General features: G+C 48.5%; 1 protein-coding gene across 1 annotated transcript; it reads left to right on the forward strand.

The window, feature by feature from the left end:
• The first annotated feature begins 25,528 nt into the window (after positions 1-25,528).
• TCERG1L (transcription elongation regulator 1 like) lies at positions 25,529-231,081 on the forward strand. Its single transcript, XM_060093664.1, has 12 exons — positions 25,529-25,855; positions 27,888-28,034; positions 28,790-28,970; positions 65,294-65,479; positions 159,731-159,822; positions 163,293-163,381; positions 173,941-174,095; positions 186,580-186,649; positions 211,688-211,823; positions 223,134-223,223; positions 227,136-227,254; positions 230,925-231,081. Exons 1-12 carry the CDS (start codon positions 25,529-25,531, stop codon positions 231,079-231,081), a joined length of 1,749 nt encoding a protein of 582 aa, XP_059949647.1.
• Positions 231,082-288,358: the final 57,277 nt, after the last annotated feature.

The following is a 288,358-nucleotide window of genomic DNA, read 5'->3' on the forward strand; positions in this document are numbered from 1 at the left end:
AAAAGGACAAATGCTGTAGGATTCCACTTCTGTGAGGGTCCTAGAGTTCTCAGATCAGAGACAGAAAGTAGATGGTTGTTTCCAGAGGCTGGGGTGGGGGGAGGGGAAATGGGATTTGTCGTTTAAAGGGCAGAGAGTTTCAGGTTTGCAGGATGAAAAAAGTTCTAGAGAGGAACGTTGGTGATGGTTGCACAACAGTGTGAGTACACTAAATGCCTCCAAACTGTACACTTTAAAATGTTTGAGATGATAAAGGTTATGGGTTGTGTATTTTACCATAGTTTTTAAAAATTAAAATTAAAAATCAAAAGAACATAGGTGGAGGTAAATGGAGGCATTGGACCAGGCACCTTCCCTATGGAAAGATATAGGAAGAAAAGAGAAAAAAACAAGTTCATAAACTGAAGCATAAATGAGGGGTGAAGGAAGTTGCTTTGGAAGTACTGAAACTGGTGTGCATTTTGCCAAGGTGGAGTTGGTCCCTGGGTGGACAGAAGCAGCTGTAAGGAGGGTGTGGAAAATAGGTTCACACAACATTTTTCAGTGTCTGCCTCCCACCATCTGCCGCCCCCCCACAAATATTCTAAATAACGTCTAGCGATCGGCTTACCAAATGTCCTCTGATGTTGAGGTTTCACAAGGCAACCCTCTCCTGGCAATTTGTGAGAAATGATGAGATAGTGTATGGGCTGATGGCAATTAATGCCTCAGAAAAAGTCTGTCCTTGGCATGAAATAAGATTCCTTCCCCATCAGCGGAGGGAGTGTGGGTTTTGCTTGGTGCTGGCGGTGCAGCTGGGTGGGTGGGTCTCCCATCCTTTGAGCCTTCCCAACTGATACCCGGAGCAGCCCAGGGGATACCTTTTGGTTTTGAAATTGCCTGTCTGGATACTTGATATTATTGTTGCAACAAAGCCAAATTATTTTTGCTAGAAAGGGTTTTGTGTATAGACTGACAGATTAAAAGAGGAACAGTGCCATTTTATATTACTTGTTTCTTGAAGGTATTTACTTATTTTTTAGAGATTTTGCATCTTCTTGTTTGTTTATATATAACAATGTTTCGAGGTGGCAGGGGTGTGCATTTAACAAGCTGATTGCATCACTAGTCACGTATTCCATAGGTGATGTTGACAGCATAAAATCCTTTCATTCATACATTCTCTCGCCCTCCCATTAATCTGCAACGTATTGGTGGAATGTTTGCTGTATGTCGAGCTCTGCACTGGGTCCTGGGGACTTGAAGGTCTTCCAGTTTGGGAAGAGATGACCAACACTACAAGTGTTTCATGGCCACTTGTGCCAACACTAGGTGCTCGTGAAAAAGGTGGTGACTAGTCCTGCTTAGACCTGCCGGGCCCACACAGAAGTGACTTTGAGGTGGACTTGGAGAGAGGGGAGGGTTAGCATAGATGGGACAACACATTCCAGGAGAGGAGAGCCCTGCCCAGGTCAGTGGCATGGAGAAATCGCCCTTTGGGGTGCCCCAGTGGCCGCCCAGCCTCCACCCGGTTTCTCCCTGTAAGGGCTACACTGCCCTCCTCTTCCGCCTCTGACTTCTGGGCCGGATCACCCTCCTTTGTTGAGACTTGCCCTCTATGTGCCTTTGGTGTAGGTTCCTGGCTTCACTCTCACAGCAGTGTCTGCTTCTAGGGAGAAAGTCTTGTCCCAGGGAAGAAGCCTTTAGAAGAAGAGCAGAAGAGGAAACTCTGGCTCCAGAAATCTCAGTGGAGCACACGGCTGGTTTCAAACCTGTTCCTCTCCGTGACTTCCAAGGAAGGTTTGCACCTGTGTGACCACACAACCTGTTTCTCCGTGGACCCTCCCTGAGAATTTCATTATCCCTTTTAGGGAGTTCTGTCCTGCAGCTCCCCTCTGCTCCCTGGGCTCAGCCCACCAGGAGGAACCTGGGGGACACACCATCATTTCCATCAGGAGGACTTGGAAGTGAAAGAAGCTTCCTTCCATAGCAAGGGGCTGCTCTAGGGGTCTTCAGGGTAACAGACACACCTCTGAGGTTGAACAGGAGGATGGCTGCTTCATTCCTGGTGTTAGGAAGGTGCTCAGGCTTCCAGTGTGAGGCCCCGTCTCACCTCCTACCACCCCCCCGCCACCCTGCAGCTTCTGTTGAGCCCAGGGAAGAGTGCCTGCTTTGGCATCTTTTATTCATAGGCCTGTCATGAAGCAGGCTCCCAGAGGATGTCCACAACAGCGTGAGTGATGTTATTTAAAACCATCTTGCCACTTGATAGTAAAAGTGGAATCATTCTTGCAGTGCAACTCATCAATTGCTAAATATGAATTTTTAATGCTTTTCCCTATGGAAGGTCAAGTTCGAATGAATAAACAGTGTGATGTTTTTGGTGGCTGCTTGTGGCTTTATGTTTTTCCTTAATGTATCTGAATAAGGAGTTCCCCTTTTGGGATGTCACTTAAGAGGGGCCCCTTCCTCTTCAGCAGGAATGCTGCCGGATGTTCCCTGAGAGTGGAGACGTTCTGTGTATCAACACAGCAGAAGAATAAGAGGACCAAAGCTGGATCCTCCTTTAGAGCAGGATGCTTCATCAGTCGGGGGAAGGTCTTCACCATGGCAAATGGAAGCACCGTAGCCTGAGTCATCCTGGTTAAAATGAAACCAGGACAACGTGGACAACCACTGGGATGATGCAGACTTAGGTCATAGTGCAAGGTAATGCCCACCTTGTCATTAAAATTAGCAACGGGAAGATTTAGGGTCCTGTTTGCTAACCTCCACTTGGTGTCTCACTGGCTGGACATAGAGAGATGGGACTTCAGTCAGGGAGGAAGGAAGCCAAGTTTTAAGAGACGGTTACCAAGTGGTCCATGTTGCTCCAGGTTACATACGTATTGATGTGTAGGAGTATGTGATAACTACTGGCCCTGTTCCAGAGTCTCCACAGGATGGTTCTGCTGTGGTCATCTTGATGATAGGTCTATGGACATGGCTTCAAGGCTCTCCTTTCTTTTGCTATTTTCTTATTCTGTGACATTGGTTCTCAGTGTTGGGTGGAGGGGTATTTTCCCCTCAACGGCAACGTCTGGGGACATTTTTGATAACTATGACTTGGAAGGTTGCTACTGGTACTCACTGGGGAGAGGCTAAAGTTACTAACCATCCTACAATGGCCAGGACAGCCCCCATTCCAGGTTTTTTAAAAAACATTTGTAACAGCTTCATTGAGATACACAATACATCCCCCATTTAGAGCGTATATTTCGGTGCTTTTTAGTATATTCACAGATAGGTACAACTATCACTTCAATTGATTTTAGAATATTTTCATCACCTGAGAAGAGACCCCCCCCACCCATGTAGATATCCCTCCCCGATCCTTACATCTCCTCCAGCCTTAAGCAACCACCAGTCTATCTTCTGTCCCTAAAGACTTGTCTATTCTGGACCATTCATAAAGATTGAATCATATCATATGTGATCTCTTGTGACTGGATTCCTTCACTTAGCATTCTGTTTTCAAGGTTCATCCATGTTGTAGCAGGTGCTGGTACCCCTTTCCTTTTTATGGTGAAGGTTCCGTTGTCTGGATGTGCCGCATTTTGTTTATCCATTCATCAGCTGATGGCCATTCACCTTCTTTCTGCCTGCCTAACTGATTTTTGACAGAGGTGCAAAAGTGACTCAAGGAAGGAAAGATATTCTTTTTTTTTTTTTTTTTTTTAAGATTTAGTCATGGTCTAGTAGTGAGGCAATTGTGATCTTGCCATCTGGGCCTCCGTCTCTTTTTTTTTTTTTATTTTACAAATTTAATCAGTTATACATATACATATGTTCCCATATCCCCTCCCTTTTGCGTCTCCCTCCCACCCTCCCTATCCCACCCCTCCAGGCGGTCACAGAGAACCGAGCTGATCTCCCTGTGCTATGCGGCTGCTTCCCACTAGCTATCTACCTTACGTTTGGTAGTGTATATATGTCCATGCCTCTCTCTCGCTTTGTCACAGCTTACCCTTCCCCCTCCCCATATCCTCAAGTCCATGCTCTAGTAGGTCTGTGTCTTTATTCCTGTCTTACCCCTATGTTCTTCATGACATTTTTTTCTTAAATTCCATATATATGTGTCAGCATACAGTATTTGTCTTTCTCTTTCTGACTTACTTCACTCTGTATGACAGACTCTAGGTCCATCCACCTCATTACAAATAGCTCAATTTCATTTCTTTTTATGGCTGAATAATATTCCATTGTATATATGTGCCACATCTTCTTTATCCATTCATCCGATGATGGACACTTAGGTTGTTTCCATCTCCGGGCTATTGTAAATAGGGCTGCTATGAACATTTTGGTACATGTCTCTTTTTGAATTATGGTTTTCTCAGGGTATATGCCCAGTAGTGGGATTGCTGGGTCATATGGTAGTTCTATTTGTAGTTTTTTAAGGAACCTCCATACCGTTCTCCATAGTGGCTGTACCAATTCACATTCCCACCAGCAGTGCAAGAGTGTTCCCTTTTTTCCACACCCTCTCCAGCATTTATTGTTTCTAGATTTTTTGATGATGGCCATTCTGACTGGTGTGAGATGATATCTCATTGTAGTTTTGATTTGCATTTCTCTAATGAGTAAAGATGTTGAGCATCCTTTCATGTGTTTGTTGGCTGTCTGTATATCTTCTGTGGAGAAATGTCTATTTAGGTCTTCTGCCCATTTTTGGATTGGGTTGTTTGTTTTTTTGCTATTGAGCTGCATGACCTGCTTATAAATTTTGGAGATTAATCCTTTGTCAGTTGCTTCATTTGCAAATATTTTCTCCCATTCTGAGGGTTGTCTTTTCGTCTTGTTTATGGTTTCCTTTGCTGTGCAAAAGCTTTGAAGTTTCATTAGGTCCCATGTGTTTATTTTTGTCTTTATTTCCATTTCTCTAGGAGGTGGGTCAAAAAGGATCTTGCTGTGATTTATGTCATAGAGTGTTCTGCCTATGTTTTCCTCTAGGAGTTTGATAGTGTCTGGCCTTACATTTAGGTCTTTAATCCATTTTGAGCTTATTTTTGTGTATGGTGTTAGGGAGTGATCTAATCTCATACTTTTACATGTCCCTGTCCAGTTTTCCCAGCACCACTTATTGAAGAGACTGTCCTTTCTCCACTGTACATTCCTGCCTCCTTTATCAAAGATAAGGTGACCATATGTCCATGGGTTTATCTCTGGGCTTTCTATCCTGTTCCATTGATCTATCTTTCTGTTTTTGTGCCAGTACCATACTGTCTTGATTACTGTAGCTTTGTAGTATAGTCTGAAGTCAGGGAGCCTGATTCCTCCAGCTCCGTTTTTCGTTCTCAAGATTGCTTTGGCTATTCGGGGTCTTTTGTGTTTCCATACAAATTGTGAAATTTTTTGTTCTAGTTCTGTGAAAAATGCCATTGGTAGTTTGATAGGGATTGCATTGAATCTGTAGATTGCTTTGGGTAGTAGAGTCATTTTCACAATGTTGATTCTTCCAATCCAAGAACATGGTACATCTCTCCATCTATTTGTATCATCTTTAATTTCTTTCATCAGTGTCTTATAATTTTCTGCATACAGGTCTTTTGCCTCCTTAGGTAGGTTTATTCCTAGATATTTTATTCTTTTTGTTGCAATGGTAAATGGGAGTATTTCCTTGATTTCACTTTCAGATTTTTCATCATTAGTATATAGGAATGCCAGAGATTTCTGTACATTAATTTTGTATCCTGCAACTTTACCAAATTCATTGATTAGCTCTAGTAGTTTTCTGGTAGCATCTTTAGGATTCTCTATGTATAGTATCATGTCATCTGCAAACAGTGACAGCTTTACTTCTTCTTTTCCGATTTGGATTCCTTTTATTTCCTTTTCTTCTCTGATTGCTGTGGCTAAAACTTCCAAAACTAGGTTGAATAAGAGTGGTGAGAGTGGGCAACCTTGTCTTGTTCCTGATCTTAGTGGAAATGGTTTCAGTTTTTCACCATTGAGGATGATGCTGGCTGTGGGTTTGTCATATATGGCCTTTATTATGTTGAGGAAAGTTCCCTCTATGCCTACTTTCTGCAGGGTTTTTATCATAAATGGGTCTTGAATTTTGTCAAAAGCTTTCTCTGCATCTATTGAGATGATCATATGGTTTTTCTCCTTCAGTTTGTTAATATGGTGTATCACATTGATTGATTTGCGTATATTGAAGAATCCTTGCATTCCTGGAATAAACCCCACTTGATCATGGTGTATGATCCTTTTAATGTGCTGTTGGATTCTGTTTGCTAGTATTTTGTTGAGGATTTTTGCATCTATGTTCATCAGTGATATTGGCCTGTAGTTTTCTTTCTTTGTGACATCCTTGTCTGGTTTTGGTATCAAGGTGATGGTGGCCTCGTAGAATGAGTTTGGGAGTGTTCCTCCCTCTGCTATATTTTGGAAGAGTTTGAGAAGGATAGGTGTTAGCTCTTCTCTAAATGCTTGATAGAATTCGCCTGTGAAGCCATCTGGTCCTGGGCTTTTGTTTGTTGGAAGATTTTTAATCACAGTTTCAATTTCAGTGCTTGTGATTTGTCTGTTCATATTTTCTATTTCTTCCTGATTCAGTCTTGGCAGGTTGTGCATTTCTAAGAATTTGTCCATTTCTTCCAGGTTGTCCATTTTATTGGCATAGAGTTGCTTGTAGTAATCTCTCATGATCTTTTGTATTTCTGCAGTGTCAGTTGTTACTTCTCCTTTTTCATTTCTAATTCTATTGATTTGAGTCTTCTCCCTTTTTTTCTTGATGAGTCTGGCTAATGTTTTATCAATTTTGTTTATCTTCTCAAAGAACCAGCTTTTAGTTTTATTGATCTTTGCTATCGTTTCCTTCATTTCTTTTTCATTTATTTCTGATCTGATTTTTATGATTTCTTTCCTTCTGCTAACTTTGGGATGTTTTTGTTCTTCTTTCTCTAATTGCTTTAGGTGCAAGGTTAGGTTGTTTATTCGAGATATTTCCTGTTTCTTAAGGTGGGACTGTATTGCCATAAACTTCCCTCTTAGAACTGCTTTTGCTGCATCCCATAGGTTTTGGGTCGTCGTGTCTCCATTGTCATTTGTTTCTAGGTATTTTTTAATTTCCTCTTTGATTTCTTCAGTGATCACTTCGTTATTAAGTAGTGTATTGTTTAGCCTCCATGTGTTTGTATGTTTTACAGCTCTTTTCCTGTAATTGATATCTAGTCTCATAGCATTGTGGTCGGAAAAGATACTTGATACAATTTCAATTTTCTTAAACTTACCAAGGCTTGATTTGTGACCCAAGATATGATCTATCCTGGAGAATGTTCCATGAGCACTTGAGAAAAATGTGTATTCTGTTGTTTTTGGATGGAATGTCCTATAAATATCAATTAAGTCCATCTTGTTTAATGTATCATTTAAAGCTTGTGTTTCCTTATTTATTTTCATTTTGGATGACCTGTCCATTGGTGAAAGTGGGGTGTTAAAGTCCCCTACTATGATTGTGTTACTGTCGATTTCTCCTTTTATGGCTGTTAATATTTCCCTTATGTATTGAGGTGCTCCTATGTTGGGTGCATAAATATTTACAATTGTTATATCTTCTTCTTGGATTGATCCCTTGATCATTATGTAGTGTCCTTCTTTGTCTCTTCTAGTAGTCTTTATTTTAAAGTCTATTTTGTCTGATATGAGAATTGCTACTCCAGCTTTCTTTTGGTTTCCATTTGCATGGAATATCTTTTTCCATCCCCTTACTTTCAGTCTGTATGTGTCTCTAGGTCTGAAGTGGGTCTCTTGTAGACAGCATATATATGGGTCTTGTTTTTGTATCCATTCAGCCACTCTGTGTCTTTTGGTGGGAGCATTTAGTCCATTTACATTTAAGGTAATTATTGATATGTATGTTCCTATTCCCATTTTCTTAATTGTTTTGGGTTCGTTATTGTAGTTCTTTTCCTTCTGTTGTGTTTCTTGCCTAGAGAAGTTCCTTTAGCATTTGTTGTAAAGCTGGTTTGGTGGTGCTGAACTCTCTCAGCTTTTGCTTGTCTGTAAACGTTTTAATTTCTCCATCAAATCTGAATGAGATCCTTGCTGGGTAGAGTAATCTTGGTTGCAGGTTTTTCTCCTTCATCACTTTAATTATGTCCTGCCACTCCCTTCTGGCTTGTAGAGTTTCTGCTGAGAGATCAGCTGTTATCCTGATGGGGATTCCCTTGTGTGTTATTTGTTGTTTTTGCCTTGCTGCTTTTAATATGATTTCTTTGTGTTTAATTTTTGACAGTTTGATTAATATGTGTCTTGGTGTATTTCTCCTTGGATTTATTCTGTATGGGACTCTCTGTGCCTCTTGGACTTGATTAACTATTACCTTTCCCATATTAGGGAAGTTTTCAACTATAATCTCTTCAAATATTTTCTCAGTCCCTTTCTTTTTCTCTTCTTCTTCTGGAACCCCTATAATTCGAATGTTGGTGCATTTAATGTTGTCCCAGAGGTCTCTGAGACTGTCCTCTGTTCTTTTCATTCTTTTTTCTTTATTTTGCTGTGCAGCAGTTATTTCCACTATTTTATCTTCCACCTCACTTATCCGTTCTTCTGCCTCAGTTATTCTGCTATTGATCCCATCTAGAGTATTTTTTATTTCATTTATTGTGTTTTTAATCGATGCTTGATTCGTCTTTAGTTCTTCTAGGTCCTTGTTAACTGTTTCTTGCATTTTGTCTATTCTATTTCCAAGATTTTGGATCATCTTTACCATCATTATTCTGAATTCTTTTTCAGATAGACTGCCTATTACCTCTTCATTTGTTAGGTCTGGTGGGTTTTTATCTTGCTCCTTCTTCTGCTGTGTGTTTTTCTGTCTTCTCATTTTGCTTATGTTACTGTGTTTGGGGTCTCCTTTTTGCAGGCTGCAGGTTCGTAGTTCCCGTTGTTTTTGGTGTCTGTCCCCAGTGGCTAAGGTTGGTTTAGTGGGTTGTGTAGGCTTCTTGGTGGAGGGGACTACTGCCTGTGTTCTGGTGGATGAGGCTGGATCTTGTCTTTCTGGTGGGCAGGTCCACGTCTGGTGGTGTGTTTTGGGGTGTTTGCAGACTTTTTATGATTTTAGGCAGCCTCTCTGCTAATGGGTGGCGTTGTGTTCCTGTCTTGCTAGTTGTTTGGCAAAGGGTGTCCAGCACTGTAGCTTGCTGGTCGTTGAGTGAAGCTGGGTGCTGGTGTTGAGATGGAGATCTCTGGAAGATTTTCGCCGTTTGATATTATGTGGAGCTGGGAGGTCTCTTGTGGACCAGTGTCCTGAAGTTCGCTCTCCCACCTCAGAGACACAGCACTGACTCCTGGCTACTCAATTTGGGATGATTTGTTGTCTATTCATGTATTCCACAGATGCAGGGTACATGAAGTTGATTGTGGAGCTTTAATCCGTTGCTTCTGAGGCTGCTGGGAGAGGTTTCCCTTTCTCTTCTTTGTTCTCACAGCTCCTGGGTCTCAGCTTTGGATTTGGCCCCGCCTCTGCGTGTAGGTCGCCGGAGGGCGTCTGTTCTTCGCTCAGACAGGACAGGGTTAAAGGAGCAGCCTCTTCGGGGACTCTGGCTCACTCAGGCCGGGCGGGAGGGAGGGGCACGGAGTGCGGGGCGAGCCTGCAGCGGCAGAGGTCGGCGTGACGTTGCACCAGCCCGAGGCGCGCCGTGCGTTCTCCCAGGGAAGCCGCCCCTGGATCCCGGGACCCCGGCAGTGGCAGGCTGCACAGGCTCCCGGAAGGGCGGTGTGGACAGTGACCTGCGCTCTCACACAGGCTTCTTGGCGGCGGCAGCAGCAGCCCCAGCGTCCCACGCCCGTCTCTGGGCTCCGCGCTTTCAGCCGCGACTCGCGCCCGTCTCTGGAGCTCCTTTACGCGGCGCTCTTAATCCCCTCTCCTCGTGCACCAGGAAACCAAGAGGGAAGAAAAAGTCTCCTGCCTCTTCGGCAGCTCCAGAGTTTTCCCGGACTCCCTGCCGGCTAGCTGTGGCACATTAACCCCCTTCAGGCTGAGTTCTCGCCGCCAGCCCCAGTCCTCTCCCTGCGCTCTGACCGAAGCCCGAGCCTCAGCTCCAGCGCCGCCCGCCCCGGCGGGGGAGCAGACAAGCCTCTCGGGCTGGTGAGTGCCGCTCGGCACCGCTCCTCTGTGCGGGAATCTCTCTGCTTTGCCCTACCCAGGTATGTGGGGAGTTTCTTGCCTTTTGGGAGGTCTGGGGTCTTCTGCCAGCGTTCAGTAGGTGTTCTGTAGGAGTTGTTCCACGTGTAGCTGTATTTCTGGTGTATCTGTAGGAAAGATATTCTTTTCAACAAATGGTGCAGGAGTAGTTGAAATAATGTAAGCAAAACAAACAAATAAACATGAACCTTTACCTAAATCTCATGCCTTCTTCAACCGTTAACTCAAAGCGGATCATGAACGTAATGTAAAATATTAACCATGAAACTTATAGAAAGAAAAAAAAAAGCAGAGGGACAAATATTTTATGTCTAGGGCTAGACACAGAGTTCCTAAACTTGACACTACAACTATGACCCACAAAAGGGAAAAAATAATAAAAGGGACTTAACAAAATTAAAACATTTTGCTCTATGAAAGACCTTGTTTGCAGGATAAAAAGACACAACAAAGACTGAGAGAAAATATTTGCTAATCACCTGTCCAACAAAGGATTGTTATGTAAACCATACACAGAACACTCATAACTCAATGTTAAGAAAAACCAAACAATCCCATTAGAAAATGGGCAAAGATATGAGGAGACATTTGACCAAAGAGGATATAGAGATGGAAAATCAGGACATGAAAGAAATTCAAAAGTTTCGCCGATTAGGGAAACGCAAATTTAAACCACCAACTCCACACCTATCAGGATGGACAATTTTATTTTAAAGTGGCAGCACCAAGTGCTGGTGAGGTTGAGGAGAAACTGGATTTCTCGTACACGCATGTAAAATGGTGAAGGTACTCTGGAAAACAACTTGGCAGTGTCTTAAAAAGCTAAACTATCATATGACCCAGAAATGGCATTGCTGGAAATTTATCCCAGGGAAATGCGAACATGTTTATACAAAAGCCTATGTATGAATGTTTATGGATGCTTTATTCATAATAGGCAAACACGAAAATAATCCAGATGGCCTTCCATGGATAAATGGCTAAAGAAATTGTGATGCATCCACACCATGAAATACTACTTAACTGTAAAGAACAAACTCCTGACACATACATCAACCTGGGCAGACTTCCAGAGAATTACACTGAGTGACAAAGAAAAACCACAAAGGCTACATGCCACATGATTCCACTTACATAACATTCCTGAAAGGACAAAATTATAGGAATGGAGAATAGATTAGTGTTTGCCAGGAGTTGAGGAAGAGCCAGAATAGCACTGAAGTGGATGTGGCTGTAACTGGGTGACATCGGGGGTCCTTGGGATGGTGGAAATGTCCTGTTTCTTGACTGTATCTCTGTCAGTGTCCTGGTTGTGATGATGTTCTATAGTTTTGCAAAATGTTATCATTGGAGGAAGCTGGGTGAAAGTACACATGATCTCTGTATTATTTCTTACAATGGCATGTGAATCGACAATTATCTCAAATAGAGAGTTTAATTTTTAAAAGCATAAAACAAGCGGTTCCATATAATAGAACTTACCCTCCCTAGGAGTCATTTATAATACTTATGCTTTTATGAGACAAACTTACATAGAGTGAAACACATAGATCTTGAGCATAAAATTTGATGAGTTTTGATAAATGTTCACACCCATGTAACTCCATCCACTCAAGATACAGGACTCCCCCATCTTCCCAGAAGGTTCCTCTGGGTCCCCTTCAAGTCAACCTCTACCCCATAACAACCTCTGTCCTAATTTCTGTCACTATACATACTTCTTCCTGTTCTTGGATTTTGTAAAATATGGACTTATTAAGTTTGTATTCTCTTATGTCTGGTTTCTTTCATTCCGTGTATCTTTTTTTGGTATTAATCAATCTTGTAGGTATCAATAACATACTATTTTATTGCTGAGTGGTAATCCATTATCTGAATAAGCCACAATTTGCTTTTTCCATTTTCCTATTGATGGACATTTGGGGTGCTTCCAATTTGGGGCAATTATGACTAAGTCTGCTAAGACAATTTGGACAAGCCTATTGCAGACCTATGTCTTCATGTATCTCAGGTACGTAGCTCAGAGTGAGATTGTTGGTCACATGGCAAATGGACTCCCAAAGTGGGGAACGACCAGTAAAATTCTTCTCTGTAACGCATGAGTTCTGGTTACTTCACAGCCTCATGGTGTGTCGTCCGGTCAATTGGTCAGTTTTGTTTGTTGATTTCTTTGTTGATTTTAGCCATCCTGGGGAGGTGTGACATGATATCTCCTTTGGGTGTTAATTTGCATTTTCCCTAGTAATTAATGACATTCAGCCAATTTTCATGAGCATATTAATATTTAATTTGCATCAGTCATTTGTATACCTGATTTTGTGAAATGACTAGTCAGGTCTTTTCTTACTGGATTGTTATTTCTTTGTTGTTGATGTGCGGAAGTTCTTTATATATAATGGATATTCTTAATATATTCTGGATTCCTTTGTCAGATATGTGCTATGAATTTTTTTTCTACCAGTTTGTGGGGTGTGGTTTCATGTTCCTGGTGGTGTTTTTTGAAGAGGAAAAGTTTTAAATTTTGATGGAAACTAATTTATCCATTGTTTCTTTTATATTTCATGCTTTCTGCATCCTCTTATATTCTTGTCAGCTCTGAGGTTGGGAAGATTTTCAAACATGTTTTCTTCTAAAAAGCCTTAATACTTTTGGATTTTACTTTTAGTTCTATGACACATCTTGCATCAAGTTTTATGGAGTATAAGGTAGGGGTCCAATACTTGTTTTCTTGTGTTGTGTTTCATACTTTTATCCAGTAGTTTCAACACCATTTGTTGAAAAGACTTTTGAACAGTTTTCCCTATTGAACAGTTTGTCATGCCTTGGTTATTCTTGCTTTTTACACTTGTATATCTATTTTAGAATTAGCATATCAAGTATATATAAAGTATGTATATATCCTAACCTTTGATTATTTTGTCTGCATTAAAATTATACATCACTTTGGGAAGAATTGACAGCTTTAAAATATTGAGTCTTCCTATCCATATATATGGTCTATCCACTTTTAAAGTTTTTTTAAAAAATAAATATCTCAAGAAAGTTATACAATTTCAGCCATAAAGAACTATACATTTTTCGTTGTTGGATTACTCTTAGGAACCTCATCATTTTTGTTACTATTTTAAATACTACATAATTTTAAATTATATGTTCCACTTGCATTTATTATGAAAATGCAAATAACTTATATATATTGATTTTTCAAAACTTGCCAAACTCTATTTTTATTCTTTTAGTATTTGCTCTAGAAATTCTAGCATGCATATTTAACTTAAAGTTAAAATTTAATAAATATCGTTACTTCACCCCAGATTTACATGCTATTTCTGTGCAGTGAGGTAGTTCTAACTTAATTTTTACCCCCACCAAGTATGGTTGGGTTGATGCAGGTGTATGTCCTGCCCGCACCTTTACTGTAATACTTACTCTGCTCAGTCTTGCTGGGGGCGCCCCTGACCTTCCTCCTGGCATCATTTACCTTCTTTCTCTAGAACCTCACTGTAACTCCCTTTAGCGAGAGGCCATTGAGGTAAGCACTCCCCGTTTTGATCAGTTTTCACAAGTTTTTATTTTTCCCTTGTTTTTGCATTCCACGGATCTTGGGTACCGTGTTCCATATTTATCAAAAAAGGTGAATTTTGTTATCACCTTTTAAATTTTTTCTATACACTTGCTGATTTCTGTATTTGTCAAGCTGGTCTATTGGTTACTAAGAGGGATGTGTTAAAATTTCCCGCTGTGTTAACTCATTTTGTCTACTTAAAAAATTCTGCTGATAATTATTTTTTATATTTTGAGGTTATGTTATTAGGTACATATACATTTAGAACGGAATTATCTTATGTCATTATATGCCGCTTCTCTTCAATCTCTAATAATGTTCCTTATTTTAAAGTATACTTCGATATCAGTGTACCTAAACCAACTTTCTTTTGGCTAGTGTTTGTAGCCAGGGCTGTCCCTAGTGTTTGTGGGGCCCTGGGCAAGTATTTTATGTGGGGTGCTATCTATAAAACTAATGTAAGTTAAATATATATTAGAAACCCATGGGTCCATTTGAGGTATCATGATTTATCCATGAATATTTAGAACAATGGACAGAGATGCAGTTTTATTCTCCAATCAGTGTATGTGAAGGTGCTTGGTCATTGGGAGACACCATCTCTTCCTGTTCAGGTCCAGGAATCTTCTCTTTGTTATTTATTGCCAAGGGCACCATGCCTGGCCAATTTCTTGTTTCCCAACAGGAGAAAAAGATGGCAATGCTGTTGTGACTCGCAGTGCGTGGCCCTGGGGACCTGTGTGCCTGGACCAGCCTGCGTCTCTCGCCTCTGTGGTTTAATACTGCGCATGTTACTTCCTGCATCGTGACTCTAGAAACTGCTCAGTTGGTGCTGCTGGCCACGAACCCTGGCTTCCAATGAGCCACTCAGAGCTTGTCCCTGGGTTTCCTTTGTGGAGATCACACTCTCAAGTCTGCTTCAGAGCACACAGGGGACTAGCCGGGATCTGTCACACTTCCAGAAGCCGGGGACTTGTGACTTCTGTGCACTCTGGAAAATATTCGGCCATCATCTCTGAATATCGTGTCTCTCGTCTCTTCTTTTCCTCTTTCCTCACTCCTGGGACCTCTTACTCGACACACATCAGCCCTTTCACTTTGTCCTCCATGTTTCCTCTCATCACTTTCACATCATCCGGTGCTTTCTCACTGTGGTGTTTTCTGGGAGATTCCTTCCTCCTCTCATTCATTTATCTCTTCAGCTCTGTCTGATCTGCTTTTTAATCCACATGCTGTGTTTTAAACTTCAAACACTGTGTTTTTCATTTCTAAAAGGTTTATTAAATCAATTTACAAATTTACCTAGCTGTCTTTTATTATCTCTTATTTTTTAGAGGCAACTTTAGTGCATTATTTTAAACTATTTTGGAAGAACTCACTAAAATATTTAAATGTTACTTGAAGATGTCAAGCACACCTATTTTATATTCCATGTCTTAGCATTCTAACACTCTTCATCTTTTGGGGTCTGATGCCTCTGTTTTAATCTTTTCCCGCAAACCTCCATCGCCTCTTTCCTCCTGTGCTTCTTGTTTTGCGATGTCCCTTTGATCGTCTTCTGTGACATGTCTCTGGGGACTGCATTTACTATGTCTTCCTCGAGAGGGTTTGTATTCCTTACTGCCAGGTGCCTGGGGCCACCTCCCATCAGGGACCACTTCAAATATGTTTTTTTTTTTTTTCATGTGGGACAGTCCGTAGTTATAAATTATCCAAGGAGGCATTCTCCACTCACCAGCTGGAATCCGATGCACAAAGGGCTTCTGACTATCTCTGTTTGCAGGACAGTCTTCCTGGTGGCTGTCCGGTTCCTGGACAGCTAGTCCAGTGCTCTTCCTTCTATCAACAAGACCAGGACAAATTACAGATGGACAGACTTGTTTGGGGAGGAAAGAGGGCACCCTCGGGGCCATCACCCCAAAAGGCCCAGCCCGGCCGGACCCAGACCCGCCTGGGAGTCTCGCGGGCAGCCTGTTCCCCACAATGGCAGCACAAGAAAGCAGGAGCACTTGGTTACCGGGGGCAGCAAATGTCCAGGTCAGATGACGGATTCAGCTTAATCATGTTTCCATTTTGGGTTCTCTTGTCATTTTTAGCTTCTAGGAATCTCTCTACCTTTTCTTTTTTTTTCCCAATTCAGCCCTGTCTTTTTTTTTTTTTAAGTTTTAATCATACTTAAAAAAAATGTTTCATTCTGTTCAAGACACATTTCATTTGACAAGTGTATGGATGAGTGCTGGTCTGTTATGTTCCTGGTTCCAAGAACACCATGCACGCGGTTTGCAGTCTAGAGATTCCTGTGCTCAGGGCAGGGGGTGTCCAGATGACACGGGAACCCCAGCTAGTGCGCTTCTTCCTCCCCACACCCTGGGGAGTCACTGTCACTGTCCTGGGGCACCTGCAGCTGCTCCACCTGAAGTAAGAGGATGAGGGGGTGACAGATGGCCCTGGGACAGGGCATGGGGGCCAGGGGCCTGCAGGCGGCTTCTCAGCGGCTGCTGGAGGAGTGCGACTGGAGCAGGGGCCGCAGGGAGCCTCTGAGGGCTGTGCGGGAAGAAGAAAGGGGAAAATTCGGGGAGGTGGGGGGCTCTGACCATCAGAGAGGCGGCGGGCCTTTGGGACAGCCGGCCACCCTGGGGCTCAGACCCCCTCCTTGGCTCAGCCCCGGTCACGGAGCTGACCTGTACCCCCGGCCCACCACGCCCCAGGCAGGTCCCCGTGAAGGTCAGAGGCTCCCTGAGTGAACCCCTGTGCAGTGCCCACACCCAGGCGGTACACAGTTGTATACTAAAGTCAGAGAAGGTGCCACCGCTGCACCGGGCTGAGGGCTGCTTCCGGGCCGAGGGGCCACGGACACGACTTGCTCCCCAGCGCTGGCTTCTGTGTTTGCGCAGATGGTCTCGGGCAGAAGCAGCAGCAGCTCCAGGGCAGAGGCCCACTCAGCCTCCTGGCAGCGCAGCTGATGCAGCATGGCTGTCACTTCAGGTGAACATTTAACCTTCACAGACTCAAATAGTCAACCTGGTCAGACAAAGAGAGGCTGGAGAGGAGAGGCTGGGGGAGGGCAGGCGCCACTGGTTAGAACCACACAGCTGGGCCGGGCTCCTGGGGCCCCGCCAGGCTCAGGGCGGGTCTGGGTCCGGCCGGGCTGGGCCTTTTGGGGTGATGGCCCCGAGGGTGCCCTCCTTCCTCCCCAGACAAGTCTGTCCGTCTGTAATTTGTCCTGGTCTTGTTGATAGAAGGAAGAGCACTGGACTAGCTGTCCAGGAGCCAGGATGCTGGTCTTGACTCAGCTGCTGGAGGGGCCTCAGGCACCCAGGGCAGCAGCGGGGACTTGGTAAGGAGCGCACAGCTCCCCGGGCTCCTGGAGCCCCAGCATCCAGCGTCGTGGGTGTCTCCTCTCCCACAAAGCAGAGGCCACGGCAGCATCCAGAAGGGTCTGGGGGCCCGGCCTGGGCTTGGTTGTGGAATGCACAGATCTGTGTCTGGTTGAGCGAAGGGAGCTCTCATCTTGAAATAAAGAGCATGGGGTCTGGGATCATTTACCTGCTACCCTCCTTCAAGGCTGTTTTATCCTATATGTCGTATTGTGTTGTAGTGTATTGTACTGCAGGATCTTTGCCTTTTTCTCTGTGCTGAGGAAGGTATCCCTTGTGAGGCATCCAAGGCCCAAGAGTGTGGCCATGTCTGGCTGGCCCGGTACCTAGCCAGTGGACCCCAGGCAGTGAGCCAGACTCCCAGAGTTCAGGTGCCCAGGGGTGGGTGAGGCCCTGAGTCAGCTTTGCCGGTTAGGAGCACAGAAAGTCTGCTGTACGATCACCATCTCATGGTAGGAATGGCCCTCGACAGCACAAGCTCTTTGGGCTTTTGCGCATTTTGTTTTATTTTGGGGTGGAGTTCAGAAACTTTTGCACACACATGCTGTTATGATCGAAATTTGTGTGCCTCCCTAAAATCATGGGTTGAAAGCCTAGCCCCTAATGTACTGCTGTTTGGAAGGAGGGCCTCTGGGAGATGATCGGATGATGAGCTCATGGAAGAGGAGCCCCTATGATGGGATTCGTGTCCTTATAAGAATCCCAAGAGAGCTTGCTTTCTTTCTGCCCTCGACCATGTGAGGACACAGCACGAAGACAGCCATCTGTGGACCAGAAAGCAGTTCCTCACCAGACACGGAATCTGACGGCACCAGCCTCCAGAACTATGGAAAGTAAAGGTTTGTTGTACAAGCCGAGTCTATGATATTCTGTCATAGCAGCTGATGGACTAAGACACCTTATCTCTCCTTGAGCTACTGTGTCCCAGGCAGGGGGATCACAGCCCTGACAAAGTGGCTGCAGAGCAGCATACGTGCCGCTGGACAGAGACACGAGGTAAGAATGGCACACGTGCACTTTATTGACCCTCATGAGCCTCAGCGACATCCAACTCAGTGGTTTGGCTGGCAAACATCCCCAGATGGTCTCCCTCGCTTTGCTTCCATCGGATCCCTGCTAAGTTGATGTGACTTACCTCTAGCTTCCGTCCAGAACTTCCGTCCAGGACTTGTCCAGAAGCAGGCAGCCTCTCAGGACACATGGATCGCAGACTGAGCTCAGAGACCCCACACTGTGTGTTAACGCTGGCTTGATCCACATCTGTCTCACGTATGGACAACGGAGGCCCAGGGATGTCAGGGACTTGGCCAGCAGGTGCCGGGGGCAGGAGGGACAGGATCCTTATGAACTGCCTGATGGGGCTTGGAGGCTGGGCCGTGGGGTCTCTGCCCCCCAACCACTTACAGACATCCTGCGGAATGGCTTGCGTGCAGGGAAAAGGCTTCCCCTTTGCTGAGTCATCCTGCCCTGTCTGATCTCCTGGTCACTCTGGGAAGCTCATAGAACAGGTTGTTGAGCAGCAAGATGGCCCAGCTGTCCTTCCACCAGCGTCCCCATGAAAACCTCACGCCTGGGTCCCCCCCGGTTTCATGTGTGCACCTCTACTTTACTACTTAGCTCCTTAAATAATCAAAACTTTTGCCCTGTGTACTTCTGAACATAGAAGAAGGTCAGAAGTTGGATGCCCCAGAGATTGGTCCCAAAACAAGTCTATTTCAATATATGTATTAATGAGTTGGAGAAAAGGTTAAGTGGCAGAATGTGCTGAATGCACAGAATTATTTAAGTTAACAGTTCAGGGAAGAAAAAACACAGACTATCTTCTGTGAAATTGTATTTCTTTCTTACCCTAAGAATATTTTATCAAGGTGAAAACTATTAAGACAGTCAGCGGTGCAGAGAGCGCTTTAGGCATCTCCATCTTTTCTTCTGTTGCGATATAACTCACTGTTGAGGTTCGAGAATTTGGATTTGAAGGATTATGATCGCGGGGCTCAGAGCTGTCCCCTCTCAGGAGAGCATGCTGCTGGTGAAATCAAAGACTTGGAGAGAACGGCTGCCCGGCTGCACCCTGCCAACATGAAGGGAAGTGTGTGAACACGTATGAGGTCAAGGATGGACGACGTGTCACCCTGGCCTGAGCACAGCCAACCGCTGGTGACTGGTCTGCTGAAGGACCCCACTTCCACCCTTGTCAGCGTCTGAGTGCCAGCTCACACCACGGGTTGGATCCAGACGTGGACGGCCACCTTGCCTAGCGAGCCTGCATGGCAGGCCTGGCATCCTGGTGGCCTGGATGCTGCTCACAGGCAGGGGAGGGGTGCTGTGATCCTCAGCATTCCGGTCAGCTCTGCTACTGGCGACGGTGAGGACCATCCTCTCCCCAGGAATCTCGTTCTTCTGGTGTCTCTAAAGAAATGTGTTCTGGACTATGTCATGAATTCAGGCCCTGTACTTTGGAGTCGGTGCTAATTTGAACCTGGTTGGAACTGCAAAGTGTAGCCTTGTACAGAGGAAGATGATTCACCTGAGAAGGCAGAGGGGTCCTCTCAGGGTGCTAATTGCTGAAGCATCTCACCTGCTCGAGTCGGCACGGTGGGGCTTCCCCGACCTCCTGTTCCCTCGTGCTCCCGGGTTCGCCTCCTAACAGTAAGACTGTGTTAAAAATGCACTTGATAATCTACATTCTTTCCCAGTTCAGACCAAGCTGCTTCTCCTCCTGAATTATTTCCAATTAGCAGGGCTGTTGTAACATGTCTCCCAGTTGTGGCCCCTCTTAACGTGTCAGCGTGTGGCCTGGCCACGGTATAATTAAGCAGAGTGACAGCCAAGTGTGCCCTTCACAGGGATTCGGAGGGTGGGAATTCCCACCCCCTTCTCCGCTCCAGTTAAGAAATCCAGGGAACGAGCGCTTTATGTGGGACAGATTGGAGCAGGGTTAACACACTGGCTTCATCTGGTGTGAGATCAGCATGCTTTGACAAAATAAAATAAAACTATACACAAGCACAAATGTTTGTGTCCAGATAGGTAGGAAGTCTGGGTGTTTTCTGACTGGCAAAAGCCCTACTTAGCACACATCATGATGGCTTTCTAGCTGTCTGGTCAGGCTCTGTAGAGAAAACGCAAACGATTTCACGTCTCCAGATCCCACAAATCATGCCACCAGATGTGTGTGCTGAGAATAAGGCCGATGAATCGTGTGGCTTGTGAGAATGCATGGCACCAAAGGTCTTCCTGTCCCTCCTTGTCTAAGTGCCCGTAAATCATGTTCTGATAAGATGAAAGGCCTCCGTCCCCTCCCCCAGCAGCTGGGATCACCAGAGAGCCCTGGGAAAGGAAAGGGCACAGGAAGGGACCAGGAGCAGAAAGAATGAGCTAGAGGTGGGGTGACCTCAGAGGGGATGGTGGGCCAGGCCCTCTCCCACCATTGGCTCTCTGGACCCGGGGCACCTAGGATAAGCAGGGCCACTGCTCTTTGTGGTCACCTGTTTGGTGTTGTCGCCATCTCCCAGACTCTAAGCTTCATGGGGGACATCTGTCTTCCTCACCATCATTCTCCAGAGCCCAGGCTGTCTTGGTGTGGGTCCCAGGAAGCTGTCTTTCTGAGTGGACACATTCCTGTGCCTGGCTGGACCCCAGTCCCTCTCCTGGCTGGGCACCCTTATGCAGGACACAACCTGCAAAGCCCTGGCTGGGTTATTGTCTATTGGATGGGACGCGGTCAGACAGCTGGCCTGTCTTTGCACCCACTGGGGGCTCAGTAATGATCCCAGGCTGGGGTTTCAATCCAGCATGGAGAGTGTTCTCTTCTAGTCACTGGACACTCAGCTGTTGTGGAGAGGGGAGGGGGGAGCACGCGGTTCCTGCCATCCAGGGCCTCTATGAGCCGACCCGAGATCAGTGTGGACCCTGGGAAGTGCTCCACGGAGGGCGGCGGGTCCGGACGCAGGGAGGGGGACCTCTGCGCTGTCCTGAGCATCCCTCAATAACTGCCCGGGGTGTCTGGTTTTCAAGGTCTTCACTGTGCCCGACACGGCGTCTACGCACTCCAGTGTTTGAGACATTTTACCTGTGACTTAGCTCGATGGATGGTGGGAAGTTAGGTGGGTGGGCGGGTGGCTCTTTACAGCTACGAAATGGACAGGCTGCTGAGTAGGGTGAATTGCTGTCCCACGTGGGCTACTGCGTCCCACTCAGGGCAGCCTCACCTCCACTCCTACACGTCCTCCGTGAGCTTTCTGCTTTGCTGTTGATAACGGGGTTCCTCTAGGTATTTTCAGCAATGTGGGGAACCGCTCATGCTATGATGCTGAGTGAAAAATAAGGTTTAAAACTATTTATTATAAAATGCAATTTAATATAAAATGTAATATGATAAGATGCTATAGTATATGCTATACATATATTACTATATGTAATATATATACAATATACATTATCATGCTATATAGAGAGAGATGAGAAGAAAACAATACTATGGAGGGGAGATCAACAAAAGGTTCATATTCCTTTTGCCTGAGTGGGTTTGATTCATGATGCTTTTCTATATTTTCCAGATATTCTGCAATACCACATTTCTAATAAAAACAATAATAATACCCTTTAACAAACGAGCACACTCCTGTCCGTCCAGGGTGGTTTCGTGCTACCACCTGCCTCGGTTCCCCTCCGTGTTTCCTAGAGAGCGTCACTCCCCATTACGGGGACCCCCTGACGGCCTCTCCTCTCCCGCTCCGTGCTCGGCTGGGTGACCCCATCCACATCTCCGATCTCAGCCACCACCGCGGAAGGCTACCCCTCTCCATTCTTGTGCTAATTCCAGTTCCGTGTCTTCATCCAAGACTTTGCTCCTGACTCCAGGCAACCGTGCCATGGACGGATCTTTCCAGGTGTCCCTCGGAGACTGCCAAGTTGTCCTGTCCGGAGCAACCTCTCTTCTCTGCGGCTCATCCCCAAAGGCTCCTCATCTCTGGGAAGGGATGCTCAGCTGCAGACTCCCAAGTTTGGCAGGACTTTGGAAATCACTTTTACGCCCGCTCCATGTCATCCCACCCCGAGTCAGGTATCAAATCACCAATTCCTCCTCCGGAAGATGCCAGTCTCCCGAGGCGGTGGCTCGCTTTCGTGGCTTTCATCCAGGGCCTCATCATAGCACAGTTGGCGAGTCTTCAGCAGGGAGGGACCCAGTCGGATCAGCGTTGGTTTTGGAAAGATGTTCTGGCAGTGTGAGCTGGTGGGCGGGACAGGGGCGCTGCTGAGGCATCATCTCAGTTCTCCACCCCACACGTCCCCACTCCCGCCTGCCCCACTGCTCTGGGGATTATTTTAACTCGGCAGGCCTGGAGAAGGCATCTTCATGCTTCTCTCTCTCTTTCTTTTGAGGTGGGAGTTTCTCTTATATTTTACTTAGCAAAAGAGTAAAAAAAAAACTTGAAAAAAATCCTTCTACGAGCTGCAAAATCTTACTTCATCCATCTCTCCCTAACACCCAACATTCTTTTTTCCAAAAAGGTGATAAACAATTCAGAATTCATTAGCATATGAGGATAATTCACACTTTTCTTGTGCTGTGCATCTCGTCTTTCTTCAGTCTGTCACAGATTAGCTGGAAATTTCTGCTGGTTTTGTCTGAATAATACAGACAGACTTAAGGCTGTTTTTATTGGTTAGGAGAACTTGAGACTAGATTGTGTATAAAACCCATTACAAGGAGAATTTGTCACTGATTTTTATAGGGAGATAAAGGGCCTGAGTTCATGGGGTGCTAGTCCAGGGATGACCCCCTGGGGGCACTGATAGGTAAGCACACCTGCCCCCCAGCGGCACAGGTCTACCTGGCATGGAGCCTCCGCACACAGATGGGAGATCCCCTGATTTCTGGTCCTCATGGAGAACAAGTCTTCCTGCTTTGAAAGAGTCCTCTTAAATACCCATTGGAAAGAGAGTACCCATAGGAAAGGGGGCTTCTCCTATCCACGGGGGTGTCTGGTTGTTCCTGGGTTGAGTGGGGTGTGTGGGGAAAACCTTGAGATGAATGTGATTAAAACAAGAGCCAGAAATAGGGGATAAGTCCATCTCCTGGTTCCCCTGTCATATCCATTAATTAATTAGTGAAAATCGCTCTGCATCTCTGTTGTCCTCTGCTGTGTTCCCAGAATTCAGAGCACAGCATGGTAGGGAAAGGGGTTCAAAACGCTGTAATAAATGAATACAGTCAAGCCCATGGCAGGAAGCAGCAAAGGAGTTTGGGCTACTTTGAGGTTCTTTGAATGAACATACTTGTAATTTCCCAGCTCTTGTTCAGAGCCGATCAGCTGCCCAAGGCATCCTGTGCTCAGGGCACCGGAAAGCCCAGGGAGGGAATAAATATAACCAGTTGACAAAAGCATACTTTAGCAGAACCACTTCAAGGACTGGGCTGTGTGGGAACGGGTGAGACTCCCCCAAAGCACCTGCTGAAGCACCCCCAGATCAGGGCTAAACCCTGTTGCCTGGGAGTGTGGGTTCTGTGCACTTGCTTTTGCTGAGAGCAGCATGCAAGCCGGGCACTGCCAGCCTCCAAACAATGGAGAAGGGATGAATAACTCCCATTCAAACAGGACCCTTTAAGGGGTCCACCTTAGCCTGCCCAAAGACACCTGCCCCAATTCCTTAGTCTGGCTGCAGCCACCAAGATCAAGACACATATCACGAGCGTGTGCACATGCAAATATATGCGCATGAATTAAGGGCTTAAGCTGAATAGTAACAGTCTTCTAATCTGCAGAGCTTTCTGACTGTAGGTGAGAAAAAACAAAATCTTGCCAGGACTTTTGCATCAAAGAGAGCGATAAACTTGCTAATTGAAAAATGGTTTGCCTGGAGGAAAACACGGAGATGCCAGCTATGTAAATTAGCATATGCCAGGATCTAAAAGAAATCATGCCAGGCCAGGAGGAAATAAGCAAATTAGAAGAATGAGGAAACAATCCTAGAAGCAAATTGAAAGCACTCTGGTGCTTTAGTTTATCTCAGGAGGGAGGTCGATGGATCAGTCCAGAGGTGAGAAGAGCCCGTGTTTGGAGAGTCCCGGTGTGTCTGTGGTGTACCTGGGTGGATGCATGCTCTCCTGCCCAGGTCAGGGTGGGCTTTTCATACAAGCTCTTAAAAGCATGCTTCATAATACCTTCCTTCTGCTTTAGGCGGCAGGAAGGCCCTTCACCAAATGCTCCTAAGAAACACTGTGCTTGCGCTGTTGACTGCGGTGGGGTTTCTCCGGCGTAGCGACCTAAGCAGTTCATTAGCACGTGGAAGTCTCCAACCAGCTCTCTGGCGACGAACGGCCCAGAGCTGGGCGGGGTCTCAGAGCCCCGGCATCACAGGGAGATACCGCGCGGGACCGGGGTCTGCGGCAGGAGGGAGGTCAGCCGGGGCGCGCGCCGCCTGGCGGCGACTGCGTGTGAGCCGCGCGGAACCAGGCTCTGCTGTGCGGGCCGAGAGAGGGTCCTCGCAGGAGGGGTGGTCCTTGGCCTCAGGCAGCCCAGGTTGCACTGCAGAGGCCGCGTGCGGTGGGTAAAGGAGGAGCACAATTCTGGGCCCGGTAGAATCCAGGACCAGTTCACAGTGGGCAATCCCAGCGACAACCGTTTGTCCCGTGCAAAGGCCCGGAGGCGACCCGCCTGGAGTGTGTGGCGCCTGAACTAGTGGGGCGTGGGGTAGGGGCCGCCGGGGCAGAGGACCCGCTGGGGTCTTAGGAAAGTGTTTGGCAGATTTTCCAGGGAGAGAAATCTACCCGTCCCCAGTGGCGATCGGTGCCCGCTGGGCGTCGGGGGCTGCAGGCAGCATCCCCTGGGGACCCTCCGCCCTCGACCCAGGTTAAGCCAGGCAGAGAGCGGCCCGCGCGCGGTCCCCGACGGCGTCCCCAGCACCGCCCGGCGGCTGGACGTGCCTGGCTCAAGCGCCGCCACTTTGGCCTCGGCTCGCTGCTGCTGGTGGACCCCGTCTCCCGGCCTGGCCGGGTGCGCCTTCCCCGGCGTGCGCTCCGTCCGCGAGAGCCGGCGGCCTCCAGCGGCCGAACCTGAGCTCCGGGCGCAATCCGCGGGAGCCCGGCCAGGCGCGCCCTCTGCGCCCCGCGCCTCCGCCTGCTCCCCGTCCCCTCCCCCGCCGCCGCGGGGGTCCCGGGGTGAGTGCTGGCCGGAGCCCGGAACCCGGGGACGCTGCGAGCCGGGGCCGGGCCTGGGGGGCGGCGGCGGCGCGGGCGGCAGCGCTAGCAGAGGAGGAGGAGGAGGGGCTCCCGGCGCGGGGCAGGGGCGGAGCGTGCGGCCGCGCAGCGGAACCAAGTGAGTTCGCTCCGGAGCCCGCGCCGCCGCCGGCCCGTGCCTCTGGCGCCCGCCGCCCCCGCCGCTCCCGCAGCCGCCGCCCGCGCGGGGATGTAGGATGCTGGTGGGCGCCAGGCTCCAGCGGCGGCGGCGGCAGCTGCAGCAGCCGCAGCAGCCTCGGCGGCGGCAGCCTCTCCTCTGGCCGATGAACGCAGACCCGCCCCCGCCGCCGCCGCCCTGGGTTTGGATGGTCCCCAGCTCGGCCGGGCTGCTCCGGCTGGGCGCCGGGGTCGCGCCCCCGCCAGCGCTGCTTGCCTCGGCCCAGCCCTCTGCCGCCCCGCTGCTCCCGGGGCTGCCCGGCTGGCTGCCGTTGCTGCCGCTGCCCTCTGCGCCGGACCACGCCGCCGCCGCAGCTGTGCACCACTACCCCTTGCTCAACGGGCAGGTAATGTGTCCCCCGGCCCCCGGCCCAGGGTTCGGGGTCGCCGGCTTCCCCCCTGGCCCCTGGGCGCGGCCCTCGCCCCGCTCCGGCGGCTCCGGCCCTGAGGCTTGCGCTCTTTCCTCCCGCGGTGGTCCTCGGCTCCCCAGCCCATCACGGCGCAGCCTGGCAGCCATGCATCGGCAACAAAGTTCATGCTTCGACGTCTCGTTCTGCCCCTCGGCAGTTTTTGCAGTATGTCTTCCCGATTTCTCAGCCGAGCAGTTTGGAGACCCGCACCCCAAGCCCAGAGTTGGGACCGCATTGGCCACAACTTTCGCCCGGGCTGGGGTCGTTGTCCAGAGCGCGGTGCTTAAGTATCGCCTCCGGAACCCGGCGTTGCAGCTGCGAACTGTGGCCGACTTACCGAATAGAAGTTAATACTTTTACAGTCTCTGCCAGGCTTGGAAAGCAAGCTGGGAATCAATAGCTGTTTCTGATTCTGATCTAGTTGTTTTGTTTTTTGTTTTTTTTCATTTGAAAATAGACTCAGGACGATGCTTAAGAAAATTCAAACCAATGGAAGCCTGCAGGGAAATCCTGCCTTTAATACTGAGAAGTGCTACCGGTGATTTCCACTCCCACCCTAGGTCTGCCTGAGTCCACCAAATTACCTAGTGTCATATTGCACTTTGGAAGAGTTTGGCGTTTAAAATCTGGAATTAAAAAGAAAAAGTGACTGTGCTTTTGATTAATGGTGTAACAGAGCAAGGGAAGCTGGTTTTGGCAAGATCCATTGTTTGCTATCTAACTAGGCAGATGCATTTAAATCAGTGAATAGCATGTATTTTATTCCAATGACTGTCCTAATTAGCATATTCAAATGAGTGGATGTTAGAATACACCACATAATTAATTTAATTCCAGTATTATATTGTGAGCTTTTCTAAAAGATGTTGTTAACTCTTCCTAAACTGGTCTTTACGCGTAATGATACATCACATACGTGGTACTGGATATGGTATTTTGATGTGTGATGCAGTTCACGTTGGGTTTTTGTTTGAATAAGCGTTGGTAGCTTTTTTGATATTTCGAAGGGTTTGTCATATGCCCGTGCTACCGCTAGAGGTATATGGTGTCAAGGAACTAACTACATTTTTTTTTTTTCTGTATAGAAAATGCTTTTTATTTTCTTGTGTAAATTTAAAACGAAAAATCTCCCCCAAACTTAGTATTAATCTTTAAAATATTTTGTGCTACCATATTTTCTGTTAAAAAACTATTTAAACCAGAAGAACGTTTTCACATAACAGGAAATTCAAAAATGCTTTTATGGTTTTAAAACAAATGCGTATTGAAGTATTCCATACCATTGAACAATGATCTTATTCTCCACTGATAAAGATTCAGTTAATTTAATTAGAGAGACTGTCTCCTAAATTGTCTGCCCCCTTTCAACGTTTGCTATTTTATTCTGTGCATTGGGATCTTCAGTTATGTGATAAGCTCATTTATGTTTTCTTTGCCTTGGAATCTATTTGCATTTGCGAACCTTGGGAAACTTTGAATCCTAACCTCTTATTTTGAAAATATTACTTGTGCCTGTTTTTAAAATGATAAATATAATTAATATAAAATGTTATAAGGAAAAGAATAGCATAAAATATAGCTCTCTGCTTGCTTGTAAAAAGAATTCAAGAATTATAAAAGGAATACCCAGCATTTCACCTTTCCATTGTGGTTTTTCATATTCTCAGGGCAGAAATCCATTTCTTACCATGTTCTCATGGCTTTGTGCTTAGAAGTTCTTTCTTAATATTACAGAAAGCAGTGTTGTAAATGCATTGTGATGATTCAGATATGAAAATTTTAATAAATTTTTAGAATTTTGAATGTTTGTGGGGTTTTTTTGGACTGGGGAAAAGGAGATTTTTCTCATAATCAAATACATGCATTTAAAAATTCCCTTTTAAAGCAGCTATCCCAGCATCTTTTGGTACAAAGTAGAGTTGATTGATATAGGCTAATGAGGACACCCTTCTCTTTTCTTGGGTTTCAGTGGCTGTTTGGTGGTCATTCTCCATCGATTGGACTGTCCCCCTCTTCCACTGTGGAATTGGTGCCCATTTTCCCACATGTCTGCCCATCTTCTCTTCCACTTCCCATTGGGAAAAGTTGGATAGACAAAAGGATACCTAATTGTAAGGTAAAAATGCAGCTAGTCTGATTGGATAAATGGGCTATTAATTTTTAAGTTGTTGGGTATTGCCATAACAGAAATCACTGTGTATTTTTAGTTTCTAACTGCAATAGATCAACCATCTAGGTCTGGAGAGAAGTCTTTTCAGAATAAGAATGGTCTGTTCAAAAGCACCAGTAGATGGTGGTGGTGAGGGATTTTGTTTTAGCTTAAAATATTTGGTTTCCGTAGGATAATATAAAATTCCTACTTCTGAATCAGAATCTACTTTTTGAATTTTTCAGTTTTTAAATCCATCACTATTGTTCAGAATCTAGCCTTAAACCTTATATAACTCAAGTGTACATTTTAAAAGTAAGTTTTCCTTGGTATTATTGCTTTGAGTGTTCATCTTTCTGATGGTTTATCTTGGCTTTTGAATTCAAATATACTGGCTACACTTTGTTTACCTGAAAACCAACAGAAAGTAGTACAGTGACTTGTTTTACAACACACTGCTTATCTCACTGGAGTGATTCTATATCTGTTAACTGGCTGCTGGGATGAATTAACCAAGTCAATAGCTGAAGACCAGCCCAGGAGACTTAACTCGAAGGTGATTGGTATCAGAGCCCTGTGGATCTTCAGGTTTTAAGATAGTGGCTTTATAGAATCTCCATGCATAGAATCTCCAATAGTCAGTGTAAGACAAGTATTTTACAGTCCTCAGCTTTTATTACGTGCATGGTCTTAAGTGTTATGCTTGCTTTCTCTTTGGACAGATCTTTTTGAATAATTCCTTTGCTCTGGACTCCACATGGATATATCCTGAGGAATCAAGATTGTTTCATGGGCATGAGAAGCCTCAACTGTTGGCAAATCAAGTAGCCGTGTCTCTGTCCAGGCCAGCTCCTGCCTCTAGGCCGCTTCCCACGGTGCTGTTAACACCTCAGCCTATCCCAGGTTGGTGCCCAAATAGCTGTAAAAATGTGTGGTTGTGGTTTTTTTGTTTGCTTGCTGTAGCTACAAATTAGCTTTGGGTATGAAAACTATGTTTGTCACTCTAATGAAACAATTCTTTCAGTAAAATATAATTTCTTTTTTCATGGGTATGATTCCTTTTCATAATGAAGTTGAGTTTGGGGTAGATTATTCACTGTGTTTTTGGAGAATGGCATCTGTTTTAAGGTGAAGAGATGGCTGAGGGGATTTGTACAGAATCATAGTTTTGGTGCTCTGTTTGTAGAATTGGACCAAATCTTCTGCTGATAGCTCTTAGTAGGAGCCCTAATTGATCAGGCAACTCATTTAAAAAATGTTCCTTATGTGGGGTGAGGTGCATAGCTCCCTGGTCCGCAGGACACGGGCACATGTAAGATTTTTATACGTTTTGCCTTCATGAATATGGGGTGATACTGGCGATGGTCTATAAATGTGTGCTCTTTGGAAGATGGATTTCGTTCTCTCTTTGGAGTCTAGTGACCTAAAAGAACATTTGTCCTGGAACAGACTCCCATGAAATAATCCCTGGTTGAAAGATGGTATAATAAACCTGTATAGTAACAAGAGAATAAAATCATCTTACGAATTTTTTGATTGATTTTTAAAATCACCTTAATATATGATCATATTAGAAAAGCAAACGTTGCTCATACCCAAATTATCTTGCAACATCTTCCATTATGGAATATTTTATGACTTCAGAATTATATTATCTTCCTTGTAATTTCCTGCCTACCAAGATTGTCCCAATATGTAGCTCTAAAATTTAGTAATAAGGACACGTATCTGTGGATAGTTCAGTGCGGGTTTAGGAGACATATTTATTTTCTTCTCTCTTTTTCTACCTTAATAGTATTATAATTTGCTATGTGTCCTGTTTAGTAATAAGTCAGGAAGAACACTCAACTCTTTGTGTTTTTTTCATAGGCCTTAATGATTCTTGACTGAAACTTGCCTTCTGTGCTTGTAATCATCTATTACTGAGTTGTTAAAATCTGAATAAGCGTCTTACATACGTACACTTATAAACGTTTTACACTAAGATGATCACATATCCTTTTTTTTTTTTTTTTTTTTTTTTTTTTTTTTTTTTTTTTTTGCGGTATGCGGGCCTCTCACTGTTGTGGCCTCCCCCGTTGCGGAGCACAGGCTCCGGACGCGCAGGCTCCGGACGCGCAGGCTCAGCGGCCATGGCTCATGGGCCCAGCCGCTCCGCGGCATATGGGATCCTCCCAGACCGGGGCACGAACCCGTATCCCCTGCATCGGCAGGCGGACTCTCAACCACTTGCGCCACCAGGGAGGCCCACACATATCCTTTTTAATTGAACGATGACAAAAGATGATCAGATAGCATGTAATATATGGTATTCCAAGGCTTTAGACGCCTTTTTCAGTATCTGAAAGGATAATATTTTACTTTCCTAATGCACTGGCAATGCTGTCACCAAAATAATCAGTACATTTAGTTTAAAAAACAGTGAAATTAGTTCAACTGTTCCAACAAAAGCTTTGAGTGACCTTTCCTCCTGTCAGCTCACTCTTTAATATCATGTAGACATTTGCATTATACCTCTGTCCTCTTAGAAAACTCATACTGTGAACATGCTAACTACCAATTTTGTCGAAGAAGCTTATGGCAAATTATCGTAGCTTTTATATCATATGGACATTTTTTACTTGCCATTGTGCGGCACCTATTTCATACTTAAAGCATATTCGTGTTAATTTTACCTTTTGACTTTTCGACTAAGCCTTTTTAAAGGACAAAAAAAAATAATATTTCTTACTAACATGGTCGATCATAGAATAACTGTCCGCCCCATCTAACATTTATCAAATTTCTGCTTTTCTTCTTCCTTGGATTTTTTTTTTTTGGACTCATGAACCATAAGAATATAACATGCTTTACTTATCTTTTGGAGAATAATGTATCTGTGCCCAGAGGTATTTTACTAACAGTCATATATGCATTTGTTCTGAGATGGGGTTTCTGAACTGTTTCATGAAAATTTTGATTTTTTGATACATTTCAGATTCTTAGAAATTACTGTTCTAGAAACATGTATTAAATGACCGTTAGTCCAAAGAACACATTTAGGGTGTTGTTTATATGTTACTGTTTAACCGAGAACCTGGAAGGGGGAGCAAGTAAAGGTGGAAGGTAGCGTCAGCTCCCAGTCAGTTAAAAGTTAAGATACACTGTTGCAATTTTAATATAGTTAATGAGAAAATATAGCCTCATTAAAACATTTTACATGTAAATCTTCAGATATGTTGTTAAAAGTTATTGTTATAATTGCTATTAAGTCTTATATCTTGCTATAAATTGATAAATTTAAATGTTATATTGATTTACATTATATAAAGTTATGCATTTATAAATATAAATATTTATATACACTATATTAATATATAATGTATGAATATATTATATGATTGATATTTTAAGTTGATCCATTTGTAAATTGTTATATTTAGAAGCAAATGGCCTTAGAATCTTACATATATTTTATTGATCCCCTTTCAATTAATCAATGAAGCACTATTAGAACTCCAGGAGAACCAGGAGAGTGAGTCAGACTCACCTCATTTTATTTTTTAATTTAATTTAATTTTTTTTTAGATTTTTTTAGCATCTTTATTGGAGTGTAAGTGCTTTACAATGTCGTGTTAATTGCTGCTGTATAACAAAGTGAATCAGCTATATGCATATGTATATCACCATATCCCCTCCCTCTTGTGTCTCCCTCCCACTGTCTCTATCCTAACCCTCTAGGTGGTCACAAAGCACCTGAGCTGATCTCCCTGTGCTATGCGGCTGCTTCCCACTAGCTGTCTATTTTATATTTGGTAGTGTATATGTCAATGCCACTCTCTCACTTCATCCCAGCTTACCCTTACCCCTTCCCTTGTCCTCAAGTCCATTCTCTACGTCTGCATTTTTATTCCTGTCCTGCCCCTAGGTTCATCAGAACCATTTTTGGTTTTTTTTAGATTCCATATATATGTGTTAGCATACAGTATTTGTTTTTCTCTTTCTGACTTACTTCACTCTGTATGACAGACTCTAGGTCCATCCACCTCACTACAAATAACTCAATTTCATCTGTTTTTATGGCTGAGTAATATTCCATTGTATATATGTGCCACATCTTCTTTATCCCTTCATCTGTCGATGGACACTTAGGTTGCTTCCATGTCCTGGCTATTGTAAATAGTGCTGCAATGAACATTGTGGTACATGACTCTTTTTGAATTATGGTTTTCTCAGGGTATATGCCCAGTAGTGGGATTGCTGGGTCATATGGTAGTTCTATTTTTAGTTTTTTAAGGAACCTCCATAGTGTTCTCCATAGTGGCTGTTTACATTCCCACCGACAGTGCAAGAGGGTTCCCTTTTCTCCACACCCTCCCCAGCATTTATTGTTTGTAGATTTTTTGATGATGGCCATTCTCACAGATTCCCCTCATTTTAAACAGGCTCATCACATTTTCCTTTCTTGGATAGATAGTACATTTGTGTAATAATCGTTCTTGACAATAGCATTACGTACCATGAGCTCCAATGATGTGACACTAGAAAGTGGTTTTGTTTCAATAAGCATGTGGTCTGTTGAACTGAGTTAAAAAGGTGTGATGGGCAGAGACGTCGGGTGGGTGACCTCTGAGGCTCATGTTAATATTACTCCCCTCCTGATCTATGGTTGGTTAAGAAGTAACTGCACTGCAGCAGCGTCTCATATAATATTAGCACAACTTGAACGAATTTGGGTAAGCCATCTAAAATTTAATAAATGTTTTGAAGGACTTTATTTTTGATATATACTAGACTCACTTATGTTGACGATAGAGGTAATGATTTGCTGTTATACTGAGACCTGAAGAAAGCCTGTTGGCCGTTTAGAAACGTGAAGGTCAGTCGTGTTCCCACCTGCATTCATCAGAGGAGTTCACTCCCCTGCAGGCGGTGCAGACATGGGCTCTGCTAGGTGCCCTCGCAGCTCATGTTCTCCTGGGGAAGTGCACTCTGTAGATCATTACCCAGCACTGCCGTCCTAGGGGCTCTCTGCAGACGTCCGAGGAGGGTCTCAGGAGGGTCATCAGGGAAGGTCTCCAGGAGATGATGTACCTGAAACACACCACAAAGATCAGCAGAACTTGACCAGGGCAGGAGAGGGAATGGAGGAGTAGAACATGTAAAGTCACAAACTCATGACAGATGTTTCACCAGGTGATGACAAGCAGCCAAGCAGCCTAAACCAAGGAGGAGAGTGGTGGTGGGATGCGGCAGTGGTGGCCCAGCTCAGGGCCACTTCGTGCAAGATGAACCCCATTATCCCACGGGACCTGTGTTGTAAGTCCTGGGCGCTCTCCAGAGTATCCTGGGATGTTCCATCATTCTTCAGCTTGGGAGCCATGGTTTCTTCAGGAAAGTGTAAATTTGTCCTCAGGAAGCAGAGCAGACAAAGAAAGGGCCGAGTCTTCTTGCTGAAAAATAAATGCAAGCATCCAAAAATATGCAAAGTTACAACTGTACTGGAAACTGAAGTCTCCAGTGAATAATTTAGTGGCTTTTTAAGGAATTATCCCTAATTACAGTGTTAATGGGTTGAACTGAGAAATAAGCTGGGACTCATTCATTCCCAGTCCTCAGAGGTTGATGCAGGAAAGGCGAGGATGCATGAGGACACAGGCACCCCCTCCTCTTCAGGAGTCTCTGCACTTAGGACGAGACCCCCATCACTTTGTCTCCAATCTCAACATCTCCCTTCTCCCATGCAGTGCTAAGTCCCTCTTCATCCCAGAGAGAAATGGGCTTGCATTGCTTCTAAGGATATGAGGTTTATCACAAGTAGAGGTGGGGGTAGGGCCAGCGTGGAAATTGTGCTTTTCAAAGCATCCCTGTTCTTCACTTCTAAAGATAAGATCTTCAGAGTCCTTCAAGCTACTCAGAAATACAAGTACTTAGGTTCAGAGTATCAAGCAGGAGAATAATTTACTCAGCTTCTGTCCAGTAAGGACACATGGCATTATAGTTTGCTGAAAACTGGAGATTTGTCTAAAAGTTGTCTATATTACATTGCCTTTTGGCTGAAGATCAAAGAGCCTGATTCTACCAATATCTTGTTGGAAAAAAAATACTGGCTGTGCCATTCAAAGATGACTAGAGAGAGAGAAAGTGGAAGATGAGGTGGGACAACAGAAACTGTTCTGCTTCATGAAAGATTTGTTTACTCAAAAGATGCAGAGGAAAGAAAAATCTGGGAAACAGCTTTTGTACAGGAGCTTGTAAGCATTTTGCATAAATCACCTTTCAGTTTACCTTAATATGAACAAAAGAGCTTTATAGAAAAGCAATAAAAGAAAAATCGAAAACGAGCTGGAGGAGGCATGAAATCACGTGGCAAGACGGTTTGAACTGGATGGTGGCAGACATCATAGACAGATTCTCAAGCATGTATAGCTGTGGCAGTGAACAAATGGATGGTAATCATGAGAAGGTGACAATGAGATAGAGAGCAAACAACACATCGATGTTGATTTGATCTCCTTGAAAAACAAATACAATGTGGCAGACATATTAAATGTGGCCATGCCATATACCTTGCTCACTGTATCCTGGCGGAGTTTACGAATGGGAGAGCCACTCCTTCCAGGAACACATAAGTGGGCACAGCTTCAAATCAATGTACAGCACTAGATGTGATCACCTAATGGGGAAAACTTTAGAGAATTAGGAGGAAAAACGTTTGTCATCAAAGTAATATATGCCAACAAGAAAGGTGTCCATACGCATAAGCAAGGAAAAGACCTTCTCAAACAACTGATGGATAGACTTTTTTCACGTCTAATGTCCTCACCTCAAGTTCTACTTTGTCTTAAGTTAATGTTGCTGTCACTCTACATTTCTATTTTATTTTGCTTATCAGTCTTTACCTTGTCTTTTGTTTTAAGCTTAGGTCAGTCATTTAAAGGCACAGGCCCTTCTTTTGCCTTTAAAAATGGAGTTTAGCATACCTATATTTGAATTCCTATTTTTATATTTCTTCTGTCATATTATTATATTCTGTTTTTTATAGTGTTTTGTTATTTCTTTATTTTAGTCTGTTTTTATTCTTTTGCTGTACCATGTATGTTTTGTTTGATTTAGTTTATTTTTGTTTTGTATGGTGATTTGGAATATGTTCATACTGATCCTATTTCCTCAAGCAATTGCCAGTAAGATTTTTAAAGAAATAGATTTAAGCTTTATGTTTCCCTTAATTTTCAAATTATGACAATACTATCATTTTAGAATTCTTTTATAGACTATGAAAAATGCGGGAAAAACTTATATCATAAATTTTTTTTTCTCTTCAGTTTTCTCCACTAATTGAGAAATTAATCAAAAGCAAGAGCTAAGAATGGGGGAGTCAGGTTTCAAACTATCTATAATCATCAACAATTTTTGTCAATAACATAGAATATATGTAAACGTTCATTAATTTGGTTACAGGAATGACTGAAAATTTCTAAGCAACTTTTTTCCCCCAAACTGAAGCTGAAAAGAATAATTATAATCTGAATACATAACCTCAAATTATGTTGGTAAAATTGGGAAGAGGAGAATTGAGAAATCTGAGGATACAAATTATTTCAAAATCCCTCATATAGTTAAAAGAAGCTGAAACACTAGGAAACTCTCATGCTGGAAGCCCAGAAAACAAGGTTATTTAAGACTGACATGGGACAAGACATCCTGCCCCATAGCCAGCCTTACAAATATGAGTAAAAGCAACAGCCATCTACCACTGGTGCAGGGACCGGGTATGGAGAGTGACCCTTTTCTGTGATGCAGGAATTTGGGGATGGCTGAAAGTTAAGGGGGACACAAATATTACGACTATCAGACACCCTAGAACTTACTCTAAGAAAAATGCATCGTTAAAGGATTTTGAAGCCTCTGGGGCATGGTAGGAAACTGTGGCAACAAAATTCAAATCCAGGTCAACACCTGAATACATTGACACATCTCATTCAGCTTGACAGAAGAAGGGTGTGCCCATTTCCAGGAGTAACTCCTAAGTACCTCATTCTCTATTGTTCTAATCATGATGTCTGGCATTGAATAAAAAAGTTACAAGACACACAAACAAAGCAAAAAATGATAAACCATTGTCAAGAGATAAAGTAAACAACAGAACCAGATCCTAAGATGACATATTTTGGAACTATCAGACAGGGACTTTGAAATAACTACGATTAATATATTAATGAGTCTAATGGAAAAGAAGGGCCACATGCCTGAAAAGATAGAGAATTTCATCAGAGATATGGAAAAGATAAGAAAGCCAAACTGAAATTCTAGAAAAAATAAAACATGGTATCAGAAATGAAGAATTACTTTGGTGGACTCATGAGTACATGTGATACAGCCAAGGAAAGTATGAATGAATTTAAAGACAGGTCAACAGAAACCACTAAAATTGTAACACAGAGAAAACAGTGAAACAATGGAGCCTACTTTCCCAGAGCTATGAGATAATATCAAATGGTTTAACATACATATAATTGAAGTTTCAGGAGGAGAGAAAATGAGGGGGAAAAAACATTTGAAGTCACAGTGACCAAAGGTAATAAACAATTAATAAAAGTTATCAAAACATGGATCCAAGAGACTTAGAAAACCCCAAGACTGAAAATGAGGCAAAACATATTCAAACTTCTGTTTCAAAGGTTAAGAGAAAATCTTGAAGACAAACAGGGAAAAAAAGACACATTACACAGATAGTAACAAAAATTTAAAATTGTAGGAGTTGTATTGTAAGAATCTATACAAACCCCAAAGCAACAAAGTGATGTCTTTAAAAGACTGAACTAAAAATCTCTCAGTCAGGAACTTTATACAAAGCAAAAACAATGATCAAAAACTAAGGTGAAATGAAGATTTTTCCCAAACTAAAACTGAAAAGAATTAATTGTTGGTAGACCTGCAGTTCAAGAAATTATGAAGAAGCTTATTAAGCAGAACTAATATAATAGCAGACAGAAACTTGCATCTGTACAAAGAAATAATGAGTACATTAAGGTAAAATATATATTTTGCTTTGTTTTTAATTGCTCCAAAAGATAATTAACTGTATAAGGATAAGTAATGGTGAGTGATGTAGTATGTGCATATAGCATATGTGAAATCAAAACAATGTCAACAATCACAAAGGATGGGAGGAAGGAATTGGAAGGATATAACTGCAAAGCTCTCATCATACATTAAGTGGTGTGATATTATTTGAAGGTGAACTCTAATTAATTAAATTACATATTATAAAACATATAGCAACCACTTAAGAATTAAAAAGAGTTATAACTAATAAAACAATAGAATAACAATAAACAATAAAATTGGAATCATAACAAATACTCAACCCAAATTCAGTCAGAAAAAGAGAACAAAAGATCAAAGCACAGAAGAAGTAAATAATTAAAAAATAGTAACTACAATATGGTATATTTAAATAAAATGTGTAGAGTCACGTACAGACTGAAAGTGAGAGGATGGAAAAAGGCTCTCCACACAAATGAAAATCAGAAGAAAGCTGGAGTAGCAATACTTTTTCAGACAAAATTGACAGTAAAATAAAAACTGTAACAGGAGACAAAGAAGGACACTACATAATGATCAAAGGATCAATCCAAGAAGAAGATATAACAATTTAAAATATACATGCACCCAACATAGGAAAACCTAAATATATTAGGCAAATGTTAACAGACGTAAAAGGAGAAATCAACAGTAACACAATAATAGGGGGGGACTTTAGCACCCCACTTTCATCAATGTACAGATCAGACAGAAAATCAATAAGGAAACACAGGCCTTAAAATGACACATTAGACCAGATATACTTAATTTATATTTATAAAGCATTCCATCTGAAAGCAGCAGAATAAACCTTCTTTTCAAGTTCACATGGAACATTCTCCAGGATAGATCACATGCTGGGTCACAAATCAAGCCTTGGTAAATTTAAGAAAACTGAAATCATATCAAGCGTCTTTTCTGACCACAATGCTATGAGGCTAGAAATCAACTACAAGAGAAAAAACTGCAAAAAAATGCAAACACGTGGAGGCTAAACAATATGCTACTGAAAAAGAGAGAGGAAGTCAGAAAATACCTAGAAACAAATGAAAATGAAAACATGATGATACAAAACCTATGGGATGCAGCAAAAGCAATTCTAAAAGGGAAGTTTATAGCAATACAAGCTTATGTCAGGAAATAAGAAAAATGTCAAATAAACAACCTAACCTTATGCCTAAAGCAACTAGAGAAAGAAGAACAAACAAAACCCGAAACTAATAAAAGAAAATAAATCATAAAGATTTATGATAAACCTTAAATTAAATAAATAAATCAGAGCAGAAATAAATGAAACAGAGACTTAAAAAACAATAGAAAATATCAGTGAAACTAAAAGCTTGTTCTTTGAAAAGATACACAAAATTGATAAACCTTTAGCCAGACTCATCAAGAAAAAAAGGGAGAGGGCCCAAATCAATAAAATCAAAAATGAAAAAGAAGTTACAACTGACACTGCAGAAATACAAAGGATCATAACAGACTACTATGAGCAACTATACACCAATAAAATGGACAACCTAGAAGAAATAGGCAAATTCTTAGAAAGGTAGAATCTCCCAAGAGTGAATGAGGAAGGAATAGAAAATATGAACAGATCAATTACCAGTACCAAAATTGAATCAGTAATTTAAAAACTCCCAAAAAACAGAAGTCCAGGACCAGTTAACTTCACAGGTGAATTCTACTAAACATTTAGAGAAGAGTTAACACCTGTCCTTCTGAAACTATGCAAAAAAAATTGCAAAGGAAGGAATATTTCTGAACTCATTCTATGAGGCCACCACCATCCTGACACCAAAACCAGACAAAGATACCACAAAAAAAGAATATTACAGGCCAATATCACTGATGAACATAGATGCAAAAACCCTCAACAAAATACTAGCCCACTGACTCAAACAATACGTTATTATTGACTGGAGATGTATTATTGCCACAGGCATTAGTTTCTGCAAAAATCCCTTGGTCAATAATGTGTTAAAGGATCATACACCATGATCAAGTGGGATTTATCCCAGGGATGCAAGGATTTTTCAATATCTGCAAATCAATCCATGTGATACACCACATTAACAAATTAAAGAATAAAAACCATACGATCATCTCAGTAGATGCAGAAAAAGCTTTTGATAAAATTCAACATCCATTTATGATAAAAATTCTTCGGGAAGTCGGCATAGAGGGAACATACCTCATCATAATAAAGGCTATATATTACAAACCCACAGGTAACATTATACTCAGTTGTGAAAAGCTGAAATCATTTCCTATAAGATCAGGAAAAAGACAAGGATGCCCACTCTTGCCACTTTTATTGCACATAGTTTTGGAAATCCTAGCCACAGCAATCAGAGAAGAAAAAGAAATAAAAGGAATCCAAATTGGCGAAAGAAGAAGTAACACTGTCATTGTTTGCAGATACATAGAAAATCCTAAAGATGCTACCAGAAAACTACTAGAGCTCATCAACAAATTTGGTAAAGTTGTTGGATACAAAATTCATATACAGAAATCTGTTGCATTTCTATAACTAACCATAAAATATCAGAAAGAGAAATTAAGGAAACAATCCCATTCACCTTTGCATCAAAAAGAATAAAATACTTAGAAATAAACCTACCTAAGGAGGCAAAAAACCTGTACTCCAAAAAACTGTAAGATGCTGATGAAAGAAATTGAAGATGACACAGACAGATGGAAAGCTATACCATGTTCTTGGATTAGAAGAATCAATATTGTTAAAATGACCATACTACCCAAGGAAATCTACAGATTCAGTACAATCCCTATCAAATTACCAGTGGCATTTTTCACAGAACTAGAACAAAAAAAATTTAAATTTGTATGGAAACACAAAGACCCTGAATAGCCAAAACAATCTTGAGAAAGAAGAATGGAGCTAGAGGAATCACGCTCCCTGACTTTAAATTATACTGTTGGTAAAAAAGCGACAGTAGGGCTTCCCTGGTGGCGCAGTGGTTGAGAGTCTGCCTTCCGATGCAGGGGACACGGGTTCATGCCCTGGTCCGGGAAGATCCTACATGCCGCGGAGCGGCTGGGCCCGTGAGCCATGGCCGCTGAGCCTGCGCGTCCGGAGCCTGTGCTCCGCAATGGGAGAGGCCACAATAGTGAGAGGCCCATGTACCGCAAAAAAAAAAAAAAAGCTACAGTAATCAAAACAGTATGGTACTGGCACAAAAACAAACACATAGATCAATGGAACAGGGTAGAGAGCCCAGAAATAAACCCACACACTTATGGTCAATTAATCTATGACAAAGGATGCAAGAATATACAATGGAGAAAAAACAGCCTCTTCAATAAGTGGTGCTGGGAAAACCAGGCAGCTACACGTAAAAGAATGAAATTAGAACATTCTCTAACACTATTTTCAAAAATAAATTCAAAATGGATTAAAGACTTAAATGTAAGACTGGATACTATAAAACTCCTAGAGGAAAACATAGGCAGAACACTCTTTGACACAAATTGCAGAAATATATTTTTTGATCCATCTCCTAGAGTAATGGAAATAAAAACAAAATTAAACAAATGGGACCTAATTAAGCTTAAAAGCTTTTGTATAGCAAAGGAAACCATAAACAAAACAAAAAGACAACTTACAGACTAGGAGAAAATATTTGCTAACAATGCTACCAACAGATTAATTTTCAAAATACACAAACAGCTCATACAGCTTAATATCAAAAAACAAACAACCCAATAAAAAAATGGGCAATGGGCCTCCCTGGTGGCGCAAGTGGTTGAGAGTCCGCCTGCCGATGCAGGGGATACGGGTTCGTGCCCCGGTCTGGGAGGATCCCATATGCCGCGGAGCGGCTGGGCCCGTGAGCCATGGCCGCTGAGCCTGCGCGTCCGGAGCCTGCGCGTCCGGAGCCTGTGCTCCGCGACGGGGGAGGCCACAACAGTGAGAGGCCCGCATACCGCAAAAAAAAAAAAAAAAAAAAAAAAAAAAAAAAAAAAAAAAAAAATGGGCAAAAGATCTAAATAGACATTTCTCCAAAGAAGACATACAGGTGGCCAACAGGCATATGAAAAGATGCTCCATATCACTAATTATTAGAGAAATGTATATCAAAACTACAATGAGGTATCAGCTCACACCAGTCAGAATGGCCATCATTAAAATATCTACAAATAATAAATTCTGGAGAGGGTATGGAGCAAAAGGAACCCTCCTACACTGGTGGTGGAGTTGTTAATTGGTGCAGCCACTATGGAGAACAGTGTGGAGGGTCCTTAAAAAACTGCAAATAGAGTTACTCTATGATCTTGCAATCCCACACTTGGGCATACGTCTGGAAAAAACTCTAATTCAAAAAGATGTATGCACCCCAGTGTTCATAGCAGCACTATTTACAATAGCTAAGACATGGAAGCAACCTGAATGTCTATGGACAGAAGAATGGATAAAGAAGACGTGATACATATATACAATGGAATGTTAGTCATAAAAAAGAAAGAAATAATGACATTTACAGCAATGTGGATGGGCCTAGAGATTATCATATTAAGTAAGTCAGATGGAGAAAGACAAATAATATATGATTTCACTAATATTTGGAATCTAAAAAAAGATACAAATGAAATTATTTACAAAACAGAAATAGACACACAGACTTAGAAAACAAACTTATGATTACCAAAGGTGATAGTGGGGATGGGGGGAGAGGTAAATTAGGAGTTTGGGATTAACATATACACACTACTATATATAAAATAAACAACAAGGATCTACTGTATAGCCCAGAGAACTATACTCAATATCTTGTAATAACCTATAATGGAAAAGAACCTGAAAAAGAATATATACATATCTGTATAACTGAATCACTTTGCTGTACACTTGAAACTACCACAACATTGTAAATTAACTATACTTCAATAAAAATAGAACTAAGCCAAAGTAAAGAAATAAAGAAATATAAAGGTGTAAACTTTATAATTAAAAGGAAAGATTTTCATCGTTATATTTATTATGTCCACAAGAAACTCATTTTTAATATAAAAACCTAGAGCAGATAAAAGTAAAAACATGGAAAAGATACAGCATGCAAATCAGAAGAAAACTGGAGTACTGTATTAATATTAGGTAAATTAGAATTTAGAACAAGAAGTATTACAGGAATAGGAAGGGACACTCCATAACTAAATACATACCAAGAAGGCATAACAGTTCTAAATGTGTGTGCATCTAGCAAAATAACTTCAACATACGTGAACAAAAACTAATCAAACTTAAAAAAGAAATGGACAAATCCATAATTATGTTTGGAAATTTCAACACTCATCTCCCAGAAATTAATAGAGCAAGAAGGCAGAATATCAATAAGGATTTACAGAATTTACACAATACTATCCAGTAACTTGATTAAATTGACATTTATAGAATACCTAACAATAATATAATACATATTTTTTGTATATATGGAACATTCAGCAATACAGACTTATTCTAAGCCACAAAAAAGTCAACAAATTTTAAATAATTAAAAATATACACAATTTGTTCTCTGGCCACAGTATAAGTAAATTAGAAATCAATAACAGAAAAAATATCCAGAAAAATTGCCAAATATCTGGAAATTAAAAAAAAAAATACTCCCAAATAACCCATGGGCCAAAAAGGAAGTGACAAAGAGAATTACAAAATATTTTGAATTGAATAAAAATGAAAATCAGTATTAAAAATATTATCACAGAGCATAGCTCCAACAGTGTTCAGATGGAAACTTATAGCACTAAAATGCCTATATTAAAAAATAAATTTTCAAAAAATATTAGCAGACCAAATTCAACAGCACATTAAAGGGATCATACACCATGATCAAGTGGGATTTATCCCTGTGATGCAAGGTTGGTTCAACATATCCAAATCAATAAATGTGATATAGCATATTAATAGAATGAAAGATAAAAATCACATGATCATGTCAATAGATGCAGAAAAAGAATTTGACAAAAATACAACATTCTTTTGTGATAACAAACCCCAAAACTTCAGCAAGCTGGATATTCAGGGGCCATACCTCAATATTACACTGACAAAGGACATCTATGAAAGAACCATATCTAGCATTGTATGTAAGAGTGAACACCTGATGTTTTCTCTCTAAGATAGAGAACCTGGCAAGGCTTTGTGCTTCCACCACTTCTTTGCAAAATTATACTTGAAGACCTAACCAATGCAATAAGGCAAAAAGAAAAGAAAAAAAAAAGAATGAAAAGCATACAGATTGGAAAGGAAGAAATAAAGCTGTCTCTACATGCAGACAAAATTGTTGCCATATTGACCATCTCAAAGAGTCTACCAGAAGCTGCTAGTACCAATAAGTGAATTTAGCAAGGCTGCAGGATGCAAGGTCAGTGTGAAAATTCAATAGTATCCCTGTATGACCAGTAATAAACAACTAGACATTACAATAAATAGCAGTGTCACTAAAGCACTAAAACCAGAAAATATTTGTGGATTAATCTAACAAATATGAATCCTGAAAACTACAAAACTTTGAGTGGAGAAATCAAAGACATTAATATATGGAGTGATATTTTGTATTAAAGGGCTGGAAGACTCAATAATGTTAAGATGTCAGTGCTCTCCAAATTAATCTATAAATTCTGTGTAATCCCAAACAAAATCCCAGTTTCACAGAAATTAACAAGCTAATTCTATAACTGATATGGAAAGCCAAAGGAAGTAGAATGGCCACAACAGTGTTGAAAATGAACAGCAAATGTGGAGGTCTCATATGGAACAGATTTGAATGCTTATGATAAAGCTACAAGAATGAAGGCTTTGTGGAACTGGCAAAATCAGAGGAACAGAGATCAGTAGAACACAATCATAGACCCTTCAGAAATAGACACACACATACATGGTCAACTGATTTTTTTTACAAAGGTGCCAAAGCATTCAGTAGAGAAAAACTTGCCTTTACAATAAATGGTTTTGGAACAGTTGAACATTCATCTTTAAAATAAACAAACAAACCTTGATAAATACCTTGTATCATATATAAAAATTAACTCAAAATAGCTTATAAATCTGATTTTAAAACCAAAGTCCTAGAACTTCTCAAAGGAAACATAAAAGAAAATTTTCTGACCTTGATTTAGACAAAATTTTTTTAGATATGACATCAAAAGATGAACCACAGAATAAAATGCATTGATAATTGGATTTCATCAAAATTAAATACTGTTGCTCTTTGAAATGACTTTTAATAAAATGAAAAGAAAAGCCACATACTGGGAGAAAATATTTGTAAAGCATATATCTAATAAAGGATTGATATCCATAATATACAAGGAACTCTCATAAATCAATAATAAGAAAAAAATAACCCAGCAAAATATGTGATCAGATACATCATCAACAAAAACATATAATGTCAAATGAGCACATGAAAATATGCTCAATGTTATCTATCATTAGGGAAACACAAATAAAATCCAGAATGAAGAGTCCCTACACACGTACTGGAAGGGCTATATATTCTGTACCCAGAAATCTCACTCCTAGGTATTTACCCAAGAGTAATAAAGAGATGTTTCCACACAAAAGCCTGTACACAGATGTTTATAATGGCTTTATGATAACAAAACCTGGGAACAGTCCAAATAGCCATTAACTATGGCATGGATTGACAAACTCAGGCACATCCAAACTATGGACCACAGCAGAAACTACCAGGAATGGACTTCTAATACATGCGGCAACATGATTGAATCCCAATAGATCGTGCTGAGTGGAAGAGCCCAGAGTCAAACATTTGTATCATAGATGATTCCCTTTTCATGACGTTCTAGGAAAAGAAAAACTATAAGACCAAATACAGATCAGTGGTTTCCAGGGATTGGTGGGAGGAGGGTACTGACCACAGAGGGGCAGAGGGCAGGTTTTGGGGTTGTGGACAGTTATCTGATTGTGGTGGTGGTTACATGACTGCCTTTGCAGAAATTCAGAGAACTGTACACAAAGAGAATGAATTCCACTGTAGATAAATTACACCTGAATGCACCCAACTTTTAGAAAAAGAGAGACTTAAAGAGACATACCCAGTAAAATGTGTGGATTTTATTTGTCCCTTGTTTGAACAAGGCATACAAAAAATTGTGAGACAACAGGAGAAACTGGAACAGTTGACTGTGTTTAACAATTTGAAGAAATGATTGTTTAAATTTATGTATTTTATTTATTTATCTTTACTTTTGGCTGCCTTGGGTCTTCGTTGCTGCGCTTGGGCTTTCTCTAGTTGCAGCGAGTGGGGGCTACTCTTTGTTGTGGTGCGTGGGCTTCTCATTGCAGTGGCTTCTCTTGTTGAGGATCATGGGCTCTAGGGCACACGGACTTCAGTAGTTGTGGCTCGTGGGCTCTAGAGCGCAGGCTCAGTAGTTGTGGCACGCGGGCTTCGTTGCTCCGCGGCATGTGGGATCTTCCCAGACCAGGGCTCGAACCCATGTCCCCTGCATTGGCAGGTGGATTCTTAACCACTGCGCCACCAGGGAAGCCCAAGAAATGATTAATTTTGTTAATTTGTAAGTGTTGTTAGAGTTCTATGCTGATGCTTTTAAAAAGAACCTGTATATTTTAGAGACGCCTGCAGAAACATACACAGCTGAAATAAAATCTGTTATGTTTTATCAGTAATCCAGGTGTGGGTGCTAGGAGTGCAGGTGTGAAGATGAAACAAGCCCAGTCATGAGCTGATAATCGTGGAGGGTGGGTGATGGGACATGGGATTCATTATATAACTCTCTATTATATTACTGTTGAAAACTTTCATAATAAAAATTAAAGAAAAAAGAGTAAAAAGTAATATCATGAAGGACACTTCAAGAAATTGCGAAGAGTGATTTTATGGATTTCATATACCTGCCACAGTGCAACAAAACTGAAACCTTAAAATAAGCTATAAAGAGATGCCCAGCAGTCTTGAAGTTAAGACTCCCCCCAAAATAAATGAACGAGACAGAAATCAATATTACAAAATAAACCTTTTATAAAATAACCAAACATGATGTACCCGTATTAGAAGTCGTAATATGTAGCCAACAGTACTACAAGGCAAATGTAGAGCCAGAAATGATATGTGAACTATGAAAGCATAGGCACAGAATAAATCAGCTTAAATCAAGGCATTAGAAGTTTCCTTAGCAAAAACTAAGGAAAATCTGAGGAAGCAAATGATAAAAAGTAAAGGCAAACATTTATAGTTTGAAAAACGGAAATGAATTAAATTGATTAAAGTCTCCCCTCCCACGATCAGAAAAAAAGAAACACATTAAATGGAGACGTCTCTGCTTGATATCAGCAGCTTTTTAACAATTAGATGAACTGATTTTTGGCAGCTTTTCATCTTGAATCACGATGGAGCAGCCCGTATACACGCCCACAGGTCTCCGCCCTCTTCTACCTGGGCAAGTGCGTGGGGACCTTATCCTCACATTTTCTCTTAGCCTGAGTCCCCTCTACACCCTGACATTCCATGAATTTTATGGGTAAAATCTCTCAAACTCCAAGGAGAATCTTCTCCTGATACAGTTTTTTTCAGAACGTAGAAAACGGTGAGGCATTAATATAGATTATGAGGTTGGTTACCCATATTACCCATGTTTTTCAAAAATAAGAGAAAAGAAGAAGCAAACATATTTTATGGGCAGATCTCAGTTGTAAAGTTAGCTGTACAAATCCTAAAAGTATTATTGAAAGTTTAACTGTATAGTGACATAAGTTTAACTGTATAGTGACATTAACATCTGCCAAGGTTAAGTGGAGTGCATTTCATGATTGCAGAAATTGTGTCACAATCAGAAAGGCATTGACAACACCATGGCCATGTGTTCATTTCATTAGACTACAGGAAGATGTATCGTGGGATAAAAGTAAACAGCCATTAAAAAATCAGGAAAGTAAAAATGGAACTGTAATTCCTTAACATGATACATAATATTTATCTAAAAACTGCCATATCAAGTGGCAAGCATCATTGCCATTCCCATGAGAATCAGTCACTATTTTTTCTTTACTTTGACTGTTTTCTGGAAGTTCCAGCCAGTGCAGTAAGAAATTAAACAGAAATACCACTTGGGGTTTATATACTTTTGTGTATTTTGAAAACTCACAGAATTCAACTTAAAAACTCTCAGAATTAAACAGCTGGTTCATCAAAATGGATTGATAAAATATAAACATGCAAAAGACAACATAGTCCCTACATATTAATAGTTATTTAAATATAGCAGCAGGGATGAGCCTCTCTTCACACAGCATGGGCAATGCATAAAGTTCCTGGGCACACTGTCAACACAGGTATACAGATCAGAGCCTTTACTATGAATGAAACCTAAAAAAGAAAACAGAGAATTTGCTGACTTTGATATTTTTCAACTGGAGAGACTCACTGTGAGCTTGGATAGGAGAATGGAACACTGTGATCATATCAATTCTCAAATTAATTTATGGATATAATGCTAATTATATTACTTTTTAGAACATGAGAAAATCATTTAAAATTCTTGATCCTGGAAATACGCATGAGATGAACAAATATATACTTTTAAAAATCTATGAGGGATTTAACTTATTATTCTATTTTGTTTATTTATTTATTTATTTTTGGCTGCCTTGGGTCTTCGTTGCTGCGTGTGGGCTTTCTCTAGTTGCGGCGAGAGGGGACCGCTCTTCGTTGTGGTGTGCAGGCTTCTCATTGTGGTGGCTTCTCTTTGTTGCAGAGCACGTGCTCGAGATGCACGGGCTTCAGTAGTTGTGGCATGCGGGCTCAGTAGTTGTGGCCCACGGGCTTAGTTGCTCTGAAGCATGTGGGATCTTCCTGGACCAGGACTTGAACCCATGTCCCCTGCATTGGCAGGTGGATTCTTAACCACTGCACCACCAGGCAGGGAAGTCCCCAACTTATTATTCTAAAGTTACCTCATTTTTTTAAAATGTGGCACTGATATACTAATCTACATATAGATTAACACAATGAGTTTTAAGAGAATTGTTATATAGGACAATATTCTAATACCATAATAAAAGACAGACATAAACAGATGACTCACAGAATGATTATAAATGGTCATTATGCAATATATGGTTTACTCACAAGTATTTCAGGTAATGCAAATTTAAACCACCGAATATAATACTCCCCTATCAAATTAGCACAGACTTTCAAAAAGCCTTGGTGCTCCTTGGTGTTTGCAATGGGGCAATAGAATGTACACCCATTCGTACATGGTATTAAATGTAGTGTGTACTGGGTCATGGAAGTTGGCTTTCAGATCCTCTGAGAAAATTAATATAATTTCACTCAGTGGTTCTCCTTCTATGGCAAGTTAAAGGAAGAACAAATATGTATGCACAGTGATTTAGCACCTCATAATTTATAATACCAAAAGGAAAAATGAAATCTCAAATGTCCATGACTAAATAACTGGTTAAGTGAGTTACAATATAGCAATAAAAATGAACAGTCTTCAACCATTAGTAGAATCACATTCAGAAGATTATTTAGACAAAAGAATGCTTTTGTTTTAGTGAATTTTTAAAAGCAGGTAACAACACGAAGGAACAGGATGGTACCAGCTTTGAGAGCATTGTACACACACAGTTCACACACATGCTGATAAAAGCTGGAAGGAAACATCTGGAAATGTTCATAATGGTTATTTCTGGATACTGGATGTAATATCTTTTATTTTTCATTTTTAATGAGCATGCATTACTTAGGTTATACAGAATTTACTTATACAGTGTAATACAGAATGCCATAAAATACATGAACATACTTCTTTCTTCTTCAAGCCATTGAAAATGAGAATATCCGGTGCTGTTTGAGCCTCTCATCAGCCGTGTGGCTGACAGCACTGTGATGGAGTTGTGTCCATCTTAGAGTTGCTGTTTCCACAAAGAAACAGCCCCGCTGAGGCAAAGCTTGATTTTTTTTAGCCACTCATCGTATCTGGGTAAGGAGGAGTTCTCCATCTTACAGCCGCAGCGTTAGGCGTCTGGAAGAACGCTGGGCAGAGGTCTCTCATTTCCTCCTTGGACTACCCTGTGGAGCCTTGGGGTCCAGCGCAGGTGGCAGCACAGTGGTGTCCCCACAGAGCGCCCGTCCTGAACGGTCCGGTCTGGCTTCACCTGAGATCCTATGTCCAGGTGCTGGTGCAGGTGCGGGTGTGGAGTGTAAAGTGTAAACAGACTAATCACTCCTAGTCGGGGATCAGCCCCACTCACTAGGAGGTCAAACTATGATGTCCCCACTGTCCCTCTGCCTCAGCCCTCAGACTGGGGGTTGGGGGGTGACCCCATGCCTCGCGATTTCTGGAGGAAAAGGATAAACAGATACACCTTTCAGGTCCCCAGTTTTACTTAGAAAGTTGGGGGAGACACTCTACCTTGCTATCATGGAAAAACAGATGTTTCAGGAGAAGATGCAAATGTGTTTGACTCTTAGAGATAACAGGAAACCCTCAAGGGCACTTCAGCCTTGTGGTGGCCAATTTAGTGTCTGTCCTCCACCCAGCTAGTGTACTCGTGCCTCCCTCCAGTTCCTGAGAAAACTGTTTCGGATGCTGGCAACTGGGGCAGGGGGATGCCTGTCCAAAGGCCGACTCCGCCCGTGACAGCCAGTGGGTAAGAGCTTTTATAGACAGAGGAAGGGGGCTACATGCAGAAGCAATACAGTCAGCTCTGGCAGTCATCTTGAAATGGGTCATCGGTGGTCTGACCAGCATCATCTTGATTGTTTTAGGTACAGGGAATCTTCAGTTCCAGGGTAGGTTTGTTCCCATTTTCTTGAGGCCAGTTCTTGGAATTGTGGCAGCTTATGTCATGGCTCCAGCCTGTTTATCATGGAGTTAACTTCCTCCACCTGGCGGGGGTTTCAGTATCTACAAGACAGCTCCCAGAAGAGGGCTCAGAATATGATCGATAGCCCTTAAGGAGGAACTAAAGGTCCTTGACTATACTTAATGACTAAACTATTCTGATTTGGTCTCCTTTGACTGTTTTCCTCTGTTTCTGCATTTTCTCACTTCTCTGATTAAACTTATCCTTTGGCTAAATTTTTTCCACAGACAAAAGGCAGGCTGAGGACATGGGGTCGGGGGGGAAGGACCATAGGGTCCTGCTCTGCTTCAACTCCACTAAATATTTACAAACATTGCTAGTGTATCGGTGCTTTGCCATACGTGATGCACTACTGTAACACAGTTTTGCATTCTACTGTGATTTAATATTTTAATATATATTTCTCAATAATAGCGTAAATTAGTAAATGTTATCTTGAATGAATTTTTCAAAATCCAGCAGATGAGGCAGTTTACTTAACATCAGTACGCCAGAGAAAGCGATTTCCAAAGTTTCACTGTCTGAAAATATTTTGTAGACACTTTGGCATCATTTCTTTATAATGCTTTCTGAGACTTCTTATAGGCATCTTAATCTAAATTGTCAGAGTCTTTCACTTGCTTTAAAGGATGCAACGCTGCCTTGCAGAACCACAGAAGAGTTGATGAACAGGAAAAGGATTTGTTTCTTTCCTTCTACTCTCGAGCTCTTTCATTTCACTTTTAAAATTCTGCTTTTACCTTTGCTGTCTAGGACTTTCGGTGCAGCACCTAATGCAGGAGGGACAGCAGGGACTCTGCAGTTCCCGTTTCCAAGGGATGCTGCTAATACTTCCCTCTATCAATGACATGGATTGTAGATTTTATTAACTACCTTTCCTGGAGCTTAGGAAAGCTCACTCCATTCCTAGTTCGCCCGTGGTTACGTTTTGTTATAGTAATTTAGATATGACTGAAAAGACTGGTCAGCTCAGTGGCCCGTACCCACTTATCTCTAGAATTGTGTAATGAGAAATATTCATCAGAGTATACATTTTTTTCTCAGATTACATACGGTTGTGGTCTGATAGCCAGGAAAAGAGCTAGATAGATAGGTTCTTAGATTTCTCTTGAGTTACAGATGATCACCAGGATTTTATTTCAGTCAAAGTTTAGGTTCAAGGCCTATAAGAAATAAATGGTGAGAAATAATGTTTTGATGCAAATTAAATATTCAGCTTCCCCACCATGATTTTCTTCCTTTAAGCATTCAGTGTCAATGTCATTCAGGTAAGAATATGTGTTCTTAACAGGGCAGTAGCCTTGTCTGTCTAATTTACTACTGAACCTCCAGTGCCTGGTAGAGTGTCTTGTCTCTAACAAGTACATGGCAAATATGAAATCAATAATCAATACCACAAATATGGATTGAGCCCTACCATGGACCAGGCGCTGGCATATGTGCTGGTGGATAGTGCAGTAAATAAAACCAATTAAAACTTCTGCTTTTGGGGCTTCCCTGGTGGCGCAGTGGTTGGGAGTCCGCCTGCCGATGCGGGGGACGCGGGTTCGTGCCCCGGTCCGGGAAGATCCCACATGCTGCGGAGTGGCTGGGCCCATGAGCCATGGCTGCTGAGCCTGTGCATCCGGAGCCTATGCTCCACAACGGGAGAGGCCACAGCAGTGAGAGGCCCGCGGACCGCAAAAAAACAAAACAAAAAAACAAAAAAAACCTTCTGCTTCCCTAGGTCTTACAGCCCGGCTTATTGTGTTAATATTTTCGCGTCTCACTTGTTGTATTACTAGACTGAAATACTCTTAGTGGGAAGTTTTCAGATAGGGAGACCTGGTCTTTCAGGTGTGACACTTGGGGCTGCTGCCCCTGGTTTCTGTGATGAAGAATCAGTTCCTTTCTCCTTCCAAATATCAGCAACACTACAGTCTTCAAAAAAAACTGCATCAGGAATCACAGAAAATAATGTGTGTTCCTACAACTCCCTGCATGTCATGACCATCTTTGTCTTAACTGTATTTCTTGAATGCATGTAAATGTGACTTCAGTTAGAATTTTGAGAAGCTTGAAAGCTTAAGATCTCAGTATCTAGCTATCCCGTGAAGTTTAGGAGATGAAGATTTGGGTAAAATCTTTCTAAGTGCCTTTGTAGAAGAATGGTTTTACATTTGTATCCAGCAGTATTTACCTTTAGGTTTTGAAGTTGGTAAGCAGGGGCAGACCAGGTGTTTTGGACCATGACATTGATAAAACTCACTATCCTCTTTAAGGAAAAGAATACAAAATCACTAGTCGGAATTAGGGCTGGAGCCTTGGTAGAGTTTGTATGAATGAAGACCCTGGAGCTCAAGCCTCATCAGCTTAAGGCAGATCTGTCTGCCTTTGGAAAGAATAGAAATATGAGTGTTTCCCAATAATCAAGCCTTGCATTTTTTCTTGTGATAATGACCTGGTGGTCTTGAGTTTTACTTGCAGTTTCCTTGTTCCTCTGGCATCAACTCAAATGCCGTTTATATAAACAACATATTATTCAATCTTTAAGGAAAATAAGTATTCATTTCAGGTAGTGTTATCCTCAGTAGAGTGGATTTTTTACATTGGAAATGAGCCTTGAATCTCTTCTGAACTAATTAGCCTATTTGCATCCATTCCCTGTGATAGAGAGACAAACCTACCTGTAGATTTCCTCATGCCGTGCAGGCAGCGCAGGGCACTCGTCAGAGGCGTTACTGCGAGACTGTGCACGTGATGGACACTCACAAATGTCCACTGATTCAGGAAAAGGAAGATTGGATGCACCGTGGGATGCAGAGAAAGGGGTTTTACCATTTGCAATAGAAAAAAGAAGGCTAGTGACTGTTGGTGGTAGATTGTTGCCCTTGAGATCCTAAGGGGCACATGAACTTTGACGGATGAGCGGAAAGGAGTCCTCAGAGGACCACGGCGACTTTACAGCTGAAACCTTGTGATGGACGCTGAAGGCCAAGACATCAATGTGAGACACAAGAGGAGGGGCAGGGCCACAGGATTCCGTGGATGACGAACCTTGTCTGTATGCTGGAGGGATGCGAAAAGACAGCCCAGGAGCCCTAACTCAGGGTTCCTCTGGCCGCAGAGCCTCTGGTGACAAGTCCCACCGCTGCCCGTCCTGAGCCTGCCACGGGTGGCTCTCCAAGGCTACGCGAGGAAACATGTGGCTGTTTCCACACGAAGGAAACAGGTGCGTGTGTATCTTCCCAGAGGCACCGATGTCACGGGTAGCTTAGTGTTAAGGATGCAGCTGGCTCTGCTCGGCTCCATTACAAAGGGCGACTCTCTCATCAAGGAATTCCCAGTGGGAAGAGGAAGCACCGCCTGAGAGGGTGGCTCCAGCGGGGCAATGGAAGGCGGAGGAGGGGCTGGAAGTGGGCTTGGACGCGTTTGCGTTGGGTGTCACCGCCACCTGAGACCCGCTGCGGCCGTGAACGCATCCATGTTTTATGCCTTCGGACTATTTATGGACTGTTTCCCTGTCACGGTCGGGGTGGATCTGTTGAAGCGTGACCGTCCTCTCGGGGATGCTGGATGGCCGGCGTCCCTCCAGGTCCATCTTGATTTTCTGTCTCCTCTGCTTGGAATTTCCATGGATTCTAGGCTAACGTGGCCACAGTCTTCTCTTTGCGTTGGGCACAGTAAATGTGCAACGTAAGTCTGTCTCACCAGTGTCACTGCTCCCAGGGACCCTTCACTTTGCTCTCAGCTCTAATGGTATGACTTTTCTTTGGCCTTTCCTGGGATGCTTTAGGCCATAAGAAATCTAGGTGTGACAGGATCCCTGGAAGTTATTGGCAGGAATGGCAGTTACAGGTAAATATATTGCAGCCAACGGTTACTCTTCTGCCTGCCTGCCAACTGCTGCCTTCCTTTTTTTTTTTTTTGCGGTACGTGGGCCTCTCACTGCTGTGGCCTCTCCCGTTGCTGAGCACAGGCTCCAGACGCGCAGGCTCAGCGGCCATGGCTCACGGGCCCAGCTGCTCCGCGGCATGTGGGATCTTCCCGGACCGGGACACAAACCCGTGTCCCCTGCATCGGCAGGCGGACTCTCAACCACTGCACCACCAGGGAAGCCCTGCTGCCTTCCTTTTTGCTTTCTTCCCCCTTCCCTTCCTCTGTCCCTTTGTAAAGTCAGCACATGTGTCGAATGCCTTAAAATTGTAAGAAAAATGACGAGTTTTTCTTTGAACATGAACTACGTGCAGACGCTTTATAAGGACTTTGTTGTGCACGGGGATGACTTCACCGAACCCTCACAGGCCTCTGTGGAGCCGGTAACAGTGTCCTCACCTGCCCTGGGGGACACTCGTTCTACAGTGAGGCTGGGCCAGTTTCCGGGAGGGCAGTGTTGAACCAGATCCACGTGGGCTGCCGGAACTGGCAGTTCTGAGCCTGCCCCAGGCTCCCTGGGCCGGGTCTCCGTGTGAGAGGAGAATTCTGTTCCCTCCTGTTCCTGTGTCAGCAGGGTTATCACCCCCCAACCCATCCCCACCGATGGATGCCTTGATTCTGCAAACTCAAATACTCATACTTAGGGCATCAGTTCCACAAGGACAGGCACAGTTGCACCCTATTTGCTGAAACATGGATTCAGTGCAGCACATTTTAGCAGCAGCTACATATGATGAGAACATTTTTCTGAAAATTCTTGTCTTAGACGTTCCTATTCTCAAACACCGAGCATCTTCACTGGGGTTTTGTATGGAGCCCTGATCCAGTAGCTGTTTCCTGGAAGCGTGTTTGGGTTTTGAGGAGTGGAGATGTCAGTGTGGACGTGACCCATTAAAGCCCCTTTCGCTGCCCCAACGAGTCCTGTGATGGGCCGCACACTGTTACCCGAATGGGGCTCGGGGCGGAACCCACCCTTGGCAGGTGCTGAAGGGAAAGGCGGGTTTGGTGTCCCCGTTACAAGGCTGTCAGTCATCTTAATTTCATAATGAGGAGAGACACCATCAAGCAGGAAGTTTCCTAAAAATCGTCAGCTGGTTGATTGCGTCGCTGTCTAAATGTGTCTCTGAAGAGAAAGATGCGAGGTGAGCATCATTTCCTGTGCTTTATTACTGCCATGGGATGTTACGAGACAGGTAAGAGGTGAGTGTAAATCGTGTGCATGGAGCATAATGAAGTGGTTGGAAAACAGCTGCCTGGTGCTGAACAGCATGGTGTTGGTAAACGCCTCGCAGAAGCCCTTCCCACACTTGTGTTGTTGTGCAGACAGACGGGATTGTGTCCTGTTTGAAGGTCAACAAAACCTCGGGCTGCCTGTGACGGATAGAATCCATCTGCTGCAGCTTTCACGGGGAAACACATTTATTTCAAGGCAGAAGGTTACGTTTTTGCCAGTGCCACTGTGTTCTATGGAAAATGACACTCTTTTTGGGGACAGCCACGTGCACCCTGGGACCCTCTATGGGAGAGGTGTGGCCGGACCCCCGAGGGTGACCCTGCTAAGAGTAAACTCAGAGGTTGGAGAATCTGCTTGGACCCACTGAACCCATGAAACCACTTACGGGATGAATCCTTCAGGAGACAAATGTTGCCTGGCAACCACTCGGTTGATGTGGATTTGTTAAGCTCCTGCTCTATACCCGGTACCTGGGTGTGTCCCATGAGCACAGCCCTGCCCTCAAGGAGTTCATGAGTGTGTGGTCTGGGTGTCCTGGTGGAAAGTGTGTCTGTGGGAGGGGCAGTTGCTCTGCTGAGCCCGCCCTGGGGTCCAGCCCTGGGGTCCGCTTGGCCAGAGTGCATGGCTGTGTCACAGCCCCTTCCCACCCCAGGCCCCTGAGCTGCACACCCCGCCCCTTCCGCAGTGGACCTGGGATTCCAGAGCAGGTGTGGGCCCAGAGCGGGAGGCCGTGCTGCCGGGGCTCCTCAGATGGTAGTGTCAGCCGGTCCATTGTTGGCCTCATGAAGATAGTTCCTACGCTGCTGTCTTCCACTCTTCTTCACTGACTCAGTTCATTACAGCAATCAGGACGTGTAGATTACCCAGTATTAGTGGCAATTTGTTCTTCGGGGCAGTGTAATTAATCTCTAGTTTTAATAAAGTGAATATTCAAATTATTGTGTACCAAGTTACATGAAATCATAAAAAAATAACAATAAATTAGTATTTCTAAGCTGATGCACAAAGCTGAGTGAATTTTCCCCCTCTTAGCATTAGGTAACTCGTATGTCCTTGCCTGGCACCATCTGCCGTGGGGGGCGGCGGGGGGAGGGGAGGGCTGGTCCATGCCCCACCCCACCCTCCCCCAGGCGATGCATGCCCCTCCCGAGGGGTGACTCTGCTGAGGTGCATGGACTTCTGTCCAGTGGAGGTGGGTGCTGGTTCACAGTGACCAAGTGGGTCCAGCACACCATTGGCGCTTGTGTCATCAGGGTCCCCAACAGAGATACACATCAAAGCCATGCCATCTGCTTCTCTGCTCTGTGGGAGGGGACCCGGCTGAGAGGGTCCCCAAGGCTGGGAGGGGAAGGGGCCGGACGAATCCTGGCTGGAATTCAGTGCCAGCTTCAGGGCCGGAAGCAGCTTTCATCCTATGGTCGGTGACGAGGACCTGGAGGTATCGTCAGGCCTGGGTGGGGGGCTCCGAGCACCACCATGGGGTCTTCAGGGTTGGTGCCCACAGACTAGATGTATCAGGGGTCACTGGGGTGTCCCCGTGCTGGGGCACAGCTGAAAATGAGTACCGTGTGCAGACAAAGCTGGAGTACAATGAGTCACATAGCCGCAGTGCCTCCTTGGGAAGGGCTGGTTCCTGGTGAAGTTTTAAGTGAAACAACCAGACTGAAATCCACCCTTTGCAGAGCAGTTCTGTGCCAGACATGCCTGCAAATCAAGAAAAACCAAGAGGAGGCTCTGTGGGTAGATGAAGAGGATTTGTACGGGAAAGTCATCTTCCAAATGTCTGAAATGAGGAGAGGCAGCTCAGATGGGTTTAGCAGAAATGAACACATGCGTTTGGGAGCCGGGCTTGTGTTACCGCATTAAGTTATATGGGTCACCCCTAGCCCGGCTGGACCATTTGCCTTGGAGGGAAAAGGTTCTTTTCCCCTTCGGATTTGTGTAGCCAAATAATGAAACTGAAGCTGAGATGGATGCAGCGCCAGCTTTATTCAGTGGCCAAGGAATGGAGAAGCGGGAACTTGGTTCACAGGTCGACTTCTTGCCCACTTGGGGAGGGGTTTGATTTTAGAGTCAAGACAGAGGGAGGAGGGGTGAGGCTGAAGATGGGGAGGCCCATGCATTAGTCTCCGGGGAAGGGCAGGGCTTTCCCGGGGAGCGGGCTGCCACCCCTTTGTATCCTTTATCAGTCCCTGACTTCCAGTCGTGGCATCGTTCCGCTGGGTGTGTCATTTAGTCGCTAATGTAGTAAAATCAGCCTAGCGTGAGACCCCGGGTCTGTGGGAGGTCAGATTCATCACCGTCTTGGTCCCAGCTGGTTCCATCTGGTTTTTGGTTTTCTCTCCGTGTAGCTTCCTTTCTTCATCTCCAGACCCCGAGACTTAAAAGATTTACGTTAGTTCCTGTTGGGGGGCAGGGAGGCGACGGGTTCTGACTGATGATCCAGCGTCAGCTCTGGCCACACTGGTGCATCTCCCGCGAGCAGGCGTCACCCTGAGCGGTGGTGCTGTGATGCTCCGCCGGTCCACAGGTTGGACTCTGTGCTGAGCATCATTTTAGGAACTGAACCATGCTTTAGAAAGTGAAGACGTGGGTCCTTCTAGAAATGCTGTTTCCCAGTCTTCCCTTTCCAGTGCTTCTAGGTCCAGGACCACGAGGTAGGTGCAGTCACAGCCCAGCAGGGGAAATGAGGGGCGAAACTTGAGAGGGCTGTCACTTTTGTACGACACGCCAGACCAACACACTGCTGCTCTAGCGTCCAGACAGTGGGAAGTGGGAGATTCAAACAGAGGGTTTTACTTCCCCTGGGGCATTCCTCACAGCAGACTGTGCATACGTATCCCTCCCACTGCTGACTCTTACTCAGGGACACATCCTGACATCGTTTTCCTATTTCCTGAAAAAATGGAGATCACCCCCTGATGCCCAGGCTCACGTCGCGGCTGAGCTAGGCCACCAGCTGAGCGCTGCAGCTCTCTGGGCCCCCTGGGGGAGGCAGATGCACTCATAGGTGATTGTGTCAAAAGGGGACACAGAAAGGGGGCTCTTGGGTCAAAGGGCCTTGTCAGAGCCCTCCCTCCGGGGCAGGAGGCAGCAAGGTATGAGACTCTGTTACTTGTGGGTCAGCATGTAACAGGGGGGTTTGGGGGAGATGAGAGGTGTCGCCTGGGAAGGGGGTTGTGCTTGCTCCGTGGTATGGGGGGCTGGCGGTTCTGGCAGGGGGAGAGGAGAGCCCCCCCCCATCCAGCTTGCAGGTTACAAAGGCTCCGAGGGAGGGCACAGTCTGGGAGAAGGAGCAGGGAGATGTCAGTGAGCTGTGAGTGCAGGTTGCCAGAGTCGCCCACCCACTACCCACGGCTATTCTTGGCAGACAGACACTCCGTCAGCACCAGGGTGCTGTCTAGGTGCTGGGGTGGCAGAAAAGACAAATGCGGTGCGTGTCTTGAGCAGCTCACAACCCGCCAGAGCCGATCACGAAACAGATACTTTGTTGGGCAAGGTGAGAGCGGCCTTGGAGCTTGGGTGACCATCCAGCCCAGCTTACGGGTTTGCTTCCTCGGAGCATGGAAAACCTTACCAAACCCAGGAACTGGATGTCTTCTTTAGAAAACTGCAGGAATGGCCAACACCATGAAAGGGAAGCAAAATCAAACAGGTGTGCAGGAGCTTGGCGCTGGCTTGTCACTTAGACACCAAGGCCCATCACTGCTCTTCCTAAAAGGAGCCAGGTAAGCACTGACAGATTTCCTTAGTCCCCAGAGCTGGGGGTCAGGGCACAGGGACACGACGCCCTCAGAGCACAGGGGAGGAAGGAAGAGCCTGTGCCCTGGACTCTGTTCCCCCTCCCTCCCCTGTGCCTGTTGTCAAAGCCTCACATTCTGCCAGAGACCCCAGACGCTCCTCCTGGTGAAGCCTCCACATAGGGACCACTGCCTGAAGTCACCCCCTGACCGGTCCTGTTGCAGAAATAATTACCAGTTGGCAGATACGCCGCCTGAAGGATTCCACCAGAGCTGAATCATATGCTAAACGGACATAATAAACTAAATTAGCCGATGACTATTTGCTGTTTTGAGCACATGACTGAGAGGAGAGCACAGCATCGCCTGTGTATCAGGTGAGGTTCCCCTTCATCGGAAGACCTGCCGCCATCCTGGTGTTTCCTCCGTGCCCTCTGCATCCCAGGATAAAGGTCTTCCTCTCTACGTGGTGTCCTCAACGTCAGATGCTACAGGCGAGGCCTTCGTCCTGCTCTTTTGTAAAGATTTGGAAGCTAAATGTCTAGCATCTTACCTACTCTGCAGCCCACTAGTGGTTACAATTCTGGGGCTCCTGTGATGCCAGAGCAGGCCTTCCACACCAAGTATTCCTCCAGGAGGGATGAGGTAAATGTCTCCAGCACTGCCGTCCCCGTCTTCTTCTGGGGAACGCGGCCAGCGACGGAGAACCTGGGGCTGAGAGCAGCTCTGTTCCAGGGCAGGCCTAAGAGGAAGAGAAAACCCAAGGGAACAGGAACAGACCAGACTGTCCAGCCTGAGTGGACACCCCTGAACTCGCACAGTCCCCAGTTAGCCTCTCAGCCTGAGGCCGGATGGTTAGAGCCCCTGCCTGTCCCACCGTCCCAGGGCCACCAGCCTTTCTCTTCCTTTTTTTTCTGTTGAATCCTGGGAAAAGCAAATCCAGCTGCTGGCTGGGTTCCAGTTTTGGAGGCAGGTACCGGGAGAGGTCAGTGGTCAGGGTGCCCGTGAGCACAGATGGCTGCGCAGAGCCTGCCAGTCCTCTCCTGTGAGTCTATCAGCATGTCAGTGACCAAAGGCCCCCGTGCGGACAGCAGGGTGGCCTCTGGTAGCACAAAGGAGAAAGTCTTCCAGATGCTCCAGCCCTGCCCAGGAGTCTAGCTGGGCTGGGGCACGCGTTCAGCCAGGTGGGCCCCAGTGCCAGCCCTGCAGAGGCACTTGGGCAGACACGCCTGGCCTTGAGTCAGTGCCAGCTTTCTCCAGGGCTCGTGTGAGTCTCTTGAACCCCCCCGAGTCCTGCTCTCTGGCGACAGACAGGGACCGCAGAAGTTCTCCTGCGTCCAGCTATCCTGGGGTCACTCAGACTAAAAATGCAAACGAAGCCCCTTTGCAAGTCAGGCCATCAGAGAGGGATCTGGAGGGAGGTGGCCGTGCCGGAAGGGGCAGCACAGGGCGGGATGGCTGCAGCACCCCCCCACCCCCCCACCCCACCCCCACCCCCGCAGCTGCCTGCCTGCAGAGAAGCACAGGGTTAATTACTGTTTTGCCTAAAACATTGATTTTTTATTAGTGATGCTGATAGGATTGCCTTTCTGGCTTATCTCTTAGCTGGCTTAGCAGGTTTTTTTGGGCTGGGCCTCTTATCTCAGTTTATTTACTCAACTAAGGGATTCTCTGCAGTCCTTTGGGGAAAGCAAGTTATGATAATTACTTATCAGTCGACACAGTTTGTTGAGTGCCTGCTCATCTTCCAAGACTCAGCTCAAGAGGCATCTCTCTGGGAGCAGCTGGCATCCCAGGGCCCCTTCGGCCCCGCCTGCCTCCTGGCGGGTGATTATCTGTTTGCAGCAGTGTTTCCTATGGTAGCATCTTCCTGGCCGAGCTGTGTGCCATCTGGCAGGTGGAGATGCTCCGTAAATGCCTGAGCTGGGGGCGGGGGGATGGAGTGGGAAGCAGGAAGTTGCCAGCAGCTCCAGCCCACACTCCAGATGGGGATCAGGGGTTACCATTGGTCAGTGAAGTTTCCTGAGCCCCTCCTCCCACTTCGCAAGTTACCTCTCCCACCTGCCGGCCAGGGTTGAGCTCCTCTGTGCTCTTTGTGTCCTGGAGGTTGGGAGCCAGATCCTGTTCCCACGCCAGGTGCCTGGGTCTGATATCAACACACAGCGCACGTGCGCAAGGCCTGAAGCTGGTGGGAGCTTGGCAGTGATAAGACCCCTTCTTACCATCTCATCTCATCCACCAATTATGACAGTAATTTTGTCGACATTGGTTATTAACTTTTTATCTCCACTGATACTATGCAGTTGATTTTGTGAACTAACTGATGAGTGGTGTGTTTTTATATAGACCCAGATGGATTCAAAGCAGGTTAAAATCTATCTTTCCAGCGTCTTTTTTTAAAGAGGTAGATAAGGTTTACTTACTTTTTTTCCCTTTTTGTTTGACTTATCATTTCTGACAGCAAAGTCATGCAATGATAAAACTGTTCCCACACTTCCATCTGTAAAATGCTCTTGCCGTGGCACTGTTTCTTTTAAGTCACTGTTGTTACTTTCTCATTCTCTGCTGAAGGGTCATCTTCGTTTTGAACAAAAGATCAAGTTCATTCAACAAATTCATCAGGTAGCCTATCACTGAGGTCATTGAACTTGGCTTTGAGAATCGCAGTTCTTTGAAGCCCTGTGTCACACCAATGGAGCTGTCTCTGAACAGGGCCAACAAGTGGTTAAATTGCAGTGGAAACACCTGTGGTAAAATAATATAAATAAAAGAATCTTGAAGGAGGGAAGCTGAATTTACAAAGAAATATTTGTGTACAGCTTCATAGTGTGTGGACTTTCACAGAATTGCCTCATTAACTGACACGCACACTCAAAATGCTCACCCTGTTTGGCCCTGAACAACCATCCTGGAATGGGCAATAAATAGGCAACACCTATTATGATGGGGGCTGGTTAAGTGAGCATGGCAGATTTGTGTGGCGGTTCCACTGCCTGGAATACTAGTCTCTGATTAATAACTGGACTTGGGAAGGCCATTTAATGACAGGAGAAGTGGGAGAGCAGTGTGTGCAGCGTACTGGTGGTCCACCACCGGTACAGCCAGACCATGCCTCTGGAAACTTCTGCTTAGCTGCATGACAGAAGATCAACAGTGTCCAGCTGGGGGACCATAGGGACATTTTTAGATGCTTATTTACTCCATTTTATACCTTTTCTGTAATGTGTTTTAATTGTTAATTAAGACAATATATATTGACGAGTGTGGGGTTTTTGCTGACTTTAAATCTGTGTGTGACAACAATGAGACACCACTACACACCTGCTGGAATGTCTGAAATCCAGGACATGGACACCAAGTGCTGGTGAGGATGTGGAGCAACAGGATCTCCTTCATGGCTGGTGGGGATGCAGAACGGTGCAGCCACTTTGAGAGACAGTCTGGAAGTTCCTTACAAAGCAAAAGGTAGCCTTACCATGTGACCCAGCAGTCACACTCCTTGGTATTTATCCAAATGAGTTGAGAACTCATGTACAAACAAAAACATGCACACAAATGTTTGTAGCAATTTTATTCATAATAATAAATACTTGGAAGCAACCAGTATGTCCTTCCATAAGTGAATGGGTAAACTGTGGTACATCCAGACAATGAAATATTACTCGGTAATAAAAAGAAATGAGCTATCTTGCCATGAAAAGACACAAAGGAACTTTAAGTACATACAGGCACACCGCTGAGATATTGCTGCTTTGGTTCCAGACCACTGCAGTAAAAGGAATATGGCAATAAAGCAATTTTTTTGGTTTCCAAGTGCATATAAACATTGTGTTTGCACTACACTACAGTCTATTAAGTGTACAACAGCCTAATGTGTAAAACAATGTACATACCTTAATTAAAAATACCTTATTACTAAGAATCCCTACACAATCTGAGACTTCAGTGGGTCGTAATCTTTTTGCTGGAGGGCGTTGCCTCGATGTTGACGGCTGTTGACTGGTCAGGGTGGTGGTCGCTGAAGGCTGGGGAGGCTGCAGCGATTTCTTAAAATAGGACAGCAGTGAATCTGCCGCATCAGTTGACTTCCTTTCAGGCATGATTTCTCAGTAGCATGCGATGCCATTTGATAGCATTTTACCCACAGTAGAACTTCTTTCGAAATTGGAGTCAATCCTCTCAAACCCTTTCACTGCTTTCTCAACTAAGTTTATGTAGTATTCTTTATCCTTTGTCTTCATTTCAATAATCTTTATAGCATCTTCACCAGGAGCAGATTCTACCTCAAGGAACCACTTTCTTTGCTCCTCCCTAAGCAACTCCTTCCTCATCCATTAAAATTTTATTGTGAAATTGCAGCAATTCACTCACATCTTTGGCTCCACTTCGAATTCTAGTTCTCTTGCTATCTCCACCACATCTACAGTAACTTCTTCCACTGAGGTCTGAACCCCTCAAAGTCACCCATGAGGGTTGGAACCGTCTTCTTCCAAACTCCTGCTAAGGTGGATGTTTTGATCCCTTCTCACCAATCACAAGTACTCTTAATGGCATTTTGAAGGATGAATCCTTTCAAGAAGGCTTTCAATTTACTTTGCTTAGATCCACCAGAGGAATCGCTGTCTATGGCAGCTATAGCCTGATGAGATGTGTTTCTTAAGTAATAAGGCTTGAAAGTCAAAATAACTCCTTGATCCATGGGCTGTAGAATGGATGTTGTGTTACCACGAAAACAACATTAATCTCCTCTCCATCTCCAGCTCCTGGGTGACCAGGTGCATTGTCAAGGAACAATCATATTCTGAAAGGAATCTTTTTTTCTGAGAAGTAGATCTCAACAGTGGGCTTAAAATGTTCAGTAAACCATGTTGTAAACCGATGTGCTGTCATCCAGGCTTTGTTGTTCCATTTCTAGCACACAGACAGAGTAGATTTAGCATAATTCGTAAGGGCCCTGGTATTTTCAGAATGGTAAATGAACACTGACTTCAACTTAAAGTCACCAGCTGCATTAGCCCCGAACAAGAGAGTCAGCCTGTCCTTTGAAGTTTGAAGCCAGGCATTGACTTCTCCTCTCTAGCTATAAGAGTCCTAGATGGCATCTTCTTCCAATAGAAGGTTGGTTAATCCACACTGAAAATCACTAATGATCTGAGCTAGATCTTGTGGATAACGTTCTGCAGCTTCTACATCAGCACTTGCAGCTTCACCTTGCACTTTTGTGTTATGAGATGGCTTCTTTCCTTAAGCCTCATGAACCGACCTCTGCTAACTTCAGACTTTTCTTCTGCAGCTTCCGAACGTCTCTCAGCCTTCATAGAACTGAAGAGAGATGGGGACTGGCTTTGGATTAGACTTTGGCTTAAGGGAATGCTGTGGCTGGTTTGATCTTCAGACCACTCAAATTTTCTCCACATCAGCAATAAGGCTGTTTCTCTTATCATTTGTGTACTCACTGGAGTAGCACTTTTAATTTCCTTCAAGAACTTTCCCTTTGCATTCACAACTTGGCTAATGGTCCAAGAGGCCTCACTTTCAGCCTGTCTCAGCTTTTTACATGCCTTCCTCACTGAGCTCAGTCATTTCTAGCTGGTGGAGATGAACAGGCAGAGCACGTGGGGTTTTTAGTTTTGCATTTGGCAAAAGTCATAGAAAGTACAACATAAACAGTGACCCCTCATGCAAACTATGGACTTTGGGTGATAATAATGTATCAGTGTTGGTTTATCCATTACTGGTAACAAATGTAGCACCCAACCCAAAAGGGCGATAAGAGGGGAAACCGGGTGTGGGGGAATATGTGGGAATTCGCTGTACTTTCTGCTCAGTCCTTCTGTAACCCTAAACCTGCTCTCTAAAAAATTAAATTACATTTTAAAAATCTGTAAATGCCCATCATAGGACGTTTGGAAAATAGAGAAAAACAGAAATAAAAAGAAATTCGAGGACCTGGGAGTGAGCGTGCCCTTTCGACTTAAAGTGAGAGACGTGTGACTCTGTCCCTAAGAGCTAGCACATGCTTGGCATCTAATTGACCAAATGAAATTTGTTGACTGACTGTGTAGTGTAGAAGTGGAAATGACTGTGTAATGGGCTTTGTCTACTGAGCATCGTATTGTGAGCTGCAGCAAAGTGCTTCTCTTTAAGGCAGGAGTGTCCCCTGGTGACTGTGAGCCTTGTGAGGGCACACGGCTCTGTGCACAGGTGACATTCGGGTGGGTAAAGAACCCATCACACTTATTTCAGGGACAGTGGCCCAGGGCACAGGCTTCCAAGAAAAGGGGTTACCTCAGCCTTGTTTTCTGGCTGCTCATGTGTTGCACGAGGAAACGGCATCGTCTCCAGGGGACACCGGGCACCCCGTGCTGACCTCCCTGTCCCCACTCTGCAGGTGGTCATCACAACAGCCTTAAGCCTGTCGGCAGTGGCCCCACTTTTGCCATCACCACTGCCACCGCCACCATGGTCTCCGTGGACCCCCAGGGACTTGGGGGCCCGTCCCCCTCCAGCGTGCAGCCCTGCCACTTCCTGACCCTGGCACCCATCAAAATACCCCTGCGGACCACGCCCTTCTCTGGTAAGTACACAGCCTGGTCTCTCAGAGCCTTGGGCTGGTTCGGAGTCCACCGCCCCCCAGATTCATGGTTCCCTGCGTTCTCGTGCTGGGGGCGTCGGGGGAGGGCTCATCCTCAGATCACGCAAACGGACCTCAGTTCCCTTGACCAAGGTCATGTCAGTCAACCCGGGCATTTTCTGCCATGAAGCAAAGTGTAAAGTTTCTGTTTGAAGAAACGAGGCATTCCTTTGCTAACTCTTCATGGGGAGTGATGCACATGACCGAGAAATTTCTAATTTTCGTGTGTGGGGCTTGGAAAAAAGCAAAGGCAACATGGTGGAAAACAGTTAAGCATCGGAGTTAATAAAACACAAAAAGGTACAAAACTCAGACTCGCGTGGGGCTCTCACTGAGCCATCCCTCCTGGGCTGGCCAGCCGGGCCTGCTCTGAACACATGGAGTGGGGTCCTCCCCACCACGGCGGGACTGGTGCAGAGGTCCACCAAAGCCCGTGGCTGAGGAAGAGACAGGGTAGCCACCAAGGTTTGGAGCTCACCCGTTCGGTGGGTGTCCTGTTCTAAGTCCGCGGGGCGGAGACGGGGCTGGCAGACATTCTGGTGTTGTGAGCGATGCTGAGATGCAGGATGAGATGCGGAAGGCCTGGTCCTGGATCGGTTGCAACTTTGTTGTCCAAACATGTTCTCAGCTGTACATGCACATCTGCTAACTGTCAGCAGCACTCCATGTATCCCAGCTGTCCGGGTGAGTGCATGTTTGGGTCTGTCCTTAAATGTCGCAAAAACAGCGTTGACTTGGAATAACCTTTAGTAAGTACTGGAGTCTTGGGAACCAGCACTATTACTTGAGTTTTAGTTTTTCACGTGATACAGTAAGACTTGGATAGAAATTCTGTGGAATTATAATATTAATTCTATACTAGAGTTAACCCTAGAATTGTATACTAGCATTATATCATTAATTGTTAGGTTATCAGTGATAGAAACATCTCTAGATTGTGAGATACATATCTTTTTTTCATGGTAGAAATAGATTAACCTGGTTTCATTACTTCCCAGTTTGGGGAGTGTTTTTGGTTTTCTGGTCGTGTTTCTAGTAAATCTGATGTCGTCTTCTCCACACTGGACCTTGGCTTCTGTGTTTCTATGTTGACCTGATAAACTTGTTGGTAATAGAATGTTGTATTCTCAAGAACAAAATCTTATTTCTATTTCAGCGTGTTAGTGAACATGCAGTTAGGGTGTGACGGGGAAAATAAATAAAACACATGGATAATCTCCTGTGTGGAACATAATTTACAGCTGTGTCAAGATTCTGGTTTTAAAATCCATCAGTCCACTGGCACTTATTAAGGATGACTTACTATTTTCTGAGCAAATTAATCTTAGAAAGAACCCAAAACCAAACCCTGTGTACCCCAGGGGCGGCTTCACTCTTCATGTCTCTTATATGATTTATAAAGTGACATAATCATTAGGCATCTTTCCATGTTGGCATTTTATAAGGCTCTATAATCAAATCTGCCATAATGTGCATTCAGTTAGAAAAAGACAACCTCCATGTGATCTATCTTGTACAAAACTGCCACAGTGGACAGTCAGAAGATGAAGGGGCCCTACTTAACAGGTGGCTTCTGAAATGGCCTTTGTCTTGCTGGCATTGGTCCCTTTGATCTGAAAACCCCAGTCACTACAGGGGTTGAAACTGGGGCTGTGGGTCTGGACCAGGGACCCCAGCCCAGTGGGTGGTCCCTGAGCTCTTTGACCAAATCCCAGTGTTGGATATGGTACTGCCAGGGCTGCCCGTAAGTGGTTCTCTGGCAGGGAGGACCACCTACCCACCTAGAAGGGTTGCTGTGTCTCTCCTCTTGATGTTAGAAGAAGGCATTTGAGAGAGACTGGCCAGGTCCCTGATGAAAACCTTCTCAGAATTTCCCTTGAATACTTTGTGAAAACCAAGCCTTGAAGGAGACTGAGGGCAGACAGCTTGTCCATCAGAGCTGGGTTTTTTAAACCCCTGTTAGTAGCCCCATGGAATGAGAGCCAGTGAGACTGAAGAGTAGACTGCCTTGATTCTCAGTGGAGGTCCAGGGATTCTGCTCGGAAATCCCTAACCCCTCTGAAAACAGATGGAGTGGAGGAGGGATGGGGATAGGAGAAAGGAGGGCTGGTGGAGGGAGGGGGGCCAAGGGGATAGAATGGCATCGACAGAAAAAGAGATTTCATAGGCCCAGAAAAACACACCTCTCTGGGAAGTTTGCTCCATATTCAAATTGATTTTATAAAAGCACATGAACTTTAATTTATCTACAGATGAATAATCCTGCTTTTATTCAGAAGATAATAATTCCCATTTTAGATAAATGAGTTAGACTATTTTATTTACACCCTGAGCTTGGTGAGAAAAGCTAGATAACCTTAGAAGCCCTATGCGGTTTAGCTTTATGGTTCTCAACTGGGGGCAGTTTTGTCCCCAGCAGATAACTCGCCAGTGACCAGAGACATTTTTTGGTCATTGAAACTTGGTGGTTGCTACTGGGATCTAGAGGATAGAGACCAGGGATTCTGCTACACATCTGACAGCAAAGGACAGCACCTGTGGTAAAGGATTATCTGGCCCCAAATGTTAGTAGGGCCTCCATCAAGAAACCCTAGTTCATGTTCTAGATGTCCACCTAAACCATGGAAACCAGGACTGGTGTATGAAGAAGAAGTTCTGGTCCAGTAACTGTAGGACCCAAAAAGAAGAAGGCTCTGTGCTGGAAAGATCAGCCATGAGAGTGGCTGAATCATATGCCTTTAACAAGATTTAGGATTTCGAGTAAGACACCCTATTTAAAAAACCCCTTGAAGGAGATTGGTTCAAGATGGCGGAGTAGAAAGACATGCTCTCACTCCCTCTTGCAAGAGCACCAAAATCACAACTAACTGCTGAACAGTCATTGACAGGAAGGCACTGGAACTCGCCATAAAAGATACCCCACATCCAAAGACAAAGGAGAAACCACAATGAGATGGTAGGAGGGGTGCAATCCCAATAAAATCAAATCCCATAACAGCTGGGTGGGTGACTCACAAACTGGAGAACACTTATACCACAGAAGTGCACCTACTAGAGTGAAGGTTCTGAGCCCCATGTCAGGCCTCCCAATCTGGGGGTCCAGCAACAGGAGGAGGAATTCCTAGAGGATCAGACTTTGAAGACTAGCGGGATTTGATTGCAGGACTTTGACAGGACTGAGGGAAACAGAGACTCCACTCTTGGAGGGCACACACAAAGTAGTGTGCGCATCAGGACCCAGGGGAAGGAGCAGTGACCCCATAGGGGACTGAACCAGACCTACCTGTTAGTGTTGGAGGGTCTCCTGCAGAGGCGAGGGGTGGCTGTGTCTCACCGTGAGGACAAGGAAACTGGCAGCACAAGTTCTGGGGAGTACTCCTTGGTGTAAACCCTCCCAGAGTCCGCCATTAGCCCCACCAAAGAGCCCAGGTAAGCTCTAGTGTTGGGTCGCCTCAGGCCAAACAACCAACAGGGAGGGAACCCAGCCCAACCCATCAGCAGACAAGCAGATTAAAGTTTCACTGACCTCTGCCCACCAGAGCAACAGCCAGCTCTACCCACCACCAGTCCCTCCCATCAGGAAACTTGCACAAGCCTCTTAGATAGCCTCATCCACCAGAGGGCAAACAGCAGAAGCAAGAAGAACTGCAATCCTGCAGCCTGTGGAACAAAAACCACATTCACAGAAAGATAGACAAGATGAAAAAGCAGAGGGCTATGTACCAGATGAAGGAACAAGATAAAACCCCAGAAAAACAACTAAATGAAGTAGAGATAGGCAACCTTCCAGAAAAAAGAATTCAGAATAATGATAGTGACGATGATCCAAGACCTCAGAAAAAGAATGGAGGCAAAGATCGAGAAGATGCAAGAAATGTTTAAAAAAGACCCAGAAGAATTAAAGAACAAATAAACAGAGATGAACAATACAATAACTGAAATGAAAAATACACTAGAAGGTCCCATTTGTTTATTTTTGTTTTTATTTCCATTTCTTTAGGAGATGGGTCAAAAAGGATCTTGCTGTGATTTATGTCATAGAGTATTTTGCCTATGTTTTCCTCTAAGAGTTTGATAGTGTCTGGCCTTACACTTAGGTATTTATCCATTTTTAGTTTATTTTTGTGTATGGTGTTAGGTAGTGTTCTAATTTCATTCTTTTCCATGTAGCTGTCCAGTTCTCCCAGCATCACTTACTGAAGAGGCTGTCTTTTCTCCACTGTGTATTCTTGCCTCCCTTATCAAAGATAAGGTGACCATATGTGTGTGGGTTTATCTCTGGGCTTTCTATCCTGTTCCATTGATCTATATTTCTGTTTTTGTGCCAGTACCATACTGTCTTGATTACTGTAGCTTTGTAGTATAGTCTGAAGTCCGGGAGCCTGATTCATCCAGCTCCGTTTTTCTTTCTCAAGATTGCTTTGGCTATTTGGGGTCTTTTATGTTTCCATATAAATTGTGAAATTGTTTGTTCTAGTTCTGTGAAAAATGCCAGTGGTAGTTTGATAGGGATTGCATTGAATATGTTGATTGCTTGGGGTAGTGTAGTCATTTTCACAATGTTGATTCTTCCAATCCAAGAACATGGTGTATCTCTCCATCTGTTTGTATCATCTTAAATTTTTTCATCAGTGTCTTATAGTTTTCTGCATACAGGTCTTTTGTCTCCTTAGGTAGGTTTAGTCCTAGGTATTTTATTGGTTTTGCTGCAATGGTAAATGGAAGTGTTTCCTTTATTTCTCTTTCAGATTTTTCATCATTAGTGTATAAGAATGCAAGCAATTTTTCTGCATTAATTTTGTATCCTGCTACTTTACCAAATTCATTGATTAGCAGTTTTCTGGTAGCACCTTTAGGATTCTCTATGTATAGTATCATGTCATCGGCAAACAGTGACAGCTTTACTTCTTCTTTCCAATTTAGATTCCTTTTATTTCTTTTTCTTCTCTGATTGCTGTGGCTAAAACTTCCAAAACTATGTTGAATAATACTGGTGAGAGTGGGCAACCTTGTCTTGTTCCTGATCTTAGTGGAAATGGTTTCAGTTTTTCACCATTGAGGACAATGTTGGCTGTGGGTTTGTCATATATGGCCTTTATTATGTTGAGGAAAGTTCCCTCTATGCCTACTTTCTGGAGGGTTTTTATCATAAATGCGCGTTAAATTTTGTCGAAAGCTTTCTCTGCATCTATTGAGATGATCATATGTTTTTTCCCCTTCAATTTGTTAATATGGTGTATCACATTGATTGATTTGCGTATATTGAAGAATCCTTGCATTCCTGGGATAAACCCCCCTTGATCATGGTTTATGATCCTTTTAATGTGCTGTTGGATTCTGTTTGCTAGTATTTTGTTGAGGATTTTTGCATCTATGCTCATCAGTGATATTGGCCTGTAGTTTTCTTTCTTTGTGACATCTTTGTGTGGTTTTGGTATCGGGGTGATGGTGGTCTCGTAGAATGAGGTTGGGCGTGTTCCTCCCTATATTTTGGAAGAGTTTGAGAAGGATAGGTGTTAGTTCTTCTCTAAATGTCTGATAGAAGTTGCATGTGAAGCCATCTGGTCCTGGGCTTTTGTTTGTTGGAAGATTTTTAATCGCAGTTTCAATTTCAGTGCTTGTGATTGGTCTGTTTGTATTTTCTGTTTCTTCCTGGTTCAGTCTTGGCAGGTTGTGCATTTCTAAGAATTTGTCCATTTCTTCCAGGTTGTCCATTTTACTGGCATAGAGTTGCTTGTAGTAATCTCTCACGATCCTTTGTATGTCTGCAGTGTCAGTTGTTACTTCTCCTTTTTGTTTCTAATTCTGTTGGTTTATTCTTCTCCCTTTTTTTCTTGATGAGTCTGGCTAATGGTTTATCAATTTTCTTTATCTTCTCAAAGAAACAGCTTTTAGTTTTATTGATCTTTGGTATCGTTTCCTTCACTTCTTTTTCATTTATTTCTTATCTGATCTTCATGATTTCTTTCCGTCTGCTAAGTTTGGGATTTTTTCATTCCTCTTTCTCTAATTGCTTTAGGTGTAAGGTTAGGTTGTTTATTTGAGATGTTTCTGGTTTCTTAAGGTAGGATTGTATTGCTATAAACTTCCCTCTTAGAACTACTTTTGCTGCATCCCATAGGTTTTTTTTTTTTTTTCTTTTTTTTGCTGTATGCGGGCCTCTCACTGTTGTGGCCTCTCCCGTTGCGGAGCACAGGCTCCGGATGCGCAGGCCCAGCGGCCATGGCTCACGGGCCCAGCCGCTCCGCGGCATATGGGATCCTCCCAGACCGGGGCACGAACCCGTATCCCTTGCATCGGCAGGCGGACTCTTAACCACTGCGCCACCAGGGAGGCCCTCCCATAGGTTTTGGGTTGTCGTGTTTTCATTGTCATTTGTTTCTAGGTATTTTTTGATTTCCTCTTTGATTTCTTCAGTAATCTCTTGGTTATTAAGTAGTGTATTGTTTAGCCTCCGTGTGTTTGTATTTTTTACAAATTTTTTCCTGTAATTAATATCTAGTCTCATAGCCTTATGGTCAGAAAAGATACTTAATATGATTTCAATTTTCTTAAATTAACCAAGGCTTGATTTGTGTCCCAAGATATTATCTATCCTGAAGAATGTTCCATGTGCACTTGAAAAGAATGTGTATTTGCACAAAAAGGAAACCATAAACAAGATAAAAAGACAACCTCCGAATGGGAGAAAATATCTGTAAATGAAGCAACTGACAAAGGTTTAATCTCCAAAATTTACAAGCAGCTCATACAGTTCAATATCAAAAAACAAACAACCCCATCCAAAAATGGGCAAAAGACCTAAATAGACATTTCTCCAAAGAAGATATACAGACTGCCAACAAACACATGAAAGAAGGCTCAACATCATTAATCATTAGAGAAATGCAAATCAAAACTACAATGAGATATCATCTCACACCGGTCAGAATGGCCATCATCAAAAAATCTACAAACAATGAATGCTGGAATGGGTATGGAGAAAAGGGATCCCTCTTGCACTCTTGGTAGGAATGTAAATTGATACAGCCACTATGGAGAACAGTATGGAGGTTCCTGAAAAAACTAAAAATAGAGCTACCATACGACCCAGCAATCCCACTACTGGGCATATACCTGGAGAAAACCATAATTCCAAAAGAGTCATGCACCAAAATGTTCACTGTGGCTCTATATACAATAGCGGGGATATGGAAGCAACCTAAGTTTACATCAACAGATTAATGGATAAAGAAGATGTGGCATATATATACAATGGAATATTACTCAGCCATAAAAAGGATTGAAATTGGGTCATTTGTAGAGACATGGATGGATCTAGAGACTATCATACAGAGTGAAGTAAGTCAGAGGAAAACAAATATCGTATATTAACGCATGTATGTGGAACCTAGAAAAATGGTACAGATGAACCGGTTTGCAGGGCAGAAATAGAGACACAGATGTAGAGAACAAACGTATGGACACCAAGGGGGGAAAATGGCGGGGGGTGGTGTTGGTGGTGGGATGAATTGGGAGATTGGGATTGACATGTATACAGTAATATGTATAAAATGGATAACTAATGAGAACCTGCTGTAAAAAAATAAAATGAAAAATAAAAAATAAACGTGAGGAAAGTCAAGTAAATAAATACATACATACATACAAACCCCTTGACCAGTTCCAAATTCCATCGGAAAGTGGGTTTTCTCTTCCTGAGTGTCGCCAGCGTGTGCAGCCAAGTTAGTCCCTGCTACTGCTCTTCCGCAGGAGCCCGTGCACACCGGGACTTCCCGTTGGCCTCATGCTCATGGCAGTCTGTTCACTCGCCTGCCCCTTCCCAGCTTGTGAGTCCCCCGCTGGAGGGCCCTGTCACCCTGTCCCTGCCCAGCCTGCAGCGGCTCCGGGCGGTTTCCCCAACCTCAGGTCCATTCGCTGTATTGGACATCCAAAGGATGAATCCAGCTAATTCCACTTACTCGCATAATCTCTAACGCTGTTTCTCTCATGCTTGCTCCTGAATCAGGGGCACGGCAGAGGGCAGCGTGGGCAGAGCAGAGGGTTTACCGTTAGAGGTCTCATCGGAGGGCATTCACACGTGGGCTGGGAGCCAGCGGTTGAAGGAGGATGAGCAGACAGGGGCGGGGGTGGGGTGCTCTCTTCGTTTCCTCCCAGCAGGTCTCAGCTAATCCACTTTGCCTCATTCCCATCTATTCCCTGAAGCCTTGGAATTTCAGGTTATAGAAGGAACACTTTCGGGGGAAAAGCATATCTTGTACCCTATCTATTTCTTAGTTTTTAAGGAGAAGATGGAGTTTATCTGGGGGGAATGGAAGACGTGCAGAAGGATTTGCCCTAGGGAACGGAACTGCCTTCCTGGCCCTCTGCAGGCTGGAGCCCTCCAGACCTGCACTCCCTCACCTGCCCCCTCGATGTTACAGGGAAGTGGGAAGTGGGAGCCCACATTCGGGAGGTTACAAGCACCAGGCGACTCCAGCGTCTGCCCCTCTTTGATGAAATAAGCGAAGTGATTCTCTTTTAAGAGTGATGGTAGCTATTTTCAGAACTTAGCCCACCATTTCATAAGCATCGAAGTGGAAAGGGTAAAATATGAGTGAGAGCTGTGGTCTCCAGTACAGCAAGTGACTAGCAAATACCACTATTAAAAAGTACCATCTGCCTTGGAAGCCATTTACCACCTGTTCTTTTGCTTCCAGAACAATTTAATGGTCTAAATTTAACATTTTGTCCTGCCACAGAACAGCTGGGAAGTGACGATTCTTTTTTCAATCAGGAACTTACCAGCCAGGCTACATCACGAGGCAGGAACGTCTGCAAAAGCCACTTTCCGTGCAGCCTCTGTGGGGCTGTCCAGTCATCCCATGAGCGGAATCCAAGGATGCTGAAATGGGCTCTGTAACCACAGTAACCCAGCCATTTGGGGATGCAGCCTGTTCTCTTCTTATCCAGGAATTGTTTCCTCCTCCACTATAATAAAAAATGTCATAATACATATTAACATTTTGGAGACTTGTAGAGACAAAAATACTGCTGCAATGTAATTACTTATACCCCAGAGTGCCTGAGACTCAGCTGGCTTCTGTGAGAAAGACATATGTGTTTCTAATGGAGAGAATGAGCTGCTTTTAGTAGAAACATTATTGGATTTAAACAAACAGAAAAGGACTTTGTATAGTTTGTTATCCACAAGTGAACTCATGCTATGGATGCAAGATACAAATAGTCAGTCAAGCAGGTGATAACGCGTTTGGGCCGTGCCGGGTGCAGACGTGTCTAAATGGAGGTCCAGCTGTGAACCCTTCTATCAGCAAGTCAGCTTGTGTAAGGTTGTCCCTCTACAAAAGTCCTCCTGTGACCTGTGTGCTGCGGCCACCCTGAGGGACTGCCATCACTTGAGCTGTATTCTTCGTCTGCACTGTTAGCTCCAATTCACTCTTTCTTTGAAAAGAAAAATTGGCAACCCAGCACGCACAGAAAAACATGTCTATGTCTATGCCAAGTACAAAGAACACTGATACAGTAGACCCCCAAGGACCTCCCACTGAGCCCAAGAAATGGATGTTTCTGTACCCCTAGGGCTCCTGGGAGCCTCAACCCTCCCCAGCAATAATTACTCTCCCAGATAGGTGCCAATCGTTGCTATGCTGTTTTTGAGAAATAGGTTTACATATGAGCATTATTTCTAAACAATACATTTCATAGTTTAGGCGCTTTTTGAATTTTACATAAACTTCATCATAGTTCGTGCATTCTTCCGTGATTGCCTTTTTTGCTCAAAATGATGTATTTTTTTTTGTAAAGTCCCTGCTGAGGCTTGTAGTTGTAATGCAGTCACATTCACTGTGGCATAGCATTTGTTGGTTTGTATGAATCCATGCAGTGCATCATCCATTCCGCTACTGGTGGCATCTGGACTGTTTCCTGAAATGTCAGGAACAATTGCCCGCTCTTTCCTTTTGGAAGCACTTTCCTCCCCTTCTGATAATCCTTCCAGGTTTGGGGTGTGTGGGGGGGTCTTTGCACAGATCTGTAGAGTCTGGGCTGTGCAGGACCCTCCCTCTCTGGTCTCCCAAGTGGTCTTACCCTAGGTAGTAACTAATCCCAACTTTATCTCAGTCCATGTTTCTCCCTTGAGTGCTAGGTTGATAGACTTAATTTCCCACTGAACACATGCAGTTTCTGATGGACACCTCAAGCTGCACTTTTCTATAAAAGCAGCATCGATTTCCTACCCATGGTCCTGCTTATGAAACAATGCAAAACACCTGGTTTCTCCTGTAGGCTTCTGGGAAAACCCCCTTCCACTAGCACTCTCTCATTCATAAGTAGCGCCCCAGTCTGTCCAGTGTCTGCACCCAACACCCCAGGGTCACCCTTGGTTCTTCCTCCTGCCTGCTAACCTCACATCCACCCATCAGCACTGTCTTCCCTCCTAATCTGCGTCCCAAGTCCAACTTCCTCGTCCAAACGGATACCACCTCTTGACTGAGCGTGCTGCACAAAATCTCTCTGCTTCCACCCACCCTTATCAGCCACTGTTCCCTACAGGAGCCAGAGTTCCCTTCTCAAAAATGTACAGCAGGCCAAGCCTGCACCTGCTTAAGACTCCCACTGACTGTCTCCTGTGGAGCTTAGAACAAATTCCAGACTTCTCCCCAGAGTCTCTGGCACCCACCTTTTGTGGCCCCAGCCTGTGCTCTTGCTGCTGCTGGCCACTCTCCCTTCTCCCACCGAGCCTCAAGCACACCCAGCCTCGCTGCCTCGAGGCCTTTGCACTGGCCACTGCCCTGCCTTAGAGGCCCTCCTTCACCGTTCAGGCCCAGCTGAGAAGCACCCCTACTTTCTCATCCTAAGGACCCTTGGGAATCAACTCCCTCTCGTCACCTGTTTACTTCCTTGATAGCATTTCTCATTGTCTGGAATTACCTCAGTGTCTGTTCCTGGCTTGTTTCCCTCTGCTGCCCTCCCCCATCCCCGGATATGTGAGATCCAGGATGACAGAGGCCTCTGTGTCTTACTCACCATGAGTTCAGGGCCAAGGTCAGTGCTTGGTGCAGAATGGTCTCCCCTTGGCTCTGCTGAAGGGGGCAGTCTGCTCCCCATGTTCTCGAAGGGAGAGAGGAGGGGGTGGGCCTGCTTGAGGATGTCCGTTCAGCACCCCCACCCTGGCCCAGTCAGTCCTCACAGGCAAGGTGGGAATCGGGGCAGCCACCCACGCGCCGGGGCTCCTCGGCGGTGCTCACGGCCGCAGAACCTGGCTGCTGACGTTGCTCTCCATCTCGGCGTTGATCGGGACATCCAGTCAGGATGCCCGGCAGAAAACCACGCTATGCTGTGAAGGACTTCACAGGAGCGGCCAGCCCCCATTGCTACCTCCTTGAAGTCTGGTGCGTCCTGAAACCCCAACTTTTCACCCTGAAAGTTGGCGTGGATCCCATGCGGCTGATCCATTCTTTAAACGGGGGCACAGAGTGGGGGGTGATTGAAGACCTCCTTACCTGAGCTCCAAAGCCAGGAAGGGCAGAGCGGACCCGGAACTCAGCCCCGTCTCCTGAGGGCCTCGCCTTTCCTTCGTAGGCATCACCATCAACCCCTCCTACCAGCGATCCCTCGTGCAAGCCACAGTTCACACTGAGCCACAGAGCCACTGAGCTAGAACCCGTGACCTGATGACTGAGACTTTGGCTGGGCTGTTGGTGCTATAGGGACATTGACCAAATTCAGCTCTGTGACCAGCCCAGGCAGAGAGGGCAGCCAGGCCACACTCACACACGGGATGCATGTGGTCTGATCTCTGGAATGGGCCTGAGCTCTTCCAGCGGGTGGGCATTTTTAGAAGAGACCCTAGAAAGACTGAGAAGATAGGTTGGTCTGCAGACGGAGGAAGGAGGCAGGAGCCCTGATGGTTGTCGCTTTAATGGAGAGCTTCCTTTAAGAGAGCATCCTCGGTTGCCACGTTAGGTCCCGTTGCTACAGCCACAGGTCAGAGCCTGGTCTTGGTGAGTTCCCAGTAACGAGAGTGGCCACCCCCTCCTGGGCTGGGCTGTCTCATTTGATCTGTGATAACAGCGCCGTTGGAAACAGTATCTGTGGCATGTAGTTGAGGATGCGGGAGGAGATGAGGTGCCGGATGTGCACTCACTGGAGGCCGTGGTCCGGGAAGCACCTGGGAGCATCTTTGGGCCCAGCTGCTTTGGTCTTAATTCCCAAATTGACCCTTTTGGTGTGTCAGTAAGATCAGGGCCACACACACAGAGGACTCTGCCTTGTAGGAGTGCGGGATCTGTGTTTATTCACTGGCCCAAGTCAGGGAGGGAGCTGGCATTTTGCTCCTGGGCGCTTAAACTTCTGGAGCCCACGGGGAGCTGCTTGAAGCGTCCTCAAGGTGCCAGTCCTCTGGCAGCTCCAGTTGTGGAGAACAGCTAAGGAAGGACAAGGACACCAGCACAGGGTCCGTGTCCACCCTGCCTGTGATGCTGGGTCACGCGAGAAAGAAGTGAGCGCTTAGGAAACTTTAGCTAAGGAAGGTACGCCCTGTTGAAATATCCTGTCGGTGGTCTGCAGTTTATAGATGCCGATAGTTAAGAGAGCGAGCTTACTTAGCTAACAACGCACGAGCTCCTCATTTCCTTAAGTCAGCTAACGGCTGTACCTGTCAGCCGCTGCAGGGAGTGGAGAGGCGAGGGCGCTGCTTTGCAGCAGAGCCTGGGCAGTGCTGGCTTTCACCACTCGCCTCCCCGTCCCTGATGTATTTAAGAATGGCTGTGCTCGAACCTAGGTTATGACCGACGTCCAAGATTCAGTTCACCATCCGTGTGTCTCCTGAGCTCCCAGGGTTCTCGGGATGAGACTTCTCAAGCTCGGATGCACAGGACGTTTTTCCATTTGGGAGGACGGATGGTGGGGGAGCAGCACGGAGCCCCCGCTTTGTGCTGGGGTCCCAGGCTCCCCCCTGGCACCTTGTCTCAGCGCAGGTTGGGCCCATCCAGGGAGGGGCTGCAGGCCCACCTTCATGAGAAAAGGGATATGGAAAGGGTGCTCCTGGGAGGACCCTCAGAAAGGAGTCAGGATAAGATGTTGGAGCGACCACCCACATGCTCACAGCTGGGCTCCCATCTGGCCCTGCTTCCAGGGTCTCTCCTCTCGCTCTATTCACATCCTGGCCTCTCATTGGAAGTGCAGTGGAGAGCTGACCTTGTCTGTGGTGACTGCCTTGACCCCTTTGGTCCACCGAAGCCTTTGCAGCCTTCAAACCCGTGTGCTGTCCTTGTCTCGCCGGTCACTTAACTGACAGCCAAGCTGCTCACAGGAGCACGCTTCGTCTCCACACTGAATGTCCACGGGGCCGGGCACGGGGCTGGCTCTTTCCCCGCTCAGCACTTAGACCAGCTCTGAGGATATTTCCCAGATGGGAGGCTCGGCCACTAGAGGACATGCAGTGACTTCCATCGTCAAGTTAGGTTGGATTGTTACAATTAAAGGGCTTTGTAGAATAGCCCCCTCCTTGTTGATACAACATGTAGAGAACATGTTTTTCCCTGTTCTCCGCTGTGTAAATACAGTCCTACTGACTGAAGAGAGAACCAGTCATCATCCGGTACGTTTCCTCCTCAAGGTATTATTCTGTTTCCCTGCACACAGCTGCTCAGCCTCCCTGGGGAGACGTGGGTACTCACGATCCCACCTCTAGCCACAGAAGGAGGCATCGGCTACATCTCATTTGCTTTCTGCTGGAGAGAAAACAGCCATGTTCTGGGCCGTTCAACATAAAAGAGTTAAAGGCACCGAGCCCGAGAAGGCCCACGGTGCTCACAAGTGACCCACATCTGGGGGCTTACCTTGACTGGGGCTGGGAAGTCGCCCAGCATCACCTATCACTGTGCACTCAAGCGTGGGCTGGAGAGGAGCCTGGACCGGCCAGGTGCCAGGTGTTTACGTCCCACTGGTCCCAAGGGGTGAAGGGTGCAGGGAAGGCTGGGCAGGTGGAACCTCAGAGCCAGGGAGGTCTGGATCCCAGGAGATGAGGCGAAGCGGAGCCCATCGCTTCAGGACAGAGAAACAGTTCCCGATCGTCTAGAAAAGAGCTGACAAAATGGTCCAGACCCCACGCCGCCCTCTCCACTACGCCCAGCCTGGGAAAGCTTCCTGCTCTCCACTATGGTCAGGTCAGCTGGCAGCCCTCGTGGTCAAGTACGTGGTTAAACCACAGGCCCAGGGGCAGTGCGTGTGCACGGGGTCCTGTCTGGGCGTTCGGGCCAGTGGGAGCTGACTTCTGTGAGCAGAGCCCTCTCGGGTGGAGAGCAGTGTCTGAATTATTCTGTGAGCGCCGTACAGGACTGTCTGCTCCCAGGTCCCCAGCTGCTCTTGTTGTCCTGCAAAGATTTGAGAGGGAGGAGGACTCGGCTTCCGCTAACTGTCCCCTAAAGCAGCCACCGGTGTGCGCACACGGGCGGGGACCTAGGTGAGGACGCGCCAGGAGAGCCAGCAGGGACTCATGCTCCCCAAGTTCTGACAGCAGATATATGTATGTAGTTTGCTAATTTACACACGTGGAAGGAAAACACGCACATCTGAGGCTTTTCAAGAAAGCACTGAAATTGTGATAGTGACCAAAAGAACAGAACGTGCTTCTTGTGCTGAAAAGGACCCCTCTTGTCTGGGACTCCCGGATGCTGGGCTTTAAAACGATGCCCTGGAGCCCACGGAGCCCGCTGTCAGCGGCTCTGACGTTTAAATGCTCTGTGAGCCTGGAGGATGGCTTTCCCGAGCGGGGTGTCTTCCCTTTGTCATTCTGTTTTTTAATTGGGATGTTGCATTCACTAAGGTGGCAGGGACGACCTGCTCAGATGTACTTAGGATCATGGACTCTGCAGGGGCAAAGCGAGTAGAAAAAAATCTGAATTTTCTTAAATAGATTCATTCGTCCCATTCCCCACTCAAAACATCAACCAGCCACCCCACATGTCCCGAGCAGGATCAGACCAGGTCAGCGCCCACTGCATCCCGCCCTTCAGGGGCTGGTCTTTATGTGAGGAGCTGGCCCAGGTACACAGGACCTGGAGGGCTGTCTCAGGTTGGGTGGCCCCAGAAGAAGACTCTGGGATGGAGATTTTATGTGAGCATGTGTGGAGGAGGGGGAGTGTGACAGGAAAGCAATAAGGCAGCAGAAGGTCTACCACGTTCTTCTAGCAAAAGGGAGGGAAGAAGCTAGCCTCTTTCCCATCAACGTCTGCCTGCGTTTGGTTGAGGGAAGCTCCCGGTGGCTCAAATTTCCTGGCATTTCTGCTCACCCCACTCCAAGGCCAAAACCGCCCCCCACCAGACACAGCCCTGAGGCAGAGAGAGTCAGTCCTCGTGGTCGCAGGAGGAGGCCTTTGGCATCATGGGAAGGTGAGGGCTTCTGGAGCGTGGTGGGGCAGCCTGTGGACTGTGGACCCTGTGGGAGCCAAGCTCCCAGGGATGCAAGGAGGGTGCGCTTGGTTTGTGACCTGACCTCTCTAAAGGTCATAACAACCAAAGATGAAGTGTGAGGTCATGAAGACCTGTGGACTGTTCTCACAGCTGTGACATTTCTTACCAAGTGTGGCTGTGGGGCCTGCATACCATCCTGTATGTAAACAGTGAAAGGGACTCCCTTGCTTCACAGTGAATTGAGATGTTGGCCGGGGAAGGAGGCCTCAGATTCCAGGCCGTCCTTCAGGGCTCCGCCGGGCTTCTCTTGACCTTGAGGACGGCTCTCTTTCTGGGTGACGGGGCGGTGGCAGTGGCCAGGCGGACACAGGAGCCAGGAGGCAGCAGACGTGGCTATGCTGGGTGCTGGGCACCAGGACTGGGCTCAGCCCATGGAACCATCCAGCACACGGTGGGTGTTCAGTGCGCGCCCGTTGAATAAAGCGGTGCCTGTGGACATAAGAAGAAAACACCAGCAGAACCACCGTGAAAGCAGGGGTCTACGGAGGTCCGAGTCCCAGCCCCACAGTGGGCGGCAGTGGGGATCTGGAGTGTGTGCGAAGCCAGGAAGAGCCCCGTGGCAAAAGAGCGCCGTGATGTTAAAGATCTTGGCAGAAAGAGATTTCAGCCTGGGGACCCCGTTCAAAAGGGCTCTGAAATCCCAGCGGTCCATTGGCTTCTCTCTCTGGCATTGCTTTGGTCAGCGGTGAAATGAGACGCCAGAGTGAGGTCATCCCTGAGATGCTCCCGGCTCTACTGAGCCATGAGACCACAGAGCAGGGTCCATGCACCCCGGTGCAGGGATGCAGGAGCCTGGCACCTTCCAAGGTGAGGGCAGACCACAGCCAGGATGCCAGGTGCAGCCTTTTGTGAAGATCTTCCTGGTTTAATGCTCTTGCATCAACCCTGTTGGGTCTTTGTAGTGTATTTAAGGGTCTTGTGCAGTCTTTATTGGGTTAGTTTATTCTGTTTTGGACAGCCAAGCAGAGCGGGGGCTACCAAGGTGACATGAGTGTGAGATGCTAGAGGTTGGACCAAGCAGATCATGATGGGGGCCGGGGAGCGGTCTGAGTTGGGGTCCGAATTAAAGGTCCCCTCAGCAGACTAGTTGCCGAATGTTTGTGGATGTGCGAGAAAGGTGGAGTCAAGGATGGCATCGAAGATGTGTCCTGAGCAACTGAGCGAATGGAAACGCCCTGCATCACACGGGGGCCCTCTGAGCAGGGCTGTCCTGGGAAGGCAGGTCCGGAGTTTTCTCTGACCCTGCTGCTCCTGTAGCACCAGCCTGCATCTCTCTTTCCTTAAACAACCTTCCTCAAGTAAGCCGCCTATTCCTGGTTATAATTTCTGTCTTCCTCTTTTCTTCTGAGCTCAATCCAAGCAGGTCTTGGCTTCTCCACTCCACTGAAACTGCTCTGATCGACGTCACCAACAACTTGGATTTTCCTAAATTCACGTGGTGCGTTCTCCGTCCTCCTGTTACTGACCTTTATGGCCTTTGAAGGAGTTAATCACTCTCTCCTCCTCGACACGCCCTTGTTGGATTTGCCTCCAGGTCACCGTGAGCCTGGTTACCCCACTTTCCTGGCTGCACCTCCCCGTGTCTGTGCTGTGTGTCTCTGGTGACCCCCCATCCTCCAACTATGGAGCCAGCCTGTGTTCAGTCCCTCACAGTCTCCACTCAGCTTCTCCAGCAAAGCCGCCTGAGTTGATGGGTACAACTTCCAGTGAAATTGCCCAGTCTCATGGCTACATTGTCACCTTGACAGCGTCCCCCCCAATTCCAGACGCGCGGGGCCAGAAGTCCACGTGACATTCCTACTGGTATGTTTAGTAACCACCTCGCACTGAACAGATCTCAAACTGTGCCCAAGTGTCCTTATAATTCCAACAAATAAGCTATAAGTTTTATGGTATTCATTTTTTCCTCAAGGCAGCCCCTGGGGAAAAATAAAAAGAAAGGGGATGTAGGGTATGAAAGTGGAGGGTATGTAAGGGGCAACGGCTGGGGGCGGGAGGTAGGGACATTTGTGGCTCCCCGGGCCTCCTTTGGTAGTAGTTTTGTGGTCACCGAGACTGTGCCCTTGTTCCTGGAGAGGCTGTGCAGACGTTGGTAAGAGGCCTTGGTCTGACAGAGAGGAGCTTGCGTTTACTACCCAAGCCGTCCGGTTTGCATTATGTGTATGTAGCTGTCATTTGCCACATGTCATAGAGTTATGACATTTGTTAAAGATTCATTTGGACTTATAAAAGGATATATGCAAGATAAATAACCCAAGTAATAAATAAGCAAAGGATCTGATAGATGTTTCTCTAAAGAAGACATACAAATGGCCAATAAACACTTGAAAAGAGGCTCAACATCACTAGTCATCAAGAAATGCAAATCAAAACCGCAGTGAAACACCGCTTTATACTCACTTCATGGCTGAAATCAAAAGATGGACAGGTGTTGGTGAAAATGTGGAGAAGTTGGAACCCTCATATGCTGCTGGTGGGGATGCAAAATGGTGCAGCCACTTCTGGAAAACAGCCGGGCAATTCCTTAAATGGTTAAACATAGAATAACCGTAAGACTCAGCAGTTCCGCTTCTAGGTATATACTCAAGAGAAATGAAAACGTATGTCCACACAAAACCGTACACAAATGTTCACAGCAGCGTTATTCATAATAGTCCCAAAGTGGGACAACCCAGGTGTTCTTCAGCTGATGAATGGGGAAATTAAATGTAGTCCATCCAACCATGGAATATTAGCAATAAAAGGAAATGATGCACTGACACAGGCTACAACATGGATGAACTTTGAAAACATTACATTAAATGAAAGAAGCCAGTCACAAAAACCATGCATTGTATGATTCCATTTATATGAAATGTGCAGAATAGGCAAATCCATAGAGACAGAAGGGAGATTAGTGGTTGCCTAGGGTGGGGGGTGGGATGAGGAGGCCTGGTTGGAAAAGGCGAGTGATTGCCAGTGGGCCCGGGGTTTCTTTGGTTGGGGGGTGGGGGCGGTGACAAAATACTCTGAAATGGTTTGTGGTGATGGTTGCCATTCTGTGAATCTGGCGAAAACCAGTGTCTTGGACACTTTCAGTGGGTGAATTGTATGGTATGTGAATTATATCTTAATAAAGCTGTAAGAGAAAAACAAATATACTCACAACCCCATTTCACTCCCCTCCCCCCCGCCGTGTGCAGCTTCGCGGGGAGTTGCAGTGCGTCCTTCTGGAATAAAGTGACATGTGAAAACCACTTCAGGTCCCAGTGGTTAAACATCCCTCCTGGAGGGAGAGCAGGAGTGGTCTGTCAAGCCCATTCATTTCAGTGATTTTCTATTGAAATACGTTTTCAGGTCATTTCCAGCCCTTTCCTGGTAGCTTTGCAGATCTGGATGATTGTCGCCGTTGTTACCTCTGAGGCCGGGGTCCTTTAGCAAGGGGCGCTCAGGCCCTGAGAGGTGGGATGCTAGCTGCCCCGCTGTGTTGGCCTGGCCACCTGAGGTTCTGGCCCCTCGCCCTCGGGGAAGGGTCCCCTGGGCGCTGGGATGGAGGGATGGAGATTCAGGAGGAGAGGCTGTGGGTCAGCTGGGTGGAGGGATGGGGGATGGGGGAGAGGACTCACAGGCAGTGGAATGTCAGGCCTGGGCAGTGCCCGCATCCTGTCAGCGGGAGGAGGATGCTGACCTCTTTGGCAGTGTCTGCTCCTGTGCAGTGAAGACAGGGGGCGCTGTGACCGGCAGGGCCTTCCCGGGCCCTTCTCTTGGAATGAGTCATTCATTACCTGTTACAGGCGAGACCAGGAGCACTGCTGAGGGGACCTGTAACCAGAGTGTGTATCTGGACCAGATGTGCATGCTGGTCAGCACACACACATCCTCAGCCACATTTAAGTAACTGGTAAACCTGTGACTAGAAATTGACTTTATTGTTTTCCCAATGGCACATAAACTTATTTTAGCATTTTTATGCTAAATAGGCTGAAGCCTTCTGAAGATCCTTCATTGACTTAGAGAAGGAGTGAAATCTGGAAACGCACAGGCTTTGCCTGCGGGAGGGGCCGAGTTTACCACAGCTGCTGTTTATTTCCCTTTTTTTTTTTTTAATCCAAAGAGCCTTTCCGTCCTGTGTGTGCAACACCCTGCCCTCCCCAGTGCCCTGGACTGGACGTTGGCAGTGAGGCCTCTGGCTGTGGTCGGCACAGGCGGTGGCCCCCGTTGTTCCCCAGAGAACACACAAGAGGGGCCGTGCCCTTCTCAGTAGGGAAGAACAGAGGCGGGCTGGGTGAGGTTCCAGCCAGACAGAGGCTGAGCGTCCGTCCACAGGGAGCCGCCTTCCTGCCCAGAACTGCCCAGACACGGCTGACAGCACCGCCTGATGAAGGGATGGATGCCAGCACCTCCTGGCAGCCGCCTGTCCCCCGGCTCTAAATCCCTGGGTCGGCCCCCTCCTTCAGCCATTCTGGAATGTTCCTGTCTCTTGAGGGAGGGCGGGCCCCATGGAGCTGTGGAGGAAGCCGGGCCCCTAGGTGCTCAGGGTCGTAGCTCCTGCTCCGAGGATGAGGACGTGGCTGGGGGATGCGTCTCCATAGCCTCCACGTCAGTCACCCTTCAGGGAAGCCTCGCACTCATTCCATGTGTGAGCCAGAACCAGGAGCTGTGTTGGTCCTTCTCACTCATTTCAAAGATTCCAGGGATCAGAGGACCTGGCATTTCTCTCCAGAATCCATAATGTTTCCTCTGGTTTGCTCAGTGACTCACATAGACTTACAGTTGTGTGTAAACGCGTGTGTGCTTGTGTGTCCCAGGGTGTGAGATGGTGTGTGTGGGTGTGATTTAGGCCGAGGCTGGAGGCCAGGTGACCAGTGCTGGTGCTGGTGGGCGGTGGAGAGAGGGAGCTTTAAGGGGCAGATTTGGGAGCTGTTTGGGAAACAGTGCGCGGACGAGGCTTGGGGATCCGTCCAGGATGGGCGTGGGGAGAAAAGCCCATGAGGATCTGTCCTCAAACCCCCTTGATGTGCTCTCGTCCGGGAGGAGTTTTACTCAGTCATGCTTCTTCTCATCACGTGTGTCCCATCTTGTCCTATCTTGTCCTTCTTATCAAGTTGTAAATTCCTCTGCCTCAGAAACCCGGTCTTGTTTCCATGCCCCATGGGGCTCGTCCGTCAGGGCTATGGGTGTGTGAGGTCATTTAAGCGAGGGACCCCTGAGGGAGCAGGGGATAAACACACGCCCTGTGGACACACAGAGCTGTGTACACACGTCTCAAAGTGGGATAACCGTGCACAACAAAAACTAACGCATATACTCAAAGGCATAATAATTTCTAGTAGTTAATTGAAATAAATTACGCACATAGACACTTTGCCCCAGCCCAGCGTAAGGCAGGTTTGAGTCCTATGGCATTAGGTGCCCCTTCTAGTGAAAATGTGCCAGTTGCTGTGTGCGTGGTGTGTGTGGTGTGGTGTGGAAGGGGGTGTTGGGTGTGTGCTCTTATGGCTGTGCACATGCATAATTCATGTTTCCATCTCTACCTGAGATGGTGTTGTGTTTCATCCACGCGCAGTGTTGAATGAACTCACGTGTCTGCATCTCTGCACACACGTGAACTTGGGAATTCTTTGAGCCCAGGCTCCTGAGTGCTGGGTGCCAAGGATGTCAGGGAAGGGGTCTGCGTTCATGTTTGAACACACAGTACTGGTGACTCTGTCCTTGGAGAGTGTAACTCGGGATACCAGCTGATGCATGAGGCAGATGAGGGCGTGGAGGGGCGTTTCATGGCCCCCCAGCTTTCCCTTTGCTCCACCATCCTTTCGGCTCCTTCCGGCCGGCTTGCCCACTCTTTCCGTGGCCAGGCGTACACTGCAGCCCGAGGGCCGCCCCAGCCGTGTGGGCCCCGCCCTGCACACCCCCCGCTCCCCAGGCTCCAGCATCAGGTCCTGGCCTGGCATGCGGACCTGTCCCTGCCCGGCCTCGGCTCCCTCTCCAGCCCGCCCACCATGCTGGCTTTTCTCTCCAGGCCCAGCGTTCACTGCATCTCTCGGAACCCCCAGGCTTCTCTCCATGGTGGTCCCAGACGACACTTGCTCACCCTTGAACGCTCAGCTGGTGCCGCCCCAGAAAGCCTCCCCGAGTGCACGTGAGTTATGTGTGCCCTGCTCAGCACTGCCTGTCCCTCATTGTCCATTGTCACCAAACTGTGAACCTGTGAGGGCCCGGATGAAGTGTGACCCTCCCTCCTGCCCCAGCCCAGCCCAGCACCCAGGGTGGCCAACAGCACCATGGCCGGGAGGAACATGCTGCACGGGTGGTCCCAGCATCGCACCCCAGCAGTGATCCTGGGGGCGAAGTCCTCAGAGCCTGGAGGTGCTCGATCTTCATGGGGGATACCGACTGTCAGAGGCCCTCTGCCTGCACATCTGCCCCCCATAGAGACCTCTGCCGCCCAGGCCAGGCTTCTAGTCCAGCCTTCCAAGTCCCCATCATCCCCAATGCACAGGACATCCTGCTCAGATTAAAACAGCCCACGCACGTTTCCTAAATGTGCACAGTGCCCACCGTATCCCCGCCACCAACGCAGACCTTGGACCAGCCCTGTGTGAGGACTTGGTACTAACTGTTAACCAGAACAAATCACTCTGGCAGCTTTGGGCGGCCCCACGTCTGGTCTGGACCGTGGAGAACCGCGCGTGGTTTTCTGGGAGGGTCACGAGCTGCTGACTTGGCGCACCTGCTGTTGCCGCACTAGGAGAGCTGCGCCTTTGTGGGGAGATGATGTAGATGCAGGAGGACGCCTTGGGAGGACGGGGATGGGCTTTACGAGGGAGACTGCTGCGGGCAGCCAGGAAGCCAAAGCCGACGTAAACCTCTCACAGTGTTTTTGTAGTTTATTATTTTAAACCTATTAACAAGCTATGATGTCGGCTGCTACTTCCAAAAACAATTGATCATAGACGAGCTCGGAGAATTCCGAAGAGGTTAAGCTGGCAGCGCTGCCCAGTGGATTAAATGCTTAGTTAATATCGCTCCTGCAGCCTCCTTTCACTTGCCTCTGTAATTATGTTTCACCAACACTTCTTCCAGTGTGTTGTGGGTCACGGCGCCCTGCTTCTCACGCCAGTGGCAGAAATACCAATGAGGCCCTTTCGAGAAAGCGTGAGGCCCTGCTGGCCTTTCATCCGTGCAGACCTGTCACCAAGGAATCCTGATTTCTCCAGTGGGGAGGGTGGGACGGAAGCCGGGCTCATTCCCAGCGAGCCTGCCTGGGGTCTGGGCATGGTTGACAGTGATGCCGCCAGTGTACCTCTGTCTCTGGGGCTGGAACATGGCTTTTTCCAGGCATCACCACAGCGGCCCTGGATTGGGTTTCTCTCTCCTGGGTCCCCTGCAGGACCTGCTTCTTCCCGTGATCTCCTCAGCTTCTGCTGCTCCCGGGCTGCTGCCCCAAAGCCACAGTGTCCTGGCCAGGAAGACACCTGGCCCCAGTTGAGCCCGTGAGATCGGAAATGCACCAGGTCTTTCGTGGTTCCCCCACCCCGCAAGGGGAATGACCTCAGTAGTCTAGGCAGCAGCAGAGCCGGGCTGGGGACACCTGGGCCCTTTAGTCTATGGTGCTATTGTGGTCACACAGGTGACTCTGTCCAGAGGGAAAGAAAATTCAGATTGCTCCATGATTTCAATGGCCGTGAGCTGGAGGAAGCCCTCCCCAGCCAGTCGTCTTGACCAGAACCCGTCAAGGATGTCCCACCACACTGGGACACCCTGACACTGAAGTCCCGGCTGGGCTGGTAGGGGACACAGCATCGGGAGTGAGCTGGCTGCTGGCTGCTCTCCAGGCCAACTTTCATTTTAATTGTACCTCCAGCCCCCCTTTTGTAAACCTTGGTGACATCACACTTGTATCCTTTACCCATCACACTTTAAATAACCTTTGCAGGCTGCCTCCCTCAGGTACCCCCAAACCACCCCTCCCACTTTACACAGTTCAGTCCCTGGGGCTGCCCGACTTGAACCCACATCTCCCTTTCTCGTGGACATGCGCCCAAACTCCCAGATAAAGCATGTGCCCGCTATAGGGCATGATGCGTCCAGCACTTCTCGTCTGTGGCTCTAATTTCATAGGTTTTTCACATGTATTTTTACTTACGCCTCTGTGCACATGGGTACAGAAGACCAAGATGGAGAGTGAGGGTCTCCTGCCCCAGGACCTCACCCACCCCCTGCCCCACCCCAGAGGCAGCTTCTTTCTATGGCTGCTACTTTTCAGTTTTGTATTTTTGTCAGTTAACTTTTCCACTGTAACTAGACTGTTGATATTTTTATTTCTTGATTTCTCAATTTTAGACAATGGCTATTGATGTCATATGAAAGATGAAGAATTTTGTTGGTCATCTCCGGCTGCATAATGGAAAAGTGAGCTTTTGATGACTAACCAAACAGCCCGTGTAGCGGCTTAAAAGAATGACCACTCATTTAACTCATGATTTTGTGGGTCAGCAATTTGGGCTGGGTTCAGGCAGGTGGTTCTTCTGCTGGTACAACACTCAAAAACTTTGTGGGTTTTCCATGCGTCAGATTCAACAAAAGCCACACCCACGTGTATTGTTAAGATAAACCCGTCAACAGTTACAGGGTTAGGCTTCTGTATGGTTGCACCTGCAAAATTGCTTGGAAGCCTCTTTATCTAGCTGCTAGGCATCGCCCTAAATCATTCAGAGGTCTTATTAACAAAGTGTTTTACGGTAACTTCTTTGATTTGGCCTTTGGCCGAGGCTTCACTTCACTTTGAAGATCACTTACCAGCTGGGGGCCTGGGAATGAGAAAGAGTTTGCTTTTTCCAGCTCAGCAGGTCATAGCCCCTCTCAATCCTGCTCGCAAACTACACAATTCTTCCTTTAGCTTGCCCTCCTCTCACATCTCGTCACCCGCAGACAATGGGCTGTCTGGCACTTGCAGCCTTTGGCCTGCAAATCATCTTCCAAGGTCAGTGACTCAGGTCCCTGAGTGTATTTTCCATCTTCCAAATGACCGCAGGCCACGGCCTTGCTGATTGTTTCGATGCTACATAACAGGATCCGGCATCCACTTTCTGACCGGTCCTGATGTAAACGCCACGCTTTTTAGGTTTTTGCTTTGGTGGCTCTTTCCATACCACTTTCTGTGACAGTCACCTACTGCTACATAATAAACTACCTCAGAACCTAGTGGCTGAAGACAACTGCTGTTGATGTAGCTCACGATGCCCTGGGCCAGCACTTGGGGCCACGCTCAGCTGGGTGGTTCTTCTGTTGCGCCCGGCCAGTCCCTCATGCATCACTGTCAGCTGCCCTTCTGCCCTGTGGTGGCTTATCCAGGGTGGTATTGCCCACACGCCTGTCGGTTGGTTTCAGCTGGGAGGAACGGGGATGGGCCACGTGCCCCTCCTCTCTGAGACTGCATTTTCCACATGGAGGTTGCAGGATGCAAGGAGCAGCAGGAGGGGGCAAACCGCACTTGCAGGCAGTTTTCAAGGCTCTGCTCGTGTCGCATTTGCTCCTGTCCCACTGGCGATGCAGGTCTCATGGTCAAGGTGAGGGCTGGGGTCGTGCACATCCCAGGGGCTTGGACACAGGAGTCCGCTGTCCACTGCCACTGCCTCTCAAGAACTGAGGTCACTTACACAGTCCCACACCATGATGCTTATATTGTCTCAGATATGTCAAACTAAATACTCTTTCAATAAATTATAGGTAAATAAAACACTTAAACTTCCAATTCTTCTTCCATAAGACGGCAAGTTTCTTCCCTAACATGGTGACTCTCTTTTTCATAACATGAGGGTTTCAGCCTCCCCATTTCACTGCCAGCCTTCCCATTGCTAACCTCGGTCAGCTACACTTTTACATGGTCAAGGGTTCTACAGGAACCATGGAGATTTTCTGGATTCATTCATAGACTGGTTCTACAAGTTAGTAAATAAGTAGATAAATAAATACATTTTCAATGTTATAATTGAGTAGATGCTGTTCTGGAGAGAGTCCCCCTCCACCCCACCTGGGACTACGCATTATCATCAGAGCCAGACAGATGTGTGACGCACCTCTAATTGCTTAAAATTATGCCAGGTAGAGCCATGGCTTTCTTACGTCTTTGGTTGGTTGTTCTGCCATTCCTCGTTTCTCTTCTCTCACATGTTGCCAATATCTTTTTCAAGTTGCTCGCTGTGCTTTTCTATTCTGTTTCTCTTCTTTTTCCCCCAGGCCCTTCCTTCCTCCGAGCATCTATCTCTGTGATTCACATCCTCCTGGCAGTTCCCTCGGGGCTGGGATGCTAGAGCTCCATGTCACTGCTCTGCTGGCTCCGAGCCCCCATCTCTCGAATTTAGAACTTCTCCTTTCCTCGTCCACGGCCACCCTTTCCCGGAGGATATCCTGAAATAACGTCCCAAAATACTTCTGATGTCTTTGATGCTTAAAATTCTCATTTGCCTTCAGACTTGATTGATAGGTTGTCGAATTATATAACATTTGCTTGAATTGTTTTTCCCTAGAAATTTTAAAGACATTCCTCTAATATCTCCTAAATTCTGAACTCTCAGAGGGAAAGACGCATTCCAGTTGGTGTTACTTTATAGGTGACTTGTGTTTTCTTTGTGAAAAAATACAGTGGTAACGGTGTCACATTTCTCGTTGATGTGTAGTGATTTTCTAATGATATCTACACATTTTAAAAATATTAATTTCATGGAAAATTCTATGAACTTTTTCAATATAAAGCTTCATATTCTTTAGCTCTGGGAAATTCTCTTCCATTTATACATACACACACACATATTCACACATGCTGTTAATATATATGTTTATCTTTATGCTATATTTACAGCTTATATACTGCATATAGTATAACATAGTGTATTGTGTAACATATAGTATAAAATGCATGTGACATATAGTGTAACATAAATGATCTGTTCTACGTGATTTCCCCCCTCCGTGTGTGTGCTCTGTTTCTGGGTCCCTATCACTGGGCTGCTGCTGTCCTGGATTGTTTCCCTTGGTCTCTTCTTCTTTTTTCTCATGGTTTCTGCCTCTTTGACTTCTTTTCCACATTTTGGGAGAGTTCCTTGTCTTTGTTTCCCAAATCTGTTGAATTTTTTAAAATGTCTGTCTGCACGTCAGAGCACCTTTGCATCCTCTAAGCGTGTCTTCCTATTCCCGTGGCTCACGTGGTGTCTGCCTTGCCCGCCCCGGATGCGGTCACTCATCCTGCTTCACTGTCAGCTCTGCTCAGCTCCCCACCTCATCTGCCCTCACGGCTGGGTCTCTTCATGTTTCCCTCCCGTGCTCAGCTCTTCTTTCCTAGGTGAGGCTAGGGTCTCCTCTGCACTGGAGTGGCACGGCCAGAGCCTCTCAGGTTTCAGCCGCATGACCCGACGCCCCTGCCTCCCCCTCCCCGGGGCCTGAGGCCTTGGCTGCCTCTGCCCCTCACCTCCCTGAAACCCGTGAACTCCCCCTGGTAGAGAGCCCCCGGCCCCCCCTCCTCTCATCGCTTCACCCTCTTGGTGCTTGTATTTCGGGAGGCGGGGCAGCAGGCACACGCGCCTCTCCACAACCTCGAGGCGTCAGGACGGGCGTTAGTCCTTGAGAGCATTGGATTCACGTCCTCCCACGAGACTCACCTCCATCCGGGTGGGGACTGCGTTGGTGGTCATTGTCACATCTCCACGCCTCGTCTCAGGCATAGACCATCATTCATTCATTCATTCAGCAGATACTCATCGAGGTCTTACTGCGGCCAGGGACTGTGTCGGGTGCTTGAGGTTGTCAGTCTATGAAAAAGGCAAAACTCTGTGCTCTCAGGAAGCTTCCAGGGTAGCAAGGGGAGGTAGATAGTAAACACAATAAATCAGCCCCTAAATGTACTCAGTAAATGAATGAAGGGGACAGCACTGGGCACGAGAAAAGCATCCCTAACTCCCGTGCTGATACCAAAACGCCTGCAGCCAGAGGGAGGAGACAGCCGTGCGGCCCCGTGGCCGGGGCACAGCCTCTGGTCCCAGCAGCTTCTGTGCCCAGGCCTGGCATGGCAGGTCACTGTGTCCCCCAAACAAGGCCATGTCTCTGCATAGAATTAAAGTCGGGGCGTGACATGGTGTTCCTGGGCTTCCAGGGATGGCATTCTAAGATCCAGGGTCACCTCCCATCACAGGGGTGGGCAGCGAGAGTGGTCCAGGGGCAGGACTCTTCCCCCAGCCCCAGGGTCGCATTTTCTGACCCCACCTGACCTGTGCCCGACTGGCTGGGATCGCAATCCTCTGTTTACTGGGCACTTTGTGACCTCCCCCCGCATTGTAGGGGACCGTGAGGACCCTGGAAGGGCCTTGGTTCTGAGCCGAGCTGGTGCAGGGTCTCTGCAGATTAGGAAGCAGCCACAGCCCCCTTTCTGCCGGAGCTTGGGTGAAAGTCAAGTGGCTAGACTTCCACAGTGCAGGAAGCAGTTTCTCGCCGGCATGCCTGGCGTCGAGGGCTTTGAGGTCAATCCCGTAAACCCCCTCTGCTCTCTGCTGATCCGCTGACCTCTCATTACTTTGTGTGTCTCAGCAGTCAGGCTCTGAACGGCAGAGGCGTTTGGCAGTCCCTGCAAATAGAAATTGTGGACTGTGACATTTCGGAAAGATATCTGATTATTAACAAAGTTGTTTCCACTCTTTGACCACTTGTCAAAGTCTATGAAAAGATTTCTTTTGAGGTAATAAATAAACATAACAAAGGGGACATATTCTTTGTGTGACGTGGTTTTATTTTGGGGAGATAAGATATACACTGACATTTAATTCTCAGTTTCATTCTGGGTGCCCCGTACATGGCTTCGGCGGCTATACCTCTCCATCTGCCTATCTTTGGTTTCCATATCAGCAAACAAGTTAGGGACGGCTATTCATTTTTTTTTAAATGTCTGATAAAGGCTGCATTCAAGTGAAGGTGTGGAATTACATTTCAGAAAGGGGGCTGCAGATATGACTCGTGTCTCTGGTGAGAGCACAGGGCTGTTCCAGCTCGGCTCTGAGCTGCACTGTGTCCCAGCTGCGTGGGTCCCGCAGCCCCCATGGCCTGTCCTTTGGGAAAAGGGCTCTGCTTGCCCAACAGCAGATGGAGGGGCACACAGGCTCCTTGGGGCCTTTGCTTTTATGTTCTCGGAGCTCAAGTGCGTGGCGGGCAAGGGGACCCGGGACAGCAGGCCTGTGTGCTGCTGCGCGGTGTGGGCCAAGGACGCCCTCGTGACCAGGAACAATAGCTCATCGCCCCCCTCCACCCCTGGGCCCTGCAGTGCTGGGGGGGAGGCGGCAGCCAGCCCTCCTTCCCTTCAGCCCAGCCTTTGTGATAGCAAGAGGGTTGGGCCATCCGGGGGCCTGTTTCCAGCCAGTGGCCCCGGCACTTCTAGAGCAATCGCCACCAGACTCCCAGGCGTGGACTTCTGGTCAGGCCCTGGTTCTCATCGCTCGCACTGATGCTGCAGGATCACAAGTACAAGCATCATTTCCTATTTCCCACGGAGTCTTGGGACACTCGAATGACCCAACAGTGGAGATGAACAAGGAGAGAGGCTCGGCACGGACACACGCGCAGCTTCCAGGAAGCCTCTCCCTGGATGAGGCATCTTCCCGATGTTTCGTGGGGTGCCCACTCGCTGGCCTTGCCGCCCAGCACTGATGCCACCCTGTGTACGAGCTTCTGCGTGTGCTGGGCTTTGGGTGGTCACAGGGGAGAGCCCCTGCCCCCCGTTTGGCGCTGGCTTGCTCCATCAGACCTTCTTTTAGGGTGAAAGCTGTGTACCTTCTCAGAAATGTTTCAAAATATCAGATCCAGGAAACAACCGGTGTTAATTGTGCCCCAGTAATGATACCTTAATGCGATGGCCCTGCAAACTGGACAGCACACAGAGGTGCACCCCAAGTTTCTGCCGTGGGGCAGCGCCAGAGAGAAGGGCAAGGCTGACCCAGGCCTGGGTTGGGGTGGCTGCCGTGGGGGGCTGGGAGGGCAGCAGGAATCAGGCAGACCCCCATGTCACCAGTAGTTCCATGATTTTCCAAAACACAAAAAAGTATTTTGATGAAGATAAAGTCATTTATTTCACCATGCTTGAGATAGGAATGCTCTAAATTAAGACTTTGGGGATGGGAGGGCTGTACTTAATACTCTAATTCAAACATGGATAAAATGCCTAATCCAAGAGCACATGAATATGAGCAAATACAACTCAATTATCAGTACGTGGGGTGAAAGAGCGTTGAAACTTGCAAACTGTTGGGTGTCACTGGGTGCGACCCCTTTCCACCTGCAGGGGAATATTTAGAAGAGAAGCGATTTGGCCTGTGGAGCTGTGCGATTGGCATTCTTCTGCCAGCTGACCCCTTGACCAGCTGCTCAAGCAAAGAGTGTGGACGGCTCCCCAGGCACTGCAGGTGCGAGCACAGGTCTGGCCATTAGGAATCCCAGCCACATTCTCCAGACCTGCCTAAAGTCACTGGCTTGTTTTAGTGTCTCAAAATAAACCATGAAACTGCCCCAACCCCGCCGTTTGCGTTAAGGCTTTGAAGTATTTTGCCCTTGGTGCTTCGTCATATCCCTGAAAAGTCTCTGCGTGGGAGATGTGGGAACCCCTCGGTCTCTGCCCGGATATAGGCTCGGCCAAGCAAGACACGGTCACACTTTCAATCTTCTGTTCACTCAGCAGAGATATACTTACTGCCCATCTGCTTCATGTCAGCACAGAAGACGTGGGGCTAAGTGGCGTGGCCCCGGCCTTGCCAAAAACACAGTTCTGCAAGTAATGAAAAACACCTACTGCCACAAACCACCAGGCACACCTACGTCAGGTACACCTGAGAGATGTAACACTTCCTTTTGAAAAACATCAATACCCTTTTAAAGTACTACACAAAATGGTGGAATTTTATGTATGTCCCTCAAATTATCCATCTGCAATGTTAATTCATCAGGTACAATGCAGGTAAATATTAAATTAGTGGATGCATTAACTTATTTTCCTTTATGTATTCATTCACTCATTTCAATAAATACTCATTAAGCACCTATGTGCACAGGACTGTTTTGGGTACCTGGAAAACCTTGAGAAACAAAATAAAAGTCTCTGCCCTTGAGGGGCATTGGAATGTTGGAAAGTGATAGCTTTATGGAAAACAGACGGGCAGAAAAGAAGAGGAAGCAAGGGGCACAGAGGGACTGTCACAGTTTAAATGGGGAGCAGGTAGGCTCACTGGGAAGATGACCTTTCAGGCAAAGTTGGAAAGAGGTGAGGGGTTCAGCTGCATGATTCACTGTGGGAAGACCATTCCAGCAGAGGGGACAGCCACCATGGAGACCTAAGTCAGAAATGAGTCTGATGCACTCAGGGGCCAGCAGGGAGGCTAAGACAGGGGCGGTGGGAGATGGGCTATGGAGGAGGTCTTGTAACTGAGTCCAAGCTCGTACTGCTCAATGCACGACAGGTCAAGGAATCGAGAGACAAGTTGTTGGGACAGGGAATAGTGACTTTATTCAGAAATCCAGCAAACTGAGAAGATGGTGGACTAGTATCCCAAAGAACCATCTTCCTCAAGTCAGAATTAGTCCTCTTTTATACTAAAAGGAGAGGGGGTGTGGTTGGTTGCGGCAAACTTCTTGGTGCTGGAATCCTTTGTTCTTGCAGCTGTCTGTGTAGGTCAGGTCACGATGTTCCTGTAAACCTCCAACAAGACAAATGTTATTCTCTGTTCTGCAACTTTTTATCTCTGTATGAATGGAAAAGTGTGATACCTTTAAAGGTCAAAGCCTTGAGAATATATATTTCACATTCTTAACTTTCAGCAAAAACAATAGAATACAAAGGTTAGAGTAAAAGAAACAGATCCAATATGGAGTCACATTTGCTCTTCCCTGTTACATTTTCAAGACTGACTTTTACTGCAAGTGAAGTGGGGCCTCTACAGGGTTGGGACAAGGACGTGCCACTACGTTCCATAGTTAGAAAGTACCGCTCTGGCTGTTAAGAATAACCCGTGTGGGGGCAAAGGGCAAAGCAAATGTTCACCTGATAAAATTTACTAGAACAATGGATTGTCTCTCCATGTCAAGTTGTTGATTCGTGTAAAACAAATGGATCCGTTGAAGGTTTTGAGTTGTACCGGCCTGTAGGGACCTATAGATGTTCTCACTTGCCTGCTTCAGTGGTTTTCTTCTAAGAGTCTGAGTTGCTGGTGGATTCTCCTTATAGACACAGTTGCCTCTATGCAGTGTCCTCACCCTGGGTCATCCATAGCTGTGATCCAAGACAGGGAGAGAGCTGATTAAAAGATTTAGAGCTCTTCCACACTGCGGGGATGGCTGGGATTGAACGGATGCCATTCTTTAGCTACAAACATGCTAAACGCTACGATGCTGTGATAGGAGGATGTAAGCATCACCTTCAAAGATGGTTCTCTAAGTAAACTCTCCATCTCCTTCAGTCCTCCTGTCTTCAAGCCAGGAAGCCCTGGTTTCCTCAAAACTTCCCCATAAGAGGTTTTCATAATTTTGCTCCATAGGCTTCATATTTCATTCCACGATTTTAGCAATTTGGTGTGCTTAACAGCTAGTGATAAATTGCAAAGATATTATTTATCATCGCAGTCATTCATGAAATTATATTAGTAAAATTAGCATATTTTACTATGAAGTGTATTTCCAACAGTGTACTTGAAAGGTGTATTGGATCTTTGGGATGCAATGGATTGGGATTGATTGGAGCAGGAAATAATCAAAATAAAAATACCTGATGGTCAGCTTCCAAGAATTTTTAAAGAATTAAGTAATTTCTTACAAGTTTAATGGAAAGTAAAAGTACAGATTCTTTTTTTACTGAATATACTTGATAGTTTCAAATTTTATATTTTAATGTACCATTAAAAATGGATTATAAAGTTACATATAAAAACAGTGCTAACTAGGAAAAATGTCTGGAGAGAAAAGGACTAGTAAACTGTAGAAATGAGAGAGAAAAGTCACAAAAAAGAGAAACTTGAAAGCATAATCTAATTTCATATGTATGTGCATATGTGTATATATACATGTGTGTCATACACATATGTATGAACACTGTCTCTTGTTTATAAAAATATAAAGCTCTGAATAAAGAAACAAGAAAACAGAACTCCATGAGTTAATAAACTATTGCATAAATATAACATTGGTTTTATTATTACATTTTTATTTACATTTATTCGAAAAACACAAATTTAACAATGAGATCTCAATGTTTTACTGCGTGGCTCCCGCCCTCCCTTCGGTACTATATTACCATGTGCAGAGGCTGCTGTTAGCAGGGTAAAGTATCTTTTTGAAAACATTTTGAGGATTTGTATCATTTCCTTAATACAGTTAGTATGATCCGACCAACACTTTTCCTTGGAGGAATTTAGTCTCAGGTCATAGGAAATTGACTCTAGGCAGAGCTCTTTGTGATATTTAATATGGGTAGCAGCTAACATCTCCAACAGTATTGTATATATGTTATTCTTTCAAGTAACTCTTTTATGTAACCTTTTAAAAAAGCTATTTACCAAGTCTACAGAGTAACATGAAATGCTGACCACACATGGTGTATTTCAGATGCGGAGACTGGAAGCTGGTGGGGCATTTCATGAAACCAGTCTCTGTCCCTGACCTCCTTCTCGAGAGCTGAAGGTGGGCACTTGTGTGATGGAGATGGGACGGGAAGGGTTTCCAGGCATCCTTGAGCAGCTCCTCGCAACAGCTTTCTGTGCACACACTCCTTGAGGAGTCAGCAGTGAGAACACAGTAACTCTTTCTTGGCAAGTTTCTACACACTGCAATTTAAAAGAGAAAGAACAAAAGCTATTTTAAAACTTTTTTCAGGACTCATCAAACAAAAATGAGCTATGGACCAAAGTACAGGAAATGGATTTGGTTACACAGACTTCCTCAAAGCCTCTTCTGGGAGCACATACTGGTTTTAGGTACTTGAGGTGTATCAGTTAGCTATCCTCCCAGTGATGCCGCATAACAAATAACAAGATCCTGGTGGCAGGCAGCAATAAGTGTCAGCTGGACAGCTGCTCGACAGGTCGAGGGGTTGGCTGGCAGGATGGTCTCATGTAGAATGATGGGTACTCCACACAGCCCTCATCCTTTTGGCTGCCCGCCAGCCACGTGTCACAGGGATGCAGAAGCATGAGAGGGAGAAAGCCCGATGGCACAGGTTCTTCAAGCCCCAGGTGCATTGCATCAGCCAACATGCCATCAGCCCCAAGCCTCCTGGCTGAAGGTCCGGGAGGAGGTGGGACTGCCCCTCCCAGGGTGGATGGGCTCCATGACATTAAAGCCCAGAGCCTTCAAGGCTGCACAGAGTGTCGCTACCACACACGGCAAGTACACCTCCTTGTGAGCCTTGTCTTCTGAGTTATCCTCCCACTAAACTAAGCAGGATTTCGTGGTCTCTGTGTGCAAGTGCTTTATTCTCTTTAAAGATTCAGTCTTTTCGAAAGGAAACTCCCTGTCGCAGTTGGTTAAGACGGTCTCCTTGGATTATTCACTCTTCGGGTGACTTTGGGTCGCATCTGCCTCTTTGGGATAGAAGCTGTCGGGCCCGCAGTGTCCCCGTGGTGTTGGGGCCTCGGGCTGGCCTGGGTGTACTGGCTGCTGTCCCCTGAGTGGCTTGATCTGAGACCCTCACTGCGGTCTGAGACCCTCTGCTGAGCTCTACAGGGTGTCAACCAGATCTCTTCTAAGGGTCGGGGGGCCCGGACGGGGTCTTCCTGGCTTGATCAGCCCATCGTGGCTCTGGGAGTCTGCGGGTGGCCCCCTGGTGGTTTTCCCCTGTAAGTCCCCCATCCCCAGGCAGTGCCCCACCCCCACCATCCCATGCCGCTCCCTCCCCCTCCCCCCTTCCTCCTTCCTCCATGACCCCCTCGTGCTACATGAACCCAAGGGAACTTTTAAAGGGTTTATTGAGGCCACCGTCTGCCCAACCGTGGGGCGCCTGGCAGTCAGGTCCACGTGCCGTCTCTACCCAGAGCCCCACATATGGAAACCGAGTCCTCCCTGCCCCCAGCGGTCACCAAGCTCTGAGACTCAGGCCCATCTGGGTCCTCTCGGGCCGAGTGGAGGTAAAATCTGAGTGCATCAGGTAAAATCTGCACGTTGGCCTTTCCCCTCTTCCATTCCTGCTCCAGAGGCCTCATCTCTCCTCCAAGGCATGTGGATGCCCGGCCAGGAGGAAGGTCAAGAGCAAAGAAATGCCAGAGGAGGGCCATGACATGCTTCAGAGCACACTTGCCCCACTCACTCCCCAGCACCGTGCCCATCCGATGATGGCGGGACTCGTCCGTGTGGCTCGCAGCTGCGGTTCAACAGGTAGCAGCACAACCAGAGTGGCGTGGGGCGAAGGCTCCGCAGCCAGGGTCCAGGCGGGTCCAGGCATGGCCTGAGGTTGGCCCGGGTCCAGGAGCTCAAACTCTCTGAGCCTCAACTGTTCATCATGACCCTCGCCTGGGAGGTGGATGGGCATCCTTGGCATCTAGTGGGCGTTTAGAAAGCTGTCACCGTTGACTGAGTTGACGTGGTCATTTTCCAATGACAGTTCTATTTTCACAGACGGGGAGCCACGCAGAGGAGCAGCTGGATGACCTGGTGGCTTTTTACTGCCAGAAATGCTTAGTGTCACCCACTCTAAAATCAAGGGTGCCTTCCGCAGGCCTTCTCTGGCATCCATGTGATCCCAGTGAAGGGCTGCCCACCCAGAACCCAGGGATGGACTTGGTGGCTGAGTCACCCTGTCCTGGCAGGTGGAGGAGGCCAGAGCCCAGCTCCAGATCTGATGGTCGCACCAACCATGGTCCCCTGGGCATGACCATCGATTGGCAACACCTGCTTATACGGTTTTCATACTTCCAGGAGTGGATCTTAGGGTCTATTTCCTGCACCCCGAGCAGACAGAAGTACTGGATTTTGGCCCTGCACACCTCCCCTCCACGCGAGGTGTCCCCTTGGTGCTGGTGTGGGGCGCACTGTCCCCCTCGGCCCCTCAGCACTGACTGCCACTTGCCTGTCAGGAGCTACCTTCCTCTCTGCAGCCAGGGAGCCCCAGCCCTGGGCTGCTCCAGGGGCCTGTGAGCTGCCCCCGAGGGGTTGGTGTCTGGGAGCAGCTGCCGTCCAGCGGCCTGAGCTCTGTGGCCCAAGGAGCTGGGCGTCCCAGGTAGTGTGCCTACGGCTGCCATCTTGCTCCAGCACAACTGGCTTTGCTGAGGTGTGACTCAGTGTCCCCTGTCCCTCCCTGGGGATCCACCAGGATCACCAAGTGGCAGAATATTTCTGTGTCTTTTGCAAATGGTTGTTTTACCTGGTGTTCCTTCCCCTGCTAGAGATTTGCCACAGGTGAGAACTGCCCAGATTCTGCGTCTTCACCTGGTCCCCTCTAAGGAGCCCGTGAGAGATGTGGCCATGAGGGGCCTGAGTGGGGCTGGTGGGCCAGGAGTCGGACAGGCAGGCAGGAGAGCCAGGCAGAGGCACGCGGTGAACAGAAGGATTAATGACAAAAGTGGCACATGGTTTTTGAAATAGTCCGAACCACAGAGATGTATACATAGTGGACGTGAAAATACTCTGTACCAAGTCTGATCTCATTCCCCTGGGGACGCGGCAGCTGCTGGTAGAAAGTGTGGAGCGTAGTATTCTGAGCTTTCCTTTTTCTGTTAATATAAGCACACACACTCATGTGCACACACTCACACTCACTGCAGGTGAGTTTAGGACATCCGTCTACAAAAGGGAGAACACTGACTGTGTGTTTGGTATCTGTTGTTCATGGAAGCTATCAGCTCTGTTTCCATTCTACGATGACTCCCTCGGGGTTATAACGAACACGTGTTTTTACTGTTTATTGCTGTGCAGGCTAATGGCCTCAGGAGTCATCCAAGGCCAGGGTCTGAACACAGCTTGGCTGGGCTGCAGGTGAGTTTAGGACAGTGGCCCTGGGGGAAGCGGGACAGGACGGTCAGCGAGCAGAGGAGGAGCTGCGCCCCTGTGGGAGCCTCAGGCGCTGCCAGCTGCAGCCGGGCGAGCTGCCGCTTCCCAGCAAGGACGCTGAGGTAGGGGTGCTGTGCGGGGAGGGGTGCGTCTCTGGACTCCCTGTGGGCTGGGCGCTGGTTCAGAGTTTTCTCCAGGCTGAAGGGAACGTTGTGAGCCAGCGTGACTCACACTGTCATGCCCTTGGGATCTGGGTGACATGCAGATTCTGATTCCCGCATCTGGGTGGGGTCTGAGAGCCTGCAGTCCTGAGGGTCTCAGGCACAGGCCACACAGAAGCAGCGCCCAGCCTTTTTGGTCCCTGACATCGGGAAAGATCGGCCGTTAAATGCTCCGTCACACATGAGTGGGGTTTTCCTTTGACACGTATTTAAATATTAACAATTAGAATCTCAAAACTGTCCATGAAAGTGAAGGTTCCTCTTCACTTTAAAGGTATATACATGCATCATACATATACATGCATGCATATGTGCATCTCATACGCTTGTGCATATATGCAGACACGTGCACATGCTTGTATGTATGTTGTATTATTAAGGGTTCTATAGCCTGAGATTTATTATAAAGTAGTGGTTCTGTGATTATGGATGCTGAGAAGTCCCACCATCCCATCTGCCGGCTGCAAGCTGAGGCCCAGGATAGCCAGTGGGAGGTTTAAAGGCCTGAGAGCAGGAAGGCGGATCCCAGCCGTGTCTGAGGGCCTGAGAACCGGAGCATGAGGGCAGGAGCAGAGGACGCCCAGCGCCGGGTCAGGCAGAGCGCGGCTCCTTCCTCCACTTTCTCCCTCCATCTGGGCCTCCGTGGATGGACCGGCCGCCCCCACCCCCTGTGGGGAGCGCAGGCTGCTTCACCCAGGCTGCTGGACGCCCCCCCCCTCCTCCGCGGGGAGCGCAGGCTGCTTCACCCAGGCTGCTGCTCCCGAGTGGCCGTTTCCTCTGAGGTTGCTGATGCCTGGTAGGGACACAGCGCTACAAAGTGCTCCTGCTGGGCTGTGTAGACAGTCAGCTCATCGTGTTGGGGGCTGGGGGCCAAGTCTGTCGATTATCTGTGACTAGCGTTCCCCTCTTTGCAGATCAGAGAAACTTCGGAGCCCGTTGTGGGGGGCAGGCTCTGTTCTCTTAAACGCAGTAAGGGTTTGGGGGGTAGCCAGACGGGATCCCGTTCTTCCAAGGTCACACCTGTACTCGAATTAGAAGGCTACTCATCCATCCCTTGATTCTTAGTCGTTCGCTTTTCTACGTAGACTATCCCTCTATTTCTTGGGTGATTTAACGCTTTCATTCCCCTCCCAGAATCAGAGGTTCATGACTGTGCTAATTAGTCGTCGGCATTTCTGCTTCCCAGCGCGCAGCCTTCCCGTTGCTCTGTGTCAGGCGCGTGCAGGGAGCGATGCTGAACGGCCTTCTTGCTGGAGGATGAATGTGCCGGTAGAAGCGGCAAGTGAGGGCGGGAAGTGAGGGCGGGAAGCATGAAACACGCGAACGTCGTTGACTGCAGACGTTCATGCTGCTTAAAGACCTTGATATAAAGAAGATGTGGCACATATATACAATGGAATATTACTCAGCCATAAAAAGAAACGAAATTGAGCTATTTGTAGTGAGGTGAATGGACCTAGAGTCTGTCATACAGAGTGAAGTAAGTCAGAAAGAGAAAGACAAATACAGTATGCTAACATATATATGGAATTTAAGAAAAAAAATGTCATGAAGAACCTAGGGTTAAGACAGGAATAAAGACACAGACCTACTAGAGAATGGACTTGAGGATATGGGGAGGGGGAAGGGTAAGCTGTGACAAAGCGAGAGAGAGGCATGGACATGTATACACTAACAAACGTAAAACAGATAGCTAGTGGGAAGCAGCCGCATAGCACAAGGAGATCAGCTCAGTGCTTTGTGACCACCTAGAGGGGTGGGATAGGGAGGGTGGGAGGGAGACGCAAGAGGGAGGGGATATGGGGATATATGTATACATATAGCTGATTCACTTTGTTATACAGCAGAAACTGACACACCATCGTAAAGCAATTATACTCCAATAAAGATGTAAGAAAAAAAAAGAAGACTTTGATATTTTATTGAAGGCATTTAGCTTCCTCCCCAATCCATCTATCTGGGGAGAAATAAAAAATCTGTGTGGAATTCTGAAGGAAGAGCTAACCCCCAGTTTTATTGTCCTGGGAAGTGGCCCCTGCCGGCTTGGAGAGACTCTGACCAGAGGTTACACCAGGAGGAGAGATTCGAAGGGTCCCTGAGAGCTGCCTTTCCCTTCCTCTGAAGTACACGGGAATCATCCAGAGTAATACTCCTGGGATGTTACTGAGAAAGCAAAGGACAGGTGGGGCTGGGCAGGAGAGGTAGTGGCCTTAGTGGGGGGCTGGGGGGAGAGGATCAAAGTCAGGACGAAGGGAGGACTGGGGTGATGACGCAAAGGTGGGAACTGCCGGGGCAGCGGGAATGAAACATGGTGAGTGTCTCCCACAGGTGTGTCCAGGCTGCTGCTGAATTTGACTTTAAAGATGCTGGTGCTCAGATGAAAACTTGAATGCTAGACAGACACCATGAGCAGAGCTTCCCTTTTCTGTTAAAAAATGAGAAGTAAAGAACATTATTGGTGACTAACTGGATTTAGGGGACAATGATCTTGAGGTACTTCCAGGTTCTGAGTTAACTTCTGAATTATCTGATAATGATACAAATTTGTTAGTAAGTACTATAAATAATAATTAAGACTATTGTCATTGCTGAATATATTTTATTATAGTCCAATTTATTGAGCATCTATTAATATGCAAGGCGTTGTGTTACATACATTATCAATGTCTGTAATCCTCTAATAATATCCACTAATAACTCTGCAAGGCACTTGTTGTTATATTCACCTTATGTATTTGTGGTTGATAGATTAATTGGGAATATTTCTGTTAGTCTGAACTTTTGTGAATGCAGCCAGGGTAGCCTTAACTTTCCATGTGCTTTTTATGAAATAATGCAAACACAAGAATATACAATAAAATGGAGGTTTTATGGAAAAAAAAACATTATTCGTAAGTGATCAGTGTTTTAGCGAGTATGACTGTAATCTTTTTGTAATAATCACAACACACCTCTTAGGCTGTGTGCTTCTGTCCGTCACCTGTTCATCTATTCAGTGCAGAATGGCCAATTCAGAGACAGCCAGCTTGATGGACTCTGAAGCTTCGGCTGGGCTGGTTGTTTGGCTCAGTGGAGAGTCAGTTCCGTGAAAAGCACAGGTGTTTGTGGTTTCAGACGTGCTCGGGCTCCTCCTTGGAGGCGTTGCCATCTCAGGTCTGTGTCCGGTGTGTGTGAGGGATGGGTGGGCTCTCCCTTCTGCTCCAGCCCTGACACCGGGGGCCCACAGCCCCACCCGGGAGCGGGCAGAGCCTGGGGCTGCGTGGGGGGCCGACTGTGTCCATCGCCGCCCGTACCTCCTGACCCCCAAGTGCATTCCGCTGCTGAGTTTCCCAGCTCTGCGTGCAGCCCGGGAGGATGAGGAATGGGAGCGGCCTTTCCCCAGACCACCCTGCCCGGGCACAGAGATGGGAGCCCTCCACGGGGACGGGTGCTGGCGGCTCACACCTGGTGGTGACTCCTCACTAAAGGAAATCTCCCTGCCTGAGACCCGTGGCCACCGCCATGGCAAGCTCTGGACGGCAGGCCTCTGATGGGCTGTGGCTGTCTCCTGGGGCCGCCAACCTGGCTGTGGTGAGGAGGCCAGAGGCAGGGGACACACCAGGGGGAGGAGCTGAGCAGCGGGGAGAGAGTGGGAGGCGCGTCCCCCCGGGCCCTGGAGCCCACCTGGCCCGGAGCAGCAACCTCCCGCAGCTGGGAGTTGACACAGAGGCCAGCAGGTGTAAGAATGTCCCACATTCCGGTCTTTGTTTGGCTTCTGTGCTTTTATGTTGAAGCAGGAAAGCTCAGTTCCTTCCAAATTTTGCACAAACATTAAAACACAGCATTTTCTCTGTCCATACGCCCTGAGGCAAAAACAGGATTCCTCTTTGTTCAAAATGAACCTAGTTTTCATTGCTTGGGCTTTTAAACTTATAAACGATAATTATTATTTTTGATTACGTGTATTTACTGTGTGGCTAATTTACCTTGAATGCCTTGAAATTGAATTTGTGGATGTAGTTTTCTCTCTTTCACACCAGCTGTTGCATTGATTATTTCTCACTTCCTTTAGTTGTCTGCTTAATAAGACCATGCTTCAGGTCCTCAGCTGCGGAGCAGAAAAAACTGCTTCTTCTGAACGCTGATTTCCATGGCTCTAATCTTAATTTTTATGGCTCTGAAGGAAAACTTGAAAACCCAATCATTTTCTGGATTCTCCACTGTTCTTTGAAAGGTGGTCACCTGTTTCTAAGACTGACTAGAATTCTGCTGAGTGGAGAAATATAGGGCAAGTTAGGGGCTTAAGGGACATTCATATTTGGAGCCTGGAGTTTGTGACACTGAGGTGTGTATCCTTTAAGTCATTTCATCTCATTAAAATGATTTAAAACAAAGTCACTAATTTTGAATCTGCATTCATGCAGCCGAGAACACTTATTTTAGCCGAACTTTGGGTATCGTTACACACACAAATAAGAACACTGCTCGTGTGAGGGTCAGTGTGTGATATCCAGGGATGTGCAGTGACATGGGAATTTGTCTTCATCTGCGTCTCAGGGGGTCCATATTCCAGTACTTTGGGGGGACCACTTCTATACTGGTTGTGAGATTTGGGGGTTTCCTTCTGATGTGTTGCTTCAGGTGTCAGCATTAAATGGCAACTGGGTCTTGAAATTAATCAAAGTATGTCCTTGTCTGGAATAAAAACAAGTGGGAGTGTCACAAGGGCAGTGCTCTGAGCTGGTGTCCTTGGAGTCCCTTCTTTAAGAAAATGAGGAAAATGAGGACGGCCTGCGTTCTCCCCGACCCCCCCGCCCCCGCCGGTTCTGAATGTGCTTGTTCTTAGATAAGGTGCCAGGCTTCTTAGATCGTTATTGACTATTCGGGCTATAGTGTCCGGTCTGAGCAGCTTGGCCAGGTCACTGTCTCTGGGCTTTGCTGTTGGATGTTCGTGTCTGGTGTACGTGGTCCATCACAGAGGAAGCTTCATCAGCCTGTAGCAGTTTGGCTGCCCTCGCAGTGTTTGTCCTCTGCTGAGCTGATAAGATGCCTGAGGCAGAAGGAAGCCCTCGTCCAAGGGGAGCGAGTTGGAATCCCAGTGCTGCAAGCTGGGATCCTGAACAAGGGCTGTGCCCTCAGCACCTCCTTGTTCCCACCTGTGAAATGGGATGAGCAGACTTCCCCTCAGTGACGTGCTGATGGCATTAATAAGCAAAAGTGCCCAGACCAGGACTTGGTGCAGGACAGACACACTGCAGAGTGATGTGGGTTATTCTTATTATTATAAACCATGTTGTCATTGTCATGTTACCTCCAAATTATTATGCCTGTCTCCAGTGATCAGAAAACACTTTCTACTTATCACCGTATTCAGAATTCTTAAAGCAGAAGTGTTCTCATTAGCGTAGAAACAGTGATTTTATGAAGATTGAAATTTGCCAGACTTGCTTTTTTTGGTTATTTGCACAGATTGTTGGTGTTTTCTTGTTTTATCTGGGAGATCTGGGGGAGGGACTCGGGACAGAGTGACCAGGAGGACTCTTGGGCAACGCCGGGTGTTGGAGGGGCTCGGTGAGCGAGGGACAGACCATGAGGGGGTGACCCTGACCCTGACCTGAGGGCTGAACCAGACCTGCAGGCTGATGGGTCCCAACGATGCTTCCCCAGGATGCCCGTCACCAGCGTCCAGTCTCAGAGCAGCCATGCGGGTGGAGCCAGGGTAGACCCTGCGCCCTTCCTCTGTGAAGTCACTGCAGTAAGAGCAAAGTTTATCTGATTATCTTGTCACTGGCTGGGGCGGGGGTTGAAGGGGGCAGGACACAGACTCAGAGCAGAGTCTGATGTTTCAGGAAAGTGCCCTGGAATAAGAAAGCTGACCAGGCAGTAACTGGACCCCAACTGGGTCAAAGTCTGTGTGTGTGTGTAAGCCTCTGTGTCGGAGTGCTGTATGACCCTGTGTGCGTGTGCACACACACATACTTTGTTTAATGTTTGTAGTTATTGGTTTTTAGGGTAAAGGCTTCGGGATCTATTTATATTCTAAGAGTCAACAGAGAGCAACTGAAGACACAGGAAAGGGTGCTCTTCGGAGAATACTTGAGTGAATCACAGTGGTGGCGCTTCACCCTCCCTGGGGCAGAACTCAAGCCCAGCTGCGGTAACGGGGGAGCCCTCGGGGCGAAGCCCAGGGGAGCGGAGGGGCGAGATGGCCCTGGCACCCGGCGCTGGGGCTCCGGCGGGTCTTGCTGTGCTGAGTGGGACGCGGCTCAGCTGGTCCTCTGCCTCACTGCCCACCGGGGCGTCCCTGAGGCCCGTGGCTGCGAAAGTCTGATGTGGAGCCATGAGTTAACGGTGAGGAACTTGACCGAGGGAAATGGTGAAACGCGGCTCTGACGAAGAGCACAAATCCTGTGTGGTCTCTGCTCCCTTAGACGCACAGCTGATTGGGAACTTTTGGGGTCCCCGCCCCTCCTAGTTGATTCATGGGGAATTAAGAACTATGCTTGCATGCTCTGTGGCCCCAGGGACGGGGATGCGACAGGTCATCACAAAGGATGGAATTCTGCCCCAAGGTCAGTGACAGAGGACAGGGAGGGCAGGTGATCCGACTGGGCGTAGCCACGGCCCCTGCCTGACGGGACCCCAGGGCTCCTCTCCTGACCTCCCCAGAAGGCTCTGAATTGGGAAGGACCCTGCTCACATGTGAGAGGGGGCAGGAGGGGGCCAGGTGAGAATGCCCACGTGAGAGAGGCCATGCCAGTGGCTGTGTACAGGATGTCCTCTCCTGAGAGGGACGGTCCCAAACAGCCAGGCCACATCTTGATTGTTTCACAGAGCTTCACTTTGCAAAGATCCACTGCACTGAACAAACCACCTGAAAACCTCGAACTTTCTCCTCTGTCATCAGGAAACTTAATACCTTGGCCACACACACACCCTGTGGGTGCCTCCTGATTTAGATGGAGAAATTACAGTGAGTCTCCCGTCTGCCAATAGAGGTACGCACCTTTCTCAGAATGCTGAATTTTGTGTAAAGGAGCCCATGCAGTTTTCAGACTCATGGGCCATTAGAGCAGCACGAATTCACGCATGAATAGTAAGCAGAGCATGGTTCCAAATATAGCCATCGCTGTCCAAACAAGAACACCCTGTGTGAATAATTCGGAAGTGTTTGTCAGAGGTGGCACACTCGGGGTCCTGAGGAGGCATCTTTGGATGAGTCGTCGTGTTTGCCAGGATAGAACCAGCACCTGCAGAGAGACAACATCTCAGCGGCCTGGGACCTGTGACTGTTTCATTTTTACCACGTAACACATTACACAGTTGAGCTCCAGACGGAGGAAGGTAGCCCGGGTTTGGGTTGCTGCAGAATGTGGATGACTGCCAGGGCTTTGAGGGATTTGGTGGGTTTCCGTGTTCTCTGAGGACTAGGACTTGTGGGCCTGGGAGGACCCGGGTGGAAGGGAGCACCCTGTGACCGCAGCTGGGCTCCTCCATTCACCACAGGTTGAGGTCACTGTAGGTGGGGGGTCCCGCACAGGCTCTTGTGCAAGACGGGGCCAGCAGTCAGCAGAGGGACCCCCACTGCTTCTTGGACGATGTCAGTTCAGCAGACAGTGGCCACGCTGCCTCCTGTCTGAGGATGACACATCCTGGTGTCTGTGTTTAGTGACAGCCTGGGGACTTGCCTGGCTATAAAAAATGGTACCAAGTTCATTTTGCAAGGAGCTCAAATCTGTGTTTGTTTGGTTTTTTTTAATATTTTATTTTATTTCTTTATTTTTGGCTGCACCGGGTCTTCGTTGCTGCGTGCGGACTTTCTCTAGTTGCAGCGAGCGGGGGCTACTCTTCCTTGCAGTGCGCCGGCTTCTCATTGTGGTGGCTTCTCGTTGCAGAGCATGGACTCTAGGCGCGGACTTCAGCTGTTGTGGCATGCAGGCTCAGTAGTTGTGGCTCAGTGGCTCAGTAGTTGCGGCTCGTTGGCTCAGTAGTTGCGGCACTCAGGCTCTAGAGCGCAGGCTCAGTAGCTGTGGTGCATGGGCCTAGTTGCTCTGCGGCATGTGGGATCTTCCAGGGCCAGGGTTCAAACTCGTGCCCCCTGCATTGGCACGTGGATTCTTAACCACTGAGCCACCAGGGAAGTTCTCAAACCTGTTTTTAATGAACAATAAAAGCACATGTAATTTTTAACCTGTTTGGCATATCTTAAGAGTGTACTGCTTTTGGGTGCTGTATGCCTGTTATATACCTTTTGGAAATCTCCCACTTGGAGACCTGGTTGGAAGACCCTGTCTCTTGCGGGCTGCCTGCTGCTGCTCGGAGGAGGTGGGTTTCTGGGCATGGTGCTCTTTTCTCCTGGGCAGGGTCTTTCTCCACTGCCTTCCCTGCCCTCTCCCTGGAGGATTTCTCCTCATGGCACCTCTTGGCGGTTTCTGTAGACGTTGACACTGAGAGGAAAGCCCCTCGGCTCTATGTGTTGGTGTTACCGTCTCAGAACTGAGTCTCCTCCCTAACGCATAGCAGCGTGTTTCTCAGCGTAAAAACTGTGTTTGTATATACACAACTAGACTAGTGTCGCATAAAAGAAGAAGTGTGGTTAAATTTTTTAATTCACAGGAAATATCTCCTTTAGGAATCTTTATAAATTAAATGCATAGAAATATACAGTTGGCATTACCAATGAAATTGGCTGCTAATAAAGAGATGATTTCCTCGATAAAATTTTAAGATGCATTCTGCTCAAAATGTCTCTAAGAGGCATAGGTTTGAAAATTCTGAGTGTGTTCTTTCTCTAAAGTCAGTTGATGAACATTGGAATCGGCATTTTCCTTGAGCTGAAAACTTTCCGGAGAATTAGGTGGGACATTGGGTCTCAGTCATGGAGAGAAAGACACTTTTTAATTTACTTCCTTCTTTCCTTGGGAAACCAGGATCTCTATCCTCACCTGTTACTTGGAGACAGAAGCTGCTCTGCATCTGAGGTGACCTGCTGATGTGTGACCTGCCCGCCCACACTTGTGTTCTGGGGTCAGTTTTCTGGTGTTTGCAGAGTGGAGGCTGTCAGTCAAAGTGTCCTCTCTGTTCATTCTCTGCTCAGTCCAGGCTGACAGGGAACGGTCCCCCTGTTTGGTCCACGTCTGGGGTGTTAATCAAGTCTAGGAAAGACAGGACATCCTCCAGTATTGTAAAGTCATGCTTACAGAGCACCGAGCATTTATTCAGCACTTACTTAACTAAGTATTAATTCAGCACCTATTAAGCACTTACTTCGTGATGTGCACTCTTTATACATCTTACCTCCTATGACCCTCAAAACAAGCCCGGGGAAAGGTGCTGGTCTTATCTCCATTTTACAGGAGAGGAAGCCACAGCCCAGGTAGCTTATGGAAGAACTCCGAGGTGGTGAGTCCAGAGCTGAAGTCCGTGCTCTGGGTCACGATGTAAAACATGCACAGTGGGTCTGGGGAGCCGGGGTTGAGTGTGAAAGGGATGGAGGGCTCCAAGGCATCACTGGCAGCACTGGGTTGTGTTCTGGGTTTTGGTTTTAGTTTGCCAGTATCTCAGCGGGATGAGACCCAGGCACATTTTCCAGGTTACAAAGGCAGGATGGCAGAATCTAGACAGTGTCTGTGTCTGTGCACGTGCGTGGTGTGTGTGTGGGTGTGTGTGTCCTGCACTCTGCTCTGTGCTGGATGCCAGGGACCTGCCAAGCAGGCAGAGCTCCACCAGGGCTGGGGTTCAGCCCACCCCCCAGGAGGGTCCTAGGGCGGCAGAGGGCGGTCTTTCAACCACAGCCTTTAAGGTAACAATCGACTTTAATTTTGCCTTCCAGTTGTTACGTTTTGTGGTGGCAACTCTGGTTTAAATCACTTAGTGTGGCATAAATGGGAGATGCAGCTAGATGAGCCTTAACTCCCATGGCCGTGGCCTTGGGGTGCCTGCCCATCGGTGGACTCTGTGCCCCAGAGACTCCTGGGGTGGGCGGCTGGCTGGGAAAGCTTTCCCGGGGGATTTGGGGATGTGGACGGAGAGCAACGAGGAAGCTGCCCAGGGGCCTGAGGACCACACCCTGTGTAGCTTAGTGTCGGAGACCATGGGCTGCTGACTGGTCTTGGGCCAAGGGCCATTCAACCCCCAACAAATATTTATTGAGCACCTACTGTGTGCCATGACCAGCACAGGGATCACCTGGGAGAGAAGGAAATGTCCAGGCAGCCCGTTGCTGGCGGGGACGACTCAGACCAGAAGTCCACCAACCAGCCCCTCTGTGCGCATACGTCTAAGAGTGGTCTGGTCCTCCAAGAGTGCGGCCGGGGCTCTGCCAGGTGGGAGGAGGACAGGCAGCTCCTGGAGGCGACATCTGGGTCAGAGTCTGAAGGATGCACAGGACATATACTTTTCTCTAAGGGACAAGGCTGTCTGGGAAGCAGGGGACTCTGGCCACTCTGTGAATCTTCAGTGCGGCTGGAATGCACCAGGGCTGCTGAGCACGTGCTTGTGTCTTTGTGGAGGACAACCTGGTGACTTTAGAAGTGATCTGAGTCCATCTGGGACAGCAGAGCTACTCCAATAACCCGCCTGGCTTTGCCCAAATGTCCCTTGACACTGATGGTCCCACAGTTACCCACTGAGGGCTAACTGAAGATGGGAAGGGACTCTGGGGTCTGGTGAATCAGCTTCATGTGGGAGCTCAGGACCAGCCGAGCTGGCTCAGACGTGAGTCCTGGCCCCTCAGAATCCCACCCTTCACTTGGCAGGGCCTCAGAGCCACGTGCAGGGGATGCCAGGAAGCCTGCGGGTATCTGCAAGGAGCTGGGAATTCACACAAAAAACGCCCAGTTCTTCAGTCAACAGAGTCACTGAGTTTTGTTTCTGTTTGTTTTACATTGAAAGCCCATCCCCATTCTGACACACAGGGAACCTCTGCTGGGTTAAACTGGTTCACAGCATCCCCACTGTAGGACAGACCAGTGCCTGGGATGGTTTCTCAGGCTCCGGGAATGCACAGCCCTCCCACGAAGCATCCCAGCCTCTTGTGGGGCAGGTGTCCGGTTTCCCCCTTTCTGTCTCTGGAGCTCAGCACGTCAGTAGCTCTAAGCTTCTGCTGACCTGAGTTCTCACATTCATGTGTCAATCGCTCTTTGAATCAGGCATTTGTTGAGCAAACAAAGCAGAGAGCAGGATACAGCAATCACATTTGTTCAGGGCTTACCTTGATCCAGATGCCCTTGTAAGTGCTTTGCTTAAAGAAGTTCACTGAACCTCCCCAGCAGCCCTGGACACAGCTCTGGGGATTGTCTAGATCTGCAGAAAGGGACTGAGACACAGCCTGGCTGGACAGACAGAGAACAGCCCCATCTGAGCCAGAACCTGACTGAGTCTGCAGGGCTCCTGGGGTCTGAAGTCTTAGCTGCCCTCTGATAGTTTACTAGGAATTTGAAGAACAGAATCATGTTTAAGTACCTTATAGAAGTTCACAAATGGCTGGTCCTAGTGAAGAATTATTTTATAATTCCTGGAGCTACGGCTCCAGTTATATCTGTTTCCAGTGTTTGAATTTCTGTAGAAATGTCCTGGAGTTCCAGCCCTCCCAGCATCTCAGGGAAGATCGAAATGCAGGTGCTGATTCTGTAGAGTCTGGGTGATCCTTTCTCCCAACCTAAAATGCAGGGCATTCTGGGGTGTCAGGACTGCACCAGCCACAGGAGGGGCCCCGCCTGGACTCGAGGGGGCTGCAGCTGCTCCACACCCCACATTGCTGACGCCGCCTCTGCTTGAGGCCGATTAGGAAATGGTTTTCTGGGCTGCCTGCCTGGCAGGGGTGGAAAGGGGCCTTTGGGGGCTGATTAGTGATTAAAGTCTGCAGATCCAACAAGCGCTGAAGGTCTAACAATGGGCTGTGGGGAGGGTGTACTTGGAACCTTTCTATAAAGAGTGCTCCAGGGACACAGCCCCGCAGGGGCACCTTTGTCACCTGTCATAGCATGTGTCACCCAGGGCCTGCACCATATCCTCTTAAACTGTCCTAACTACTCACGCCTTAGCAATTTTCATCTTATTGTAAAATGAGCTTTTATTTGCATCTGTGGTTACTCAGCATTCACAAGTTAATTAGTTGTTTTATTAGCCATCAGTAAACAACAGGCCTAATTTAGTAGTTTCAGGTGTAATTGAGAATCTTGGAATAGCAGACTTCTATATGTGCAAATTAGAGGGACCCGGAGACCCTTCAAAGAATTATCTACACACATTTGTCAAATCACCTGGAACCTCACCTCTTTTATTTTCCCTTCCTTTTTGCATGCTAAATTTAATTATGGGTTCATTAGGTAAGGTCTAATAATTATCATCTTACAGGTGCCATTTCTAAATGAATAAAAATTCCCATCATGCATTTGGCTGGATGAATGAGTTTCCCATCATGCATTCGGGATACTCAATATCAGGTCATGGATGTGGACATTGAGGAGGATTTTCGAGATCTTTTCTGTAAGACCTTGCAAAATAAACTGTGCCATGGGTCTGAGGGCAGTGGGGAGAGGGGACGGCTTTCTTGCCTGGTCTCTGAGTCTGAGTTAAGATGGTGTGAACAGGCAGAGAGAGAGGACAGGGAAGCAGACACAGCTTGGCTGACCTTGCCCGCACCTCAGTGCATCACTCGGGATGAGACGGTCTGTGGTCCACCTGAGAGATGAGGGTAACGAGGCTCACTGCACCTTGTGTCTCAAAGCCTTTGTGTGTTGTGTCTTTGAGTTTTGCTAGAGTGAGAGCCAAACCAAGAATTAAATTCAGCTGGGAGATTTTAGCAGTGGGTACAAACGTAAGCTTCCAGCCCAGAAATACAATTCTCTCTAAGCCAACTGAGGATGCTAAAGTGCTCCCCTAAAATAATCTAGTCTTCTCTGGTGAAACTTTTAATAATCCCACGAGAATAATAATCGTAGTAACAGCATTTATCTTGCTCACCTTGCAAGCCCTTGGGGAAGTCACTGGTAGGTGCTGCTATGATTCTCTCCCCAGATAAAGATACTGAGGCACAGAGAGGTTGTGTCTCTCTCCTGGGGCCACACAGCCAGAGGGCCAAAGCGGTTTCTCCATGGAGTCCCCTCCCTGTGCTTCCCCAGGCAGCACCAGCTTCCACAGAAAGAATGCATGGCCCTAAGTGTGTTCGTGTACGTGTCTGCACGAAGACTTAGACTTACCGTGTCTTATCATCTGTCGTTGCTTCATAACCTGGGAAAAAAATAAGAAAATCTATGAATGGTTGTATACCCTCTCAGCAGTAGCACAAAGAGGATTTTCCCCAGGACTAACTCTATGGACATTTCTGTCTGTTTGATGACTTGGATGCTTTACAGTTCTGGCATAATCCTTTCATCAGAGAAATGGGTGCTGCCAGTCACGGGTGTCCAGGAGGTGCCTATGGGTGAATGGCCAGGTAGCCAGCTCTCTGGCACTTCCTGGGGCAGAGCCCACCCTCAGGCCTGAGTCCACATCCCAGAGTCATCTTCCTCCGCTTGGGCAATTCCTGTGCCATGGCTGAGCAATTAGAGCAGCATTAGGGCAGTTCGAAGCTCTAAATGTTAATAACGTACATTGTATGCATGAAAGAAGCCACTTAAAATCTTTCTTACAAATTTCCACCTTTGGCTGGAACTTGGGCTCCAGCCTGGCTTTTTTTCCACGGGTCTGGGAGGTGAGTGAAGGTGTCACTGTGCCCCAAGGTGTAACACGTCTTGGCAATTCCTGAGGTTCTATCAAATCTAGCACCTGACTCCTGGGCCCTGCAACTTTCTACCACCCATGGGTCTCCCATTATGCCACACTTCTCCACACCATGGATTCTTGTTTTAAAGGATTTTGCCTGCAAAATAATCTGTATCAAAGTCATAGTTCCTTTTCCAATTTGAATTAGATATGAATGGTTCTGATTTGAATCAACATCTTTTCGTCTGCCTGTTGGCCATCCGTATGTCTTCTTTGGAAAAATGTTTATTCAGGTCTTCTGACCATTTTTTTTTTTTTTTTTTTTTTTGCCGTACGCGGGCCTCTCACTGTTGTGGCCTCTCCCGTTGCGGAGCACAGGCTCCGGATGCGCAGGCTCAGCGGCCATGGCTCACGGGCCCAGCCGCTCCGCGGCATATGGGATCCTCCCAGACCGGGGCACAAACCCGTATCCCCTGCATCGGCAGGCGGACTCTCAACCACTGCGCCACCAGGGAGGCCCCTTCTGACCATTTTTTAATTGGGTTTTTGTTTTTCTGATGTTGAGCTGTATGAGCTGTTTATATATTTTGGATATCAACCCCTTATCGGTCATATCATTTGCAAATATTTTCTCCCATCCCATAGATTGTCTTTTCATTTTGTCGATGGTTTCTTTTGCTGTGCAAAAGCTTTTAAGTTTAATTAGGTCCAATTTGTTCATTTTTGCTATTGTTTCCTTTGCCTTAGGAGACAGATCAAATATATATATATATATATATATATATATATGGCTGCAATTTATGTCATAGAGTGTTCTGCCTGTTTTCCTCTAGGAGTTTTATAGTATCTGGTCTTACATTTAGGTTTTTAATCCATTTGAGTTTATTTTTGTATATGGTGTTAGAGAAATGTTCTAATTTCATTCTTTTATAGGCAGCTGTCCAGTTTTCCCAGCACCACTTATTGAAGAGACTGTCTTTTCTCCATTGTATATTCTTGCCTCCTTTGTTATCGATAAGTGGACCATAAGTGTTTATTTCTGGGCTCTCTATTCTGTTCCATTGATGTATGTGTCTGTTTTTGTGGCTGTACCATACTGTTTTGATGACTGTAGCTTTGTAGTGTGGTCTGAAGTCAGGGCACATGATTCATCCAGCTCTGTTCTTTCTCAAGATTGTTTTAGCTATTTGGGGTCTTTTGTGTTTCCATACAAATTTTTTAATTATTTGTTCTATTTCTGTGAAAAATTGGTATTAAGATAGGGATTGCATTGAATCTGTAGATTGCCTTGGGTAGTATAGTCATTTTCACAATGTTGATTCTTCCAGTCCAAGAATATGGTATATCTTTTCATCTGTTTGTGTCATCTTCAGTTTCTTTCACTAGTGTCATAGTTTTCTGAATACAGGTCTTGTACCTCATTTAGGTAGGTTGATTCTTAGGCATTTTATTCTTTTTGATGCGATTGTAAATGGGATTGTTTCCTTAATTTCTCTTTCGGAGAGTTCGCCATTTTTGTCAGTGCGCTGAGCTCTTTCACTTCACCTGTACACTGTCGCCCCAGGATCCTCATGGGTGAGGGTTGTGCTCTCTGAAACACGCAAGATGGTCCATGAAGCCCCCACCACCCCTCCAGACTTGGGGGCTGTTTCCTCAGTTTGATAGCCCCTGCTCTTCAGTTACTAACTTCAAAGTGCAGGAGGACTTCACGGAGGCACTCAGCAGAAAGGGGAAGGAGCTTTTCGAGAACACTTGGTGACATTGGATTGATGGACCCTCAAATCGTCGTAAGCTTTTCCAAGAGTGGGTTTTAACTTGTCCACATGCAAACAATTATTGTGGTTCTCTGTATCACTTTGCCTGTTGGCTGATTTCATTCTAAAACTGTCTCCTTTTGCTGATGGGATGTGGCAGGTTGTGGCGGAGGTACCTGCTTCCCAGCCTTATGTATATGGGTCCATAGATAAGCAGAGCAGACAGGGCAGGGAGATAGACAGAGAGGGAGGGAGGGAGAGGGGCTCGGCCATGTAAAGGGGACACTCCGTGGGAACCTGTCTTTTGTGCTGCCCATCTACCCTCTCCTTCCACGATGCCATCCCCTGCAGGGCCTTGATGGGGGATGGGCTCTCTCCTCTGGGTGCCTTGACTTCCAGGCGGAGGCCGGCCTGTGTCAGCGTCCAGTGCACTCCCTTCTTTCACCCTGAAGCCCCCGATCCTGTGGCTCCATGCTCAGTCTCTGGCCAGGAGTTGCTCCCTGGGACCACATGGAGAGATAGTCAAATGTGCATGGCAGAGCTCAGGGAGACTTGGGAGGCTTCAGGGAGAAGATGCACGAGGTGAGGTGGGCGTTTAGAACTGGCTCTGCTGATTCTGCTCTCCCTGCAGGGAAACCAGCCACTGTCCAGAGGACCATGGCACCTCCAGCTCAGTTCCAGGACACAGCAACACGAGCAAGAGTTGAGGGATGCCCAGGAGTGGGACCTGGACAGGAGTCCAGGCCACAGGTCAAAGGGGAGTCAGGGGTGGCAGCCTCACCTTCCCATCAATGATGGTCTGGTACTAGAAAAGAGACATCTGGCCCAGAGATGAGGAGATTGAAACTGGTTAGCACTGGACAGTGTCAGGGCCCTAACGAATGGTTTAGGGCTTAGACACCATGGTCCTAGAATCAGAGGTCTAGGGTTCAAAATTAAGCTTTATCATGTAAAAGCTGTTTGATCTTAGGAAAGTTACTTTACCTCTCTGTTCCTCAGATTCTTTACTATAAAATGTGGATATTTATAGTGCACATGGTAGAGGGAAGAATTAAATTAAATGCTACAAGTGAGGATAATTAATGCAGGGCCTTGTACCGAGTAAAGCTCCAAAAGTGTGAGCAGTTATAGTGAAGATGGTGATGGCAGCTGCCATGGTGGTGGTGATGGTCGTCAGGTAGTGGTGACGATGGTGATGATGATGGTGATGATGATGGTGAGGCTGATGGTGTGGTGATGGTGACGGAGCTGGAGCTGGTAGCGATGGTGGCAGTGGTGGATGATGTGTGTCAGTGTTGGTAGAAGTGCTGTGTTTAAGGGCAGGGCCCCATCACAGTCTGGGTCCAGAACACCAGGAAAGGAATTGCAGCAGGAAGCCCTTCATCATCTCCTGGGGCGATGGTGGGGTAAGACAGAGCCATGGGTACCTGCATGTTCAGGTGCCCAGGCACTGTCCTGATTTGGGGCATCTGGTCTAATTTTAGTCCTACCTGCTGCAGGCCTGAGGGCCCAGGATGGCCCTTGTCCCCACCAGGCCGTCCTAGTTTTTGTACTTGCCGCTGGAGGGCTGTGGTGCCTCTAGCATCAAGCCCTGGGCCACACTGGGCCTGACCGCACTGCACCAGCCACGCGGCATCCCCGGACAGTCTTCCCTGCCCTGCTGCGCTACCCTTTGCTGCCGACCTCAGAGCACAGATGCATACGCTGCAGGCAGAGTCCGAAAACAAGCATCAGCAGGTCCCCAAGTGGGACTGAGTCAGAAGGGGAGATTGACCGCAAAGTCTCCAGACATTTTATTTTGATTAAAACATTAAAGTGTGTGGCAGCTCTTCATGGAAACTGTAAATCTTTACTGGTGGAAAATGAGAAAACAGGAAGAACATGAAATAATGGCTTGGTGTTTCCCAGGCTTGAAGTGCCTACTTGATTTTACAGAGGGAGCTGGGTATTGTTGCTCCCAAGTTAATTTTCGGAAAATGAATTATCGACTCTGCAGATTTAATTTTGCTAATGAGCAAAATTTGTTTGTAACCTGGGCCTGATGGCGTGGTTAGCAAAGCCGGAAGAAGGAATACTAAGATGTTGATGAGGGGGTGGGTACCGTGAGAGAGAGGAAGAGGAGGATGCGGCCCCAGGACAGACCTGCCGGGCTCCTCCCGGCCCAGAATTTCATCCTGTAATACTCCCAGGGCTAAGCATGTTCTTAGTGTCCTCAGTGTCAAGAGTCACCAGGTTTAAATGGCTCAGCAAAGCCACACCACCTGTAAGAGACAAAGCCTGGATGCACACCCCCCAGTTTCCCCAAATGATCTTCTTTCTCCTGTTTCCCCCTTGGCATTTCCCATTTTGCTGTCTCCCTGCCAGAAGGGGCTTTGCAGAGAGGGCCCCTTCAGAGGTGGCCCAGGTGAGAGCAGGGACTAAAGCGAGGAGGGCAGCTTCTCAGCTCTACCTGGAGCGGGATCAGGGCTGGGGGTTGCCGAGGAACCAGGAGGTGCTGGTGTCGGCCTGTGAGCTGACACTCCCTACAGAGCTGGAGCCCTTGGGGAAAACGCCTCCCTCCAGCGTCAGTGTCTGCATCTGCAAAATGGACATAAGAACAGCTCCCAGCTTTCTTGAAATTATGGCCATACTGAGAGAGAGAGGGTGTCAGGATGCGTGAAAGTGTGTTACACTGAATTTCAGATCAGGGCTTTTATATTTCTTCTGCTAATCTTTATCTCATGGATATTTGTTACAAAAATACCTTTTTGAAAACTAGGAAAAGTATTTTTCTAGATTTCAAAATTCTCACTTTTGTTGGTATGACCTGACCAGCCCAGTGAAATTATGGTATCTTCATTGTACAGTCTGATCCATGAATGCTGCAGTTGTAGGTACACCATATATTTGAAATATAGCTATTTGGGCTGACATATCGTTAAGATTCTGATATATTAAACAACGATATTTATAAAGCATTTATTTCTGAAAATTAATATTAAAAACATAAAGTATTCTTTCAGCTTAAAATCAATACTTATATTTATTTAGATAATTTAAAATATTTTATTTCATAACTTATTTTAATAAGTATTTAAATAATTATAAAATATAGTGATTATTGTAATGCTCTTCTGTGATGCCGGTCATTATGCGGGGAAGACAGATAGGGGTGTTTAGATGCCAGAACCTACAGAATTTGAATGATTGTTCAGAGAAGGTTGGCAGGTCTCACAAGTGGTAGGGATTATTTATTTTATATTGCTAAGTACATTTATCTAGAACATTTACATTTGTGATAATAGAATTATTGTATTCATCATGCCATGTGCATATAAAAATGTCCATTCCTCCAAGCTCTAATAGTGATTTCTTTTATTTATTTATTTATTTTTTGCGGTACGTGGGCCTCTCACTGTTGTGGCCTCTCCCTTTGTGGAGCACAGGCTCTGGACGTGCAGGCCCAGCGGCCATGGCTCACGGGCCCAGCCGCTCCACGGCATGTGGGATCTTCCCGGACCGGGGCACAAACCTGTGTCCTCCGCATCGGCAGGTGGACTCTCAACCACTGCGCCACCAGGGAAGCCCATCTAATAGTGATTTCTTAATGATTTTTAAACAAAACTGCTATTTTTAATCATAATTACAGTATGCAGGTAAACACTCCCCTTACTGTTACACTGGAAATTATCCATGAACTAAGTTTGCGTTTGTACGTAAACTGTTCATGGTTTCCCAGATTTTCTCATATCTGTTAAGGATGGGTTGAGAAGGGGGGTTCTGCTGCAGGCAGACAGTGTTCCCCTGTGGTCAGGCAGGGGACAGATGACACAGCACCCAGATATCAGTGCTGTTTATATTTGACTCTGACCACAAAACTCTGTCTGCTGAGACGTCACCTCCACAGAGGCCCGCTCAGAGCCCAGGCTGGAGCGCATCATCTCTACTGAGCTGGTGCTTCTGGACGTGGCCAGAATGGAGGAGCCAAGCTGGGGAAGTCCAGGACCGTGGACCCTCCCAGGCATGGCGGCCAGGATGACTCAGGTGATGGCGCTGTCACAGCTCAGGCAGAGAGGTTTTCCAATTGAAGTAATCTGGAGATCCTCTCTGCAGGAGGGGCACTGGATTAGGGGATCCCTTAGGGGGAGGGGCACTGGCTTTGGGATTCCTCATAGGGGAGGGGCACTAGGTTTGGGGGATCCTTCATGGGGGAGGGGTGTTGGACTGGGCCGCAGAGGAGGTCAGTGGAGGAAAGCCAGGCTTGCTGACCGTCCCGGGCATTGCAGCCAGTGTGACTCAGATGACGGGGCCGATGGCGGCTGATGAAGTTCAGGCCTGTCCTCTTGCGGTCCTCAGGGTCCCGGGGCCTTGGGTGAGGCTGGTTAACATTGTGTCTGGGATTTAATTCATAGAGATGCCTTGTGACCACATGGAGAGACAAGTGCCACTGAAAGAACTTGTTGCCAAGTCCAGAGCCTTCATGGTGGCTCCTCAGGAGAAAGCAGGAGGGGCAGGGAGAGGGCTTAGGACAGCTGGGTTGAATGGTCTCGGTGGGCTTTGGGTGTGGGTGGTCTTCAGCAGGGGAGATGGGGCTGCTGTGGAGACAGGTTGGGAGATGGCTGTGCGCTGTAGACTCTGGGTCGGCTCGTGTGCTCAGAAAGGTGCATTCCAGGCCAGAGACTCCAGGAGAAGTTATTAGGTTGGCCCTGTGATCCATGAAGGCTAAACAGACCAGTGGTTCCCAAGAGAACAGGGAGGAGGGGCGGGCTGGCCTGCGGGGCAGTTCAGGCCCCTGGGGGTCTCCCAGCCCTGCTTCTCCTGCCTCAGCCCTGAAGCTGCCTGGCCTGGGGGGCCCTCGTTCAGAGGTCAAGCCTGTCCCCAGCTGATACTGGCACCCTCTTTCTTCCTTGCATCAATGCCACCCTGCCAAAGACCCACTCGGGAACCTTGGTTTTTCACAGCTGGCTGCCCCTGGGCCTGCCGAGTCTGTGTCCGAGGACGGTCACCAGGAGTGCCCTGCGTCTGCAGGGGCGGTGCTCGCGTCCAGGCTGGGGATGCACGTTCCCAGTCTGCATGACCCTTCTCTCCGTTTTTAGTTTTTGCCAGTCCGCGTTCTTAAACCCCATGCGGCTCTTCCTTGCCCACTGGTTGCAGCCAGGACAGGACAAAACGGATGCGACTGAGACGAGAGAATGCCCCAGCCTGAGTGGAAGGGGGCATTTGTGACCGGCTTCTGGTGGAGGAACTGAGCTGGCACCGTGCCCGGGGCCCCTCCTGGCAGCACGGCCTTGGTCAACAGCAACCCCCCTCCATGCGCAGCACTTCTGCCGACTTCAGCTGGTTTGGAAAGCACAGGTGACATCACTGTGTCTCCAACAGAACCTTCCTTCCTTCGGGGAAGCTGGCATCACCCTGCCTGGAGCAGAGGTTGAAGTGGGGACCCAGGTGTTGGGATCAGAGGCGGGTAACCTCCCCACGAATAAGCGTGCAGCTTTCTCTGGGCTCTGCCGACGGCCAGCGTGTGTGGAGCGCCCAGTCCCAGAGTCACAGACAGGGACGCAGCACCCCTGGAAGATTCCTGGATCGGGTCTGAGGCCGGGCACTGAGGAAGGCGCCAGCCACGGGTGCCGCATGGACCTCTCCGCGGTGAGGAGAGTCTGGAAGGCCGTCTGCTCCCTGGCCCTTCCTAGCCTCCCTGGGAGCGCAGTGATTGTCCCAAACCCTACAGTGCCCCACTCCTTGCCTGGATGCACCCCATTCTCTCCCCACCTTCCTAATCCTGTGCGCAGTGAACCCAGGCCTTGAGCTGCTTCCCGGGAGGTCTGTGCTCCGGGGCTGCCCCAGCCTCCCCTCCACCCCTCGTTGACCTCAGCCCTCCCTCCAGGCTCCAGGAGCAGGGGGCACTTTCTCATGACTCTCTGGCTCCCATCACGGTCACTCGCTGGGGATACAGCCGCCCTCCCCATGGGCCGTGAGCTCAGCCATGCGGCTCCCTGTCTGGGACCATGAGCCCCACTGCCTGGCTCACAATTGGCCTCCACAAATGCCGGTATGCGCACGAAAGGTCCACTACTCTGCCTTTCATCGTGTCCTGAAGCCAGGTCCCGCCCGTCCCAGTCGTCAGAGGGCCGTGGAGGCAGGGTCCGAGCTCCCTGAGACTGTTCTCTATCCACATGCCCGTGTCCGAACCAGCAGCCTGTGTCCCCCTGGAGGACCCTCTGCTGTTCCTTGCCGCCTGAGTCCACTGGGTCATGGATCCTGGCCACCAGCCCAGCCGTTCTGGCGGGACCCTCAGCTGTTCTTGGGAGGACTCTCTCTTGTGAGGCCGGTTGGTGCCCAAGGCACTGTTCAGGTGCTGTCTGTGCTTTTTTGTTCTAGAATGCAGAGCTGCCAGCTGGTTCTCCAGACCGGGGAATCTTAAGGGCAGGTGCAGGGGTCTGCAACATCCATCCATCTCTGCCCCTGCAGAGATCCCCAGGGCTCTGCAGACCCCGCAGAGGCTCAGGGGTGGGGCGCACGGGAAGAGAGCTGTCACCTGGGCCCTACACCATCGGACACGTGCCGGACACTGTGTCCAGGTCTCCCTCTGCCTCTGGTCCCCTTGGGCACTGCATGTTAGAAGCAGTCAAGTCCCTGCAGTGCTGGGCCTGAAGGGCTGGTATCCTCAGCGAGGAGGCCCCTGGGTCGGGGGAGGTGCTGCGGCCCCAGGAAGCAGTGCCCCCTGCAGCGGGGCTCCTTAGGAGGAAGTCTTTATTTTTTTCCAAATAAAATTGCAGCCCGTGAAAGCATTTCAGTGTGAGAGAGAGGCAGGAAGGAGGCAATTCTACAGAGAAATCATCGTGGGCGTAATCACACCTGATGTCGTTCCGGGGCACACGCTGTTCCCGGGTCCCTCTCCTTCCCCCGTTCTCTCTCACTTTTTGATTTCATTGCCATTTTTTGACATGAGGAGACATTGGAAACCTGTTTAGATTTCATTGCTTCACAGTTTAGAAGGGACACAGCCAGTAGCCAGGACGTGTCTAATTTCTGCGGCACGGTGAGACCTTCCTTCCCTTGTTAATGACGCAGCTTCCCACACAAGAGGTCTGCGGGGATGAAAGGGTAAAGCAGTAAGAGGAACATTTTATTTCCCTTTGTAAGGGAATCGCTCATCAGGCACAAAAGGCAATAAACCAGGTGTGATGAGATTGGATTGAGGGAGGCTGGGTCTGCTGACAAGATGAGCAAGCTGTGGCTTGGCTGGGTTCCCAGAGCCGCCCCAGGCCGAGCAGAGGGGCAGGGCTGGGGGGGTCAGCCCCAGAGACAGAGACGGAGTCTGGACCCCGAAGATGGGCAGGCTGAGCCCTGGCCTCGCGGGAACCTGACCCTAGAGGCCAAGAGTCTGCAGCCTTGACAGGAACCTCTTCCTCCACCTGCTGATAAAGCCGGGAGGTGGGCGGCATTATTCCCCGGATCCCTTCTTAGCACAAAGGACCAAGTAACGTTTACACCTTTGATTATCTCAGTGTTTTCATTCCTGTGCAAACCCCTTGATGGTTTCAACTTATACCGACTTGGAAGCAGGAACCATCCTTGTAACCTCTTCTAGGAAGAAATCTATTTCAGAAGGTGTACAGGGTTGGATAGCGTCCCCTCCCACAAATTCATGTCTACCAGGAAGCTCAGAATGGGACTTAATTTGGAAAGAGGGTCTTGGTAATATCATTAGTTAAGGATTTTGAGATCATCTTGGACTTAGGATGGACCGTAGGCCCATTGTAAGGACTGGTGTCCTTACACGAAAAGGAGGGACACTCAGAAACCCAGAGACCAAGCCCACGTGAAGACAGAGGCAGAGATGGGGGTGATGGGGCCATAAGACAAGGATGCCTGGAGCTGCCAGGAGCTGGAAGAGGCAGGAACGACCCTCCCCTGGGTCCTCAGAGGGATCTCAGCCCTGCTGACACCTTGACTTAGGACTTCTGGCCTCCGGACTGTGAGATAATAAATTTCTGTTTAAACCAGTTTGTGGTAATTTATTTTGGCAACACCAGGACACTAATACACTGGGCAATGTGACATTTTTTGGAAAAATTAGGGGTGTGTGTGATGCATATGACACAGCACAGGACATCGTGACCGCCCCCCGCCTTAGACATCTTCCCCCCACTCCCCAAGTCTTGCTGCATCTTCTGGTCTGTCTGCACTGCTTTATCTATGCAGAGACCCTTTGATGTCCAGGCTGTCACAGGTCTGGTCCCCAGGCAACCCACTGGCCTTGCAAGCCAGTTGCGAAGGGCTGATGGAAAATATACCCCACAAGGGCGGGGCAAGGGGAGGGTGGGATGAATTGGGAGATTGCGATTGACATATATACACTAATATGTATCAAATAAATAACTAATGACAACGTGCTGTACAGCACAGGGAACTTCACTTCGCTGTACAGTAGAAACTAATACAGCATTGTAAAACAACTGTACCCCAATTTAAAAAAAAAGAGGGGCCTCTCCCTGAAGGCTTCTGTTCTGAAAACACTGCAGGTTTATTGGTTTGTTGTATCCTCCAGAGGAAGAATGTTCCACCAAAGTCCTTCAACTTGAGGACACGTGCATTTGGTTCACCCCATCCTTCCGCCCACAGAGCTGAAGGGATGGTCAGCTGTGAGCTCTGCTGCCATCTGAAAGGACTCCTCCCTTTGGAAAGGGCTGCACAGGTGTTTGCTAGCGCCTGGGGCGGGTCTGACCCTCTCACCCCATTTCTCAGTCGTGCATATGCAGGTGACGAGGACGAGTCACGGGGCCGGGTTTTGGGAACCTGCCAGCGGTGGCTCTGGTTCACGGTCAACATTCTCTCCTGGAACCCGTCCCTGGCCGCCCCCCTCACTTCCACCCAGAATACGTGCAGTTTGCACAGGCCACAGAGGAGAGAAAGCTTGGCGTAGATGGGAGGGAACAGACCCCTCCAGGCACGCTGACCCCGCCTCTCCCAGCCAGGGCCCGGCGGGGCCCTTCCCACTGCACAGAGGGTGGTGCACACCTGCGGCCCAAGCACCTTTTATTGTTGGAGGCCTGGTAACAGCACTGGCAGCTCATGAAGGTGCTGTGACATTGGAAGTGAATGACATTCAACAGAGAAGCCCAGTAGGGCTGGATATCCTTAGCTACATGCCCACGGCCGACTTCGTCACAATATTCCACTTAGTTCTACAGCGTAATGGAATCCACGCTGCATGGCAGCACACCCAAAGGCCAAATGACCCAATTAAACTGACAGTAATTAAGAGCAAACATTACGGGCTTCCCTGGCGGCGCAGTGGTTGAGAGGCCACCTGCCGATGCAGGGGACGCGGGTTCGTGCCCCGGTCTGGGAAGATCCCACATGCCGCGGAGCGGCTGGGCCCGTGAGCCATGGCCGCTGAGCCTGCGCATCCGGAGCCTGCGCTCCGCAACGGGAGAGGCCACAACAGTGAGAGGCCCGTGGACCGCAAAAAAAAAATAAACAAATAAATAAATAAAGAGAAAACATAATTCATTGTCTCCTACAAAAATATCCACTTTATCCTTGGGTGAGCCAGTGTTCGACAGCAGTGAACCTCCGTACCACTTAAAGCCACCAAGTGAGTTGAGGCCATGGTGTTGATGCCCTGGACCCCCATCCTGGATGCTCAAGGGGACCTACATGAGGACCCTGACGGGGGAGCCCTGAAGGGTTACCAGCGATGCCGAGACCCAGGACCCCGGGTGATCTGTGGACACCTGAGAGGTGGAGCCCGTGACATCAGCCCACTTCTTGGTCTGTGACTTAATGTCCCCCGCTCCGTGCCAGCTGTGCTGTGCCGAGACACTAGCCATCCACTCAAGGTTGCTCCCCCTGCCAGGTGCAGGGCTGTAGCTGGAACGTGGCTGCTGGCTCAGGACTGCATTTCCCTGCTGCCCTGAGTTGAGGTGACCCGCGGTGGACCACACACCAGCAGACTGAGCAGAGTGGTGAGACCAGCCTCCCGGCACGGTGGCCAAGAACAGGACCTGCCTTCTCCACTCTTGTTCCCCACCTAACTTTCATTCTAACTCCTCTGAGACTCTGGGGATGGCAGGACCCCCAAAGGAAGGGACCATGTCCCTGAGTCATTGGTTCTTACATGGGATGACTAATCTCCAACCCGAGTGGGTTGACACAGAGGGACATTTTCGTGGCAGAGCTAACAAGGCCTAGACTGCATTTTCTTAAGGTGAAAACATCTATGCGTGCCTGGCGCCAACTTGGGTATTCCACCGGAAGTGGTTTGTCTTATGACAGAAGAGAAGTCTCGGGGACTGCTTAGTCCTCAGCCTCACTAAACACGCCATCCTGCACCGAGATAAGCTGGTCTGAAGAGCTGAGCCCCCGTGGATGGCACCATGGAACATGTGGAAAGTCATAAGGCAGATCCTCCTCCCACACGGCTGCCCTCAGGGAAGGGAGTGCGCAAAGCTCTGAGGCTGGTGATGGGGCTCAGGCATCATTCACAGATGCAGCCGCTGCTCCTTGAGAAGCTGTCACCGTCATTCACACTCTTCAAGGGCTGTTCTCAGTGGTTCTTGAGTTTAGAAGTGGCACTCCCAGCGGTGTTGTGATAAACCAAGCAGACAGACGCGCGTCCGCGTCGCCTTTGCTCCCGCCCCCCACCTCTCATCATCCAGGAATCAAAAGAAGCCTCTTCACCCCAAACTGCCACTTAGGATGGAGACTGATTAACATAAGTCACCAGGCAATTTTAAGCTGAGATGTGTGTCTCTGTAGACTAGAAACTTAATTATTTAAATGTTTAGATTTTTTCTAATTAAACAATAAATTGTGAATATATTCTATTTAAGAAATGGAAACAATTTAGATGTAGATTCTGCTGCTCTCAACCTTATTCTTCTCATAAAGGAGACTTCTGTTAGCAATTTGGGGTGATAATCAAACATTTCCTACTCCTTATGGCATTCACATGTATTCTTAAAAATATGAAGGATTTTTTTACACTAGCGTGGGGTTGTATAGTGCATGTATTTCTGACTTTTTACTTAGCAATGTACCTTGAAGGCCAAAATACAGTGACATAGAAACTGTATGACATAGAAACTGTGAGATGAGGATTCATTTCTCAACAAGAGCCAGTCAAATACGAGTCCTCTCTGGTCCAGTTATATTTTATAACACAGCATGTACAATGATGGTGATGGCACAAAACAGAATTTACCTGAATGCTTGTGCCTTTGGACAGGGACACTGCACCTGCCCAGCATGTCTGCACATGTGGAAACAGCTTTAGGTGTGGCGACTGTTACCAGTGAGACTACAGGAAAATGGAATTACATTTCTATTCTTCTATAGAGTGATGCGATGATGTTACAAAATGATCATATGAAGAAGCATTTGACAAGGATGCGGCCTGAAGATGTAGGAGCAACAATAATTTTAGAAAAATGAAAGGGAGCTGTTGTAAATATTATGTTATTTTTCTGGATTTGGTGATACATATATACAATATTTGGTGCTATATATACATATACATATACTTTTTTTTTTTTTTTGTGGTACACGGGCCTCTCACTGTTGCGGCCTCTCCCGTTGCGGAGCACAGGCTCCAGACGCGAAGGCCCAGCAGCCAAGGCTCACGGGCCCAGCCGCTCCGCGGCATGTGGGATTCTCCCGGACCGGGGCACGAACCCGCATCCCCTGCATCGGCAGGCAGACTCTCAACCACTGCGCCACCAGGGAAGCCCGACATATACTTTTATGTTATTTTTCTTAATGAAGGCCCAGCATCTACATGAGCCTTCTACCCTGAATCATCTCAACTGGGTTGGTGTGTTTATCGGTAAAGGTTAGAATGTAAACAAAATATTCAGTAGGGTTTAGTTATTGTCTCTTAATACTGGATTATGGATAGTTTTCTTTTTTGCTTCATTTTGCATTTTGATCCTTGACAAACGTTCTGCGGTTAGTGTCAGAGAAAAATAGAGGGAGAAGGGAACCCTTGGGTGATGCTTAGGAAGAGGGAACCGAGTTGGGTCCCCACTGAAAGCTGTGATGAGACTTCTGGTCCCCCCGATGCTGAAGGACCGGGAGAGAAGTGCCGTGTGCAGAAAGGGGAGGCGTGTGTGGGTGGGTCTCCCAACCGGGCTGCGCTCCCATCGGCAGCTTCCCTGGAGAAGCCCCGACTCTTTTACTGTCCTGTTACCCAGTTCCCTCATTCCACCTCCCTTTTAGGGCCCGGTCAGGGCCCTTCCTAAGTACTTCCTACTCTAAACAGTTCTTCCTCTTCTCTTAGTATCGCTGGTATCAACAACACAAATTGACCCACTTATACTAAGAGGTGAATAACTGCTACGTGATGTTAGTAGAAGTGATTGGTGCTTGTCTTTAGAATGTTTATTAATTCTAAAAATTGCTTGGGGGTGGCATCCCAGCCAGTCTGGCCAGGCAAAGTGAAGCCGTTCAGGCTGCAGAAAAGCTGAGACTCTGGGCAGTGACCCTGAGGGGTGGGAAGGTGGGCTCCTGCCCCCACGGCCCCTCCTGCCCTGTCTCTAAGTCTGCGCTGGCGGGAGCTCAGGCCGTGTTCACAGAGTTTCAGGACCATGGAGACTGGCCCCTCCGAGCCCAGAGAGCGGAGACGTCCCCGGCACATCCGGGGCCCTCTGCAGGGACTACTCCAGCCTCAGGCATGGGTGCACCAACCACACTAATGCCCCCCGTGTCCCAGGCCTCCAGTGTCCCGCCTCCTCTTCCTCTTGGGAGGGGCCCGCACGCCTGCAGACGTGGGAGGTGACTGTACAGAGGCCACATGCCTGCGCCTCTGTCTCGGACTCAAGGAAGACAGTGATCATCCAGGCTTGGACGAGTACTGACCAGAGAGTGTTGTCACCAGCTATGCAGATGATGCTGAGCCTATAAAAGTCCCGTCTCCAGGGCAGAGGTCAGATCTCCATCTGCTGGGACAGATGGAGACTCACTTTACTGTGCGTGGAAGTTACTTTCTTCCCTGACATAAAGCACCCCGTACCCACAGCTGCTGGAGACAGAGGTTACCCCCAAACTGAAGCTGTCTGCTGGGCAGGCTGTCAAGAGGCTGTAGCCCTGACACCCTGGCATCCACCCAGGGATGGATCATGAGCTTGCTTTGTCTGTTATTAATTTATACTGTATTCAGAATATCTTATCACTTTCATTTCTCCATTAATTTTCCCTTGTTATTGTGTGCCCTACAATGTGAGTTTCATGAATGTTGGACTCTCTACCAGCTGGCACCCCAGTAGGGCTCATGAAAATGTGGGCACAGCCAGTGGTCAGGGTGGCTGACCTTCATCCTTCTGGTTTAGTGTGTCCACTGTGTACCAGCCCAGGGCCAGGCTCTGGGGACGGGCTTCCTGTACCCATGTGACATGGTTCTTCGAGGACCCCCAGTCCAGTTGAGACTGGGATGCAAGCGGCTGTGCTCGCCCCCTCTGCACTGCCAGAGGGATGAGAGAGGCGTACACAGAGCTGACGGCCCCGGCTGTGCAGGGGGTCTCTGCAGAGAGGCGATGCTTGAGCCAGGCATCCCTCATAGGGTGCATAGAGCAGGAGGAAAGAATAGGCTTGGGGAACCACAGTGAAGCATCCCAGGCCAAGGGAAGAACCAAGCCCACAAAGAGGGCTGGTGTGTGGGGACCACATCCCACTGCTGATGGGCGCTCCAGGCACCCAGGGACAGGCGGGGCTCTGTCTTGGTCCTGTGGGCCCCTCCCCGGCAGCCCTCAGGGCGGGGAGCTGGGAAGACCATCCAGGAGAGCCTCTCTAGAAATGAGTCAGCCTTCTTGTGGTCCATCTCAGGAAGGGATTCCCAATGCTAATCAACCTTGCAATTAGGGGAGTTCCTTGTTTCAATTTCAGTTTGATTTCGTTGGCGGGTCCGGTTATACTCAGGATGTTCTAAGCCTTTGAGATGACGGATTTGGTGAGGTGCCCTTCTATCCGTCAGCACTTGTTTCTGAACTGAAATGTGCACCCACATGTAAGGAAGACGGCACGCCCACCTGCCCGGGGAGGACAAACAGGCTGCGATTCGGGCATGGTGCTCACAGCATCAGGCTCCCGCGTGGGTTTGCTAATCCCCATTTCACCTCTGTTCCCCGCACATGTCAGAACAAGTCCCAAGCACTTGACCTTGAAACACAGCCTGGGCCATTGTCTCGAAGGTGAATTCTACAGACACCAGAAGGGCTGGCTTTCCAGGGCTGTCTGCCTCTGTCAGGGACCTCAAGAAACGGAATGGTAAAAACCTTGGTGGGTTGGATTTAGTAACATGTGTATCATCAGCCAAATTTTACCATCTTAAAATAGCATGTGTGCATACATGTGTGTGTATGCAAAAATATATGGACAGTACACACACACCTCAGAGATTTTGCAAGTTTGGCTCCAGGCCATTGCAATAAAGCAAATACAGCAATAAAGCCGGTCACACAGATGTTTTGGTTTCCCAGTGCACATAAAAGTTATGTTTACACTATACTTCAGTTTATGAAGTGTACAATAGTATTGTCTAAAAAAACAATGGAAATACCTTAATTTAAAAATACTTCCATTATAAAAAATGTTAATTATCATCTGACAGTGCAAGGTTGCCACAAACCTTCAATTTGTAAAAAAAACACCACACCTTCGAAGCACAATGAAGCAAAGTGCAATAAAACGAAGTCTGCCTGTATCTAAATACGTGCATATAGGTCCAGGGATAGACTCAGGTCCCTGCGGGCAATTAGTGTATGATGGGAAGGCATCTCAAATCAAGGGGTGAAATGGATTGTCAGGGTGATGGTGTTGAGGAAACAGGGAGGCCACCTGCTGAATTACAGAGGTGTATCCACACCTCACACCTTCACCTGAATAAAGTCCAGATGGACCTAACAATGGCATGCAGAATGAAACGGTGAAACTCCCAGAGAAAAATCATGGGAGAATTATTACCAACTTTTGGAGTGAGGCAGGTCTTTCCCAGGACAACAAAAACCCAGAAGCTCTAAAAGAAAAGAATGGTAAATTTAACCCTTTAAAAAATGGGGCGTAGGGCTTCCCTGGTGGCGCAGTGGTTGAGAGTCCGCCTGCCGATGCAGGGGACACGGGTTCGTGCCCCGATCCCGGAGGATCCCATATGCCGCGGAGCGGCTGGGCCCGCGAGCCATGGCCACGGAGCCTGTGTGTCCGGAGCCTGTGCTCCGCAACGGGAGAGGCCACAGCAGTGAGAGGCCCGCGTACAGCAAAAAAAAAAAAAAAAAAAAAAAATGGGGCGTAGAAACCATAATCACAAGGAAAGTCAGAAGGAAAACAGTATTTTGCCATTCTTATCCTAGACGGAAGGGCCCTAAATCTATAAGACAATAGAGCCACAACCCAAAAGGGAAAAGAGCAGAAGCACGAGTGTGTAGGTCACAGAAGAGGAAGCACAGCACAGCAACCTTGGGAAGGTGCTCAGACTCGATCGTGATGGTACCCTGTCTGCCACCATCAGGATGTAAGTTCCACGGGGCAGGGAATTTCATCTGTTTTGTGCTCTTCCAGGCCAAGGGCAGTGCCGGGGACACAGTAAGTTCTCAAAAAGTATCTGTTGAATGGAGGAGTGAAAGTTAGGTGAATCCCTTTTAAGACCTGCATTTTCATTTCTCAGGATAGCACAGGTCATGAACGTCCCATTGTGAGGCCAGGAAGCCAGGGACTCGCTTCCAGGTGGGAGACTCGGTCATTCATTACAATTAAAGATGAAACGGTCAATTTGGCCACGTTATCAAAATCACAAGTACGTGTAGCTTCTGACCCACCTACTCCCCTAAGGGGACTGGGCTTCAGTAAACTCCCTGGTGCCGGGTGGGTGTGTGCAGCGCTGCATGTTACAACAAAAGACTAGAGAAAACAAACGCTGGTACATCCATGAAATGGGTATCTTGAGCTGCTCAAAAGGTCAGTGTGTGCTTTATTCACCTGGATCCCAAAGACACAGTAGTATATCTATAAAAATTTTAATTGGTTTAAAAAGAAGAGTCCCGTCCTACTTACACATGCAAAAAATCCAAAGTCAAACCACTGAAACATTTGTGTGAGACATCGTTTGAATTTTTCTGTAATAATTGTCCTGAATTCATGTTACTTATGTGTCCATTACTGAATGTAGAAGTAAGTGAAATGTAGAAATTTAGCTGTTTTTGCCACACTAATTAGATGTTGGAGCTGCCTTACCAGTAAAATTATTTTCGTTTATGTTCACCTCTTATTTCAGAAGCTCATTTCTCCCTGACTGCTGCCTATATATTTCCAAAGTAGATAAAGTAATTGTGTAGGCAAGAGGGAGATTTTATCTCCCTGTAAAAACTTTGAAACCCATTTTCTAGGTGTTCTGCATGGAAATCAGCAGAGCCTACTCATTTTTATTGTATTGTATCTGGCGGTACTTTGATTCCCACTATTTCAACTTGTAAACCTGGCCGTCAATGAAACTAATTGCATCAGAAACAGCCAGGGAACATCACAAGCATTCAAAACACATAAATAACACCCCCAATTAACCGCCACGACGGCCAAGCCCTCCATCTTCTTGTCAAAAGCTGTGTGCTCCTGGCTCTAATTGCACCAAGGTGGGCGTGAAGGTGTCTGCAGTCTCCCAGCCCAGAGTGTGCTGGGGACAAAGGATAGGCTGCCTTTCAGGAGAGTAGGAGCATCCTGGGATGCAGAGCACGCACTTAACTCACCTCCAAATGGACCCCCTTCCATCCATTAGTCAGGAGGCAGGCTGGGATGGTGTGGGGCTCGTGCTGACCGTATAGGCTGTGCGGGACACCCCATCTGCAGGAGACCGTGTGGTCCTTTCCTTCTTTTGACCTGTTCACCTTGAGTCCCCCAAAGCAGGGGACAGAGCATGTCGCAGGGGAGCGTGGCATGGGCCTGCGTGAGAGTTCCCAAGTGACCCAAACACCACCATTTAGGGCAGTTTTGTGGGTGAGGGATAGGGAGGGCGGCCGGCGGGAAGTTGGGAAACTGAGGACCTGAGGAAGACCAAGGTGACCCCGGCCACAGGGGCACATACCTCAGCCTCTGGCTTTCCATCTCGGAGTTAAGGACACAGAGCAGGAGAGATTGGCTGCCTCCTGCGAACCTGTCCTCCTTACGAGGAGCACAGGGAGGGGCCGGGCAGTCCTGAGTGAGGCCACCGGGTTGACCATCAGCAGAGTGGAGCGCCAGGTGGGATGCTCCCTGCTGGGCCTCTTGGACGTCCATTGTCATGTCCTGGATGACGGGAGGGTCCAGGACAGCTGTGGGTTGGTGTGGACCCTGACTCCAAGGTCACGCAGCCCTAGTACATACCTGATCCTCTGTGAATCACCCCCTCCTCCAAAAGACCCTCCTGCCCCAGAGCTGGGGTCAGGGTGGCGGTAACAGTGAACTTGACCCAGGTGCCCTGCCATCACCGAGGTCACTGTCTTTAGTATCTCAAGACTCTGTCCTTCATCCAGCTTTCAGCCTGTGCTTCTCTGTTACCATTGGAGCCACTGTGTGTGTCAGCTCTGGTGGACTTGCCTCTGGTCACAGGTGCTGGAGGGAGTGAGGGGGTGGGCTGGGTGGGAAAGGACCCTCAGGGGGTGAAAGGCCACTGGCCTAAAGCTGGCAGTATGGTTTGGGGGTTGGGTAGCCAGTGGCGGCTCCCCCAAATGCCTCTCTCGTCCCCAGCTTCCAGCTCTTCAAAACTCTTATATAAATATCACCTTGCATTAGGCTAATGGCCATTCTGTGGGGTAAACAGAAGTATGATCTTCATCCCGGTGAGACTGGTGAGAAAAGGCAAAAACCAGCCAATGAGCAACAAGGATGTTGAGGGCACCTCAGTGGTGTGTGCGATGCCCAGTGTAGAGGGACAGACCCAGGTCTAGAAGCTTCTGTGCTGAGGCCGTTCTGCCTGTCTTCAAACCTGATGCACAAGGACAAGGGTCTTCCTATCGACCACGTTTAACGCTTGGCTACCTGCAACCTGTCCTCATTCTTTTGTAGGAAAATAGGTTTTCTTTTTCTTTCTGGAACTTTCTAGATTAATCCTTATCACTGCTGCTCCAAAATATCTCTTTGATGTATACAGATGTAACTCTGTAGCCATTAAATCTGAAGCTTTCAGAAACCCTCCCCTGTCACTCTCTGCTCTCTTTCTGGGCCTTCTATTAATTGGATGTTCAACTTCCTGGATTAATTCTCTATGTCTCCTTGTTTCTTACGTTTTTCTCTTTTTTTTTTTGAATGAAGTAAAATTCACATAACATAAAGTTAACAGTTTAAAAGTGAACAATTTAGTGGTATTTGGTGCATTCGCAAAATGTGCAACCACGACTTCTATCTAGTTCCAAAACCATTTCATCACCCAAAAGAAGACCCCTCATCCATTAACTAGTCAATTCTCCCCACTCCTCCCTCCCTCAGCCCCACACAGCTACCACGCTATGGCCTGTCCTATGGATTTACCTAATCTGGATATTCCATATAAATGAAATCACATAAGGTGACCTTTTGTGTCTGGCTTCTTTCATGTAGCATACTATTTAAAGTTCAACCATGTTGCAGCAGGTGTCAGTACTTCATTATTGTTTATGCCTGAATAATATTCCATTGTATGGGTAGACCACTTTTTGTTTATCCAACCATCCATTGATAGACTTCTGTGTTATTTCCATCTTTTGGCTACTATGAATAGAGCTGCTATGAACATTTGTCTGTAAGTATCTGTTGAGTACCTGTTTTCAATTTTTTGAGAAAATTTCACACCTAGGAGTGGAATTTCCAGGTCTTATGTTGATTTATGTTTAACTTTTTGAGGAACCACCAAACTGTTTTTCACAGCAGCTACACCATTTTACATTCTCACCAGTAATGTACAGAGATTCCAATTTCTCCATATCCTGACCAACACTTACCTTTCTTTTTTTATTGTTATCATTCTAGTGGGTGTGATGTGGTCTCTAGTGGGTGTGATGTGGTCTCTAGCCGTGGTTTGGATTTGCATCTCCCTAGGAACTAATAATGTAGAGTATCTCTCCATGTGCTTGTTGGCCTTTTATGTATCTTGTTTGGAGAAATAACTAGTTAAGTTGTTGCTTATTTTTAAATTGGGTTGTCTTTTTCTTCTTAAGTTGCAAGAGTTCTTTATATATTTTGGTTCCTAAACCTTTATCAGATACCTGATTTGGAAATATTTTCTGCCATTCTGCAAGTTATCTCTTCACTTTCTTGATATTGTCCTGTGATACACAAAAGTTTTCAATTTTGGTGAAGTGCAATTTACCTACTTTTTTTCTTTTGTTGCTCATGCTTTTGGTGTCATATCTAAGAATCCATTGTCAAGTCCAAGTTCATGTCTCTTTTTAAAATCTTTATCACATTCCTCTCTAGTTGGGGATATCTACTTGATAGTGCCTTTCAAACCTCTAGTTATTATTTTTCTGTATGGATTATATATATCCATATCTATATTAATATACATATGTTAATATAAATATATACATATATTATATTTATATACATTATAGAGTAAGAAAGTGCTCCTTGGGAAATATAAACATAAGTATATATAATTATAATAGGATATATATATATATATATATATATATATATATATATAGTTTCCTAGAGCTTATTTATGTTTTTTTATTAGTTTCTGCTTTATAACAAAGTGAATCAGTCATATATATACATCTGTTCCCACATCCCTTCCCTCTTGCATCTCCCTCCCTCCCACCCTCCCTATCCTACCCCTCCAGGCGGTCACAAAGCACCGAGCTGATCTCCCTGTGCTATGCGGCTGCTTCCCACTAGCTATCTACCTTACGTTTGGTACTGTATATATGTCCATGCCTCTCTTTCGCTTTGTCACAGCTTACCCTTCCCCCTCCCCATATCCTCAAGTCCATTCTCAAGTAGGTCTGTGTCTTTATTCCCGTTTTACCCCTCGGTTCTTCATGACATTTTTTTTTAAATTCCATATATATGTGTTAGCATACGGTATTTGTCTTTCTCTTTCTGACTTACTTCACTCTGTATGACAGACTCTAGGTCCATCCACCTCATTACAAATAGCTCAGTTTCGTTTCTTTTTATGGCTGAGTAATATTCCATTGTATATATGTGCCACATCTTCTTTACCCATTCATCCGATGATGGACACTTAGGTTGTTTCCATCTCCGGGCTATTGTAAATAGGGCTGTTATGAACATTTTGGTACATGTCTCTTTTTGAATTATGGTTTTCTCAGGGTCTATGCCCAGTAGTGGGATTGCTGGGTCATATGGTAGTTCTATTTTTAGTTTTTTAAGGAACCTCCATACTGTTCTCCATAGTGGCTGTACCAATTCACATTCCCACCAGCAGTGCAAGAGTGTTCCCTTTTCTCCACACCCTCTCCAGCATTTATTGTTTCTAGATTTCTTGATGATGGCCATTCTGACTGGTGTGAGATGATATCTCTTTGTAGTTTTGATTTGCATTTCTCTAATGATTAATGATGTTGAGCATTCTTTCATGTGTTTGTTGGCAGTCTGTATATCTTCTTTGGAGAAATGCCTATTGAAGTCTTCTGCCCATTTTTGGATGAGGTTGTTTGTTTTTTTGCTATTGAGCTGCATGAGCTGGTTATAAATTTTGGAGATTAATCCTTTGTCAGTTGCTTCATTTGCAAATATTTTCTCCCACTCTGAGGGTTGTCTTTTGGTCTTGTTTATGGTTTCCTTTGCTGTGCAAAAGCTTTGAAGTTTCATTAGGTCCCATTTGTTTATCTTTGTTTTTATTTCCATTTCTCTAGGAGGTGGGTCCAAAAGGATCTTGCTGTGATTTATGTCATAGAGTGTTCTGCCTATGTTTTCCTCTAAGAGTTTGATTGTTTCTGGCCTTACATTTAGGTCTTTAATCCATTTTGAGCTTATTTTTGTGTATGGTGTTAGGGAATGATCTAATCTCATACTTTTACACGTCCCTGTCCAGTTTTCCCAGCACCACTTATTGAAGAGACCGTCTTTTCTCCACTGTACATTCCTGCCTCCTTTATCAAAGATAAGTTGACCATATGTGCGTGGGTTTATCTCTGGGCTTTCTATCCTGTTCCATTGATCTATCTTTCTGTTTTTGTGCCAGTACCACACTGTCTTGATTACTGTAGCTTTGTAGTATAGTCTGAAGTCAGGGAGCCTGATTCCTCCAGCTCCGTTTTTCTTTCTCAAGATTGCTTTGGCTATTCGGGGTCTTTTGTTTTTCCAAACAAATTTTGAAATTTTTTGTTCTAGTTCTGTGAAAAATGCCAGTGGTAGTTTGATAGGGATTGCAATTAATCTGTAGATTGCTTTGGGTAGTATAGTCATTTTCACAATGTTGATTCTTCCAATCCAAGAACATGGTATATCTTTCCATCTATTTGTATCATCTTTAATTTCTTTCATCAGTGTCTTATAATTTTCTTTCATACAGGTCTTATTTATGTTTTCTGATTGTTATTTTTTGATAGCACTTTGATCTTGTTTCATGGATAAAGTACCTTCTCCAGTCCCTCTAAGGACACTATGTAAACATGAATAGACCCTAGGTAGGATGTCTTGCCTTCTCCTCTGTAATCTGAGATCCACTGTTACTCTTTGCCCTGTATTTACAGTTGACCTTGTTCTTTCACACGGCAGACTTGCTCAGGTGTCCGGCAGTCCTGGGCTGCCCATCCACACTTTAGAATCAGCCAGTAGAAAAGTGAGCTCCTGCTGTGATCTCTTGTGTTCCCGCAGAGCCCCTGTAGACACATCTCACCTGGGGTTGGGTGTGGGTGTGCTGGGAGCTCGCCCTTTGTAGTGGGCTCCTTAGCTGACTGGTGCGGAGGGCTTGGCTCTGGAGTAGAAACCCCACACCTGCCTCGGCTCTTGCCAGACATCACGTCCAATCTCTTGCTTGTCTGCTGATTTGTTCCTCTTCGTTTGGTTGCTCTCTACAGGAGAGAGGACAGTTGACAAGCACACTTACCTCTTCCAGGGGGTAGATTCATCCATCTGTGTGCACAGTTACTCAACCATTCAACACTTATTAAGTACCTACTTTGTGTCATTCACAGTTGATTTAAAGTAGATTTAAAGATGAAAAGGCATGGAGAGGGTGTGGAGAAAAGGGAACCCTCCTGCACTGTTGGTGGGAATGTAAATTGATACAGCTACTATGGAGAACAGTGTTGAGGTTCCTTAAAAAACTAAAAATAGAACTACCATACAACCCAGCAGTCCCACTACTGGTCATATACCCTGAGAAAACCATAATTCAAAAAGAGTCATGTACCATAATGTTCATTGCAGCACTATTTAAAATAGCCAGGACATGGAAGCAACCTAAATGCCTATCGACAGATGAATGGATAAAGAAAATGTGGCATATATATATACAATGGAATATTACTCAGCCATAAAAAGAAACGAAATTGAGTTATTTGTAGTGAGGTGGATGGACCTAGAGTCTGTCCTACAGAGTGAAGTAAGTCAGAAAGAGAAAAACAAATAGCATATGCTAACACATATGTATGGAATCTATAAAAAAAATATGGTTCTGAAGAACCTAGGGGCAGGACAGGAATCAAGACACAGACATAGAGAAAGGACTTGAGGACACGGGGAGGGGGAAGGGTAAGCTGGGACGAAGTGAGAGAGTGGCTTGGACATATATACACTCCCAAATGTAAAATAGATAGCTAGTGGGAAGCAACTGCGTAGCACAGGGAGATCAGCTTGGTGCTTTGTGACCACCTATAGGGGTGGGATAAGGAGGGTTGGAGGGAGACACAAGAGGGAGGAGATATGGGGATATATGTATATGTATGTCTGATTCACTTTGTTATAAAGCAGAAACTAACACACCATTGTAAAGCAATTATACTCCAATAAAGATGTTTTTTAAAAAAAGAGCTCCTTCTGTCTTCAAGGAGCTCGCAGCTATGAAATCAGTCATTTAAAAGTGATATGCAGGAATAGAAATATATATCACAGATTTTAAAACACAGAAGGACATGAGGTCTTTACTCCGAGTGGCACTGAGCACAGTGGTGCTGGCAACTGTGGAGGGAAGGACTTTGTCAGGCAGAGAGGGAAGCAAGTTCCAGCAAACAGAAAACTCTAGTGCAGAGGCACAGGCACAGGGAGTGCGGAAAAGCCAACAGCCCAGCCCAACCAGATACAGAGAGAAGGAATAGTCAAAGTGGGGAGGTGACTTTGGCCAAAGGGGTCGGATGATCCCTGCTGAACACCAGTGCCAGTGTAGGTACCTGGCTCTTACCTTATGGAGTTTATCTTCCAGGACAGATGCATCGACCAATAGTTTCAGTAAAGAGATAAGAAAAGGACAGAGCACAGGGCGGAGCAAGGACGCTGCTCACCGTGGAAAGTCATGGTCAGCGTCGGAGAGGAGGAGCCCTGCGCCCCCTTTGCAGGAAATCACTGCAGACACAGTGGGGACGTGAAACTGCACCCTGTGCTTATTCTGGGGAGGGGTTCAGAGCAGCAGGAGTCCTAGAGAACATGATTGACAAGTCCTAGGACAAGGAAAGAATGGATTGGATTCTGTCCTGTGGAGGAAGGGTGCCACTGAAGGGCATGGGAGGTCCAAGGTCAGATTTACAACCGAAAGGCTGATTTCTGGACCAATAATTCTGATTCTAGTTGACAAAGAGCTGACCCAGGTGGTAACCAGCCCCACAGAACTGGGGAAGGGTAAACCTAAGATAAGAACCTTCATTTGAGTATTTCCAAAACAAAGGGTCTCTTTTTACCAGGTGCTTCATGGTAAGTATAGGATTGACTGTTTTTAATGTTTAATACCTTTAAAAGAGTTAGTCATTAAAAATGCAAGTCCCTTAGAAAACTTCTCCTATGCTCTCAGCCAGTGCAAGCCCTGTCTTGGGTGGCACCGAGCAGAATAGACGGGACATGGATGCAGTGGATCTCCTCGTCCCCATCATTCCACGCACCTGCACTTGTCATAAAAATACGTTTGTGTGCGGGAATGGGCTGGCTTCTGGATGGCCTCAACAGAGGAATCATTCTCCCAGGTGATCGGTTGTTTTCTCTGACATCGAACCAAATCGGATTATACAGCAGCCATGACAAACCAACTTGTGGGCACTGCACTGTTTTTTCTCCTGTAGCACACAGACCTGCAGTCCCCAGCCTGTATTTTTCTTAAAGGTTATGTTTGCCTTAAACTAATTAAAGCCATTTGTATCAAATGACTGAAACAACTTCCCTTCTGAAAATAAAGAAAATAACTGAAAGATGTTGGCTGCCCCCCCAAAAAAGTCTGAGTTAATTTCATCAACTGACATAGAACTGCGCTATTAATTTTATTACATCAAAATTGAAAATAAATCAGCTCGGCCAGGCCTGCAGCTTCACATAGATTAGTCTGCAGAAACTCAGACCTGCCTCAGTATGAGCTCTTTGGAGAACAACCAGCCTACAAATGCTGAAGCGGGGGGTATGTAAATCCATGGCCACCACATCAAGTATGCAGGGAATCGGCATAGCTCTCTCCAAATCACCTTCTGCTTTAGCCATGCAGAGTTTTAAGAAACATAAGGACACTTTTGTGCATTGGGCATACACCCTTGTAAGTATCTGTTCATTTAAATCACACCAGTGGGTTAGGTTAGGATGCATTTATCACATGTCATGATTTATATCTAAGAAAAAAATTTTAAATAGGTGTTTATTCCTATTAAATATATACCTAATGAGGCCCTACTGGTGCCAGGCCCCCTGCTAGATATAGGGAACAGAAAGCCACTCAGTGAGGCTCCAAGCACCTCGCTGTCTTTATGCTGATAGACCCTCATTGTGTGCTTTCCTCTTGTCTATACAACGACCATGCAAGATGAACTTTGCTAAGAGGCATGAGAAAATTCTTCAGGCCTTTTTTCCTATGTCCACTCACACTGGTGACTCAGGGACCTGTGAAACGATCTAGAATATTCAGCAGCATGACTTGGTTTAAAGCCTAGAAATGCACACACACACACACACACAGCACACACAGCACACAGATGCACCTAGATTCACTGCTGCAGCAGAACGGTTTTTGTTTTTCTCTATTTCTATCCTGCAAACCAGTTCATCTGTACCATTTTTCTAGGTTCCACATATATATGTTAATATACAATATTTCTCTTTCTGACTTACTTCACTTTGTATGACGGTCTCTAGGTCCATCCACGTCTCTACAGATGACTCAATTTTGTTCCTTTTTATCGCTGAGTAATATTCCATTGTGTATATGTACCACATCTTCTTTATCCGTTCATCTGTCGATGGGCATTTATATTGCTTCTATGAACTGGCTATTGTAAATAGGGCTGCAATGAACACTGGGGTGCATGTGTCTTTTTGAATTATGGTTTTCTCAGGGTATATACCCAGCAGTGGGATTGCTGGGTCATATGGTAGTTCTATTTTTCATTTTTTAAGGAACCTCAATACTGTTCTCCATAGCGGCTGTATCAGTTTACATTCCCACCAACAGTGCAAGAGGGTTCCCTTTTCTCCACACCCTCTCCAGTATTTGTTGTTTGTAGATTTTCTGATGATGCGCATTCTAACTGATGTGAGGTGATACCTCATTGTAGTTTTGATTTGCATTTCTCTCATAATTAGTGATGTTGAGCAGCTTTTCATGTGCTTCTTGGCCATCTGTATGTCTTCTTTGGAGAAATGTCTATTTAGGTCTTCTGCCCATTTGGGGATTGGGTTGTTTGTTTTTTTAATATTGAGCTGCATGAACTGTTTATATATTTTGGAGATTAATCCTTTGTCCATTGATTCATTTGCAAATATTTCCTCCCATTCTGAAGGTTGTCTTTTCGCCTTGTTTGTAGTTTCCTTTGCTTTGCAAATGGTTTTAAGTTTCATTAAGTCCCATTTGTTTATTTTTGTTTCTATTTCCATTGCTCTAGGAGGTGGATCAAAAAAATCTTGCTGTGATTTATGTCAAAGAGTGTTCTTCCTATGTTTTCCTCTAAGAGTTTGATAGTGTCTGGTCTTACATTTAGGTCTCTAATCCATTTTGAGTTTATTTTTGTGTATGGTGTTAAGGTGTGTCCTAATTTAATACATTTACATGTAGCTGTCCAGCTTTCCAGCACCACTTATTGAAGAGACTGTCTTTTCTCTATTGTGTATCCTTGCCTCCTTTGTCGTAGATTAGTTGACCATAGGTGCATGAGTTTATCTCTGGTCTTTCTATCCTGTTCCATTGATCTATATTTCTGTTTTTGTGCCAGTACCATATTGTCTTGATTACTGTAGCTTTGTACTATAGTCTGAAGTCACAGAGTCTGATTCCTCAAGCTCCGTTTTTTTCCCTCAAGACTGCTTTGGCTATTCAGGGTCTTTTTTGTCTCCATACAAATTTATGATCCTTTTAATGTGTTGTTGGATTCTGTTTGCTAATATTTTGTTGAGGATTTTTGCATCTATATTCATCAGTGATATTGGTCTGTAGTTTCCTTTGTTTGTAGTATCTTTGTCTGGTTTTGGTATCAGGGTGATGGTGGCCTCATAGAATGAGTTTGGGAGTGTTCCTTCTTCTGAAAGTTTTTGGAAGAGTTTGAGAAGGATGGGTGTTAGCTCTTCTCTAAACGTTTGATAGAATTCACCTGTGAAGCCATCTGGTCCTGGACTTTTGTTTGTTGGAAGATTTTTAATCACAGTTTCAATTTCATTACTTGTGATTTGTCTGTTCATATTTTCTATTTCTTCCTGGATCAGTCTTGGAAGGTTATACCTTTCTAAGAATTGGTCCATTTCTTCCAGGCTGTCCATTTTATTGGCATAGAGTTGCTTGTAGTAGTCTCTTAGGATGCTTTGTATTTCTCCGGTGTCCATTGTGACTTCTTTTTTTTTTTTCATTTCTAATTTTATTAATTTGAGTCCTCTTCCTCTTTTTCTTGATGAGTCTGGCTAAAGGTTTATCAATTTTGTTTATCTTCTCAAAGAACCAGCTTTTAGTTTTATTGATCTTTGCTATTGTTTTCTTTGTTTCTATTTCATGTATTCCTGGTCTGATGTTTATGATTTCTTTCCTTCTACTAAATTTTGAATTTTGTTTGTTCTTCATTCTCTAGTTCCTTTAGGTGTAAGATTAGATTGTTTATTTGAGATGTTTGTTGTTTCTTGAGGTAGGATTTTATTGCTATAAACTTCCCTCTTAGAACTGCTTTTGCTGCATCTCATAGGTTTTGGATTATCGTGTTTTCATTGTCATTTGTCTCTAGGTATTTTCTGATATCCTCTTTGATTTCTTCAGTGATCTCTTGGTCATTTAGTAACGTATTGTTTAGCCTCCATGTGTTCATGTTTTTTACGTTTTTTGCCCTGTAATTGATTTCTAATCTCATAGCATTGTGGTCAGAAAAGATGCTTGATATTATTTCAATTTTCTTAAATTTACTGAGGCTTGACTTGTGACCCAGGATGTGATCTATCTGGAGAATGTTCCCTGCACACTTGAGAAGAAAGTGTATTCTGCTGTTTTTGGATGGAATGTCCTATAAATATCAATTAAATCTATCTAGTCTATTGTGTCATTTAAAGCTTGTGTTTCCTTATTAATTTTCTGTGTGGATGGTGTGTCCATTGGTGTAAGTGAGGTGTTAAAGTCATTCACTATTATTGTGTTACTGTTGATTTCCTCTTTTATAGCTGTTAGCAGTTGCCTTATGTATTGAGGTGCTCCTATGTTGGGTGCATATATATTTATAATTGTTATATCTTCTTGGATTGGTCCCTTGGTCATTATGTAGTGTCCTTCCTTGTCTCTTGTAACATTCTTTATTTTAAAGTCTATTTTATCTGATATGAGTATTGCTACTCCAGCTTTCTCTTGATTTCCATTTGCATGGAATATCTTTTTCCATCCCTTCACTTTCAGTCTGTACGTGTCCCTAGGTTTGAAGTGGGTCTCCTATAGACAGCATATATATGGGTCTTATTTTTGTATCCATTCACCGAGCCTGTGTCTTTTGGTTGGAGCCTTTAATCCATTCATGTTTAAGGTAATTATCAATATTCATGTTCCTATTACCATTTTCTTAATTGTTGTGGGCTTGTTTTTGTAGGTCCTTTTCTTCTCTTGTGTTTCCCACTTAGAGAAGTTCCCTTAGCATTTGTTGTAGAGCTGGTTTGGTGGTGCTGAATTCTCTTAGCTTTTGCTTGTCTGTAAAGCTTTTGATTTCTCCATCAAATCTGAATGAGATCCTTGCCAGGTAGAGTAATCTTGGTTGTAGGTTCTTCCCTTTCTTGACTTTAAATATGTCATGTCACTCCCTTCTGGCTTGTAGAGTTTCTGCTGAGAAATCAGCTGTTAACCTTCTGGGAGTTCCCTTGTATGTTATTTGTCATTTTTTCCCTTGTTGCTTTCAATAATTTTTCTTTGTCTTTAATTTTTGTGAATTTGATTACTATGTGTCTTGGCGTGTTTCTCCTTGGATTTATCCTGCTTGGGTCTCTCTGCACTTCCTAGACTTGGGTGGCTATTTCCTTTCCCATGTTAGGGAAGTTTTCATCTCTAGTCTCCTCAAATATTTTCTCGGGTCCTTTCTCTCTCTCTTCTCCTTCTGGGACCCCTATAATGTGAATGTTGTTGTGTTTAATGTTGTCCCAGATGTCTCTTAGGCTGTCTTCACTTCTTTTCATTCTTTCATTCTTTTTTCTTTATTCCGTTCCACGGCAGTGAATTCCACCATTCTATCTTCTAGGTCACTTATCCGTTCTTCTGCCTCAGTTATTCTGCTTGATTCCTTCTAGTGTATTTTTCATTTCAGTTATTGTATTGTTCATCTCTGTCTGTTTGTTCTTTAATTCTTCTAGGTGTTTGTTCTTTAATTCTTCTAGGTGTTTGTTCTTTAATTCTTCTAGGTCTTTGTTAAACACTTCTTGCACCTTCTTGATTTTTGCCTCCATTCTTTTTCTGAGGTCCTGGAGCATCTTCACTATCATTATTTTGAATTCTTTTTCTGGAAGCTTGCCTATCTCCACTTCATTTAGTTGTTTTTCTGGGGTTTTATCTTGTTCCTTCATCTGGTACAAAGTATTCTGCCTTCTCATTTTGTCTATCTTTCTGTGAATGTGGTTTTCCTTCCACAGGCTCCAGGATTGTAGTTCTTCTTGCTTCTGCTGTCTGCCCTCTGGTGGATGAGGCTATCTAAGAGGATTGTGCAAGCTTCCTGATGGTAGGGACTGGTGGTAGGTCTGCCAGAATGGTTTTGACTTCTGTGTTCTGATTTGCAACTACATCTTAACATGAGCGATGATGCTTTGGAGCAATAAATGGTCTTTCCAATAGTATTTGCAAAGGGCTGGCAAACTTTAAACTTTTCATGATAGAATAGTTGCTACTACAATTTTTTTGAAGATCTGGCCAGAAGAACAAGCTGTATTTTGCATGGAAGATAACTGGACCTGGGGCTGAGTTTACACACGTGGGGAGCAGGGACGCAGGGAGCCCCTCTGCTTCTGACTCACAGGGCCCCTCCTGGGTCTCCGTCCAGGCTGGGGTCCTCTCTGCCTGCTCAATGGCAGGCAGACCCTGTGCAGTAGATGAGGCTAGTTTAGGATGATTTTGCCCCAATTATTGCTAGGATCCCATTGCATGAGCACCCGCCTTGGCAGACATTGTGCTCAGCACTGTAGTATACTCAGTATCTCTGTCCACAGCCAGAATCTTCATGTGGTATTGCTATGGACTGAATGTTCCTGCCCCCCCTCCACCTCAAATTCATATGTTGAAACCGTAACCCTCAATGTGTTAGGATTTAGATGTGAAACCTTTGGGAAGTCATTAGGTTTAGATGAGGCCATGTGGGTGAGGCCCTTATGATGGGATTGGTGCCCTTATAAGAGAGACACAGAGCAGTCTTTCTCTGTCATATGAAAACTCTTGGAGAAGGTGGCATCTGTAGGCCAGGAAGAGATCTCTCACCAAAACCCCACAGTGCCAGCACCCTGATCTTGGACGTCCAGCCTCCAGAAGAGTCTAGAGAAATAAATGTCTGTTGTTTAAGCCACCTCATCTATGGTATTTTGTTATTGCAGCCTGAGCTGACTAAGGTATTATTTTTCCTGGTCTGTTGGAAAAGTTGAAACTCAAAGGAGGTGAGAGATTGTCCCCATATTTCAGGCCTAATAAGTGGCTAAGCTGGGTTTAGATTCCCAGCCCTGCCTGATTCCGAACCCCAGTCTCTGTGCTGAGCCCAACACCAGTCTGGTACCCCAGGATGCAGTGGCTGCTGTGCCGAACTCCCTGGTTCCTGAGCTTCCCAAACCAGGTGAAGGGAGAGGGTTGTCCCTAACTGAACCCCACTGCAGCTCCCTCCTCCCAGGCCAGGGACCCATTGCTGGGGGAGGGCCCAGCCCCAGCAGGAGAACCAGAGGGTATGTCCCAACCACACAGACCCAGGAGATTCCTCAGACTCGGGACGGCTGCTTCAGTTCCATGGTGGGCAGTGTGTTGAGGGGAGGCTGTGCCCCCCTGTCCTGAGCCCTAAAGTTCCCCAAGATGAGAATCCCCTCCAACAGCTACATCAAACCCAAGGGCTCAGCCACACACCTCCTCTTCATGGGGTTGGACATTGCTAATAATAGAACATGCTCAGTGATTATAATTCCCATTCCAGCAACAAGGGTTTCACAAATCTCCCTTTTATATTACAATTGCTTTAATATTCAATTTCTTTTTTTTTACATAAATGTTCCTATTGGATAAAATTTAATGATGTAATTTAGAATATGAATATATTTCATCATGTGTTTCTCTTCCATATATAACTAAAGGTTATATAAAAATGTACTTTGAGGATGTTTTAAAATCTGAGGCCATGAATACTTATGCCAAGATAACTAATGTGTTAAATACAGTATCTGAACTCTAAGACTCTAACACTTAATTTTAGCATCGTCAAAAGGCTCCTAAGGCTGCTACAGGCCTCTCTTGAGATTCCTTTTCTATGAAATAATAGTAACAGTAGCTAGTAGCCTTGAAAAAATCTTCACTGTGAAAATAAAATTTAATTATTTTGTTACATGTATAAAGCACTCTATAATATACTATGTATAATGTAGTATGTATAACATTATTTATATTGACAATTTCATATGCCGTTGTCCTCGTATTTTTAGCTTTCACTGCTCCTTGTCATATCCACGTGGTGGGGGGGAAGGGGGATGGCTGCTCTTTTGCTGGCCTGAGTGGCCTTATCTCCCCACTGGGCCCTGCCTTCTGTCACCTGCCCTGGCACCTGTGGTCCGAGTCCTATCCCGGATGTGGGTCTCAGCTCTGGGACTTGCTATTCCTTGTCTCCATAAGTTGTTCCCACCCCCTTGTCCCAACCCCTATCCATCTTTGGACCCCCCCTCCACCTGTAGATTCACCTGCCAGCTCCAGAGGGACCTGTCCTGTCCTCTCCCAGGCCCCTGGCCGCAGGGTTGGTTGGTCCTGAGGACTGCAGCTCACCTGGCTTCACGTGCCTTTCCTTTTTTTCTTTTTTTTTTAACATCTTTATTGGAGTATAATTGCTTTACAATGGTGTGTTAGTTTCTGCTGTATGACAAAGTGAATCAGTTATACATATACATATATCCTCATATCCCCTCCCTCTTGTGTCTCCCTCCCACCCTCCCTATCCCACCCCTCTAGGTGGTCACGAAGCACCGAGCTGATCTCCCTGTGCTATGCGGCTGCTTCCCACTAGCTATCTGTTTTACATTTGGTAGTGTCTATACGTCCATGCCACTCTCTCACTTCGCCCCAGCGTACCCTTCCCCCTCCCCGTGTCCTCAAGTCCTCACGTGCCTTTCTCTTCCCTCTACCCACCTTGTACCTCATGCCACGTTAGAGCAGGGCCACACCTGCCACATGTTTTGACCAAAACATGAAGAAACTGTCGTGAGCCTTTCGGGGCACTGCTGTCGCCAGCTGCAGGAACGAGAATGCGGTGACCACTGAACCTACTGGCAGTCACCCCCTGCGGTCAGATCAGAAGTGGCTTCTGGGGAATCAGGGTACGTGGGCCCCCTCTCATGGAAGGACCCGCCCTGATCAGCGGTGTGACAAAACCGTCGCTGTGTGTGTGCTGTTTCCATCACTGTGACGTGCCAGTGCAGTTCTATTCGTCTGCTGTAGATCAGAAATTAGTAACCTTTCCATTAACCTCAAAACCCAAATCAAATAAAAATCTGTGATCCTTGCTTTAATGACCTCGGATTTGAAGAAATTGCTGGAAGCCTCCGTCTCCCAGCCCTCCATGGTGGTCTTACCGGTGGTTGGGCTGTGCCTGAACTTCCCAGGTTCCTGGGGCTAGGCTGGCTTGGCCTCCTGGCTGCTGTGAGGTTGACACCCAGGGGAACCCAGGGGACCCAGTGGCCTGTGGGGCAGGACAGGCTGAGCTCTTCACATCCCAGCGCTTTAAACAGAGGAGTCTTGACACCTCTGCTTAGTGCATTCTCGAATAGAGAAGAAAGTTTAAAAATTAACTTAAATGATACCAATTTGATGTTTCTATATTTTTAACTGGAGCCAGTCCTGCCCTTAAGCACAGCATGGGCTGTCACCAGGACCCAGGAAAGGAAACAGAGAGGTTCTCCCCTGGGGCTGCTCACGGGTGTAGCTCCCACCCAGGTGGCCTGGGAACCCCAACCGTCTACTCTGTGATGGGGCCCTGCTCACCTTTCCCACTGCAAGGAGGGCAGGGGGGGGTGTTGGCATGTGCCCACACAGGTCCCCCAGGGAGGGATGTTTGCCTGGTGTCTCCATGAGAGAGGATCATAGGCCCCCCTCGGTGGGGACCATACAGGGGCGTGTCCCCAAGGGACCAAAACCAGCGTCAAGGATCATGTCGAGTTATTAAATGCTTGAGTCCAAGAAGGAGTTAACACTTCTTTCTTGGAGTTGCTGTGTTTTCTCATTAAACAATTAATCTGGGGCTTTTTGGAGGGTACAGTGGACTCCTGTCTCTTGATTCTGTTCTTTAACTTGATGAAAGAGAGAGCCAGCAGGTGTGGAAACTGGACAGTCAACCTGGCAGCATTTACACTGAGGCAGATGCTGGGTCCTGAGGGATCTGGAGACACCTGGGAGGTGGGGCGGGGGGAGGCCGCCCCGTGTCGGGCGCTTCCCCCGGAGCCCCAGTGTTGGGGAGACCTCACGTCTGGGAGATGGGGGAGAGGTTCTACATTAAGGCCAGTGCCCGCAAGAGCTGGGGGTCCTGTCCCCGAGGGTGGAGGAGCCCCGCCCGTCGAGTGAGACCCTGGAATCACGCTCAGCCCCGAGGGGCTTCCTTCGGCCTTTTGAGGAGCTCTCAGCAGTCGTGAGACGCTCATCGTTACATTTGTGGAAACTCAGCTGATGGAACGAGAGACGTTCAGACTCCAAAGCATGTCATCCTTGTCCAAAACGACTGCAAGGACCTCAGCCAGTGAGCTGTCTCGTCTCTTGCACCAGCCCACGAGAATCTCACTACTAAGCTCCTAGGAGCATCACTCTGGCCATTGTCTTTTTTTTCTTTTTTTCTTTTTTTTTTTTTTTGCGGTACGCGGGCCTCTCACTGCTGTGGCCTCTCCCGTTGCGGAGCACAGGCTCCGGACGCGCAGGCTCAGCGGCCATGGCTCATGGGCCCAGCCGCTCCGCGGCATGTGGGATCCTTCCGGACCGGGGCACGAACTCGTGTCCCCTGCATCGGCAGGCGGACTCTCAACCACTGCGCCACCAGGGAAGCCCCATTGTCTTGTTTTAAATTCATTATCCTATTAAAACAGGTAACCTCAGGGTGCAGAGGCTGGACGAAGCTTCTGCGGGCGGCCCTCCCGAGGAGACTTCGGCTACGAGGCAGAGTTCTCAGGGGCCCAGGGATGGGCCGAGGTCTGCCCCTGCCTGGCGGGGAGGCGTCCGGCTTTGCCATTTTGAGCACATCAGGTCAGAACCTCCCTCCCCCGTGACTTCAGTCCCCTGTGGAAGCCGCAGTTTGTTAAAGCTCTGAGAGGGACATGGGGGAGCTTGAAAAAGCCTCAGGACAGAGAGAAGGAAGAGACTTAATAACTGTCCAGGAAGGTAGAGGCCACTTAGGTAAAAAATGGCAACATGCAGGCCCTGTTACTAGAAGGAAAAGGACTACAGCAGAGGGGGTTGGGGGCTGGACGGCTACAGTCCGGGAGTGCAAGTGTCATTAAAGACGAAAAGAAACTGGAGTCTGGATCTAGAACGGTCAGATGTCGGTGGAGACGGGAGATATGGGGGGACCATACAGGGGGCATCGTGGGGAGTCCTATCCTGGGCGCCTGCCCTCCAGCCTTTCACCTGCCCACCAGCTGACGTTTGTCCCATGCCTGCTGCTCAGTGCCAGCCCCGGACGTGGCTGTTAACTGTGGCCGCGGGAGGCTTGCTGGAGGCGGGGGCGCAGCACACACTCCGCCCGTCAGGTGTGAGCGCCCAAGCAAGAGGAGGTGACAGAGTGCCCTCGGAGTCAGAAGAGGGGAAATGATAGACCGTAGGACAGTTTTCAAAGATGCTGTCCGTGTTTTGAAAGCAATGCATAGTATATAGAGTTCTTATAACAGAGACAACTTATTTTTGATGTCGGCTGTAGAAAAAGTCATCACACTTTCTGCACACACATGTCAGCTTTTTTTCCATTCTTTCCTGACGTGGGTGGACCAGAGAGTAACCTAAGTAAGCAGTGGATTTCTGTATAATGCATTTAGCTTCTGCGATGGCTGAAAAATCATCAAAATGGTAGTCTTTTCTGTGTGTGGGGGTACATGTGTGTGTCTGTCGCTCTGCGTGTAAGCATGTGCCTGTGTGTTGGGGGCGCACCTTTGCCTCTCAGGTGGATGGGCACCTGAGCCCCTGGTCCCAGCTCAACTCCTCAGGGTAACCGCCGTGACAAGCCCAGCTGTGACTCTTGTGACGCCCACTTTGGTGGAACAAGCACTGCCAGGTGTGTGCTCTCTGGCATCCCCAGGGCGAGGTAGAGTGATGGGCGGATGTTTTCCCTCTTTCAGCAGCTGTAATTCCTGTGCTGCCTTGAAAGGTGGGCGTTGCTGACATAACTCAGCCTGGGGCTGTGAAATGGATTTATGCTTTTTGGAAAAGATTGAATGCCGCACTTATGCAACATGCTCTACCTGAACCAGAGAGAAGTGTTTTAAATGATGGTTTGCAGTCTACAGGAGTCTCCCTCTTCCTCTCGCTCCCCCTCCAGCCTTCACCTCCATCTCTCCATCCAGCCTCTCCTCTTTTCCTGGTCCGAGTTGGCTCACCATACATCTGACGAAGTGCACAGAATATTCTAAATTTCTTTTCTTATAGAAATTATCTCATTTAATGCGTCTCTTTTGCCTCTGATATCCCTATTTGGGGATGATAATTAGAACTTTGAACATGTGTTTGAAATTGCACAGGACTCACATGCAGCTTATGCATCCATTCATCCATTCATCCACTGAACACATGTTTACTGAGGTCAGGGGTGTGGACTAGGCAGCCAAGCCTCTTGAGCATCCCCTGGATACACACTGTCCCTGGGTGCCAGCTTCCTCTGGACCTGCTCCTGGGGGGCTATGGTGCCCGGGTGCCTTGGAAGTAGCTCTCTGGGCTGGCACAGCACCGGAGCCAGTTTCCCTCCCAGACCCTGACATTCCTCTGCTCTGGGAGACCCACGTCCAGGTGAGGCAGTCACTACGCCCTTCTCCATGTCTCCTGATGAAAACAGGGCAGGAATGTGCTGACCATCAAGGTTCAACAGCTCGCCGTGCTGCGGGCAGGTTTCCTGCATCTCCGTTCTAATGTGGCTCCCTGTCATCTAATGTGGCCTGCCTTCACGAGAGGACCAGGGTGCTTCAGGCTCTAGGACAGTCTGGTGAGGATGGCCCATCATCTCCACCACCCTTCTGTGCAATGGTGACATCAGACCCTTGTTAAGTCAGTCAGGCCAGCAGCAGGATCCGGAAGCCCTGGCCTGAGATCCTGGCTGGGCCCGAGGAGATGGAGACCGGCTACGTGTGGTGTGGTCACTTTGCAGGAGTGGGAAACAGTCAGGTTACAGGGGTGGAGCCATGTCACAAGGGTGGAGCCACGTGGCAGTGCTATGATCCTTTCTCGTGGAGGAAGCCAAGTTCAAGGCCTCTAATGTGAGTGTTTTAAATAAAACCCTTTGTTCCTGCAAAGGGAAGCCCAGGGTGTTACAAACCGGTAGAAAATGAATTGTCGCTGCAATGTGTCAACTCTGGGAAATCACTGCCTATGAAAAATGTAGGAGGACTCACAAATGATTTGCCTTTTGCCTGAAAATGATCTTCAGTTACAGTGGAGGCTAGAAGGCCTTGTCTAGTTTTCTTAGGTGTAAAATGAGGTGATTGTTTCTACTTTGCGTAAGCATCGCAGAAATGATTTTAAGGCAGCAGTTACAGGAGACAGTATTCAAGATTAAAATACCATTCATTATTCTCCTTAAGACATTTCTTTAAGTGGGTGTTACGCTATTGGTTCTTGGAGGTGAGAACATTCATATATGGAAGTGGGGTCACTAGATCGTGGCAAACACAGAAAATGGGACCCTAACACTCCAGGATTGCCCCTAGCACCCCATATCCTACACAGGCTTCTCCAGGACTTGGGGGGGGGGGTCACTGGAGAGAAACCTCTGTTTCTGAGCACAGTCCCCGGCAGGGACCCGTCTGTTCACTTCCAGTCTCTGCAGGCGGAGGCCTGTGCGCACGTGGGGTTTAGTGGTGTGGACTGGCTTTGTCAACCTTCCCATCGTGGCCAATGGTCTGCAATGACCAGGGAACTCAAGTCATCCTGCTGTACCCCCAACCTCACGGACTCCCCCAGGAGGTCACAATCAGGGTCGTGTGGTGCAGACCATCTGTGGATCAGAGGTCCCCTTGGTCTGAGAGGAGATTCCCCACTAATTCCAAATTCGTCAGAAGCCACCGTTGGTTTTCAGGATAGAAAAGGTTAACTGTCTCTCCTGCCCTCTTCCTTGGGGTTAATCCATTTCCTTCTTCCCCAGCAGGAAACCAGAAGATTATTCTGGCCCTCCAAGTTCACTGCTTATGTCTTCTATTTGGGGGGAATATACCCCAAACAGTTCCAGATGTCCTGTTGACTTTCAGAATCCCAGAATTGGAAGAAACTTAGGAGATTGGTCCATTTATAGATGAGGAAACTGAGATCAAGGGAGGGGAAAATGTATTGGATTAAAATGAGATTGAATTTCAGAGTCACCTTTTGAATTAAAAGATGCGGACATGTTTTCATATCTTTTTGACAAGTTAGACAATTTTGACTCGTCTGCAGTGGTTCTTTATGTTAATAATTAAGAAAGCAATTTTTAAATGTTTAAAACAATCCTAGTGCTTTATTCAATATAGTTATTGTCCCATTACCACTGTATATGAGCCATCATTGGTCTGAGGCCTGATACCAGATAACTTTGAGTCCCCGGGACTCTAAGGGAACAGGTGGCTTAGATGGGGACTAATGACCAAGAGGTGACATACTGGGAAGCTGACATGGACCCCTGACCTCAGATTAGGACACAGCAAGCCCACCTCACTCTTCTTTTAGGGAAACGAGGTTGATTGATTGCTGAACTAGACGTTTCCACAGCTAAGTCTCGCCTATGAGAAGGAGCATGGCTTTTCTGTCCCCTTTGTTCCATGGGACAAGCTATGCCGACTATTCACCTTCCGAGGGCTGTTGTGTATCCCCTCCCGCCACCCTTGCCAACTCCTGCAGCATTCTGAGGGAAGGTGCTGTCTAATTGCTCACTCCACTCCCCCCCCCACTTCTCCCCACAAACAGCCAGGGTTGTGCTGGATTCTGTACAAGCAGCAAATACGTGTTTTCAGTGGATTGTGTGGCAGTTTTCACACAGGCCCCCTTTCTTCTTCCTGGCTTCCATGAGACCTTTCTGGGCCTCCTTGTCGCTCAGCCCTGCCAGGAGGAAAAGCAAACTATCTGAGAGCTCTTCCCCTGCCAGGGCTGGGCTTGATCAATAGACCAACCGCCCCAAAAGATCTGACCATCCTGCCCCCCTCACAGGGTGGAAAGGCGTCATGCACGCCCCTAAGCACTTCAGCACCAGGTCTTCAGACTTGTTGATTCTCCTCCACAAACTAGTCCTCTTTGACACCCAAGGGAGCATCTGATGGCAACATCATCGAGGTTTGTGGAGAGGCCCAAAGCACAGGGTGGTCAAGCGTCAGAGTGGGCCCCGGAGTGGTCCTCAGGGAGATGTAGCATCAGCTCTTCCAGGACGAACGTGGAGACCCAGGCTATTACGAGAGGGATCTGGGTGCCCCAGCTCAGCCAAGCAGAAAGGCTGCGCAAGCCACGGCTGTGAGAGGGGACCGGCTCTTAAGGAAGCCATGCAGGGCGAGGCTCAACATCTGTCACAGGCGCTCTGGGGGACGCGTGTGTCGTGAGGGCCTTTAGCATGAGGATCGGGACCATCTTTGCAAAGAAGCCGTCACAGCGAGCAACGCCGTGCGTGTAGCCCAAATGCCAGATTTGAAGAGCTGATTTTTACAAAGATCAAGTGTTTTCAATAAAGGAAAAAAATTAATATATTTTCTCAGAATAATGAGGGAATACGTGTAAGCAAGGCTACTCTCATTGAGAATTGTGTTGTGATGAGCACAGGGCCTTGCGGTCAGTTTCCTCACACTTTTTTGACAACGTGTAGTATTTGCGTGAGAAGAGCCTCACGTTTCCCGGTGATGCCCGATTGCTTTGTTTCCTGTGCGGAGCCCCCGCATTGGCACTCGGCCCCTCCCTCCGGGCACGGCCCGTGCGGACTGGGAAGGAACCCAGACCGTGTGCTCAGGTGGTGGAAGGCTGCTCATTTCTACTCACAGCTCAGGTCTCGGTCCAGCAATTCGAAAGTAGAGCCCAGGGTCATAACCCAGACCCTTCCACTTTCGTTGCAAGTTCAAGCTTTTCTCCCCCATCCTTGGGCCTTGCCGGGAGGCACGGTGGGAGTGGGTAGGGTTCAGCTTCCTTTTTGTTCTCTGGCCTCCTTCACAGAGCAGGGCTCGAGGGTCCCAGGTCCTGCGGGTGGCTCTGGGGAGCTTCTGCAGCCTTGGTCTCCTGGGCAAGGCAGTGTCCCTGTGTCCCCCGCCTCTCTTTCGCACAAGAGCTGCTCCGGTGGCCTCTTCAGACACCACCCTCCGTGGCTCTCTGCTCAGTGCCCCCCACCCCGGCCCAGGCCCTTGCGCTTTTCTGGCCAGTGTAGACCTCTTGCTAAGGCTGCCCACACCCAGGCATCCTTGCAAACCCCCTCTGCCCACCTTGGGCACCAGCCTCCCACCCTGTTCCTCAGCTGCAGTGCCGGGAAGGGCTGGGTTCCAGGACTGCCCCACGGATGCCCCCTGGCAAACCCCCGTTCCCGTCTGGCACGGAGTTGGTGGCTCGTGGGATCAGGGCCTGAGCTGAAGCCCAGATGGGGGTCCCCGGCTCTGGACCTCGTGACACGCTGGGCTCTGCAGGACGAGTGGGGACAGGGTATCAGAGACTCTACTGCTGACTCCGCAGAACCACCCGCGTTTGCTTTATGGCTCTTTCTACCAGACAAGGAAAACCTTGTTGCTGGGGGCGGCCGGGGGTTTAGAGCGTTGGGTCTCCACCTCACGAAGGGTCTCCGAGTAAAGGGGGAGCGGGCAGCCACGGGAGGAAGCTTGGACAGGGTGGTCTGACCTGGACGTCGCTGAGGCCTGCGTAGTTGACTTGGGGACGTGCTGTCCCACACACAACAGAAGACATGAGGGATGCAGTCACATGATCTCGTGATGAAGCCCCTCTCCTGGGGTGTCTGTTCTCTGGGCCACACTTGTCTCTGCCTCTGGTTTTTCAAGCAGAGCTGCAGTGTCACCGAGCAAATGACCGTCTCCCTAAATCCTCCCCATCTATCGGCCCCTCTGTCTTTTGTAGACGGTGTGACACGCTGGCCTGTTCTGCACACATGGGAAGGGGGCGGGGACAGGAGTGGCCTGTTCTGCACACACGGGAAGGGGCGGGGACAGGAGTGCCCGGGGTGGAGCCGTCCTGGCCCCGCACAGCCCTCTGTACCTTGACAAGAAGCAGGCTGTGGGGGTCATTCTTACAGGTTCTGGAAACGCTAACGTGGCCCCTGCGGGAGGGATGATAAAGTAGCTCCACTGCCCTCGAGGCTGGGGTGTGGTTGGTTGACTGAGGTTTGCTTTACAGCCCGTTCCCCAAGGCCGATGGTGAAATGGCCCTGTAAGTGGTGTTGCCAGGCCCGAGGAGAGCCTCTGGGTGGTGGTCACGGCTGTCCGGGAGCAGAAAAAAAAAAAAAAGAAAAAGGAATGAAATTGTGCCATTTGCAGAGACGTGTATGGACCTAGAGACTGTCATACAGAATGAAGTAAGTCGGAAAGAAAAACAAATATCGTATAATATAGTTTATGTGTGGAATATAGAAAAATGATAGATGAACTTATTTGTACATAGAGAAGAGCTAACACCCATCCTTCTGAAACTCTTCCAAAATATAGCAGAGGGAGGAACACTCCCAAACTCATTCTACGAGGCCACCATCACCTTGATACCAAAACCAGACAAGGATGTCACAAAGAAAGAAAACTACAAGCCAGTATCACTGATGAACATGTGAAGGGGATGTGCGTTCCAGGCTCCAGACGCACGCGGTTTGGAGATGTGAGGGCAGCCGGAAGCCGCAAGGTCTGGGGTCCGCGCTTGGTCTGTTTGCCACCAGCCTGAGCTAAGGTCCCTTTAAAAGCCAGGACCAGCCAGCTGGCCCCTGGGGAGAGCCTGCTGGCCAGGCCACTCTTCAGAGTGACAGCAAGCCTGGCTATGGTCATCACAACCTCTGTCCGTCCATCCATGTCCGTGACAGGTGGAGGCGGGGCCTCAGGGCTGGCTCCCGCGTGCTTCTGCCTCGTCCAGACGCAGCACCTCTGTGGGGACTGGACTTTTGGTCCAAGTCCAGAGCTGGCCCCGGGGCACTGCTGCATCTCCGAGGTACAGTTGTTAGTGGGGTGCCTGCTTCCTCACCCAGGCTCTGGGGCGGCTGGCTCTGCGGCCACTAGGGTACCAGGTACCAATGCCCACCATGGCACCATGGCCGGGCCCCAGGTGGGAGCCAAGCCCAAGAATGCACACACACACACACACACGTACATTCGTGAGAACGCACAGACACACACACACACAGAGCGGTGCTCATTGTCCTTTCCTCCCTTCCACTGGGAAGGAGAGACCCTGGGACCTTCTCAACTGTGTTGCACAGACAGGAGCTCCAGGTCAAGCAATCCCTTCCAGACCCTTCCAGGATCTCCTCGGTGAATTTATCTGTTTGTGAGGCTGGTGTGTTTAGGTGGCTTTGGTGTTTCTACTAATCCTTGGTCCTAACACCGTGGTTAGACTTGCTGCCCGTCACTGCCCACAGACGTCTGAGGCTACGCAACGTCTTTGAATAAGATGAAGCCTAAGTCTGTTTTCATATCTGGAGTCAGGCTGTTGCCACTTTCCCCTCCCTCCTCCCAGACGGTCACTGTCTGCACAGTCAAAGCACAAAGCACTGTGCAGGCCACCCACAGGGGCCAGAGTCCACTTTAGTGATGGCCAAACAATGGTAATGGGAAGTCCGGCCAGCGTGGACCCCCAGCCCCTGTTGGAACAGGGCTCAGGGCGGCCCATCACGGCCACTGGCTGTTGAAGCCTACGGAAGCCTGGCTCTGCTGCCCACGTTGGCCCCCTTGTCAGGGAGACCTGAGTCCTTTCCATCGTGACCCACGTGGCCTGGTCCAGGATGCGTGCGTGGCCAAGTGCTCCGTGGACAGCGCTGTGCAGGCTCAGATGGGGTTGCCAGGACCTCACCATGAAGTTGCAGTGGAGGCGTGGTCAGCACCAGTCGGCACAGCTTCCCGTGGGCTGCACAGTGTGCACCACCACTCTGAATTCTCCAAGCCACTGTCTGTCCTTGTTCAGTTTTACAAACTGACAGGACAAACGGATGCTAACGACGGTTGTTTTGGCCCCGCAGATAAAAGCAGAGAGCACAGCCGGGCGCCCTGCCCGCCGGCCCTGATGCTGCACGGGGAGCCGAAGAGCCCGGCGGGAGACAGACCAGCCAAGGTCAGTGGGCTGTGAAGATGTGAAACCCCGGGCTGGGGGCTGCGGGGCCCGCATGGCCTTCGCCCCTGTTTTCCCACCTGGCTCTCGGCAGTGGTGCTTTGCGGTCCCCTGTGTGGAACCGGGCCGGATCCAGCAGGACAGCTCCACAGCCCTGAGGAAGGGAAGAGGCATCCGGGAGCCGGGCAGAAGCAGCCTGGCCTTCCCTTCCTGGTCTGGGTCCAGAGCTCGCTGGTCAGCACTGCTCAGAGGAGTAGTGACCCTGGCTTCCTGGGTCCGCCGCCCTCACATCTCAGCAGGCACGGGCACGCGGGCAGCCAGGCCATGCAGTTGGACGCCCCTCAGGCGAGGCTGCGGTCTGCGTTTGGTTTCACTGTTATGGGAAAACCAGCGCATGTTTGTGTTTTCTGAACGCATTAGAATCTCAGGTCCTTCCCTTTGCTCATTTACCAAAGGGCATTTTATAGACTGTGAATGTGTTGGGTGCATTTCTCTTCCCATGACTAACCCAAGAAATCAGCTTTTATTGCTGCTTTTGAAAGTCACAAATGGCACTTAACTTGCTCTGATCTGTCAGATACACTGCTGGCCTCTGGTCTGATCTGTCAGATACACTGCTGGCCTCTGGTCTGATCTGTCAGATACACTGCTGGCCTCTGGTCTGCCCCAGTGTTGTGTGAACATTCTCTCTTCCTTTGCTGTTACCAAGTGTGTCTCTGCCTCAGCCTGTTACGTCCCCGTTCCCGCTGGTTGTCCTGCCAGTTCCCCGTTAGTGACATCCCTGGGCACACTCACCTGTGGGCCACGCCTTCCTCCCTATCATTAGTGCCGATGCTAAATGGTATAAATGGATCATGAACGTTAGTGCAAATTAAACTGTTGCTCCCAGATGTAGGGTTTCTCTCTAAGAGATTAACATCCGTGTCAGAATTACATATTTATTAAACAGATCGTCTTTCTTCTGTTTTAACTACTTTCTTTATCTCTGGGCTCTGTGCCTCTAATTCACTTTTATTACTTCAGCATGGAAGGAGAGTTTTATGCCATGATGAGCCATTTTTATCACCAACAGGAAATCATAACCAGCCTGCATCTCAAGAAGACGGCCTTGGTAATTAGTGAGAATTACCAAGAGAACCCCAGCTTTGCCAAATTTAAGTGTTAGTCCCCATCAGGAAGCATGTCCCACCGTCTTTACTTGAATAATTAGTGGAGGAAATCTACTACTCCGAGGCCCCTCATTAGGTTTCATTCTTCAGTTAGCTTCATAATGAAAATCTCTCCTCATTTTTCTAATTGGATTAGTAATGTAAACTCTGGTCTTGATAGACACATATATTTCTAACACAACTGTTTCTGAATACTCCCAGTTATGTTATTTTCTCACAGGAAACAAAGACATGTTCTACCACCCCAAAATTCTACAAAAAGATTGTTCTTCAACTTATGAACTTAGGGATAATTACGTAAATTACAAATCATTTAGTCAGTGTAATTATACGTCACAATGAATGCAGGGCCCCGGGAAGGCCCCAGTAAGAGACCAGGATGGACAGGCGTGAAAGAGATCACCCCTCATGTCATGGATCTTACCTGTCTAACCCTTAGTTGATGCAGTTCCCCATGGTCCTTGCCCAGAGGCCGCGCTGCACCTGGTCCGGATGACCTTCTCCTCCCGGCCCTTCCCGTCCATCCTCCGCCCGGCTCTGCTGGCTCTGGCCGTTCTCTCCTGATGTCATGGGCTCCGCTCCCGAGTGAGCAGGAGACAGGTTCACTCCATCGCCTGTGGTTTTACCGGAGTTCACGTGACTGGTTTGGGGGGGTTTTCCTACCCTTATAGACCCTTGGTGATCTTTTAACTTCATATTTGAATTTTATGTTTCAGTGCTTTCATAATGTAGCACTTTCCTTGCTAACGATTCTGTTTCAAAGGAGGCTGAGACGGTGGGAGTGAGTACTGGTCCCAGTGTGGCCCTCGGGGGCCCTGGAACAAGCCTGTGGACTTTTGGTGCCACTGCCCTGTCCTTGTGCAGCCGGCCCGGCAGCGGTGCCCACATGGGGCGTGGCAGCATTGGTGTCCTTGACTTTGAATCATTCCCACAAACGGCTATTAGCCGTCTCCTCACCCACACTACCTCACAAAGCACCGACACTGGTGATGGCAGACACAGATCCTCAAATTTTAGGATGACATTTAATTTTTTTTTAAACGAATCTAGGGCTTTAATTGCTCCTGACATTCTCAACTCAGAACCGGGTTGCTGTTTTGAATAATGCACGAGTATCTTTTAATCTCTCCGATTTTGTGAAAGAGAACACAGTCCTTATTATACTATTCTGAATTTGAGATGAAAACCATGGAAACAGCGGGTAGAAGAACAAAAAGTGTTTCCTCACCCCTAGAATTTATTGTGCTCACTATGGTTTCATTTCTTTCTTACAGCTGTTCCAAAATTGAGATGGCACTGACATTAAAAAAAAAAACTCCTCATGGTAATTTTTCAGGTCCAGCTGTAGGAGTTTGGTTCTGTTTCCCTTTGTTTGAGAAAATCTGCTACATGTCGTACATCAGTGCAGCTAAATAAGTTAATCTGAATCTTGGATCCATGTTTATGTTGGCGTCATAATTGCCCGTTTTCTAATCTCAAACAACTTTTGTTTCTCTCCAGACTCTGTCCATAATGAACAATGATCAAGTGTCCCAGCCATAGGTTGTTGTTGTTTTTTTAACTTTAGGGAATAATCTTCATTTTCTTCTGGGTGATGTCATATTCAAACATTCTTTATTTTCTACCTGAAGACAGAGTGATTTTCAAACCCAGCTGTGCACCATACTCACCTGCACAGTGTAGAACACGCCCTGAACTCTGCCCTCACATGGATGCTCTAGAAAGGGGGGGTGGGGGGAGTCACTGGAGCAATGGAATGCTGCAAGGACACAGGCTTGTCACTTCCCCTGCCTTCAAGGCACGGGACGGGCCAGCCCAGCCGCACCTGGGACCCTCACTGCTCCAAGGTTCACGGCCACTGAAGGCAGTGTTTGGCGGTAGAGTAACTCCAGCCCCTGGGTAACTTCAGTCCATCTCCAGAGACAAATCCAGTGGGAACTTCTGCCCCCAAGACACTAAGGCATCCGGAAGCAAACTCTCAGCCACCGCCACCTACCTGTGTCTGTTTCTACAAAAGCAGGCAGCTGAGCCAATTTGGGATAATTAGAGGGAAGCCTTAGTCTGAATCACTCAACACAGTCAGTGGTGCCCGCATTATTATTTATTATTATTATCCATTAATTCTAAATTCTCATGTGACTGCCGGGTCCCATTAGCTGGCTCTACTGGGCAGGTCATTATCTAATAGCTACTGTGGGCAGGTCTGTCTGCAGGAGCCTTGTTATTCTGTACTCGGTTGCCTGTAATTGACGAGGACGGTTTAAATGTGTTTTTAAAGTACTCTCCTTCTCTCTCTACTGAAAGGACGCTCCATCGATACTAGTGACAGGCGAAGACAGAGCGGCCAAAGGCACAAGACCCGTGGCCTCCACCCCGGTGCCCGGATCCCCCTGGTAAGATGCCCGGAGGCTGGGAGCGGTGGGAAAGAGCCCTGTCTGATCCAGCATTTGCTTGCGGTCACCAGAGAGAAATGCATACTCCATCGGTAATGCTGGTTTAAAAAATTAATTTGCAGCTCCTGGCAGGTAGCTCTCCACACTGTGGTCACCTTCTGCCAAAAAATAGCATTTAAGTGATAAGTTATCCTGCTCGAATATATTTGCAAACATGTATTAAAATAGTAATGCTGTTGCATATATATCAGTGAAAGGCAGCGTCTGAAGAAACGGCAGCACGCCTTGAGCTTCAAAGGCCTTTCCCTCTACTCCAAGAAAAGCGTAACTGAATAGCTGTTAATTAAAGATGTGTCTGGCTCTCTGCAGCTGCCCTGTGAGGATTCCTCATCTTTGAGTACGCCCCACTCAAAGCGCCCTCCACGAGGGAGCCCCTGACTTTGGTTTTTTAAAATGTCCTTTTATAATGGAGTAATTTGGAAGCAGAAAAAAAGGTTATTATAGTAAAATTAGTTTTAAAACCTGAAGATTAGATTGCAGGATACAGTTGGGAGGAAGAGCTAATTTAGAGAACAGAAGTAGAGCCATTGGCATCGTTTAATGCACCATCAGGGTGGGAGCAGCAGCCGACCATGGTCCCCGGCTGTGGCATTCGCCCTGCATGGTGTCCTGAGTGGTGTCTGGCATCTGTCCTGCCCTGAAGCCCTGCCCTGGTCACCTGCTCACTGCGAGAACCTGTGCTCTTAACTGGACAGGGGGGGCACCCGCTCCTCTGGCCGGTCAATGGTCGGTGTCTCCGGCAACCGGGGGCCCCCCGCCCTCTGCCTTCAGCTGACATGCTCAGCACCCTGGGGATGCCTCACGGGTCCGGGCTCCTGTGCTAACACTTAGTGACACAGTGTTTCCAGCGCCTACAGAGTGTCCTGCAATTCAGCTGGTTTCTGACACCAACTCCTGGGTTAGCCAAAGCCCCGCAGGCTGAGGGCTCAGCCCCACCCCTCTTCCCCTCCTTCAGACCCAGCCGGCTGCCGGCATCTCTGCCCAGCTGATTGCAAACTCAGGGCTTCCCACGACCTCCCCTCGGTTTGAGAATTTGCTAGAACGACTCACAGAACTTAGAAGAGTGCTTTACTTCTGATAGCGGTTTTATTATAAGGACACAACACAGGAGCAGCCAGGTGGAAGAGAGGCACAGGGCAAGGTGTGGGAGGGGTCTCGGGGCCCCCATTCCCTCTTGGGGGCATCACCCTCCCAGGACACCAGTGTGGTCACCACCTTCAGCCTCTCTGACCTAAAGGAGGGCTTATGGACGTCTCATTACTAGGCACGCCCTCTCCCCTCCTGGAGGGCGTGAGGTGAGGCCACAAACCAACCCTCTCGCCCTGTAGCGGGTCCTTCCGGGCCCAGCCCCGTCCTCCAGGAGTTAGCGCACGGGGCACAGGCGCAAACTCGAGTGTGCTCAGAGGGGATCCTTATGAGTAAAAAAGATGCTCAGTCACTTAGCTCATTCCAAGGGCTTTAGGAGCTTGGTGCCAGGAACCGAATGGGGGACAAAACAAAATTAAACTCTTTATTTTTTATGACGCCATGAATGTTGTTCGGGGTCTTCTGTAACCAGACCCCTCACCTGTGTTTCTAAGGACAGCGCACTTTGCCACAAATCATACTGGGGTGAGGATAAATTCAGCGTGGGCGCGTGGCCCTGTTACTGTGTACATGGTGCTGCCCTTGGGGATTATAATCAGGGAGAAGACACGACCTTGGGCCCTAGAAGCTTCTGATCATGGAAGCTGTGGTCTCAATTCCTCATAAATACTGTGTTACAGCCCAAAATGCTTCCTGGGATCCTGAAGTCACACCATCCTCGGCTGCCGCGCCCCCTCTGTGTGGGTCCTTTGCCTTGAATTATTCATCAGGCCTCCAGCCCGAGTGGCAGCCACGGAGGGAGCCGTCCTCTCCTGACTCACAGGACAGGGAGGCTGGTGGCTCAGGCTGTCACACTGCACGAGGAAGTCGTGCCGCAGGGCAGGCGTGTCCAGGCCGCGGTCCGGACTTCCAGGCGTGGCCGTGGTGCGCTTTCTGAGTGGGAGTTGGCCCCGCCGGCTGGACCTGGGCCTCTTTCCCACCTCTGCTCCCCTATTTCCCTGCCTTCCTGACTCAGTCCCAGCTGAGCGAGGCTGCCCGGCCTCACTGAGCAGCCCGGGGTAAAGGGTGCCAGTGTGTAAAAAACCCCGCACCTGGGAGGCTGGGCCTGTGCATCCCCTGAAAGGCGGAAGAGGGACCTGGACCTCGCAGGGAGCGGGGGGCGTAGGGGCCGCACCAGACCGGCTCCTGGTGCAGCCTCCCTCCCTCCCGACTCGGGGAGGCTGCGTGCAGCGTGGTCTGACGCGTCCTTAACCTTGGTGTTGCACCCACGGAAGCCTTGGTGAGGACACACCCTGTGTGACCGCAGTCTGCCTCTGGGAAGAGCTCTTCTTCGGGTCACCCACCACGACCCCGTGCAGGGAGTGGGCTAGTCGTTAGCCTGTGCCTGGGGTCAGCCAGGGCCTCGGGAGACGAAGGACAGAGAGACCTCCTGGAGGTGCGGGAGGCCAAAGCACTGCCTCCTCCACCTGCCGTCCCTGCCGGCCATCGCAGGCCAGGAAGCGTGAGTTCGCCCGTGTGTGTAAGGAAGCCCTCACCCAGACCGAGAACATGCCAGGGACCCGCTGCCTTTAACTCTCTGGTAAGCAGGGATCCACAGTGGGGCATCCACACGACAGTGCGCTGGGGAGACTGGGGGAGGTGACTGGGTCTGTAAGAGTCAGTGAGTCCAGGGATCCCGGCGGATCCCCAGGCGCTGTCAGAGGCTGCAGTGACCAGAGGAGTGGGCAGGGCCGCGGGGGAGCTCGGCTGTCTCCACCGAGTGGGTCTCCACTTCCCACGGCCGAGCGCCCGGAGTGCCTCTCTGTGTCCGAAGTCACTGTGTTCTTCCCTGGATGGTGCATCCTCTCCATGGAGGTCCCCAGCCGGTCAGACTCTGGGCCCGCTCCTGCGGAGCCGACCCCCGTCTTGCCCTCTCCGGCTGGCAGGGAAGCCAGCGCTCAAACTTCCCTGCAGTGAGAGACCCCCGGGTTGAGGAAGCTGGACTCCGCAGCGGGTCCCCGGCACATTCTCTGCCTGGTTGAGGGCAACGGCTGGTTGATGTAACAGCAGAGGAGGAAACACTGTGACTGTCCCTGAAGGCAGATTCTCCTGGACGCCCTGGCCCTTGGTCGAGATCGAGCCGCCCGGAAGGCGTTTGTTCTGTGAAGATGGCCTGGGGTCCTGGACGACGTTCTGATGTGAGAACAAGCCTCCTGCGGGGGTCACTCTCTCCGCAGGGCTGCCTGATGCTTCTGTGCTGTCCCCTGTCTCCACCACTTGAAAATGGGACCATAAGTTCATGGTCAGTGACTGAGAGCTGCCAGGCAGCATCTTTCAGAAGCTACACAACGAAGTTAAAGCAAGTGGGGTCTTCAGGGGCACAGGTGGATCCCCCTCTCCAGGCAGCTCCCACGCTGCCAGGGTCTTGGGGCCCTTCCAGATGCCTGCGTCCCAAGCTGGGAGCTGACGACCCGCGGGTGCTTCCCCTGCACACACGAAGCGTTCCTGTGGCTGGTCACTGCCCTCATCTCCAGCCGGCAGGTTATCGGGTCACTAAACACACATTAGTGTTGGTGGGCGCAGCAGCTGGAGGTGCCCGAGCTGGAGACCAGGCTTAGAGGGTGAACAAAAACACACCAGTGTGTCCTGTGCTCTCAAGACCCCCCTGAGCCTTGACCTCACTTCGGACACAGGTTGTGTGGTCCACCCACATGGAGTGGTTCTTCAGCACAGCTGGTGTCCCACAGGTCAACCCACCTGACACTGTCAGACCCCACGTTCAGGGCTCAGACCCACAAGGCTGTATCCCCTCTTCAGATGCCGAGTGAAAGTCCAGGTTGTCACCGGTGCTTCTGACCGACCGGCTCTAAATCAAGGTTCGAAGCACCTCCTTCTGTGTTCAGTTAATTTGCTAGAGCGACTCACAGAGCTCAGGAAGACCGTCTACTTACTAGGTCATCGGTTGTTACAAAAGGGTACAACTGGGGAACAGCCAGATGGACGAGATGCACAGGGTGAGGTATAAGGAAGGGGCTCAGAGCCTCCATGGGCCCTCCAGGCATCACACTCCCCAAATCTCACATGTTCCCCAACCTGGAAGCTCTCCAGTCCTTTTGGGGTTTAATGGGGGTTCATCCCATAAGCATGATTGATTAAATTATTGGTCGGTGGTGACTGACCCAACCTGCAGCCCCTCTCCCCTCCCCAGAGCTTGGGGAGGGGACAGAAATTCCCCACCTTCTAATCACAGGCTTGGTCCCCTGCTCACCAGCCCCCTTCCTTAGGGACCTTCCCAGAGTCCCTCACTGACATGAGCTCAGGCGTGGAGGAAGGAGCCTGGGATGTGAGTAAGAAGACGCTCCTCCCACCTTGATGCTCCTCCCTCATCACTTGGGAAGAGGTTAGGAGCTTCGTGCAGAAACGGGGACGGGGACCAGATATGCATGTCTGGGCGTAAGTCACGCTATCCCAGGAGGGAACGTGGGAGCGAGGTTTCTACTCTCTCTTCCTCGAATGTTCGTGTCTGCGGGCCCCGTGAAGCCGGGGCTGCTCAGTCCTTCCAGGTCAGCCCTTTCCCGGGGACCAAGGTGGGCAGAATGTGGACAGGGACCGAGAGCCAAGGACGCAGAGGTGCTGCCTTCTCAGTTCAGAGACCTCGGCCCTGGGGATGTGACCCAGGGAATGTCCTGCAGATGGGACACTCCTGCTGGGACAGGGCGCTTGGGGGCAAGCAACAGGTGCAGAGAGGGACCGAGGTGTGTCTGTGTCGGGGGTGGCAAGGCATGTACCCCTCTCCCCACTGGGCTGAGATGGACGCTTGGAGAGAGAAGCAAAGACGACTTCCATCTTGCAGAACCCATAAACGTCTGGATTTGCAATGTGAAGGTGGGCACAGGGATCCTTCTGTATCACAAACCATCCCCGTTTCCGTTGCTAAAATCCAGATCTCCATATAATCAGGCTGCTAAGTATGGATGCTTTGTACCGGACCTAACTAACTCTGATGCACTAATTATGTCCTCTGGGATCTGCGGACAGTTAAAGAGAAGAGGGAATATGGCAACCGTCCAGAAACTTTACAGCGTGATTAAAGCAGAGGAACGTATACATATTACTTAAAATGTGCATAAAACGATACATAAAATTAATTTTGCATGTCACAGCTGGCTTGGTCTAGTTGAGACCAACCGTAACAAGTGGATAAGCAGATTTCTCTTGGGGAATCATGTTTATTTACCTGGCCACCAGCTCTTTGCTTCAGTCCCACACGTGTCCCTACGGCACAGGAACTGGGTTTTTGGTAGCCTAGATATGAACATGTGCCGTGCTAATTGTTGCCTCTCCTCTATCTCCCAGGTAATAATCCCCTATTAAGTCCCTAATTAGCTCCTCTCTTCCCTCACTGGAGCGGCTCAGTGGGTGGTGAAAGTAGGAGGCTGTGAATGTCTCCTGCACTGTGGTCCTGGGCACTGGCTCTTCCCCGCGATGAAGGTGTGGCGTGGGCATCCGTGGACGCAGCCCCGGGCGCTTACAGAGTCAGTGCATCCCCAAGGCAGCAGAGGTACAACACAGACCCATCCAGCGTCGGGAGAGGATCGGCCCAAGTCCATCCCCCAATGGGAAGCTTCTTTCTTAATAGCCAGGCTTGCAGCCAGAGGGGCAGGTACCCAGGAAACTGAGATACTGAACTGTGTCCACCTGATAAAGAACATCTGGGGCCTCGCGTCAGGGGGACTTTGTGGAGCCCATGTTTCCCTGTGTCTGAGTGTATCCGATTCTTCGGGGAAGGACACCTGCCCAGCTGAGCCGTCTGCCCTCAGCCCAGCATCAGGTGGAGGTGACATCTGTCAGCATCTGCCTGGGCTGAAAGTTGAAACCCCGTTGCTCTTCATCCCCCAGCAGCACAGGACGGAGCCTGTTCCCCGCAGCCAGGGGCCGGGACACCTTCACTCACCTACTTCCAGCTGCTTCTTACTACCCAGACCCTGCCCCTGCCGACCAGAACCTTCTCATGTCCGGCAGGCCCCGGCTCCAGGACCTCAGGATGCCCCCCAGAGCCAGTGGGAGGACTGGGGTGTGCTGAGGCTGGTCTCTCACAGCTTTTGGGGGGTTGGCCCGGGGCTGCTCTCTCTGTGCCCATGGATGCATGACCGCCTCCCTGTCTCTGTGTCCGAGGCTGCCAGTTCCTCAGTAATTCTCACTGAAATACCCTGTCCCCTGTGGGATGGAGTCACACGCCCCGGACTTGCCCACGTCGGCAGATCCTAGTTGCTGCACTTTCTCAGCAAGCGCATCACTCCCTGGGTCCTTCAGCTGCTGTAGCGATGGTGGTGCCGGGTTTGGTGGGACCAGGTCTCATCTTTGAAAACCCAGAGTGCAGGTCTTTAGGGAAGAGGGAGGTGGTGGGGGAGGGTGGCCCGTCCCAGACACCACCTGCTGCCTTGCTTTCGGAAGGTCTTCCTGAATACTTAGTCCTTCCTCACCTTTGGGGTCTGTCCTGAGTCGGGGTCCCCAGAAGCAGCACCCGGGACAGCGCTCTGGGTGCCTGTGAGTTACCAGTTACCTGAGGAGTGATTTCCAGGGAGGGGGCAGTGGGGACGCAGGGAAGGAGGGGGCTGGGCTAAGCGAGGGTGTGGTCTCAGCTGGAGGCCAAGCCTTGGGTGCCGTGGGCCATGAACACCTGGATTTGTCTCATGCTTTCACCCCCTGGCTGTTAGGGGAGGCTGCCCTGGGGCGGGCATGGTCTCCAGGTGAGGCAGTGACCCACTGAGCACGACTGTCCGTAGCCCAGGGCAGACCAGCTCAGGGAGCTGGGGGTGGGTGTGCCTGCCTGTAAGGTGGATCCATGGGGAGGGCACTGACTTGACCATGACTGGGGCCCTGGACCGAACTGGAAAATTAGGAGAAAAGAATAGAAGCTCGAATACAAGTCAGAAGGGATTTAAGAAATCACCTGGGGCTAGAGCCTCATCCACTCATCTTTTAAAAATGAGGACACTGAGGCCCAGGAGAGTGAATTCACTGTCTGAGGTGTTGAGACACAGAGAGACAGAGCCGTCCTGGAAGGCAGGTCTCCACGCCCTTGGGCTCCTGAGTGCACACCCCCCACCCCCAGCTCCCCCCTATGACTCTTAGAGGAGGGAGTAGACCAGTCAGCTGTGGGCGTGAGGCTGCTGCGGGCTGGGCTGTGAAGTCCAGGTCTCTGGTGTGCGCGTGTCTGTGTGTGTATGGGTGGTGGGGACAGGATGACTTCCTGCCAGGGCAGCGGCACCTGTCAGGTGTATCAGGACAGTGGCACCTGTCAGGTGTATCAGCTGCAGAACTTCGTTGTCCTACAAGTGAGGTCAGGGGTCCTGGGGTCCACACAGCAGCTCTTAAATTTTTAAGTGTATAGACAGGGGTGCAGGGAGCCAAAGATGCTTCTAGAAGTTTTCACTCAGGCCAAGTGAAGTCAAACATCATGAAAAAAAAATTCAAGCCAGACTGTTACAAACGTAGCCTGGTGGCTGCCAGGAGCTTTGGTCTTGGAGCAAATCTTTCCAGCCACAGCCCAGCCAAAGAAGGCTTCAGAAGCCTGCATGTGGGCGAGGGGCCAGCTGCTTTTGTGCCCCAGACAAACCTGATTTGATGCGCTCAACAGGGAGGGAGGTGCCCGGTGGGACCTGCCGTCACCCCGGTGCTGCTGCGGGTCTGCTGGCCTCTTACTTGGCATTACCTGCATTCTCATCCAGTTGAAGCTGGAAACAGCCTGCGTTCGCAACAGGCAACCTCCCCCAACCCCACGTCACGGTCCCCAGAAGCTAACATGTGCTCAGTGTTGCCAAGGGCGCAGCTCCCAGACCCACCAGGAAGCTCTCCATCACCCACCGGAGCCGTGTCCGAGAGGGAAGGGGCCACAGGCCCCAGCAGGGTTTATGGTCCCTGCTAGCCCTGAATCCTGTTTGAGAGCTCACTCAGTGGCGGAATTGTACATAATCTACAGCACAGCATAATTACCTGCAGCTTTATACTCAATAAAAACGTCTTATGCCAGCTGAGTTCTGCACCAAAAGGCACGCAGCTTCCTCCAGGCCCCGAGAGGTTACCTCTCCCCTACCTGGGCTTGCTGGGGCTGGGGGGGATCCAATCCATAGGCAGGGATCTTGTCCAGTTTGCCAGCATTGCCCCTCGACTTCCAGCCCCTGTGGGCCCATGAGCCGCCCAACGTCTAATAAAGGCGGGACCCTCATGTCTTGCCTGAATTTTCCCACAGCGGTGAGCATGTCAGAACAACACAAATCTCCATTCCAACCCCCGCCTATGCAGATGATGGAACGAAGGCCACAGAGGGTGAGGGTGGCTCTCAAGATCACCTGAAGGTCAAGGGCAGGTCTAGAGCTGGAGGGCGCGTCCACCAAAGAGGCGGGTCGTGGCCTTCCACCTGGCTGACCAGGCCAGCAGGTGCCAGTGCTGTGGGCACAGTGCTGGGGTCTGGGTCACTGCTGGAGGGATGCAGGCCTGGATGCTGGCACCCAGGACGGAGAGGGGCCAAAGGTGAAGCGCGCTGGGTAGTCTACCACAGACTCAGAGATTTCATCTCCACAAATCTGTCATCTCATTGCTCCGGAGGTCAGAATCCAACACGGACCCCACGGAGCTGGATCCAGGTGTGGGCAGGGCTGGTTCCCTCCGGAAGCTCCAGGCAAGGATCTGTTCCAGGCCTTCCCAGCTTCTAGAAGCATCAGCATTCCTTAGCCCTTTCCTCTAACTTCAAGGCCAGCCGTGGAACATCTTCCAATCTCTCTCTCCCCCTACCCACCCACCCCAGGTGTGTGCGTGTGTCTGCCTGTCTGTCTGTCTGTCTTCTGCTTCTGTCCTCAAGCCTTCTCTGACTCGGACCCCCACCCCTTTCTCTTATGAGGACCCTGTGATGACACTGAAGCCACCTGGACAGTCCAGGCTACTCTCCCCATCTCAAGATACTAACTTAATCACATCTGCGAGGTCTCTTTTGCCATGTAAGGTAACATTCAGAGGTTCTAGGGAGTCAGATGTGCACCTCTTTGGGGCCATTATTCGGTCCACCACTCCCATGAACCTGGCCTGGCCGGGTAGTAAATCAGACGGACCATCTCAAGGTCATTTCTACGAAGGGACCTGGTCTGTACAGAGTTTCCCTAACATGAGGCTCAGCCCCTGAACCCTCTGTCCAACCTATGGGAAGTGGCCGGCTGGGCTGAGTGTGGAGATTCAAGGGTGGAAATGATTTTCTCTTTGGGAAGCACAGTGGCTTGTGCTCGCTCAGATCCAGAGACAGGGCAGACACCCATGTGTGTCTGTCTGGTAAGGCCGGAGCTGGTTGCCGGGAGCCCTGGCACTGCCCAGAAGTGTCCCTGATGGGTCTCCCCCCAGAGAGAAATCAAAGGTCAGAGGGTTTCAGGTCACGTGGACTTGTCCTGCCCCTTCCCGCAGCTTCTGAGGAGCCCGAGGAGAGTCCTGGAGCTTTCAGGGCCCTCAGAGGTCACTGGGGGAAGCTGAGGTCCAGGAAGCGGGGAGGCCTTGCCCAAGAGGAATCTTCTGGAAGGCCCAGACCAGAAACAGGTACAGAGCTCATATCTCTGCACAATCACAAGACTGGTCACAGGACACAGCCAGAGGCCAGTCTGGTGGCCTTAACTGGCCTTGTTTGCTGGGGTACCTTGAGACCAAATCTGAATTCCTGTGTGCATTCCCACGTTACAGACATATTCCTCAGGAAGGAAGCTTTTCCTTTCTTTAGTTTTTCTTTTCTTCACTATTTTTTCCTTTGTAATCTTTTTCTCCTCCCTGATAACCTTTCACAGATAAGAGGTCTTAAAATTTCGTATTATTCCTTTCGGAGATTTTAGGATCCTACATGTGAAAACACAAAGCTTAATTCCTTGCTCTTCTGAAAACAAACCAGGACTGAGCTGAGGCTGAGGCTGATGATTCAAGCAGCCCATCTGCTAGTTCTCTGCTGGAGAGGGGTGAGCTGCCCACCTGTGTGGGCCTCCAGGGCCTGGGAACCCTGCCGCACGGGCAGCTCCCAGTCGGGGAGGTTTACTGGGCCCCACGCTCCATGTTACTCGGTCCCTGGATCCAGGGCCAGAGCGGGAATTCCACTAAAAGGAGAGAGCTGGCCTACAGGAAGAGCTCAGACCTCCTGGGGTCTGGTTAAGCCGCCCACTTCTCTGAACTTTGTGTCCTTACCGGTAAAACGACGGTGAGGACACTGTCTGCCTGTGAACCAAATGAGATAACATATGAGAAATATCTGTGAATCACCCCAAAAGCCAGACATTGCTACTGTCATTCATACTTTGCGTAAATAACCTTTGCACATGTGTGGATTTCAGCCCTGAAGGGATTTTTGAGTTAGGGCTCATACCAAGGGTCTTTGAGGGAAACTTAGAGGAGTTTCTCCATTCACACAGGTGTGTGGTCTGGACGGGCGATGACCGGGTTTTCTTCTTCAACCCGACGATGCAGCTGTCCGTCTGGGAGAAGCCGATGGACTTGAGAAACCGCGGGGACCTCAACAGGATCATCGAAGACCCTCCCCACAAGCGCAAGCTGGAGGCGGCAACAAGTAACTAAGAGACGGGCCCTGTGAACCCAGTTTTATAAGAGTCTAAACTGTACATTCCCAATGAGCATGAAAGGAAAGGACAATTTTCCTGGTTATTTGGCAAATTGATTTTGAAGGAATCGTGTTCCCTGTTTCAGAATTTAGTCATTAAGTTTTTATGGTGCTTTCTGCAGAAACACTGATCCTTCCAAGGAGGTGGCTCTGGATTTCTTTCTTTCTTTTTTTTTTTTTAATTTAATTAATTTATTTTGTATACAGCAGGTTCTTATTAGTTATCTATTTTATACATGTTAGTGTATATATGTCAATCCCAATCTCCCAGTTCATCCCACCCCCTGCCCCCGCTTTCCCCCCTTGGTGTCCATACATTTGTTCTCTACATCTCTGACTCTATTTCTGCCATGCAAACTGGTTCATCTGTACCATTTTTCTAGATTCCACATAAATGCATTAATATACAATATTTGTTTTTCTCTTTCTGACTTACTTCACTCTGTATGATAGTCTCTAAGTCCATCTACGTCTCTACAAATGACCCAATTTCATTCCTTTTTATGGCTGAGTAATATTCCATTGTGTATATGTACCACAACTTCTTTATCCATTCATCTGTCGATGGGCATTTAGGTTGCTTCCATGACCTGGCTATTGTAAATAGTGCTGCAATGAACATTGGGGTGCATGTGTCTTTTTGAATTATGGTTTTCTCAGGGTATATGCCTAGTAGTGGGATTGCTGGGTCATATGGTAGTTCTATTTTTAGTTTTTTAAGGAACCTCCATACTGTTCTCCATAGTAGCTGTATCACCTTACATTCCCACCAACAGTGCAAGAGGGTTCTATTTTCTCCACACCCTCTCCAGCATTTGTTGTTTGTAGATTTTCTAATGATGCCCATTCTAACCGGTGCAAGGTGATACCTCATTGTAGTTTTGATTTGCATTTCTCTAATGACTTTCTTTTCGCATAAAGTTACTAACCTGGGGAAGCCCTCTCATCTGTCAGCCACTCAAAACTTCCTTTCCAGCACAGACATTAGCCTGCATTTAACTTTTTTTTTTTTTTTTGCTTTTAAAATCTGTTTTCTACTATCAAATTAGTGTGTGCTGGTTAAACATTTTAGAAAATGCAGAAAATTCTCACTTTTCAAGCTCATCCACGGTGGTCATTTTGATGTACTAATTCCTGTTTTTTTTTTTTTCTCCAGCATTTAATTTTTGTTCCAAATGTCATAGGAACGCCCCTTGAGACCACATGTCACGAATGGGAGCACGTAACCCTTCCTCCTCACACACCCACTTCAGAGCTTTGTATGAAATCCATCCGTTCTTTATTTGAAGGGATGTTTGATTTCAATGGAAGTGCATGTGGAGAGGAGAAAGATTCTTCTCAGCCGTAGAGGAATCGGGTGCTTGCAGACAGTAACTGTTCCCAATGATGCCCCAACAAATCTCGTATCCCCAAGAGTCAGAGGAGAACACTTAACATCTTCAGAAAGGATCCTTTCCGATTAGATCTCATACATTTTTAATCAGCTGCTGTGTTGGGAAAGGCCCACTCCCTGAGCACATGGGTTGAAATAGTACTGGCTTCACTGGGGAAACTTGAGATCAGTGGTTCTCCCTGACTGACCCGCAGAGCTTGGCTGAAAGGCCAGGAAATAGGATCTTGACCCCTTGAAGAAGTGTTTGTTTTATTTTTGTTGGTGTTTTATTGGGTTTGCAGTGATATTTTTGATTCCGCCTCAGGTGGGGCTAACACAGATGACAGAGACCAGCCCCCATTTTTAGTCAGAGCCAGAGGTATTTGAATGGAAATTTAGGAAAAGGTATCATAAAAGTTTTAACATTTTTACCAGTGCTAAAAGACATGGGAAAGGTTGCTCTTGCAAAGCTGGTAGCAGTTTGCTAGGATGGAGAGATTGACATGGTTAATAGTCCCCCTCACTTAAGATAAAGAGTACACCCCCCCACCGTACCCACCACCCCACCCGCTGCCAAGAGTCAACTCAGGTCAACTGATGTGGAGAAAAAGGAATGTTCTAGGTGCACATCCAACTGAGTCTGTAACACTGAACTGTGCTCAGGGACAGTAAGAATTGGGTTTGTGATTTTGTTTCCTCCTTTGATTAAGTGGCATCCATTTTTAAAAGGGATGCTTTGCATGCTGAATGGAGGCTTGAACCAAAAACCCCTCACAGACACCCATATCCCAAGACCCTCACTCTGGAGCAAGAGAGAACAGCACACCCTGGGAGGGGGTGTCCTGAGACCTACAAACCTCAGGGACAGTCGGGTGCAGTTTTTGTTTTTTGTTTTTTTGCGGTACGCGGGCCTCTCACTGTTGCGGCCTCTCCCTCTGTGGAGCACAGGCTCCGGACACGCAGGCTCAGCGGCCATGGCTCACGGGCCCAGCTGCTCCGCGGCATGTGGGATCTTCCCGGACCGGGGCACGAACCCGTGTCCCCTGCATCGGCAGGCGGACTCTCAACCACTGCGCCACCAGGGAAGCCCTGGGTGCAGTTTGTCATAGCCATGATGTTTATTTTCTTGGTAGACACAAACAATGCAGGCAGAGTCCTTGCTCCTTTCTTCAGCTGTCATTCTTGGAGATAATTGGGTGCTGTTTCTTTTTTTTTCCCAAGGCCTGGAAGGAATGAGAAAGGAAGGCACGCATTAGCAGTCAGTGTACAGTTGTTGGCCTGTTTCTCTCCTCTGGACCAAGTGGAGTCAGGGCTGCGAGAGCAGAGAGGGGTCTGCAGGGTCCCCCACTGAGTCTTCTGCCCTTTCAAGGCTTGTGAGGACTGTACGTGGAAGACAGCGTTAAAAGAGTATCAGGCGTATTAGAAACGCGAAGAGTTCGTTTGAGCAAAAACCGATTCCAATCCCGCAGCACCAAACTGGACGTGGTTGGCGCCTGGGAAGGCTGACCTAGTGACGGTGCAGAGGCGGAGAGAGGACATTACCTGATGGGCGAGAGGTAAAGCCCAGCCTGCTGCCGAGACTGGGCCTCCTTAGCGTGTCCATTGATTTGTAACCTGGAGGCTTCTACTGGCTTAGATGTTGGTCCAATGGCCTCCTTGTGTAATTAATTGCAACAAGGACCTGAATTATCTGGGTCATAGATCATGGCTCCACTTCACTCTGCTGACCTGAATCTCATTTTACACTTAAAAAGGTGGAGAAGGGAACCTTAAATCTAACAGACACAACCGGAAATACCTGATTCTCATAGATTTAACATATCAAGTCATTTTGTCTGCCACCTTTATAATGGTAGCCCCTTAACTACTCTATCTAGATAGATGTGTGATTATAAACTTACAAGCAGTTACAAAATGAGCTTTAACCTTACTTAACTCTTATAAAAAGAGGAAGACACTGCCTTAAACCAGTGTATTTTAACTTGAATCTTAAAGATATGCAAATGACCTCAATTCTCAACTTGCTGTTGCAGAGTAGAATTGCCATTTAAATGCATTACTTCTAATTTCCTAAGAACCACTCACCGCAATTGTTCTGTTTGCTGCGAAACAGGACAGGAAGTATTTCTGGAGGACTAATTAGCAAAGAGCAGGTGGAGTTGATGACCTCAGGCCACCAGCAAGGGACGTTTTCCCCTGGCTGGTCATCCATCATGACTCATCCAATGATTTGACCCTAATTATTATAAGAAGCAGCTCTAGAAGATATTGTTCTCAGTGTAGAATTTTGTTTTTCACATTTTGTTCAACTATGAGTCATTATAGATTTGAATATTAAAGCCTGTTTCTCGCCTGAAATGGAAGCATTAAACATTCCAGTTGATATTGATTATTTTTCAATAGGCAAATGAAATAAATGAATTTGACAAAATCGCTGCCACATTTAACTGCTAGTAGGTTTGAAGGTGTGTGTGTGTGTGTACTAGGAATGTCAGCTGTGGAAGGGGGAGCTAAGAGTGTCAGACAACTACAGGGAAAAGGATACAGAGATGCCAAAAGTGCTAAGCGGTTCATCATTCAGCAGATAAGGGAAAAGTCGCCTTTTTTCCATTCTGTTTTCATTGCTGAGAGGTTCAGATGAAGGCCTGAATTATTTCCTAATTATCTTGCAGCACATCCAGATTTTTTATGTCTCTAGCAGACACACTGTTAATTGGGAATAAGTGCCTGTTGAACTGACGTGAAATGCCAAGTACCAGCCTTCACCCCTCATCCGTTCTATGTCCTGATGTTCTCGGGGCCGCTACATGCTCTTCAGTGTGGAGGGTACCATACTCTTGTGTGTTTTTCCGCCAGCTTCAGCATTTCTCAAATCTCTTAGAGGCTCAATTCTTCCATTGTATTTACCTGCAGCACCAAAGACCTCTCTTCTGAGCAATGGGTAGTGTAGACTGAAGGAAAACTGAAAGTTGTGAGTTAACGTTTTATTCGGGGACCTACTGAGGACTATAAGCCAGGGGGACAGCCTCTCAGATCGCTCGGAGGATCTGCTCCAAAGAGGTCAGGGAAGAGCCAGGGTATATAGGAGGTTTTGTTGAGGAAAAAAAAAAAAAACAACATTTAATGGAACGTCAAAGATTACAGCTAATCATAAAAACCAGACATCTCAAGTGAACGATTCTAGTGTTTTTCTGTGGGAAGATCCAAGGGTCTGGGCCCATTGAAATCATTCCTTAGACATGCATCTCAGCTATCTAGGGCCAGTATCCTGCTTTTCTCCATCCTGAAGTCCCCTCAGGGCTCACCATCAGGACACCTGCTGTGGCTGATGGCTTGTTAGCCATCAAACAAACATTCTTTGTTGACTGAAATGGCAGGTGACCTCTTTTTCTGTCCCAGGTAGAAATCTTCTGGCAGTCTGGCTGAGGCACCTGCTGCCTGGTCACCTGCACCGTCCACAGCTGGGTACCGTCCCTTCTGCTGGGAGGGTTTGGTTCAGTCCGGTGGGGTGTATCAGAGGGTGATCAGATGAAACGCCTGTGGGCCCATCCTCTGGGGTGGAGGAGACAGGAGGCGGGGACAGAGATGAGGAGGAGTATCTCCCAGCCTCTCTCTCCTACCTTTCGTCTCCCTCGGGTGCCTCCCAGTGGATGAGGAGGACAGGAAGCGGCGCTGGGGTTGGGGGAGCGTTGGGGGGGGGGGGCGAGAAGCGCTGAGTGGGGGAACGGGGAGGGAACCCTGGAGGGAAAAAGGGGCGCTTGTTTCCTCATGCTCACCGCAGCCGCAGGAGGTGGGCGCCATCCATATCAGCTTCCTTTTGCTGCTGTAACACATCATCGCAAACTTAGTGACTTAAAACCAACACCAATGTATTACCTTCCAGTCCTGGAGCTCAGAAGCCCAGCTTACGTCTCACTGGTGTTGTCGGAACTGCATTCTTTCCGGAGGCACTAGGAGAGAACTCGTTCCCCTGTCTCTTCCAGCTTCAAGAGGCCACCTGGTTTCCTGGGCTCCATGGCCCTGCCCACCCGCTCCAAAGCTGCAGCAATGCATCTTCAGCTCTTTCTCTGGCTGAGTCTTCCGCCTCCCTCTTCCACTTTCCAGGGTCCTTGTGATGACCCTGGGCCCATCTGGATGTCTGAGGCTCACCACTCGTCTCAAGGTCGACTGGTTAGGAGCATTCATCCCCCTTGCCTTGCAACCTAATATATTCACAGGTTCCAGGGATCAGGATGTGGACATCTTTGGAGGCCATTATTCTGCAATCCAGCATCTTTATACCTGTTTTACAGAAGAGGGAATTAAAGAAAGGAGATCAGCTGACATGCTCAAGGTCACACTTCTATCCAGTGGGGGACCAGGGTTTGCACCCTGGAGGGTGTGACTCCAGATCTGAGGCGGGGCAGCCTCGCCAGGCATCTTATGAGCATACGATAAAAAGGGGCTTCTGGAAATCATTTTTCTCCCTGTGCCTGACACAGGACAGTCAGGTGTGGGGAGCCTGGCGCTTCCACGTGGCAGGAAGTCACTTGCCTTCAGTTGCTCTGTAAGCATTTCAGTCGTTTATATTCAAGACAAATGTACATTGACAATGACATGCATTTCACCAAGGAGGACATGAAACCGTCCCTGTGAGTAAACCCAGCTAGGACTTGTGAACGGGTCACGTTCCCGAGCGTTGTTTGCCCAGGGACGGTGCACTGACCTCCACCTCACAGTGGGACCAGGTGCCCGGTACTCCAAAAGACCCAGGACTGCTGAAAACACAGATGCTGGGTGTTCTCCAAAGTGGCAGAGATGTGCCTCATTTGTTCATCCGCGAGGACTCAGGTGGATGAGAGGGGCTCTCCCCACGCAGAAGTCACCTGCCCCGGCTGTTTGGGAGGAACCCCGACCATCACCTGGGACCTGTGTCCCATCCACAGCCCGACGCCACCTGGCAGCCTCGCCCACGCCTCCTCTTTGCACAGTGAATGAAACAGGTGGCTTGTTAACGCCATTATCAGCATCGGTGCCCACACTGGTCAGCCCCGGTAACGGGACCGCACGTGAGCGAGGTGAGTGGAGACAGGTCTTCCCTCCAGAGAATCGCTATTGACAGAATGTACCAGGCAGCCTGTGATGGGAAGGGAGGAGCCGGATGTGCAGGCACCGTGGGGTCTTTACGATGCTCTGTAACACTCACCTTCCATTTGCTGGACGGGCAGGGCCAAGGCTCATCCAGGTTTCTAGATGCCGCCCTGAATTAGTGCCGATAAAGGGGTTATGTCCTGTCTCTGTGCCTTCAAGACCCAGGACTGCTAAACAGGTGAGACAGGAACGGCAGTTTTCAAAGCAGTTTCCCCGGAACTTAGTGCTTCAAGCTGCCCTGCCCTCCTGGCCTGGGAGTGAGGGCAGCCGTCGTGCCGGTGGAGCTCGGACGGCCCAGCCAGGCCTCCACCCGGGGCCGTTTTCCCCCAGCGTTCCAGGTGGGCCGAGCACACGTTCTCTTGGCAGGGTTCCCAGGTCACAGTCTCAGGAGCTGACGAAGGTTTCAGCTCGGTACTGCCTCATTGGGCAGGCGACCCACTAGGGGCTGATGACTCGCAGAGGCCGGGACGGAAGCACCGCATCACTTTGTCTGCCAGGCTCCCAAGCTGCCTTGTTTGCAGACACCCCAGTGAAAGGACCGGACTTTGGCCGGAGGGGCCATCCCACTGATAGGACGGCCCCATCTCGGGCCAGCACTCCTTGTGGGCTGTGAGCATTTCCAGGGGTGGAGAAACTTGGAGGTCTTGTTCTGCTGAGCAGCCTGTGCATTGCTTGACTATCAAGACTGTATAACCCGCTGTCGGTCTTTTCAGCCAGATGTTTGCAGACGCCCCTAGAACTTCCCGAAGATCTCAGGTCACATGCTTTGTTCACGTGGGTTAAGGTGAAAGCTCATCTGTGTTAAGGGCGTACGGCTCCCCTGGAAAAAGCTAGTGAGTCTGGAAGCGGAGGAGTGGAGCCCGCTCAGGTGATGGACGTGACCCCAGCCTCGGTGACCAGCACCTGCCGTTAAGGGGTGAACTTTGGATTCGCGCAATTCACAGGCCGGAGCACCACTGTTCCTAGATCCCTGGGGGCAGCTACAGCCCTGGACTTTTCCAAGTTGCATCTGCCTGGGGCACAGGTGTCTGCCACATACCGGGGTTCTCCTCTGAATACAAACATGCCCTCCCCCAACAAATCCGCTCCTGCAGTTCTCCAGCAAGTTTAACCAGACATTGTGCCTTCCCTTCTGAGAGAGGGCACCGAACATAATAGGGGTCATCACCTCCACTTGCCCAAAGGAAGACATTTGTCTCACAGACTCAGAAGAGCTTTGACCACCTGCTCCAGCCTCACTGTATGCTCAGTGCCTTTTTAAAAAAATGTACATGCCTTTCCTTGCCGGTTAAAGGCATAAAACAATAAATTTTGAAAATAGGTAGATGTTTGTGAGTATGTATTGAATATATTTTTAGTAGAACAGCTGAGGAATTGACATGCTGCACTTTCTGCTTTTCACCACTGTGGGTATCTTTCCGGCTCCCCGTGTCCTGAGCCCCTCGCCCCCCATAGCCCATCCCTCTTCTCTCTCTTTCTCTCTCTTTCTCTCTCTAGGCTGGATACCCATGACTCTTTCCAGCTGGTGGGCTTCTAGGTCATCTGTTTGTTCATGCACACAAAGAATGCTGATATGACACCTTTGTACACATATATTTATCTTAGGAGCATTTTTACGAGTACTTTTCTTGTATAAATTCATATTACTGGAATTGCCAGGTCAGAAGGTACATGCATTTTATTTTGACAGATATTGCTAAATCGTCCTCCAAAAAGATCAACCAGTTCACATGCCCACTAATAGATTCTGCCTATTCTCATAAGCACTGTAGATCATCCAATCTTAAGTTTTTAGACCCATTCATTGTGTCAGTTGGCATTTCTTTAATTGCAAGTGAAATTGAACCTTTCACCTGGTTGATTGGCCATTTGTTTGTTCTGTATTCCTGTGAAGTGTGTTTGTCTTCCTTATTGAATTATACGGAATCCTGTAAATCAAGGAGATCAATATTTTGTCTATAGTGTGATTCCAATATTTTTCTTTTGATTTTTTTCATAAAACGAATTGATCTTGAATTTTTTTTCTTACTGCGGTAAAACATGCATAACATGAAGTTTGCCTTTTTAACCATTTTTAAGTGCACAGTTCAGAGGCATTTATCAATAATACCTTCACAGCATTATGTAACCATCACCATTATTTCCCATCTTTTTCCTCCCCCAAAACAGAAACTCTAACCATTTATTGATAAATCCCCTGGTAACCTCTATTCTACTTCCCATATCTATAGATTAGCCTGTTCTATATGCCTCATGTAAGTGGAATCATGCAATATTTGTCCATTTGTGTCTGGCTTATTTCACTCAGCGTAACGTTTTCAAGGTCCATCCATGTTATAGCCTGTGTCAATGCTTCATTCCTTTTTATAGCTGAATAGTATTCCATTGTAGGGATAAACCACATATTGTTTATTGATTCACCTGTTGATGGACTCTTGGGTTGTTTCCACTTTTTTGCTGTTGTGAATAATGCTCGTATGAAGGTTGGCATACAAATATCTGTTTGAATCCTTGTTTTCAGTTCTTTTTGGTGCACACCTAGGAGTAGAATTTCTGGCTCACATGGTAATTCTACGTTTAACTCTTAGAGTCAAACTTTTACCACAGCAGCTGCCCCGTCTAGCATTCCCACCAGCAGTGCACACGGGTTCCACGTCCTTCTCCATATTATTTGTCAACACTTGTCTTCCGTTTTAAAATTCTTCTTATTATTATTTTATTACCATCAGAGTGTGTAAAGTGGTACCTCATTGCGGTTTTGATTTCCATTTCCCTAATGACTACGTGTTGAGTACCTTTTCATGGGCTTTTTGCGTGTCTTCTTTGGAGAAAGGTCCATTTAAGTCTTTGCCCGTTTGTAACTGGGCTGTTTTTGTTTTAGTTGTTGTTGCTGAGTTGTAGGAGTTTTATATATATTATGACTATGAATCCCTTATCAGATATTTAATTTGCAAATGTGGTTCCCATTCTGTGGTTTGCTTTTTCACTCTGTGGATAGTGTCCTTTTATGCAAGAAATTTAAATTTTTTTATTAAGTCCAATTTATCTATTTTTTTCTTTTATTGCCAGTGTTTTGGTGTCATATTTAAGAGACCATTTTCAAATCCAGCATCATGGCTTTTACCCCCTACATTTTTGTCTGAGATTTGCATGGTTTTAGCTCTTACGTTTAGCTCTTTCATCCATTTTGAGTGAATTTTGGTACTTGGGCTTTTTCAGAGATGGTTGCTGTCCAATTCTTTTTTTTTTCATGTGAATGGACCATACTTTCTTTCTTATTTCTTTGTATGCTTTGTAGTTTTTATTGCGATCTGGACTCTCTGAGTGTGATGGTGTGGCAGCGCTGGAAATGTGATTCTCCTGCTCCTCAGGGATTTCTGATTCCTGCTGCTTGAGGGTTGGAGCCGTCCATTTGTGACTTTTCCAAACTAGTTTGTTAAAATCTTTATTTATTTATTTGGCTGCACTGGGTCTTAGTTGCGGCATGTGGGCTCTAGTTCCCCGATCAGGGATCAAATCCGGACCCCCTGCATTGGGAGTGCAGAGTCTTAGCCACTGGACCACCGGGGAAGTCCCTCCAGACTAGTTTTTATGTGCGTATTCCTTGTCACTTTCAGTCCCGGAACTGAAGTTTCTGTTCCGTTATCTCTGAGGTCAGCTGAAGGACAGCAGCCCCTCCCCCCAGCCAGCACTGCCCTTGATGTTGAAGGTCCCAGAGTTCTCAAATACTTGACTCCAGTCACTTTTCCAGTTCGGCAGCTGTTTTCATGGAGGGACGGACCCGAGAGTCCCCTATTCCACCGTTTTTCCTGCTATTCCTTTGGTCTTGTATTTTTAAAGGCAGTCAAATTTGTGTTTTCCTTTATGACTTCTGAATTTTGAATCTTGATCAGGAAACTTCACTCATGATAGAGTTCTTCAAAATGAACAAAAACACTCTAGAAAAGAACCCACATCTTTATAATTGTGTGACCTCATTTAAAAACATTATTTCTTCAGTTTTCCTGTCTTGCCTTTGGTCTCGCCGAGTGTGTTCTGTGCGGGGTGTGGGGAAGGGCTGCCTCGTCTACACCTTATTAAATGTCTTGATGATGATGTCTCTGCGTATCCGCCTGAAGGACAAGCAGACAAACACAACCCACTCCTTCTTCAAAACCCAGCCAGAGCCAGTGGGGGCCAGGAGGAGCATCGTAAGGGAGAGTCCCAGCTCCTATGTGGAGGGGTGTTGGTGGATCTGGGGGCTGAGACGGGAGAGTGGGATGTGCTGGGATGGGTAGATCCAGGTGGAATGTGCTGAGATGAGGGGCCCATGGGACACAGAGGTGGAGAGCCGGGCAGGAGCAGGGGAGGTAAATGTGCCTTCTGGGGTCACAGCACAGAGGGGATTGACTGTCGGAGCCATGTACGGGCGCGTGGGGAGAGAGCATGGGAGTGAAGAAGAAAGCCCGTCCCCTCCCCGTCAGCTCGGTCACCACAAAGGTCTCTCTCTAGACCACTGGTTCTCATCAGGGGCAGGGGGTGGGGTGAGGCTCTGTCCCTTGGGGGACATTTGGCAATTACTGGATACATCTGTGGTGGTCACTACTGGGAAGGGCGCTGGGTGTCTGGGAAGGGCGCTGGGTGTCTGGGAGTCAGAGACCAGGGATGCTGCTCAACACCCTACGGTGCATGGCACGCCCCATCATCCAGCCCCACGTGTCACTGGAGCCAAGGTGGGGAGGGCCCCACTGGAGAGCCCTGAAAGGCCCACCTGGGCTTGGGCTCTCACCCAGGGAGCGCTCACTGGTCCCACAGTGCTGTACTGGGCAGGACCCGCTGTGGACGGGCCGTCGGTGGGAAGCGGCCACCAGAACCCAAACCTCTCAGCTCGCTGCAGCTCCACACTGTGCACCGAAAGCGAACCGGAGAGTAGATGGGGGTTGGAGCCGGAGCAGGGGGGCATTACTGGGATTTCAAACCACGCGTATGGAGAATTGTCAGGTTTTATAAAAAGAAAAGGTGTGGAGGGCTTTGCAGTCGTGGAAATTCATATTTTTTCCCATAAGCTTCACATTCATTATGAGCTCATTACAGAGCCTCCTCAGGAAGGACATGGGTTCAAGCAGCCCTGGGGGATGGGGGCAGTGGGTGAGGACATGGGGCACGCACTGCAGAGCCCAGGACCCTGCACCTGTGCCCACACAGGACGTGGTTATGAGAAAGTGGTTTCTTGGGGATGACAGACACAGAATAAAAAGCAGGCAAGGAGGCAGTTGTGATGCCAGGGAGTATTTGGACATCATTCAACCTGTCAGCACCAAAACAATGATGCTCTAGAACCATCTTTATACTCATTTTTCCTCTTTCCTTTTGGAGACAGATATGAAACACTGCAGCACCTTTTTACTTTTTCATTCCGAAAGCTCATCAAACATTTATAGGGCCAACCTCTTCAGGATGTAAGTAGGGGACCCAGCTTCAAAATCAATTTAGCTTTTAGAAAGCAGACATGTAGACAGCAGTGGTGGGCACGCCGCATGCAGGAGAAATTGGGTTGTTCATTGCAGGAGACAAAGCGGGGAGTCCGGGTCTGTGGTTCAAGCACAAGAACGTGAAGGCAGCGTGGCTAGCAGGGCTGGTCCAGGGCCTAAGTCCTGTGAGGGGTGGGGTCAGGTGGACGCCCCTTCCTCCTCCAGCCCTCTGGAAGGTCCAGCAGCCTCTACACAGCCAGCAGCTAGAGATGACTTCTCTGCACCAAAGCACATCAGATTTCTCTTCTGCTGAAATATGAAAGGAGTGCACCCTGAGAGCGTAGTTACAGGATTTGAGGTCCATCTTTAAGGGAAGTCTGTTTTCTTAATTTCAAGATGAGTCTGCTTGAAAGTGGTGCTTCCCAATGGTTTGTCAAAGCCACAGGCTCCGTGTTAACAGGTGAACTTGGCTTTCTTTCAGCCAAGCCCGGCGATGGATCAAGTTCCGAAGATGGTGGGGAAGACGCACACGTGAAAACCAAGAGGAATCGGTAGGTGGCCGCGTCCTTCCCTGTGCGTCTTTCTCCGAGGGATGATTGGGTGGTGGAGAAAGAAGAGGGATCCCTTTGACTCTGTTGACTGAGCCAAGAATGGATCCAACCCCTAAACAGAGGGCGGGAGGTCCCAGGTCTGTCTTAGCAGAACCTGCTCTGGGTGCCCCGGGTCTACACTGGATGTCGTCTCCCCTCCCCAGGCCTCCCCGGGGCCACGTTCACCCCTAGCCTTGCTTTTGGGGGCCCTGAGGAGCGTCAGAGCACCGAGGTGAAGGTGGTGCCGTGCGCTGGGGGGGCGGCGGGTTGTGCGTCTGGCAGCCCTGGCTTGGAGGTCCAGCTCCGTGTCTTGCTCGCTTAGTGACTTTGGGCGAAGTAATTTCACTCCCACATCAGACTTCTCATCTGCAAAGCGGGTGATGCCCTAGTGAGATGTTGCCCGTGTGACTTCCTGTGGCACCAGGAGAATAAGTTCTCCATCCAAGTTTGCTTGTTATGATTTGGTTGTAGCCACAACACGGGAGGGAGGGAAATCCGCCCTTCCTTTCAAGCTGGGGGCGGGGAATGGTTGTTCCCGCTTTGGCCCTCCTGGAAGGCCCTGTCTGTGGTCCCTTTCCTACTGAGTTCTACGTAAAGGGGTAAAATTCGGGGTCTGTGTGTCCAAGTTCCCAGAACGGGGAGGTGGGAGGCCCGAGGCAGGGAAGGATGAAGGCGAATCTAAAAAGGGACCCATGAGGCCACTTCCTGAGCCAACGTGGTTCCGATGTCCCGGCGGGAATGGCCCTCATCCCAGCCTAGCAGTGCATTCAGTCCTGTACCTGGTGCCCATTTATCAGCCCCCATCATGGGACACCCAGGCCTGCGGCAGGAATCCCTGAGCAGCTGTCAGGATGTTTGCACTGTGCATATTTTCTCTTTAAAAAAATGTGCCTTAGGAGAAGTACTTTTGCAGTAACAAATGTTCGCAGTGATGAAGGAAAATGCAATCTTGACTCAGAACCTGAGCCCGTTCTCACCTCTTCCATCCTTGCCCTGTGGCTTCCTGGTGAAAGACGGTGGGAGAGGAAGGGAGAGAGGAAGTGGAGGCAGGGCTGGCAGCCAGGGGTCAGGGTGCTTGTGGAGACACAAACCTACAGAATTAATCCTAAGTAGGTGCATTATTCCTTTTATTTCAACACCTTTGGCCTTTTTCCACTGTGCACCCCTCACAAAACTATTTCACTGACCAGGGCCCAAGTATCTTGTCATTTTAACTGGTACCAAGCAGACACCACAGAACTTTCTGGAAACAATGCAGGGAAGGGTAAGCAGTGTCCTTCCCAAGACAGGAGGGCAGTCTGGGTGGAGGGTGGGTTCTCCTTCTGCGGTGAAAGAGACCAGGGGCAGCGGTTTGGCGGGACCGGGGGCTCCCTGCGGTGCAGGAGCAAGGCACCTCCCGCCCAATCGCCCAGGCCTCTGTTTTTCTGCTCCCCATATCCTGTGCTTAGACAGTCACTTTTGGGGTCAAAGGACACTTGCGTGGGCCACAGAGAATGGACACCAAGTGTCTTCATTGGGGACCAAGGGCTCCAGGAAAGGAAATCAAGCGTCACCTCTTTATTGTTATGTTCACACCCTGGTTGTCAGCTAAGCCAGTCTCTGTGACCTTTGGATAAATGTATATAATTTTAAAAACAAGATGAGCTTCCTGAGGCATGAGAGAGACAGCAATCTAGCCATTACTGGATGCATTTTGAACTCGTGCAGGAGGGAGGTCTCAGCTAGCTCCAAAGGAGTGGGGATGTCTGCCTATATCACCCAGTTTTATTCGTTTTCCCGTGGGACTGGCCCCAAACTCTGAACACTTGGCATTTAAATAATGTCAAAGCATTAGTCTCGGTTTTCATCATCTGAAAGACTTCCTCCATGACTCAGCACTGACTTTGAAACCAACCCGGGTGTTTGCATGAAGCTTTTGGCCATTATATGATTCCAAGCCCCCTCGGCCCTCAGGTGCCCAGGCACCTGGCTCCCGCCATGGTTCAGGCCTCGGTCCCTGGGTCACTGTGTTCTGCCACTGAGATCCAGGAGGAAAAGGTTTCAGCGGAAGTTGGGGGGCTGCACTCAGGGTCTAGAATGTTCCATGAGTCCTGGTCATTCACTTCTGAGCCGCTTTGCAAACTGTGCCCACTCTAGGGGAAGCTTCACCCTCGTGTGGCTTTTTCCAAAGCTTCCTCCCAGCCTGGACCTGCATGCCCCTTGCTCAGAGCTCTTCACTCGGGTGCATGGACACCAGCATCATCTTGGCATTTTTGTCCTTTTGGGGAAGGTTGTTGTCAGTAAGCCCAAGGACTCCTCAAGCTTCCAGCTGCTTTAGTAGACGTTGCCTAACTAGTAAGAGGCCAGGCTCCAGAGAACCTGCCAGAATCAGTCCATTTTGACCTTCCCTTTCGTATACATAGTGTAATTTTTCACAAAAAAAGCACTTAAATGGTTCTGCAAATTATGACTCTTAAGCGGCCATATCCTGGCCTCTAAACTACAAGGCACACTTTGGACACTGCTCTATGCTCCCTGCATATTTTTCACACCCTGGCCCAGTTCATATACGTTTTGAACATTCTTACACAGATGGGATTAAATCAGTTGTGCATATGATTCAGGTCCAAATGATAACTTTTCCTAAAATTCCCTGGGAAGAGAAATATGTCACAATGACAAGCTTTCAAATTACTCAAATATTTTCAACTACCTGGTAAGCGCTGTTTCAGATGACTTGTTATTTACTGTTTAATGGAATGTGTTTGTGATGCACAGTAGTGCGTCTTCCCTGGGACCGGAAAATTGATTGTTTGCATCTCCCCTTTGTGTGCAGTGCCCAGGGGTTCGGCTGGTTTCTGATGTGTAAGTTGTTTATAGTTCAGACCTGCTTTTCAAATGTGCTGTCTACTTAAAGAATTTAGAATTTATTTCAAATCATTGAGTTGAGTTATTTGAAGGATTCAGCAAAAGTATGTCATTTGGTTTAAAAGCCAGAGTGAAATTATCACTCTTGACAAAACCCGTTAGTAAAGAAACTGTCAGTGGTACGTACGGCTTCCAGCCCCTTCACGAGGTGCCAGTTTTTGCCAGTTGCCGAGCCAGGGGATTCCTGCTAAACTAATGGTTTTCTGTAGCGTGACAGGGTGCAGTTACTTTTTTGAGTTTTTAAATATCATCGGCCCCACGGCTTTGGAAATGTATTTATGTTTCTAGGCCATTTGGTACAGAAGCCTTTTACCGTAAGTGACCAAAAGAAATCTCTTGGCTTGGAACATTGTTTATTGTGGTAGCTCATAAACTTTGGGGAAGTCCCGTTGATGGCCTTAGATGTAAGTGGTAAAGTTGACCTTCAGTAGGTGCTTCCATGGAGTCATATACAGCCATGGCTGGAGACACAAGAGCATGGAATAAGCAAAAGTGCCCTTGTGGCATTTTTCTGCTTTCCCCAAATATGCCCTCCGTTACTTTCCTCTTGACAAACCAAGGTGACCAAGTCACACTGAAAGCATGTCCCCTGGACCAGGCTGCATCTTTAAGGATTTGGGGGCAGCCTGAGGAGGAAGTCCCCAGCCCCCATGCCCATCTGTGACACCGAGGTGCCCTCACAGAGCTGTGAGGCTATGATCCATCCACCTGCAATTCTGCATCCCACCTGGGGGCCACCTGGGGCAGGGGGCATCTGTCTAGGACCAAAAAAGAATACAACCATCCAAAAGACAGAACAAGACCAAACAATCTAGTATCTGGAGGTTTTGTAGCTGCCACCCCTGAGCCTGTCCCCAGATCAAGCCCACACACCTAGAGAGAGTCAGCTGTGAGAGAGGAGAGGAAACACTCTGTTCATAGTCAGACAGCTGCTGCTGCCCCCCGAGGTGCAAAGGCAAAGGATGGTCAGTGAGTGTGGGCGGCAAGGAGGGGCCGGCCTGCTGTGTCCTCACATGAACTGTGAGACCAGCTCTTTCACTTCCATATACATGATTTCCAGAATCCCAGAAAAGTTAGCTATTGAGAAAGTAAGAGCATGGCTCCTCTGAAATGCTATAAGGTAGTGCTAGAAAGTATGTGAATACAAATTAAGATTGCTATAAAATTACATCTTTGGGCTTCCCTGGTGGCGCAGTGGTTGAGAGTCCGCCTGCCGATGCAGGAGACACGGGTTCGTGCCCCGGTCCGGGAGGATCCCACATGCAGCAGAGCGGCTGGGCCCGTGAGCCATGGCCGCTGAGCCTGCGCGTCCGGAGCCTGTGCTCCACAGCAGCAGAGGCCACAGCAGTGAGAGGCCCGCGTACCGCAAAAAAAAAAAAAAAAAAAAATTGTGTCAGCTCTCTAGCAGCATCCTCCAATCATGACAAATTTATTATGAATCCCTAGATTGACACATAGTTGATGTGTTTCAGTCCATCTTAGTTTTTAATTTTAGCCTTTAAATGACACAGTATGTCTCTATCTTGGTGATTCTTGGGTAATTGTCCCAAGTATGATATGTTCCTTTTCCAAGTGTAGCTGTGCATCTTTTCTATATAAGGTACTTTTTTGAATTACATTTTAGTATTTCTATTTCATTGCTTTGAGTTTCCACATTGGCAGCTCCAAGTATACTGTTTGGTTCTTCTTTGCCCTTCTGCTGTGTCACTGTGTTTTGCATCCTTCTTATGTATTTTCTTGTTGTTCCTTGAGTTTCCTCTCCTCACCTTCTGTTAGTCTTAAGGCATTACCTGTGCGGCATTTATTCTACTCAAGTTTGTGCAACTTCTGGTTTATTCATTTCTAAAGTGTTTTTTTTTTCCTTTTTTATTTCTAATTTCTTGGATCTCTGAGATGTCTTTTCAGGTCTTTCTTTGGTCCAATATCCTTTTCTTCCCCTGAATTTGTCTATCTGATATGTGCTGCTATTTTATAGCATCCACCATTTTCTTTGAAAACTTTAGCTCATTTTCAGAGTCAGTTAAAATTGCATCAGAGTCTCGGGCTGTCTTCCTGCCTCTTCTGCCTGCGGGTATTTACTCTGTGTTAGTCTCATTGTTCTCTCGCTGACTTCGTGTGGGGTGAGATGGTACCCATCGCTGTGGTTCCAGGTTCATTGGAATGGTGACAGAAAGAGGGTGACCTGGGATGGCCTTGCTGGTGTCTGGGCCCTGGGTCCCCTCCTCTCTTGTTGTCATACTGTGTGAATGTGCCCTGTGTTTGTGGGTCTGTTCCATGTGCTCCCTCACTTTTCCCAGGGTCTCCTCTCCCCTTTCCTAGGTGTCTTTTCTAGTTTAGATTACGCCCATGTCAGTTTCTCTGTGTTTATCCCTGGTTTTATTCTTGTCTAACCCTCATGGGTCACCTTGGCCCCTTTGCAGTTTGGAGCTCGGAAGCCCCGTCCAGCTTCAGTGCCCCCCCCCATTAGCAGCCACAGCTCAGTGGCTGCCCCTCCATCTGGGGACATCAAAGACTCATGGGGCTCAGGGCCCTGGCACAGGCCTCTGCCACCCCTCTGCTTCCCTGGGCAGCCACCAGTGCCCTGAGTCCGTTGGTGCCATGGTCTGGCTTCGCCCACTCGCAATGTAAGCTCTTGGGATGCCTCACCCCTTAGTTTGGGAGGACACTGTCTGCGGGCTTCTTGTTCTCTTAGTCTAACAGCCCATCTGCTTTTGTGTGAGGACTTGGATAGATAGAAAAGCATCCCTCTGCCTTTGCTTTATTTCACATCATGAGGTGTGTTTTTTGTTTGTTTGTTTGTTTTTTTGCGGTACGCAGGCCTCTCACTGCTGTGGCCTCTCCCGTTGCGAAGCACAGGCTCCGGACGCGCAGGCTCAGCGGCCATGGCTCACGGGCCCAGCCGCTCCGCGGCATGTGGGATCTTCCCGGACCGAGGCACGAACCCGTCTCCCCTGCATCGGCAGGCGGACTCTCAACCACTGCACCACCAGGGAAGCCCATGAGGTTTGTTTTGTCTTAAACCTTAGGACTAGAACGTCTTAGAGTCCTGTGTCCTATGATGGACGTGACTGGGCTCTTACGTTTCCTCCAATGTCCCCAAAAACAACGCTGGAAGCAGCAAGTAGAGGCAGGAGGTCGGTTTTGGTTTATTTGTTGTTGTGATGTAAGCGATGAAGTAGCCTCTGTGAGACGCACCCCAAATCCTCAGCCTGAGGGCACCCCGGCCTATTCTCAGGGCTGAGCCTGCGGTGACCTCGCAGGTGCAACTAGAAACCGGGGCAGCAGGGGCAGTGGGAACCAGATGCCGGCCAGTATGACTTGTCACCTGTTGGGTGACAGTGTTGGCACTCTGAGGCCAGCAGTGTGAGTCCCCAGATGAGGTGACCACACGGGCCCCAGTGACGTGCCTGAGGACCTCTAACTGCTGGGGAGCCCTCTCAGCTTCAGCCAACAAACTCTAAAGACAGGGCCACATAACACCTGCGAGAGCCAGGTCGAAGGCCGGTGGGGGGTCACGGCCACCTCCGGCAGGTGGCTCGCACCTGTCTCTGGAGACCCGGGGGCCTGCCCTCAGCGCTCGCAGGGGCACCACCCCACCCCAGAGGGAGACCACCTGCTGTTACAGTGAGACACCTTCCAACAGGTGCTTCCCCAGGAAGGAACCCTGGCCTCCAAGATGCAAGTGCACCCGCAGCTGGGAGACCTTGCGTCCCTCCAGAGGCCCTCAGTGACTGGGCCATCAGTGTGGTGGAAGGTCCAGGGTGCTGTGGCTCCTGATCCGGGGTCTGCTCACCCCTCCGCCCACGTGGCTCCTGGCTCATAATCGGCCACAACACATGGACAGAAAGGGGCGGTGAGCACGGTCACCCCCGTGGAGGGTCTGCCTGGCCTCGGCACAGCTGGGAACGGCTTAGTGACCCCCAGAGCCCCTCCCTGGCAGGGGTCACCAGAAGGACAACCCACATCAGGGGCCGGGGGTGGGGCCAGGGCAAAATTAGCCCGGGTTAGGGGAGCAGGGCAGGGGCTGGCATGAGGAAGTTGGCCAGGGGGTCAGCAGTCAGACAGAGCGGGGGAGCAGTGAGCCGTGGCTAGGGGACACGTACCCAAGAGCCGGGACAGCCCAGGCCCCAGCCTGGCCCCCTGCATCCTGCTCCTCCAGGTGGATTTTGCATCTCTGCCCATCTTAGAGCCTCATCTCTGCATGCTGGGTGGCACAGCTGCTCCGTAAGGGCAAGGGACAGCTGTTCCCAGTCAGGTCCCATGGCTCCTTGCTTGGGGCCAGAGCCCAGATCGTGCCCTTGACCATGACTCCATCCTGGGGAGGCATCTTCCTTGACGCCACCATTGTTTTTGAATCCTGACCGTCCACATGGAAGGGCAGTGCTGGTCGAGCCAGTGGCCCTGCACCCCGGCCCACCAGGGGACTTGGAGACCACCTGATTGATGTTCCAGTCTTCTGATGGCAGCCAGAGGCACGATCCCACACAGCAGCATCGAGGCTAAAAACTAGAGAACACAGAACTTTCCAAGTTTGCCTCATCTGAAGTCCATTTGTTACAACCCAAACGACAGAGTGTCTGAGGCCCTACAAGGCAGAGATTCACAGACACTTTGATTCCTGCAGAATTTCTTATCGTGTCTCACACCGGAGTTACAGGCTGGCAGTATTTTGATGATAAATTCCTAGCCCTCTTTGCCAGAGGAAAGAACAGATTCCTCCCATCAATTAAATTAAATAAAAGATGAGACATCATCCAGCTGAACAGAGGGCTGGAACCCAGCCTGGGGAGGGTTGGTGTGGATGCTCAGAAGCCCCAGAGACAATGAAGGTGAAGAATCATTGTCACTGTCATCCCCATCATTATCACTATCATGTTACCACCATCATCATTAGGACTGCCACTGTATCAGCACCTTCATCACTGTCATCACCATCACCATTGTCACCCCCACCAGCCTCACCAGCATCACCAGCATCATCATCACCATCATCATCACCACCATCACCATCACCATCATCATCACCATCATCACCATCATCATCATCACCATCATCATCATCACCATCACCATCACCATCACCACCACCATCACCATCATCATCATCACCATCACCATCATCATCATCACCATCATCATCACCATCATCACCATCATCATCATCACCATCATCATCACCATCATCACCATCATCATCATCATCATCATCATCATCACCATCATCATCACCACCATCACCATCATCATCATCACAGTCATCATCATCACCATCACCACCATCACCATCATCATCATCACCACCATCACCATCACCACCATCATCACCATCATCATCATCACCACCATCACCATCACCATCATCATCACCACCATCACCATCATCATCATCACCATCATCATCATCATCATCATCATCACAACCACCATCAGCACCATCATCACTGTCATCATCACCATCATCATCATCACAATCATCATCATCACCATCACCATCACCATCATCACCACCATCACCATCATCATCATCACAATCATCATCATCACCATCACCATCATCATCACCACCATCACCATCATCATCATCACAATCATCATCATCACCATCACCATCATCATCACCACCATCACCATCATCATCATCATCATCATCATCATCACCATCATCATCACCACCATCACCATCATCATCATCACAGTCATCATCATCACCATCACCATCATCATCACCACCATCACCATCACCATCATCACCAACATCATCATCATCATCACCACCATCACCATCATCATCACCATCATCATCACAACCACCATCAGCACCATCATCATCATCATCACCATCATCATCATCATCACCATCATCATCACAACCACCATCAGCACCATCATCATCATCATCACCATCATCATCATCATCACCATCATCATCACAACCACCATCATCACTGTCATCATCACCATCACTATTTATAGACCTGCCATTGTGCTGAGGACTTTATATGCATCATCTCAGTTTTCCCAGCTGGAAAATGGGGATGAAAACCATGCCCCCCCATAGCGTTGTGATAAGGATTAAATGAAGTGATGAAGGTAAAGTGGGAGGAGAGGGTTTGACAGTGTTTTCAACAACTATCAGGCATTCTTATTGTTCCACTTAATTCTTACAAATAAATCTTATGTGGCAAGTACTATTATAATTTTGACTTCACAGATGAAAAAATGGAGAGTCAGTGAAATGGTGAGCGTTATCTGAAAACATAGAGCACATCTGTGAAAGTGCAGATTCAAGGAGAAATCTGTGCAGGTCCAGCCTTTAATTAACGCCTGACCTGCCTCTACATCACCTCATACTGTCAGTCCTGTCCCCCCGCTCCTCCTCTTTCTCCTTCTTCCCATTTTGAGGATACAGAACGTGGGGCTTGAGGAAGTTGATGACAATCCAGACAGACAGGTATCGTGGCACGACAGGTTCCAAGCCTGCCCGAGTCCTGAAGTCTCGCCCTCACCCCTCTGCACTGCATGGGGCAGTGACACCAGGCCACAGTGCACTTACAAAAGCAACCTTGTGTTACAAATTCCTCTGACAATTCTGTTAAATAAGAGCAGCCACACTTTGGAAGGCTTACAAAAATGGGCCAGTTACATCCTGGACAAATTGTGGAAGGAGCGCTCGGGAAGGGCACTGGTCCTCAGCGCCAAGACAAAAGCTGGGGTGGGGATGGCTGCATGGGGGCATCTGAGGACAGGGCTCCCCGTTCTCTTTAGAAAGCAGGACCTGGAGCTCCTCTGCATTTGATGAGCTTCAAGATCACAAGGAACAAACTCAACCACAAAATCTAAGTGTACAAGTGTTTGTTGACTGCTTTTTGGGCACCAGCACAATGCTTAGTGCTGATGTGGGCACACAATCAGGCCCTGACTCTGCCTGTGGGACTCACCTGGCGATTATAGGAGTGGATCCAGTTGTGGCTCCAATAAGAACATCATGTGTCCCACCTGCTGCAGGGCCACCATGCTCTGCGAGCACAGAGCAAACAGCTGGGTCACTCGGGGTGGGGCACGACCTCTGAGGGGATGGCCAGGTGACCAGGCAGAAGCCCAGCCAAGACCTGTGAGTGGAAAGAAGGCAGCAAGAACCCTGTGGGCAGAGGAAGCATCGTGGCCAAGGCATGGAGGTGCGAGACAGTGACGGGGCGCAGCGTGTGCGGGACCGGATTGGAGCAGACCAGGACCTGAGGAAGACTGGGGTCCTCCTGCCGGGGCCGTGACTGAGGGACCCCAGGGAGAGGCTGCAGACCCAGCTTATCATGGCCACCAGCACGTGGACCCAGCCCGGGTGGAGGGCATGCAGACCCTGAGATGATGCCACTGCAGGAGGGCACAGGAGATCCCCAGTATAGGCTGTGGGCAAATGGAGAAGCTGAGACTTCTCTGCACAAGCCCAACCTGAATGTTCTAGAATAGAACCCAGGAGCCCGGGTGGTTAGCCCTGGGAGTGTTGTTAATTACCTCCAATGCTGCCCTGTTGGCGGTGCTGAGGACCCGTGAGGAACGGCCATGAGGGCTATTAGCGCAGAGTGTGGCCTGGGGTAACGGCCACTCCCCTGTCCTGGCTGGGAGCTCAGGGGTGACTTGAACTGTGAGGGAGAGAGGGAATATGACACGAATACCTCTCAGCTGGACTTTCCATCGCTCAGAGTCTGGTAACAGAGCCCCTAAAATACAACCCTGGGGACACGTCCAAAGTCAAATGCACAAACTGGGTGACAAGCATGGACCAAAGGGTGTGGCCTCATGTGCAAACCTGCATGAAGCTCGTGATGTCAGCAGGTCAGAGCGTCTGTAAAGCAGCAAGGGGAATGCACGGTACTAACAGCCCTGAGAGCCTCTGCAGGGGACGCGGGGTCTCTGTGCACGCACTGCACCTGTTAACTCCGTCCTTCCCCGCAGGCAGCAGCCAGCATCTTGTGCACCGCCTAGAATAATGAATGAGCTGGAAAAGCACACCAAGGAATTAGGCATTCAGGAATCGTTTCATGTCCAGGAAACGTTTGGGAAGACGTGGGCTGGCGAGCCTCAGCCCCTTGGAGTCTTGAGGATAAATAACCATGTGCTCCAGATGCAGGCCATGGTAGGGACCCCACGGCAGCTGCCAGAGCCGACCCTGGACCTCATACCTGGGGGCGTCGCTGGCCGAGCAATCAAGGGGGCGGAGGGCCAAGTCAGGGGTTGGGGCAGTGGGGACCGTAGGACACACCACGCCTAACCTTCCAGGTCTCCCCACTTCACTCGGGTAACAGGCCGTGTCCCCCCCAACCGTGGCCCAGGAGACCCCAGAGACCTGTGAGCACTGCCCCTGTGAGCACTTAGGTGCTCCAGCCATGTGGCCTCCTTTTGGCTGTCTATGGAACATTCTGGATGCTCTGTAGGGCCTTTGCACAGTGGAGCCCTGGTCCCCTTCTCCACATGTGCACAGGCCTCCTTCACTCTCTGGCATGTGCTCCCAGGCACCCTTTTCTGGAGGCAGCCCTGACCCCCAGGGACATCCTGGGTCCCGCCTGCTCCCATGATGGCCCCTATCCCACCCGCATCTGGTTTTTTTTTGTGTTAAACTTCCTAGTCAGGTAACATCTCTGAATACTCCACCTAACTGCACACTTAGTAGGTTGATTATTTATTACTCTCTGCCCCTCTCTTAAATAGGTGAGCCTGGGGCCGTGGGGGGCCTGTGTCCATCCTACAAGTGTGACCCTCGGGAGCTCTTCCAGGGCAGGGAGATTAGCTGAGCCCTACAGCCAAGCCGGGGTCACTGGGGTCACCGATGAGGGAACGGTGGCGCCCGGGAGCCGTGCCGCCTGCCCTGGCTGACGAGGGCCACACCGCTGCACAGAGTTGAAACAAACTGAGCTGGCCGCTCCTCCTGACAGCACTGCTCTGGCCTGAACCCCCTGGAGTCAGTGAAGACCCCCCGGTCAAGGGCTCAGTCCCAACAAGACCCCCACACACACTTTAGATGTCAGTGGAAAGTGGAGTCCCCTGACCGTGCCTGCTTCTGGCTCACTTGGCTGTGAATTCAGGGGTTCCCATGACCGCTCTGCAGGTTTGATGATTCTCTAGAATGACTCACAGAACTCAGGAGAGCGCTATGCTTAGGGTGACGGTTTTGTTGTAAAGGGTACAGCTCAGGAACAGCCAAAGGGAATAGAAGCAGGGGATGAGGTCCAGGAGGGGCCCGAGCACAGGAGCTGCCGTCCCCGGGGAGTTGCAGTATACCTGCCAGCCCCACCCTTTACATGGATATGTGAGCCAGCCTGGAAGATCCCCAGCCCCATTCTGCAGAGTTTATATCTGGTGTCATGATGCAGGCACAAGCGATTCAATCACTGGCTGCATGAATGAACTCAGTCCCCAGCTCCCTGCCCGTCCTCAGGTGGGGGGCGTGAGACTGAAAGTTCAAACCATCTAGTCACAGGGTGGGCCACCCCTCCCTTGAAAGCATCTCAGGCCCACTCTGCATTGCCTTGTTGGCATCAACTCAGATGTGGCCAAAAGGGCTCCTTTCACTCAGCAAATTTCACACCTTTTTGAAGCTCTGTGCCAGGAACGGGGACAAAGACCAGATACATTCTTCGTTATCTCATAGGACCACCCTTGCAAGGACACCGCTCTGCTCACCCGCCCTGGGGGGCTGGCAGCTTGTGGCCCCCAGCAGTCGCTGTTTACGGACAGCTGGTGGGTTAAGCAGGAAGGCATCCCAGCCGCCCTCCAGCTGGGGAGCAGCCTAGGGGCAGGGAGGGAGGAAGTGTGGGTTGGCACAAAACCCATGTCACTCAGTGGCCCTCCTCACCCGGGGCTGCACAGCCTCGGAGGCCACCATGGGCCAGCCACCAGCGGGGACCCCAGACGGTGGCCATGACAGGAGCAGACACAGACTGTGCAGGAGACCTCTTGGCGCGGTGGCCGCCCTGCCCCCACTCCTCACCAGCAGGAAAGCGTGGATTGGACAGGAGGCAGGAGGCTCGCTTACCACGTTTATAGGAACTTATCACGTTTACAGGACCTGCAAAATGGGGAGACAGAGCTCGTAAACTGATGGCAAATCAAGATGTTTAAATATTTCCACAGGACTAAAGAGCAGGATCACGTTTGCATCACAGAACTGCAGTGCTTGGAGACGTGTAAAGATCATCCTGTCCAAACTATCTGTTTTACCAAAAAACAAACAAACAAAAAGGTCCAGAGCGCTCCCATCATTGGCCCCAGGTTTTGCAGCAAGACGTCCCCACCTGGGAAGCGTCTTCAACCCCACCAACCACATTTGGTTTTTTCTCCAGAACCAGGTGCTGCTCAGACGTCAGCATTGTCTTTACAGAAGATGGAATCACCAGGGCTGCAGTCGCCCATCTCAGCCTGAGTTGGCATTTATTTCTCTTCCCATCTCAAGTTCTGCATTCAGACAATGGTCAAATCAAAAACCTTCTATTTCTTCAAAGTCTCTCAAAGTATAGTAGTAGGAGGAAAGGAAGGAGGGAAGGACAGAAGGAAGGAGAGAGGGAAGGAAGGAAGAAAGGGAAGAAGAGAGGGAAAGAGGGAGGGAGGGAGGGAGAGAGGGAAAGAGGGAGGGAGGGAGGGAAAGAGGGGGGGAGGGAGAGAGGGAGGGAGGGAGGGAAAGAGGGAGGGAGGAGGCATCCGCTGGGTGAGGCGTTGCCCTGAGGGAGTGACCTGGATCACTTCACTGAATGCTCACAACGACCCTACAAGGTGGGCACTGTTGATGCCCCACATGAGGCCATGAAGGTGTGCAATTTGCCCCAGTTGACTCTGTATGCATTCCACTCTGCACTCTGAGCTCCTGCCCATCTGGGTGATGGGATGATGACACATGTGTATACAGTTGTCCCCCCTTACCTGAGAGTTTGCTTTCTGCAGTTTCAGCTAATCTGTGGTCAAACGAGGTCCAAAAATATTAAGTGGAAAATTCCTGAAATAAACAACTCATGTGTTTTAAATCACATGCCGTTCTGAGTAACGTGAAATCTCATACCGTCAGCTCCATCCTGCCCGGGACGTGACTCATCCCTCTGTCCAGCCTGTCCCATCTGGTCGTCACTTGGTAGCCATCTCGGTTGTCCAACCCACAGTCACAGTGTCACAGTGCTTGTGTTCAAGTGACCCCGATTTTTCTTAATAACTGCCCCAAAGCATAAGAGTAGTGCTGCTGGCAATTCGGATAGCAATTCGGATCTACCAAAGAGAAGCCAGAACCTGCTTCCTGTAAGTGAAAAGGTGAAAGTTCTTGACTTAATAAGGAAAGAAAAAAAAATTGTATGATAAAGTTGCTAAGATCTCTGGTCAGAACGAATCTTCCATCCATGAAATTGTGAAGAAGGAAAAAGGGAATTCATGCTAGTTTTGCTATTACACCTCACACTGCAATAGTTCTGGCCACAGTGCGTGATGAGCTCAAGTTAAGATGGAAAAGGCATTGAATTTGTATAATAAGACATTTTGAGAAGGAGAGACCACATGCACATAACTTTTATTACAGTATATTGTCATCATTGTTCTATTTTATTATTGTTGTTGTTAATCTCTTACTGTGCCTAATTTATAAATTAAAGTTTGTCATAGGTATGTCTGGATAGGAAAAAAACATAACATATGTCTATATCTTTAGGATTCAATACTAGTCAATGTTTCAGGCGTCTGCTGGGGGTCTAGGAACATATCCCTTGTGGATAAGGGGGCACAACTGTATTGATATTTGAGTCAACTGGGGAGCCTCAGACTTGCTGAGAAATATACCTCTCCAGTGTGCACCTGCTGAAAAAACAGTGCAGTCTTCTGTATCAATCTCTCCCTTCCCTCCCTCCATTTCTCCCTCCCTCCATCCGTCCCTCCCTCCCTCCCTTCCTTCTTTCCTTCCTTCCTTCCTTCTCTCTCTCTCACCACCTCCCCTCATAGACTGGACAAAAAAAAAAAAAACACTTTCCTTTGAACTGTAACAGGCAGCGGGTCAGTGGCTATAATTTCTTTGCCAGGGTGACCATTCCGACCCCAGGATGGCTCCATGGAAAGACTCGGGAGGCGGAAGGAGGTGTGTCTGTGCGTCGGAGAGGTGGCCTCTGGACAGGTAGCCGATGTGCCAGGTCCAGAGGCCCGAGTCCCCTCAGCCCCAGATAAACTAATGAAAGTTTGTTGTTCTTAAAAGGACTCACTGTGTCTAGAATCCAGCTGCACTGCATCTGGTCTAGTGCGTCTGACAGAATAATGTGCTGCACTGTGCACACGGGCAGAATCCGAAAACACTGGCCCTACAGATCACCCACACGGGACAGACACACGTATGCACATGCACACGCGTCATTAGGGGTTCAGCTGGATAAGCTCAGTGGCAGTTAGAGGGCTGGGGGAGGGGCAGTGCGGGGTGGGGGGGGCAGAGCTCCAGGAGGGTGTGGCCACCATCATGTCTCCAAGAGGGGGACGAGATGCACGGGACATGAGGCCCCTCAGAGTGAAGAGACCCCAGCACTGCAGCTGTCCCCAGCCCCCCACAGCCAGCAGGGCTTGGGCACCCGACCGTGCCCCAGGGGATGCTGCCGCTCACCCGCCATACAATGTTGGCTTGAGCTGGCTTTTATTTTAAGTAGTGGAATTTACTCTTTTTTTAACATCTTTATTGGAGTATAATTGCTTTACAATGGTGTGTTAGTTTCTGCTGTATACAAAGTGAATCAGATACACATATACATATATCCCCATAGCTCCTCCCTATTGTGTCTCCCTCCCTCCCTCCCTATCCCACCCCTCTAGGTGGTCACAAAGCACCAAGCTGATCTCCCTGTGCTATGCGGCTGCTTCCCACTAGCTACCTATTTTACATTTGGTAGTGTGTATATGTCCATGCCTCTCTCTCACTTCGTCCTAGCTTACCCTTCCCCCTCCCCGTGTCCTCAAGTCCATTCTCTAGCAGGTCTGAGTCTTTATTCCCGTCTTGCCCCTAGGTTCTTCATGACCTTTTTTTTTTTTTTAGATTCCATATATATGTGTTAGCATACGGTATTTGTTTTTCTCTTTCTGACTTACTTCACTCTGTATGACAGACTCTAGGTCCATCCACCTCACTACAAAAAACTCAATTTCATTTCTTTTTGTGGCTGAGTAATATTCCATTGTATATATATGTGCCACATCTTCATTATCCATTCATTGGTAGATGGACACTTAGGTTGTTTCCATGGCTATTGTAAATAGAGCTGCAGTGAACATTGTGGTACATGACTCTTTTTGAATTATGGTTTTTTCAGGGTATATGCCCAGTAGTGGGATTGTTGGGTCATATGGTAGTTCTATTTTTAGTTTTTTAAGGAACCTCCATACTGTTCTCCATAGTAGCTGTATCAATTTACATTCCCACCAACAGTGCAAGAGGATTCCCTTTTCTCCACACCCTCTCCAGCATTTATTGTTTGTAGATTTTTAGATGATGGCCATTCTGACCGGTGTGAGGTGATCGCTCATTGTAGTTTTGATTTGCATTTCTCTAGTGATTAGTGATGTTGAGCATTCTTTCATGTGTTTGTTGGCAATCTGTATATCTTCTTTGGAAAAATGTCTATTTAGCTCTTCTGCCCATTTTTGGATTGGGTTCTTTGTTTTTTTGATATTGAGCTGCATGACCTGCTTGTAAATTTTGGAGATTAATCCTTTGTCAGTTGCTTCATTTGAAAATATTTTCTCCCATTCTGAGGGTTGTCTTTTCTTCCTGTTTATGGCTTCCTTTGCTGTGCGAAAGCTTTTAAGTTTCATTAGGTCCCATTTGTTTATTTTTGTTTTTATTTCCATTTCTCTAGGAGGTGGGTCAGAAAGGATCTTGCTGGATTTATGTCACAGACTGTTCTGCCTATGTTTTCCTCTAAGAGTTTTATAGTGTCTGACCTTACATTTAGGTCTTTAATCCATTTTGAGATTATTTTTGTGTATGGTGTTAGGGAGTGTTCTAATTTCATTTTTTTACATGTACCTGTCCAGTTTTCCCAGCACCACTTATTGAAGAGGTTGTTTTTTCTCCATTGTATATTCTTGCCTCCTTTATCAAAGATAAGGTGACCATATGTGCGTGGGTTTATCTCTGGGCTTTCTATCCTGTTCCATTGATCTATATTTCTGTTTTTGTGCCAGTACCATACTGTCTTGATTACTGTAGCTTTGTAGTATAGTCTGAAGTGAGGGAGCCTGATTCATCTGGCTCTGTTTTTCTTTCTCAAGATTGCTTTGGCTATTTGGGGTCTTTTGTGTTTCCATACAAATTGTGAAATTGTTTGTTCTAGTTCCATGAAAATGCCAGTGGTAGTTTGATAGGGATTACAATTAATCTGTAGATTGCTTTGGGTAGTATAGTCATTTTCACAATGTTGATTCTTCCAATCCAAGAACATGGTACATCTCTCCATCTATTTGTATCATCTTTAATTTCTTTCATCAGTGTCTTATAATTTTCTGCATACAGGTCTTTTGTCTCCATAGGTAGGTTTATTCCTAGGTATTTTATTCTTTTTGTTGCAGTGGTAAATGGGAGTGTTTTCTTAATTTCACTTTCAGATTTTTCACCATTAGTGTATAGGAATGCTAGGTATTTCTGTGCATTAATTTTGTATCCTGCTACTTTACCAAATTCATTGATTAGCTCTAGTAGTTTTCTGGTAGCTTCTTTAGGATTCTCTGTGTATAGTATCATGTCATCTGCAAACAGTGACAGCTTTACTTCTTCTTTTCCAATTTGGATTCCTTTTATTTCTTTATCTTCTCTGATTGCTGTGGCTAAAACTTCCAAAACTATGTTGAATAATAGTGGTGAGAGTGGGCAAACTTGTCTTGTTCCTAACCTTAATAGAAATGGTTTAAGTTTTTCACCATTGAGGATGATGTTGGCTGTGAGTTTGTCATACATGGCCTTATTATGTTGAGGTAAGTTCCCTCTATTCCTACTTTCTGGAGGGTTTTTATCATAAATGGGTGTGAATTTTGTTGAAAGATTTCTCTGCAACTATTGAGATGATCATATGGTTTTTCTACTTCAATTTGTTAATATGGTGTATCACATTGATTGATTTGCATATACTGAAGAATCCTTGTATTCCTGGAATAAACCCCACTTGATCATGGTGTATGATCCTTTTAATGCGCTGTTGGATTCTGCTTGCTAGTATTTTGTTGAGGATTTTTGCATTTATGTTCATCAGTGATATTGGCCTGTACTTTTCTTTCTTTGTGACATCCTTGCCTGGTTTTGGTATCAAGGTGATGGTGGCCTCGTAGAATGAGTTTGGGAGTGTTCCTCCCTCTGCTATATTTTGGAAGAGTTTGAGAAGGATAGGTGTTAGCTCTTCTCTAAATGCTTGATAGAATTCGCCTGTGAAGCCATCTGGTCTTGGGCTTTTGTTTGTTGGAAGATTTTTAATCACAGTTTCAATTTCAGTGCTTGTGATTGGTCTGTTTGTATTTTCTGTTTCTTCCTGGTTCAGTCTCGGAAGGTTGTGCATTTCTAAGAATTTGTCCATTTCTTCCAGGTTGTCCATTTTATTGGCATAGAGTTGCTTGTAGTAATCTCTAGTGATCCTTTGTATTTCTGCAGTGTCAGTTGTTACTTCTCCTTTTTCATTTCTAAGTCTATTCATCTGTGTCTTCTCCCTTTTTTTCTTGATGAGTCTGGCTAATGGTTTATCAATTTTGTTTATCTTCTCAAAGAACCAGCTTTTAGTTTTATTGATCTTTGCTATTGTTTCCTTCATTTCTTATTCATTTATTTCTGATCTGATCTTTATGATTTCTTTCCTTCTTCTAACTTTGGGGGGTTTTTTTTTGTTCTTCTTTCTCTAATTGCTTTAGGTGTAAGGTTAGGTTGTTTATTTGAGATGTTTCTTGTTTCTTAATGTAGGATTTTATTGCTATAAGCTTCCCTCTTAGAACTGCTTTTGCTGCATCCCATATGTTTTGGGTACTCATGTTTTCATTGCCGTTTGTTTCTAGGTATCTTTTGATTTCCTCTTTGATTTCTTCAGTGATCTCTTGGTTATTAAGTAGTGTATTGTTTAGCCTCCATGTGTTTGTAGTTTTTACAGATTTTTTCCTGTAATTGTTATGTAGTCTCATAGTGTTGTGGTCAGAAAAGATACTTGATACGATTTCAATTTTCTTAAATTTACCAAGGCTTGATTTGTGACCCAAGATATGATCTATCCTGGAGAATGTTCCATGAGCACTTGAGAAAAATGTGTATTCTGTTGTTTTTGGATGGAATGTCCTCTAAATATCAATTAAGTCCATCTTGTTTAATGCATCATTTAAAGCTGTGTTTCCTTATTTATTTTCATTTTGGATGATCTGTCCATTGGTGAAAGTTGGGTGTTAAAGTCCCCCACTATGATTGTGTTACGGTCTATTTCCCCTTTATGGCTGTTAGTATTTGCCTTGTGTATTGAGGTGCTCCTATGTTGGGTGCATAAATATTTACAGTTGTTACATCTTCTTCTTGGATTGATCCCTTGATCATTATGTAGTGTCCTTCTTTGTTTTAAAGTCTATTTTGTCTGATATGAGAATTGCTACTCCAGCTTTCTTTTGATTTCCATTTGCATGGAATATCTTTTTCCATCCCCTCACTTTCAGTCTGTATGTGTCCCTAGGTTTGTAGTGGGTCTCTTGTAGACAGCATATATACGGGTCTTGTTTTTGTATCCATTCCACCAGTCTATGTCTTTTGGTTGGAGTATTTAATCCATTTACATTTAAGGTAATTATCGATATGTATGTTCCTATTTCCATTTTCTTAATTGTTTTGGATTTGTTATTGTAGGTCTTTTCCTTCTCTTGTGTCTCCTGCCTAGAGAAGTTCCTTTAGCATTTGTTGTAAAGCTGGATTGGTGGTGCTGAATCCTCTTAGCTTTTGCTTGTCTGTAAAGGTTTTAATTTCTCCATCAAATCTGAATGAGATCCTTGCTGCATAGAGTAATCTTGGTGGTAGGTTTTTCCTTTTCATCACTTTAAATATGTGCTGCCACTCCCTTCTTGCTTGCAGAGTTTCTGCTGAAAGATAAGCTGTTAACCTTATGGGGATTCCCTTGTATGTTATTTGCTGTTTTTCCCTTGCTGCTTTTAGTACTTTTCCTTTGTATTTAATTTTTGATAGTTTGATTAATACGTGTCTTGTCATGTTTCTCCTTGGAATTATCCTGTATGGGACTATCTGTGCTTCCTGGACTTGATTAACTATTTCCTTTCCCATATTAGGGAAGTTTTCAACTATAATCTCTTCAAATATTTTCTCAGTCCCTTTCTTTTTCTCTTCCTCTTCTGAGACCCCTATAATTTGAATGTTGGTGCATTTATTGTTGTCCCAGAGGTCTCTGAGACTGTCCTCAATTCTTTTCATTCTTTTTTCTTTATTCTGCTCTGCAGTAGTTATTTCCACTATTTTATCTTCCAGGTCACTTATCCGTTCTTCTGCCTCAGTTTTTCTGCTATTGATCCCTTCTAGAGAATTTTTAATTTCATTTATTGTGTTGTTCATCATTGTTTGTTTGCTCTTTAGTTCTTCTAGGTCCTTGTTAAATGTTTTTTGTATTTTCTCCATTCTACTTCCAAGATTTTGGATCATCTTTACTATCATTATTCTGAATTCTTTTTCCGGTAGACTCCCTATTTCCTCTTCTTTTTTTATGTTTGGTGGGTTTTTACGTTGCTCCTTCATCTGCTGTGTGTTTCTCTGTCTTTTCATTTTGCTTGACTTATTGTGTTTGGGGTCTCCTTTTTGCAGACTGCAGGTTCGTAGTTCCCATTGTTTTTGGTGTCTGCCGCCAGTGGCTAAGGTTGTTTCCATGTGTTGTGTAGGCTTCCTGATGGAGCAGACTAGTGCCTCTGTTCTGGTGGATGAGGCTGGATCTTGTCTTTCTGGTGGGCAGGTCCACATCTGGTGGTGTGTTTTGGGGTGTCTGTGACCTTATTATGATTTTAGACAGCCTCTCTGCTAATGGGTGGGGTTGTGTTCCTGTCTTGCTTATTGTTTGGCATAAGGTGTCCGGCACTGTAGCTTGCTGGTCGTTGAGTGGAGCTGGGTCTTGGCGTTGAGATGGAGATCTCTAGGAGATTTTTGCCATTTGTTATTACGTGGTGCTGGGAGATCTCTGGTGGATCAATGTCCTGAACTTGGCTCTCCCACCTCAGAAGCACAGCCCTGATGCCTGGCTGGAGCACCAAGAGCCTGTCATCCACACAGTTCAGAATAAAAGGGAGAAAAAAGAAAGAAAGGAAAAGGTAAAATAAAATAAAATGAAATGAAATAAAGTTATTAAAATAAAAAAGAAAATGTAATTATTAAAAAAATTGAAAAGTAATACAAAAAGAAAGAAAGAAAGAAAGAAAGAAAGAAAGAAAGAAAGAAAGAAAGAAAGAAGAGAGCGACTATACCAAAAAACAAATCCAACAATGATAACAAGCGCTAAAAACTATACTAAAAAAAAGAAAAAAAATGGACAGACAGAACCCTAGGACAAATGGTAAAAGGAAAGATATACAGACAAAATCACCTACAGAAGCATACACATACACACTCACAAAAAGAGAAAAGGGGGAAAAAATATATATATATTGTTGCTCCCAAAGTCCACCTCCTCAATTTGGGATGATTCGTTGTCTATTCATGTATTCCACAGATGCAGGGTACATCAAGTTGATTGTGGAGCTTTAATCCGCTGCTCCCAAGGCTGCTGGGAGAGATTTCCCTTTCTCTTCTTTGTTTGCACAGCTCCTGGGGTTCAGCTTTGGATGTGGCACCGCCTCTGCTTGTAGGTTGCTGGAGGGTGTCTGTTCTTCGCTCAGAAAGGACAGGGTTAAAGGAGCCGCTGATTCGGGGGCTCTGGCTCACTCAGGCCAGGGGGAGGGAGGGGTACGGATGCAGGGCGAGCCTGCGGCGGCAGAGGCCGGAGTGACGTTGCACCAGCCTGAGGCGCGCCGTGCGCTCTCCCGGGGAAGCCGTCCCTGGATCCCGGGACCCTGGCGGTGGCAGGCTGCACAGGCTCCCAGTAGGGGAGGTGTGGAGAGTGACCTGTGCTCACACACAGGCTTCTTGGTGGCAACAGCGGCCTTAGCGTCTCATGCCCATCTCTGGGGTCCACGCTTTCAGCCGCGACTCACGCCCGTCTCTGGAGCTCCTTTAGGCGGCGCTCTGAATCCCCTCTCCTTGCACACCCTGAAACAATGTTCTCTTGCCTCTTAGGCAGGTCCAGACTTTTCCCTGGACTCCCTCCCGGCCAGCCATGGCACACTAGCCCCCTTCAGGCTGTGTTCACGCCGCCAACCCCAGTCCTCTCCCTGCGCTCCGACCAAAGCCCGAGCCTCAGCTCCCAGCCCCACCCTCCCCGGCGGGTGAGCAGACAAGCCTCTCGGGCTGGTGAGTGCCAGTTGGCCCCGATCCTCTGTGCGGGAATCTCTCCGCTTTGCCCTCCGCACCCCTGTGGCTGCGCTCTCCTCCGCCGCTCCAAAGCTTCCCCCCCCCGCCCAGCCCCCCGTCTCCGCCCGCAAAGGGGCTTCTAAGTGTGTGGAAACCTTTCCTCCTTCACAGCTCTCTCCCACTGGTGCAGGTCCTGTCCCTATCCCTTTGTCTCTGTTTTTTCTTTTTTTCTTTGGCCCTACCCAGGTACTTGGGGAGTTTCTTGCCTTTTGGGAGGTCTGAGGTCTTCTGCCAGCATTCAGTAGGTGTTCTGTAGGAGTTGTTCCACGTGTAGATGTATTTCTGATGTATTTGTGGGGAGGAAGGTGATCTCTGCATCTTACTCTTCCGCCATCTTGAAGCTCCTCCCAGAATTTACTTTTTGTACCAAAATTTTTCAGCCAGAAGACTATTGAAAATATATTTAGCAAGTTTTCATTTGCTTTTGATTAATTCTAATTGAACTGATAGCTTTGCAGTCTGGAAGGTGCCCAGTGGTTCTGAACACAATATTTTGTGGAATAAGCTGTAATCCGTGATCATTGCCGCACTCACAATGTTCCTATTAATCTTATTTCAAGTTACAACAATGTGAGGCTTGTTTCCACACTTCTATTTTTAACTGATGAAAATTTATTACAAAGAAATCCTAATTATACCCTTTGGAGTGTGATTCAATGGCAAATCCACTGGTAATTTTCTTTTTTCAAAATTCCACATAATTGCATAAGAAGCGAAGAATGTAAGTTCTCCTGAAATAGTTGGTCTATAAATAAGATTCCCTAATGGGCTGAGCAAGCAGGTTTTTTTCTTTGCACGTTTGGTATGAGGTTGGATTAACCTACGTTATAACCCTGATGCGTGAGAACGCTTGTTAGACGTAGCACATGGGATACCACCTTCTCATCACGTCCCCAAATTGGTAACCTGCATATTTTCACAGCACCCTGGACAGAGGTGGAAAAGCTGCAGATTTGGTGGGCGTCAGGAGGTGGTGCTGTCCTGGTTGAGCCGCTAAGTGACTGTATGACCTGAACGATCCGTCTCCTTCTCCCGAAATGCGGGAGTGCAGATGTGCCCAGATCATCCTGTGCATCACTGGCCTCTGTTCCTATGTGCTGGAGCACCTTCCCAGTGGTGACAACCACAGATGTCTCCAGACACTGCCACAGTCCCCTAGGAACAAACCACCCGGGCCTGAGCCCTGATCTTGACCTACATCAGAAAACCCAGCTGTGCGTGGCGTGAGCACCTTCAACCCTGCGATTCCCGGGTTGAGGTTGGTTTTGCAAAGACGGAGGGAAGCGCCAGGCTTTTGAAGTGTGTGTGCCCTGCTGTTCTGGACCTCCAAGCACTTAGGACGCTGTCCTGGAGGCAGGAGACACTAAGTCCGGGTGCTTCCCAGCAGGCGGCTCTTTAGGTTCGACATCCTCACTTGACCTGAGGGCATATCAGAAAGGTGGCCTCAGGATCAGGTTTGCACCAGCCTGTTGAAGTCTCTGCCCGGGGCCCTGGTCCTGGGGGGGCAGGGCTAGGCCAGGAGGAGGCCCCGCAGAGGGGTCTGGGTGTCTAAGCAGGGCTGCTCTCTAGGCGGTGGAGGTCCAGTCTGTGCATCCTGGCTGAGAACAGACTGCCTGGGAGGAGACCGGGGGTGGGGCTGGGCAGACCCCGCCCCCAGGTTGGGGAGCAAGAGGGACAGGAGTGGGGGTAACACGTCTGCATTTGGCCAGATGACTTCTTCCAGCAGCAAACGTCAAGGTGCTTTAGAAGGTTTCCAGATGCTTTCAGAAGAAGGTGTAGGACCATAAAGAGATCTGTCAAATGGCCAGTTAGAGAAAAGAATGCACGTTGCCGAGCTGGTGCTTCGTAAAAGCAGGCTCTCTCCTTCCTCCCCGCCGCCCTGCCTGGCCCCTGCCCTGGGCCCACGCTGGGCCCTCCTCCTCCCTGCCCCTTGTGTCCGGGCCGTGGCTGTGGCCACCCCTGTGGAGGGGGACGGACCGTCTCTGGGCTCATGTTGCGCAGCTGTCCCCATCCCTGTGCAGATCGCCCAGGTGGCATCCCGTCTCCCTGCTGTCACTGAAATCTCCCTTGCAGGTTAGACGTCGGGACAATGTTTTCTGTCCCCTGAGTGTGGATAGAATAGTCTCCCCATAAATGTCTTCCATGCATTTATCCGAAATGAAACAGTATCTAAAAACAAAAGCGGAACCAGGTTGAAGCTCCACCGCTTGGTTCAAGTGACAGGCTCGCTCCGTTCCCTCGGGTGACGACTGGTCTCTGGCAGTGAAACAGTGAGGGACTCACAGCCTCCTTCCTGGTGGCCCAGCGGGTGCCCTCGGCCCTCGGGCTCCCAGCTCTGCCTTCCCTCCTGAAAGTGTCCATCCTGTGAGGGCTTCAGTCTCAACTTTCCGCCCCAAAGGCAGCAGAGCTGTTTGCATCCCAAGAGCAGAATCTCTGCTTTGCTGGGCTGACTGTTCCAGGCTTTGCAATATGTCCAAAGAATCTTTGCCCCTTACAGGGTTACCCAGAGGGTTTTGAGAGCTTGCAGTGAGAAGCAGTTGGGTCTCCAAGGTCACGTTTGACTCTCTGTGTCTTATGCCCTGAAGGACGGAAGGCCATGTGAGTCCCGGGCCCAAGGAGGCGGAGAGAAAAGACACGGGTGCCAAGACGCCGCCGCCCCAGATCCTTCTGCCCCTGGAGGAGCGGGTGACCCACTTCCGAGACATGCTCCTGGAGAGAGGGGTAAGGATGTCACATGATAGCGCCCCTCAGTGGGAGTGGCTGAGCTACTGTCCCCCAGCCCAAGCCCCCTCCCCTTCCTCACCGAGCCCGCAATCACGCTGCCTGACATTCAGGGACCACGTGATGTGAGGCCAAATCAAAGGAAAATGGATCCTTCCTCTTGTCCTAAAAGGGAAAGGAGGCTTTGAAGGGTGTGATGCATCGCGGGGTAGCTGTCGCCACCTGTCCAAGGAAGTGGCTGAGAGGTCAACAGGTGTGGGTCACCTGGAAGGGACGGTCCCTTCCAGGCCATGTGGAGAAATGATTGGTCTGTGTTGATGGGCTTCCTGCTGGAGCCCTGCTGGCTTCCGGGGTCCACACCCCCAGAGGGACGAGCCCTCCTCTTCACTTGGGGGAGGGACTCATACACCTCTGTATCAACCCAACGGTTTTCGTATACCTGGGATGTCTTAATTGTAGTTGACTTCTGAATCTCATTTTGAATTGAGGAGGAAAAAAGAGTTTATAATTGAATCTCCTTCCAATGACTTTTAGTTCCTGTTTTGGCTTTTGGGTATAAAATGAGCCCGATACAATAGTTTAGCCCAGTTGGATTTCTTCATAAAATGAGACCGAACACAGAAGGCAGTACTAGGAACTGGTGTGTAATGATAATTATAATGAACACTGTAAATGGCCTTGGGAATTCAAAAGCAAATTCCCTCTGCAGTCAGTACCCACCCAAGGCTGCTTCCTGCGCGGCCTCTCCCAGAGCAGGTGCAGCTGGGAACTGGGGTGGGGGGGGCGGCCTGGGGAGACCTCCTCTCCCCCAGAGCAGCGGGTCTGAGCAGCGCTGGCACCTGGGCACGTTGAGGCCCTGGGGCTACAGGGAAACTTAAACGGTGCCAGCGCTTAAGAATTAGGAGTAAGAAGGAGATTATCTCATGCACCTTCTGTGGGAGACCTCTTTTCCTCTGCACCATGAATTTTAATGCATGCATCGCTCTAACTATCTAGAGACTCACTCAAAAACAAAATACAGCCCTTGGCGCGAGGACCTGGAAGGAAAAGTAGGCTTGTGAGCTTAAAACTGCAATGCAATGGATTAAGCCTCTATTCACATATATGCCGAGTAACCCAGAAGTGCAAAATGGGAAGGCCGTGAACAGACACGCACACTGGAGTGGTCCCTGGTGTAGATGTAGGACGTGTTTTTGTAAAAAGACATAATTTTAAAAACTATATTTACTTGGCTAAATTTTTATTTTTTAAAAAAGACTCCGTCCCCCTGCAACTTTCCTTTTTTTTTTTTTATCAAGACATAGAGATGATTTGATTAAACAAATCCTGCAGGATGAAATAGCCTTGAAACAACTGACTCTCTTGTGAGAGGTGTGTCTCTGTGTATATGTGTGTGTGTGCTCCTGTGAGTGTACATGCTTGTGTTTGTGTGTGTGGTGTAGGCTCCCTGCCCGACCCACCGAAGACTCCGTGTGGCAGTTGGGAAAGGGCTCCGGCCGACCTCTCCCTTCGCCCATTGCTCGGCCCTCACCCCATTCTCAGCCTTCCCACTTCAACAGCAAAGACGTGCAGACAAAGCCAGTGTCACTACCTGGCTAAGGAGAGGAGGCCAGGAACACAGGCCGGGGCTCCGAGCTCTGGCCGTCCAGCCCCTCTGTTCCTACAGCGGAGAAATGGGTCCAGTGCCCTCGTTCCCTTCTCCAGCCACCCCGGGAGGATTCTGCCAACGGGGCTTTGACTCCATTTAGATGTCGTCACTGCCACTCGACGGGGTTGCTTATTCCGTGGCTGTCAGTGTCCTCCTGGTTCTGGAGTCTCGCACCCAGTGTCACCACTGGTCACCATCCCTGGTGGCCGCCCTCAGCTGTCTCACAGCCCCCCTCACCCACCTTCCACTCTTGGCACAGGGTCCCTTCCCTGGGAGGCCCTCCCTCCCTCGCCTCCCTGGCTCCCCAGCTGACACATGATGCCACACAGCTGCTCTGCGTCCCTTCCACATCACCAAGTCACCGTGCGGGCTCGCAGCTCCTGGAGACGCAGGACTCTCCAATGCGCCGTTGGGTTCCCAGGGCCTGGCTCCCAGGAGGCGCTCAATGATTTCCCAGGACTCCCTTCGTGTCTGAGCTCTGGTCTTGCTGCATGTGCCCCGGGCCGGCCCAGCACTGATCCCGGAGTGGGCCTATGAGCCTGGATAAGGGGGTTTATCTCCTGGAGCAGCTGCTGTTTCGGTTTCCTTCTCCCCCACTCGTGTGGCCCCAGAACCTCTGCACAACAGGGCTTATGGGATCACTCACGTGAATGTGATAAAGCAGATTCCTCTGCCCTCAGAGCCACTGAGAATACGATTCTCTTCTGCAAACCCACTGGGAGGGACACTCCCGAGTTTTGCTGCCACACCTCTTCGGATTGCAAGGACAGTGCAGAAATATTCATAATTCCGAGTATCTGAATGGACCCAGCCAGTCTGTCCCAGTGGAATTAACTGGGAGACATGGCCCGTCCTCCGTGAGACGTGACGGCATTGTGAGCATTTGAGAAATATATGCAGCATCCATCTCATCAGTGACTAAGTTTTCCACCTCTTTGTTTTGGAAACCAACCAGGCCCATCTTACCAGCACAACATCAGACTAACCCACATGGGAGATTAGGGCTGCCGGAGACGCCTCCCTCTCCTTCCCAAGGATGTGAGTCTCTGAATGTATCCCAATGGCCTCAGCTGAGCAGTTTTATTAAGGAGATTTTCAGTGTGTTCTTGTCTCATTGAGGTGGGTGATTCCATTCACCCACCCATTCCATAGGTACTCATGCATGAGCCTCAGCAAAAACACCCTGGGAATGGGAGGCACCAACTCCAGTGCTCTGGGTTTTCTCTGGAGAGAGACTGGGGTGATCCTAGACCCCTATCTTACAAGGGTTTCAGAAGAAGCCCGTATGCTGCTCATGAATAGAAAAGGCCAACCTGAATGCACTGCTGATGTCGTAAAGCAAAGCCAGCATTTATGACTTTTGGACTTTATAAAGTGTCCCAGCAGATTTTATGAGTTACACATGCTCAAGAGGAGTTGATAGCTAAGCCTATCAGATTTCCCGTTGCTTAAAAAGGAGGCCGAGAAAGGTCACTTTTTTCATAGGTTGGGTGATTAATAAGATTTTTTTATTGCATTTGTTCAGGGCTTCAGCTCAGAAACTCATGTGCCTATAGAATGATGGCCCTAGGTGTGAGGATTTCTAGTCGTTTTAAAAGGGCGTGGCTTGGGGCGTTCCATGGGGATTATGGCTTGGGGAAGGGGCCTTCGGTTTTGTGGTTTTGAAATATGTAGGTGGAAGGTTTTGTTTTTATATTGTTTCACTAGTATAAACCACAGTGGGGCTTTCTTTAAACTTTGGTCGATAAAGAGGCAGGATTCATTGAGTGGCAGAGGATTAATTTAACCCTGTCTATTTAGATAAATGCAGTAGAGACATTTCATTGAAGGTCTTCCTTCTGCAAAGTATCCCTTGGAAGTGGCTTTCCCAGGCGCCGAGAAAGAAAGACTCTTCCATAACCCTGGACCTTGATTCAGGCACTCCAGGGTCCCTCTGCAGGTGACCCCCAGCCAGCTTCCCAGCAGCGGGCAGCCTTGGGGAGACTGACTGACACAGTGGCCAGCTCTGCAGCTGAGACCCCTGGACTTGGGTCCAAGTCTGTGTTGAAATATGGAACTCACAGGCCACAGGCTCTCACCAGCCCAGCCACGGTGGTCTCTCTCTGCGCTAAGACAGGCATCCACCATGAGGTTTTTGGTGCAAAGTTGGTCCAAAAATGAAGGAGGGGTTCTTTACCAGGTGTCTTCCCACCATCAGGGAAGCTGTATCTTCTCCCATGTGGCAGGAAGACCCCCTCCCTGGTGGGGGATGTCCGGTGCTCCTTCACTCAGATGCGTAAATGGTGTTGCCTAGAGCTGTAGCGGCACTTGGGCCGAGACATATGAGGAAAGGTTTCGGTCACCCACAGGTGCAGGTACGCATCACAGGCGAGACGGCCCTGGAGGTGAGGTGCCTGAGCTGTAGCTCTTGAGCTGTGGATACCTGCAGGGTCTCTTCCACGAGGTGAATCTTTGCTCCTTGGGAAGCTTATCTGCTTCATGTTCTGATGGCAGCTCCTCAAAGCCTCACCAGGCACATACAACTAATAAAATAAAATCGTGCTCTCAAAAGAACACATGCTCATTATAGGAAAATGGCAAAATACAAAGAATAGAAATAAGAAAAAAATCACCTGAATCCCTACCCCAATTATTGTCATCAATGGGTACATTTCCTTCCAGTCTTTCTTTCTAAAAACAGATTTTAAAGAAATAGCAAAAATAAACATTTGTATTATATAGTATAACCAAGATTGAACATGGCTGAACCAAAGTTTTTTATATAGTCAATTTCATAAGGTTCAACCTAACTTATACATTTGTATACTGTTTTCTCCCTTTACCCATTTTTAAAATATTACTATAAACCTTTGGAAACATTTTTGATGAGGGTATAGTAGTCAATTCATTGTCAGTTCAAAAATCCCTTTTTTCATTTATTTGGTTTATTGCCCAGTTTTGCTAGTTTAAATAATACTCTGATGATCATATCGGTGCATTAATGTTGGTTTTTTTGTGTGTAGGATTGTTTCCTACACACAGTCAACATTTGACCTGTATTACCAAATTGTTTTGGAAAAAGTCATTTTCTTACAATGTATTCTCCCAGCGGTGTTTGACCAGCATGCTCCACCAGCACTGAATAGTAAGAAGTATAAATATTTACTATTTATTATTTTTTGAATCTCATTCTTCTTTACCTTTGATTTGGGTTTTCTCTTGGTTTCTATGCTGTGGTTTTTCTTTCCTGAATTAACTCTCATGGCCTTTGGCGATTCAGCTCTGCAGATATTACTGTGGTCACCTCTCTATTAGTGAGTAGATGGCAGTCTAATCATGAAGATGACCTTGGGGGAGTTGTGGACCACCCACTCTAATGCCTAGAAAGGGGTTATAACTATCCCTAATGTGAAAGAAAAGTAAGTAAAATTAGCTGAGATACGGTGGAATAACAGTGCAAAATTTTATTTATCAAATCATAATACCCAAAAAAGTGCTAAAATTGGCAAAATACCATGAGCACACTAGGAGTTGAGGGTGGGAATCGACATGTCCCAGAGTTTGGGCGAAGTACACAGCCCCTTTCTCACTTCTGGATCACCTGTGGGTCACCTGGCTCACCTGGGCTCAGGGGAACCTTCCACATGCCGACCACTCCCCCCTCTAAATTTAGGGATTGAGTATCTCCAGGGGCAGCGCTCCACCAGGGAGGGTGGGAGCGGAGGTAAATCCCCACTTCCCCGCCTTCAGTGGGATGAATTGCAGGCAGATTCCAGCGTGTTCTACATGAGTCTCCACGGTTCCCTGGGGACACGGCGCCCTGCGGCCCCCAGGGGTCACCTGCCCATTTAGGCACCGTCCTTGGTTCTTGTCCCTCCACATGTCAGTGTCCTGCATGCCTGGCATCACCTCCCCAACGCGCTGCCGTCACCCAAGCTCCCTTCTTGCGGCTGCTTCTAGATGATCCCGGAGATGACACCGCCTCCCGCCCAGGATGAGCCAGGAGCACAGTCTGCTCACTTCATCCTGTGCTGTGTCCACCTCAGGCCGCCTTTAATTGTCAGGAGCTCCAGAACCAGAAATAGAAGACACAGCTGTGCGTTCCAGGAAATTGGATAGAGAGGGTAATGGCGTGAGTGCTAATTACAAGCAACACGCCACCTGCCATCAGCGGAGCCTGCAGGCGGCGTGAAGGACGGAGCAGAGAACCGGAGGCTGCTGGGCGCATCCTCACACGTGACCCAGCGTCAGGGGGGCGGGGCCTGGGCGCTCAGGAGGGGTGGCCCCGCGGGGAGAGCTAGTGGGCAGGGAGGGGGTCTGGGCTCGGGAGGGGTGGGGTGAGCGCCGACGGAGGGAGGTGGTTTGGGGCACAGGTGGAGGCTGGAGGTAGAGAAGCCAGGAGGGCAGTCTTGGGCAAATGCACAGAGGGGCTGTGGCCACGTTCTCCGGCCCCTGGAAGCAGAGGGCAGTGGGCTCAGGCTGGAGGGAGATTCAGGGACCGTCTTCAGGGGCCACTGGGCCTCTTGCACAGCTCAGCATGTCGGGTTCCTCCCCAGTGGCCTCGTGCCCCCTCAGAACTCCCGCACCTGCTTCTCCCCTTCCCAGGTGAGAGAGGCCTTCGCACCTCCCGGCTGAGGCCTTGGTCCGTTTCCCTGAGACCAGGAGACACCAGAGGTGATAGGAAGGGAGAGAGGATGCCAGCCGAGGGTCCGACCAGCACGTGCAGGCAGACAGGCAGACGGGTGCCTTCCTCTCGTCCTTCGGCTCCTGGCCTTTTCTGTGACCCAAGGGTTGACAAGCACTCAAAACCGCCTTTGGTTTCAGAGATGAAGCATGCCTGCCTCCTTTGGGTGCCCAGCCTGGGGGCAGGAGCCCGAGGGGATGGCCATGGCCTCATGGCACCCACGGGACTTGCGTTATTATCTCGCTTTTTAGCCTTGACCCAACGCTCTCAAAGCACGTTACTTAACGGAGTCCCTTTCCCCAGGAGCAACACAGGATCCACTCCTTGGCCTTCGGAGAGGTTTCCGTGAAGGTGGGGGCTGAGGTTGGAGCCGGTGTCATCCGGGGAAGGGTCACCTCGTGGTGGCTTCCGAGAGGGCGTCACCCTGCCGTGCCCCGTGGGTGGAGGGGTTGGAGGGGTCAGCCGCCCGGCATGGGCACCGTTGGGGACCCTCGCTGGTGGGGGGCACTCAGGGCCGCTCAGCTGGACAGGACAGGATGCTGGGTGGACAGCTGGGGCCAGACCCGAGAGGCCTGGGTGCTGGCCGAGTGGCCGACCTGTTGGTCTGAGGGGTCTTGGAAAGATGGGGGCTGCGGGTCAAGGGAAAATGACGCTGGGGGACAGGGAGCCGTCAGGAGGCCACTGTGGTCGTCCAGGCAGGAGATGACCACCCCCAAAGGCGACAAGGATGAGGTGGTCATTTTGCTACTTGTGCTGGCACGATTCTCTGGGGTTTTAAAACAAGGTTATATTTTGGGGAGACCCTTGACAACAGCTATGACAGGAAGGGCCTGGTTTATGTGGCCACAGAGAGGGTACCAGTGTCTCCGCTTTGATCTACAGCCTCGTTGGAACTGTCATCCCTCCAGCAGTGACACCTGTAGGTGCAGACAGTGCCACGTGGGATGCCCACGTGTCAGCCAGCCAGGCGGCAGCCTCGGACCAATGCCAGGGGTGGACACCTGCTGACAGTTTCCACTTTATGGCGGCATCTGTCCAGGTTTGGGAACTGCGCCCTGGCCGGTCCACGCTGCCGCTCCTTCTCTGTGCCTGTGTTTCAAACCACCAGCTCTGGTGTCTTCTGTTGTAGAAATGGCAGGGAACACAATTCAGACACTGAGGATGAATCAGAGGGGAGTCTGCCAGCAGGAGAAGCACAAGACTGCAGGAGGCTGGCCTCCAGTACAGCTCAAGGGACCCGCTGCCCATGTCTCCCAATTCCCAGCCCATAGCGGGTGATGTTCCAGAGGGGAGTTAAATAAAGCTCTGCATGAGTATTAACCAGAGGCCAGCGGCACGGGCTGGGACAGTGTCCAAACACACTCTCACCAAGACAAGTAGTGCTGACCTTCACCCACGGCACAGAGTCACCTGGTGTCAGCACCCTGAGATGGAATAGTTGCCAAGTGTCAGGAGATGATGTATACAGCACAGAACACGGCCCAGGAAGGGAGACGGAAGCACTACATGACGTGGTCAGGCTGCAGGGAAGGAAGGACGGGACTTCTGCAGGAAAGGGTCTAAAATTGGCTTTAGAATTCCACGATCCTGGACCAAATCACGTGTAAAATGTCACAGATTCAAAGGACTGTTAGGCAGACAAGGGATGGAGATCGCTGTTGAGAAACGAAGGCCAAGTTAGAGGCAAGAACATGCATTAGTCCTGGGGACCTGCTGTGTGGGCAGAGTTCTAGGGTGGCCCCGACTCCCACCCCAGGGCACACATCTTGAATAACCCCCTCTCCTGAGAGTGGGCAGGACTCCGAATAGGATGGGGGGTCACCCCCGTGTCGGTGTGACACCATGTTATGTAAAATTGGGTCTCATATATAGAGATTCTCCCACTGGCTTTAAGGAAGTCAACCTATTGTGGAGGGCCCACCGTGGAGAACTTGGGGACCCCGGGAGTGGAGAATGGCCCCCCACAGGCCTCCAGCAAGAAAGGGGAGGCCTCAGCCCCTGCCCCATGGAATGAACCTACCAGAAAACGTGACCGTGGGGACACAGGTCCAGGGAGGCTGGGCTTCCATCAAGAGTGAGTCTCACGGTCGAGGGAACGACAGTCATCAGGGTCCTTCTTTGGGAAGAGTCTGTTTCACCGACAAGGCTGTGTCCACCCGCAGGCAGTGACGGGCCCCGTTTCACACTCGACTGTCCAGACTTGCCCTCTTCTCCAGCCTCTGTCACAGGTCCCAAGCCCGGGCTGCCCACCCTCCTCTGAACCTCAAGAGTATCTGTTAGTGTGGCTGTCAGGTTATGTGACGACGTCTGTTTTATCACAAATTACAGTCACTGGGGAGATGGCTCATCGTGCCATGTATACAGATTGTAAATTCCTCTGGAGGCAAGGACACTATATTAATTTTTTTAATGTAGTTTATTATCCACCTAGAACCCCAGAACTTTTCAACAAGCTGGTGGAGTCAGTTATGTGACACCAATTCTTAACAATTGTTGGCCTTCCTTACAAAACGAGGACCTTGGAGGGGTTTACAGGTCTCTACCTGGTGGATAGATGCCCATCTGATTGGGCTGTATTGAAGTTGGCCATTCCTTCTCTCCATATCCACCCTAAGGCTCACGTGGTCAAGTGTCAGCTCTCAAAAAACAGAGAAATCATTCTGCCCTGATGCTTTTCCAGAGCCCCTACCCCCAATCCCTGTAACATGTCAAAATTTCACCATGTTTTTAGTCAACTGAAAAAAATCCCTGCTTGGAGTTTGGGTCACCCTGCCTGATAAAAGAGCTCATGAGTATTAAAAAGGGCTTTAATTTTTATTATTGAAGATAGGAATTGTCAATTTTGAAAAATCATTATGTTATCATGCACAAAGCAAAGCACAATTCCTATTGAAATAATATCTCTACCAGAAATATTTTAACCTGCTCAAAAGTAAGAATGTGAAGGGATCTTGTTTTTGTAAACTGACTATTGGCTTCACCTCCCCACGTCCCGGGAGTCCCTCCCCTACCCAGGCTGCTAGATACACATCACATCTGGCTCTTCTCCCGTTGCTCTCCAGACAAGGCCCTGGTTCCTAAGTAGGTCTGGGAGTGTCCTGCGCATCTGCTCTGCCCGTCTCTCCTGCCTCTTCCCGTCTCTCCTGCCTCTTCCCAGCCCTCATAGCCTCCTTCATCCCAACCACGTTCCCCCCTTGTAATCCCCAGATTCCCCACCGTTCCTGGAGCCTGGCCTTCGCCCCACAGACAGTTCCTCCTCAACACCTCCCAAGCCCTTCGTGGGCCCAGTTTCAGCACAGTCAGTATTCGAGACAACTTCTCCCCAGGCCCTTCTCTGTGTCCCCTTGACTCCTGGGCATGTCTCTGGAAGGACACTAATGCCCCCCAGGAGATCCTGAGTTAGCTTTCTGCCTCACCCTGGACCGTGGGCCTCCTGAGGTCAGTGGCCTTGATTTATTTTCTCTGAACCTTCAGCACCCAGCATGGGGCCTAAGGCACAGTCAATATTTGGTCAGTGCTTTTAAATGAATAAATTATTTTTGGATGACTTAACTGTCTCACTGCTCCATCAGCTGAGAGAGTCTGGATCAACAACATCCCAGCAGCAATGAGCTCACCCGGCACCCGGGTCTCCAATAAGAGGGACCAGGGTTTCTTAGAGAATGCTGATTCTAGGGCCAAGGTAGGAGCGATATGAGGTGACCCTGGAGCATCTTGAAGGGCCCAGAAAACAAAACAATGGGGAATGTCCCAGGGACACTGGAGCCAACCACAACAGCCAAACCAGGAGCAAATCGATAATCATGTTAGATTATAACCCAAAGTATGAAATAAATATCCATGAGTCATATTGATATAAACAAATGATGGAACAAATAAGTAAATGGGAGAGAATGGACAAATATCCCATCCAGAAGAATGCCAAGGAACTTATACAGATACTCCCATCTCAGGAGGTGGAGCCGGACCACTTAAGTGTGGGCTATACATTGTGACTTCCCTCCAAAGAGGACAGCATGGGATAGGGGAAAAAGAATAAATTCATAGAGGAAAGACCTCAGCTGGTCAGTCAAGGTCAACATCAGCTCTGATAAGTTACGTTGACAGGATGGACCTTGATAGGATGTGACAAGAAGGGCACATTTTCTGGGGTCTTCCTCCCCAGAACCACCGCCCTGGTCGAACCAAGAGAAAAACTGAGACAAATCCCAGCAGAGGCACATGTCACAAAATACCTGACCAGTACTCCTCAGAACTATCAAGGTCATCGAAACCGAGGAGAGTGAGAAACTGTACAGCCCAGAGGAGCCCGAGGAGACATGAGACTACATGTGATGTGGTGTCCTACGTGGAATCCTGGGACAGAAAAAAAAAAAATAGGCAAAAACTAAAGAAACCTGAGTAAGGTGTGGACTCCTGTTAATAATTGTGTAGACACATCTAGCATACTAACATTAAGATGTCAGCAATATAGGAAACTGGGTATGGGGTAGACGGTAGCTTCATAATATTTTTGCAAGTTTTCTGTAAATCTAAAACTATTAGAAAGTAGGGTAGTTTGTTAAAAAAGGTGACCTACGTAAAAAAGGTTCAAATGTTGATCAAAAATCAATTAAAATTGTGCCAAACTCTGATTATTTCTACAATACTGTCCTCTGTTACGACCTGCGGTGTCCTGAAAACTTTTACAAATATCTCCTTTCACAGTGTCACATTTCAGAATGTCCCAGCTTCACAGGCATAGTTGGGGTTTTAGATCAGGACACATGGCTCTGGAAGATATCCAGGGAGGAAGTAGTGTCGTGAGTCTAGAAATTAGATTTTCAAATGCTCTAAATAGTGATTTTCTTAGAAGTTTGGCAAGTTGAACACATTTAAACGATGCTACGTCCCTGAACCCCTGGTGCCTTAGTGCTGTTTCTCACCATTGATCATTTCAGTGCGACTCCAGGCTCAGCATGAGATGCTAAAAGCAACTCTATTGACTATCTTTCTTCAGGTGTCAGCGTTTTCTACCTGGGAGAAAGAATTACATAAAATCGTGTTTGATCCGCGCTATCTGCTGCTAAATTCCGAGGAGCGGAAACAGGTAAGGTGGTAGGAGGTGGGGTGATGGACTCGAGGACGCGGAGTTCAAGTGATGCTCCGTCCTGAGAGCTCTGCGGACGAGCAGGTGCCTGTCATCTTTGCCGTGTCAGTGGGGAAGCCGTGAGAATTGATTGCTGGCCCGTGAGCTTGTGAACGGGAAGAGCTGCGGGTGCAGCGGGAGGCTACCTGGTACCTGCTCTTGGCAAACCGCCTGCTCGTGACCCCATGAGGCAAATACAGAGGTGAAAACTCAGCTTTGGGGAACATGAACCACATCCTGGATGGCCGTATTAAAAAGGCTTAAGATCTGATATAATAAAAGTGAAATAGGAGAGGGTCCAGGGAACAATAGTAGCAAAAGTAAAGGATGGACTTTTCTAGAAAGTGGGTCCCCGGGAAAGCAAGAATGGATTCGAGACAGCTGGCCTGGAGGTCATTTTAAATGGACACCTGGCGGGGGTCCGCCCGGCTTGTTGAGAAGTCAAGCCACGGAGACAGAACTGTCTCCCGGATTAAGCAGACAGAGGGACGGGCTGTGCTGACCGGTGGGGACGCTTGAGCTTTCACAGCCCTGCCAGGATCTGGTAGCTCCTGGAGCACATCCAAGAAGGGCCCCAAGATAAATTCCAGAAGGATCCAGATTCTGCGTCTGCATCTCTGTTCCCGCCCCAATCATGTGTCTCCCTCCCTCTGCCCTCTGAGTGCAGAGCAGATACATGTGGAAAGTGGGTGGCCAGGCGCCATCACTGGAGACACAAGCCCACGAGGGTCTTCTCACCCCCGATGTCACGGCCCTGGCGGCATCCATCTGATTTCAGACAGTCGGGTCTGGGAAAGCCCGGGCCAGGAGGATGGAGAGTGCAGTTTTATTTTCAATTCTGTCATCAACTCGTGAAATTCCCTTAGGTGTGGACCAAGGGGCTCAGTGCAGGCCAAGCGGGCAGGGCCTCGCTTTGTGTTTGCGTGTTTTATATCTGTTTTCCCCACAGCGGAGGAAACTCGGTGATTTTAATCATTGGTAATATCTCACCCTTTTGTTGCCCTATTACAAATCACAAAGTTCAACTCTCCAGCTGTGACCTGAGAGAAGCCCGTTTATTTTGGTGACAAGATCACTTTAAACCGTAACAGATAATGAGCAGCACAGCTGTGGACTCCGTCTCACTGACTGTCGTGATCCATGCTGTTCCATCTCTAGTCCATGGATGGTTTTAGAGGCCATCAGCCTCTTTAAAGGAAGTTGAAGAAGTGAAGAAGTAAGACCCTTCCCACCACACCCCCAGGAAAAGCCGAGCTGATGATTCATTGCTTAAGCCCCGTCTCTCAGACGTCAGGGAGCTCAGGGCGCTGTTTGCCCGGAATGGACCAGACTCTTGGGCAGGGCAGGGTCTCCTACCCTCCGGGTGTCTGGGGGGTGGTCATGGCACAACACTCACCCACGGGAGCAGGGGGGCTGGACTCCCACAGCCCCGGTGAGAGAGACAGGTGCTGACCGGGATGGGCTGTGACTGCCAGGGTGCTCTCGGGGCAGACAGATCAGACTAGAAGGTCAACTCACAGCCAGAGCCCGCCGTTTGGTGGGAGGCCCTCAGACGTCCCCGTGAAATCACGCAGAGGAAACATCAGGCCTGTGTTCATACCAGAGTGTGGTCCCAGCGTCCCACGAGGGGGAGGAGGAAGCAGGCTCCCCGTAGCTGATGCACTTCAGCACCAGAGAGGCCTCAGATTAAATGCCTGCATCGTAAGAGAAACCCCACCCCAGCAAATCGACAGTGTTGTAGTTTCTAAGAGGCACGGGGCTGAAGCTGAACTGATGAAGGAAACAATATTTGGGCCCCATTCAGAAAACACAGTCCTATTTATGAATGAATCGGGCTGGCAAGCACCAGACACGGACTCTGTGTGGGGCCTACTGTAACGTAGTGTTCGTGGGAAAAGCCGAGGCTCATGGTGTGTGCACTGCAGCCATCCTTCCACGGGGTCTGCAGAAATGTGAATGAGCCGAAATAGAGAGTAGGGGTCCTGGGAGCGCTGATCAGACCTGTTTCTATGGTAACACAGAGTGTTCCATCTTATTTCACTAGAACACGCCATGACAAGATAATGGCCAGTGGTCTCTCTTTTTAGAAGTCGTGCCCCATTTTGAATAAAACTGGTGTAATTTGTTAAAGAGGAGGGAAAAAAAACGTGTTACATTAAATTATAGCGGCATAAATAAAGCAGCAGAGCAAAGGCAGAGGACAGAGCAAAATCTGATTAGAGGGATAAATGGTTCCAGGCAGAGAGAGAAGGAGGTCTTTCTCGCCAGCTCTGACCCCACCACCAGCCAGGGCTTCTATCCAGATTTAAAATTAATAGAGCAAAACTCTGACTAACGATGGACCCACACGCTTTTATTTGTATCATAACCCTACATTTACCTTTTTTATTAGCTTAAATTACAAAAGAACTGGAGAGTTTACATTACCACTTGCCTTGAAGGTGAAATAAGCCGATCATATTCTTACTTAAATGTATATGCACGCTCTCCGTCTAAGGCCTGTTCTTGAATATTTCATTTTGCTGATGATTCTTCAGGAGGCGAGTAGCATTTTGTATTTATACTCCTGTAAAGGCTGGCCGTGACTGAAATGGAAACTGAAACCGTCAGGCAGAGCCGGGAGACCCGTTCTGCAGGGGAGTGATGGGGTTTCGGCCGAGTCGCCACTTCCTGGTTCCATGTCCTCGGCAGGAGGGCGGGAGATGCCCTGAGCTCTTGGCTCAGATTCCAGTATCTGCAGTGGCCACTGATTGGGTTGGTACAGAATTGCTATTCATTGGCCTAATAGGACCAGATGTGGGCTTTTTGTTGATCTTTTTATCTGCGTTCATCCACACATCTAAATTTTCCCGTTTATTCTCCTTTTAATGTTTTCGAGGCTTGGAGAGCTTTGGGAATGAAACAGCTGTCTCCACCTCCCTTTGGCTTTAGTCTACAAATGACAATTTTCTGATATTAGAACAATGAGCGGTCTTAATCCAAGCAAGGGGGGCTCACTCTATGGTCTACTGCAAAGAAGGATTCCCTGGGGGGTTTTGTCATGTCGGCCGCCAGTACCCAAGAGAAACCTTTCCAGGGTCTTGGATGGATTTGCCTACCAGACAATATCCATATCCTTTAGGCTAAGGGTCTGGTTTTCCTGTTGACGTGGCCTTCAAAGCCCATTCTCATCAAGCTGGGGAGTGGGAGTGCAGTGCCCGGTGGTCGGGTCTCCTCACTGGGTGTTTCCATGACACCAAGGAGAGGCTCACCTTGCCCACAGGAGCCCCTGGGGAACCAGACCCTTGTTCACAAGTGGGTCTCCTTGAAGACTAGAGTGTGGGAAACCAGAGATGCTGGGTTGACTTTCTTTTCACACGTTCAAAGTCATTTTGGAGACTCAAATGCCAGTTACATGGCCATAGGGGTTACTAGAACAAAGTACAGACTCTCGTGTGACATGGTGCTGCTGGCCAGGATGTGAAAGGCGGTGAGACAACGCACGCAGGTAAGTGCTGCTCAGGAGGTTCCAAAACAAGAAACATAGGAGCGCTGGAGCTGGGATTTCCAAACTGTCCACCGCTCCCACGACACCTCTAGAGAGGGCCGCCCACTCATACCCAGGATTTCTAAGCAGGCTGATTCAGTGTTTGACCCCCAGATGGTGCCTGGACATGGAGAAGCACACTGGCCTCGTGGGAAAGCAGGTGTAATTGTCCAGACACTTGTTTTCATGGAGAGGCCAGATTAAAGGCTCTAGTTTGTAGCTCCAGCAACTGTGAAAAAGACAGGCTTATCTCAGATCCTTGCTGTGTTTTTGTGTGGTGTTTGAAGCACAAGGGTTCATTTCTGGTATGCATTCTTGTAATAGTTCTCTTTTGTGTGTGTCTTAAGATATTTGAACAGTTTGTCAAGACAAGAATAAAAGAAGAATACAAGGAAAAGAAAAGCAAATTGCTGCTAGCCAAAGAAGAATTCAAAAAACTTCTAGAGGAATCTAAACTCTCACCCAGGTATGGAAAGTGAGTTAAGGCCAGATTTCTGGGGCTGGAAATTTACCAAATTTTGTAAGGGGTCTTTGGGTTAAATCACGTGACCTATGTTCCATAGACATCAAACGTGTAATTTTGGAGTGGGCAGCCCTTCTCCTCTGTGCTGGCCGTGAACAAACCTCCCAGCCCTGCTTGCTAACCAAAGGCACCCCAGTAGCTCTGTCCACCTTACATGGTGGTTTTCCACACGTCAGCAGCCCTGACTCCAAGGCCAAAATAACTCATCAATAGGTCAGCCCTCGTGAGATGGGGCCTAATTCCCCTGATCTAATGATGGAGGAGTACAAATGCAAAACAAACGATACACAGCAACAGCAAAATAAACCCCACCAGCCCCTGGATTCCACACGCCTGGGCAGCTGTCCAGAGTGTGAAGGGAAGACGCTCCACACCAGCAAAGGTCCCGAGTGAACTTGGCTGTCAACCTCACCTAAGATAATCAGGCATTATTCCCATGAAATAAAACAAACTAATATGAAAACGATGTTAGAAACTAGAAGAATATATAAGCTGAACTCGACTTTAAAATTAACTTTAATTGACATTTAAAAATTAATGCACAAGAGCTACTTAATTATACAAGTATAAATTTTATGAGCGAAAAATGGTTGATTTTGATGTATTTTTATTTTAAATTGGGACATTATTTTTAAATGGACATTTACACATTATGATTTTTAATAATAAGGCTGACGTCATGCATTTTTAATAATAATGCATAAATAAATCATATTTAAATGAACATTAATTGATGTTTGCCTTCCATGCAGATGTAGGCATCTACATTTTGATCAATAATTGGTTAATTCATTGGCCAATAATTGGATAATATAATTTAGTGTTGGTTACATAGGCCTCAGAAAACTTCTTCGGCTACTTAAAGGGTAGATACTTTCTGACTGGGAAAAAATTCCCATGAATTATCCGCATCACCAAATGCTGACCTCGGAAAGCCAATGTGGGCCTCGTGATTTGTAAACTGTGATTTTCTATGAGAACTCTGGGTTCTGGCCGCGGCTTTGCTCTGTCCCCCCAGCTGGTGACCCTGGGTGGGAGGGGGAGTTGGATCTAGAGCCCCTGCCTCAGTGCACAGCAGCCCTGCCCATCCTTGGCCCCCGCTGCAGGGTCAGGCACTGGGCCTTCACAGCTCAGGTGTCTTGATCTGAGGGGGTGTAGCTGCCTTGCTTCACGGGCCACTGGGAGGATGGTGTGTGGGCCTTCATGGAGGCAAGACACACGGTGCCTGGCAGGTCCTGGAGAGCTCCCGTCACTACCACTGGTGCTGCCTGTGAAGACAATTAGCTAATAGTCTCTGTCCAACCATTGGTAAAATGTTAACAATAGCCAACCTAGTCCTCCTCCCATGAATACGTTATGAAGGCAAAGGAGAAATATTCAGAATGTATTCAGCAATTACAAAAAAGATTACACACACAGAGAAGGAAAATCAGTGGTAGAAATGAAGTTACTCTTCTTTGAAACTAGATTTAATTGCCTGCTATTTTTTAGAAATGTACACTGGGCATATATTACTTTTATAATTATAAAACGAGTTTTTAGTTCAAAACCCTTTTCAGATCTTCTTTACATTCTCTTCCTGCCATTTCGCAGGCGTCCTAGTGACAGTTCTCCCTGCCGCCCACTGGTCGCCAGGGGGCTCAGCGCAGGCGTCCTGAGTACCCTCAGCCCCACCTCCAGTCATCCTGGCTCTGATCCTAGCCGTGGGGATAGTCCAGGGCCAGATCCCAGCCCTGCCCAGCTCTCGGGGTCTTGGAGAGGGGAGAGGAGACTCCGGGGACCTCCCCGTGGGCTGGCGGACTGGTGCTCTGGCCACAGCGGCCACCTCCTTCAACTGAGGGTGGCCACATCCCCAGGGGAAAGGGACATGCAGTGCAGGTGACTTAGAGGACTTCCCCAGGCTCACTGGACGGTCCACCAGGGTCAGCAGTAAGCCAGGCTGTCCCCTTGGGCACGGCTAAAGGGTCGGAGTTTTCTTTTTTCTTTTCAGGGGCACTTCTTTTCAGAGGTGCCCAGAATAGGACCTCTCTAGAAGGGGCTCCGCCCAGCCCCCGATTGAAGATGCTCAGGCTCCCCCTAGACACGCGACCAAAATAACAAGCCCCCTGTGTCTCTCAGCATCTTACTTTTCCCAAGAAGGTCGGTGATGGAAGCTCAATTAAGTGTGTGTTAGTCACACCTCATGGCAATTGTGAAATCATAGAAGGAAGGAGGGAGGGAGGGAGGGAGGGAAAAGAAGGAAAGAACGAACCGAGAAAGTTGAAAACCAGAGAGAAGCGTTTTCTCTCCTCGGGAAGCATCTAGCAAGCGGAATCCCGGAGCGTGCAGGGAGGAGAGCAGTGCCTGGTGAGGAAGGATCGAGACTCATGGTTTAGTGACAGCAGTGAGGATGGGCCTATGGATTATTCATCTTGTCTCCTAACAGCCATGTCAGTGTAATCTTGTTATTCACGTATAAAAAAAGAACCATTAAGTTATAGTAATTTAATGCAACAATTAAATGTCTACCATGAAATATAAATTTCTCCACAAAGAGAAATAGGAGGAGCGAGAGGCCTCCCCCGGGCACAGGGCGAGCATGTTTCTACTCACCTAGGGCCCCTCCTGCAGCTCCAGCCCAGCTCTCTGCCAGCAGAAGGCAGGCGGAAGCGTCTGCAGGGACTGGCTTCTCAGCCCTCCCCTCCCGCCTCCCCACCCCTCCTCCACCGCCTGGAGCTGTCCCAACCACCGGCTTCAAGCTCCGGCCTGGGAGAAGAGGAAGCCACGGGGAGCCGCTGCTGGCAAAGGTTCCATTTGTCTGCAAAGCCACGTCCACTCCTTCTGCCCTTTGAGCTGCCCCACCCACTCTGGCCGGGCCTGGCTGGTGCCACTGAGTTTCTTACAGGGGACTCCCTAGCCTGGCAATCATGGATTCAGTCAGTATTTGGGTGCTGAGCACATGCCGGCCACTGGGCTTAGATATTCGAGATGCTCCATAGAAAACAAAGCAGGTAACACACTTCTGCTCGAGCAGGGAGAGGCGAGTAACATTGCACAATTGAGGCTCATGAAGATGATACCCAGTTCTCTGACCCGTAGATAAGGCGAGTTTCCCTGAGGAAGACAGGCCGGTCCTGACATCTAATGAGGAGAGGGCTTTACACAATGAGTGAAGAAATGAGGGAAGGGTGTGCCAGGCAGAGGGAACAGCGTATGCGAAGACCATGACAAGTTGGGGCACAGTGAGAGCAGGGCACAGAAGACCTGTGTGGCCGGAGCGGTGATGGGGGTGGGCAGCGAGCAGCTCGGGGTGACACCAGGCCCAGGAGGCAGGTGAGGCCAGGCTCATGCCCACGGGCCGGTTGGATGCAGAGATGGGCACGTGTGTGAGTTACGTGGCCCAAGCCCCTGCCAGGCCCAGTGGGGAATAACAGCCAGAGAAGGGAGCAGGCAGGGGGTGTCGGAGGCCCAGCGCTATTCCTTCTGTCCGTCCTCCTGCTGTCCTCCTGCCAAGGGTCCTGCTCCCAGATCTGGAAGAGGGAGTTCCCCACCCTGAGCTCGGGCAGGAGGTACTCAGAGCACCAGGACCCGCTCTTCTCCAGGAAGGGGTCTCAGGATGCTTTTGGTCTTTCAGGACCACATTTAAGGAGTTTGCTGAGAAGTACGGCCGGGATCAGAGGTTTCGACTTGTCCAGAAACGGAAGGACCAGGAGCACTTTTTCAACCAATTCATCCTTATTCTCAAGAAGCGGGACAAGGAAAACAGACTCAGGCTACGGAAAATGAGATGAGTGTGTGCAAATGCCATCAGGCTGAGCGTGGCGGAGGCTTGGGGGACGGGCGCCCACACAGCCAGGTCGGGAGCCCCAGGGGCCGTGGGCTTCGTTCTCGGAGGGTTATTGTTTCATATTGAAGCTCTCTTTGGTACAACTTTCCGAGTTTGATGCATTTCTAATTGCCATGATATGTTGCTCCCTTAATTGCTTTAATTATGCAAATTACTTGTAATATAGACAGATTCTAAATCTGCTGCAGGTTTGTACCTCAGCGGAAACAGACACCATCTCTAACCATCTCAAGGTGTTTTCATGAGTCGAGCTGATTATCTGAAACTTTTCTGAAAATCTTCATGAGTTCCTTCCATCCTTCAGGAGTTCTGTGGTGTTGGGACGTCCCGGCTCGGGTCCCCGGGTCTAGTTTTCTGAGTAGTAGTGTAGGCTGTTCATCATCATAGTGACACCTGTGACCGTCGGACACATGGACCGTGGACCACCTACAGGTCAAAGGGCGATCGCCCCAGCCCCCTCTGTGGACATCGGGCCTGGAGAAGGGGGCTGTGCTTTCTGTGGGAGGTCCTACTTAAAAAAGAATTATTTTGTACAAAATCATCCTATTAATATTTAAGTTATTTTTCTTGTATGCCCAGAGTTTGCATGAGATTTTTCTCACCATCTTTGTATAAAAAATTAAAAAAATTTTTGAATTAATAAATATTTTAAACCAGTGTATTTTTGTGGCTTAGACTTCCAACACAATCTTAAGCAACAAAACGGTGTTTCAGCTAAAGATACTCTATTTGGAAAGATTCATAAAAATATTGACGATTGCACGTAAGGGATGTGAAAGTACTACTCAAATAGAAATCTTGCTTTTCAAATTACGAGTTCCGGGTGGAACCATACTTGATAGAACTCCAGCTAATTAATTACATTCTGTAAATTATTGAACATCTGTTCATTGATTTCGGGTTTATGGAGTCACTATCGGATACCCTGTCTTTGTCCCTAGCTCACAGTGGCACCTCCTCCCCACCTACCTTCTTTCTCATCAGTCAGTTCCCAGAAAAAGAACGCTTTTTGCCACACATATTAGGAGGGGATTGGGCAAGGAGTGGTTCTCTCTTTATTGGGGTGCGCCCTGGTCTTAATGCCCATATTGTTAACTGGTTACCTTCTATGCCAGTGACCTCTGTGGGTTCCGGAGCCGTGGCTCAGATTCAGACCATCACCCAGTGGGGCTGGGCGTCTGCGGCCATCAGTGCCATAGAAGATGGGCTCTGAGATGCGTATGCCACTGCCAGGTCAGCCAGGGTCCATCAGGAGATAGAAATCCCCTTGTAATGTAAGGAGAGGAACTGAACAGAAAGGGAACTGGGGTGATGAGGGCTGTGAGTAGAGACAGGTCTGAAGAACATGGGAACAGCAGAGGTAAGGAGCGGCCATCCCCACCCCCTGCCCCAGCTCAGACAAGCTTCCCCACCAGCGCAGAGATCCAGACACGGCCAGAGAGGGCACAGCTCGGCTGAGCAAACTGCCAGGAAGCCGACGGGAGCTGCTGGTCAGCCACCCTCTGGGGGAAGGTCGCCCTGTGGCCGTGTCTCATTAGCTGCACTCTGCCCAGAACCACCAGGAAAGGTGTCTGGGAGGGGAGGCTCTGGCTCCCCAGCCCTTGGGAGCTGCAGTAGGGGCTTCCGGGGTCCCCTGGGGCTTCGTACGAAACCAGTGATCTCTCCTGCCATAGGCAACATCCATCTGCCAAGCCAGCTGCTTGCTTCTTGCCCAGGGTGTGGGGAGGTGCTGACCACCTGACCACGGAACACCAGATGTCTGCAGCCGAGTCACCCTCCATGAACTGCCGTCTGATCCCCCAGCATGACGCCAGATGTGCATGACAGCGTCGTTTAAAATGAACGGCTACAGCCGAGACCGGGCCTGATCCGTTCTGGAGGCATAAGAGAACCCACGCCCCCCTCCGGATGCCTCTCCCCGTCTATGGCTTTGCCTCCTGCCTCCTGCACATCACCTAGAAGGTACAGCCTGGGTTAGTGATCTAACTCACGTGCTGCTGGTCCCAGCCATGAGCTGCTGTTTGCCCCTCGCAGCCCTGGTCAGGAGAGACCCCAAAAGCACCAGTGGAGGGAGAGTCTCTCTCTGTGGGGAGCTTGAGGCTGTTCCAAGCAACCGTTCTGGAAACTGCGTCATCCGCTGCATCAGGGGGAGGTGGCCCGAGGCAGGAATCCACGCTGCTCTGGGCTGGGGTTCATGCGGTGCCAGCGGCTGGGGTGATGGGTGATGATGAGGCCACCACAGAGCTGGGGGTACTGATGCCCCACGAGCATCACAAAGAGCTTTCAATGCCAGGTGGGCAAGGTGAGCAGTCCTGCAGGACTTCAGCCGCGTCCTCCCCTGGATCCTTGCTCCGTGGTCCAACCTGCAGAGAGACTGCGATGCTGGGGGTGGGGTGTGTGTGTGTGAGTTTAGCAACATCGCTGTCACCATGGTGTAGCTGTTGCCACAAGAGGTGGCTGTGAGCCCCCGCTGCAGCACTCTTCCGGGCAGATCACGTGGATCCTCTGGCTGTTAACAGGGCAGCAGTTTCTCCTCATGAAGAAACGAATCCCTAAGATGTAGATTCCTTTCCTGCCCAAAGCGCTTCCAGCATCATCCCAGTCCGCGCTCTCCCAGAAGGACTCGTCTATCGTCCTGGCTTCCCGCAGAACGTCCTGTCGACCACGGAACTTGTTTTAAGGGAAACAATGCAACAAAGGGCTCCTGCCCACCAAATTCATGGGTGCGACCATGGGTCTTATCCCCCGGAAGCAGCTGGCTTGATGAAGTGCTGGACAGCCCGCTGACGGTGTGGACACAATGCCACTGGAGGGACAGACCCCGTGAGGCTGGGTGATTCTCACAGGGGGTGGTGAACCCGCGGCTGGGAGGTGGGGCTGTCTCCCCAAGCCAACTGCAGTGGGAGGGGAGGGGGGAGGGGGAGGGGCCCCTCTCAGTTACCCACGCAGGGAATTCTTACTCCCACTGCCCACAGCTTGGTAGGTTTAGAGGGCCCAGCGCCTTGGCTCTGCTCAGTTAGACGCTTGGATTCTGGCCATGTCGACTCCTCCTGGAACTAAACTGTAACAGGGAAGAACAAAGCTGACTCCACATTGGATCTGTTTCTTTTACTCTAACCTTTGTATTCTACTGCTTTTGCTACAAGTTAACCACTAAAGGAATGTTGCCTCTAAGCTTAAATTATACATATCTTGGTGCTTAGAAAGACACAGGCGCCTGATGGCCTGTAGGAAAATTTCTAGACGTTTTTGCTTTTCACCCAAGTATTTGGAAGCTTACATTTTAGTCACATAATCGTGATTTTGAATCTAAGAAAATTAAACGGTTTAAAGTTGTAGATGGATAGACAGATCATCTCTATGATTATCTTTATATCTACATCTAGATTCACACCTATCACTTATCAATCCGTATGTTGTAGGAGGGGAAAGGACAGCTTGGGTCTAATCAGACAAGCCCTCAAGGAGAAACACAAGTTTCAAAACAGCTGGTTGGGCTTCCCTGGTGGCGCAGTGGTTGAGAGTCCGCCTGCCGATGCAGGGGACGCGGGTTTGTGCCCCGGTCCAAGCGGCTGGGCCCGTGAGCCATAGCTGCTGAGCCTGCGCGTCAGGAGCCTGTGCTCCGCAACGGGAGAGGCCACAACAGTGAGAGGCCCGCGTACCGCAAAAAAAACAAAAAAACAAAAGCTGGTTTATCTTTGTACATGGACTATATTTGAAATACTTGCTCCTTTTCAGGGCAGCCAAAGTAATCAACATTTTTTAGACTTCTGTATATATTTAAGTCATTGTAAAAATACAGCAGACGAAGATTTCTTTTAAATGGTAAGTTCCTTTAATTTTTGCACATTTCACTTTCTTTTTAAATGCCACTAGCATAGATTAGGTAGTGGCAAACTCAGTAGTGACTTCTCAGCTGTTAAAAATTAGTAGGAAACTAACCACTGATTGGTGGTTGCCGGGGCAAGGGGTAGAGGTGGGAGAAATGGGTGAAAAGTAGAGAAAAAACATAAATCTCATTTGTGTCTTCTCTTAAAAAAAAATTTAGCAGGAAACTGTGAGCATGTCAATCAGTTAACACCGAATCCAGTCAAAGGACAAAGATGAGTTTTGGAAGAAGAGGTGGGTCTTTCTGTCACTGGTCATTGGATTAAACCTCCTTTCATGCCCCAGAGGCCAGAGCTTCGGGACGAAGTGGCTCTGATCCTGGTCCCCTGGTCACCTTGTAACCGGAAGTGGGGCCCAGCTGCTCGACACTCAAAAGCCAATAAAGAAGAAAGTTGGTGGAAAGGAAAGTTTGCTTTATTTTGGATGCTGGTAACCGGGGGTGGGGGTGAGGTTGCAGAGAGGACTCCTGTCCTAAGGCCGCCCCACCCCCGGCCCTCCCTCCCCGCGCCTCTGACAATCAGGGGGCAAGAGCTTTTATAGGCGGAGGGGGAGGGCTCCATGCAGAAACAGCCCAGGCTGCTCTGACAGTCATCTTGAAATAGGTCATCGGTGGTCTGACCAGCGTCCTCTTGATTGTTTTAGGTACAGTGACTCTTCAGTTCCAGGGTCGGTTTGTTCCCATTTTCCTGAGGCCAGTTCTCGGAACTGCGGCAGCTTATGTCACGGCTACAACCTGGTCATCGTAGAGTTGGTGGGTGGAGGATTTCCGTATCTACAAGACAGCTCACGGGGTACGGCTCAGAATATGATCTAGAGCCCATGAAAAGGAACTAAAGGTCCTTGACTTTGCTTAATGACTAAACTGTTATTATTTAGTCTCGTTGGACTGTTTTCCTCTGTTTCTGCATTTTCTCACTTCTCTGATTAAATTTATTCTTTGGCTAAAGTTTTTCCACAGACAAAAGGCAGGTGGAGGATGATTAGAGGGGGAAGGACCCTAGGGTCCTGCTCCGTTTCAACCTGACCCCCTCCCTTTGCTTCTCTTCCCGTGTGTCACCCAGACAAGAACCTGTCCTCCAGACCGTGCTTCCCCCGCTATCCTGCCACACACCACCCACAGGTGGGGTCCTGTCTGTGGTCCCTGGGTCGGCAGAGACCCTCTTCCTCTCTCCACCTGACAGTTTTCAAGTCCTTCTTGGTGATGCCATGTCCCTCGCTTCCTCATCGACTTAGGACCTCTCGCTCAGGGCAGACGTCCCTGGGAGAGCTCAGCCCCGCAGGGAAGGTCCTTGGAAGGTGGGCAGGGGGCCTGGACCTGGGTCTTACTGGCCTGGAGCAGTGATTTTAGAATGGACCTTTGAACTGTCCGCTGACATGAGCAAGAATGACAAACACAAGTGGATTCCTTCCCACTTGTTTCCTTACCGAGAGCTGTGACAGATTTCTTGTCCTTGATCTGCTGAGTGTTTATTTTCTTACTAAATGTTTACTGTCTTTACTGTTCATTTTCTGGTTGCTTCATGTGAATGATATGCTTCAAACAATTCATCAACAATAATGAGGGAAAGTTATTCCCGCATCTTCTTTTCCCCCAAATACGTAAACTTTGTTTATATTTTCCCCATAAAATATTTAAAGTGTCAACTAGGTTAAAGGCTCCTGATGATTCATGAACCAGCTGTTGAGATAACAAAGCGATGATTTTGCAGGGGGTCACCGCTATGAAAGAATGCTTAAAGCAAAGCCTTTAAAAAACCACCATGCTCGCCTTTACAGACAATTACAAGGTCCAAAGGCAGAGCCGGGGCGGGGGTGGTGGTGCAGAGGGATGATGTGGGGAGAGAAGAGGGCAGGTGGGCACGAGCGAGAGGAGGGAGGGGCTCAGACAGCCTCTCAGGAGAACGGGATGCGGGACAAACAGAGTTGTTTAATGGAACGTTAGAGATTTTCGTCATGTGATAATTCTCCGCCTCCATTTCCCAAGAAACAATCTTTAAAAATTGCATTACACTTAAAAATGTTTTTATGACCATGAAGAGAATACATGCTCTTTGCAGGAGTGGGAGAACATGGAGCTCTGACCTCTCCTAGGACCTGGGTGTACTTTTCCCAGGCAAAGGGCTCAGCAGCATCCTCTTGTTGACTGAAAAAAATGCACAGCCTTGGGCTTCCCTGGTGGCGCAGTGGTTGAGAGTCCGCCTGCTGATGCAGGGGACACGGGTTCATGCCCCTATCCGGGAAGATCCCACATGCCGCAGAGCGGCAGGGCCCGTGAGCCATGGCTGCTGAGCCTGTGCATCCGGAGCCTGTGCTCCGCCACGGAAGAGGCCACAGCAGTGAGAGGCCCGCGTACCGCCAAAAAAAAAAAAAAATGCACAGCCTAGAAGATGAGAGTTATGTTTTACTCGGTGGACAAAACTGAGGACTTAATCCTGGAACACAGCATCTCAGATCGCTCTGAGGGACTGCTCTGAAGAGGTAAGGGTGAAGCCAGGATACAGAGGAGTAGTCAGATACAGGTAGTCAGAACATCAAAAGACTACTGTCAAATCAAGAAAACCAGACATCTCAAGTTAAGGAATGTAGCACTTTTCTGTGTGTGAGAAGAGGCAGGAGTCTGGGCTCACCGAAATCCTTCCTTTGATGTGCACCTCAGCTCTCTGGGGCCAGCGTCCTGTGCTTTCTCATCCTGAGTCTCCTGGGGCACCGTTGGCTGCAGGGTCTGACAGCTAGGTGGGGGAGTGGGCGACCAATCCTGCCTCTTTCCCAAGTTCCCTCCGGGCTCACCGTGGGGCGGCGGCCGTGTGATGGCTTGATGGCGGCAACATCCTTTGTTTACTGATATGGCAGTGACATTTTTAGTTCACACACTTCCCTCGGGTGCAGTTGTGTGGCCAATTGTGCTTCCCCAAAATGAACGCCCCGCCTTCACACCCCGCCTGCTCGTCTTGCGTGAGACTCCCTACAAGGTGGGAGCTGGGTGGGAGTCCGCACTGGCCTGCACCAGCAGAGAGCGACAGACGCGGTGCCGAGGCCCCCCGGGTTGGGAGGGGAGAGGACGCCGCCTCTCCGAGCTCCTCCAGGGAGCCGCCGTGCTGTGCGGAAGCCCTGGCCCCTCGGAAAGGCCCGGTGCAGGTGTCCCACTCACGGCCCCAGCTGGGGGCCATGCACGTGGTTCCCGGCCTCAGAGAGGCAGCGGCTGACCCTGGGGGGAGCAGACACCAGCCTCACCCAAACTGCAGGCCTGTGAGCAAAACGGGACATGCCCTTGCTCGGAGCCGCCGCGGTTCAGAGGGATTCGGTAACCGGGACAAGCTCCTGGCTCCAAGTGACCAGCACACTTGATGTGTAGATAACGGAGACACCAATCATGGTGGCTGACGTCACAAACGCTGCTCCGTGCCAGGCACTGGCCGAGGGCCTCACGGGTCCTCTCAGCAACCTCTGGGGTGGGTTCTGTTTCCATCCTCCGTTCACAGGAGAATCTCAGGTCTGGGAGGGTAAGCAATTTGCCCAAAGGCACCTAGACTGCAATGCGGGCAGGGCTTGCACAGAAGTCGGTCTGACTCTGGAATCTGTGCTCTAAACCACCACCCTCCCTGACCCCCGACCCCCCCAGGACACGTAGGACTCAGGCCACTGTGGTTGGAAGTGGTCATTCCTTGCTTTACTCAGGGACGTTTCACGTTTACTGTGTGTCTTCGCACCAGGCCCTGCGGGAAGGAAACCCCAGCAGCGGCTCCCAGGCCAGCAGGAGGGTCAGCCGGTGAGGGAGCGGTTAATGCAGAGCTAGGTAGGTGCTGCAGGAGGGGGTGCAGGGCAGCGTGAGGAGGGGAGGGGCTGGAGGGGGAGGGAAGAGCTCAGCAAAGGCTCAGAGGAGGGGGGCGAGATCAGCCCCAGGAACTTCCCGCAGTATCCTGCCCCAGCATCAGTGACCCCGCGAGGGCACGTCTCATGTACCTGAGGCCCAGGGAAGACCCAGCGCCCAGCCCCTCCTGGGGAAGCATGCAGCACAGACACACCAAATGGCTGAGTCAGTGACAGGGCCCGGGAGGCTTCTTCAAAGTCTGCCACATGTGTTTCCATGGAGAGCAAGGTCATATTGTTGGATGGTCTCATTCATTCATCTGACCCACAGGTATTGGTGAGCTTCTAGGAGGTGCCAGGCAGGAAACGAGGAAATGAAGAGATGTGGCCCCGCCCTCTGGGAATGACCTGGCCCGTATGTGGGGTCACAAAGGGGTCGTGGCTGGGACAGAGGTCCAGGGGCCTGTGCCCAGTGTACATAGTCAGGGGGAGCCTCCCAGGGACGGAGATGGGGCTGGGCAGGCACGGGAGGGTGCAGGTCCCGGGTCAAGGGCTCAGTGGGACCAAAGCCCCAGGGCCGGTGAACCTGCTGAGCCGTGGTTCCTGGGAGGATGAGGCAGCTGTTGTGGGAGCAGAGAGCACGTTGTGTAGGTGGCGCATCAGCCACAGGGGTGCGAGGGCTGCACGTTCACCCCTGTGAGGGAGCTGCCTTCCCCAGGTGCCCAAGGCCCTCAAGGTCATTTCGCCCAGCCTCTACCCTGGACGGTACTTGAATCAGCACCATTGCTATTTGCCCCATTTTCTCCCAGGTCTTCCAAGCCTCATGCCCCCTTGTTCTTTAGAAGCATGGAGCCTTCCACCCCAGTGGAGCCAGACCTCACTGGTCACTGGCCGAGAGCCCGTCTCATCTCTGCCCTTTACCCCAATTCCAGTTCACGTCTGATTTGGGTCCAGTCACGGGACCATTCTCATCCGGTCCCTGCCCTGCCCTCGGTCTCACAGGCTCAGGTCCCGGGGGCTGGGATGTCAGTGCCCTCTAACCCCAGGAAAGGGAAGGGGTGACTTTAAATCCACTGTGTCCCTGGCCTGGGTGACGCCAGCTGGCAGCTGCTCAGCTCCCCCCATCTCCCTGCTATCGTGTGAGAGAAACGGTGAAGCCAATTAGCTGTGCATCTCCCCGTTCACTCAGCACACAGGCTCCGGGTTTTCAGATGCAGTTTGTGTCAGGCGGCTGTGAACTTGCAGCGCTGGCTGAGACCGTCTTGAAATGACCAATTACTCCCAGCCCAGTCAGCTCACCCCGAGGCCCTCAACCTGGTGACCTCCTCCTGCAAACCACAGATGAAAACAGCTGCTTCCCTGTTCCGTCACACCTCGCCCTGACACAGAAAACTTGTAATCGGATGACTTTATCAACTCAATCTCTTCGAAGCCCGGCACACACGCGTTTTGCTGTGAACACTGAGAGAATAACCTGAAAACAGGGAGTGTGCAGAAGCCGAGCCCTCAGCCGAAACTCAACGCCATCTCCATCCCACCCGGGCATCAGGACGCACCGCGAACACAGCTGGATGACAGACCCTCCCAGAAGCTGCTGTGAAACCAGGGCGACACCTTTAGAAAGGGCCCATATCGTCTCGTGGAGGGGGTGGGTGACAAGGGTGCTCATGCATTAGCAGTTTGGGCCTAAACCAGAGGGTCCCTATTTTTCCAGTTTGCCCCTGTCCCTAGGATCCTGGCTTTATTCCTAGGCTGGCATGATCTGGGAATCCTTGTGGCCCCAAGAACAGCAGAGGGTGTCCTATGCAGTACCCAGGAGGCACCGCTCTCCCGGCGACCCCAGCAGCCCCCCGGCCGGGTTCCAGCCGCTGCTCATGGACAATGCCCTTGGGGGCTGCCATCTTCCTCCCCTCTTGTTCCAAATGCCCCCCCCCCACGTTCTCCAGGGACACCGTCCCCAGCAGGTAAAGCCTCATGCCAGCGGTGCTGCGCCCTCATGGTCGGTCCTCAGCCAGCTGTCGGCCAACCTGTCCAGGCCGGTCCTCCACCCGCCCCCTTTGGGGGACTCTGTTTGGGGATATCGTCAATCCTCTGGGAGTTCCGGACACTCAGGTCAGGAGACCCCCGCCCAGCTGGTGGCAATGACCCAGATGCGGGCTCCAGCAGGCCCCCCAGCTGGTTCTCTGAGGACACTGAACTTTGTCACTTTTCCATTTTTGGTGGATCGGGGGTCGGGAGGAAAGGGAAATAAGGGTTGAGTAACATACCGGCAGGTCCCTTGTTTTCAGAAATGGCACCGAGCTGATGGGAAGAGCCCAGGTGACCCTCCTGCTGCCCGGTGGCCAGCAGCACATGTGCCCCTTCACCTGCTCTCACGGGGACCCTGGGCTCCAGGTGCCCTGGCCTGGGAGTGCCTGTGCCCGGCGGGCCTGTCAGCCTGGGGGACACCTGCCCGTGTCGAATCCTCCACCCCGGCCCGAACCGCTTTCCTCCAGAGCCAAACACCAGCTCCTCCAGGACCTTCTCAGCCTCCACCTGCCGGGAGGAGACGGGGACCCACAGCCTCTGTGCTCAGCTCACCGTGCAGCTCAGCCTCTTCCCTTGCAGGGCTTTTCCACGTGAGAACGTGTCCTTTCTGCGAGAACCCAGAGGCGGGATTTTAAAGCAGTATCTCCACCGGTAGGTTCACATCAGTGAAATGGGCACCTACTTGCCATCCACTGCTCACACAGGCCTGGCTCAGATGGTCCAAAACAACGTCTCTGTTGAAGACGGGGACTCCTGTCCTTTGGTCTGGATTCTTGTGTCTCTGCTTCTGCTGGGCTATGACCTTGTGAGCTACAGGAAGCGGGCTCACCGGACACCGGTCAGAGCAAGAGGCCTCTCTCCACCGGCTTCCGTGTCGTCCCTCGGTCCCGGGACCATGCTCACTGCCTCCACCGCCCCCCGCAGGAGGGGATCGTCTAAGAGACGGCAGAGGGGGTCGAGGCGCCAGCTGCGGCGAGAAGGCGTACAAACATTTTCATTTCAAGAGGATTGATTGCATTCTCAGGAGACATAACCCAGTGGCTTTGTTGCCCTCGAGAGCAGAGCTGGGATCAAGGCCTCTGTGTGCCCGGTGGCCGGCGGTGGAGGTCCCAGCACCGAAGTGGCGCTGAGCCAGCAGAGGCCGTGCTGCTCCCGCCTCAGTGAGTGTGTGTCCCCGAGTGTGAGGTGTGTGCACGTGTCTATATGTGTACACCCGTGTGCAGTGTGTGTGCGTGAACAGCCCCGTGACAGCGCCTGGGGCACAAGTGTGCACCAAAACGGGGCCCTCTCCCTGAGCCTTCTGTCGCCCACTCACCTGTGCTTAGGCAGTCCGTCCCCTCAGAGGCTGTTTTAGAGAGAGCATCTCAGCAGGATGCTGGGCACCATGAGTGTTTCCGGTTCCCCCGTGCCCCACCTGGAGGTGTCTGTTCTCTGAACTCTCTTCTGTGAGCCGGCCTCTGGGGGCCCTGTCTTGGCCCTGTGTGGACCAGTCTTAGGGAGATGGTTGCCACCTCGTGGGGATAACAGTCAGGGCCACGACCACAGACAGGACGACAGCTCCCAGGGGAGGACAGACACTCCCTGCAGTCGCAGGTGGCTGGGTGGTGGCGTCGGCGGGTGGCGCTACTGGATTCACCTGGATTCATCTCCACGTCATCCAAGGTGAACCTCTCTGTTCCGTCCTCCTATTCTGCCAGCAAAACCTTCAAATGTGGGCGTCCCACATGCCTCTTACGAGAAGTCACCTTCTGGCCAGGTGTGTCGAGGAAGGACACACACTTCCACCGCTTTGCTGCCAACACCCGCACTCCATACACAAGTCAGAGGCCCACATCAGCACCCCCCAATTTGTAGGTCTCACTGACAGCACTGAGATGCTCTCTGAATCCAGGTGTATTTACAAACATACTGTCTTCACCCTTCTTACCTTTTACACAACACACTCCCCTCAGAGATCTGAAAACAGAAATCCTGATCCAACCATGGCTCCTGAAGGCAGGAATCAGCATATCAGAGGCCACTTCCGTGTTTTGTTTTGTTTTTTTTTTTTGTGGTACGCGGGCCTCTCACCGCTGTGGCCTCTCCCGTTGTGGAGCACAGGCTCCGGACGTGCAGGCTCAGCGGCCATGGCTCATGGGCCCAGCTGCTCCGCGGCACGTGGTATCCTCCCGGACCGGGGCACGAACCCATGTCTCCTGCATCGGCAGGCCTACTCTCAACCACTGCGCCACCAGGGAAGCCCCACTTCCCGTGTTTTGAAATCTGTCCCTCTCAGCCATGCCCCCCTGCTTTCCGCCCCCCAGGGGTCTCCCTTCGGGACAAAGGTAATGGAATCTGCTCTGGGCACCAAGTGCTGACAGCTGCCCGGGGTCAGGGGAGCCCCACGGTAGCTCACATTCAAGGCCACTACATTTTGGCTAAATCACAGGACAGGGTCCATAATGGGAAGACATAAAATAGGCCCAAAAAATGCTCAGGAGTTTTAGGTTTTATTTAGGATGTAAAAGAAATATTTGTTACGGTCCTGCACATAATAAATATTTCTTGTCACATGCATTATCACTTGGCAACTGACACCATATTTTAGAAATGGAAACAGCCCATAAAGAAGCCGGTGAGTCTGCCGTGAACGCATCGGCATAGCCCGGGAGGCAAAGGGGAGGGCTGCTTCCCTCCAGGCTGCTCGCACTAAAGCGTAAAGTGTTCCTGGCGCCGGTTCAGGGGACTGTGAACTCCGGCAGCCAGGACGGTTTCCATGAGGTCAGGTCAGCAAACTCCGGGTTCTCGACTGGAGGAGCCCCTTGCCCAGGGGGTTGTTGGCTGTCCGAATCCTGCCAGCGCCCTCATCTCTAGCTGTGGGTGGTGGGACAACTAGGTCCCACATGGCCACTTGGCAACACAGATGCTGCATCCCTCCCAAGTGTCAGGGCCGTTACGTTCTGGGGATGGAGCGGGCAGACCCAGCCGCTGCATCCGGGGCTCACAGTGGAGAGAAGGGAGAGGTGGGACGGGGCCCTGCTGACCTCGCACAGCCAGGCCCAGGGTGTTGTGGGCTGAAGGCAACAGTGGCCCTCGATGTCCTCAGTGCAGAGCCCCTGCCAGGCGTTTCTCCGCTTCACACTGCAGACTCCTGTGATCCTCCCATGCACCCAGGAGCTGGTCAAGATTATCGGCCCATTTTATAGATGGACAACCTGAGTCAAAGCGAGGCCGTGTGCACTGGGGCGGTGACTGGAGCACAGCTGGCTGTCTCGAGGACCTGGGTGTCCAGCCACCGTTCCACACGGCCCCCTCACAGTCAGGACGGGAGGTGACCTCCAGGGAGAGAGACCTTCCTGTGATGACAACTCTGGGCCCAGAGCCCCATCAATCCTTTTAACTCCTCTCCTCCCGCATTCACCCAGCTCTCAGGAGTCCTTTCTTATGCCTTCTGAGGCTCAGACAGAAGGCACGTACCTAGGGCCACAGACCTAGCCCACACCCAACCTCGTGGTCCCTCCAGGGCTGACTCAGGTTCAGTGTTGTTGGGAATAGAGCCAGAGGGTCAGTGAGGGCTGGTGGGCAGCCAGCAAGCTAGGGCTGGCGCTGTAAACTCTCGGAAGAGGCAGTTCGGTTCTTCTGCTGCCGGATAGCAGTTCCCGTCTCGTGAGAGATGCAGGACGAGGGGGTCACACGTGCAGGTGGCTGGCACAAGAGAGGCCCGGCCGATGCCACATGCACAACATCTTAGGCCTCCAAGACGTCCTTATCACAGAGAAGGAACCCTGGTGTCTGGACTGCACTGGGCATGGCCAGGACCCTGGGCCTGCAGAGGTGGTCAGTGGAAGCGGGGCGGAGGAGGTCAGGGAGATAGCAGGTATGGGGACAAAGATTCCCCTACACCCAGCTCAAATGGGGAGGAGACCAGCCTTGCTGCATTTAATCGCCCCTGCAGAGGTATTATTATAATCCCATTTTCTTATTATTCAGGCAGAGTTAGGATAGAGAATATGTAACCTGATTATGTCCCATATAATATATGAAGCCAGGAAGCTCTTAAAATTAAAACATTTAAAAAGAACTATCTGGGGAGGTAGTTAAAATCCATTTATATCCTTATCAAATAATGAAAATATGTCCAGAAAAAAATCAGCCTCTCAGCTATGGTGTTCACTTCCACGATCGTTTGTGGTTTTAGTATTAAGTCTAAAGACAAATTTACGTGAAAATATTTAGGATTTAACTGTTCCTCTCGTCCACAGGCTGAGAAAGCAGGCCAGGTGCAGGGTGGCTTTTTAAAGAGCCTCTGATCAGGTTGGGGGTCGTGGCTGGGAGGGAAGCGGTGTCCTCACCTGTGCTCCGCCCCCTCCCCCCAGCAGCACTGCCTCCTCCTGGTCCGGGCTTGGCCTGGGGGGCGGCATCCAGCAGCACAAGCCGGTCAATCCCTCCTCCTCTGTGAGACTGTAATTCTCCACCCGTAGGTGAGGGTTTGGGTTCCATCATCTCCAAGCCTCCTTCTGTGGGTTCTGTGCTGCTTCCCAGCCTCCGGCAGCATCCCCGGGCTGTGAATGAGGTCACCGCAGAGGCCTTGCTGAATGCTCCGAGCGTGGTGGAGCCTCTCGTTACCTTTATGCATATTTCATGAATTAGTCACCTTCTCAGCAGTCCTGGCACCAAACCGAGAGAGGCTGTTTGGGAGCAAAGACAGGGAGGCAAGGGACGCTGCCAGATCAGATCACGCTGGTGACCGAGGGGGCCAGGCCAGGACTGGGCCGCTTTTACAGCAGGCTCTGGCCGCATATTGGTTGCTCAGCCTGGGAGCGGATGGACCCAGGAGGCAGCGAGGCTGGGACCGCGTGGTGAGTGACACGTCTCCTCTTGGCAAGCAGTGATGGCCCGAACCGGATGGAGGCGGGACGGGGAAAGCGAGGTCCCAGGAGGGAGCGAGGGCTGACGGCACCAGAAGAATGAAAGGCGAAGTCCTCACACGTCCTAACCTTCACCCCTCCCTGCTTCTGAGCAACACTCAGGCGGACCTAGATGAGATGCTGACCTGGATGAATTAAGGCCTTTAAAAAATGTTAAGATGCCGGGCTTCCCTGGAGGTGCAGTGGTTGGGAGTCCGCCTGCCAGTGCAGAGGACGCGGGTTCGTGCCCCGGTCCGGGAAGATCCCACATGCTGCAGAGCGGCTGGGCCCGTGAGCCAGGGCCGCTGAGCCTGCGCGTCCAGAGCCTGTGCTCCGCAACGGGAGAGGCCACAACAGTGAGAGGCCCGCGTACCACAGAAAAAAAAGTTAAGATGGAATTTTTCAAACATGTGGAAGAGTGGAGAGAAAGCAGTGACCCCCAGGCCCCCAAATCTCATGTCAGGAGCCCCAGTCCCCACCGCTGGGTCTTTGGGTGCCCCCCCCTCCTCCAAATCCAGACTTCAGACTCCACAGAGCTAGCATCTGGGGTCAGGGGGTGACGGAGGAGGGCTCCTGGGCACAAGCCCCGCATCAGCATCCGTCTCAGCCCTGCCTGGAGTGGAGACGGCCCTGACCCTGTGGTTGTGACATAAAGAGAGAAACAATCAAGCCCCCAGCCCCTGCTCCCGCCTTGTGCTGCCAAGGGATGACCAGCCCAAGTCTACCTCCCAACAAAGCCCACCTCCTCCCTAGGCCCACGGAAATCCAGCCGCTCGGCCCGCCGGGTCCTCTGTGCACTGGCTGGTTTGATGTTTCTTTTCATTTTCGGTTTTGCGTGCACTTGTTGTTTGGGCGGCATTGTGCCATGTAGACTGGTTTCCATGGAGGTGACATCTGGGTGTGGCCAGCCCAGTCCTCCTGGGAAGACGAGCTTCAGCAGGTGCAGAAACCGCTCATCCACGTGGGCCCAGTCCCTCAGGTCCTGCTGGGTCCTCGGTCATCAAGGGCCTGGCCCCGCACTGCTCAAGGTCAGCCGACCTTCCTGCTGTTCCTTGAGTTTAGAATCAGCTGCTCAAAATAGAAAGTTGTGATGAAGGCCCAATAATGAGATTAGGACAAAATCTATATCTTTAGAAGTTTACTGATAGTCTCAGTAGAGTCGTTAGACAAACTATTGATTAACTGAAAGACTTTTTTTTCTACAAGAGAGGCATTGAGAACTCTCTTGGTCAGACTCAATACAGAAACGTGGGAAAGGAATGTCTCCCGAAACCCCTGGACTGAAAAGCTTGTGTTTTGTGTGTGTGTGTGTGTTGAAACACTGAAATGCCTTTATTTTTTTACATCTTTATTGGAGTATAATTGCTTTACAATGGTGTGTTAGTTCTTGCTTTATAACAAAGTGAATCAGTTATACATATACATATGTTCCCATATCTCTTCCCTCTTGCGTCTCCCTCCCTCCCACCCTCCCTATCCCACCCCTCTAGGTGGTCACAAAGCACCGAGCTGATCTCCCTATGAAAGCTTGTGTTTTGAGTGGACTGGAGGGTAGTTACTCTGCAGCCAGGGCCGGATGAGCTCCCCCGATCATAACCAGGCCCTTCACTGAGCCCACACGCCTTGCCCGGGTGCAGCCCTGCAGGGAGGGTTGTGTGTGCAGTTGTGAGCCTGGAGTGACAGTGCCGGTGACGGTGATGCACGTGCGCCTCTGGCTTCAGCAGCCTTCGTGGAGGTGACACGAGGACTCTCTCTGTGACTAGGGTCTTCTGTAAGGGAGTGCTTGGGGCGCTTTGCCGTCAGGAAGGAGTGGGCTGCAGAGACCTGGAGGAGGGGCTGGGGATCTGCTTGAGAAGGGAGTGAAGCCAAGGGGAGCGACCTGAAGACGGGGTCACATGCAGGAAGGAGCACAGCCCCGAGGCTGCCCCACAGACCCTGCAGAGCCGCCTGGTCCTGGGTGGGAACTTCTGTGTTCCCGGGCTCTTTCCTCCCGTGTTCTAGACAGCCTGGTGCCGGTCCTCAAGGGGCCACCGCAGCCCCTTTTGCGTTGCAGGGACACATGCCGCACCCTTCCCTCCAACAGAGTCCCTGGGGACTGAGACCATGGCCAGAGCACATGTCCAGCAGAGCTCTAAGGTGGGTCCTCTCCTGGAACATCACACGTGGGGTCTCTCCGTCTGGGTCAGAGTCATTTCTGTCCTTGCTGACTTATGGCTCTCAGGCACTCATGCCTGTTGCCATGAGCCCCAACCCAACAATTTCACTCTGCTTTTCTCAATTACCTGGACGACATTTACTGAGCTCAGCCTGGACACACAGGCAGCAGTGGAGGCCAGGCCAGGTTGGGTGGAGGGGTGCTCAGGGTAGAGGTAGCATGAGTTGTGTGGGCCACCAGGACACAGGGACCACTGATCCATTGGGCTGGGATGCTTTGAGCTCTCACACTCTGGAAGCATGGATGCCACAGGGACCCGCTGTATGGTCTGAGCTATAAGGGTTAAACATGCAACGTAGAGTTGAAAGCACCTGGGGAGCAAGGACTCACATGTGTGTGTGTGCACATGTGTGTGCATACACGTGTGTGCACATGTGTGCGTGCGCACGTGTGTGCACACGTGTGTGTGCCTGGAAAGGAAAGGAGAAGAGTGCCACGTGGTGGGTGATCTGTCCACACCTGGACGGCAGGATTGGATGGCAGGCAGCAGCAGCAAGACAGGGCCTATGGTTTCCTGACAACGGGGAGAACAAAGCCCTGGATGTGTGTTCATTCAACACAAGACCCAGTGCACCCTGTGTCCACACACCCACACACTCTGGGAAATGCAAGTGTGAGATAATTTGGGTACAGAAATTATTAAAGGCATTACTTCCTTTTGAAATATGAATTTTATTTTGCTATAAAAATATTTCGTAGTGAGCACATAAACATCGGATATCATGTAGCTATTGCATGAAAGAAATCATGGGCGAGTAGATACGTGCTGAACAATTTTACAAGTGTATATTTAGAGGGATACAGCTTAGGGAAGCGGGTATTTTTGAGGAAACTCTGGGCATTGAAAACAAACCACCCAGCCAGGGATGGGAGGGCAGAGACCAGGACACTCTGCCCAGGACTGGAGGAGGATGCGGCCGTCATCCACATTGTGCCCAGAGCCCCCTCTTCCTCTATGTCCCAAAGGGCCAGAGGCAATTCCGGTCCCTGTTGGGTGGTGGCCTGAGATACTTGCTTTTCTGAGGGATTCCTTCTTTTCCAGCTAGAATCAGCTCTGACTCACCTTTCATATTAGTGATTAAAGAAATTACCTAGCTTTGTGTACATCGAATTATTCTTTGTTACCTGGCTTCTAGTTTTAAATTATGAAACCTACAAAAAAAGTTCAAAAATTGTAAAACAAACAGTCCTGTGCTTTTCAAATTCATAAGTTTTCAGCAGTTTGTCATATCTGTGCTCTCTCTTTATATATGTATACACATACGTACACATACACGTCTATAAACACAATTACCTTTTTTCTAAATTATGTGAAAGTGAATTTAAGACATCATGACATTTTACCCATAAATGCTTCATCATGAGTCTCCAAAGAATAAGGACTTTTGCCCACCTAGCCAAAAATGCCATTGTCACACCTAAGGCGTTTTGACATTAATGCAATAATATCCGCTCATGGTCCACATTCAAGCTTTTTCTATTTATAAAAACGTCAGACTTTTTCCTCCCGCAGGATACGATCAATTTCACTCACTAGATTTGGTCAGTTGTCTTTGGACATTTAAAAATCCAGAACTCCCTTTGCTTCCCAGTATTTTGTTTATTTTTCAGGACCTTGGTTCTTTGGAAGATCAGCATCAGCACTTGGGATTGTCGGATTTTCCCGTATGGTTAACCACGGAATCAGCATTCTCGCCCAGGACTCGACTATGTCATCTTCCCCCTGCCTCCTGTCAGGAGGCACATGATGGCGCTTGCTCCGTTATCTGTCCCCAAGGTGGGAGGTGTCCTTGGAAACACGCTCTGCAGTGCTGTGCACTCAGTGGGTGATGCTGAGCCTGCATGGACGCCTGGTTCCAGCCACCTCCCTCCCAGGGTCACGACCCTTCACGTAGGGAACCACAGGCAGCAAAATAGTGGGACAGGTAAAGAGAAATAAATACTCCTTCCTGCCTCTTCCTCTCTCATGGGCATCTGTACAAATAGGTTTTTCAATGTGTTATCACCCTTTATCACCAGTATTCTTTTTGATGCTCAAATGGTCTCAGATGTGGCCAGTCGGAGGCCCTTGAAATGGGCATCTGTGTCCTTTTGCCATGGAGTCCTTTGGCTTCGGGCTCTGCATTATTTCTGGGAGAATGAGATGTCCTGGGTTCATGTGCCACTCTCCCTCTGCCAGGCTCCAAGGAACGCTGATTCCTTTTACTGGGCAGATACAGGAGATTATATATACATACACATATAGGCACACACATCACACATATATACACACAATTACAGCAGAGGTACATGGAATTTTATTTTTATGTTTTTAATTAAAGAATGTATATCTTTAAGATCATAGGCCATACCGACACAACTATTTCAAAGCCAGCATCACAGGTTTCTCTTACACCCTCTGTGGTTCTGCATTTTATTTCCCTTCCGCCACAGTTAGAGCTCTCGTTCATTTGTTCTCTCCTACAATACACACAAAATCATTTCACAATTACTACATCATTGCCACTTTCAACAATAAACCTAACTAAAATTTAAAACTTTTTATTTTCGTTCTCAAAATATATCCCACCGAGGGTAGACAGAGTGCACTATTTAAAAGATCTTTGAATTATTTTCCTGTTTGTTTTTTGTTATAAATTTGATATACACTTGGGCCCATGTAGTTCTGTTTGAATTCAGTTTTATGGCTTGCTTTTATTTCCTCTCTCTTTCTTAACTAATTTCATTTCTTGAATATGGAAAATATGCACATGGCTCAAAATTAAAATCAAAAACCAGATTCATCAGAGGAGCCTCACACCCATTCCTTCCCCTTCACCCTGTGTCCTTCCACACTATACAGTTTAGTCTTCCTGGGCTTCCTTTTGTAAAAAAAAATAAGTGATTGTGTACTATGTGCATTTTTTTTTACTTTTTGTTTTTACTTACAGACATAGAAAACAAGCTTATGGTTACCAAAGGTGGGGAGGGATAAATTAGGAGTTTTGGATTAACAAACTACTATATATAAAATAGATAAACAACAAGGGCCTAGTGTATAGCACAGGGAACTTTACTCAATATTTTATAATAACTTATAATGGGAAAGAATCTGAAAAAGAATATATATATATATACATATATATATATATATATATATATATATATATATATATATATATATATATATATATATAAAACCAATGCTATACACCTGAAACTAACACAACATTGTAAGTTAACTATACTCCAATTTTTTTTTTTTAAAGTAAAAGTAATAATAAAACAGGTACTGCTCTCTCAGCGTAGAGAGGCCCCTGGTCATTTCTCCAGTCTCCTGACTTCCCACCAGCAGGATGTGCTGTGGTCCACATGACTATCCCCGGGATGCTTCCACTATTCCCAGAGGGAAAAACGCTGCCCTGGTGAATGTGTGCAAAGGTGGGTTCATCTTTGAGGGGATTCCTAGAAGTGCACCCTGAGGCCACATTGTGTGATTATACCATTTTCTTAGACATTTAATTTAGTTCCCCGCCACAGGGAAGTAGCGTTCTGTACACCAACCATCACTGGGGAAGGGGCCCTTCCTCCCCCTATCTGCCAAGGGGAGTGTCGTCAAACTTATGAATTCGTGTTAATCTGAGAGGTGAGAAATGGGATCAACACGTTGTTTTAATGTATTAGTCTCCTTTATGAGTAAAGCTGTAAATACGTTTTCACAGTTTGCTCTTTTCCTGAATCCATTTATGGGGATTTGTACCACACAATTTTAAAAGTATGCTGTTGTGTTTATCAGTCTTTCATTTTATTGTTTCTAAATTTTGATTTCCAAATTGAAAAGCTTTTCTCATCTCTGGGTTACAAAGAAGTCCACCCCTGCTTTCCCCTGATGTTTGCATATATCTATTTTTATCTTCAGATCTATCTGAACTGTGTTATGATGGAAGATGAGAGGATTGGCCAGATTTTCCAAGTGGCTGTCAAGTCCCTAAAATCACTAAACAGCATTTATATTCTCCCCAGAGATTTGAGAGATAGTCAAATATACTTTAAACCATACTAAATTTCCACATATAATTGTGTTGATTTATAGATTTCTATTTTCATCTATTGGTCTGTTGATTCATGTCCCAATATTACACTGTTTTAATCATAGATGCTTTATCATATTTTTAATATCTAATGTTTCCCTTAATTGCTCTTCTTTTAATTTTTTTACAAATTTATTTACTTATTTTTGGCTGTGTTGGGTCTTCGTTGCTGCACGTGGGCTTCCTCTAGTTGTGGCCAGTGCGGGCTACTCTTTGTTGCAGTATGCAGGCTTCTCATTGCAGTGGCTTCTCTTGTTGCGGAGCGCGGGCTCCAGGCATGCAGGCTTCAGTAGCTGTGGAGCATGGGCTCAGTAGTTGTGGCTCGTGGGCTTTAGAGCGCAGGCTCAGTAGTTGTGGTGTGTGGGCTTAGTTGCTCCGTGGCATGTGGGATCTTCCCAGACCAGGTCTCGAACCCATGTCCCTTGCATTGGCAGTTGGATTCTTAACCACTGTGCCACTAGGTAAGTCCCTCTTTTAATTTTTTAAAAGATCTTTTGCTTTAGCTTCCATATGAAATTTAGAATCTACTTGTTTGTTTTCAGAAAAAATAAACTCATTAGTATTTTTATTGGTATCACAGAAAATTTATACATTAACCTGAGGGACCTGGCATCTTCATAACCTTGAATAGTCTCACCCCAAAAGAGAAGATGCCTTTCTATTCAGGCAAGTCTAGTTTTATTTTTTTTAAGTACTTAAAAGATTTCCTCATAAAGTTCACCGTTTTGTTAAGTTTATTTTTTGTATTTTTTTTTCTTTTTATTCTATTTAAATGGTGTTCTCTAATCCGCCATCCCCTCTATGTGGTCATGTTTGTGCACACAGAAGCTATTTATTATTGTGTTGACTTTATATCCTGATACTTCACTGAATTTGCTTTGCTTTTGTACATCTAGGTTTCAGTTTTACTTTAGTAAATGTAGCTTTATCCTTGATCCCCCTGGGTTTTCTAGGGATATGCGTACACAGCTGCAAACAGGAGGTTTTCTTCCTGCCCCTCTGTTCTTTCCTCCTGTCTGATTGCACGGGCTGACACCTCCAGTGCAACATCCAGCAGGCATGGAGATGGTGCATGTGGCGTCTCACCAGGTTTTCTTATTAGGAAACAGCTTGGCTTTGGGACTGAGGGATATTTTATCAAGTCAAGGTTGTTGCCATCCATTCCTACCTAATTGAGCATCTTTGTTGTTGCTGTTTGAATCAGGAACTGGCCTTGGGATTTGTAGAAGCCACAAATCAAGCATGAAGTTTCACACAGGGCTGTCTCCAAGCACTGTGTCCTTGGAAACTACAGGGTGAAAACAAGCGGGGATCACTGTGTCTGCTTCACCGGCTGTGCAAACTCTGAGATGTAGACCTATCATGGATCAGGAGCTGTGCATTCAGGACTTGGGTCGACTGGCAGAAAGGAATAAAAGACTGTAGCAGCAGAGACCGCAGCTTCTGTGTCCCACATGCAGGGTGGCCCTTGTCCATGGCAGCCAGACATGCTCAGGTGGGAGAGGCCCAGCTCCCGAGAGAACCTCCTGTGAGAGGAAAGGGCCATGTGCACTGAGCCCGGCCAGCATTCTCCCTCAACACTAAGCAAACTGGGCATTAGATGAACACCTATTGTGCCCATTGAGTTTGAGCACCAGCTGAATGCATTGATGGGTCGGGGTTAAGTTCTTAAAAAAACTATATATAAAATGGACAAACAACAAGGATTTACTGTATAGCACATGGAACTATACTCAATATTTTGTAATAATCTATATGAGAAAAGAATTTGAAAAAGTATAAATGTATAACCGAATCTTTTTGCTGTACACCTGAAACCAACACAACATTGTAAATCAACTATACTTCAATAAAAAAAAAAAATACAGAGCTTCCCTGGTGGCGCAGTGGTTGAGAGTCCGCCTGCCAATGCAGGGGACATGGGTTCATGCCCTGGTCCGGGAAGATCCCACGTGCCGCGGAGCGGCTGGGCCCGTGAGCCGTGGCCGCTGAGCCTGCGCATCCGGAGCCTGTGCTCTGCAACGGCAGAGGCCACAACAGTGAGAGGCCCGCGTAACACACACACACACACACAAAAAATACAGAAAAATTAAAATAAATAAATAAGCAACAAGGATCTATTGTATAACCCAGGGAATATAGCTAACATTTTATAATAACTGTAAATGGAACATACCTTTAAAAATTGTGAATCACTATGCTGTACACATGAAACTTATATAATATCATAAATCAACCATACCTCAATTAAAGAAAAAGAATGTAAATTCAATGAAAAGAAAAGCTATGTTAATTCCTCGGTTTGGTGCTCCAAGCTGGTTTTTAATCTCATGGCAAGCTCCCTCGCTCTGGACCCCAGTGTTCATGAAGAAGTGCTTGTGTGTGAGTGGGAAGTGACTGAGAGATGACCCCCATAGCACTCATCCTGTGCCGGCTGCTCTGGGGGCCGAGCTTCTAGGGAGCTTTCAGGAAGCACCTCTCTGTGTCTGACCACTGTTCCCATCGAACAAAACTCTGAGAGGAAAGCTCTTCCTCAGAGCAGGTGCTGGCCCTGCTGCTGTAACACAGCCCGAGTGTTCGGGATCCGGCTGGGAATGGGGCAGGACCCACTGTGGCCACCTGTCAGCGTTCCCCTTGCTGGAGTCCCAAGTGTGGCTCTGAGGGCTCCATAGGTTCAGAGCTGGAATTCCAGACCCTGAGGACCACCTGGTCCTTACTGGCCCCACAAAGCCAAGTGTCAACCCAGACATCCATTTCCTGTGTGTCATCAGCAAACAGATCTTCCCACAATCCAGGGCACCTCCTCCGTGGTGAGGATGCCAGGAGAGCTGGCCCCGCAACCACAAGTGTTCCTGGCGCGTGTGCGGTGAGGGCAAGGGCACTGGCGGGGCTGAGAGATCGACGCAGATCCCCTGCCTCAGTAACTGCTGTGGAATAGCGAACGCTCCCCCACTCACTGTTGGAGACGTCAACCAGATGACAGGTGGGAGAGTCACGTCAACAGCAAGCTCTGAGGGTTGCCGGGACGGCTGCTTCCCACTCTTTGAACAACGCTTATCAAGTACGTAGCCTGTGCCAGGAACTGGGCACCACGGGCTGAAGGAAAGTCCAGGTCCTTGCCCCACAGATTTTAAAATCGAATCTTGTTTTATTTTCAGTTGTTTACACATGAGGGCAGAGAACCACTCTTACTTATTTCTGTGTTTGTCTCAGAACGTTGGCATTTAAAACTCTCAAGAAAATTTATGCATTGAATGATCACTGGTCAACCTTGAAGTTTCCTTTTGTGAAGCTAAGTTAAAGATGTATGCAGAATATAGTCTCTTCTCCTATTTTTTTTAACAAACAGTGTTTCCTATCTTTCTAATAGTCATGGATTTTATCATCTTAGCATTCCTGCTGGAAGACGGCACACAGATCAAGTGTACATTTTAAGGCTGACTTTTTCAAAAAGTGTCCCCAGGTTTCCTGATGAAAATCCACACCTCTAGCCTCCTTTGAGGTTATTTCCTCAAATTTCCTCATCGGCTTAGAGTCACTCCTGTTATCTTCTGTATCAGAAATGACATTTTCCCAGCCCAGCTTCCTTATCCAGACTCACGCAATGCACTGTCTAAATGAAGAAACGGTAAGTCTGGTCCTTAGAAGGCATCACTTCAGGATCCATCTCCTAAGTGGTCCAAGGAGCAAAAGAATCTCCCCACCGCCGAGAGCCTGCATCCTGATAGGCCCCGCCCTGTAAACTCTGTTTTCAAACTTGGTTCCATAGACTCTGGACCATCCTCACGGGGGCAGTAGTGACTTGCTCCCTGTGGCTCTGGAGGGCTCAGGTCCTTGTGGGTGGAGGAAGCCCCAGAGGAGTCAGCAGCCCTGAGTCACCATGAGAGCCACCAAGGAGGGGTCCCTTGGGGGCCAGGGCAGGGGCAGGCGGCAATGCCACAGGCCTCGAGTGGGGTATGGTTTAGGAGTTGGACTAGATGTCCCGTGAGCCTGCTTGCCTCCAGCATTCCACCCCCTTGTGCTTGCAGGTGGATTGTAAAAATGCAAACCCCATGAAAGGCAAGGGCAGGGCTCCTTTCTTAGACGCCCATCAGACAGTTGCTTACACTCGGTTATTCAGAGAACTGCGTTTGAATAATCGGCAGGTGAGAAGAGCTGGGCCCAATTTGGAAAAAGTCTTCAGATGCTGTAATCCTGAAGGAACTGGAACAGTGTGATGCTTTTGGAAGAATGGAGAGATCAGAGAAACAGAAAAGACTTTTCACAGATGGACCCAACTGAATCTGAGGGCTTAATATTTAATCAGAGAATTGCTGCTGCTCAATCAGGGAGAGATGCATTAGTCAGTGTAATCTACCAAGACATTTCTTATCTTGAAAAAAATAAGGGGGCCGTAGGGTTCTTACACTACAGGATTATAACAAAACAAAAGCCATGTGGAGCTAAAGGCCGAAGCACTGTGATGAGGGCAGGGGAAAAGAAGGAAATTTAAGAGATTATTACCTGATATCTGGATGAGTGGAAATTTATTGTTTGCTGTTTCTTTTTTTGTTTGAAGTAGATAAACAATAAAAGAAATCACAAGAAGATGATGTTCTGGATAGGACTAAATAAATGTTTAAAACATTACTTGAAAAGCACATGAGATGATTTATAACCTGGGGAGCAGGAGTTAGGGAGGAGAATTTCTACAAACAAAGAGTTAATTTCCTAAGTGGCAAAAACTCAAGAGAAATCAATAAAGTCTTTTGTTTTCCTTAACTGAAAGGTGGTTGAAGGAAATGAGTAGATTATTTACAAGGAGATTACTGATAAGCCAACTTAAAAATTATTCAAATTTGCTGGTGATTAGTGAGAGACAATTTATCACAATAGTGAGATATTTGTTACTTACTAAATTAGAAAAGTTTAAAAATCATGACAATAGTTATTACCTGTTAGGGAAGAGTGCAGTGAGCTTGCTTCTGCTACTTAAGGATTAACTGGCACATTCTTTCTTGGCTAACAAAATTTGACCCAGTGATTCCTTTTCTTAGTATCTGTTTTACTTTTCTTAGTATCAGGAAACAGTCAAATTGACCACCAAAGACTTCTTTGTAAAGGTACTCATCTTAATGTTATCCATAACACTGAAAAAATGCAAAAGTCTTACGTCCAACCATAGGGAATAATCAAATTGTGCTAGATGACTCAACAGATAATTACACTACCAAGAAAACACTTCTAGAAAATTGTCAACGACATGCAAAAAATTTTACTACACAATATTAACTGAAAAAAAATCAGGATACAAAATTGCACATGCAGTACAATTCCAATTATGTAAATCTCTGTGCATAAGCCCAGCAGAAAATGAAGATGAATTTAACAGTGCTTGCCCTTGGGTTATGGCATTATAGGTCTTTAGAATACATTTCTTCTTTAAAATATGTCTCTTCTTTATAGTTCCTTATAAGCATGTATCACTTCCTAAAAATAATAGTAATGACAAAACCAGAGTCCTTTACATAGAGAGCTGAATTGGGCTCTAGCAGCTGAGCTAGGGTGCTTGGGTTTCAAAACCCCAAAGTTACCGTGTAAGTCAACTCCTCCTCTTAGCTGGACCTCCATCTGCAGCCTTAGTCAGCCTCCTGCAAAAGCCACATCATTCTCTTCTGCTCTCTGTTCACTAAGGAAGCTCCTCGTCGTACAGCATTGCACGTGTATAGATCTTCATTTTCCAGTCTGTCTTGTCCCCTCCTGTCTGGGTGCCTCAGGACCCACCATGACCTTCTGTCTCACCTCAGCTGACCATCAGAGGAGGGGCTGAGCCCAGCCACAGAGGCCAGGGCTTCCACATCTGTGATTCCCACCCTGACCCTGGGAAGCAGCGGGGGTGGCTCTGTTTGAACCAATGAGTGGGCTCAAGGCTGTGCATTTCCCCGTGTCTGCCTCCAGCTGCCAAGGCATAAATCACTGTCCCCAGCCCAGGTGTCACTGTCTCGGCTGACCACAGCTGCTCTGTGTTTGGTCACTGAAATCTGCACAGTGACCTCCAGCTAAACTCCCTTCATTCAGAGAATACCACAAGACCCTCCTGTAGAGGGGTCAGGCCCCAGCTGCTGGATGCCGTCACCTGGAGGTTCTCAACTGGAAGCCCTCACTTGGAAGCCCTCACCTGGAGACCCTCACCTGGAGGCCCTCACGTGGAGGCCCTCACCTGGAGGCCCTCACCTGGAAACCCTCACCTGGAGGCCCTCACCTGGAGGCCCTCACCTGGAAACCCTCACCTGGAGGCCTTCACCTGGAGGCCCTCACCTGGAAGCCCTCACCTGGAGGCCCTCTGAATCCAGAGTAAGAGTCAGTTGCTCAGGGGTATTTGTCTTCAAGGATGCTCTTTGATGTAGACAGTGTGTGAGCAGAATGACCCGGAAGTGGTGAGGAAGTGGGGAAACTAGGAAAAGCTTTGTCAGTGACGTGATGCTTGACCTGGGTTTTGAGGCGCATGTAGGAATTTTTCAGGTGTACAGGAAGCAGGCCAGGGAGTTCCAGGCAGAGGAAGCAGCACAGGTGGAGAAATGGGCTGTTTCAGGCTATTCCATGAGGGAGAACACAAGGCTCAGAAAGAGGTCACTGTGATGTGTATGAGAGGACACGCTGAGCGCCCTGCGATCAGGGCTGGGGGCGGGGACGGGGCTGCGTGGCTGGATGCTAAGCACGGGGCTCCTTTTCCTTTCCCCGGGAAGACTCTCACTTCCTGCCACCATCTGCCTTCATCCTCGATCCTGCTCTGCTGCCCACTTTTTCCTGGATGCTGACTCTCACCAAATCCCGCCTGAGAAGACATCCTAAAGGCCTCTGTGTCTCCCTAGAAGGGAACCTGGATGTGGGACTATCCAGACTGGCACAGCCTCTTGGGGATATGGGATGTCTGTGTGTGGATGAGCAGGCGTCCCTATGGGCTTCCGGTGAAGGTATCCCTATGATGAATAGTGGGTGTCCACGCTGCTCCCTAGGAGAGCATGACCTCACGGTCACTAGCTGGTGGCATGTGTGGTGTTGCTGGCACACGTAGGAGTGGGCACTTCCTTTTCCTAGGCCGAGCCCGTCTTACGTTTTAAGATCCAGACACCCAGGAAATGCTGCTGGGGCATCTTCTGAACCTGAGCCCAGCCCTGCCTCAGCTCACTCCTAAGCACTCACTCCAAAGACAGCCACGTCAGTAGAGGCCCAGAGGGCCAAGAAGTGACACTGCTTAACCAGCCAGAGGATGCTTCAAACATATGCAGAAGCACGCGGTCTCCATGCATCAGCACAGGAAGATCTTAGTAATAACTCATAGCTGCCCCTCATGTCACAGTTGAGGAAACAAAGGCCCTTGCTTGAAGCTCAAGGGAGGGAGATTACCACCCAGAGTGAAAGATTTCCAGCTCTGATATTCCACAGCGGGTTGTTTTTAGACCGGGACTGACGTCATTGTCTCGGAGACCTGAGCACCCTCTCTCGGCAAGGCACCAGGGATGCAGAGCAGAGAGGGCTGAGTGACACTTTTAATCAAGGCCACCTGGGCCTCTGAGCGTGAGCTCACTCTGAACCCAATGCATCGCGTCTCTGTTTTCTGAGGACAGCAGCTTCTTTCTCATCTTCCTTTCTAAGTAAATACTATTTAGATGCTCTAACCCAGCGGTCCCCAACCTTTTTGGCACCAGAGACCAGTTTCGCAGAAGACAATTCTTCCATGGACTTGGGGTGGGGGGGATAGTTCAGGCTATGATGCGAGTGATGGGGAGGGATGGGGGGCGGCAGATGAAGCTTCGCTTGCCCACTACTCACCTCCTGCTGTGTGGCCTGGCTCCTAACAGGCCGAGGCCCAGGGGTTGGCGACCCTTGGTCTAAACTACACTCTGCAAGTAATTCCTACTGGGAAATTCTACAAGTTATTAAAGTCTAGAAGTTCGGTGGTTCTTCACTATATATATATGTATGTATATATTATCATGGATCTCTGTGATTCTGAGAAAAGCTATACTCTCCTGACACATGCTCATAGATATTTGCATACAGTTGTGGTATATCGCACCAGAGACAACTATCTTTAATAAAAACAAATGACCACATTTTGTAGGAAATATCTTCTAGCCTTCATTTTTTCTCATGCAAAAATTGATTTCCAGTTCATGTAAGATACCTTACACAAATGTTAGTTAGACCAGTAAGACAAAAAAGTGCACTTAAATAATGCATAACAGAGAAAGTCAATGAGAAGATTTCCACAGACGGACTTAAGTGAGTTGAAAGTGAAGCTGGCACTTGGACATGGCAACCTGTCATCTTTGACCTCTGAGGTGGCTCACCAGTCCACGCTCCCTGCAAGGGCACAGGCTTCCCGTGTCTATAACATACACAGCATCTGGGGTGGTGGTGGACTTCGTGGGATGCACAGGGAAAAGTTCATCTAACTCCATCTTACTGGAAGAAACCCCAGATTCCTTTGCAAAGAGAAATGGAAAGATATTTTCTTCTGGGCTTTTGTCTGCAGAAATATGGGAGAGGCAGCCCTGGATTTCTGAAGCAAGACAAGGCTCTCCCATGGAAAGCTTTGCAGTCGCACTCAACGTGGTGATGGTGGGACTTTTTTTTTTTAACATCTTTATTGGAGTCTAATTGCTTTACAATGGTGTGTTTGTTTCTGCTTTATAACAAAGTGAATCAGTTATACATATACATATGTTCCCATATCTCTTCCCTCTTGCGTCTCCCTCCCTCCCTATCCCACCCCTCTAGGTGGTCACAAAGCACCAAGCTGATCTCCCTGTGCTACGCGGCTGCTTCCCACTAGCTATCTATTTTACGTTTGGTAGTGTATATATGTCCATGCCACTCTCTCACTTTGTCACAGCTTACCCTTCCCCCTCCCCATATCCTCAAGTCCATTCTCTAGTAGGTCTGCGTCTTTATTCCCATCTTACCCCTAGATTCTTCATGACCTTTTTTTTTTCTTAGATTCCATATATATGTGTCAGCATACAGTATTTGTCTTTCTCTTTCTGACTTACTTCACTCTGTATGACAGACTCTAGGTCCATCCACCTCATTACAAATAGCTCAGTTTCGTTTCTTTTTGTGGCTGAGTAATATTCCATTGTATATATGTGCCACGTCTTCTTTATCCATTCAGCCGATGATGGACACTTAGGTTGTTTCCATCTCCCGGCTATTGTGAATAGAGCTGCAGTGAGCATTGTGGTACATGACTCTTTGTGAGTGTACCAAGATGGTGGGGCTTTTGATCCCATTGCTTACCTTGCCCATGTGTCCGCAGACTTCACCAAGCGAGCCCAGCTGTGCGTCATCTCTCCTGTCACACTGTCCCCAGAGCCAGCTCCTCTCCTCCCACAAAGCGAAGTGTACGTATGAGGTTCAAGTGGGCACTGAAGAGCAGATTGAAAAGCAAAAGGATTTCTGCGGAGAAAAATCTTACTTCCTACTTCCATGTCTTGACAACAATCTTTTGAAAGGCAGTAATTCAAGACTGTCTCTTATGAATTTGATAAATCCATGGTCATAGACATTTTCCAGGGAATTGATGGTGTTGGAGTGCGATCTGATACTGGATGCAAAGAGACAGGATGGCTCATGGCGCTTATTCCTACACCAAAAGCAGCACAGCCAGATGGGTTGCCAGACACAGAAGGCATTCTGTCTGTGTATTGAATATTAAGATTTTTATTAGAGTCAAACCTACTCTTGGAATGAAAACTTTCCACAATTTCAAAGGTATGTACATCCTTTGAAGTTTAAAAAAGACGCAGGAGATGGAAGGCAAGGACAGGCAGCCTACAGATCACGATGGCAGAGTGTGAAACCAAGCAGGACCCTGTGGGACCCTCCCGGGTACAAATCCTTTCCATGTCCCCCACTTCCTGTCTGTAGGAAATAGGGATCATTCAGCCTCCTAGAGCTTCCCTGAGTTCCAAGGGACAGATTCAAGCAGTTGTTAATCAGAGAAGGAGGGAATGCAGAGACAAGGGAGGGATAGTCAGGAAATGGTTGCCCAACAATTAAAGCAGGGTCCTGGCTCCTCCTCCAGGGGTAGACATAACAATATCTTTGAGTTCTTCTGCAGGAACTGAGGCCTGCACCCGGGCCGAGGATGGTAACTTCAGGATGAGCACAAGATCCCTGGAGCACCACCCTGTTACTTCACCACTAAACAATCAGAAGAAAGTCGTACACCCTGCAGCCCTCTCCTGACATTTTGCCTAGAAACACTTTGCCCCCAAAGCCATCAGTGAGTGAGGGTTTCTAGACCATGAACAGCCCGTTCTCAATGCTTGGCCCTTGCAATAAAACTTTCTCTGCTCCAAACTCTGATGTTTCAGTTTGTTTGGCCTCGCTGTATGTCGGGCATGTGAACTTGTGTTTGGTAACAAGTGGACACAGTGGAAAGCAGGTACCAGTGGAGTCATCTGGGTGCGTGAGGAGGGGACACCTGCTCAGGTGTGTCACATGAAATAGCAGTTCTGGAAAGGGCTGCATCATTAAACAGAGGCAGTGCTTCCCTTCCCTTCCCCCACTCTAAGCTACAAATCCAGTTTCTTCGAGGACCCAGAGTCCTGGAAGACTATTGGGAAGGGGCACCCGGGCAGAGGGCAGCAAGGTGAGGGAACCCGGGAGAACTGCCCTGCCACATGGCTTGCAGTCTCAGGGTTTATGGTGATGGGGTTAGTTTTCAGGTTGTCTCTGGCCAATCGTCTTTCTTGGCCTGTATTTGGTCTGACTCAGGGTCCTTCCTGGGGGCACGAATATCTCTCATCCAAGAGGGACTCCAGCATGAGGGTTTTGGGGAGGTTGGCAGGACATATTATGGGCTGGCGTCTCCGCCCTCTTGTGTCCCCTCCCGAATTCTCCCAGTTAGTTTTTGGTGGCATCAGTATCATGTTCCATATCAGACCTCCTGCTGTGAGACAAGTCATGCAAGTGGTTATCATTGTGCCTGGCCAAGGCAGTGGTTTCTTTCAACAATTCCCTAACAGAATCAGGTAAAATACCAATCATTACCACCATGTTATAGCCTCTAATCATCTTTATGTCCAGCGGCCAGAATTTTTAAAAACTGCTTTGTCATTATTGATTTTTTTTTGACATTTCTTTTAACATAATTGAGGTAAGCAAAGAAAGGAAAGCACAGCAGGGAGAAAGTGTCCACGGAATTTACTTTTGTCCCCGAGTGGAGTGGGGGTCAAAGGGCACAGAGCTTCTTGTTAAGGTTGTCGGCAAGTGACACACTTAGCAATGATTTACTTCTGTGCATCTGCCTAAGTACATTGGAGAATATGGATCATTTCAGAGGAGAATTGCTCTTTTTGAAAAGACTGTAATTTAAGCAAAACTCTTAACCACTGGACCACCGGGGAAGTCCCCAGAAAAATGTGAAAAAGTGATATTTGTGGCTTGCCTCATTGCGTGGAAAATACAACTGTATTGTATTGTATGGTAATGTTTCTATTGTTCAGTAAAGTGTTGCTCTGAAGAATCAGACCAGGAGAGGGATTAGGAGAAGAACCAGGATCCCTGGAGAGCGGGGACCAGGCACCCAGACAGCACAGGGCAGCACCCACTGGGGTCTCTTTAGCCTGAGTCATCCACGCACAAGGGATGAGTAATTGAAACATATTGTCATTTGTCCCAATCATCATTCCCCCTGCAACCGGCTGGGCCCACTGAAGTGTGCCCCTCCTGTTGAAGATCCTGAAGATTAACTCTGTGGGGGGCAGCCTGGAGGAAGAGTAGCTCATTATCCCGTTTGCGATGCTAAAGGAATTACACACTGTGCAGTGGAGGTGGGTGGGCGGAAACCCTTCATTAGTTCACTGAGCAAAGAGGCAGTTTTTTTTCCAATAGAGCAGATAAAAAGCAAACTCAGAGAATTTACTCTTTAACGTGGAGGGCTCCTACTTTTCTGTAAAGTGGTGGTGTGTCTTTACTTTTGAGCAAATGAAGGCAAGGTGCTGTGAGAACAGCTACTGCAGTCTTTGCTATATATTGATGGGTATTGTCTCCAATGTCATCACTATGTCCACAGTGGAGGGGGGATATTTGGATTTTGATCTTTTCTCAAGAATGGGATCAGATCTAAAGTGCTGGTTCCTGTGTATGTATTGAAAGCACCCTGCCTGCTGGGCTTTCACTTTCAGAATGTACTGCCAAGCTTTCCCTCTACGCTGAGGTCTCATTCCTCTGCAGCCCCAGTTCTAGGCCCCCTGGTGCTCAGGGGAGCTTAGGGGGGTGGTCTGAGCTGCAAGCGCACCAGCTATTAGCATGGCGCCTGTGCCATCCACTGCTGCTGTGGCTGAAATTGTAATAGGGTGGAGAGGATGTGACTTGAACACCAAAGGCATCTCCCGTGATCATTAACAGCTGCTCCAAGTTCAGAGGAGAGAGAATGTTCATTTTCCTTCCAGGTAATGGTCCATTTTTCTTCACGAAACAGGAACAACAAAGCTCTGTTTTTCTTTCAAGGCTTGTGTGCTCTTGAGAAAAGCTTCCCTCTTCCTTATCTGTTATCTACTCTTGTCTTGGTCGCCCTGAAGACGGTGTTTGGACAGTGATGCTCTCCTGGGCCAGAATGCCCACCTGCATCCAGAGTGACCTAGGTCCTTGGGAATGAGCCATCCGAATGCCTGGGCCTTGTGCCTTGTCCTCACCTCTATACACTGCAACCCCCGCACCCAGTTTCACCATGGCACGGTGGCATCTCTGAGACCTGAAACTAACATGTGCCCTGGCACCTGTCATTCTGCATCGCATGTCCTAGTTCCCAGCACCCCTCTTGGACCTCATCAGGGCCAGCAGCCCCGGGTCCTTATCCTGCTCCACCGGTTCCTTCTCGTCTTCACGTCCAGCTCCACCTGGCCTGGACCAACAACACATCGCTTTATCTGAGCCCCGTGTCCTTCCCTAGGAAGAGAGGTATCCTTTCCTGCCTGCTCCAGCACCTGCCAGGCACTGCTGATGGGGAGGAAAAAGAAAAACCTTTGAGAAAGACAACGAAATGACAAATATAAGTTAGATACGAAAATACATATGTATAATGACAAGAGAAATCACAACAAATTATAAAATCTGAAAATAATGACAAATACCAGAAACATCACAAACCTCCTCCCCCCAACAAAGAATCCATCATACATGTATTAGCTGCCTGACGTTCAGATGATCCTTTTTATTTTTACTACATTTTTGACTGTGGGCTCTTCAATGACTCTTCGCTTAACATGGTTTTGCAAAACATTTTCTACGTAGAATAGTAAAATGAATCAGTTCTCTAGCATGGTAGATCAAACTTTTTTTTTCTTTTTTTCTTTTTAATTGATAGCTTAGACAATTTCTTTCAGCTTCCCAACTTCTTGGGAATGTTGTGTACATTTTAGGATTGTGGTCAAATGTGGGAAAATCTTGTCAGATTTCTTTCATATATGAACCCTAATACTTCAGGGCATTTGAGTGTCCTATGCAGCTGCTAAATCTCAATTAGTCACTGAGTTGTCAACACTTGTTAATTAGTTTGTCATTGATGGACTCATGCTGTATGAGTTTTATGTTATCTTCTTTGATGTAAACATTCAAGTCATCTGAGCAGAGACTATAAATATTTCCCTGGTGGGTTTATGTGAGTGCATGAGAACACTGAACTGGGTTGGTAATGGGGCTTTAGGCAATCCTGCTAATTTTGTGCCATATAGAATGGGAATTTTGATAAATTATATTCCATGCAATTTCAGTCAAAAGTGATTATAGGGCTTCCCTGGTGGCGCAGTGGTTGAGAGTCCGTCTGCCGATGCAGGGGACATGGGTTCGTGCCCCGGTCCGCGAAGATCCCACATGCCGCGGAGCGGCTGGGACCGTGAACCATGGCTGCTGAGCCTGTGCGTCCAGAGCCTGTGCTCCGCAACGGGAGAGGCCATAGCAGTGAGAGGCCCGTGTACTGCAAAAAAATAAATAAATAAGTAATTATATATACCTCTCTATATATACATAGACATATATTATATATGTAATTATTTTTATTGAAACAATATGACATAGAATATACAGAATATACATTCTGAGAGAATATATTCTATCCATCTATCTATCCATCCAGAGAGAATATATATCTGTGGCACATTTGTGTATGGCACCTTTTCAATTGTAGGTGCTCAGTCATTGAGTTTAACCTGGCAAGAGAGACTTCCCTTTTGTCTAGGTATTAATGAAAGTTGATTCTCCTCTTAGAGTTTTATCCATATGATGGTTCGGAAAATTTCCCCCAGACCAGCTTCTGGCTCCGTAGATTTCCAGTCCTTTTCCTCCTTCAAGAACCATATTCTTCCAGTGCTGGTGCCATGAGCCAGGTCCACATTGTCTAGAAGCCTGGTCCTGCACCTTGATGTCCCCACACCTGAGAAGTCACCACGGTGAGCAGGCCATGCTTCCTCAAAGCCACCCCTACACCAGGACAGGCGCTAACTCTAAACCCATAAATATGTCTTATTAAACTTAAGTCTTCCTTAGTTGGATCCTAAAAGTATCTACATCTGACCCAACGCCACCACACATGAGGGGAAGAGTGGCAGAGATTTTACAAATTTTATTAAAAACATAGGAACATGTGAACACTTCACTAGGGTCCCTCCCAGGGCTTTGGGAGGAGTGGAGCAAGCTGGGGACCTAGAGTTTGGAGGTTTCCTGGGGCTCCAAGAGCCCCGTCGATGTCCTCACCTCAAACCTGCAGGTTCTCCTGTCTCTGAAACTTCCTTGGCTCCTTCCCATCCACTGGGCTTCAGAGGCGCCCTCCCTCTGGTCCTGTCTCATCCTCCCACCTGGGCACCTCCTCCAGGTGAGCTCTTCACGCATCTCTGCCAGGTCTCCTCCAGGAGCGTCCTCCCCTCGGCATTCCCATGGCTGTGTCTCTTATCAAAAATCTCTCTCTCGAATCCATACCCAGAGCCAGGGTTCCCCACCACAAGCTCTTGTCCTTCAGAAATAAGCATCCTGGAAAACAATGCTTTGCTTTAGGTCTTCGCCTCTTCAGCTCGTATTCTTCCCTCAATGTGTGACGTCTGAAAGAGGGCTTCAGCCTTGGTGGGAAAGCCAGTGCACGTTTCCCCTCTTTCATCTCCCTTTTCTGGAAGAATCTGGCACCATCTCCATGCTTTAATTTTCAAGATGTTTTCTCTTGGCTTCTTTAGCCCCACATTCTCCCATTTCCTCTCCGACATCTCTGGCAAGTTCTTCTCACCCTCCCTGGAGTCTCTCCTCCAGTGCCCTCCTGGGACTTCTCCCCTGTCCCTCCTCTCCTGCCACCATCACAATGCTTCCCTTGTAGGCTCATCCACTCTCTTGGCTTTAGATACCATGTTTTACTCATGAGACCCCAACTCCGTTGCTCTTGACCCTAATTTCTGACAATCTACATAGTTTCATTCACAACCTCTCAAACTCAGGTGTTCGAAAGTCTCCCACCCCTTTTCCTTTGAGACTTACTCCACTTTCTCTGTCCCCATGGAGCTAACCATAGCCTCTGGGGTCCCGCTTTCCTGAGCCAGAGACCTGGCTACCCCATCCTTCCCCTTAAGTGCAGCGTCTAGTTATCCCTCATCCCACTGTCCCTTTCACACAGTGCTCACAGCATCGCAGCCGCCTCCCTGACCGTGGTTAACTCCCTCCCAGCCCACGCAGCCACTTCCCACCCAAGCCTTTGTTCTCGCAGCTTCCTTCTTCTGTAATCCTGCATCTTCCTCTTCCCCCTGCACTGCTGGCCAGCTCTCAATCTCCCTGGCCACTACTCCCCAGGATTGTCCCCCAGCCCCCGGCTAGGCCAGAAAGGTGGAGGCTCCATATGGACAAGGCTCCACATGCACAAGGCCGCCGTGCCTGGGGACGGTCAGTCCTTGTGTCCAGAATGCAGTGACAGCACTCTCAGTGTGGCCGTCTGCCCCTGACCAGGGGGACCAGGCACATGGCATCCATCCATGGGGGCCACCCTGGAAGCCCACCTCGCCAATGCGGTTCCCCCTCCAGGTGTGACAGCCTGGCAGAGTGGTCTCTGAGCTCCTAAATTCGGTCTCTTCCCCCACGAGATTCTCGGAAGCAGAAGGAAGGTCCACTGCAGTTATGACAGGGACCAAACTCTTGTCTTAAGCGTTCCTGGTGGTGGCCAGAAAGGGGAGTCGCAAGGAGGGAAGCGAGGGAGGCGAAGTGTTATTTAGAGGCAAGTTTCTTGTGAAAGGGGTTTTGTGGGCACTGCGGGGAGATTAATGGTGTGAGGATCAGGCAGAAATTTTGCTCTGAGTTACACGATGTCGTTTCTCGGTACAGCCCCCTAAAAAATGCCTTCCTTGAATACTCATGTGCACTTTAAGGCTTCTAGAGGCAAATGTGTTTCTTTCAGATGTGGAACTAGGCTGAGATGGACCTTAAAGCAAGTAGGAAAAAACCCACAGATTTATTGGGGTTTCATAACACCTTGGAACTCATCTGTGACTGATTGGGTGTTTCACAGGAAAAACATGAATAGGAAAAGAAATGTTATAGCAAATCCATGTTCCTCTGCATAATTTTATCAGATGACTACTTTGTTTAATGTATATTTTATGATTAAATTCTGTCCCTATGCTAGAATTTAGATGATACAAAAGTGGAGGAAGTGCTGGAGAAACCACACCTTTTTTGGTCACTATTTCCCTCCAGAGTGAACCTACACATGCCAGGCAGAGAGCAGATGCAAAATGCATATTTGTCTCAAAAATTAGAAAATTTGCTCTATTTTTCTAGTCATATTTTAAGGTATGAATGGTACCTGCTCCCCTTATTTAATAGTTGTTTTGTAGTATTTTTCTAGTGGAGAAAGTTCTCATTTACAAGCTGTACCCCCAGGATGCCAGATCAAGATGCTTAAAGGTGGAAAAATTGAACAAGAACTGCCCGCCTTTCTCTCCTCTCCTCCCTCCCCTCCCCCTCCCCCTCCTTCTCTCTTTCTGTCTCCCTCTCCCTCTAATGAGATGCCAAAGGAAGGATGAGGTAGCCCATCCCCTCACACTGGAGGTGCTTGCGGCTGAGTTCCACGTAGACCAACAGCATGATCTTGGCTGGAAGGGACCTCAATGGGGCTGTGGGAGAACCCACCTGCCTTCCTCATTGCGGTGCCCTGGCCTGATCTGGACTCAGGTCGGCTCCCCAGGCTCTGCGGGGGTCCTCACTCACCTGAAGGGGGCAGACGCACCAACCACGGGACCAGGGGTCTGCACAAGAAGCCTTTCTGGAACCTGGTTACTGGTGTGGATCCAAGGACATTGTGGGTCAGGGCACCAGCAGCAGGCCCGGCTCACAGTGGGCTCCGCAAATGTTGGTTTCCCTTCTCCTGCCCCTGTGGCCTGATTTCTGTGGCTATAATTAGTGCAATATTAAAGATCAGTGATAAGAAGTTCAGCTGCACCCACCCAAGTGCTCTGGCAGAGTGAAGGAGAGAGATGAAAACATCTGCTCAAATTGCCATGGTGACTGCAAGAAAGTGGGGGGAAGGGAGGGAGGGAGGGAGAGGTAGGGGTTGGGGGTGAGAGAGAGAGGGAGAAGGAGAAGGACTGAGCTTCTTGTTGTACTTTACTGAGCCACGTTACAGGGACCAGGTCCCTGGGGATGACAAGGCAGGTGCAGATGCAGGCCACCCGGTCCTGTCCCTCACTTGCGCTGACAAAGCACCGGGAACATGAGCATCTCTTCCCTGGCAGCAGTTGCCTCATCGTACAACAGCAGGAGGAACTCCCTTGTCCCAGGAGCATCAGCATCTTCCTACAGAAGTGTGACCCTGGGTGCCCAGGTCCTCGGAGAGGCACAGCTTGTGTCCGGGGCATCAGCATCTTCCTACAGAAGTGTGACCCTGGGGCACCCAGGTCCTCAGGAAGGCAGAGCCTGTGTCTGGGGCATCAGCATCTTCCTACAGAAGTGTGACCCTGGGGCACCCAGGTCCTCAGGAAGGCAGAGCTTGTGTCTGGGGCATCAGCATCTTCCTACAGAAGTGTGACCCAGGGTGCCCAGGTCCTTGGGAAGGCACAGCTTGTGTCCGGCACATGTCCAGCGAGGCTCCTGACAATGAGTGCTTTGTGGCTCTGCTTAAGACAAACGAGCCCAGCCAATGACCTTGGACGCAGTGAACAGCCTACGACAGACAGCCTGGGACCTGCACAGGTGCACCTGCAGACACTGGGGCGCCTCCACGCCTGGCCTCGCTCCCCTCAGTTCCCGGGACAGCACTTTGGACAGGGGACAGGAAGCTTGCGGTGAGCCTTGCAGCCCAGCTCCTGGAAAGGAGAAATACTGAGGTGATGGTCTTTCTACACATCACGTGCCCTTTCTCGGGGAGAAGGGATGGTTCCTTTACTCAGGCAGTGAGTTGTGAGCTTCACACCAGTGAGCACGGGGGCTGAGGGTGTGGGCGGGGACGGTCCTGAGAATGCCCTGGAGCCAATTCTGTGGCAGTGGGACTCACCTCCCCTCCTGCCTGTAACCATCAGAAAAGGGGAGAGGAGGTGCCCCAGTTGACTAGATTTAGGTAGCGTGCTTGCCCCCCAGCAGTCTTTGCTTCCGAATCTCAGATCCTGCTCTCCTGGGCAGGCTGTGGGTAGAGGAGCCCCTGGAAGCCTCCTCCTCCATCAAAGGCAAGAGCATGGCCCCCTCCACACCAGCCACCCATGCAGGCACTGCCCCACTCCCATCGCACTGACTGCTGCGCGCACCCACTTCCTAGCAGTCCTCACCCCTTACTAGGATGACCGTCAAAGCCAACAGCCCTTGCCTGTGGTCCTGGTCTCTGCACTCCTTCATCTCTCCTGCCTGGTTAGTCTTACTAAAGCATCACTCAGATCATTCCCCTAATCAAAATGCCTCAGTATCGCCCCGTGGACTAGATTAGCTGAGGCAGATAGAGTCCAAGTCGCCTGCCCACCCCGAATGACCCGTGATGGCTTCCCGGAGCACTGCTTTGGGAATGATTGAGAGGCCCATCAGAGCTCCAGTGGTCAGGAAATGCACTCTGGTCCACAAGGGATGCTTTCCTGGGAAAGGAAGAGCACGGCCACCATGCAGGTGCCTTCGTGGTCTCCTTATCTAAACTCCCTTTAAACTCCCTTATCTAAACCCTTATCTAAACTCCTTTGCTGGGCCCCCATCAGGACACATGAGGAGCTGCTATTGTTACTTAGACTATAAGTTTCCCTCCACTTGCTCCCTGCTGCGCACTCCACCTCTGACCACCTGGAGCCAGCACATCCTCCAAGCCTCCTCGAAGGCAGAGGTGGAGGCATATTTACGGGATGGACATCACCCAGCACGTCTGAATGAAATCACCATGGGGCATATGAATGGATGTATGATGGGGAGAGAAGGGAGAAAGTTTCCCCTCCATCTCTTTCCTGATTTGAAAGAGGCTTCCAGGGCCCTGAATGGGACGCTGGCAAGGAGTTTCAGTGCTCTCCTGTGAGATTCCACAGTTCAGAATGAAGCCAGTCTCCAGCCAAGACCCACCCTTGCTTAGCTGTCCCCAGCCCCACCCTCTTCCTTCACCCGCATCCTCAGGGCCATCCCCACAACACATCAATGGACCATGCATTCCTATCTCCAGTGTTGCTTCTAGGGGACCAGACCTGGGCCAGTAGCTATGCAGATTTTATAAAGTCTGGGTGTCTGGGGGATTTCTTAGACTGCATCTTAAGCATTTGAGATCCTCACATCTCAGTGCTCATACCAAGTTCTCCTGATGCCAGAATGGTGAACGGCTGAGCTATTAACCCCCTCTCCCACCACTCTCATGATGGCTGTAGACACTCCTAACTTCTCTCCCACAGACATTACTGGGTCTAAAGTTAGGGCCACAGAGTCTGATTATGAACCTTTGACACCATTAGCATTAATATTCAAAATTTATTTCCATCCAGTCTGCAAAGTAATCTAAATTGCCCTGTGAAAGCAGGGCCTGTGTTTTTGGAAGATGGCCATACTGAGCAGATGTCCCCAGGGAACACGTCCCAGGCAGCCTTGCTATTTGCATAAATATTGGCATATGTCCCCCATTTTCCTGTTAGCCACAATTAACCCCGCTGTGAACTCTGGAGCTGCAGCCTGGTTTACAGACAGCACTCATGTTGGATGCTTTCAAAATCCATTATAAATATGCTTATAAAAGATGTAGGCAGAGATTCCTACAGGAGTGTCTCTGGGAAGCCTACACTGTTTGAGGAGTTTTATAGCTGGCGGGACACCCACATGATCCAGGGTTGGCCACAGTCTTGGTCCCAAGAAGGGTGGGTGAGGAACTTTACTACAAACCTGGATGTCTCCGTTTATAGTTTAAAAATTGATAAACTGAACTTCATCAAAATTAAAAATGTTTGCCCTGTGAAACTCTTGATAAAAGAATGGAAAAATAAGCCACAGACTGAGAGAAAATATTTTCAAACCACATATCTGAAAACATTTGTATCTGGAATATATTATGAATACTCTGAACTCAGTGAGGAGAAATCAGATGATCTAATTAGAAAGCTGGCAAAATATTTGAGCAGACACTTGACCAAAGATTCATAGCTGTCCCTTCTTTAGAGAATTAGATCACAAGTAAGCACATGAAAATATGTTTACCATTATTAATCATGAATAATACAGAAATTAGCTCTAGGATGAAAAAAGTATGCACACCTATTAGGATGAATAAAATAAAAATACTGATAATAGCAAGTGCTGACAAGAATACAGAACAACTGGAATCCTCATATATTGCTTGTGGGAATGCAAAATGGCCCATCCATTCTGAAAAGTGGCAGTTACCTATGACGTTAAGCAGACATTACTTTATGACCCAGCAATCACACTCCTGAGCACTTATCCTGGAGAAATTAAAATTTATGTTCATACAAAAACTTGTTCACAAATATTCATAGTCGTTTAATTTGTAATCTCCCCAAACTGGAAACAACCCAAATGTTCTGCAAGAACTGAATGAATAAATCAATTGTGGTAGGTCTATAGGATGGAATACCAGTCAGCAGTAAAAAGGCACACAATAACTGAATGGACCTCAAGGGCACCATGCTGAGTGACAAAAGCCAGGCTCAAATGGTTCCACGCCATCCAACTCCATTTTTATGGTATCCTAGAAGTGGTAAAGCTATAGTAATGGAGAACAAACATGGTGGCCAGGGCTTAGCATTAGGGAGGACATGACTCTTGACTGTTCAGGTGGTGCTGGACCAGTCCTGCATCCTGGTGGTACTGATGGTAACTTGAATCGGTGTCTATGCTAAGTTTCCATAGGACTATATGCCAAACACGTAAAACAAGAGAGAGTCCATGCAAAACTGATGAGTCCAGACAAGAACTATATTTGAATCAACTGAATGGTACTGAGGCTGATTTCCTGCTTTTGACAAGGCACCTGATTATGCAAGAAGCCACTCCTGGGGGAGCCTGGGGGAAGGGGCTTCAGGAACTCACCGTGGGATTGCTGCATCTTGTCAGTCTTAAGGGATTTCAAAATCTAAGTCTATATGTTAAAAAATGTTGATCAGCAGACTTGTGCTTCTCATTTGCCAGAGCTGGGCTGTATGCCATCCCAGACCCATCTCAGGTAAAGAGGGAGCAGGTGGCAACATCATCACGGGCAGACCCCGATTTAGCCTCCAGGCTGAGCTTAGCGCTGTCTGAACCCAGTCGGGGTTATGTGACACGAAAGAGGAGCCGGGAAGGTCTGGAGGCTGGCAGGGAGGTTACACGTCGGACCTTGCTGCACGGAGGCCTGAGTTAGGGCATGTCCCGTACATGGAGCTTTATGGATTAAAGGGGGAAGCCCAGGGACCAGGCACCTGGGAAGCCTTGAGTGCCCTCCTGGAGGGGCAGAGGTGTGGCTGAAATTGACCTCTCATTCCTTTAGCATGGATGTGGGCGTTTTTCAAAGCTCTGTATTTCACAGATGCTTTTGGGGGGTGGGGCCCCGTTAGCTCTCTAGTGTGGGCCCAAGGCTGGCACATTGTACTATCCAGTACATCAAAAGTTGCAAGTGACAGAATCCCCAGCCAAGAGACCAATTGATTGACACACAGAACTTGTCATTCAAAGGGCAGCTTCAGGAACAGCTGGGTCCTAGGGCTCAGGCGATGTCATTGATCTCTCCCTTCCTCCTTTTTATTCCTCATCCTTCAGTTCTGCACCTCTTCTCAAGCTGTCTCTGAGCGCTTCTGCCAGAGGTGGGCTTTCTCCGTGTAGAGGGGAAGTTGGTGGCAGTGGCCCAAAGCCTCTGTCCTTACAGCCGGTGACCCGTAAGGGAGAGGGAGCTCCCCTGGGCTCCCCAGGAGAGCTCTGAAAGGCCGGTTTGCATATGTCACCTCTTCTTGGACAAACTGGAGTCGTGCTGAGCCGCAGGGCCCATCCGAAGAACATCCTTGTACGTAACTCAACGGTTGTACAACAGTGTCTCCCGTGGCTGGCATGTTCCACACTGGTGACAGTGTGGGCGCAAAACAGACAAGAGGCAGCGTGCCTGCCTTTGCAAAGTTTACCCTCTAATGGGGGAGATGGGCCATAACAGGAAACATAATCATCGTGATGCTTTGACAGGAATGAGGGCTGTCAAGGGAGGAGGGTATCGAGTTTGATGGGGGTTGAAGTGGTGGGAAGGGGAAATGGGGGGCATTGCTGGGCAGGGGGCACTTGGGAAAGACATCATGGAGTGAGGAGTGGGGGTCCCCTTGGGAAGGAAAGCAGGTCAGACCAGAACAGCCTTGACCACCAAAGCCTCGAATCTGCTCAATGCTGACATATAAGGGTGGAGTGTCCGCCAGTGCAGGAGAGGTGACCCCAGGAATGTCTGGAGCCAGGACCTTGGCTGCACCTGACTTTTGCCTTTGAAGACGAGGCCGCCTTTGCCTCCCAAGCTATGCCAGCTGTCCCTCATCATTTCCATCTTCCTGAGTTCATGTGTGATAAGAAACAAAACTTCCCAATGGGAAATGCCACTGCTGCATTTCGAGGGGAAGGAGTTTAGAGAAAATTCGGTGTGCTGGGCAAGTCCTGGCCTGGGAGGACCCAGCACCCCCAGAACCAGCCTCATCTGTCACACACAGACTCCTGGGACAAGCACGGTGTGACGCCCATGGCTCCACGCACACACACTGCTTAGCTGATGCACCAGAGCTTGTCTGTGATAAGAGGCGCCAGCCTCTGAGTGCAGGATCGGTGTGGCTTCAGAAGGGCAGGCCATCAACGGCTGAAAGGGTCCCCGCTGCAGAACTACGTAGACCAACACTGAGGATGGGGCTCTTCTGCTGGGGGCTCCCTCCAGCCCCCTTGTTGCCTGGGGGCTTTCTTTGAAAGCGGGGCCTGCGAAGAACGGATGGAGAAGTTGCCACAGGGAATCCTATATCCTGCCAGAGCCCTGGGTCCCCAGCAAGAGGAAGGTCAAGGCCATTGCATTAGCGAGCTGGAAAGCTAAACACTCAATACCCAGGAAACGCGCTGAAGAAATGAGCCACTTTGGCAGATGCCACGATGCTTTGCTGATCTCAGGAATGAGAACAGAGGTCAGGGAAACTTTACCTGTAGACTTAAGATTCCCTCGATGAGGTCGCGGGGAGGCATCCTTCTCACCCCGCCTGCCACCCTGGCTGTCTCCTTGAGGATCAGAGCTGACTTCTGACCAAGAAGGGGACCCTGCTTACGATGCAGTGCATCCCACAGCTTCCAGTGCAGATCAATGACATATACAGTACAGAAAAGGGAAGCCAGAGAAACATAGCTAGGCTCAAAAATAATTTTAATACATTTCTGTGTGTCCGAAATAGAATAGAAACAGAGATGTAAAAGACACAGGGCTTTTTTTTTTTTAAGGTTTTAGAAGAACTTTTAGGAGAGTCTCTTTGACTCTGGGGTAGGCAAAGATTTCTTAAATAAGATACAGAAAACAAAAATTGTAGAAGAAAAGACTGATAAATATGGTAACATTAAAGTTTTACGTTTCTGAAAAGAGAGGATGCCATAAACAGAATGGAAACTCAAGGTGCAGACAGAGAAGGTATTTGCAATGCATATAATCAACGTCTGAGATAACTAAAGGTCAATAAATCGATAAGATAAAAGGCAAAACCCAATGCACAAACACATAACTTACAGATGAAGGACCACGAATGGCCAAAAACATACAGTGCATTTCTGAGCCTTAGATGACTGGGGAAATGGACATTGAAATGAGAAGCTATCGGACTCAGCTGCTCAGATGAGACAGTGGTGTGGCGCTCAGACACTGGCAGAGGAGAGCACTGTAGAGCCACGTTTTAGAGCAAATTTAACCAAAACCAGTGAAGCTGAAGGTGCCCCCCCAAGTCCTCCACATATGCACATGGGGACGAGTATCAGGATGCGTGTTGTGATATGAAACACTGAAACTCTTTGAATTCCCATGAATGAGAAGATGGGCGGGTAAAGTCTGTAGACTTAAACTATGCACAATGACACTCCAGTTTAAATAAGCAACCAGGAGCCACAGATGTCAAGACGGCTAAATCTCCAAAGCCACTTGCAGGGAGGACCGCAGGATATTTACATAAAATTGTAGGACGTGCAAACTGCTTATGGATTTACACAGAAATCACAGTGCACCCCATCATGGCCGCATGTTGGTGCACATCCTCCGTGGAAGCACTGAAGGAGCCCCTCCTCCCAGGGTGGTGCTGGGGGGCTGGCCCCCGAGGGACCCAAGTGGCAGGGCTCTTGGGTGCAGGCTCACATGACCCCGCTCAGCCCTGGCCTGTGCCTTCGCGCAAACCTGATATGACCCACATCTAAAAGCACTCGGGTACTGAAACAACAAACTCAGGACCAGGGGTGCCTCTGGGGCGAGGAAGACAGTGGAAGGAGCTTCGGGGAGGGGCTGGGGCCTCCGATGCGTCCCCCACGTTTTACACCTTAAAAACCTGACGAAGTTATGTGGAAGTGCTAAGATTTGCTACAGCCGGGGAAGGGGTCCCATGTTTTCATGACGATGTTCTCTGGGTTCCTTTGTTTTACAAATATTTCATAGCTTAATAAAAACATTCAAACCTAAGAGCCCTGACCTGCCTGCTGGGCAACGCCTCCCCGCTGCCTCTGCCTGTCACAAGCCTCCGGTGTCCACTGGTCCGTGTCACCCACCGCAGGTCCAGGGAACCTGGGCCGTCTCTTCACTGAGAAGCAGATCCCAGCCAGGTCCCCCAGCTCCACTGCTCTGAGAGCCCCTCCTTCCCGGGCACTGCGGACGGATGTCCATCCTCCGAGTCATGTTTCCCAAGAGGCTGCCTGTAGGGTCTCGGGCTGGTGTCCTGCACAGTCAAGCTGTGGGTTGCTGCTGGCTTAACCTGCCCGGGCGCCTTCACCAGGGTGGCCAGCGGCCTTGGGAGACGCTGGGACAGGAGTGGCTCTTCTCGTGCTGACCGCCTCTGCCATGGCTGCTATATCTGGGGGAGCAGAGGGAACCACCACAACCACGGGGAGTTCCATTATCCCGAGAAGGACCCCAGGCCCACCCCCCATTCCCCCTCCCCGGGCCCAGCCTCTGCCTCCCCCACCCCCATTCCAGTCTGCAGGGTCCTCCCCATTTCTCCTCTTGTCCACTCGGGCCTCTTTCCAGCCCCAGACCCCGGCTGTGTCAACGGAAGCCTTCCGGGTGGGCTTCCACCCTGCGGCTGCGGGACGTGTCCCAGGAGACACTGAGCCCTCCTGCGACCTCGTGCACACCCGGCCCTCCCCCCGACATCCAGCACGATCTGGGCGCAGCACCTCCTGGTCAACACGTGCTCAGGAGAGCTGGACCCTCCCGCAGAGCCTCGTTCTGACGCAGGCTCCGTTCTCTCTCAAGTTCCTCCCATCTCCTCAGTGAGACCACAGCTCCTGGGATGTCGGGGGCCCTCTTGCTTCTGCGGCGCTGAAGACCTGGGCACAGTTGCAGGATCAGCCGGGCGGCCCCAGGACTCCCCACGGGGTCTGGGTGTGCCTCTGCGGCGGGCCTTCCTCCATCCCTCTGACGCTAGGTGCCCAGGTGCCTCCTGTAGGGGAGAGAGTCATCCAGGAGAAGCCGCTGCCCACATGCAGGTCGCTCCCTGAAGGGGATATGTGTGAATCTGGGGTCACCCACACCTGGTTCGGCGCCCAGAGTGGCACACACCAGCTGCGTGTCCTTGGAGGGTCACGTCTGTGCCTCTGCAAAGGGGTTTAGAGTACCTGCCCCTGAGGGTGGCTTTGAGACGTGGACGAGGAAATATTAAGTCAAGGTTGCCCTTGGTAACGCTTACCCTCTTCATGCATCTCATGAGCAAAACCAGGGGATCCGGTGGTGGGGTGGTCCCGTAGCCAACACGTTTGGGGATGTCCTGTATCGCTGTGCTGTTGTGCATCACTTCCCTTCCGGGGAGAAACCCCTATAACCTCAGAAACCACGTGGAGTCCTCATGCTCGCCATGGAGGTCTCTGAGAACAGCCAGAGATCCTTCTGTGACCTTTCAGAGCGTCCGTGTGACCAGCTCAGGGGAGGAACCCCTCACCTTATAAAGTGCAAGCTGCACCGTGGGGTCAGAGTTCTGATTACTTTTAGGTTGCAGCTGTGCTGGTGAACACAGATGAGCACAGAATCAACTACATTTGTCCTGCAGCTGCAAAGGGGGAGGGGTGCTAGGGGGTGGCCTCTGGCCTCCGTGGGCCTCACCTTCCCTGTTTAGCCCCACAATCGCCTGATTTAATTCAATGTCAGTCATATGGAGCCCAATCAGCGTGGAAACAGTATCATCACTACTTAGAGGGGAGCAGAAAATGGAAATGTGACTATAGCAAACACCATTTATGTCGAATAAGAATTAAATGAAAAATCAATCTTCAAGTGTTAGAACTTTTTTTTTAACATCTTTATTTGAGTATAATTGCTTTACAATGGTGTGTTAGTTTCTGCTTTATAACAAAGTGAATCAGCTATACATATACATATATCCCCATATCCCCTCCCTCTTGCGTCTCCCTCCCACCCTCCCTATCCCACCCCTCTAGGTGGTCACAAAGCACCGAGCTGATCTCCCTGTGCTATGCGGCTGCTTCCCACTAGCTATCTGTTTTACATTCGGTAGTGTGTCTATGTCAGTGCCACTCTCTCGCTTCGTCCCAAATTACCCTTCCCCCTCCCCGTGTCCTCCAGTCCATTCTCTACGTCTGCGTCTTTATTCCTGTCCTGCTCCTAGGTTCATCAGAACCATTTTTTTTTTTTTAGACTCCATATATATGTGTTAGCATACGGTATTTGTTTTTCTCTTTCTGACTTACTTCACTCTGTATGACAGACTCCAGGTCCATCTACCTCACTACAAATAACTCAATTTCGTTTCTTTTCATGGCTGAGTAAGTATTATAACTTTTTAAATAAATAGAAGAATTATAGGGAAGTTAGGAACTCAAAATTCGAGAGAGCAGAAAAAGGCCTCCTAAGTGTGCCTTAGGTAGAAGCCCATCAGCTGAGGGTCCTTGCTGGACAGGAGCTAGCCCAGGACACATCCAGAGGGGGCTTTTCTGGGTTATGCATTTCAGATGAATCGAACAGATCAGGACCCAACTGGGTTCAGTCACTAAGCCAAGGCGTGGTGAGGATGGGAAGGGGCTCACCTGAGCCTCTGAGACAGCTGGAATGTTCAGTGGTGGTTGACGCAGTGGTGGTTCCAGAAGTATATACACACGTAAACCATAATGAGGCTGAATCCTTGATATCTGTGCACTGTATTGTATGTAAGCTCAATCTCAACTAAAAAATATACAAAAATATATCTCTAACAGACAATCTACTCAGTAGTGAGCTACTGAGTTTTGCTCATGAGATCAGCAACAGGATGAGGATGTCCACTATCCACGCATTGAGGTAAGTCCTCTCTTCAACAATATGGCAAAGGAACCAAAAAAAAGAAAAGAAAGAAAATGCATAGGGGTTTAGGAAAAAATAACAAAATGGTCATAATTCACATATGACCTTATTATGTATATAGAAAATCCAAAATATTATTGAAATAGAATTGAAAATGAATTTAACAAGGTCTCTAGATACCTGGTCAATATACAAATAAATATATGTTACTGTGTAATAACAGATAAAATTATAAACTCACGGTTTCTTTTCTTTTCTTTTCTTTTTTTTTTTTTTGCGGTACGCAGGACTCTCACTGTTGTGGCCTCTCCCATTTTGGAGCACAGGCTCCGGACGCGCAGGCTCAGCGGCCATGGCTCATGGGTCCAGCCGCTCCGCAGCATGTGGGATCTTCCCTGACCGGGGCACGAACCCATGTCCCCTGCATTGGCAGGCAGACTCTCAACCACTGCACCACCAGGGAAGCCCTAAACTCACGTTTTCTTAAAAATGATACCAGTTACATTAGCATCAAGAAGCATCCTATATCAAAGAGTAAAACTAACAGTCATGTAAGTCAGACACAGGAAAATTACAAAACATTTTTGAGGTAAAGTAAAGGTGGCCTGCCTAAGTAAATGGAACTTTTAAAAAAAAATTTTTTAGTAATAGATTTTTTTATTGAAGTAGTGTTGATTTACAATGTTGTGCTAATTTCAGGTATACAGCAAAGTGATTCAGTTTTATATATATATATATATATATATATATATATATATATATATATATATATATTCTTTTTCAGATTCTTTCCCATTATACAGGTTATTACAAGCTATTGAATATAGTTCCCGTGCTATACAGTAGGTCCTTGCTGTTGTGGGACCCAGAGATAATCATACAAAGTGAAGTAAGAGAGGCAGAGAAGGACAAACACCATACGATATCACTTATATGTGGAATCTAAAAAAAAAGACCTAAATGAACTTATTTACAAAACAGAAATTGACTCACACTCACAGACATAGAAAACAAACATACGGGTACCAAAGGGGAAAGGGGGGAGGGATACATTAGGAGTTTGGGATTAACAGATACACACCACTATATAGAAAATGGAGACGGTCACTCTTGCAATAGTTTCCAGTAGCTTTGTCCTCCTCCAGCTGTGTCGTGGCCTGGCCTGTGCTCTCGCTGGGCCCTGATGGTACATCCCCCATGGGAGGACCCCAGCAAGGAGCACGTGTGGTGTCTGCACTTCTGGTTCTTCAAGGAGCTGGACCCCGAAGGGTGGCAAGCTGGCAGGGTCTCCCGTAGAGTCTCGGGATGTTGAATTCTGACCAGTAAAGACTCCCCTGACGAATTGTTTGTTCTTCATGGGGCGGTCTTATGTTCTGTTGTTCAGACCAGAACACTTTAGAGAGAGAACAGGGGCTGGGGGTCACTGCAGAGACACGATGGACGTAAGTAAGGTGAAGTGCCCCTGTAGGCAGGACATGCGGTGACCCTATTATAAAGCCTCAGTCCACACTCTTGACCCGTGTGTTTGGGGGGGGGGTGCGTGGGGCAGTGACAGATGTGATGTTCCTGCAGCCCAGGACCTTGAAGGGCCACCAGGACCAAGGTAGGTTGCAGGCAAGGGGCACGGTGACCAGAGAAGAGCTGGTCCAGGCTGCCCCTGCCTCCCATCAGCTAGCCTGTGCAGAAGATCCCACAGGGCCATGGATGCCAGCCTGGCCCTGAGGACTGTCCCAGGGATGTGCCTTTGCCCCGCCAACCCATACACCTGCGTGTCCTGCACAGTGCAGGCAGTTCTGCGGGGTGGGTGGCCTGGGAGCCTTGCCAGGATGCTGCTCTGAAACACTGTCACTGAAATCACCTTTCTACAGTTTATTACCCTTAAAATGCAAAAGGAGAAACCCTCTGATAGCTCCAATTTGCCCTCCGTACCTACCCAGGCTCTCAAATTTGGTGCACTTGACTCTCAAACCAGTTTCTACGATGCGTCTCTTTGGGGAAAACATTCCAACTGTGACTGATTTGTCTGTCCAGCCAATCAAGGCTCCCAGCCCAGCCTCCACCTCAGGATTTCCAAGAAGCCACGTGAACCCGGCACCTGCAGCTGCCGTCTTCCCCAGCCACCCTCTGTGCCGCAGTGAGAGGTTCTCTGCTGGTGGGTGTAGGGGAAATGCCTCCATTCCTGTGCCGCATGCAGTGTGCCAGGGCTGGACTGCTGGCCTCCAGGAGCTCACGTGGGACAGACATGCACCTCCAGGTGAGGCCCGGTCTCATCTCAGTGGGCATCACAGCCCTCCCTGTGAAATCCAGTGCAGGCGTCTCCTCCAGGACCAGTTCCACCTGGTCTTGGATCACACCTGGGCTTTTGCTCTGATGTCTTGAGGTGATGAAGCAGCCCTTCCAGGTCAGGTCTCCCTCCTGCCCTCCAGCAAGCCCCCGCCCCTCTGGCCCATTCTCTAAGGCAGACCTGTGTCTGGAGGGTACAGCCCGTCTGCAGTTGCTGTTTTATTGCCCTGGGTGGATGGATTCCCTGATGTGCTGAAAAGGTTGTGTGTTTAATATGACACTAATGCCGGCTACTTCCATCCCTTCCCTGTGATGATGGGGGCGGGGCAGGTACCTGGGGTTAGATGGACAGCATTTTGGGCCAAGTTTAAAAAATTATATTTGGGAGATTTGCGTCATCCCATGACCCTGATAGTGAGTTGTCAGGCACTGCCTGTGTGCCTGCACGTCCGACAGGCTCCAGGCCACCATCCTGAGTCTTCGGGGGCTGCACATGGACAGCCCTGGTGCAGAGAAGCTGAAAGGACCAGCCCGAGGGCCGTCCTGGGGTGAAGCCTCATCCTCCATGTGACCCAGGGCCCAGGTGCCCACTCCCTCGGGTGAGGGGGCAGCAAAGGGGAAGGCTGCTGGACACCCTCGTTCCTCCACGAGACCCCCCTTCTTGGTCCCATTCCCCAGCTTGACCTTCCTGCGGTGTGGTTGGGGCTCCTGCCGTGTGGCCGCTTTCTGGAGAACAAGCTCTCCTTCCCTCCCGCTCAGCAGCGGGCCAGCGATGCGCCAGCTCCAGGCCGAGCAGCTGGGTCCAGGGCCGAGCAGCTGGGTCCATGGCAGGACCGACTCCCCCGTCCAGGGCTGCTGATGGACACATCCAGAGAGGCCAGCGAGGATACCCCACCGTGCGTTCTGTCCCCTTTGAAGCCCCGGGACACGTCCTTTGATCTTCCCTGCATACTTGCTATCCTGCCCTGTCCTGGGGGGCCATGAACTTTTGTCCCCTCCAGCCTGCATTCAGGAAGGCACTGCCTCGGGGCCTTGGCTCCTTGGGGGCTGAGCTGTGCTGTCCTGGGGAGGTGTCCTTCCATCCTGGCCACTGTGTGAAATGCATGTGCCATCTTCCCTTGGACTTCCTTTCTGTCTCTTAAGGAAGGTGCCTTTGTCCGACTTCATCTTTGATCAACCCAAGAGCTGGCAGCCCCCCACCTGGATTCTGAGCGGCCCACTCCTCCCCTCGAGCCGGTCTTGTGCTGTGCCTGGGGACCTTCCTCCTCTTCCTGTGGATGCAGGAAAGAGGGTACAAGCATCTGTGAATCCACAGCGCAGCTGGGTATCCACAGAACGTGGGGCTAATCCAGGGAATAGATAACTGGACGCTTCCAAGTTGGGCCTTTTGTGCTGGTTCTAGAAAGACTCTCCTAGAGCAAGTGTCTCCAGCACACGGGTGACTCGAGGGGCAGCTCTGACTGATGGGGCAGCTCAGAATGAAGGGTCCCCTCAGACCACCCCATGCGGGCTCTGCAGAGTCATGTTATGGACCCCGCCACGGCCTTGAAAAGAGGGTGGGACGTGGGTCCTGAGGACACCGGGGTTCCACCCCTGCATTGTATACGTAACCCCCAGACTCAACGCCGGCCTCACTGTGCCAGCAACACCCGAAGCCCACCCTGCCCAGGCAGAGATGCCGATGGACACACAGGATGCAGGGCGCACAGCCTGGCCGGGCCAGCGCCCTCTCTGAGCCTTGGAGCCTGAGCTTCCTGTGCAGCAGGAAAGCATCAGCATGTCATGTGTGTTCCGAATGGATGAAAGCCCCTCCTGCCCAGGTGAACTCCTAGCCCATCAAGACTCAGGACGGCGTTATCCCTGTTGTCTGGGGAAGGCAATTCCGTACCTGCCCTGCGAGAGGACAGGGCCTTGGAGGGGGCAATCCCCTGATCCCACCATGAAGCCCGGGCTGCTGGGACTCTCCATGTGGCAAGTCCCCCAGCCCCCAACCCACTGCAGGGGCACAAGAGGGGTGGTGTCTCCCTGCCCAGGGAGCTTGCGCCTGGACAGGCCTAGGTCCCTGCACACACAGGCGCTGACAGGAACCTTCTGGAGCACCGGGGCAGTGCGCATCTGCAGAGGGCTGGCCCCAGAAGCAGAGCTGGGGACCGAGCTGTGCTCTGTAGGAAGGCGCCTTCCCTCCTCGGAGGCGAGGGCGTCCGGACAGCAGCATCAGGGCGAGGAAAGCCTGACATGACGAGTTCACAGCACTTGGGGTGGACGGTCCAGTGAGCAGAGCGGGCAGCCAGAGGCCTCCAAGAAAGGCCTGGCGACGTCCTGCCCGCCGTGAATGAACTCTGGGGTCTGTGGGAGCCCAAGCTGTTGCAGAGTGGGAAGGGGCCGGGCTGGCTGGCTTCATCTGTGGGGGCAAGTTGCTGGGGAGAGCTGCCGACAGGGAGAGAGTAGAGGCCAGCAGGCCGGCAGGGCACCTGGAAGCCCCGCTGCGTCTTCACCGACCCACCCACCCCCGTTCTCCATCCCTCTCTGTCCCTGTGCCTCGGGGGCTGAGGTGTCCAAGGCAGAGCTGAGATCAGCCATGGAGACCCCAGCAGGAGACGCCGGGGGAGGAGAGAGACCCAGGCATCTGTCCCAGTGGCTCTCACGGTGGCTGAGTTCTTGGACGGCCTCCACGCTGGCAGAGTGTCCCCGTGACTGTGCTCTCCCCGCCAGTGTCACACTGCCGTCTCCTTTGTGTCCCTGTGCTGAGGGGCCACGTGGCCTGGCGTCCTCCCCCAGCCTCCCCAGCCCTTGTCCTGCTCGAAGAGTTACAGTCTATTTCTTAAGCCTCCTTTGGTCCAAACGTGCATTCTCAACAGGGATGTCAGGCCAATGAGAATTGTTTCTTAGGGGGACAAAAAACCTTAGTCTTTTTACGTAGCGCACACACACACAGCGCATGAGCAGATGCACGGGGAGTCAGAGCAGCATCTCCTGGGTCCCTGCTGACCCTGATTCCGCCTGTCAGTGACACCTCAGGAAGATAGCGGTGCGGAAGTAGTATCTCCTGTCCGATAAATGTGAAGCTGCCGCTGTTTGAAAAATGACAAAGCAACGATCCGGGGCCCTTTTCCCAAGTGCAGCAAGCACAGGGTGGGACCATCACCAAGAAATAACGGAGTGTAGTCCAACACAGTGGTTCTGTTGGCCTGCAGTCCACAGTGGCCCTCAGCTCATGGTCGGGAGGAAAGACAGGAACGGCTCTGTTGGACAAAAGTGCTTCTCGCTGTCATCTCCTCCTCGGCTTTGCTAACGCGCTTGGGCTGCAGCCGTTAGCAAAGTGCAGCAGGGGGTTCGGGGGACACACCCGACAGCCCTCAGGGCCCAGCCCTGGTCCATCACAGCTGCAGATGAGACAGGACAGGCTGTGACCCTGGGACATCAACTCTCCCCTTTGGGGTCACTTGATCCCCGAAAGCTGAGGACTCCTGCTTGTTTATTTATTCATTTAAATTGATGGAAACTTCTTACAAATTAACCCTAATTCATAACCCAGGGATCAAAAAACAATTTAAAAAAAGAAGTGAAGCAGGTGCTTCTCTAAACCAGGAAGCAGGATTCTGAGCTTTGACCTTCATGACCTTCACACAGCCTGAAGTTGTGTCTGGCTCACGGACCTTGTCTGTCTCACCTCATTCAAGGCTGCTTCCTGCTGAGGGGGTGCAGGGGGAAGCAGACCAAGGAGCAATGACAATGACGTACCTGCTCCAGCTGTGACTTTATCGTCAAAGCCCGTTCGTATTCATTTTGTTTGAGAAAATAGTCAGTTTATCAATGGTGAAAAAGATCTGCAGAACTTAAAAAGCATGAGTGATGCCAGATAAATCTTTCATTTGGAGGGTTTGGGGGCTTTATCTTTTCCCTGCCATTACGTCTGTAATTGTTTCTCCCATAGAGATTTGAACTTCAACTGGGGCTGACAAATAGGCAACAGGCCAAAAAACACCAAGAAGAGATTACAGACTGTGCTGTCTATTCCTAAATGACAAATATGCTCAGTAAGACTGCAAAACCTCAACTTCCAGCTGCTTTCAGAGAAGATGAGGGGCACACAGGCTGGGGCACAGAGTTTGGGGGGCCACAGGCTGGCGATATGGTCTGGTCCTCACCTCCACCTGGTTAGGAAGCCCTGAGCATCCAAGCATGGTTGATGTAAGGGGTGCTGGAGCTCCTACAGTTCTACAATTGTTTGTTTTCCACAGGAAACACAGGGAGTTATGACTAACCAGCTGTATGTTATCTGTTGCTCTGTAACTACATTTCCAGACCCTTAGTGCTTAGAACTGCACACACAATCACCTTTCATTTCCAGAGGGGTCAGGGGTCCCAGCACAGCTCAGTTGGGTCTTCTGAGGGGCTAGATCAGGTGTTGCCAGGGCTCGGGTCTCATCTGAGGCTTGACTGGGGAAGGATGCATCTCTGAGCTCATGTGCTCATCAGCAGTATTCAGGTCCTGTGGCTGCAGGACTGTGGCCTCGGTTTTTGCTGGCTGATGGCCTGAGGCTGCCCTCTGCTCTGTGCCATGTGACCCTCTCCCCACAGCAGCTCACAAAACAGCAGCTTCTTTCTCCAAAGCCAGCAAGGGAGAACCTTGTGTAAGGCGGTCACTGCAGTCATGCATTGGTCACATCCTGTCACGTGCTGTACTCCAGTGGGTGGGAGCAAGTCACAGCGCTGCCCATGCTCTGCAGGCGGAGACCACACAGGGCAGACACCAGGAGGCAGGAGCGCCCTAAAGCCTGCCTGCAACACCATGTTTTAGAGAAAGGACACTGGCTTGAAATTGAGTCCGATATTTGGTTTGTTTATTAACACTTGCAAACCTTCAAAATCTTTTAGATTCGAGTGGGTATTTTAGCTGCCATCAGCTTTGAGAAGACTCTCCAGTGCTCCAGCTACACAGCGTACCTGGATACCTGTTCCTTTCTGGTGGTCCATCAGGATGGTCCCTTCCTCACTGTACCCTCCCAATCTGCTGCAGCCCCTCCCAGTGTGGGCAATCTTGGTGAAAGTGATGTCTCTGCTTGGTGGTTCCTGCCACCAGGAAAGCTGACCGCTAAAAGGGCTGCGGCAGTGGCTCCTTCCCCCAAGAGGGAACTCGCCTCAGCCAGACAGACCCCACGCACCCAAGCCTCTGACAGTGGACACGAGAGGGAACTAGCAGATGGTCATCAGGTCACGGGGCACTCATCCACCCTTTCCTGCTGGGAGAGCACGGCGGCATCCCTCGCCCAGCCTGCAGGTGCCTTCAGGGCCGCCTGGGATCCCAAGCCTGGCTCCCCAGTCTAGGGCAGGCACTGTGGCTCCTTCATTTCCTACTCAAAATATCCTTTTGCTCCAAGTAGTCAGAGCTCAGCTCCATACTGGAAGTAAGACTGCTTGCTGAGAACCCCTGGCTGTGTTCATGTGGACACTGCTGACCCCATGGGCTATGACACTTGCAGCCAAGCTGAGCCTCATAGGGTGAGAGATTCAGCATCAAAGGAAACAACAAGACTGGTTCCATGGTCGGAAGTAGCAGAATTAAAATGAAAGAAGAGCTTATTTACTTATTTATTAGCAATGGCAGCTATGCTTACTGTCAGTCTGAGTGGGAACTTCAACAAGATGGATTCATTTTATGAATATTCACAGCTTCAAAGTTCTAACCGCTGGCTGAATTTAGACAGTGCCTATTACTTCTTATTTGTTCAATTTCTTTCTCTTTGCTGAAGACACACATCTGTGTACATACCTACTGTGATACGCACATTTATATGAGTTATTACTAAGTTAGCTATTCCTGGGCAGCATTTTATATTAAGACAGAGGGTAAAGCATATTTAATATCTGGAGCTGATTTTACTGAGGTTGATTCATTGCAGTTTTTGGTGCCTTGTTTTTTTCCTTCTAGACTTCCCTGGGTTGCACTTTTTAAAAAAAAAAAATTATTTTATTTTATTTTATTTTTGGCTGCACTGGCTCTTCGTTGCTGCGCTCGGGGCTTTCTCTAGTTTCAGCGAGCGGGGGCTACTCTTCATTGCGGTGTGTGGGCCTATTGCGGTGGCTTCTCCTGTGGCGGAGCACAGGCT

The sequence above is a fragment of the Mesoplodon densirostris genome, chromosome 1, assembly GCF_025265405.1.
Source record: "Mesoplodon densirostris isolate mMesDen1 chromosome 1, mMesDen1 primary haplotype, whole genome shotgun sequence".
NCBI lineage: Eukaryota > Metazoa > Chordata > Mammalia > Artiodactyla > Ziphiidae > Mesoplodon > Mesoplodon densirostris.

Excerpts from the sequence above, each read along its gene's own strand:
- TCERG1L (XM_060093664.1), top strand. The coding sequence starts at position 25,529 with ATGCTGGTGGGCGCCAGGCTCCAGCGGCGGCGGCGGCAGCTGCAGCAG. Across the intron at positions 28,035-28,789 it reads AAAGGATACCTAATTGTAAG|ATCTTTTTGAATAATTCCTT; the intron begins GTAAAAATGCAG and ends CTCTTTGGACAG. Across the intron at positions 28,971-65,293 it reads AACACCTCAGCCTATCCCAG|GTGGTCATCACAACAGCCTT; the intron begins GTTGGTGCCCAA and ends CCCACTCTGCAG.